The sequence below is a fragment of the Microcaecilia unicolor genome, chromosome 1 (assembly GCF_901765095.1).
Source record: "Microcaecilia unicolor chromosome 1, aMicUni1.1, whole genome shotgun sequence".
In the NCBI taxonomy this organism is placed as follows: domain Eukaryota; kingdom Metazoa; phylum Chordata; class Amphibia; order Gymnophiona; family Siphonopidae; genus Microcaecilia; species Microcaecilia unicolor.
In genome coordinates this window covers 102,874,923-103,163,280 of record NC_044031.1, presented here as the reverse complement: position 1 = coordinate 103,163,280, position 288,358 = coordinate 102,874,923, and the positions used below count along the sequence as shown (strand labels likewise).

Here is a 288,358-nt window from a genome sequence, read left to right as displayed (position 1 = left end):
TCTACGCCCATGCTTCCCCCATTCTCTATTTCTGTGGACAACACGCTCATTCTTCCTGTCTCATCTGCTCGTAACCTTGGGGTCATCTTCGACTCCTCCCTCTCCTTCTCTGCACATATTCAGCAGATTGCTAAAACTTGTCGTTTCTTCCTCTATAATATCGCCAAAATTCGCCCTTTCCTTTCTGAGCACGCAACCAGAACCCTCATCCACACTCTCATCACCTCTCGCTTAGACTACTGCAACTTGCTTCTCACAGGTCTTCCACTTAGCCATCTCTCTCCTCTTCAATCTGTTCAAAATTCTGCTGCACGACTAATATTCCGCCAAAGTCGCCATGCTCATATCAGCCCTCTCCTAAAGTCACTTCATCCGTTTCCGTATACAATTCAAGCTCCTCTTATTGACCTATAAGTGCATTCACTCTGCAGCCCCTCACTACCTCTCTACACTCATTTCTCCCTACACTCCTCAGGAACTCCGTTCACTAGGTAAATCTCTCCTAACTGCACCCTTCTCCTCCACTGCTAACTCCAGACTCCGTTCCTTTTATCTTGCCGCACCTTATGCCTGGAATAAACTTCCTGAGCCGCTATGTCAAGCTTCATCTCTAGCCGCCTTCAAATCTGGACTAAAGACCTACCTGTTTGATGTTGCTTTTGACTCCTAACTTTTCACTTGTTCGTAACCTTTATCTTGTCTTCCTCTCTTCAATAGTCCCTTATCCCTATGTGTCCTATCTGTCTGTCCTACCCTTACCCTTAATTGTCCTGTCTGTCCTGATTTAGTTTGTAAGCTCTCGAGCTGGGACTTTCTCTTCTTCATGTTCAATTGTAAAGCGCTGCGTACGACTGGTAGCGCTATAGAAATGATTTGTAGTAGTAGTAGTAGGCTGAGCTGGGGAGGGTGCTAAATCCCTCTGCCTCTCTTGACCATTCAGTTGGTCTGGTAAGTAAGCTTTTAAGTTAAAATAGCTTTTTTCTGGTGTGTATGTGTTTGTTTGGAATAATGAGTGGATTGGGGCAAGCAGAAAAAATAAATAGCTTTTTGAGGGGGGTCTTTGGAACAAATCACAAACAATGTGGAAACAATGTGTGGCAGGGGGCAGTAGAGAACTGTGTGGCTGGGGGGGGGGGGCGGAGACCTATGTGGCCGGGGGGGGGGGGGGGGGTGCTATAAAGATTTGCTTGGACACTACGGGTGTCATGAAGTGAAAAATTTTGGGAATCACTGCTTTTATGGAAGAAGCTATTAACTTGCTAGTAACACACACAAGGACTAACTGCTCATACTTTAGCAGGACTTATTTTATCCACTCCTACCCTACCTGAGATTATATTGATGCACATTTGACTTCACATGCAACTTTCTTTAAATCAGTTCCCTTATTTTTTTTTTAACTCCTGTTACTCTATCTTATCTGTGTTCCACCTTTGCTTACATCTTATGATGTCTATTCAAATTTTATTCCATATTGTGTTGACAGTTTAAGTAGCATACTGTCTGGTTTAGGATGATTTTTGTTGGACAGCTGAACAAATAGCTGTGTATTATGTTAATAATCACGGAGGAACATAGTCGTATCTCCTGGGTCAGAAAACTGACCAGATATGGAACTGGGCCATCTCACATAGGTTAACTCTTGGAGTCGCTTAACTGACAGAATAGGATTCTTAGCAGGCAAATTGAGCCAAGTCCTGCAACCACATGAATAAATCTGAACAAAAGGCTGGCAAGCAAGCTATTGACTGTGTGCACCCACAGTAGGTCTTTTTTTTCCTCTGGTCATGAAGATTCTTCAGTTCTGTTTTGAGAATATATGGACATGGCAGTCTAATCTTAGATGCTTCCCTGTAAATTGGGAGGGGGGGGGGGTGGGGGGACTTTGGATGCATAGCCTCAGATTCCTCTAATGTCAAATGCTCTTCTAAATCTCAAGAGGCCATGAAACTGATATTCATGGCACCTTGATGCGACATCTGATTCTGACTGAGAGTTGTCCCATCAGGGAACTGATCTGATTGGGGTCTTCCCTTAGCCTTACAATATCAGGCAACTCTTAATCGAAACATCAGGTCTTTGCCTTTGCAACCTGGATGTTGGACAGTCTGATAATGTCTAATATGCTAGTTTTTAAAAGACTCCACTAGAAAGTTTATGGTTTTTAAGTGTAGTCATTTTCCTGTCCCACCCAAAAACTGCTTGAATATCTTCTACATCTGAAAGAGTTGTGATTTGAAAACCAAGTCCATTTGGATTCATCTGAGTGCAGCGGAGACCCATTTCTAGAGCCTTTAGTTCAATTCATGCAGGGTTTGTTTCTGTTGAAGCTTCCTATCGAGCTTCATACTGAGTCTTTGAGCCACTAGACTCAGGAGCTGAAAAAGACACATCAGGTCCCTACAGGAGGTGCTGATGCATCGATCTCCCAGCAGCCAATACTCAACTCCTGCATCAACTCCAGCGGTTCTGCAACCTGCTCGTGAGCTGGCACCCCTCCCCCCAGCCTTTTCCTGTGCCTGCCCTCAATGAGTGCATCCGGGCCTTGCTCCCTGAACTTCTGGATGGCTGCGTGCAATGGTGTGCATTGGCATGGGAAGTGATTACGCTTACCCTGCCTCCCGTTGTGGCTCCGCTTGGCCCTTTTCCTGCATTGCAGCCTCCGATGCCGCTTGCGGGTTCAGTGTCAACTGCCACTCAAGCCGGCACTCCCTTGACATCAGTGGAGGGAACTGACTTCTCAGCGCCGTTCTTGAGGACATGACTCGTCCACATCGAGGCAGGTTATGTTTTGACACTCCCACCAGGAGGAATGTCCGACACTGAAGAGGAATGCTTATGGGATTCAGGAGGAGGATCCAAGGTGCTTTTCCTCAGATGAGTCCTGTGGACTCTCTGAACCCTCCCCTCCACCCGAAAGGAGAAAGTTTCCTCTGGAGAGCCTTTCACTTCCTTCTTTTGTCAACGATGTGGCTGATGCCATTCCATTTCCTTTGGAAGTCGAGGATGAGCCCATGGCCAAGATGGTCGAGGTACTGGACTACACGTCTCCTCCTAGGGAGGCTGTGATTGTCCCTCTCCACGAGGTACTCCAGGAAGTCCTTGTTAGGAATTGGGAGTCCTCTCTGTCGATCCTGGTCATGCCCAAAAAGATCAATACCATGTACCAGATACACAGTACACCTGGTTTTGATAAGCCTCAGTTGCCTCACAATTCCATGGTGTGGAATCTGCTCTCAAAAGAGCCAGGAGTTCCAGGGACTTTGCCTCGGCACCCCCAGGTAGAGAAGCTAGAACCTTGTATTATTTTGGGAGAAAGATGTTCCAGGCTTCAATGTTCATCTCTTGAATACAATCCTACCAGATCTTCACAAGCGTCTACTTGCGAAAACCTGTGCTCAAGTTGTCGGATCTGAATGCGACGCTCCCTCTGGAGCAGGCTGAGTCAGTTTGCAAGTTGGTCAAGCAGTAGAAGGTGTGTCGAAAGGATCTCTGCCCAGAGTATAGCAATGTGCAGACTCTCATGGCTGCATGTTTCCGACTTGGAGCATTCTGTTCAGCGGATGTAGTCAGATTCCCCGGGAGGGGGGGGGGGGGGGATAAACCTTTTCGAGAGAAGGTTGAGGAAGTCACAGACCAAATCGAGAAACGTACTGATACCATCTCTTCTATCTCCCGCCGGCCACCATCAGCTTCGACCTCACCTAGCAGGACTTAAGCCAAGGAGAATTCCCTACTGCTATCAGAGGGGTAGGTACAATCCAACAGCTCGCCAGCCTGCTGAGACTTGACCCCGGCATGCTCGTTCACTTCAAGAGCATGCGCCAAAGGCCGCTGCTGCTCCCCAGGCAAACTAAGGGACAAACGTTTGACTGGCTGCAGCAGAATATAGCCGCAGTAAAAGTGTCCATCCTGGACCACTTGCCGGTTGGGGTAGGCTGAAGTTTTTCCATAAAAGGTGGCCCCTTATAACCTCCGATTGGTGGGTTCTTCAAATAGTCCATCTTGGATACGCACTCGATTGGTAACTAAAATCTCCAAATTCCCCATCGAGAGCTGATTCGTTTAGCTCTCAGCACACACAGATACATGCAGAAGAACTCTCAGCCCTTCTGAAGGCCCATGCGGTTGAGCCCATTCCACAAAGGGAGGAAGGGTGGGCATTCTATTTCAGGTACTTGTGCAAAAGAAAAAGGGGGGGGGGGTGCATCCCATCCTAGACCTGAGGATCCTGAATAAATTGCTAGTCTGAGAAAAGTTCAGGATGTTTTCCCTGGGCACCCTTCTTCCAGTGATTCAGAAAAATGATTTGAAAATGCTCTCTGGACTTAAAGGATGCATATACTCACATCCTGATACTCCCGGCCCTGTTCTATAATCAGAAGGTTCGAGCCTTCCTTCCAGACATGAGAGTGGACACTCTCTAGTTGATCTCGCTTCCATGGTTCAAGCCTCTCAGTAGGTCCCATCTCGGCAGGTGTTGAGATTGTTGGGCTATATGTCTTCCACAGTGTATGTTACACCCATGGCATGTCTTCACATGAGATCAGCTCAATGGACCGTAGCTTTTCAGTGGTATCGAGCCACAGGAAGCCTGGAAGATGTCATCCAAGTGTCCCCAGAGCTTGTATGCTCCCTTCGTTGGTGAGCCATTCGATCCAATTTGACTCTGGGATTTCCATTTCAAATTCCTCAGCCACAAAAGTTGCTGGCAATGGATCCATCTTTCCTGGGATGAGGGGGCTCATGTAGATGGGCTTCACATTCAATTTGTTTGGTCTACCGAGGTAACGAACCTTCATATCAATCTCCTGGAGCTCCGACCGATCTTGAACGCTCTAAAGGCTTTCAGAGATCGGTTATCTCATCAAACAGTGCTCATCCAAAAAGACAATCAGATTGCAATGTATTACACCAACAACCAGGGGAGCACCAGATCATGCCGTCTGTGTTAGGAGGCCGTTCGGATGTGGCATCGGGCTCACCACCATAGCATGTTCCTTCGAGCCACTTACTGTATCTGGCGGGCAAAAACAATAACCTGGCCGACAGACTGCATAGGATAATGCAACCACACAAGTGGTCTCTCAATATGGGCATTGCCCACAAGATCTTCCAAGCGTGGGGCACCCCCGTGGTACATATTTTTGCCACTCTGGTCAACCACAAGGTCACTCAGTTCTGTTCCAGGCTTCAGGCCAATGACATACTAGCGTCAGATGCCTTCCTCCTTAATTTGGGGACAGGCCTTCTATATGCTTATCCTCCCATACCTCTAGTGGGGAAGACTTTGTTGAAACTCAAGAATGCAGAACCATGATTTTGATCGTGCTATACTGGCCGCGGCAGATATGGTTCCCTCTACTTATGGAGTTATCCTCCGAAGAACCGTGGAAATTGGAGTGTTTTCCAATCCTCATCATGCAGAATGAGGGGTCTCTTCTACGTTCCAACCTCCAGTCTCTGGTTCTCACAGCTTGGATGCTGAGAGCCTAGAATTTGCTTCCTTGAGTCTTTCGGAGGGTGTCTCCCAGGTCTTGCTGGTTTCCAGAAGAGACTCCTCTAAGATGTGCTATTCTTTCAAATGGAGGAGGTTTGCTGTCTGGTGTGAGAGCAAGGCCCTAGATCTCCTTGCTTGCCCTACATAGACTCTGCTTGAATACCTTCTACACCTATCAGAGTCTGGTCTCAAGACCAGCTCAGTAAGGGTTCACCTTAGTGCAATTAGTGCTTATCGTGTAGAGGGTAAGCCTTTCTCTGGACAGCCTCTAGTTCGCTTCATTAGAAGTTTGCTTTTGTCAAGTCCCCTGTCAAACCTCCACCCATGTCATGGGATCTGAACGTCGTTCTCACCCAGCTGATGAAAGCTCCTTCTGAGCCACTGAATTCCTGCCTTCTGAAGTACTTGACCTGGACGGTCATTTTCTTGGTGGCTGTTACTTCAGCTCGTAAAGTCGGTGAGCTTCAGGCCTTAGTTGTGGATGCACCTTATACTAAGTTTATCACAGCAGAGTGATCCTCCGCACACACCCTAAGTTCCTGCTGAAAGTGGTGTCGAAGTTTCATCTGAACCAGTCGATTGTCTTGCTAACATTCTTTCCCCAATCATTCCCATCCTGGCGAAAGCACCTTGCACATCTTGGATTGCAAGAGAGCATTGGTCTACTACATGGAGCGGACCAGGCCCTACAGACAGTCCATCCAACTTTTTTTTTTATCCCAATAGGATAGGGGTCGCCATCGGGGAAACACACCATTTCTAATTGGCTGGCAGATTGTATTTCTTTCACTTATTTCCAGGCAGGGCTGGCCCTAGAGGGTCATGTCATGGCTCATATTGTCAGAACCATGGCTGCGTCGGTAGACCACTTGAGCTCAGCCTCCATTGAAGGCTGCAACATGGTCTTCAGTCCACACATTCACATCACACTACTGCCTTGAGCAGGATACCCAATGTGACAGTCGGTTCGGGCAGATAGTGTTCAGAATCTATTTGGGGTTTAGAATCCAATTTCACCCTCCTAGGCCAGTTTTATTCTGTGCCAGGTTCACTCTCATTCAGATTGTATATAGTTTCAGGTTAATGTCTGTTATGTCCTAGCAGTTGCGAGGCTCAATTGACCAATGTTTGCTGTTTTTGGTAAGCATGGATGCTAGGGATTCCCCACTTGTGAGAATCTATAAGCCTGCTTGTCCTCGGAGAAAGTGAAGATACTTACCTGTAGCAGGTATTCTCAGAGGACAGCAGCCTTTATATTCTCACAATCCCTCCCACCTCCCATAGGAGTTGTCTCCTTTTTTCTTTTTACTTTTTTGCTGTGGTATAAAACTGAGGAGACCGTGTTCTCACAGTGGGCGGGAAGGCACTTACACATGCACGGTAGAGCAAGTCTCACGCTCCACAAAGCTCTACTTATGCTATTCATAAGCCCCAGACCAGGCAACGCGGGTCGGCGTCACCCACTTGGTGAGAATATAAAGCCTGCTGTCCTTGGAGTATATCTGCTACAGGTAAATATCTTCGCTTTATGTGAATGATTAAAATAACATGGGTATTGAAAAGTGAATAGCGTTAAGAGTTAAAAGCAGCCTCAAAAAGTAGGGCTTTTTAGTCAGGATTTGAATAGGGCTAGAGACAGAGTATGACAGGAAGTGTATTCCAGCATACAGTGCAGCAAGATGGAAGGAGCAGTTTCTGGAGTTGGCAGTAGGGGAGAAGGATACGGATTAGAGTGACTTACTTGAATAGAGTTCCCAGGGAGAAGTGTAAGGAGAGATAAGGTAAGAAGATACTGAGGAGCTATAGAATGAATGCAATTGTACATCATTAAGAGGAGCTGGAACTATATATGGAAATGGATAGGAAGCCATTGAAATGATTGAGAACATTTATGAGAGTGTAGCAGCATTAGTGGATAAGTCATTCAATGGAGTTTTGAACAGATTGAAAGGGAGAGAGATGGAAAACATCTGCAAGGTTACAACATTGACTTCTGATCACATATTCACATCTCATTATTTTTTGAGAAGGGATTGCTAGCAGGACAGTAGGATTGGTCCCTGACTTGCAGAGTCTTTTGCTTGTCAATACATTGTTTTCCCCTTTTAATAAAAGTAGCCTGTAGTTGGGATTTCTCTTGTGCAAGGACTGTATATCTTTCTGTTAGTGAAAGCAAGTTAACCTTCTTCTCTGAAGACAGCAGAATATTAGTCTTCTTGAAATCCGCGTACCTTCTGTAGGAGTTGGCTTTTCTTAGTAGTAGTTTTGTATGGAACTGAGGTAGCTCCAAATCATGATGCCAGTTCAGGATGACTTGCACTTATGTGATTCACTAAGCTAAAAAGCTCTACTAACATTAGAGCCTTGTTTACATTTTATTTCCCACCCAGGCTTCATTGGAAGACCAACCATGAATGAAGGCTAGCATTAATAATACCTGTTATGGGCAAGCAATTTTTTTATTTGAACTATGAAATGGAATTCAGTTAGTAGTTTATATGTCTGATGACTAAAATGATTGCTAGGTTTTTGTTTCTTTGCATAAATTGACACATTTATGATGTATAAACAGGGTAACTGTGAACATAAGTGTTGCCATACTAGGACAGAGTGAAGGTTCATCAAGCCCAGTATCCTGTTTCAAGAGTGGCCAATCCAGGTCACAAGTACCTGGCAAGATTCCAGAACAGTAAAACAGATTTTATGCTGCTCATCCTAGAAATGAACAGTGGATTTTCCACTGCAGTATATGCTGCTAGTTTCATTGTTGCTCTGACTTTTCATTTTATACTAACAAAAAGTAGTAAGTGCTGAATGGATGGAATCACTGATCTTAACTTTTGTTTTTGAGCTGAAGAACTTGCTTAACCAAAAGTTAAAATATAGACTGTGCAGATAGAATAATGTTTGTTCATGTTTTATTTCAGAGGCAAGTGCAAAAAACGTGCGATGGTGTGCAATGTGCCTTTGAAGAACTTGTTGAAAAAATCATTCAGACTCCTGGACTGTGGGAGAGTGAATCTCAAAATAGAGGGGTCAGGTTAGCAAACCAGGAAGAAGGAGGAAGAGCCTTTGGAGGATACTGTTCATTGTTGTAATTTTGAGAAAGTTTTACATATCTTATTTAGTCACATAGTAACACTTATTTCTGTATTATAAATTCATTAATGGCTCTTTTAGGGACCTTGCGGTTTGCACAAACATGTTTTTGTATCATGGTAGTAAGTATTTGTAGGACAACTTATGCAGCGGCTTGCCCAGCTGAAAATGTTAATAGTAAGCATGCAAAATTTCCAAATTTCTATTTTGTGGTGTGCAATGGTTGTACAGTAGCCAGTGCACCAAGTATAGCAGCTGCATTCCATCATGTGTTAAGTCCTTTTTTAAAATCCATTTAGCAAACCTCATCTTCATCTGCTTTTACTCGTCATTTTTTTTTTTGCTTGATTCATTAAATGGTTTTGTGTGCACAAATTCCCAAAAATTGTCTGCTGCTGTTAAATTAGTGTTTTGTTGCAGATTTGATTCAATCAATTACTACTACTACTACTTATCATTTCTATAGCGCTACTAGACGTACGCAGCGCTGTACACTTGAACATGAAGAGACAGTCCCTGCTCAAAATTATACCTTGTCCAGAAATAGTTCTGTTGACGAGGTGCTTTTGTGGTTTTAGGGTTGTTGGGGGTTTTTTTTTGTTTGTTTGTCAGCAGAGAAGTATTTTTTGGCTTAGATATACATCATTCTATCTGTAAGCTCTGTAGCAATTTTTCTTTTAAGGAATCTTGCATTCCTTGATATACTGTTCCTATCCTCTTTATCATATTCATAATTGCATTTCATCTGCATCCTTAGATACTTGCACTCTTGCACTCTTTAGCATGCACAGAAATGAGTTTACCATCATATTGCTATCCACTACTGTGTATAGACTAAAGAAGAGAGAGAGAGGTACCTGTTAGGAATTTTGTAGTCTTGTAATATTTATAAAGGATTCTTTTCTATTGACTTTTGACTCGGTAAAGTGAGGAGAAACCATGCAGCACCATAGAGGTTACTGTAAGAATATTGCACATCTGATACTGAATAAAATACTGCTACTTGTAGTACAAACTGACTTATACCAGCTTGTCTTTAATTATAACTGCATAATGTTATAAAGAGTTTTACCTCTAAATTAGATGTTTGTGTCATAATTGGGGCCCTGTTTTGACAGCCTAATGACTTTCTACCTATTCTTTATAGCACCATTGAATGTACACAGTGAGGTACATGGTGATACATATACAGGAATAGTGTACCCCTGCCCCAAAGTGCTTACCAGAGGCAGTGGAAAAAAATTGACTCGTTTAAGGTCAGAGTGTCCCTGGCAAAAAGTGGGATTTAAATCCTGGCTTCTCATTACCCCAGCTACTAGACTATTTCTTTTGTGAAACTTCAAAAGAATTCTAACAGTTCTGAACTACTGCAGATTAGATGCATGTCTAAAAAGACAATTCAATTTCACTTTCAAAAAAGAATTCTGAATAGTTAATATAATTCTACATCACCTTTTCAAAATAGTGTATGTGTGTGTGTTTGGGGGGGGGGGGGGGGGGGGGGAGGATTCCTGTGTATTACTTTTGTATTTCCCAATAGTATGCAGTTGTATTTGAGTTGGCAATATGAAGGTTTAAAATAGTTTATCACTTTTTTGGTGGCTTTGTTGATAGGATTGGTAAAGCTGAATTCCTGGTGTCCTGCACTTTTACAAAAAAGGACACTGAGAATCCAATTATTGAGGGAGTCATGTTGATCATAAGAGTGCTGGATTTTGGTTCACATTTGGAAGTGAACCATATTCCCCCCTGAATTCTGTATATGGTGACTAAATTTACGTGCGTAAATCAGTGCGCATAGCTGATTTGCTCACATTAATGAATTGATTAATGAGCCAATCAGCACAAGTAATTGGATAACAACCAATTATTGGTATTAATTGGCATTAATTGGGAGTTACACATACATAGCTTTCTATAACACTGTGCACAGAACTTATGTCATTTTAAGGAAGCGTAGACGGGGGTGTTCTCAGAATTTTTGTGCATTGTTAGAGAATAGACTCAATTGGCACATAAGTTTGGCATCAGCATTTACACCTGCTTTCAGTAAGCATATTTGCTGACTCCTAAAGTTAGGTGTCATTTATACACTTAGTGGTATTCTATAAAGGACGCTGATCCTTTATAGAATAGCACTCAGCGCTTAAAATTTTTAGCGCCAGTTTTTCGGTACTATTTATAGAATCAGTTAGTTGATGGGTATGTCTACTAAAGTGTGTTACTAAATGGGCTTAGTGCTTCCTGAGACAGGATTTTCCCACAAGCTAAGCTCATTTCTTATGCACCCCGGAAATAGAGAAATTTCCAGTATTTCTCTTTCAGGTCATGCATTAATGTTTGCATTAGCATATGTAACACAAAAAAATAGACAGGAGTAATACTTACCACCACCTATTTAGGAGGTGCTAAGGGTTCCCGCATTATAGATGCACTAACCAGAATGCGCTAGCTGGATAGCTATGTCCATGCCCATTCTCCACCATTGACATGCTCCCTCCAGAAAGTATATGCAATAACATTTAATACCATGTGCGTTAGGGCTTTATGCACTTTAGTAGATATAACCCTGAGTGTTTGGTTTACTGTATTGCAAACTGTAATCGTACAAGTGGTTTAGCTGTGGAAGAAAGTTACATACACATTTATGTACATCATGCATTTTTTCACAGTATTATGTTTTCTAACTTCTTGCTATGCTGAACATATTACTGTTTATATGGGGAGAAGTATTTATTATGTCAGATATTGAGAAGAGGATACGGCAGAATATTGTTTGACATGAATTTGCCACTACCTCGGAGGCATCCAGCGTTTTTAGTGAAGTGTGTTAAGGGGGGGGGGGGAGCACAGCTTCTTGTAGATCTTAATCAGGGTCATTGAGCACAAAATTAAGATCCCACTATGGCATCTTGCACTGCAGCAGTGGTTGAATATGCTCAAATCCATGCAACACCATTCACTGTACCTATGAAATAAGAAAGATCTATCAACAGGACCAAGGGAATTAGGATCAATCTCTTACAGAAATGCTAAGGTGGCGCAGACAAACCATGCTCTGAATATCCATGGTAGCAATGACCGATGCCAAGTAACCCTTGTGCCTCAAATGCCACCTCCCAAGAAGCAAGCTGTAGGCTAGAAAGGATCCAGAGCTTTCATTATGACTAACCAGACTCCTTCAAAAGGGTACTATAGAGACCACCAACAATTAAATTAGATCCACATACTAGGGTTGACAAGGTCAGGCGAGGGCCACCAGGATGAGTAGAAACAGGTGTCTCAAAATTTGACAAATCATATGTAAACTTGCATAAGAACTACATTCAAACCTAGAAATGTGTTTTCTCATAGGAAAGGTGAACTATTATATTGCTCTTAGTTTTGCAATAACTATTTTTAGGAGTAATTTGATCCTTTCAAGCATTAGCGGTACTTCAATTTCCCCAGCCAGCCTACCGAAATATATGGCATCACAATCATCTGAGTTCAGTTTCAGCTTGTTGTCCCTTAGCCAAATAACACTTTCTGTAGACATTTGTGTACAGTAGAATCATTGAAAGTGCACACGTGTGTCAAAATGGTGCGTTTCCTCTCCCTCCATTTGTAAACTCATGCATCTCTGTTTGGGGGCTGGGTGTGAAAAGACATGGAAAAGTGCATCTAGTTAGGGTGACAGAGGTTACATTAGATTTGTGTATGACCTTATGTGAAACTCTTTCACTTCTAGGCATTGTTGAATATCATTTTATCAAAGAGAACAAGAGCAGTGGGCTGAAAACCAGGGAAGCCAGAATTCAAATCCTACTGACACTCTGATCTTGCACAACTCACTACCCCATTGCCTCACATACAAACTTACCCCCCTGTTTACTAAGTCACGCAGCAATGCTGACACAGCCCATTCAAAGTGAATGGACTGTGTTGGCATTAGCACACTGCCAGCCCTAGTGCGGCTTAAAAGGGGGTTAGATTGTGAGCCCTCAGGGGACAGAGAAATACCTACTTCATTTGAATGTAACTTGCCTTGAGCTACTCAAAAAGGCACGAGCTCAATGCAAAGAAATAATAATCTTCCACATGTTCAAAAGTTGCCAACATTTCCAGCCCTTCATCCCTGAGAAAAGATCCTCTTTTGTCTAGAAAAAAATCTGCCCTTTTTTTCTTTACTACAAAGCATTAAGGAGTTGAGAGGTATCTTTTATTGAAAGGAATCACATTTATAGGACAATTCCTTACTATTACTGTACATGTGTTTTTTGCTTGCCTTGGAGCAGAGACGTTTTTCCAGGACTGTCCACATCCTGCTTATGCATATTATACTCTGTTGCACACAATGTTCTTTCTGTAAACTTGAAGTACAATTATGCTGCATTTCTGTCTCACTGTTTTTGTGGATCAGCAGTTACTTAATCTGAGGGAAGATGACTTTCTTGAGCAAAGCAACATTAACATCAGGTTTTAGAAAAGCTAAACAAAAAACATGGGGTGCCTTTTCCAATAACATCTTGAACTTGTAACTTCCAGTACTGTCTTTCAAATATTAATGAAATCCATATTTCTGAGATGGCCTTGATGCTGAATGAGGAAAGAAAGGCAGCTGTATTTGTTCTCCTTGGCTCTGTGCTCCCAGAAAGTTTTGTTTGTTTTGTTTGCATTTTTTTAAAAATGACAGCTCCTGAAGCATTATATATTTCTACAGTTTTTTTGTTTGTTTTTAGAAGAAAAGGGCCCTAGTTGTCATAAATATTTAAATCACATGATAGTCATAAAACTGCTCGTAAGGGCAATTCTATTACAATGTGCCTATATGTAGGTACCTAGAGGATGCCTATATAATGTCTATTTTATAAGGCAAAATAGACCCCTCCCCCCATTTTCCTTTTATAGAATAGTGTAAGTGGGTATACATGCACTTATGCCAGCCAGTGGCATAGCCAAGGGTGGGCCCGGATGGGCCCAGGCCCACCCAGTAGCATCACACCTATAATGTGGCTGTCAGCGATCCCCAAGCCCTACCAGCCGAAAATTTCCAACAACCGTCCTTCCTGCAGTGAGCAGCGACTGATACATACTGCTCGCACTGGCCCCACAGCCTTCCCTCTGATGTATTCCCGCCTATACGGAAACAGGAAGTTGCATCAGAGGGAAGGCTGTGGGGCCAACATGAGCAGTATGTATTAGTTGCTGCTCGCTGCTGGTGAAAATCTGCTATTTGAAAGGTATGCAGCGGAGGGGGATGTTTGAGAGACTATATGGCATGCAGATGAGAGGGAGAGTCCAAATCACTTGTGGGACAAGGGGAAGTTCTGCCCACCCATCTTGGGCCCAGGCCCATCCAAAATTGGGTGTCTGGCTATGCCCCTGATTCCAGCCATAGTGCTGGTATAAATGATCACGCCTTGCATAACTTATAGCATTTTACAAGATATGTGTGTGTGAATCCTGCTTGGACCCTGCCTATGTGTATGCCTACTTGTAAAATTTGCACTGTGTAAGAGATGCATGTATTTACAGAATAGTGCTCAGGCTGATATTCAGTATATACACGTAATATCAGTGCACACATGCTCAGATATGTAGGTATTCTAAATGTTAGTACCTGGTGTTTCCTGTGGAGCGATCTTAGCCCTTTGTCAGTGTGAGCACCATTCAGGCAAGCAGTCGCGTATAACATTTAAAATGTTCGGGTGGTTCCCCCTGAAGAAGGGAAGTGAAATGTGGTCCAGCATTTAAGAGAGAAAAATGTAATGCGGTCCAGCATTGGGGAATCAAGTTGTTTGTAACTACCCTGTGGAGGGCTTGCCCATTCACCCGATACTAGTGAAACCTATACAATGAAAACAGCAGTGCTGATAATTCCTGTGTGTAACAGTTCCTATATGCCAAGGAGGAGCGACATAATCAGCTGCTGAAAATTGACTAACAAAGGATCACACAGTGGATGTGGTTATACAGCACATTACAGCAGTGGACATTATTGAGTGCTATGAACTGTCTGCCTCATTAATGTGATGAAGCAGGATTTTTTTCATGTATAATGGTTTGATATTTAAATTTCTAAAGACATTTTAGATAACTAGTACATAGGGTGAGTGGTGGTTGAAAGGTGATGAATGAGTGTTTTAATGTTTAAAGTTAATAGCTGGTATAAGGCATAAGTATTTATAAGTACATAAGTAATGCCATACTGGGAAAAGACCAAGGGTCCATCGAGCCCAGCATCCTGTCCACGACAGAGGCCAATCCAGGCCAAGGGCACCTGGCAAGCTTCCCAAACATACAAATATTCTATACATGTTATTCCTGGAATTGTGCATTTTTCCCAAGTCCATTTAGTAGTGGTTTATGGACTTGTCCTTTAAGAAACTGTCTAACCCCTTTTTTAAACTCTGCCAAGCTAACCGCCTTCACCACGTTCTCCGGCAACGAATTCTAGAGTTTAATTATGCGTTGGGTGAAGAAAAATTTTCTCCGATTTGTTTTTAAATTTACTACACTGTAGTTTCATCGCATGCCCCCTAGTCCTAGTATTTTTGGAAAGCGTGAACAGATGCTTCACATCCACCTGTTCCACTCCACTCATTATTTTATATACCTCTATCATATCTCCCCTCCCCTATAATAAAGAGATATTTGCATATATAAGTTGGAGTTTAGTGTGGAATAAACTATCCCACCTGATATCCAGAAGAGGGAGGGACCAGCCTGGGGCTCAGAAAGAAGGCTTTCAGTTGAAAAAATGTTTATTAGTTTTTCGTGAGTGAACTTCTTTTTAACACAGTAGGGGGTTATTCTATGAAGTAGGCATGGCCATTTTACATGATAGTTACACATGTAAATGTTCAGAAAAGTAGCATATTTATTTATTATTATTTAATTACATTTGTACCCCACACTTTCCCACTCATGGCAGGCTCAATGCAGCTTACATGGGGCAATGGAGGGTTAAGTGACTTGCCCAGAGTCACAAGGAGCTGCCTGTGCCTGAAGTGGGAATTGAACTCAGTTCCTCAGGACCAAAGTCCACCACCCAAACCACTAGGCCACTCCTCCATTTGTTTATGGGCATATATGTGCCAGATATGTGCCTATACATTATTTTCTAACTATTTTACAGGTGGGAATACACATGGTTAGTCCTAGGCAGAGTGTGGGCAGGGCACCCATTTTCATTCAAATTTACAGAATAAGTTATGCACATATCATTGGGACTTAGGTGTACACACTTATTTCAGCAGTATGGCTAGCATAAGTGCTCCACTGACGCATATATGTGCATATCTAACCTGTTAAGCTAGTGTGACCTCCCCCCCCCCCCCCCAAATGCCCATGCCTGAAGGTTGGGAAGAAGGATTTTCAGGGACATCACTAAGGAGACAGAGCTGGTATTGACAGCCCGGTAAGGAATTCAGAGTAAAGCCCAGCCCTAGGGGGCAAGACAGAAAAATTAATAAAAGGGATTATGTGGAGAACATTCTGGTCTTTGGTAACCCACCCCCCGCCAAGACCCATAGCACCGAGGGGGAAGTCCTGGGTACCAAGGCAGGAAAAGTTTGGAAGCCTCTATACAAGGCAGAAGGTGCCTGCAGTAGCGTTCCCGAATTTGGAACAAAGTAGGAGTGCCTGGGGATAACCACCTCAGGTGGGAGAAGTGGGAGTGGGTGAACCTCAATTCTGGCAGGGCTTGCCTTGCTTGAGTGAATGGACCCTATTCCGGGATGGGATAGAGAACTGAGAAGATTGTGTGAAAATGATTGAGGACTGAAGGGAGTCAGTGTGGAGATTACCACGTGCTGATACCTGTCAGCAATTAGAGGAGATTGATAAGTTCCTTGTTTTGGTTACAAATAGAGGAGATGTAAATAGAACTGAACTGTGATGTGTATGCCCTGACATCCTTAGAGAACTTGTTTTGTGCTGAGCTGACCACCTAAAAGACCCCGAACTGTACAAACCAAGTTATCAAGTTTATGAACTGTTTTTCAAGTTACTGTTAGTAAAGCAAGTTGGAGTTTTCTGCAACTGGGACTATTGACTAGTCTTTGTTGTGCAAGAGAATAAAAGAGTGTGCAGAAAAAGAGTACCCTTGGCCTATCAGAATAAGTCCGGTCCTGCCCTATGCCCAGCTCGAGTGATCCTGCCCTTGGGAGTTGTGTGTGTGGCAGAACTATTGATTGTGCAACGCCCTGTCCCCAAAGTGGAGCTGAGCCGGAGGTATGCCTAGGGTTACACTAGTTTTCTGTAAAGAAAAGTAAGTTCCCCCTGAGCACCGATATACAGGCATACAATTATAGAATCACCCCCTAAGAGCCCATTAAACTAAACTCTGGGACCTCCTGATTTTCACTGGCCCAGGCCTCTGTGACTTTCTGAAATGCTCTGGATGCAACAAATGATTTCTCTCTTCACATAACATAGTAGATGAAGGCAGAAAAAGACCTGCACGGTCCATCCAGTCTGCCCAACAAGATAAACTCATATGTGCTACTTTTTGTGTATACCTTACCTTGATTTGTGACTACCATTTTTAGGGTACAGACCATAGAAGTCTTGCCAAGCACTAGCCCCACCTCCCAACCACCAGCCCCGCCTCCCCCCATTGGCTCTGCCACCCAATATCAGCTAAGCTTCTGAGGATCCATTCCTTCTGAAAAGGATTCCTTTATGTTTATCCCACGCATGTTTGAATTCTGTTGCCGTTTTCATCTCCACCATCTCCCCCGGGAGGGCATTCCAAGTATTCACCACTCTCCCCCTGAAAAAAATACTTCCTGACATTTTTCTTGAGTCTGCCCCCCTTCAATCTCATTTAATGTCCTCTAGTTCTACCATCTTCCATCTACGGAAAAGGTTCGTTTGCGGAGTAATACCTTTCAAATATTTGAACATCTATCATATCACCCCTGTTTCTCCTTTCCTCCAGGGTATACTTGTTGAGGTCAGCAATTCTCTCCTTATACATCTTGTAACGCAAATCCCATACCATTTTCGTAGCTTTTCTTTGCACCGCTTCAATTCTTTTTACATCCTTAGCAAGATACGGCCTCCAAAACCGAACACAATACTCACCAACGACTTATACAGGGGCATTAAAACCTCTTTTCTTCTGCTGGTCACACCTCTCTCTATACAGCCTAGCAACCTTCTAGCTACGGCCACCGCCTTGTCACACTGTTTCTTTGCCTTCAGATCCTCAGATATTATCACCCCAAGATCCCTCTCCCCGTCCGTACAAATCAAACTCTCACCACGTAATACATATGTCTCCCGTGGATTTCTACTCTGTAAGTGCATCACTTTGCATTTGAATTTTAATTGCCAAACCTTACACCATTCTTCTATTTTATTACATTTGTACCCCGTGCTTTCCCACTCATGGCAGGCTCAATGCGACTTACATATTATATACAGGTACTTATTTGTACCTGGGGCAATGGAAAGTTAAGTGACTTGCCCAGAGTCACAAGGAGCTGCCTGTGCCTGCAGTGGGAATCAAACCCAGTTCCCCAGGACCAAAGTCCACCACTCTAACCACTAGGCCACTCCTCCACTCCACTCCACTTCTGCAGATCCTTTTTCATGTTTTCCACTCCCTTCCGGGTGTCCACTCTGTTACAAATCTTAGTATCATCCGCAAAAAGGCAAACTTTACCTTTCAATCCTTCGGCAATGTCACTTCAATGCTTGGTAGACAAAGAGCCCTAAGCTAGGCTTGGAGAACAAGAACAAGGTTTCAGGGCAAACAAGGTAGCAGCAGCAGAGGAGCAAAGCACTCTGCAAGAAATACACCACATCCAGGTGTGAAGCCAGAGAAAAGCCCAACACTCTCTCCCAAAAGCAGACTACCACCACCTGCACCTGAAGCGAATTAGAGGCCATGCTCTTCTGCAACCCCTCCTGCAGAAAGACATCAATCGCTGAGGAACAGACACCCGCAAAGGAGACCAAGTGTGGGCCGCAACCATGCCTCAAAAAATCATCTACACCCGAGAATATGTAGCTTGGATAAGAAAGGGAAGAGGGAGATGGGGTGGTAGTTGGAAAGGCAGGTAGGGTCCAATGTCGTTTTTTTGAGGAGTGGTGTTACTATGGCATACTTGAAGGAATCAAGAACAGTTACAACAGAAAGTGAAATATTGAGGCTATGACAGAAAAAATCATGCACTCCTGGGCGGATGCATTCCAGCTAAAACTCAACGCAGAAAAAACCCAATGTCTTGTACTCACCTCTCAATACAACACAAACAATTACTCCACCATAACCACACCATACTGTTCTCTCCCCGTCTCACAAAACCTGAAAATGCTTGGAGTTACCATTGATCAAAACCTCACACTCGATACCCACGTGAAGAATACAACGAAAAAGATGTTCCACTCCATGTGGAAACTCAAAAGAGTAAAACCTTTCTTCCCGAGGTACATCTTCCATACCCTGGTACAGTCAATGGTAACAAGTCATCTGGACTACTGCAACGCACTGTATGCTGGCTGCAAAGAACAGACCATCAAAAAACTCCAAACAGCCCAGAATACCGCAGCCAGACTCATATTTGGAAAAGCTAAATATGAAAGTGCAAAACCCCTAAGAGAGAAACTTCACTGGCTCCCACTCAAGGAACACATTGCGTTCAAGATCTGCACGATTGTTCACAAGATCATTCAAGCAGACGCCCCAATCTACATGCTAAACCTCGTGGACCTGCCTCCCAGAAACGCTATAAGATCAGCCCGCAAATTTCTTAATCTGCACTTCCCCAGCTGTAAAGGGCTAAAATACAAGCTGACACATGCCACCACCTTCTCCTAGGTGAGCACGCAGTTGTGGAACGCATTACCTACAATCTTGAAAACCACTGACGAAATAACTAACTTTTGCAAATCTCTGAAGACACATCTGTTCAACAAGGCCTACAAAGAGAACCCATAACCTCACTTAACTACCTCTCCAAACCACCCAGTTATTAAAGTCCACCTTCAATATTATCCTGCAATACACCTTCCTTCTCTCTTCCCTTATCAAATCTTTATACATTACCAATTGTATCTGATATTCTGAAATGTCTATGTCATAACAAAACTCTGTAAGCCACATTGAGCCTGCAAATGGGTGGGAAAATGTGGGATACAAATGCAATAAATAAAAATATAAATAATAAAAGGGATGACAGTAGGAGAGATAGTGCTAAGTTGATGAGTGAGAATAGGATCAGAGGAACAGGTAGTTTGGAGAAGGAAAGAAAATGCACAGTTTCCTCTTCAGTGATTTCAGAAAAGGAGGCAGGAGTTGAAGGAGGGTTGACAGAATGAACTGGGGGAAGGAGAGGTGGAGACGCTTGAGAATTCAAGGTTAATCTTGTGAAACTTGTCATGGAAGTGCTCAGCCAGAGTCTAGAGAGAAAGTGAATTGGGGGGGGAGGGGTTACAGGTGAAGACATTTTGAGTAGAGAGTTCAGTGTGGCAAAGAGACATTGAGGCTTAGAGCCAAGAAGGTGTCAAATGGATGTAGTAGTTTTGTTTGGTAAGTGAAAGAGCAGACTAGAAGGAGGTCAGCAAAAATTCTCATTTGTGCATCCTTCAGGATCCTGTAAACAGGCATTGGAGGATTTCCAATGGTTCTGCCCTGGGCTACTTCTCCATCTCCTGTACAAAATCAATTCCTCTGGTGGGGATTTGCATCTCTCATGTTGCAGAGAGGGATCTGAAGCGAGACCAGTGAACCTCTCCTCCAAGATGCTCCCTGGCTCCTCATCAGAATCCCAGGAGTGTTTTGACTCAAACTCATAGAAGTCAGTTGGTGAACTATGAGTTTCTGCTTGTACCGCACGGGTGGCACTGAGAATATTTGAAGGGCTACCTCTTTAATAGCACATGAGACACAGGCAATTCACAGCCTCTGGTGCATTCTCACATGGGGCGGACAATTTTAAAACCCATTTACCCAGGTAAATTGATTGTTTAAAAAGTGCCCACCCCTAACCTGAACATATCTTCTAGTGATGGTGCTTCAATATTGTATTTTCAATCACCAGAGATTGGAGACCGCGGTCTGGACTTTGAGTTCCCCTGATCTAGAGGGCATATCATCTAAACTGGCACCTGAGACAGTGGAAAGTGAAGTGACTTCTCAAGTATCACAAAGAACATCAGTGGGATAAAAGCCCTGGCTTCCCTTGTCTGCTGCTCTAACCACTAGGCTATTTGAGGCAAATACCTTTGGAAATCATCCTCCCCATAGAAAGTAAAATATATACAAGTTTACATCCCATTACAGCAGTTTATCATGATTTGTAACTTTCTGTGATTCAAGAATTTTGGGTTTGTTTTTTTTTGTTACATTTGTACCCTGCGTTTTCCCACTCATGGCAAGCTCAATGTGGCTTACATGGGGCAATGGAGGGTTAAGTGACTTGCCCAGAGTCACAAGGAACTGCCTGTGCTGGGAATTGAACTCAGTTCCTCAGGACCAAAGTCCACCACCCTAACCACTAGGCCACTCCATGGCATTTTTTATGTGGCCATTCATGCTGCCTTTTTCTTATACGTAAGTAACAAAGTATATTTGACTGGTGTCATAGGGATTGAAGTACAGGCAAATGTTTATGACATCTTGCTCTTAGGTCACACTGATATCACACTATATTTATTGTGCTGTGCAGCCTGAGGGCACCAATCATCAACAGGAAAGCAGTGAAAGCAGGGGATACTCTCTGTTTAAAGCCAGGCAAATTTAAAAGCCTAGTTCCTTTTAAAGAGTTTTTGGACTACAATTCCCAGAAAGCAATGGGCCTGTAGTCAGGGGAGCTATATTAATTAAAGCCTGGGAAAGCAGTTGATTCATCCTGGGTCCACCCGGTCTGTCAGGAAATGCCTAGCCACCCACCTGGGGTTACTCCGTAGCCACTTAGAGGGTCTATCCCCAGCACAGCTCAGGTCCGTCTACACCTGCTGCTCATGCTGAACACTAGCACCCTCTCTCCCATAAACTGAATGACAACCACCTCTGGGCGAGTCTCCCGCTCTCAAATTATCCCCAGTGATTTCTAGATTACTGGAGCCACACTCCCAGTGATTCTATAGTTCCCAGAAAGCATTCACAGACCCAACACACGAACCACCAGGATTCTTTATCAGTCCAGACAGGAAGGGTGAACAAACAAATGTGTTTATTCTCAGAACTTGAACAGTGGACAGAAAATGTGCAAACAGTAGCAAGTAACTGAAAAATGGATCAATTAGAAAACTAACTAAACATTTGTATACTGTCTAAACAGTACCTGGGGAGATCAGGACATATAGCTGCTCACTAGTTATCAAATATAACTGTTTTTGCAGGGCTTCAGCAAAGAGCTTTCTCTCTCTCTTCTCCCAGGCTGAAACTGGGGAAAAAACAATACAATCCAAATGAAAAAAGCTCCTGGGCCAATCAGAGCCCAGTCAACAAGTTTATTTATTATTATTATTTATTATTATTAATTTTTTATTTATAACCATTTACATTTTTACAAGCGATAAAACAACTTGCCGGAAATACAGAGAAAGTAATATATAGGAATTATTTCAGTCATGTAATTCTATTCTCTTCCTTAGACCACTAAATGGGGAGAATGAAACAAGATAAGGAGATCAATTAAACAGTAAACAGAAAAAAAAACGTGGTAATAACCTGATTATCCCCAGATATTACTCGTCTAATTCATTATTCCACATTGATCATCTGGTTGGCTTCTTCAAGGCCAATACGGTGTATAGTCAAATCATTTCATTGAAAACATACTTATTGTCCAATATTAGTTAGAAATAATACATCTGATTACATTCTTTCTCTTTTAAAAACCAGAAGTTATTTAACAATACATATACTTAAGTCTCTAATTCAAATCCCACTGATTAAAGTAATCCCAGTTTTCACAGGCTTCTCTCCTTTTAAAGTAATAATTTGAGGAAATATTTCTGAAGAAAGCTTTAGGAGTCATACCCGGAACTCTGGGAAAAACAATAATCTTGATATTAATCATCTATAATAATATTCATTTTATTATTCAAAGTTTCTGGTCTATTATCATTTTCAAAATCATAACCACTTCTTGCTCATGTAGAATCATTTGTTATATCAATTTTTTACTCTCAAAGGGTTCAGTTGAATTGTCCATGTAACTCTCTAATAAAATTATATCTGAAACAAAATTATTTACTGCCACCGTTAGGTCCTGAAGCGCCTTCCAGATGGTATTCAATGTAACCTCCACAGGAGACAAAAACTCCAAGTTGATTTCTCTTAGGTGTTTAGGAGTGGTTCCGCCGATTCGGGTTCTGCTGTAAACGTCCTCCGTTTCAGCATATGCCTCTAACTCACTCCTCCACTCCTTTGGACATGGTAGTTGAATAATTCGGGAGCGATGGAGTTGTTTTTTCCAGGTCCAAGAGCGTCGATGCTTCTTCACTGGTGCTAATCAAAGGACTCGCCAACCCTTTTATCTGTGGGCAGTTCGTCACGCAGCGGTCCCGCACTTGCTGCTCAGGGGACAAAATGCTGGCCATTGGCAGCTGACCGCCAGTTGTCCCCTTCCTCTCAGTTAAGGTAACTGCAATTGCAGAGAGGAAATTTACATAAAGAAGACAAAACTTCAGAGGGCAGCTGGGCCGTTGGGCATACGAACTTCAGGTCGCCATCTTACCACTCTCCCAGTTTGGGACACTCTTTGTCTGGTTTCTCCTCAGAGGCCTGTCTGATATGGGTAACCCTTCAGCATAGCCTTCTCAGTCATTGAAACACCGAAGCCCCTCCACCACTACAAGGTGGTGTCCCTTCGGAGGGGCATCAAGATTAAAAGTATACTGCATTGCCTTTCCAAAAGACAACAGCCTTGGTTTTGCAGCAGCTTGAAAAAATAAGCATGCACCACAGCTGGCCAAACTAGAGAAATACACTTCAGGAAAAACCCAATACATTTTACAGGCTTAAAACATACTGTTTCTCCACATGATCTAATTAGCACTATCTTCTCAGAGAGAAGAAAAGGGAGTTTGAAGGAAAGGTTTCAGTTTAGTAGCAGACAGATAGAAAGAGAGACACAGAGTAGAACTGGAGGACCGGAGTTAGGGTTACCATAATAGCAGAGACAAAAAAAAGAAAATACAAAAAAAAAATAAAAATGGTTGCTACTTTTGCTAAATAAATATTTAATTGTAGCAAATGTGTAAATGACTTTTAATTACTGAATACACATCAAACAGTGACTGACTTACAGCACAGCAGTAGACAATAATCTACTCTTCAAAAAGTTCCAAATTTGAGTTTGATTTAGTCTGAGCCCAAACATACTTATCAGAAGTGTGGAAATCCCTCATATGTCCAGACTAATAGGGCAGAGATGGTTTCTATCGTTATGTGGGTAGATATGTTGGTCATAGGCACATAAGAGAAAAAAAAGGATATTTTCCTAAAAATTAAAATACCTGGAGGACATATCTGAAGAAGTCCAAAAGGAAGTCAAGCCCTCTTAAAATAGGATATATAGTAACCCTAGAATCTCTTAACCACACATGGGGGGGTGTGCAGCACTTCAGGGATTACAGAAGTTTCCTAGAATGGAGGACTGCGCAAACAGTCCCTTCCATGCCAGCCTCCAAGGTAGAGCAGGGGAAGGTTCAATCCTCTTGGCTCATATAGTTCTGCTTGAAGTCGGAGAAAAGAAAGCTCTCCCTATTAAGGAGAAAATGCCTTCTCTGGGACACAGGGATTTAAATCAGCCGTTCAATATTACAAAAAATTCTTATCCATAAATTAAGTGAGAAACATTAAAGAGTTACTGAGTGCTCTGTTTTGACCACTACATTTCCTGACTTGTTTCCTCTGTGTCTCACCTCATCAAGTCCTTGCCCACACCTGGCCTCACAGTTGGCAACACTGACCTGGGGTGCTCTGGGTCCCATCCTTGGATGCTTGGATGGCATTTGTGGCTCTGCAGTTGAGGCGGGTGCTGTGAAAAGCTTGGCTGGATGGTGTGGTCACTTGTGGCTGCTGTGGAGGGTGTTGCTGCAGGACTGGTGGCCTTACTGCTTCCAGTTGGTGGCTCAGGTACTTGCAATATGAGCAGTAAGCTCGCCAAGGCTGCACTGCTGCCAGGTATTCTGGGTTGCCTCCAGGCTCTCCTGCTGCAAGCTCCACAGCAGCTGCCCGCATTTCTGTTGTACTTGGAGCCCCTCATGCAGCAGCTATAGCCTCTGCTGCTGGTAGTCTGCCAGCTTCAAATTCCATGCCAGCAGTTTGTTGGTCAGCCACAGCATCTATGCCTGTGGCAGTCAGGTTGCTTATGGGCCGGTTGTGGCTCCTCATCTTCCTCTGCCTCTATTTGGCCATCTACAAATGCCACAGGGGGGATGGTGGGTTCCAGCACTAATTGCTCCTGCCCTTCATCCTCTGTAGGCAGCTTCTGGCTGGTGTCCTCGGTGTGCTCTTCCTCTTCCACGGTGCCCTCCTGTGAGCCCTCAGCAGCTATCGATTCACCCTCCTCATCCCAATGTGCCTTAGCTGCCTGCTGGCTGTTGGTTCCCGGCTCTCTATCAGATTCTGTGTCCTCGTCTGCATAGGGAAAGTAGAGGAAATGTGTTATTGCACTATCTAACCTAGCAGTCTGCTGCAGCCTTCCTGAACATACCCCTCCATGTGCACTTCTAGGCTATAGCTGATGAGGAACGGCATTGTCATTCAACCCAAAGATATATGCTTCTGAATCCTAAACTGCAGCAGCTAGGGGGTATGGTGCACTGTGCGCAGCCAAGTGGGTACAGAAGGAAGGATTGTGGAAGTGGTGTTGAGGGCACAGTGAGAGGAACACAGTGGTATAGAAAGCAGAAATAGAGGTGGTTTGGTAATGGGCCTAGGCGGGGGGGGGGGGGGGGAGGCACCTAAACATGACAGATGCAGGGACCCTCTACCCGGCAAGCTGAGTGACCGCAGAACTGCCCACTAACCAGTAGTCCCTGTTAAATTGTTGGGACATGGCCCCTGATAACCAGCCTTTCAGCATCTATTCTGGTGTGCCTTCTTACCCACTCCCCCACCTACCTGAGAACCTGTAATACACATTGGAGTGCTATCAATGAGGCCTCCCACACTGTCCCCACTTGAGGAAGAGAGGGTAACATAGAGAGAACAACCAGAACAGCTTTGTTTGCCCAAACTTACTTCACTCCCCAGTCTGTGCTGAGCTCTCCTGGCTTCCCAGGCCATGGATGCCCTCCTGGGGAAGGAGGCTGTACACCATGCACTCCAAAGGACCGAGATTCACAGTATCTGCACCCGGCAGATTGGCCTTAGCCTTTTGCCTCACAAACCTCTTCAGCTGCCTCCATTTTCTTTTGATGTCCTCTATATATCTTTGTATATGGTAGACCGCATTAAGCTTATCGCATATGGTGACCTATTCTTTGCCCTTGAAATAAGAGCATATAGCTTGCCTCTTGGAAGCAAAGAGATCGTGATGATGTTCTGTGATCTCTTTGACAACGAGCTCAATCTCCCCATCACTGAAATTGCACTTCCTGCTCAGGACCTTCTTTTTGGGTGCCATAACAATTGTGGGATGTGGAGGGTTGAAAATCCTGAGATGCACGTTTTTATTGGGCACAGAAGATGTTTAAGCTGTAGCCACTTAGACATTTGGGAGATGGCTGTTGGAATAATGTATTGTATTTTACATGCATTGCCTGTCACCAATTTTTTCTCTGTGATTACTCTGTGACCTCTGATGTGAATTTCCTAGAGAGGTCACAGCCATGCAACTTCCTGTGGGTGTGATTAGGGACTGCACATGGAGCTCATGATCTCTCCTAACTGAGGATCTATGGTGTGAGCATCCATTACCATCTAAGCACATGGAAAGAGCTGATAATCCAAATGTATAGTATTATGTATATATAAGCCTGTCTGAATATCAATCTGACTAAAACTGTGAGTAAACAGATGTTTTGTTACTTCAACTTTAAAGTGACTCAGCAGTGAATTATTCTGGGGTGTATGTGAGAGAGATGAAGAAAAGAAATTAACATTTCTAAAGCTGAAGCTGTGTGTATAAAAATCTGCTAATTATTTACTACAAATAATCCAACAATGGCCAGGTTTTTTTTCGATTATAACCCACACATGAAAACATTTTGGGAAGAATGCTGTCTAAACCCTGTGATTAAGATACCATTTTTGACCCTCAACGTTGCCTTAATAAGGTAGAGGTGACTTCTCATCTGCCTGGATCCTTCCACACCTGAGAAACTAACTCATTTGCTCTCCAGTCTTCATTCTGTCTCTGCAGCATCAGGTAGCTGAACTCTGGAATCCATGAGCCAGCTGGAATCTCCTTTTGCCACTGTCTCCAGGTAACCCAGAGACCTCTGATACTAGCCTTCCCCTTCTACTAGGGAACTGATATGAGACCTGGTCTGCCTTATGTCTCTGCTAACAAACAACTCATTGCTTTTTGCAGGACCTGGCTGTTGGACAAGATAAATGAGAAAGGGGATGGAACTCCTCTTGTATGAGGAAAGGCTAAAAGAGGTTAGGGCTCTTCAGCTTGGAAAAGAGATGGATGAGGGGAGATATGATTGAAGTTGAATAATATTATTATTAGGTCCCAGGGCAGACTTTGGTTCAGGATCCAAAATGAGAAAAAAAACTTATAGGCCTGTAACTCTGACTTGAACTCCAGTGTTGCTCGAGGGCTCATGAGCTATTGAGATACTGCAGAGCAAGCAGACATCTGCAAGAATAAGGGAGGGCGGAGGTTTAACTGGCAGAGTTGCATGAATGTGGCAATATGATGGTAACAGATGTTCTTGAAAAACAGAACAAAGATGGCTTCACAGGAACATGACCAGGTGTCACAGAAACTGTTTTGAGGAAGATATGGTCAAAATGTAGAAATGAGGGGTCTTGCAAGAAGGTGACTTTGAGGCATATTTTCAAAGCACTTTGGGAGGCTAAGTTCCATAGGTTTCTATGGAACTTTGGGAGGCTAAGTGCTTTGAAAATGAGCTTGTTAGTCTTCCAGTAAGGGGTGGTCTATTGTTAGCTTTTCCAGTAAACACTAACCAAACTCATTACCATAGCCAATCAGTGTTAACTATGACATTAACATAGATCCAAAAAGGTGTGCTTACTGTCATATTATCCGTATCCTGAATGGACATATAAAAATGAGTGTACTTCCTACTTCAAGTCAGAGAGACAGCTGAGCTGCTCTTTCCTATGAGAAACCAATGAATCATATCTGAATTGGCAAGTAATCTGATTGCTTTCTCATAAGTAACCATGAGTCTTTTATATCTACTAATTGGCTTTGAGTGGTAAAATATAACATTAAAGACTCAGACCCAGAAAACACCTATGTGTAGCTGGGGTATTATATTCCCATAACCAATTGACTGTACATGTTGCTTGTATATTCTTTGGAGTCTCAGATATAGAGGTGATTTCATATAGCAATATTCTGTACTCTCAGTGAGATATCACTGACCTATTAATTGTATAAATACATGATGAGGTATCCAATAAAGAACTAACTGATGCAGCCTTGGGGTGATTTGTTTACTCCCAGCTATCGGTGGGTGGGCTACCATCCTAGGAGGGATAAATATACATCCAGAATCAAAACAAAGTCTACAAAATCCTGAGTGGTGTAGAATGACTAGAAGTAAATCGATTTTGTACTCGTCCCAAAAGTACAAAGACACTCGAGGAAGTTACATGAAAATACTTTTAAAACAAATAGGAGGAAATATTTTTTCACTCAATGAATAGGTAAGCTCTGGAACTCTTTGTCAGATGATGTGGTAACAGAAGTTAACGTATCTGGGTTTAAAAAAGGTTGGACAAATTTCTGGAGGAAAAGTCCATAGTCTGCTATTTAGGCAGACATGGGAAGCAACTGCTTGCCCTGGGATTTGTAGTATGGAGTGTTGCCATGATTTGGGTTTTTGCCAGGTACTTGTGACCTGGCTTGGCCATTGTTTGGAAAACAGGATACTGGGCTAGATGAATCATTAGTCTGACCGAGTATGGCTACTCTTATGTTCTTATACAGCACAGGCACTGGTCAGCAGGAACACAAGGGACAGCAGTGGACTGTGATACAAACTGCTTTCATGCTATTTACCTATTTATTGTTTTAAAACTGATGCTATGGGACTGTGGAGATATGTACAGCTGTGAATGTTGTGGGGACACCCATTTGTGACTGTCTGCCTAACGGGGGGGGGGGGGGAGGAGGAGGGAGGGGGCGGATGCCCTTTGAATGGGCCTGTGCACCACGTTATCCACAGGCCTGAGGTTCACATATGGTAGCTATCCAGCCTAGGGCTTCACTCCACTTTTCAGCTGGCTTCTATTATTTAGTGGCAATCTTTCACATCTCCATTTGTGTGGTAAACCCCATTCAACTTTGCCCATGTGTCCACCCATTCCCAAGGTTGAGGGGGACCATTTTATTTATGTATAATCATTCCCTAAAAAGTTAACTCACCCCCACAAGCATCAGAATTCCAGCTTCATTTAATGCTGTCTCTGTCCTGCTCCTCAAGTTCAATAGGCCCTGAAATGGGGCCCCTCATCCTCTACAAGGCCATCTGCAAAATCTGCTGTTCCTTCTCTTTCTTCCCTGCATGTGGCTTCTGGCTGGTGCCTACACTATTCCTCTGCCATTTGGCCTGCTGCTATAGTCAAGGACACTTATTGTTTGCTACCTGCCTGGTTGTTATTGTGAGATAACAGACAGTTCCTTTCCCTCCTCATGTATTTATCCCCACATAGTTGTATCTAGTTTGTTTCTCTTCCCTTCCTTTCCCTCCCCTTCAATAGTCACTGTTACTGTAAATATATCAATATGAGATATGTAGATATGAAGCAGCTGTTTGCACATCTTCCAAAGCCCTCAGCCATGTTGGTTGTGGGTAAGGAAGCATGCAGAACAGAGAGTAAAGTATAGTCTAGCCACTGCCTATGCACACTTGCTGGTTGGTACTAGATGGTGGCTAGTGCGAGACAAAATACCTTTACTTTGAGGAACTCTATGCAGTCTCCCAAAAGGGTGTGGGGCTGCAGGTGAAGAGGAGTTATGGGGCTAGTATCCTGCTGCAAGCTGTCAGGAACAGACAGGGAAATGCTTAGAATAGGGGAATTGTGGCTGACTTCAGTACATGTCGCTCCCTACCTGGGGCCAGCAGGGTAAATGTGTACCTAGGATCTTTGTTAAGGGACACCTGTGATGGGAACTTGGTTCCAGCCTCCAGTATGGAGCAGGATTGGGAGATCAGCACGTTAAGTTTGCACCAATGTTTATGGACCATGCAGCCCCATCAACCCCAGCTTTTCCTCAGACCAGATATGTGTTAGCAGCATTGATATAAGATAATGAGCAGATTGTGAACCCCTAGGGGACAGATGATTACGGAGTGCAATAGTGATGTAGGTGGATAGTCTGTTACCCACAATGCTGTTTCTGTGATCTGCTTTGTATTCTCATGTCTAGGTAACTGTAGCTACATTAGGGAATAATCTTCTTTGTTCATTTCATCTTCAAAACCTTTCCCTAATCCCTGGAGGGACACTGGTTGAGCTCATGGTTATAGGCATATGGAAGTGGGGCCCTTCCTGAGCTGGGTAGAGAGGCCAGATATTGCCCTGTCAGGTCCTGGGATCAGGCTGGTCCCTCAGTTGGTGAGGAGCTGGCCCAGGAATCTGTCAAAGAGAAATGTGCATGCACCAGCCACACTCCCTGCATATCTCTCAGACATTTGTCTTGGCCATCTCCTCATAAACTTAGGGGCCATCCTGGCCCCAGGACCTGGCAGAGCAATATCTGGCCTCATGACTAAGATTGGGAATGACATTACTCCCAGATGCCCTACAGCCATGATCTGAGAGAAGGGAGTGGAAAGGGAGACTGCAGTCCTGTGTGGTTTCCCCCCCCCCCCCCTCGAAGAATTAGGTTGCAGCTTCTATAAACCTTATACCTGTGTCAAGTGCTGTGGTGGGCAAACTTACTTCCACCTTTATTGCTGGCTATGGTAAGCCATAAGGGAGAAAACAGGAGAAAAACCTCTTCAGAAACACACAGACAGCATGATGATTTGGTGTGTGGTCTGGGATCCTGGCAGGGAGGAGGAGGTGCAGGTTGGAAACCCAGAGGGCTTTCTTCGGCTGCAGGGCCCATTAGATCATTTTCCATTAGAATAGCCCTCTGGTTGAGCCGTGACATTCAGGGGGAACACTCAGGTAGAGCTGCTCTAATTGTGGACACTGAGGGTGCTTTGGACACTTCACTCCCCATCTGTTACCCTTCCCTTCTTCCCTATTTCTGCAGTTTACCTTTCCCAGGACTTGCCAAGCAGTGTTGGCACTACAGCACCTTTCAGCCTTGCATATCAGGAAATCAACACATTTTTTACAGTGGAGACACAAACCTTTGTATGCCAAAGACTGTAAACATTGTATTTCTGAAAATTAAACACTCAAAACTACATACACACTGGTAACTGTCTATTGGCCTAATTGAAGCTGCCACCGCACCTCACAAAGCATCCTTAGCTTGACCACAGTCTGAGCCAGAAGTTCACATTGGGTCACTAGCTCCTGCTGCAAGTCTCTGTGCATGGCTGAGACTTGAGGCAAGAACTAGACTTGAGTGTCTGGGTGGGTGAACCCACCAGCAAGCGTGGGATCCATTTCAGGGGAGCCCTCAGCTGCTGTGCCTTCCAGGGTAGCTTCTGGGGGGCTGTTCCTGAACCCCTTCTTCTCCCTTTAGTGGGGGCATGTTCCTCCAGTGGTCCTTCCCCTCCCTGGACTCCTGAGGTTGTGGGGGGGGGGGGGGAGTGGCACCTCCCAGGGTCCATTTTGACTTCCTGCCATGCTCTTTTGGGGGTGGGCTGGTCCTGGGCACCCTGATCCAGGGTGGGCTGGTCCTGGGCAGGCTGTTCTGGGGTGGGATGGAGGGCTAGCTGGTCCTGGGCAGGCTGTTCTGGAGTGGTCTGGTCCTGGGCAGACTGCTCCATGGCCAGCTGTTCAGCAGCTGAAGGGTACTCTGTGTGTGTAAAAGGTTTGCAGTTGAGATCAACACATCCTACATGACTTGCATAGTAGTGCAGCTATTTCTGAGGAGGTAGGGACAAGGATAACTATGGCAGTTGTTGATACCTGGGGAACATGTCTGAGGTGTAGCACCATCAAGATGACATAGCAGAGAACTGCGGAGGCAATGATATCAGAGCTGTCTGCCTTTAAGAAGGTGGTCTGCAAGATGGAAGGTCCTGTGTGAGCAGGCACTGGCTGGGAGGTAGTATGGCACTCCACTGTTCTACAGCGGAGCTACTGTTAGTGATATGCAATTTATCTTTAAAATCAAGCGTGGTACCGGAAGATTGGAGGGTGGCCAATGTAACGCCGATTTTTTAAAAAAGTTCCAGGGGAGATCCGGGAAATTATAGACCAGTGAGTCTGACGTCGGTGCCGGGGAAAATAGTAGACAAAATTACAGAGCACATCCAAGGACATGGATTATTGAGACCAAGTCAGCACGGCTTTTGTGTGGGGAAATCTTGCCTGACCAATTTACTTCAATTCTTTGAAGGAGTAAACAAACATGTGGACAAAGGGGAGCCGGTTGATATTGTGTATCTGGATTTTCAAAAGGTGTTTGACAAGGTACCTCATGAAAGGCTACAGAGGAAATTGGAGGGTCATGGGATAGGAGGAAATGTCCTATTGTGGATTAAAAACTGGTTGAAGGATAGGAAACAGAGAGTGGGGTTAAATGGGCAGTTTTCACAATGGAGAAGGGTAGTTAGTGGGGTTCCTCAGGGGTCTGTGCTAGGACCGCTGCTTTTTAATATATTTATAAATGATTTAGAGATGGAAGTAACTAGCAAGGTAATTAAATTTGCTGATGACACAAAGTTATTCAAAGTCGTTAACTCGTGACAGGATTGTGAAAAATTACAGAAGGATCTTACGAGACTGGGAGACTGGGCAGCTAAATGGCAGATGACTTTTAATGTGAGCAAGTGCAAGGTGATGCATTTGGCAAAAAGAACCCGAATTATAGCTACGTCATGCAAGGTTCCACGTTAGGAGTTACGGACCAAGAAAGGGATCTGGGTGTCGTCGTCGATAATACACTGAAACCTTCTGCTCAGTGTGCTGCTGCGGCTAGGAAAGCTATGGAAAACAGGTGTGAGGATGTTATAATGCCGTTGTATCGCTCCATGGTGCGACTGCACATTGAGTATTGTGTTCAAGAAAGATATAGTAGAATTGGAAAAGGTGCAGCGAAGGGTGACTAAAATGATAGAGGGGATGGGACGACTTCACTATGAAGAAAGACTAAGGAGGTTAGGGCTTTTCAGCTTGGAGAAGAGACGCTGAGGGGAGACATGATAGAGGTATATAAAATAATGAGTGGAGTGGAACAGGTGGATGTGAAGTGTCTGTTCACGCTTTCCAAAAATACTAGGACTAGGGGGCATGCGATGAAACTACAGTGTAGTAAATTTAAAACAAACCGGAGAAAGTTTTTCTTCACCCAACGCATAATTAAACTCTGGAATTCGTTGCCGGAGAACGTGGTGAAGGCAGTTAGCTTGGCAGAGTTTAAAAAGGGGTTAGACAGTTTCTTAAAGGACAAGTCCATAAACCACTACTAAATGGACTTGGGAAAAATGCACAATTCCAGGAATAACATGTATAGAATGTTTGTACGTTTGGGAAGCTTGCCAGGTGCCCTTGCCCTGGATTGGCCGCTGTCGTGGACAGGATGCTGGGCTCGATGGACCCTTAGTCTTTTCCCAGTGTAGCATTACTTATGTACCAGTTCAGGAAGTCTATTCCAGGCATATGGTGCAGCAAGATAAAAGGAATGGAGTCTGGAAGCAGTGGAGGAGAAGGGTGCATTTAAGAGAGATTTACCCAATGAACGGAGTTCCCAGGGAGGAGTGTAGGGAGAGATAAGATTGAAGAGGTACTGAGGAGCTGCAGAGTGAATGCACTTGTAAGTCAATAAGAGGAGTTTGAACTGTATACGGAAACAGATAGGGGGCCAATGAGAGGAGAGGGCTAATATGAGTATAGCGACACTGGTGGAATATAAGTCGTGCAGCACAATTTTGAATAGATTGAAGGGGAGAGAGATGGCTTAGTGGGAGACCTGTGAGAAGCAAGTTTCAGTAGTCTAAACAAGAGGTGATGAGTGTGGATAAATGTTCTGGTAGTGTGCTCAGAAAGGAAAGGTCGAATTTTGGTGACATTATAGAGAAAGAAATGACAGGTTTTAGCAGTCTGTTGAATATGTGCAGAGAAGGAGAGAGAGGAGTCGAAGATGACCCCAAGGTTGCAAGCTGATGAGACAGGGAGGATGAGAGTGGTATCCACAAACAAAGAGAATGGGGGAAGAGGAGATGTTGGTTTAGGGGGCAACTGATGCTATGACAACCCTCTGTGGTCAGTGTGCTGTCCTCTTTGAACACTCCTTTTTCAGATGTACGTGTTAGGGCTATGTGCCCTGAATGCAGGGGACGTGTGTTTAATTTCCACTAGCCGCTACAATGTGCTAGGTAGGTGTGTGTGACATTCTGGGCACTTTTCTATTGGTCTCTGGAGGATGCTGTCCAAAGGGCTTCCACCCTACTCCCTTCTTTTCCATGTCATCTCATAGCTTGGGGGTTGGCTGTAACACAGTCTAGTAGATATGGAGGTTGTAAGCATACTGTAAGGAGGGTAGCTGCATACTCAGGCCTTGATCAAGGACAGAGTTGCCATAGGAGTAATATGTTTGTGGTACTTACATTTGGTGCTCCCTCATCTGCCAGATTAGGATGGGGTCTCTTGCCAGATGCACTTGTACCTGTGCCAGAGCGACTCAAGGTCCCAGTGTATCCAAAAGCACTTGGAAAACACAAGTTGATGGAGACAGGGTTCAGGTGATGGGCGTTATTGGCATCACATTCATTATTATTTTTGACAACATGTGCAATGCTTCTCACATAGCCTTGGGGGGGGGGGGGGTCTGAGGGGCTGGGTATGCATTACACAGGCATAGGTGCTGTGTGAGCTCAGGTGGCCATGCGGACTGAGGGTAATATGGTGGCTTTTTTGTGGAGCATGTGCAATGTTACTGGAAGGTGGGGATGGGCAGTGGGGTAAAGCAGGTGTGCCTTTGGGTGTCTCTATCTACTTTAGAGAGCTGCTGCCAATGTTCCCATCAGTACATAGATGTGGACCAAGGTGCAAGAAGGGGGGGAGGGGGTCCAGATATATGCAACCCCTCAGTTTAGCATTGCATGGTTAGTGGAGGGGGCCCCATAATTAGTTGTCACTGGATATTCTGTACATACTGATTTCAGCAATGTTTTCTTTTTTCTTATGAAAAAGCAATAACAGGTATTGCTACAAAAAAGGTACCTCACTGCATGTGACCCTGCCTATGTATGGTGCTTGCATGTGAGTGGTGCTGTGATCCTGGAGGGCAATGCTGCACACTCACCTTGCCAAGGTGCCTCTGATGGTTCTCCATGCCCTCATGTAGATGCTGTGGGGGGGCAGGAGGTGGTGGTATTTAAATATTTATCTTCTGTGCCTAAGGCACAGTAGAACCAAGAACTCTATCTCTGAAACTGTGGAATTAAACTCCCTATGCAGAGACATGACTGTGCCCTTTGAGGAATGTTCCTCCACGTGCAGAGGTATATATGCGCATTTTGCACATGAAGGGAACGTCCCACCGTTTCACCTTTTTTATAGTGTATTTTTGATTATCTCCGAATGTCTATGATGGTTTTGGTGCGTCCTCTTTCAAAATGTTTTTTTGTTGTATAGTTTCGAATATCAGAATACGTTTAGTTTTTTCTTCCGTTATGGATTTAAATTTTTAAGCATTTTCCAATAAATGTTTATTTCGCCATTTGGACATCATATCAAAAATGCCCCTGCTCTACGTCATATAAAATCCAAATTTAGGAAGTTCTTTAATTGTGCCCAAATTTTAACTCTGTTATGAAATAACTCATTAGTTTCAGCTACATTCAGTTTATATCTAAATATGAGCAATACCGAGTTCCACCAGAAGTGCATGTTTAGTAGGTTTGCATTTTTAAATGTTTTCATTATTTGTTGTAATGCTACAGCTTTTAGTATATGTATAAGTTGTAGGTCTTCTTCAGAAAGGTGTAAATGATCTGGATCCAAGCTGAATATAATTCCCAAATATGTTAATGGAGCTGCAGTATTGAATATTTTTTGAATGTATGACCATATTAATTTCCAAAAGTTTTGGAAAATATCACATTTAAATATACTATGTTCCAATGTACCTATTTTCGTTGAGCAGGATCAGCATAAATTTGTGTGATAGTTACCCATTCTATACATTTTGATAGGAAACCAGATGGTTCTATGTCCAATATTGCCCCATCCTTGGCCACCTTTAAATCTACTCACTATAATAAACTTGGGTTCAAAATAATTTATCTTTTTTTATATATGCACTTAAAAAAATACTATAAAGTGTTTTAAATTGTTTTAAATGTGCTCAGACCATACCGTTTACACCCATTATATCCCCAAGAGGAATATGTGGTGGTGTCACAATGGAACCATCATTGCACATATGATGTTCCACCTCCTAATATTTATGTATGTACATACAGCTGAGCCCCAGTAGATCTTAATCACCGGTGTATGCGTATATCTATAATACATATGTATAGGTCATAAACTACTCACATTAAATACTGTTAGACTTGAGCTCAAACCTCCACCCATAAATTATGGTGCATTCCATATTACCATCTGATACATGGATAATAAAACATACAATTCAACATTTGTTTGAACCTAAAGGAGGTATATGTTAATTCATGACACCCTGATCTCACTTCCCCCACATGTCTTACATAAACCAACCCACAATGTGATATACACACATATTCACATAATTATTTCACTTCCCTTGGGGTATATTGTGCTCATGCTTGTGCTTCATTAAAATCACATATCATTCATCCATTCCAATCTTGCCATCATAATAACTGCTCCCTTTAACTCTGGCTGAGTTTCAAAAGTCTTCATCAGAAAGGGAAAAATACTAATCCTTTAAACCAATTTACAGGCATCATAAATCCCCCGGGTGGGATCGCCTTTGGAACCCTTCCTCACTCCACGGAGAGCGTCTGAGGTCACGCTCCCATGCTCCTTAAGTACCTTAGGAGGTGGAACATCATATGTGCAATGATGGTTCCATTGTGACACCACCAAATATTCCTCTTGGGGATATAATGGGTGTAAACGGTATGGTCTGAGCACATTTAAAACAATTTAAAACACTTTATAGTATTTTTTAAAGTGCATATATAAAAAAAGATAAATTATTTTGAACCCAAGTTTATTATAGTGAGTTTATGGTTTAACTTGGTTTGTTGGATTTGTTCTTCCTGATTTTTTGCACCTTTAAATCTAGACTGAAAGCCCACCTCTTTAACATTGCTTTTGACTCGTAACCACTTGTAACCACTCGCCTCCACCTACCCTCCTCTCTTCCTTCCCGTTCACATTAATTGATTTGATTTGCTTACTTTATTTATTTTTTGTCTATTAGATTGTAAGCTCTTTGAGAGGGACTGTCTTTCTTCTATGTTTGTGCAGCGATGCGTATGCCTTGTAGCGCTATAGAAATGCTAAATAGTAGTAGTAGTAGTAGTAGTATAAAGGAAAGTAAGTGCCTATTTTTCTTTATAAAATAGGCATCTAAATTTAGCCACCCCTTTATAGAATTGTCTGCCATGAGGATATTGATTAATCATTAATACTTGTCAGTCAAGCAGCTTTGTGTGAAGTTAAACAACTGTTGAGAATATTTTTAATTGCAATGAAAAATAACTACAAATAAACCTGGAATGTAAACTTACAAGAAGGAGAGGAAGGCATGGGTGGAGTCTGTAGGATACAATTACCACCCCCGTCCCCCCCCAAAACCAAAAACATAATAGGGCAAGCCGTGCATCTCCTGACAACCTCAACCACTGACTCAATTGGGTGTATATTGCTGCTCACTTCTTTTCCTCCTGTTCAGCGATAGTACTTTTAACAGAAGAAGGCTCCTTCTTTCCACCTACTACTACTACTATTTAGCATTTATATAGCGCTACAAAGCGTACGCAGCGCTGCACAAACATAGAAGAAAGACAGTCCCTGCTCAAAGAGCTTACAATCTAATAGACAAAAAATAATAACAGTGGTCTACACAGTTCAAATGTCAGATGGCTCAACACCTGAAGTTTGAACCATGTGGGTCACAGAAGAAGAGTGGTGGCCCTGCTGCAGAAAAAGTCTTCTTCTGGTTAAAAGCACAAGCACTGAGAGGAAGGAAGAGCACAAGGCAAAGACACCTAGTGAAGCCACCAAGGGCAGGGGGGATCAGCCAGAACAGTAAAAATCTTTTGGAGTGCTATAAGGAGAGGGAGAATATGAGGATTCAGTAATGGGATTTGGGGGAAAGTGGACTAGTGGGGATTCCAGGACTAGGGCTTTTGTGGTGAGGCAGACAGCATAGGAAAAAAGGGACTGATTGATTAGGTAGGGAATGAGGGGACAGCAAAGGCACGGGATTTGACAAGAAGAAGAATACAAATGGGGCATCAGAGGTTGAGAGGAGAAAGGGGACTTGAGATAAGAACATGAAGAAGCAGAGCAGTAATATAAAAGTGGGGGGAGACGGAACCTGAAAACTGAGTAGAGTTTTTAGAGTTAAATTGAAACATAGCAATTGGGTGGATATGAATGGGAGTGTGTTAGATGGGCTAAGTGTATGACTTTGGGTGTGAGATCAGGGTCATAGAAGGGGAGTATATGGTGGAGAAAGGTTGAAAAGTAGCATAAATAACCGGGACAACTAGGGAGAGCAGCAGTGGAAAAGTATGGGGCTGCTATAGAGAGAAAATTAAAGAATGAACTTGTGAAGGGAATGAGTGAGCATGTGAATGGTGTTGGGAAGGTGGTAAAAGAGGTACTAGGAGGCTGAGTAGAGGATAAAAGAGGCTGGATGCATATGAACACTGGGAGGATATAGGGTTGTGAGAGGATCAGAGGCAGATGAAAATATCTGAGGACTGTAGAAGAGACTAGAAAGCGTGTATATGAGACGGGTGATTGGGGAAACAAAGAGTGGGGAGATGGAAAGCTGGTTGATAAATGAGATGAAAAAAGGGAGACGAGGACTGGAAGCTCAGGAGAGAGAAGGAAAAGCAACATCTGAAGGCATAGAGACAAAAAAAAAATTAAAGTGAAAGATCAGTCTTGGAGGGAAATGCAGGGAATGGAGTGAGGAAAACAGGCAGACAGAGAAGAAACAAAATGGAAACGAGACCTGTGACAAAGTCTCTGGACAGTTTTTTCTAATTTTGATTCCTGTCTGTTTTCACCAGACATCAAAAGTAGAAAAAAAATCCATTGAACTTCATATCAGCCAGTGGGAATCAGTGTTTTGCTGACCACCGCCAGCGTTATCCCTGGAAATTCAATAGCCCCTTAAGTGATGAATATTGCACTTAACTGGCTATGCTTTTGCTGCCTGCGTATACCTGGAAATTCAATGCCAGAGACTGGACATGACCCGGCAATGAATTTCTGGGGATAACACTGGCTGTAATCAGCAAATTGCTAAGCACAGATGGCTGAATATCTATCCCTCAGTGATCAGAATGTCATCTTTAGGAACCTGCATCCCTTATATCTTTGTAGTTTGCACAGTACAGGAGAGAATGCATTTCTGTTTGTGTTTCTCAAGCATCTGACAGTTTGGATTGTCCAGTTTAAATTTAATCTGCTCATTTTTATATTTCTAATATATGGTCACATGTTCTATATTTGGTGGGTATGTGAACAGGCAAAAATTATTGTTTAATTTGTGGAAAATTTTGATTCCCCCCCTCTGAATTTCATTGATACTTTTTGTCATTTCACAACTTGTTGCCATTAAAACAATATTAACATTCACAAATCAATTATATTGTATGTATGCATGTTAATTCATAGGCTAATGTGCAAGTTAGCTTGTTGGGTTTGCAAGATGTTTGAAGGTCTGTGTCTGATAAAACTATTTTCTTTTCCTTTATCTCCTACTTCTTCTAGAGCTGGTGATTCTCGTCTTCTTTATTTTCTGTCATTTGTGGGTATAAAATATGAAAGTTCTTTACAATTGTCTTTTTCCTATCAAACTGTTTCTTTATGGTGTTTATTTATGTATTTATTTGTAGCTTTTATACCCCGCTCGATAGCAGGTTCAGTGCGGCTTACAATGTATAGATTACAAAGTATCAACAAAGTATCACAGAGATAGCACAGTTGAATAGTGTAGGACAAGAGGAAGAGATGTGGGATGGAGGATTGAGGTATGGGTAATGTTAGTGGTGTGGATTAGGTTCGTAAATTAAGTTGGGTCATTTGGATAGGCTTGTTTGAAGAGGTAAGTTTTCAACAGCTTTCGGAAGGGTAGGTGTTCATTGGTTGTTCGGATGGATCTTGGTATGGCGTTCCAGAGTTGGCTGCCTATAACGAAGAAGTTGAATGTGTAGTAGGTTTTGTATTTGAGGCTTTTGCAATTGGGAAGGTGAAGGTTGAGATATGTTCGAGAAGATTTGGACCCGTTCCTGGCTGGAAGGTCGATCAGATTGGTCATGTAACTTGAAGACTCTCCGTGCAGGATTGTGGATCAGTGTGTGGACTTTGAAGTTTATTCGTTCTTTGATAGGGAGCCAGTGGAGTCTTTCACAGAGTGGTGTTGCGCTTTCGAATCGTGATTTACCAAAAATGAGTCTGGCTTCCGTGTTTTGGGTGGTTTGGAGTTTTTTCAGGATTTGGGCTTTGCAACCAATGAAGATGCTGTTGCAGTAGTCAGTGTGGGTGAGTACTGTGGTGTTCTATACCTGTGGCATTTAGGACAATGCCTATGTACTTTTTCCTTTTGAAAAAATTTGAAAACTTATTTTAGAAATCTTTGTAATTTTTTTTGTTACATTTGTACCCTGTGCTTTCCCACTCATGGCAGGCTCAATGTGGCTTACATGGGGCAATGGAGGATTAAATGACTTGCCCAGAGTCACAAGGAGCTGCCTGTGCCTGAAGTGGGACTTGAACTCAGTTCCTTAGTTCCCCAGGACCAAAGTCCACCACCCTAACCACTAGGCCACTCCTCCACTCCATGCTGAGGTAATTCTGTATAGGTGTTTGTAATTCACTTTGAACCTAATTTGCTGGGCGTAGAAGTACTGCATGATATCATAAATCAATTTTGTGAATTGAATACATGCTGATAAATGCACATTCCTACTATTTGGTGAGGGTCTGCCTGTGTACTGCATGTGTGACATAGGCTTTCTGCAAGCCTGTAGTTTCTGTGTAGGGATATGTTGTGTTGTATGCTGGAATATTTTTTCCATGTACTGGGGGAGCAGCAATGAGGGAGACTGCAGGTTGAAAGGGCAACCTTAGCTAAGACTTGATTTCTTCCCTCCAGGAGATTTGAGCTGTTATGGCTAGAACTGAACCTCTGTGATACGGAGTGTATGAGGCAAATATTCAACTTTTCCCAAAAGACAGTACTGAAATTGAAAATATATGGGGACGAACTTGGGAAAATTGAAGCTCATATGCACAAATGTGAAAAACAGATTGCATCAGCCCAAATGTTTGAAACAACCTTGGTGAATGAAAAATTGCATATACAATCCATTGTAGAACAGAACTACTACAGAATAATGCCAGGGAATACAGTCTTTGATGTGTCTGAGTTGACATCTCCAAAAGATATATAGTAAGGCTGTATTTCAGTTTTCTCCTAAAGAATTGCTCCCTCTAGTGTCTGATCAATGTTTGTCTCCCCTTAGGAGACAATATTCTAAGTCTAGGTTTCCCCTGATTTTTCAAGGTCTACCAAAGAGAAGAACACTTCTGGCTTTCTACTCCAGGGTAGCCCACTTGGTGCATAGTAGTTCTTAAAATTTCTTGTAAAAATCCTTGTTTTGTTGTTTTTCAAATCCACCTAGCTTGAGAAGTTTCTGGAAGAACCATCCGGCCGATATTCAAAACGATTAAATCAGGCAAGAGAAGCTCCTGCCCACTTAAGTAGCTTGTCTGTGGCTAAACCCAGATATGCTTACCATCATTACCACATCCTCCAGCAACAAGCTCCAGAGCTTAACTATTGTTTGAGTTAAAAAATTATTTCCTCCTATTTTTAAAAATATTTCTATGCAATTTCCCCTGGTCTTTGTACTTTTGAAAAAAAGTAAAAAATTGATTCACTTCTACTCATTCTATACCACTCAGGATTTTGTAGACCTCAATCATATCTCCCCTCAGCCGTTTCTTTTCCAAGTTGAAGAGCCCTAACCTCTTTAGCCTTTCTTCATATGGCAGGAGTTCCATCCCCTTTATCATTTTGGTCGCTCTTCTTTGAACATTTTCTAATTCTGCTATATCTTTTTGAGATACAATGACCAGAATTGAATATAATACTCAAGGTGAGGTTGCACCATGGAGTGGTTTAAGGAATTTTGACTACTTAGTATTGTCTTGCTGGTTCTGAATATTAGAAACTTTTTAAATGGTTTGCCAATTTTGAAAACATGCTGTTTTTCAATATTATTTCTATTATTTATGCACTTTCTATGTACTGCATATTTTGAATGATACAAGGTGAACTTCTAACCTGTATTTTCCCCCATCTATCCTGTTTAATTGATGACCGTGGAGTAATGCTATGGTATTGGGTTTGAATGTGCAAGGCTATATTGGAATTTTTAGTTTGTTAAACTTTCCATTAAGGGTTAGAGCATGATTGTCCAACATATCGCCCACTGGCCAGAACCCAGCCTGCCAAGTGCTGCTATCTGGCCCATGGAAGAGCCCCTGAATGGGATTTCTTGTTGTTGTGGGACTTCAGAAAAAACAGCATGATTCCTGCTTCCCCACAGTTACTCTGCTTTCTGTAACCTTGAGTCTCGTGGTGCAGAAAGTTTAGGAGCCATTGTGGGTTCAAGAATCTGGGTGAAGGCCAAGGGGAAAGGGTGAAGGTACATGAGAGAGAGAGAGAGTGAGAGAGCGAGAGAGAGAGAGAGAGAGAGAGAGATTGGGTGGAGGGAGATGACTGGAGTGGGGTATGAGAGAGAGAGAATGTGAAGGCTGAAGGGGTACAAAAGGGAGAGAGAGTAGATGAAGGCTGGGGGGTATATGAGAGTGATGGACATTGAAGGCTTGGGGTTACAAAAGAGAGAGAGAGAGAGAGAGAGACAGACTGGGTTAAGGCTGGGGGAATACATGAGTGAGAGAGAGAGAGAGAGACTGAATAGAGGGGAAAGATTGGAGTGAGGTATAAGAGAGCAAGAGAGACTGGGTGAAGGCCGGTGGGATACAAAAGGGAGAGAGAGTGTTTGAAGGCTGGGGGTACAGAAGAGAGAGACTGGGTGAAGGATGGGGGGGGGGGGTACATGAGAGAGAGACTTCTGTGTGGTTTTGGCCCTCCAAATGTCACAAGATATAAAATGTGTCCCCTGATGGAAAAAAATGGACAAGCCTGGGTTAGAGCAATGAGCTGAGAGCCATATGCACAAATGTGAAAAGCAGATAGCATCAGTCCAAATGTTTGAAACAACCTTGGTGAATGAAAAATTGCATATACAATCCATTATAGAACAGAACTAAAACAGAATAATGCCAGGGAATACAGTCTTTGATGTGTCTGAGTTGAAGCAGGGAATATTGTATCAGAATATTTATAAATCAAAAAATTTCTATATGGTGCTCCTTACATCCCATAGCAGTAGAAAAGTAAGTGTAATTATTCATTTATTTTGGTGGGTGACAGTATATAGGATTATCCCCCCCCCCCCCCCCCCACACACACACACACTAGTTTTCTCTGTCATGTATTCACTAAGGTTCCTATAAGGTTGATGGCGACCTTTATCTCCAAAGGGATGGGCACGCCAGGAAACTTTTCATTGGTATCTGATCCTCCACAGGATGTTCGGAAGAATGGTCACTTCACAACTTAATAAATATTTAGATGCACATTATGTGCACTCTTCTCAATCTGGCTTTAGGAAGGACTACAGTATAGAAATGGTCCTGGGTACATTGGTAGCAGAGGTTAGAGCCTGGTTGAGTAAAGGTTGCCAAGTTCTTTTAATTCAATTTGACTTGGCAGCTGCATTTAATGTAGTGGTTTTATTATACCTGCTTGAGGAGATTGGTATTGCAGATACTGTTTTAAAATGGTTTAATGGCTTTTGGCTTCTAGAACCTATATAGTAAAGATAATTCTTTTTCGATATATCATGGTCCAATGGTTGTGGTGCCCCTCAAGGTTCTCCATTATCACCTGTTCCGTTCAAAATGGTACTCTTTTCACTTGGAAGAGAGCTAGAAAAATATGGCATCAAACACTTTATGCTAGAGCTTAATCTGTAGAAGTAGAACTTTGGAGCCAGGGGAGGGGCAGGGCAGCAGCAACAGGAAAAGAGGGACTGATGGGCTGTTGATCAGAAGCAAAGGCAGGCACTAGATGCTATTAGTGCCTTACTAGTGCCTGCATTTGCTTCTGCCCCATGATCAGAGCCCCCAAGCACATGAAACATCATGCTCATGGGCTCTGAATGCAACTAGCATGCAAATGTATGCAAAACAGGGCTCTTAGTGCAAGTAGCATGCAAATGCATGCTAAATGTATTCCTCCCCAATGATCAGTGAAGCCCCGTCCAGTGTATTCCAGGATGCACTGGGCATGGCTAAGCACCGCCATTTTTCGAGGCAGCACTGCTTGAAGAGGAGGGAGTCTACCTCCCTCCTCCAGCAAAGGTAAGGGGGTGGGGAAGAGGGCTGCTAGACCACCAGGTGGGGGGGGGGGGGGCTGATTTGTGGCTCACTGGGCCACCAGGGCTCTACTTGGGGGAATGCTAGGAGGGGTTAGGGGGCTGGAGACCCACCAGAGGAGTTGGGGGGACTGGAGGTCCACCGGAACTCCAGCCCCCGTGTCATTGGCTCAGGCTGGGGGTACTAGACCACCAGGGCCATGCTGTTTGGGATCTGGTTTGACAGGTCTGGGCCTTTGACAGACCAGACCTGTCAAACAAGTGCGGGTGGACTGTGCCTGAGCGCATGCACAGGCACAATCCTCCCGCACTTCACCCTATGATCAGAGATAACAGCGCACATAAATTTGTATGCTATTATCTCTGATCATAGGGGCAGTAAAGCCCCGCGCTGTTCGGAGGGCTTTCGATCATCTGCCCATGAATTAGGGAGTGACTCATGCCATCTTCTCCTGCTCCCTGAAGACTTCTTGGAAGGGAGGTACTGGAGCAGAACACCCCCTCTTCTCTGGAGTCTGAAAGAAGTGGTGGAACTTTGTTCCAAGCTGTTCCCCCAGAAATTAAGCCCTGATCTATGATGATGTTACTTTATTCCTTCCTATTCTTGATCCTGATTTTGATATAGGAACTAAAGCAGAATACAGAGTTAATGTAGTTGAAAAATGGATAATTACACATCACTTAAAGTTGAATCTTGAGAAAACGAAATTTTTTATTTCTTATCCATCATGTCAGATTGCTCTTTATCAAAGTTTAAACATTAATACAACTAACTTCCCATTGGCTTCTGAGATAAAGGTCTTAGACATAGGTTTGGATAGTACTTTATCATTTGATAGACATAGAGGTGTATTTTCAAAGCACTTAGACTTAAAAAGTTATATTTTATTTATTTTTGTTACATTTGTACCCTGTGCTTTCCCACTTATGGCAAGCTCAATGTAGCAGGCAATGGAGGGTTAAGTGACTTGCCCAGAGTCACAAGGAGTTGCCTGTGCTGGGAATTGAACTCAGTTCTGCAGTTCCCCAGGACCAAAGTCCACCACCCTAATCACTAGGCCACTCCTCCACATATAGGGCCTGGTTTACTAAGGTGCACTAATGTTTTTAGTGCGTGCTAAATGCTAGCGACACCCATATTCCTATGGGTGTGTCTAGTGTTAGCACGCGCTAATTTTTAGTGCACACTAAAAATGCTAGTGTGCCTATAGCACAGTTTAGTAAATAGGGCCCATAGTAAGCTATGGAACATTGTAATTCTAAGTGCTTTGAAAATGAGCCCCATAGGATTAGGGTTAGGGCTCATAGGGGCTCATTTTCGACAGAGAAAAACGTTTAAAAACTAGCGTAAAGCAGCATTTGGATGTTTGCTTGCCAACACATTCAAATTGCTATTTTCAGAACTTATTTTGCAACATTTATCTATGGATAATTAACTCAATTTAATTATATCACCTTGCAGATAGAATTCCTTCAAGACTTAATATCTTAACCAGCAAGTGTGTATTTCCTCCTATTAATTAACTTTTAATCTGCCATGTTCAGTGATTGGATGGAAGAAAAGACTTCAGATACTCGGCTATCACTATCTTTTTTTGGTTTCAATGTGAATGCCGAACGAGCTTCTTCAGCAGTCTAAAAATCCTCACAATCTAAAATCGCTTTGAAATTAGCATAGTAATATTTTTTTTATTTTTATGTTTTACTTGTTTCAATGTAGTACTTAATCATATTAAGCACTTATCTGCATTGTACATCTGCGTTGTACGTGCAGGACGTCAGACTCAGAAGAAACTTTCGGCGCCAGCTTTAGTGGAAGAAATGAAAGGACCTCGGCTTGGTTGGCGGGGGTTGGGGGTCCCCCGCCAGCTGACGGAATTCTTTTACAGGCAGCTGGCAGCGGCAGGAGGATGCGGACCTCGGCTGGCGGGGGTTGGGGTCCCCCGCCAGCGAAGGTAGGCGACAGCAACGGCGGGGGGAGATTGGCAATGGCAGCGGCTGGGGGGAGGGGGATCGGCGGCGGCGGGGGGGGGGCTATAATGTGCCCCCTCACTCTGGCCCTGGCCCCCCCTACCGCCGCAGTTCAGATACGCCCCTGCTGTAGTGGTGTATAGTTGGTACAGTAGGTTTTTGATGCATTTTGGAGGGCTCCCCATACAATATACAATATAAGGGGATAACGGTGAGATGTATACCTGGGAGCTTTTATGTGAAGTCCCACTGAAGTGCCCTCTATGGTGCCCTACTGCTCTGCTGGGATGTCTATGTGACTAGGCTACTAAGAATATTAGCTTCTTCTACATCCCAATGGCTTTATCTTGTGCGTTTTTCACTTGGATGGTTTTTTTTTCCCGAAAATGGACCAAAAAGATAAACACACAGAGCACAAAAACATCTAGAAAGTGGCCATTTTAGGGGAAGGAAAGATGGATGCTTTGCTGTTTCAAAAATCACTATATTCACCATTCAGTTCTGGACGTTTTGAACAAAATGGCCAAAGTCGGACTTAGACATCATATCAAAAATGCCCCTCTATAATGCCCAACTTTCAAAGAAAATTTCTTTATCCTAAAGATGTTTGAGACAAATATGAAATTGTTATGAATGTCCTCAATTTAAACTCTTAACCCAGTCTTTAGTTTTAAGTCATCTGGACTACAGTAATCTACTTTATGCAGGTTGTAATAAATCACTTTTGAGGAAATTGCAAACATTAAAAAACACAGCAGTTATGCTGAGCTACTCAGCAGGAAAATATAATAGAGTGACTCCTTTGTTGATGAGAGCTCATTGGTTACCTATACAAGCCAGAATAATGATTAAGATCTGTACAGTGGCATTTAAAATTTATATGGCTTTGTTCCACATCATATGTTTTCTCTGGTGTCTCGTCCTACTGTCGAGATACTAAGTTGAAAGATCCTTGATACTACATTTTCTGTCATCTAAGGGTGACACCAATTTGCTTCATTTCTTTGAAGACATGGTTAAACATGTGGATAAAGAAGAACCAGTTGATATAGTGTATCTAGCTTTGCAGAAAGCTTTTGACAAACTTCCTCATTGAAAGACTCCTGAGAAAATTAAAAAGTTATGGGATAGGAGGAAATGTCCTTCTGTGGATTAGGAATTGGTTATTGGACAGAAAATAAAGGGTAGGGTTAAATGGTCATTTTTCTCAATGGAGAGTGAATATTAGAGTGCCACAGGGATCTGTACTGGGTACAGTGGCGTACCGAGGGCGGGGCAGTGGGGCGGTCCACCCTGGCTGCAACTCGTTAGGGGGTGCTGCCATCCATTGACGCCTTCCCCCTCCCCCAACTGGTGCGGTGTTGCTGCTAGAGCTTGTATTTTTTTTGCTGCATGGGGTGTCCCAGCATCCCCCCCCTACTAGTGTAGTATCGCTCTCCCCCCTCCTCGCTCACCCCACTCTGCTAGTCTTTAAACTTCGAAGCCTCTGGCAGCATCAGCAATGTGAGTGCTGCCTTCAGCCAGCCCCGGAAGCATTCTCTGTACAGTGTCTCGCCTACGCGGAGGCTTCCGGGACAGGCAGAAGGCAGCACATTCATTGCTGAGATGCTGCTGGCGGGCCTAGAAGCTTGGAGGCATGCAAGAGCAGAGCGGGCATGGAGTGAGGAGTTGGAGTGCAATACCGCACTAATCGGGGTGGGGGGAGGACGGAGGGAGTGTGTTTTCAGCCAGACCAAAGGGAAAGAGGGGTGGAGAGAAGAGGATGGAGAGATACTGGCCCTGGGGTGGGAGTGCAGGAGAGAGGGAGAAAGAAGGGTGAGGAACATGGGAAGGGGACACAGGGCAGATGCTGAACTTGGGGGGAACAGGGATGGGAACACAGAGAGCAAATGCTGAACATGGGGGGAATGGTGATGGGAACACAGAGAGCAAATGCTGAATATGGGTGGAATAGGGACAAGGACACAGAGGGGACAGGGGAGGTTATGGATAGGAGAGATAGTGACAGCTAGTAATTATTAGGAAAGAGATAGTAAATAAGACCAAGAATATTATAATGGTGCAGTGGCGTACCTAGGGTAGTTGACACCCGGGGCCGGTCATTTTTTAACCCCCCCCCCCCCCCACCAATCCAGTACTAGGCATGCCGAGAATACAAAGCACTCAGGACCTATAGAGCAATTCTACCATACCATAAGCAGTCATTTCTACGAGTCACACAAGGAAAAGGAAAGCATCTTAAACACTACAGTGAGCACTAGAACATCAATTCACCTATTGTAAAACGAAACCAGACAGAATAGTACAGATCGTAGATCCTGCACAGTCAATGCCAACTGAAAGCCATGTCTTTTTCACAAACACAGATACACCCTAATCCACTATAGAATAAGCAATCATAAACTTTCTATTTAGACAAAAATTAAACTGAACCCCCAATGCCAGACTCTGCATACAATGCAACACCACAGAAACTGTCCCCTAGTACTGTGCAAAATATAAAGACAGCAGATGTAAATTTGAAAAAAAAACCTAACAAGTACCAATCACCACTTTACAAATTAACAAATAGAAATAAAACAAATATAGAAAGTAAAATAATACCATTTTATTGGACTAATACATTTAGCTTTCAGAGGCCAAAACCTCCGTCCTCGGGTCAGTACAGTATAGTGCTGTTACAGTATCCTATCCTGACCTGAGGAAGGGGGTTTTGTTCTCTGAAAGTTAGTCAAAATGTATTAAAATTAGTCCAATAAAAAGATTACCTTATTTACATGTTCTATTATAAACATTTAACACATCTACAATACTTTATCCTAAAGCAAAAAAAAAAAAAAAATATATTTTATTTACAGTTTGTTGTCTCTGGTTTCTGCTTTCCTCATCTTCTTTTCACCGTCTTCCTTCCATCCAGCATCTGTCTTCACTCTCTCTCTCTCTCTCTGCCATCCAGTGTCTGCCCTCTCTGCTGTTTCTTCCATCCACTGCCTGCCCTTTCTCTCTGCCCCTTCAATCCACCATTTGCCCTCCCTCTCCCATCCATCCAGGGTCTGCCCTCCCTCTCGCTCCCCCTTCCATCTAGGATCTGTCCCCTCTCTCTCTCTCTGCCCCTTTTTTCAGCCCCCAGTTCCAGCCCCCTTCTCCCCTCTGAACACCCCCACCCCAGTCCCCTTCTCCCCTCCCCTTCTCCTGTCTGAGATCCCCACCCCAGTCCCCTTCTCCCCTCCCCTGTCTGAGATCCCCACCCCAGTCCCCTTCTCCCCTCCCCTTTTCCCCTCTGAGACCCCCACCCCAGTCTCCTTCTCCCCTCTGAACACCCCCACCCCAGTCCCCTTCTCCCCTCCCCTTCTCCCCTCTGAGATCCCCACCCCAGTCCCCTTCTCCCCTCTGAGATCCCCTGTCTGAGATCCCCACCCCAGTCCCCTTCTCCCCTCCCCTTTTCCCCTCTGAGACCCCCACCCCAGTCCCCTTCTCCCCTCCTCTTCTCCCCTCTGAGATCCCCACCCCAGTCCCCTTCTCCCCTCCCCTGTCTGAGACCCCCACCCCAGTCCCCTTCTCCCCTCTGAACACCCCCACCCGAGTCCCTTTCGCCCCTCTCCTTCCCCACCTCAGTCCTGTTAAAACCGGCGAAGCAGCGTCGCAGGCAGCGCCTCGTGCCCTGCTTGTAAAAAAAAATCAAATCTCCTTCCTTCTCTTCGTCTTGACGTCGACTCGGGCCCGAGTCGACGTCAAGACGAGGAGGAGAAGGAGGAAGGAGATTTTATTTTATTTTTTTACAAGCAGGGCAAGAGGCGCTGCCTGCGACGCTGCTTCGCCGGTTTTTTAAATATGCGGCACCGCGGGAACGGCCACGGGAGGCGGCGGGAGCGGAGCACCCCCCACCCACTGGCACCCGGGGCGGACCGCCCCCACCGCCCCCCCCCCTTGGTACGCCACTGTAATGGTGCGACCTCACCTTGAGTATTGCATTCAATTCTGGTCACCATATCTCAAAAAAGATATAGTGGAATTAGAAAAAGTTCAAAGAAGAGTGACTAAAATGATAAAGGGGATGGGACGCCTCATATGAGGAAAGGCCGAAGATGTTAGGGCTCTGCAGCTTGGAAGTGTGGAGGAGTTGCCTAGTGGTTAGGGTGGTGAACTTTGGAACTGAGTTCAATTCTCGGCACAGGCAGCTCCTTGTGACTCTGGGCAAGTCACTTAACCCTCCATTGCCTGCCGCATTGAGCCTGCCATGAGTGGGAAAGCGCGGGGTACAAATGTAACAAAAAATAAAAGAGACAACTGAGGGGGGATATGATTGAAATCTACAAACTCCTGAGTGATGTAGAGTGGGTAAAAGTTAATTGATTTTTCACTCTTTCAAAAAATACAAAGGTCAGGGGACACTCGATGAAATTACATGGAAATCCTTTTAAAACAAATAGGAGAATATATTTTTTCACTCAAAGAATAATTAAGCTCTGTAACTCGTTGCCAGAGGATGTGGTAACAGCGGTTAGCAAATCTAGGTTTTAAAAAGGTTTAGACAAGTTCTTGGAGGAAACGTCCATAGTATGTTATTGAGATAGACATGGGGGAAGCCACTGCTTGCCCTGGGATTGGTAGCATATGTTGCTACTATTTGATTTCTTCCTGGGTACTTGTGACCAGGATTGGCCACTGTTGGAAGCAGGATACTGGGCTAGATGGACCATTGGTCTGACCCAATATGGTTATTCATATGTTCTTATCTATAAATTTTCAAATCTTCCTTTTCCTATTTGCTAGCAAGTGATTGGAATGGTTTACCCAAGGATCTCAGATACTTGAATGCATATCTAAGTTTTAGGAAACAATTGAAAACATGGTTATTTAAACAACATTTTGGTCAAGAAATTTGAGTTTCATTGTTATCCGTTGGAAGTTTATACTATATTGTAATTCTCTGGGCTTTTCCCAGTTCTATTTAATATGTTACCCACATGTAAGTAAATAATGTAATGTATTGTAAATAAATGTAAGTAAATAATGTAATGTATTGTAATAGAATGTGTGACAAGAGAAAAAGGAAACTGATATGGTTCTCCAAACAAGTGGCTGAGAAAATAAAGGCTAAAGAGTTGGCGTTCCAGAAATGCACAAAAACTCAAGAACAGGAACACGGGGAGGAATACAGGATGAAACTGATAGAAGCCAAGAGAGAGATACGTCTGGCGAAAGCGCAAGAACAAATGGCTAGAAATGTAAGGAGGGGTGACAAAAATTTCTTCAGGTATATTAGTGAAAGGAGAATGACTAAAAAGGGAATTGTGAGACTAAAAGATACTGCGAACCGCTATGTAGATAGTGATGAAGAAAAAGCACATTTGCTAAATAGATACTTTTGTTCTGTTTTCACAGAAGAAAATCCTGGAGCAGGACCACGATGGACTGGAAAAAGTACAGATGAAAATGGAGCGGATACAGCATCATTTACAGAAGAGAGTGTGTATGAACAACTTGTAAGGCTAAAGGTGGACAAAGCCATGGGACCGGATGGGATCCACCCCAGGATATTGAGGGAGCTCAGAGAGGTTCTGGCGGGTCCTCTTAAAGATTTGTTTAATAAATCCTTGGAGACAGGAGAGGTTCCGAGGGATTGGAGAACGGCGGAGGTGGTCCCTCTTCACAAAAGTGGTGATAGGGAAGAAGCTGGAAACTACAGGCCGGTAAGCCTCACTTCGTTTATTGGAAAAGTAATGGAAGTGATGCTGAAGGAAAGGATAGTGAATTTCCTGGAAGCCAATAAGTTGCAAGATCCGAGACAACATGGTTTTACCAAAGGGAAATCATGCCAAATGAATCTCATTGAGTTCTTTGATTGGGTGACAGGAGAATTGAATCAGGGACGAGCTATGGACGTAATCTACTTAGATTTCAGCAAAGCTTTTGACACGGTTCCCCACAGAAGGCTTTTAAATAAACTGGATGGGCTGAAGATAGGACCCGAAGTGGTGAACTGGATTAGGAACTGGTTGACGGACAGACGCCAGAGGGTGGTGGTGAATGGAATTCGCTCGGGGGAGGGAAATGTGAGTAGTGGAGTGCCTCAAGGATCGGTGCTGGGGTCAATTCTGTTCAATATATTTGTGAGTGACCTTGCTGAAGGGTTAGAAGGTAAAGTTTGCCTATTTGTGGATGATACTAAGATCTGTAACAGAGTGGACACCCCGGAGGGAGTGGAAAACATGAAAAAGGATCTGAAGAAGCTAGAAGAATGGTTTAAGGTTTGGCAATTAAAATTCAATGCGAAGAAATGCAAAGTGATGCACTTAGGGAATAGAAATCCACGGGAGACGTATGTGTTAGGCGGCGAGAGTCTGATAGGTACGGACGGGGAGAGGGATCTTGGGGTGATAGTATCTGAGGATTTGAAGGCAACGAAACAGTGTGACAAGGCGGTGGCTGTATCTAGAAGGTTGTTGGGCTGTATAGAGAGAGGTGTGACCAGCAGAAGAAAGGGAGTGTTGATGCCCCTGTATAAGTCGTTGGTGAGGCCCCATCTGGAGTATTGTGTTCAGTTTTGGAGGCCGTATCTTGCTAAGGATGTAAAAAGAATCGAAGCGGTGCAAAGAAAAACTACAAGAATGGTATGGGAATTGCGTTACAAGACGTACGAGGAGAGACTTGCTGACCTGAACATGTATACCCTGGAGGAAAGGAAAAACAGGGGTGATATGATACAGATGTTCAAATATTTGAAAGGTATTAATCCGCAAACGAACCTTTTCCGGAGATACGAAGGCGGTAGAACGAGAGGACATGAAATGAGATTGAAGGGGGGCAGACTCAAGAAAAATGTCAGGAAGTATTTTTTCACGGAGAGAGTGGTGGATGCTTGGAATGCCCTCCCGTGGGAGGTGGTGGAGATTAAAACGGTAACAGAATTCAAACATGCGTGGGATAAACATAAAGGAATCCTGTTCAGAAGAAGTGGATCCTCAGGAGCTTAGCCGAGATTGGATAACAGAGCCGGTAGTGGGAGGCGGGGCTGGTGGTTGGGAGGCGGGGATAGTGCTGGGCAGACTTATACTGTCTGTGCCAGAGCCGATGGTGGGAGGCGGGGATAGTGCTGGGCAGACTTGTACGGTCTGTGCCCTGAAAAAGACAGGTACAAATGAAGGTAAGGTATACACAAAAAAGTGGCACATTTCTTGGGCAGACTGGATGGACCGTGCAGGTCTTTTTCTGCCATCATCTACTATGTTACTATGTTGGAATGGGTGCCCATTAGACCTTGTGTGGCCAGTACTGGAATGCAGAGGTTCACACCAAAGTCTGCATTTAGCTTTAGCAGTAAACTCTGAGGAAAGAATAGCTAGGACTCAGGGAGGAGTGCCCAGAATCAACAGTGAAAGGGTGTTAGTCCTCGTCTGGCTGGCACTGGTGAGAAGAGATTCAACAATTAAGAACACAAGAACATAAGAGTAGCCATACTGGGTCAGACCAATGGTCCTTCTAGCCCAGTATCCTGTTTTCCAAACAGTGGCCAAGCCAGGTCACAAGTACCTGGCAGAAACCCAAGTGGCAAAGGAGGAGAGTGTAGAGGAAGCAATTGCTCAGTTCTTCACAGATAACAGAAAGAAGACTACTGAAGGAGATAGAGTTGGTTACAACCTCTAGTCAGTGAAGTGAAGAGAAGAGTGGAGGAAATCCTACAATGTTCTGGGAGATTTTGTTTTGAGGTCTACCTCTATGTGCACTGCAAGAGGTAGGGCCTCAATAGTTAACTCTCCCTGGTCCCCAAACCCATGACAACCTCAGATGTCAGGACATGAAGTTCTCCTGATGTTCTGCTCCTACACCATGTTCTACTGCTTGGGTGGCTGGGGTGCTTCATACCAGACATACTGTATGTCTGGTATGAAGCACCTCAGCCACCCAAGCAGTCACATGTGTTATTATAACCAAAACGATTGAACATGTATGGATCAGGAAATCTGACTTTTTTTTTTAAATCTAAAAGTAAATGCCCATTGAGAAGTATGTCTTTTATAAGTAGGGTATGCTAAATAAATCCTAGTCAAGAAGCATCTGGATTTCCTGAAATGCATCTTATTGCTGGCAAGTGAATTTACCGTGCTATAGTCATTGACATCACACAGTTGAAGTGTAATCACTTAAAAAAAAACATGTATATTCATGATTTAATAAACAGATCCTACCGTTTGTGAAGGATTTAAAAGAAGACTGTCTGCTTTATTTCAAAATAAACCATTTATTCTGCTTTGGACTGAACAATGGCAGTGAATAGTATGTTTATTAGAGAAAGTTATACAGATGGCTGTATGCACTTCTGGCTAAGCTCATGGATTTTATAGACCAAAAGTATGAATCGCAGAAGCCAACTGCTAAGAGAAAATCCCTGAGCTTTGATGTAGGAGCTGCACCTGCCATAGCAAAACTAAAAATGTTATAAGCAAGTAAGTCAAGTTAACTCATTTTATTCTTCATGTATATTTAATGGAGATTAAGAGAACCCTATAAAAAGTCTGGATTGTTTTCTCTTATGCTGAAAAAAAAAATAATGAGATCTTTTATGCCACTTTTGTTATGACTGGTAGGATGTTAAGTGAACCCCTTTATTGCAATCTCATAGACGGAGCCAGTTCTCAGACAAATGATGCCCTGAGCAAAAATTGTCAATGATGTCTTCTTCCCTCTTTGACATAGATTATTGGTACGTCGAGTTTTCCTACTCCTGTGTCTCTCCAGCTGCCATGGGGCAAAAGAGAGTGAACTTTCTCTCCTCTCCTGACTCACACACTCATTCATATATGCTCCCTCTTGCTCCTCCTTCCCTAGTGGAAGCAGCAGGCTGAGTGTAGGAAAAGCAAACACAGCAGAAGTCAAAGAATAGCACCACAGTCCACAGGAAGGGCTATGAGTCAGTAAACACAACCACGACAGCAGCTGAGTCGATGTGGGAGAGGCCACTACAGCAGCTACAGGAGAAGTTCCTCATGCTGGACAGGAAGAAGCAGAAGCCTGCCCTCTAAGAAACAAGGAAGAAAAATAGAAGTTCCCCCAATGCCTTCCATAACTCACAGCAGAGGAAGAGTTCTCATGGACACAGAAAATGGGAACTTTGAGCTGCACCAGGAAGACAGAAGACAACAGAAAGGAGAAAATAAGAAGAAACCCCTGGAGCCCTTGTGCTGGTGAGCAAGCCACTGAGAGGACATAAGAAGGGGCCTTGAAGACTGGGAGTGTCAGCCAGTGAAGAACTGTGATGGGAGAGCCTGCAAGGAAGGAGCTGCACTGAGCCAGGAATCCTGAGAGCTCAGTGAAGAGAGACTAAGGAGGTAATCAAAGCCCAGCAGTAGTGCAAGAAGGTGAGACGAGTCAGCTGAAAAGGAACTGTAGTGCAGACGACCTATAGGAGACCACATACTTCTGAGAAGAAAAGTGGAGAGATTAGAGTCCATTTGAGGAGTAGGGAAGCGCACAGAAGAGGTGATTGAATGGGCCTGCTGATTGTGAGAGCTGTGGTGAGCCAAGATGCCTGGAGGAAGTTCAGCTGAAAGAGCAGCAGATGGGAAAACTGCCTACAGAACTGCAGGAACCAGAGATGCAACTGAGAGTGAGTGCCTGCTGTGAGAGATGCTGTTGAAGGTTTCTCTGTCTTGCTATATACAATACTGTTCAGGGTTGATTTCCAAAGAGATTTATTTACCGCCTTTTTGAAGGAATTCACTCAAGGCGGTATATAGCAAGAATAAGTCAAACATAAGCAATAGACAATTACAGAGGTAAAAATATTCAAACAAAGTATGGCATAGCATTTTACAGTACATGGAAGGGCATTTTCGATATTACGTCTGTCTGACTTTGGAGTTTTTGCAAAAATCGTCCAAAATCTGAATAGAAAGAAAGTTGATTTTCAAAAAAGAAAAATGTCTGTCTTTTTTTTTTAAAATACTGTTTTGAGCAAGATTTTGTGATTTGGACGTTTTGTTTTTTGGTCCATTTTCGATAAAAAAAAAAATCCAAGTGCAAAATGCACAAAATCAAGCCATTGAGATGTAGGAGGAGCCAGCATTTTTTAGTAGACTGGTTCCCTACAGTCTACTAAAACCAATAGGGCATCCTAGGGGGCAATACAGTGGATTTCATAAAATGCTCCCAGGTACACATTTCACCATTGCTCCCTTACCTTGTCTGCTCAGCCCCCCCAACCCCCCCCCCAACCCACTACCCCTAACTGTACACCACTACCATAGCCCGTACAGGTGAAGGGGGCACCTATATGTGGGTACAGTGGGTTTCTGGTGAGCTTTGAAGGGCTCAGGTAGGGGGAGGTATGAGCCTGGCTCCACCTGACTACTCCACTAGACTACTCCAGGGACCTGCATGCTATTCTAATGGACCTGAGTATAACATCTGAGGCTGGCAAGTAATGTTTTTAATCACATTTTGTGGGGCGGGAAGGGGTTAGTGACCACTGGGGGAGTAAGGGGAGGTCATTCCTGATTTCCTCCAGTGGTCATTTGGTAATTTAGGGCAACCTTTTGTGCTTTTCTTCGTTATAAAAACAGGTCTGGCTCAAAACATCTTAGTTTTGGTCCATTATGGCTGAAAAACATCCAAGTGTTAGGAACGCCCAGATCCCACCCTTAACATGACCCTGACACATCCCCTTGTGATTTGAATGCACTTCTGATGGACTTCATAGAAAAATGTCTAAAAATTGGTTTTGATGATACCAATTTTGATGTTTTTGTGAGAAAAATGTACAAATGCAGATTTATGCCACTTTTTGGATGTGTTTCTCTTTTGAAAATGAACTCCAATATCAACACAATACACAATAAAACATTTTAATAGACAGCATGGGGTGTAAGCAAAGGCCTGGTTGAAGAGCCAAACTTTCACCTACTTCCTGAAGTCTTGTATTAAGCAAAGCCTTTTAGGGAGTGCATCCAGAACATGGGGGCTAATCCGGAGAAGGTTCTCTTGCGGGTATCACATCATGTGATGTCCTTTGGAGAGGGCATGGTTATGGAAACTCCTTGGGAGAATCTTAGTGATCTTGAAGATGTATAGAGGGAGATCCTGTTCTTCAAGTATTCTGGGACCATTTCCTTTAAGGGCCTTGAAGGTCAAACATAGAGTTTTAAATTTGACTCCCTCATGTATTGTACTGTTAGCCAGTGAAGTTTATGCAAAAATGGTGTGATGTGGTCATGTAGCTTACAACCTTCTATCAGTTTTGCTGCAGCATTCTGAGTCAATTGGACCTGGTGCAAACCCTTTGTAGTCAGACTAGTGTAGAGTGCATTACAATAATCCAGTGTTGATGTTAACATGGCATGTACAAGTGAGACAAGGCTTGCCTTTTCAATGTAAAAACAGAGGCAGCGTAGTTGTCGCAAGTGATAGAAGCTCTTGAAGGTTGCTTGGATTTGGGGAATCAGAGTAAGTGTTGAGTCGAGCTGTATTCCAAGGTTCCCGACTTGTGATTTGAGGGGGAGTTCATATTTCCCAAAATGTCAGGTATGTCCCCACTTGTGTTAGGGACCCATAGAAGTTCGGTTTAACTTGGATTCAGGCAAAGTTTGTTTTTAGCCATTCTTGAATTGATGTTAGACAGGAAGTCAGTTTAATCAGGGCTTTGGGTAAGTGGGGTTCAATGGATATGATTAGCTTCACGTCATCCGCACAGATGTAGAACCGAGTATCCATGACCAAATCAGCTTGGCTAGTGGCTTGAGGTAGATATTGAACAGAATAGATGACAGTATCGATCCTTGTGGTACCCCACAGCCCAGAGGTGCTGCCAAACACTATGAACTGTTGCCTGTCTGATAGATAGGATTTGAAACAGGCAAGTACTGTTCCACTGATACCTGTTTCTGCCAGTCGTGCTAGCATAATATCGTGATCCATAGTGTCAAAAGCTGCTGAGAAATCTAGCAGTACTAATGCCGAGGCAAATCCCCTGTCTTGGTTTCTGTGAAAATCATCTAATAGGGATGGAAGGACTGTTTCTGTTACATAAGCATGTCTGAGTCCAGATTGACATGGATCTAGCCAGTTTCTCTCTTCTAGCCAATCACTGTGTTGATTTAGTTTGCTAACTATGAATTAGCCAGACAGATCCTGGAGCCTGCCAGTTGGATCCTAGGGCTGAACATTTCTCCCTACAGAGCAGCTAACTATATATGCCTATATTCACTAATTTTCGGTGCTAGCTGGTGAAGCACAGGGATAACTGTCTCAAATCCTCTAGTGGTTTTTAACCAGGTCTAGATGTACCCATGAGGGTATTTGTTAGCTTGTCATGCTCTGTTTTCAGCCTGGCACTATTTGTATAGGCAATAGCAGGCATATATTTACTAGCCACCAGTAAACATATATGTCCATTTGAAAATTTATGCTGAAATCTTTACTGAGTAATTAACAGCAGATCACAGAAATGTTCAACTATGACCAATATTTAGGATAAAATTTGGAAATCTCATATTTTCTTCTCCTTCTGTTAAAGACTGCTCATTGCTTCCTTCTTTGCTGTCAACAATCTTTCTCTTTTTTACTCTACTCTCACAGCCAGGAACTCATTCTTTTGACCTGGAAGACACTTCAGCACTTTCTTTTTTCTTCTTCCATCCAGGAATTTTCTCATCTAGCCTGCAAGACACCTCAAAGTATCTTCTTGCTTCAACACACTCAAAGGGTTCCTTCAACCTGAGGGGGGACAGCCAACTAGTTACTCTCTCAACTCAAGCCTCCTCTCTCTTCTCAGTGACTGTTCAATTTTCCTGGGGCAACTGAACTGCTACCCTTGTGGAGTTCCAGCTATCTAGTGCCTTCAAACCTGCAGTGTTGTTCAAAATACTAGGTAAAAAGTACTTAAGAAAAAGTACCGTGAACAACACATTAAAAAATGTACTTAAGTGAATGTAAAAAAGTCATTGCCTAATATAATTTTATTTATTTATTTGTTGCATTTGTATCCCACATTTCCCCACCTATTTGCAGGCTCAATGTGGCTTACATAATGCCGGAATGGTAGTTGCCACTTCTGGATCTGAGAAATACAGATTGGTATAGCATGTACATTATAGGATAGATTATAAAGGACCCAGTTAGCTGACCCTTGCATGCACCACAAAACTGAAATGGTAGGGGCATGTTAAAAAGGTTTCCACTAGAGTGCATGAAAAACATGAAATCTTTCTAAACCAATCATTAATGTTCCATATGCTACAGGCCAGGGAACAACAAACCACAGTTATAAAACAGTAGAAAACGCTTCTTACTCCAAAGTGAACAACGGTGGATATACCGTTTACAATCGCTAGCTCCTACAGGACTTAATGGAAAAATTGAATGGAGTCACTTTTTCTAATAATTCTTACAGAACTGGTTTATAACTATGGTTTGTTGATATGCAACCATAGCAATTCAGGAGCAACAGATTATCTAGTCCCGCCTTACAAAATTTTGATAGGCCATTCAGCAAGTCTGGCATCTGACGTATGTGGCTATAAAGGGTAGCCATTTTTGTGCAAACTTGCCTGTTGTTAGCTCTACCTTCGTGAAGGTAAAATATGATGTGCAAGTTCTTCAATGGGCTTTAAAGCTGATAATATGAATAACTTTCTTATTTCTCTTACCAGGAAACATTAGACCATAGACCCTGAGGCAGTTATCGAAACGCTGGCCATCGTAGGTCGTGGTCACACACGATGGTATTTGAGAATAAAAAAAAGAAGGCAGCCAGTGAAGCGAGCAAACAACGCAACTTGAGTTAAGTACTCTTCTAAGTCTGTATGCTTAAAGTAGCGATAAAAAAAGAAAAATTTATATAAAAAAATAATAAGCTACGTGATTAGAGGGTTTTTGGCCTATGATGATGAAGCCCAGCCCCCGAAGCTAAAATAGAAATAACAGCTGGGGGCTTCTCGAGGCCTTTTCCTCTTATAGATCTAGCCCGATATAGCATACTTTCGATAAAGCATACTATAGAAAGTCCCCCTTCTTATCTAGATATAATGGGTACATCTGCCATACATGCAGTCTGTCAATAATACCCTCTTCTTATTGACACGCTTTGTGTCAGTAAAAAGAGGTTCCAAATTAATATCATCTACAGCAGCAAGGTCTCTAGGAAGAAGGACACCAAGGTATCTGATCATGTCATCTGCCCACTTTAAAGGGAAGTCCCCCTCCTATGATATACAAACTGAAACAAGCTATAGAGTTTTGCAAATTTAATATAAAACCAGAATAGTAATGAAATTCATTCACTATACTTAAAAGTCTACGAAGGGAAGGTTGAGGACAAGATAACACAAGAAGGGTATCATCTGCAAAAGCCAAAACCCGAATCTCATGTGTACCAATTCATATACCCTATATATCAGTTTCTTTCTGAGTAGTATGCAAAAAAGGTTCCAGATACAAAAGAAGCAAAGGAGGAGACAAGGGACATCCTTAGTGGGTACTATGTAATATAGGAAAGGATTCCGTCTCAGAAACATTAAACAAGAAGGCTGCAGTGGAGAAATTGTAAGTGCTCCAATGGCCTGAAAAAAACAGCCTTCAATACCCACATAGTGTAAGGTATCAAATAGCAATGCCAATCCACTTGATCAAATGCTTTTTCAGCATCCAAACTGACTAACATACTAGGAGTCTGTGTGGATTGGGTGTAAGCCATAGCCACTAACACCTTTCGCACATCCAGCACCGACTGGTGGCCCTGCACAAATCCAGTCTGGGCATCACTAATCAACACTGGCAAAAGAGTTGACAAGTGGTCTGCTAAAATACGGGCCAAAAGTTTAAGATCTACATTTAACAAGGAAATAGGCCGATAAGAGTCAAGACTAGTACCTGATTTCCCAGGTTTGGGTATTAAGGTAAGCAAGGCTTGATTTGCTCCTGGGGGAAAGATATCACAACCAATGACTTCTGATAATATGTTGCCAAGGGACCACTTAGATCAGGTGCTAGGATCTTGTAGAACTCTGGGGTATAACCGTCAGGTCCTGGGGCTGTCCCATTTTTGAGGCCCTTAATAGCCTTCTGAATTTCCAGTGCAGTAAAAGGGGCATTGTGATGATCCCTATCTTCTGGAGACAATTGTGGCATACCAGAATCAACCATATAGTCCAGCATATCAGGACCGTCCTCCCGAGGATGCTCTGCGTAAAAGGATTTAAAATGATGATAAAAAATTGGTACAATCATGTGGGAATCATGTTGCAATCACCCCTGATTGTCAAATATACCTTAAATATATCTAGAACCCATCCTGCTTTTAGTAAGGTTGGCCAATAATTTACCCGCTTTATTGCCATATCGATGATTCTTGAATTTCCTATTACAAAACATCTTCTTGGTACGTTCATGTGTAAGAGAATTAAGGGTCACTTGCTTAGCCATGAAAGCGTCCTTTGCTATGGGAGTAAGATATTGGATATATGCTATTTTGGTCATGACACACTTCCATTCTAGATGGAGGATGTCCTGGGATTGTCTAAGTTTTCTGCCCACTATATAGGAGTTGATATTCCCCCGTAAGACCATTTCAGTGTCCCAAAACAGATCTGGGGTGTCTACATGTGGCCTAGTGGTTAGGGTGATGGACTCTGGTCCTGAGGAACTGAGTTCAATTCCCACTTCAAGCACAGCTCCTTGTGACTCTGGGCAAGTCACTTAACCCTCCATTGCCCCATGTAAGCCACATTGAGCCTGCCATGAGTGGGAAAGCGCAGGGTACAAATGTAACTAAAAAAAAAAATAGTGCTGAAAGTGTGCATCCTCAAAAAGATAAGCCGGGAAGTGCCAGTTACAACTACCTGCGCTTCCAGCTCCCAGGCTCAAATCCACCCACAACATTGCATGAACAGATACCAAAGTAGGTCCAATTTTTGCATTATTAACAAATATATAAAGGGAGTGAGAAAGCAGGACATAATCAGTTTGAGAGAGAGTGCTATGAGCCTTTGCCATGTGTATGTAATCACATTTTATTGACTGGAAAATTCTCCAAACATCCACTAGGCCAAAGGAAGCACAGAGGTATGGCAGACCACGGTCCACACCCACTTGCCCACCCGCTGGGTCCACAGAGCGATCTATTATGGGATCTATAAGTTGATTGAAATCGCTCAGCAAAAGCAGTGGCGCTGACAAATCTCTCATACCCAGCTGGACCAGGCATTTAAACAACGCATGTTCGCATTGATTAGGTGCATAAATTGCCAATAAGTTAAAGATAGAACCAGACATTGTAATTTGTAGCATTACATATCACCCCTATTTATCCTTTAAGAGTGGCTTGACCTCACACATCAAAGATTTCCTAATAAGTACCACCACTCCTTCCCTATGGCAGAGCAGGAAGAATAATGAACCTCTCCAACCCATCCTGACCAAGCTTTTGATGTTTAAGATCATTCAACTTTGTCTTTTGTAAACAGATAATATCTGCTTGATATCAATTAAACTGTGCCCAAATTTTTGTGCGCTTGATCAGAGATGTGATACCTGAAACATTCTAAGACAATACCTGGACACCCTATTTAGCAATAGTAAGTGCAAAACTACATGACCTTCCAAGATACATAAGACACAGCTCCCAGGGTGCCCAATCCTCACCCCAGAAAATCCCACATATATGCAGCAAACCAACCAATGCCAGCTAGAAGAGATACTTGCCCACAGAATATAAAAGGAAAAATAAATAACAAACCAAAAAAAAAATACTTCCACTCCACCCAATGTTATAACCAGAATACAAAAATGCACAGCGCTTGATCCATCCATCCCCATCCCCATCCCCATCCCCAACCCTCCCCTGCCAAAACCCAAACCCCAAACCAGAATAACCAAGTCCACATCTCATTCTCCACTGAGTAGAGATGTAGTGAAACATGCTACTGATGCCATACAGGGCTCTCCAGCCAAATAACCAGATCATTGGTCAGAAGCAAACATCGCCAAAAAGAAGTGCATACCATGGTGGTGTCACAAACCACAAGGCACTTCAAATGAATTATTACCACAGTTACACAGTCACTGTAACCCAGAGCTATAGATTGTAGCCTCCTCAGGTAGGGAAGAGGTCATGGGTTCTAAAGTATTGACAAAAGCACGAGTCTCCATGTATGATGAGTGTACATGCCATTTACCACCATGGTAAATTTTCAGGATCGCAGGATAAAGAAACGTGAAGCAGATCTGGTGTGTTGAAAGAGTAGTACATAGTGGATGGAATTGTTTAAGCTTGTCCATCAAAGCAGCCAAAATATCCTGAAATACTTGAACTGAGTTATTATCATAGGTGAGGGATTTCCTGCAAGTTTTATAGACTTTTAAAGTCTCCACTTTATAAATATAATTGTGAAATTTCACAATGATAAAGTGGGGTCGAAGGTCACCGGGCACTTTCCTCCCAATCCTTTGTGCTCATTCCAGTCTAGCCGGGCCGAAGCCCGTGTGCAAAGGCAATTATTTTTGTAGCCAATTCTCCATTTCTCTGAGAAGATAGTAATCGGATAGCATTTCAGGGATCCCCAAAAAATCTAAGGTCATCTTGTCTAGATCTGTTCTCCAGATCTTCAAGGTTGGCCTCATGTGCTCGCTCAGCTTCCTGTAACTGTTTTAAAATAGCATCAGAAGCATATGCGCCATCTTCCAAATCAGGTATTTATGCTTCCAGCTGTGTACTTCTTTTAGTTGTTTCAGTGAGAAGTATTTCTAAGAGCTTCAAGCGAGGGCCAAACGCCCGTTCTACCGCATACTGGAGTTCTAAGAGGATGGTCTCTGTGAACTGCGAGACAGCCCCTGTCACGACAGTCATCATCTTGTTATCTGCCAGTTTTAGTTTTCCCCTCTTTCTGAGCAGATTTTGCAGACATTGTTACACCCGATCTCTCTAAAAATTTGTCCATGCACTTTTCCATGTTGTAGTAGTAATCAACAATCTGAGGTAAGTACCGACCAGCAAAAGTCAAAATGCTGACAAATTAAGACTGAGAGCCCCAGGGCAAAGTGACACACATCTCTTGCTACAGCATCACGTGACTCCCTCTTTCCCCCTTTTCTTAATTGTGTACTTATCCTCTAAGGTGTGAGTGAGCTGGTATGACTGGATATCCTTTCCTATCAAATTTTGTAGTTCCTTTTCCTAATTGTTTTTGAGAGTTTTTTTCTTACATTGTAAACTTCCCAGATCTGCAAGTCAGCTTGGGCGGTAAAGAAAGTTTTAATAAACTAAACTTGCTATAAGAACTAGGAATTTTCACCCACCAGAGTCTGAGACTTCTTCTCTCTGGGCTTTACAACCATAGGTGAAGCAATTCCTTTCTTTCCCTTTACCCCAACCAGTTTGGTTTCCAGGGCCCAATCCCTCAATACCTATTGAGTCCTGGATTCTTTGAATTTTATCCCTGTCTAAGGATGACAGGGAGAAGGGGAAAGCAAGAAATTTGGGATTTAGCTTTCGCCTTTTTCAGTGATAGCTCAAGGTAAATTACATTCAAGTACACTGTTTCTGGACCTGGAGGGCTTACAATCTAAGTTTTATCTGAGGCAACGGAAGATTAAGTGACTTTCCCAAGCACACAAGGAGCAAAAGGCCAATAAATTATCTTTTTCCTTGACTCGTTAGACTGATTTGGTACTGTAGGGTCTAACACTTCATGGCTTGGAACTCACTGTTCATAGAGATCACTCCCTATATCAAGATGGCAGAAAAAGAGGAAACAAAGACTATTTTCTCTTCCTTGTAGGGCTGTTATACTTTTTATTTATATATTTATTTTACATATTCATTTTTTAAACCACTTAGACATTAGTCTCATCCATGTCCTTCCAAATGGTGAAGCCATCTGCCTACTCCTCTCACATTATACTGTACATTATAGGCCAGATTCAGTAAAAGGCACTCAAAATTTGATGAAAAAAATTGGTGCTGAACAGTATGCTATAATGGGCGTCCTTTATAGATTAGCACACAATGACGGGATCTGTGCCCAAATTTGGGCATGAGGATTTAACACCAACTGAAACCATGTGTAAATCTCAGCACTCAAGTTGCACACGGATCCCCACTATTTTATGACACCACATACATTTTAACGGAATACACCTGACCTGCCCATGACCCCCTCCCGTGGCCATGCCCCCTTTGCAGATCTGTGTGGAAACGCGCTATTCTATAAATGGACACAAGTGTGTTTTCATGTGGATCTGCCGTTTCTGCCCCTTTCTAGTGCCTTGCATTCATTAGAACGCTTTTCTGTGCTGAAATTTTGGCACAGAAGTAGCACCTAACATTTGACACTGTAAATAGAATCCCCTTGTATACAGCTACTAGAACTAATGATACTCCTGCATCATGGAAACACATCACATCAGCAGACCTGAGTCACAGCATCATTTAGGGGCATAGTCATCAACATGGGCTACTGTTAAGATGTATTACCTTGCTGTCAACCCCAGTTATTGGTAACTTGTTTTCATTGCATAATATGAAAACTGTGGCAAAATAGCATGAATTAGTGGTAAAATAACACACCTTAATGGTAGCCTGCTTTGATAATTGCATCCCTTAAAGTCTTGACATATAGTATTGCTGTACTCTTGTTAGCTCTATTTTTGGTATGTGGTAGGTATGTCTAAAATACACTATGATGAGGGTAAGTTTTAAAGCTTTTTACATGGATAAACTGATGTTTACCCACATTAAAAAAAACCTGTCTGATAATTATCCTCCTCTCCCCCATGCATCCACCTTATTTGCAAAGGGAAAAGGAATGGGACTTGATATACTGCTTTTCGCAACTACATTCAAAGTGGCTTACATATTATATACAGGATCCATTACAGTACCTGGGACAGTGGAGGGTTAAGTGACTTGCCAAGAGTCAGAAAGAGCTGTAGTGGGAATTGAACCCAATTCCCCAGGACCAAAGTCTGCTGCATTAACCACTAGACTATTCTTCCACTTCAAAGAGAGTGTACACAGGGGTGGTACATAGACAGGGCTCCCACTTAGATGCATAGCTTATGGTACTGTAAGTTATGCAAGTACCTGCTGCGTTTAGGTACTTCCACATATGCCAGCTCTATGGCTGATGCAAGTGCAGGTGCCTACGTTTTAGGTGCATCAATATAGGGTTACACTAATCTAGTATTCTATTACAGAATAGGTACCTTGCTTCTATTCTAGAACAGATCCTAATGCATGGCCTCGGGGTGCCTTAATGGAGATGCCCAGTCATAGAATTTCCCCTTTTTGCTCTCATTTCCACAGGTAGCCACTTAGATTGTAGGCTCTGGGGAACAGATTCACTAGACTTGTAATTTGCTCAGTGCTTTTTTTGTGCCGGTAAGCGCCGGTATGGCATACTGGCACCTTTTTCCTGAGGTCCGGCTCACCTGCCCACTCCCGTCCGTTCCTGCTCCTGCGCTTCGTTGAAATCTTTTGATTACCTGAAGTCGCGATTCTCCTCTCTCCCCTGCCCTCCCCTCCATGTCCAGCAATTCTCTCTCCCCTCCCCTGCCCTCCATGTCCAGCATGTTGCCTCTCTCCCCTGCCCTCCCCTCTCCAAGTCACGGCGAACCGGAAGTGAAGGCAGCAGTGCTCACTGAGGCAGGCACGCAGGCAGGTTCATCTCCTCTCGCATCGCTTCCCTCTCAGTGAGTCCCGCCTTCGAGGGCGAGACGCGCTGAGAGGGAAGCAACGCAAGAGGAGACGAATCTGCCTGCATGCCTGCCCCAGTGAGCACTGCTGCCTTCACTACCAGTTTGCCACGACTTGGATGAGAGGAGAGGGCAGAGGAGGGAGGTGACATGCTAGTCATGGAGGGCAGGGGAGGGCAGGGGAGGGGAGAGAGAATCGCTGGACATGGAGGGGAGGGCGGGGAGAGGAGAATCGCTGGACATGGAGGGGAGGGCAGGGGGAGAAGAGAATTGCTGGGCATGGATGAGGGGAGGGCAGGGGAGAGAGAATTGCTGGACATGGAGGGGAGGGCAGGGAGGAGAGGAGACATGCTGGACATGGAGGGGAGGGGAGAGGATGGCAGGGAAGAGAGAATTGCTGGACATGGACAGGGGAGGGCAGGAGAGAGAGGAGAATCACTGGGCATGGATGAGAGGGGAGGGCAGGGGAGAGAGGAGACATGCTGGGCATGGAGGGGAGGGGAGAGGAGGGCAGGGAAGAGAGAATTACTGGACATGGACAGGGAAGGGCAGGGGAGAGAGGAAAATCGCTGTGCATGGATGAGAGGGGAGGGCAGGGGAGAGAGGAGGCATGCTGGACATGGAGGGGAGGGGAGAGGAGGGCAGGGAAGAGAGAATTGCTGGACATGGGCAGGGGAGAGAGGAGACTTGCTGGGCATGGATGAGAGAGGAGGGCAGGGAAGAGAGAATTGCTGGGAATGGACAGGGGAGGGCAGGGGAGAGAGGAGAATCGCTGGGCATTGATGAGAGGGGAGGACAGGGGAGAGAGGAGACATGCTGGACATGGAGGGGAGGGAAGAGAGAATTGCTGGACGGATGAGAGGGGAGGGCAGGGAAGAGAGAATGCTCATATTAGCCCTCTCCTCAAGTCACTTCACTGGCTTCCTATTCGTTACCGCATACAGTTCAAACTCCTCTTATTGACCTATAAGTGCATTCACTCTGCAGCTCCTCAGTACCTCTCCACTCTCATCTCTCCCTACATTCCTCCCTGGGAACTCCGTTCACTGGGTAAATCTCTCTTATCTGCATCCTTCTCCTCCACCGCTAACTCCAGACTCCGTTCCTTTTATCTTGCTGCACCATATGCCTGGAATAGACTTCCTGAGCCGGTACGTCAAGCTCCATTTCTGGCCGTCTTCAAATCTAAGCTAAAAGCCCACCTTTTTGATGCTGCTTTTAACTCCTAACCCTTATTCACTTGTTCAGAACCCTTATTTTATCATCATCACCTTAATATTCCCTTATCTCTTGTTTGTCCTGTTTGTCTGTCCTAATTAGGTTGTAAGCTCTGTCGAGCAGGGACTGTCTCTTCATGTTCAAGTGTACAGCACTGTGTATGTCTAGTAGGGCTATAGAAATGATAAGTAGTAGTAGTAGAGAATTGCTGGGCATGGACAGGTGAGGGCAGGGGAGAGAGGAGAATCGCTGGGCATGGATGAGAGGGGAGGACAGGGGAGAGAGGAGACATGCTGGAAATGGATGGAGAGGAGAGCAGGAGATAGAGAATTGCTGGACATGGATGGATGGATGGAGGGGTTGGCGGGGAGAGAGGAGAAATGCTGGACATGGAGGGGAGGGGAGAGAATTGCTGGACGGATGAGAGGGGAGGCAGGGGGCAGAGGAGACATACTGGACATTGAGGGGAGGGGAGGTCAGTGAAGAGAAATTCACTGGACATGGAGGACAGGGGAGAGAGAGTAGAATCGTTGGACATGGATGAGAGGGGAGGGAAGGGGAGCAAGGAGACATGCTGGAAATGGATGGAGAGGAGAGCAGAAGATAGAGAATTGCTGGACATGGATGGATGGATGGAGGGGTTGGCGGGGAGAGAGGAGAAATGCTTGACTTGGATGAAAGAGAGGGGAGAAAGAATTATTGCTTTATGTGGATACAGGGGAGGGAAGAGAGAGGAGAAATGCTGGACATGGATGGAGGGGAGGAGAGAGGAGAAATGCTGGACATGGATGGAGGGAAGGAAAGAAAAAAGAAGAAGATGCACATAGATGGAGATGAGGGAAAGGGAAGAGAGGAGAAAAACTGCACATGGATGGAGAAAATAGGCAAAATGGATCCATGTTATACCTCCTCCAGTCAATTCTATGGAGAAGGACCCAGCTTTTATTTATGGATGTAGGGAAGAAATGAAGAAGAAAGGAGGAAAGTAAAGAAATAAATGGAAATGAAGCCCTGGAAATGGTGTTAAGAGAACAGATAGAGAGCAGCAAAATCAGAGACTGGGACCAATATGGATAGAAAAACAAAGCCACCAGACAACAAAGGTAGAAAATCATTTTATTTTCATTTTAGTGTTTGGAATATGTCCAATTTGAGAATTTACATCTGCTGTCTTATTTTGCACTGGGTGTACTGGAGCTGTAACAGCTTACAGAAATTATTTATAATGAAAAAAAAATCACATTATTTTTTTTCTCCTATACTAGTATAATAGTTTCAATGATGTCTGTTTATATGCGCCATGGCTGGTATAAGGGGTGTGGTTAATGTGGGTGTGGCTATCATAGGGGTGGAGCCATATATGGTGACCCCACCCATAATGAGTACCGGCACCTTTTTTTCTACAAAAAAGCACTGAATTTGCTGCAGGTTAATAAATAGTCCGGCCGATATTCTAAATGATTTAACCAGCCAGAAACAGCTGCCAGCCAATTAAATCACTTGTTCGTGGCTATTTGGGCATTTTCAGTGGCACTTAACCGGTTATCTCTGCTGAAAATGACTAGATAGTGCCAAATTCAAAAGCGGCTAACTCATGGGTGTCCCAGGGGAGAACTTAGGTTAAGTGCTGGTATTCAACCCCTCACCGCATAAGTAAACTACTTAAATCGGGCCCCATACGTAGCAGTCCTATCTTTAAGCGGTTTGGCTTATGCAGTGAGGGAGCAAGTTAGCAATGTGTACTACTGTTAAGACACGTTATTTTACTACTAACCTCAGTTATTAGTAACTAGGTCTTATTGTATAAAATGGGATGTGCTAAAATTGCACGAGTCAAATGTAAAATAACGTGTCTTAACAATAGCCCGTTGATAACTACACCCCTAACTTTTACGAAAAGTGGGATATATTGAGAAACTTCTTAAATTTGAAACTGCAACAAGTCTGACAATAAAACTTTTTTTTAAAAAGGAAGAAAGAAAATGTAAGAAACATGAACCACAGCTGAGGAGCCAGACCCCATTGGATCTTGCCAAACCTTGTTTCTACTGTGGCAGCAGTCAATATGTTTTGCAGTTAATGTTCAAGGTTTGAATTATAGCACTGTCAGCTGATATTAACATTTACTGTTCTGGCAATATCATATGCCTGACAAGATTTATAACCTGCTGAGAAAGTAGCCCAGGAGCAGTACGGGAGGAGGTAATAAATGCTCTAAGTTCCTTGACAAATCTTCTGTTTCTCCATTAAGCAGTTTCATGGAGACAACAATTTTGTCTGACTTTTTCTGCAGACTGGCAAGCAATCTAATATATACAACACTGCAATGGTTTTGAAAATTCCTACCAGGTCCACAGGTACAAAACGTCTTACAGCCTTTGCACTTGAATGGACTATTGAAAATTACCCCGCGGTAATTTAAGTCAGACAGTGTTATGGCCCTTTTAGTTGCATTTTGGGGCAAAGAATGAAACTTAACAAGCCTTAACGCTGCTTGATTAATTCCCCCATTAATGACAACATTCTATGGTAAAACATAACAATGCAATTCTATGAGGTATGTTGTAAAAAATATATATCCTATTGCATTAAATTGTCAAGTTATGCAAACTTATGCATTCAATATTATTCTAAACTGCTATTCAGTTGCATGGGATCAATTTTCAAAAGACAGGTGAGGGCTTAATTTAGGCAAACATTTTTGTATAACATTGAGTGGGTAGAAATGGGATCAGGTGATGTCTGGGAGAAATGGTGCTTTTTAATACAAGGAGTGAGGAGGGCTAGACTGCCAGTGCTAGGAGCAGGAACAGTGACTAATCAGCTTCCTTTACGCATAAGTTTGATTTCCCAAGTTAAGTGGCTAGCACTGAAAATTGTGCCCAACACACTTCTTATTCTAGAAGTTCTGAAGCTAATGTCGAAGCCCCTTAAAATTTACACTCAAGCCCATCCATATCTATTCAGTCACGATCAGGGCATAGACTGTAGAAATCTGCCCAGCATTGGTTTTCTTTCCCAATTACCGGCGTTGCCACCCATGGGAGCCGACTCCGTGGGTGCTGTGGGTGCTCGAGCACCCCCAATATTTCACCCACCGGAAGTTCATTCACCCACCGGAAGTTCGTTCCCTCCCTCCCTCCTCCCTTCGAGTTCCAGGCCCCCTCCCTCCAAATTTTAAAAGTCATCTATCTTACCTCGTCGGAGTTAGGGCAGCAGCAGCGGTAAAAAGCATGCAGGCTCGGCTCGGTGCTTAGTTCCGTTTTCACTTCTCTCTCTCTCAGCTCTGGTCCCACCCTCATTTCCTGTTTCCACAAGGGCGGGGCCAGAGCTGAGAGAGAAAGAAGGGAAAACGGAATGTGGAATGCACGTACGCCTTGTAGCGCTATAGAAATGCTAAATAGTAGTAGTAGTAACTAAGCACCGAGCTGAGCCTGCGTGCTTTTAACGCTGCTGCTGCCCTAACCCCGACGAGGTAAGATAGATGACTTTTAAAATTTGGAGGGAGGGGGCCTGGAACTCGAAGGGAGGGAGGGAGGAAGGGAGGGACGACGACCCTGGAACTGGGAGGGAGGGAGGGGGGACCCTGGAACTCAGAGGGAGGGGACCCTGGAACTCGGAGGGAGGGAGGGAGGGATGAGGGCCTGGAACTGGGAGGGACTGGAACTGAGAGGGAGGGAGGGGGGCCTGGAACTCAGAGGGAGGTGGAGGGGGGACGGGGGACAGAGGGGGAGAGGGAGGGGGAGGGGGAGAGGGAGGGATATGAGAGGGAGGGTGAGGGGGGAATGCACCACCTGTAAAAAAAAAAATTCAGCACCCCCAATCATTTTGAAAAGTTGGCTTCTATGTTGCCACCCAATCTCCACTAAGATTCCGTGGATGCATTCCTTCTAAACAGGATTCCTTTGGGTTTATCCCACGCATGTTTGAATTCCATTACCATTTTCATCTCCACCACCTCCCGCGTGAGAGCATTCCACGTATCCACCACCCTCTCTGTGAAAAATACTTCCTGACATTACTCCTGAGTCTGCCCCCCTTTAACCTCAATTCATGTCCTCTAGTTCTACCACCTTCCCTTCTCCAGAAAAGGTTTATTTTCGGATTAATACCTTTCAAATATTTGAATGTCTGTATCATGTCACCCCTGTTTCTCCTTTCCTCCAGGGTATACATGTTCAGGTCGGCAAGTCTCTCCTTGTACAGTTTGCAACGCAAATCCCATGCCATTTTTGTAGCTTTTCTTTGCACCACTTCCAGTCTTTTTACATCTCTAGCAAGATACGGCCTCCAAAACTGAACACAATACTCCAAGTGGGGCCTCACCAATGGCTTGTAGAGGGGTATCAACACCTCCTTTCTTCTGCTGGTTATACCCCTATGCAGCCTAGCATCCTTCTGGCCATGGCAGTCGCTTTGTCACATTTTTTCTTCACCTTTAGATCCTCTGACACCAACACCCCAAAGTCTCTCTCCTGACTTGAGTTTACTAATCTCTCCCCTCCTATCTGGTATCCCTCTTTTGGGTTTCTGCACCCTAAGTGCATCAATCTACACTTCTTGGCATTAAGAAAGTAATTTCTGTATTGTTTCACAAAAATAGCAATCATATAAAAAATTAAAAAAAAGAAAAGTGTAATGAAGATTTAAAGGTTTCTTTAAGAGGTTATACATTAGTAATTTTGAAACCGGAAAGATCAGTTACCCCAGTCACAAATTTAGTGAAATTAAATTTTAACTGCCAGACCCTTGACCATGGTTCTAACATTTGGAGATCCCTTCTCATTGTTTCCACTCCCTCCAGGATATCCACTCTATTGGCTATTTTCGTGTCATCTGCAAAAAGGCAAACCTTTCCTTCCAACCCTTTAGCAATATCTCCCACAAATATATTAAACAGAATAGGCCCCAGCACCGACCCCTGAGGAACTCCGCTGCTCACCTTCCTTTCCTCCGAGCGGATCCATTTACCACCACCCTCTGCCACCTGTCGGTCATCCAGTTTCCCATCCAGTTCACCATTTTCGGTCCTAAATTCAACCCTTTCAGGTTATGAATAAGTCTTCTGTGGGGGACTGTGTCAAAGGCTTTGTTGAAATCCAAGTAGATTACATCTAGCGCACATCCTTCATCCAGTTCTTTGGTCACCCAGTCAAAGAAGTCAATAAGTTTTGTTTGGCGGGATTTTCCTTTGGTAAAGCCATGTTGCCTCATGTCCTTGTAGAAAGTTAACTATCTTTTCAGCAGCGACTCCATTATTTTTTCCTACCACAGACGTGAGACCTACCGGTCTGTAGTTTCCCACTTCTTCCCTGTCTCCATTTTTGTGAACAGGGACCACATCTGTTTGTCTCCAATCCCATGGAACCTCTCCCATCTCTAAAGATCTATTAAAAAAATCTTTAAGAGGTCCTGCCAGGATCTCTCTGAGCTCCTTCAGTATCTTGGGATGTATCCTATCCAGCTCCATAGTTTTGTCCACCTTCAGATTCTCAAGCTGCTTATAAACTCTTTCTTCCATAAACGGCACAATATCTACTCCATTCCCAGATGTTCCCTCGGCAGCCGACCGTGGTCCTTCTCCAGGATTTTTTGAGGCCTGCATATTACTTGGACAAATTGAAATGGCAGTTGCTGGGTACAGAGTTGCAATTAAGTTATGGATGTTTCCTACAGATTCCTATAATATAGGTAATATGTCTGCCTTCCTTGAGATTCAGGGCTTTTTTTAGTGATGTCTCCTGAACTCTGGAAAGGTTTACCTTCACCAGTTAATACACATCAACTTCTAATCTCAATTTTAGGAAGAAGATGAAGGTTTTCTTATTTCCTGAGGTTGGTCTCTAGTGGATTCATTGTTAGACAAATGGTTTAGCTCCCCAGGCTTGCCGAGTGATCCATTGTTTTAGTTCCATTAGATGTGTTCATTTATTGATGTTTTCTTTTTCAACTTTATTTTTCACTGATTTGGATGGCCTATGTTCTATATGAGCAACCAAATCCTGCCCATTCATGACATCAGAGCAGTGAATCCTTTGTACTGTTACTTGCTATATGAAGTTTCACCATTCTTCCAGTGCTGTACCTGTTCATCTCACCCACCTATGATAACATAAGCTATGTTCCAGTGCTCTCTACTAAAGACCTGAGGCTTGGCGGATATTTCAGTACTTTTTCTACTTTAAGGGTCTCTTCGATTGCTATGAGATATATATATATTTTTTTCAGTCTTCTGGCTGTTAGTTTCATGGGGTGCCTTCTGATTTTTATATTGTTTGGAAGGTTAAACCACCATCCCTTAGCTGACAACCAAGTTTTCAAAATTATTTCCAGTTCTGTATGCCAGTCCTCAATGAATTATGTTTTAAACAAGCTTTGTCTGCCTGCCTTTACTAACATTCATTTTGTGCCAAAGTAATGCCAGGTTAGTGAAGAACAAGGTACTCATTCTATATGGTTAAATTGTTGAGTCAGCATTAGCTATGCTCTATGTCACAGTGCCTTGGCAGTTAATGAATGGCTGACTGGTAGTAAACTGGCTCTGAATTTAAGAAAATCATAAGTGCTTTTAGTAACTCGTTTTTCCATTCCATACATTCCAGAATATATTCAGATTGGAACTTTACTTTTTCTCTTCCTGATTTACTGGAAATTAAAAGCTTAAGCATGTTGCTTGTTTATAAGAGTCCAAAGTTGCTCATGTAAAATCTGTCAGTGAATCTGCTTTTATTTTTTAAGCCAAGGTTGCTTTGGCAACTGAAACCTTTGCTCTTTCTTAATTCTATCAGGTTCATCTTGCAAGTCTTCGTTCTGTCTTTCATTGACTACTATAACACGTCAATCTTCAATCTACTTGAGTATTGTGTTCAATTCTGGTCGCCACATCTCAAGAAAGATATAGTAGAACTGGAAAAGGTGCAGCGAAGGGTGACTAAAATGATAGCGGGGATGGGACGACTTCCCTGTGAAGAAAGACTAAGGAGGCTAGGGCTTTTCAGTTTGGAGAAGAGACGGCTGAGAGGAGACATGATAGAGGTATATAAAATAATGAGTGGAGTGGAACAAGTGGATGTGAAGCGTCTGTTCACGCTTTTTACAAAAATACTAGGACTAGGGGGCATGCGATGAAACTACAGTGTAGTAAATTTAAAACAAATCGGAAAAAATATTTCTTCACCCGACGCATAATTAAACTCTGGAATTCATTGCTGGAGAACATGGTGAAGGCGGTTAGCTTAGCAGAGTTTAAAAAGGGGTTAGACGGTTTCCTAAAGAACAAGTCCATAAACCACTACTAAATGGACTTGGGAAAAATCCACAATTCCAGGAATAACATGTATAGAATGTTTGTACGTTTGGGAAGCTCACCAGGTGCCCTTGGCCTGGATTGGCCGCTGTCGTGGACAGGATGCTGGGCTCGATGGACCCTTGGTCCTTTCCCAGTGTGGCATTACTTATGTACAAATTATTCTGATCAGTGTTTTTCCTATAGATAGTAGTTACAAAACTTAACCCTTCTAATTTAATCAGAATGTTCAAAAACAGAAGTGCAAAATAGTCAGTAGTGGCAGAAACCTGCAAATGAATGTTGCACATATATAACCGTTGCACAAACTCCTGAAATACTAGATAATATGCTAGTCCAAATCAAAAATTCATCCTCTATATAATGTTTCCATCTTTCGTTTCAATAATACGGTCGGGACGCCCAAATCTTGAAATTTAGGTCATCCTTAGAGATGGTCGTCGCTAGACTTGATCGTTTCTGATTTTCGGCGATAATCGAAACCAAGGATGCCCATCTCAGAAATGACCAAATGCAAGCCCTTTAGTCATGGGAAGAGCCAGCATTCATATTGCACTGGTCCCCTTGACATGCCAGGACACCAACTGGGCACCCTAGGGGGCATTGCAGTGGACTTCATAAATTGCTCCCAGGTACATAGCTCCCTTACCTTGTGTGCTGAGCCCCCCAACCCTCTCCAAAACCCACTACCCACAACTGTACACCACTACCATAGCCCTTATGGGTGAAGGGGGGCACCTAGATGCGGGTACAGTGAGTTTGTGGTAGGTTTTGGAGGGCTCACATTTACCACCACAAGTGTAACAGGTAGGGGGGATGGGCCTGGGTCCGCCTGCCTGAAGTGCACTGCACCCAATAAAACTGCTCCAGGGACCTGCATACTGCTGTGATGGATCTTGAGTATGACATTTGAGGCTGGCATAGAGACTGGCACTAAATATTTTGAAAGAGTTTTTTTGAGGGTGGGAGAGGGTTAATGATCACTGGGAGAGTAAGGGGAGGTCATCCCTGATTTTCTCCAGTGGTCATCTGGTCAGTTCAGCCACCTTTTTGTGCCTTGGTCATAAGAAAAACAGGAGCAGGTAAAGTCGTCCAAGTGCTCGTCATGGACGCCCTTTTTTTTCCATTATGGGTCGAGGACGTCCACGTGTTAGGCAAGCCCAAGTCCTGCCTTCGCTATGCCTCCTACACGCCCCTGGGAACTTTGGCCGTCCCTGCGACGGAAAGCAGTTGGGGACCGTCCAAAATCGGCTTTCGATTATACCGATTTGGGCGACCCTGTGAGAAAGACGTCCATCTTCCGATTTGTGTCGAAAGATGGGCATCCTTCTCTTTCAAAAATAAGCCTGATAATGGCTCCCATTGCCTTGCCATTAATCTGCATGAAAAAATGCTGATCAAAAGAAAAATATTTCTTACTCAATGCTATTTGTGCAATCCATACCAAAAATTCCACACGTGCTGAAGGGAGGTACAACTGTAAATGATAACATATTACTTGCACTGCTTCCTCCTGAAGAATATTGGTGTACAAGGCTGTGATATCAAGTGTAGCCAACAACGCTCCAGAAGGAACCTGTGTGAATGACTGTAAAAATGTAATCCTAGCAGTCGTGTCTTTTACATAAGACCTACACTTTGGAACTTCACATTTCAAAGAAAAATCCACAAAATCTAATGACGGCTCCAAAACCAAGTCATTATCAGATACTATAGGACATCCTAGAGGGGATTCAAGTGATTTATGTATTTTAGATACAAAGGTATTTTAGGTTTCAAAGTTTGAGGAAGATCATCTATATGGGTCCTCATTTTTTCAACATACTTTAGAGTGGAAACATTATATAGATGTATTTTTTATTTGGACTAGCACATTATCTAGATATCAGGAGTTCATGCAATGGTTATATGGGAAAAGCTGTATCAATTCTTTGAAGGAGTGAACAAACATGTGGACAAAGGGGAGTCGGTTGATATTGTGTATCTGGATTTTCAAAAGGCGTTTGACAAGGTACTTCATGAAAGGCTACAGAGGAAATTGGAGGGTCATGGGATAGGAGGAAATGTCCTATTGTGGATTAAAAACTGGTTGAAGGATAGGAAACAGAGAGTGGGGTTAAATGGGCAGTATTCACAATGGAGAAGGGTAGTTAGTGGGGTTCCTCAGGGGTCCGTGCTAGGACCGCTGCTTTTTAATATATTTATAAATGATTTAGAGATGGGAGTAACTAGCGAGGTAATTAAATTTGCTGATGACACAAAGTTATTCAAAGTCGTTAAATCGCGACAGGATTGTGAAAAATTACAAGAGGACCTTACGAGACTGGGAGACTGGGCGGCTAAATGGCAGATGATGTTTAATGTGAGCAAGTGCAAGGTGATGCATGTGGGAAAAAAGAACCCGAATTATAGCTACGTCATGCAAGGTTCCACGTTAGGAGTTACGGACCAAGAAAGGGATCTGGGTGTCGTCGTCGATAACACACTGAAATCTTCTGCTCAGTGTGCTGCTGCGGCTAAGAAAGCGAATAGAATGTTGGTTATTATCAGGAAAGGTATGGAAAACAGGTGTGAGGATGTTATAATGCCGTTGTATCGCTCCATGGTGCGACCGCACCTTGAGTATTGTGTTCAATTCTGGTCGCCGCATCTCAAGAAAGATATAGTAGAATTGGAAAAGGTGCAGCGAAGGGCGACTAAAATGATAGCGGGGATGGGACGACTTTCCTATGAAGAAAGACTAAGGAGGCTAGGGCTATACAGCTTGGAGAAGAGACGGCTGAGGGGAGACATGATAGAGGTATATAAAATAATGAGTGGAGTGGAACAGGTGGATGTGAAGCGTCTGTTCACACTTTCCAAAAATACTAGGACTAGGGGGCATGCGATGAAACTACAGTGTAGTAAATTTAAAACAAATCAGAGAAAATTTTTCTTCACCCAACGTGTAATTAAACTCTGGAATTCGTTGCCGGAGAAAGTGGTGAAGGCAGTTAGCTTAGCAGAGTTTAAAAAGGGGTTGGACGGTTTCCTAAAGGACAAGTCCATAAACCGCTACTAAACGGACTTGGAAAACTCCAAAATTCCAGGAATAACATGTATAGAATGTTTGTACGTTTGGGAAGCTTGCCAGGTGCCCTTGGCCTGGATTGGCCGCTGTCGTGGACAGGATGCTGGGCTCGATGGACCCTTGGTCTTTTCCCAGTATGGCATTACTTATGTACTTATGTACTTATGTAATAAAGAAAACATTACAGAATATCAGAAAAACACTGATGAAAGAATATCTTCATGTCTTGGTTGTGACAGTAGTTTCAACCAGGAAGAAAGCTGTTCTTATGTAGATGACAGAAAATCAGGGGGTGGTCCAAACAATCAAAAGGGCAGACAGTTTGCAAAATCCAGACTGAAGGAAATGATGGGCAGACCACAAAAAGACTGAAGTCCAAAATAATACAAAAACACTTTTATTATGCAACAAGAGTGACGAGGCTCGAACAAAGAGCCCAACTTGGCTATGTTTTGCCAAATGGCTTTATCAGGGACTAAAATAACTAATAGAAATATAATATAAAAACACAATGCTACTAACTACATATATAGATTTTTAAAAATGCAGCACCATAACAATAATGAAAGTAAAATATTAATAAGTAGCAAAAGCTTCACCAGCCAGCTAAAAACACAAATCTCAACATAATATCAAATTAGAACGTGCAATAGACAATCTACAAAATATGTTTCAAAAGAGAAAAAAAGTCCAAAAAGTGGCACAAAGCAGCAGATGAACAGGTTGGTTTTTTTTTTTTTTTTGCCAAACCAACCAAATCACTATTTTTGAAACCCATTGTTAAGATGTTTTTCTATGCAGTTCATCTACAGTGTGTCCAAATCACAAGGGGGCACATCAGGGGTGTGTTGGGCATTCCTAGAATGTGAACATTTTTCTACCATAATGGAACAAAGCAAAAAACCTCCAGGGCTAAAGTTAGACATATTGGCCTAAACCTGATTCAATCATGACTAAGTTACAAAAAGGTGCCCTAAATGGCCAGATGACCACTGGAGGGATTAAGGCATAACCCCCTTACTCTGCCAATAGTCAATGACTCCCTCCCGCCTCCCAAATATGTAAAAGAAACAGTACATACCAGCCTCTATGACAGTTTCAGATGTTATGGCAAGTCCTATTAGAGCAGCAAGCAGGTCTCTGGAGTAGCCTAGTGGTCAGTGAACTGCACTGAAGAGAAGGGGACCCAGGCCCAAATCCCACTCTAACTGGTACACTTGTGGTAGAAATGTGAGCCCTCCAAAACCCTCCAAAAACCTAATATACCTACGTATGGGTGACACCTGCAGGCATAAGGGCTATTGTGGTGTTGTACAGTTGGGTACAAGAGGTTTTTGGTGGGTTTTGGAGGGTTCCCTATACAATATAAGGGGATAATGGTGAGATGTGTACCTGGGACCTTTTTTGTAAAGTCCGCTGCAACACCTCATAGGGTGCCCCACTGCTCTGCTGGGATGGCTGTATGGCTAGTCTACTTAGAATGCTGGCCCCATGCGTCCCAATGACTTGTCATGCATTTCCCTCTTGGACATGTTTTTTCAAAAATGGTCTCGAAAAACACATTGAGCACAAAACATCTAGGAAATGGACATTTTCAAAATAAAAAGACATTTTTCTGGTAAGAAAATCACTGTGTTTGCTGCGTGATTTCTGGACATTTTCAGCAAAATATACAAAATTGGATTTAGATGTCATATCAAAAATACCCCTTATAATAATTTACAAAAATGTACTTGGGCAACCTGCAGACAAAGGTGGACCTGCAGTGATAATGAATAAGGAAAATTATGTGAATGAAATCAATAGACAGTTGAGTGATAGCTCCTTCTAGAAAAAGCTATCTACTGATCCTTCAAATGAAATAAACACTAAAATTCCATCACTTATTTCTATAGTCAAGTGAGCAGGGTTCCTAACAGACAAAGAAATAGATTATTTAATGGTACAACATCCGACCACTCCTATGAACTATGTTCTACCTAAAATTCATAAGAGTCTACAATCTCTACCAGGCAGGCCCATTATTTCAGCCATAGGGTCCTTGTTGAACCCCTGTCCTCTTTTGTTAACATCTTTCTGAGACCTTTTGTTTCAAAAACACTGTCATATACTAGAGATTCTGCTGATATTATTAATACTCTAGATAATTTAATATACGAGGTTGAATATCTTCTTGTTATATTAGATGTTGAATCTTTATACACAAATGTGCCGTAACAGGAACATTATTAGAGAAACTATCAAAGATAGAGACTTTCATTTAAGAATTCCATCTTTATTTATCTATTTATTTATGTAAAAAGTTTATATACCGCACAATCCAAATGTTCTCAGTGGTTCACAAAATATACATACATAAAATAAAAATATATTTCATCACACCACCATAACATTAAAACTAACTAAAATATAATCACAAATAAATAATCAACATAAAATATTGGCTTCAGTCTCATTACTCAACCTGATCTCTTGTTGCATTGGCATCTTTGGCCCTTAAAATAAAATAATTTTGCATTTCAAGGAAGGTTTTATAAGCAAATTAAGGGGACTGCCATGGGACCCACTATGGCCCCCTTGGTGGCAAATTTATATGTAGCGGATTTTGAAAATACATTTTTAAGTGAACATCCTTATAAAGAAAATATTTTTTGTTGTTGAAAATGTATCATTATCATGTTGCCCAAGATCTTTCTGTAACACTAAATGTCTATTTTCTAATATATTTCCACCATTCATGATGTATTATAAGAAAATATACATTTAGCATTACAGCTTTTCAGCTTGGAGAAGAGACGGCTGAGGGGAGATATGATAGAAGTGTATAAAATAATGAGTGGAATGGATCGGGTGGATGTGAAGCGACTGTTCACGCTATCCAAAAATACTAGGACTAGAGGGCATGAGTTGAAGCTACAGTGTGGTAAATTTAAAACGAATCGGAGAAAATTTTTCTTCACCCAACGTGTAATTAGACTCTGGAATTCGTTGCCGGAGAACATGGTACGGGCGGTTAGCTTGACGGAGTTTAAAAAGGGGTTAGATAGATTCCTAAAGGACAAGTCCATAGACCGCTATTAAATGGACTTGGAAAAATTCCGCATTTTTAGGTATAACTTGTCTGGAATGTTTTTACGTTTGGGGAGCGTGCCAGGTGCCCTTGACCTGGATTGGCCACTGTCGGTGACAGGATGCTGGGCTAGATGGACCTTTGGTCTTTCCCAGTATGGCACTACTTATGTACTTATGTAGTTAACAAGCAAGCAAATAATGTAAGGCAGTCCTGGATATTTGTATGGGCATGCCTTCTCTTTGCCCATAGCCATGCCTCCTGTGCCAAAAAAGACTTTTTAGTGTGGGATTAGCGTGTGCTGCTTGGCAAACTACAGCAGGATGCTTCAGTGTGCACCATGACAGTGCTTTTTGGCACATGGTAGGCGTGTGTTAGTACCTACCATGGATAAGTAAAAGGGCCCCTAATATTTTACAAGTTATTTTTATTATTGTTATGTTGCTGCACTTTTTAAATCTATTTATGTAGTTAGTAACATTGAGGCTGATATTCAGAACACGGAAGGTAGCCTGGCTAACTCCCGCAGTCGGCAGCAAACCCAGAAATTCAATGCTGGGCTGTATCTGGTGACTGGAATTGAATTTCCAGGGTTTTTTTTTTGTTTGCTATGAACATAGCCGGTTAAGCTGGTATTCATTGGCTGACTGGTTAAGCTATAGCAGCCAAAGATAGACTTGCTATTTATGTCGGTCTATCTGGCCACTAAAATAAGAGGAGCATTTTGAAAGGGACGTCCAAGTTGCCATTTGGGCGTTCTTGCAAAACAGCAAAATCCAGGGGCGGGGAAACCCATATTTTTGAAACAAGATGGATGTCCATCTTTCGTTTAGAAAATACCGTCAGGGACATCCAAATCCTTAAATTGGGACGTCCCTAGATTTGGATGTCCCTAGACATGGACGTTTCTGACTTTTGGCGATTTTTGAAACCAAAGACATCCGTGTCAAAAACGACCAAATGCAAGCCATTTGATCATGGGAGGAGTCAGCACTTGTAGTGCACTGGTCCCCCTCACATGCCAGGACACCAACTGGGCACCCTAGGGGGCACTGCAGTAGACTTCATAAATTGCTCCCAGGTACATAGCTCCCTTACTTTGTGTGCTGAGCCCCCCCAAAACCCACTACCCAGAACTGTACACCACTACCATAGCCCTTACGGGTGAAGGGCGGCACCTAGATGTGGGTACAGTGGGTTTCTGGTGGGTTTTGGAGGGCTCGCTGTTTACTCCCTGTTATAGGGGGGATGGGCCTGGCTCTGCCTATCTGAAGTGCATTGCAGTACCCACTAAAACTGCTCCTGGGACCTGCTTGCTCTGTCATGGACCTGAGTATGACATCTGAGGCTGGCATAGAGGATGACATGACATATTTTTAAAGATGTTTTTTGAGGGTGGAAGGGGGTTAGTGGCCTCTAGGGGAGTAACGGGAGGTCATCCCCGATTCTCTCCGGTGGTCATTTCGGGTACCTTTTTGTGCCTTAGTCGTAAGAAAAACAGGTCTGGGTGAAAATATCCAAGTGTTCGTTTTTTTCGATTATGGGTCAAGGACGTCCAAGTGTTAGGCACGCCCAAGTCCCATCTTTGCTATGCCTCCAATATGCCCCCTTGAACTTTGGCCATCCTAGCGACGAAGTGCAGTTGGAGATGTCCTAAATTGAGTTTCGATTATACTGATTTGGACGTCCCTGGGAGAAAGATGTCCATCTTCCGATTTATGTTGAAAGATGGACGTCCTCTTTCAAAAATGAGCCCATAAATCAATCAATCAGGCTTTGTGTTCAAAACCCTCCACTTTAGTTGCATAATAAAGGTGTTTTTGTATTTTTTTGGACTTCTGCAGTCTTTTTGTGGTCTGCTCACCATTTCCTTTGGAAAATCTGGGGGAGGGGGGAACACAAGAGGGAAGTGGTGAGAATGGGAGTTGTGCCCTAGCATTATTTAGTTTTTTGCTAAAATGTGTGCAAAAGTGGCCACTGTTGATGAATACAGAATAGACCAACATGAACCAAGAGATGAAAGATGAAACAAGACATTAACGCCTTGGGCTGATCTGCAGATTCACAAATTAATGTGGTCTAGTATTTTTGATTTTAATTGAGAACGCTAGGTATGGAGAAGATCACTATAATGAGTAAGATCACTGGAAGAACATGAACCATGCCACTTCCTTTCAGCCCTGCATAATTGTTGTTTAGTTAATCTCAGATCTCCCTGATTCCAGGGTTTCCAGGAAGAAGTAAGTGAAGGAAGGACATGAAAAGGGACAAACGGATCGACTGCAGAGTGTAGGCTACAGTCCCAAACAGACACTTGAGTTTCCAGAGGCAAATCAAAAAATCTGCTAGGAGTTCAGTAGACAAAAGGGGAATGATGGAAGGGTCAACAACCTTAAAGTCTCAGTCAGGCCAGTTTGCAGAGAAGGTAAGACAGGTTGAGATAAAGAAAGAGAAAAGGAGATAAGAAAGTGATCCAACCAAAGTACTGGAGTAGACAGAAAATTTAAAAAGTTAAAAGCATCCGAGCAATGGGAAAGAACTAGGTCCAAGGTATGGTCTGCTATGTGAGTTGAGAAAGACAAATGTTGTTGGAGAGCTAGATCAGAGAACAGGGGAACAAAATGTTTATCAATAAAATGAGATGGATTATTGAAGTCACACAGGATAACCAAGTTAGCAAAGCAGAGAGTACCATCAGAAAGCACTGGACAAAAGAGTGCTGAAGAATGGAATTTGGAGAAGGCGAAAAATAAATTAAATTAAAATAAAATGAACAGGAGGTAAAGTGTCAAGATGCAAAAGAAGGGATTCCAGAAATGGAAAAAGATAATGGGGTAGGGTGGATAAAGGCAGAGAGAAGAGGGCTAAAACTGCAACCCAACCCCATCTCCTAGATTTCAATCTAGAGGTAGATAAAGCAATGTAATTCAATGGTAAGCACTGGGACAAAAGAGGGGCTTCACCTTCTTGAAGCCAAGTCTTAGTGAGAAAAAAGAGAGACTGAAGATAGGATTGAAGACTGTCATAAATCAAAGTTGCCTTCGCACAAAGTGAATGGCAGTTAAGGAGCAAAAAGAAAAATGAAAGAAAACCCACCGGGGAAGGAAGTAGTGAAGGAGAGGATTCAACAAAAGAGGGAAGCATGGAAGACATGAAATGTATGAGAACCCTTGGCCTATGAAGCAGAAGAGGGGGCAAGGGGCACTTGCCCCAAAACATAGGGATAGAGGTCATAAATAAGGAAAGAAAAAGGACCCAAAGATACGTACCTCAAGTAAAACTTAGACAGTTAAACATGATTCCAAAAAGACACTTGGTAAAAGAATCGGGCCACAAGGATGGGAGTCACTCAGGAGTTGCCCAGGAGTCACCCCAAGGAAGGAGCACTGCTAGCAGATTAAAAAAATATAGTGGTGAAGATGAGGATGGTGTCATCTAAGTGCAGGTCAATGGGCAGGACTAAATGAGCGTGACAGCAAAGAGAGGGCAACCAGAAGCAGAAATAATGGGACACTGATATTTCTACGCAATTTCTGATGATTTTTTAAAGGGCAATTCTAATAATTAGGCACCCGCAGGTATGCCCTGAGTGCTAGTCTATAAGGGCAAATTAGTGCTATGGCACACAACTACAAGGGGGGCATACAAGTAGGTGGAGCATAGGCAGGGCTCCCCAGAGTCTCTAAAGTTGTGCACTAGCATTCAAATATGAGTGTGCAGGTTATAGAATAGTGCCAGTTACACGCCTAACAATTGTTAAATTAGGCACCAAATGGCCCTAAGTATCAATAATACTCTTAAGTGCATATCAGATGTTATAGTATTAATGCCAATGTTTGTAAAGTACCTGTACATTAATTACTTAGCTGGATGAATATTTAATCACCGGAGACCAAATTTTATTATATGCCATAAAGGAACCACATTTCTCTGCTGCTACTTTTTCGTATTTAGCTGTTAGACATACTGAGTTCCACCACATTTCGTAGGTTAACTTTGTAAAATCTTTCCAGTTTTGACATATCAATTTTATAGCCACTTGGATCAATATACGTAGTAGTTTAATTATATGTGGTGATAATGTATTGTTAATGCCGAAATCTCCTGCTATTATCGTTTTGTAAGTTAAAGAAATCTTTAAATTTAGTATAAGAGAAATTGTTTTCTCTATTTGAGACCAATATTCATCCAGTAATGGGCAATGATATATTAAATGGTCCAAGGTTCCTATATTGTTGCAGCAGGACCAGCAACGATTGGAAGCATCTTTTGATATCTTAGATAGTTTATATGGTGTCCACATAGCTCTATGTAATATATAAAATGACGATTGTGTAAGAGCTGATGATTTTGATGATTTGTATAGAGATGACCAAATTTCTTCCCATTGATCTTCTGATAGTTGAGAGTTGATTTCTCTATTCCAAATGTTCTGTAAAGCCATTGGAGGATGAGAAGAATGTTCTTGTCATTGGTACTAAATTTACAATATGTTATAAAATCAATAAAAAACTGATTGAACTAAAAAAAAATAATAATACTCTTAAGTGGTGTTAACTGGCACTAATTTGTAGTTACACATGTAACTGCACTTAGGTGCTATTCTATCAATTTAGTGCCTAAATGCTATAGAGTGTAACTACAGATGGGGGGGGGGAGGTACACATGGGCTGGCCAGTGGCATGGCTTGCAGTTCCACATGGAAATTATGGAATACTTATGCACACAACTGCCAACTTTAAGTGCAACCATTTACACCAGCTTTTGATATGGCTTAAGTGCTCACACTTACGCTTACACTCTGTTCTATAATGGCAATTTCATGTGCAATTTCCTTTATAGAATTGGCACTCAGCACACATATTTTTTGTGTCTAATTTTTGTTGTTCTTTCTTTACTTTGCTCCTTAGTCTTCCGAATACTGTATATACGATACATACATCCCGATACCCATAGGATATATAAATGCAAGATCAGTAGTCAATAAGATGGCACTACTCAGAGACTGAATAGAAACGGCACAACTTGGATTACTGCTCATACAGAAATAGAGCTACACCTTGAAGATGACCCTGCACTGCTTGACCTATGCCCACCAGGATATAAAACAATTCATATCAACAGAACCAAAAGGAAGGGAGGCTGAGTCGCAATAATCTACAAATCTTTCCTCAAAGTAGAACCTGTCGCCAAATGCACATCCTCAACAATTGAAATCTTGGCATGCAGAATCATGGACACAACATTAACAGATCAACTATGCATCATACTGTTTTGCCATCCCACAGGAAGCTGGTCAAATGCTCAAGATGACTTCACGAACTTCATATCAAACATCTGTACTAACCAACCAAATGTCCTATTAATAGGAGATATCAATCTGCACCTGGAAAAACAAAATGATGCCATTACCAGAACCCAATTTCATAAACCAATGGAACTTTAAAAGAGCACAAGGCACCTCATCTCACACAAAAGGTCACTTATTAGACTTACTAGCTCACAGACTCTCAGCAAATAACAATCACATAACAGAAAACCACAAATGGGAAGAGGTACCATGGTTAGACGACAGCAAACTCACATTCATGCTACAATAGAAAGAAAACAGCAAAAACAGAGAACAAGAACACCATACACATTCATAACCAGAGGGAAGGTGGATAACCACACATTCTGGACAACAGCGATGAATGAATATAGAAACATATCACCCAAGGACATACACTTCATGAGAAACTGGGATGATGCAAGCAAAAACACACTAAACAAAATAGCACCACTCAAAACAAAAGCAAGAAATAAAAAACCACCACATCCCTGGTTTACTGACGAGCTGCTACAAATGAAAAAACTGTGTAGGAAACTTGAAAGAGCATGGGCCAAAACCAAAATGGACACAAACAAATCCAAATGGAGAAAAGTGATAAGAAGATACACAAACAGCATAAAGAAAGCCAAAGCAGAATACTACAGCACATATGCAAACCCAAAACAGATTAACGCAAAAAAAATGTTCAAACTCATGGCGACAACAGAAAGACCACCAACTGCAGATGAGCTTGCACAACATTTTAAACACAAAATAGCAAACACTAGGTCAAATTTTGTGAAACCATAAGCATCCATCATAGAAATCCTACAAGGATGCAAAACAAACAACATCTACACCACAGCAGACAGAATCTGGCCCTCCTTCAAATCACTCGAACCAAACACAATAAAGGCCTATTAGACAATTGCCCTAATTATATGATAATAATCTCTTTGGCCCTTGCTCTTACTTAATGTTAATACAATATACGTAATGAAAGCAAGTATAAATCTCCGAAATGGCAACTGTTAATGCTAATAGAGGAAAAGACTTCAGAATCTCGGTTTCAGCTGTTACCATATAATTCAATATTTAACTAGCTGACCGCTCTGCTCTGCGTGTTGAACTTTTCATACACGCTAGCGAGAATCCTCATCAGTCAGAAAACCTCTACTTAAACACTTTCTTTTGTTATGTGACTATTATTCAAATAGTACTTAGCTGTAGTGTGTGCGAGGGCAAAATATACTAGTCCAAGCCCAACGGCAAGCTTCCGCTTCGCTCGTGGCTTCTTAAGGAGCTGGACGGCATAACCCTTCTTCGCACCTATAACAGTATAACCAAGAATTACTCAATCAGTTAACATCCAGAAATAGAGTAAGTGGAACAACTCACATTTTCGCCGAACGAGGAAATACCTTCACAAACCCTCAGCTTACAACAGCACAATTGTTTCTGTTGAACCGGAAGTATTTATAGTGCTTCCCGTATTCGCTGATACCCGCTCTATACGGTGCATATTTTAAAGGGCATTCCCTATGTTCTTAAAGGAACGCTTTCCATTCTACACGGTTGTTTAAACCTTCTGGCATCAAGGATCTCAATCTATAAATCCAGCGTTGTTCTCTTTGTATTAGTTGGCGATTTCGATCCCCTCCTCTAATATTGATTGGAATTTGATCCAAAACTACACATTTCAGATCCTCAAATTTATGGGCATGCTGTTTACTATGTTGTACTAAGGGGGCATCTATTCGTGAATGCTTCAAATTATGCTTATGATCGCTTAACCTATTTTTCAAGGGTCGTGTCGTTTTACCCACATAGATTTTACGACATGGGCACATTATTATGTATACCACGTGATTGGATTCACAATCTGTATTATATTTTAAATGGTATTCTCGTCCATCAAGTGGATTTTGAAATATTTGTGTCTTTATCATCAAAGGACAAAAAATACATTCATTAGACTTGAATATAAGGGATCCAGGACATCAATCCTGTTTGAAATGTATTTTTTGTCCTTTGATGATAAAGACACAAATATTTCAAAATCCACTTGATGGACGAGAATACCATTTAAAATATAATACAGATTGTGAATCCAATCACGTGGTATACATAATAATGTGCCCATGTCGTAAAATCTATGTGGGTAAAACGACACGACCCTTGAAAAATAGGTTAAGCGATCATAAGCATAATTTGAAGCATTCACGAATAGATGCCCCCTTAGTACAACATAGTAAACAGCATGCCCATAAATTTGAGGATCTGAAATGTGTAGTTTTGGATCAAATTCCAATCAATATTAGAGGAGGGGATCGAAATCGCCAACTAATACAAAGAGAACAACGCTGGATTTACAGATTGAGATCCTTGATGCCAGAAGGTTTAAACAACCGTGTAGAATGGAAAGCGTTCCTTTAAGAACATAGGGAATGCCCTTTAAAATATGCACCGTATAGAGCGGGTATCAGCGAATACGGGAAGCACTATAAATACTTCCGGTTCAACAGAAACAATTGTGCTGTTGTAAGCTGAGGGTTTGTGAAGGTATTTCCTCGTTCGGCGAAAATGTGAGTTGTTCCACTTACTCTATTTCTGGATGTTAACTGATTGAGTAATTCTTGGTTATACTGTTATAGGTGCGAAGAAGGGTTATGCCGTCCAGCTCCTTAAGAAGCCACGAGCGAAGCGGAAGCTTGCCGTTGGGCTTGGACTAGTATATTTTGCCCTCGCACACACTACAGCTAAGTACTATTTGAATAATAGTCACATAACAAAAGAAAGTGTTTAAGTAGAGGTTTTTCTGACTGATGAGGATTCTCGCTAGCGTGTATGAAAAGTTCAACACGCAGAGCAGAGCGGTCAGCTAGTTAAATATTGAATTATATGGTAACAGCTGAAACCGAGATTCTGAAGTCTTTTCCTCTATTAGCATTAACAGTTGCCATTTCGGAGATTTATACTTGCTTTCATTACGTATACCTAATTATATGATGAAAGACCCGCAGGATTGGTTCATCAAAGGCTTCGCAAAACACATCACATACATGTTCTCAAAAGGACAATTCCCAACAGATAAAGGCGACATTGTACTCATACCAATCCCCCAAAACACAAGCAGCAAGATCAGTGACATCACAAACCACAGACCAGTGGCCTCAATACCACCACTGACCAAAACAATGGAAGGCCTTGTAGCACAGTAACTAATGGAATACTTCAGACAATTCTCAATCCTTCACAACTCCCAATCAGGGTTCAGGCCACAACACAGTACAGAGATGGTTATAACCACCTTGATAATGAAGCTTAATCTGCCAAGAACAAAACATACTAATACTACAATTTGATATGTCAAGTGCATTCGACCTAGTAGATCACACAACACTAATGGCTCTACTCAACAATATGGGAATCAGCAGAGCAGTGACAACATGGTTCAATGGTTTCTTAAAGACCAGATCCTACATTGCAAAGATGAATAGCCAAATGTCAGCCTCTTGGATCTCTGATTGTAGAGTACCACAGGGATCACCAATATCACCAATACTGTTCAACGTAATGATGGCACCACTCGGACAAAAACTGGAACAAATGGGCTTCAACCCATTCATGTATGCGGATGATGTCACTGTCTACATACCTTTTAAGAACAGTATTACAGAAATACAGGACAAAATTCAAATAGGCCTAGACTTCATGGAAAACTGGGCAACAACCTTCAAACTCAAACTAAACAGAGACAAAACCAAATTCCTGGTTCTATCCAGCCCACACAACCTCACATCCCATCAAAATTTCACAATAAATTGGCAAACATATCAAATCAAAACACAATTAAAGATACTTGGTATTACTCTTGACAAACATCTAACACTAGACAACCAAATATCAGCCAAAACGGCAAAATGCTTCAAAACACTATGGAAGCTGAGAAGAATAAGAGACTACTTTCCTAGACAAGCATTCTGGATAATGGTGCAATTGACGGTACTATCATAACTGTAATTCTGCATACATAGGGTTTAAGGAAAACACATTAAAATCATTGCAAACTGTTCAGAATACGGCAGCAAGACTGATATTCAAGAAGTCGAAGTCTGAAAGGGCAACTCCACTACTCAAATCACTACACTGGCTGCCAATCAAGGCAAGACTACTTTTCAAAGCGAGCACCCTCATTTTCAGGATACTATTTGGCATGGCACCGGAGTATATGACACACATGACTGACCTGTCCCCAAGGCTGCAAGCCCAGAAACCAGAGGATACCTACTCATTCACCTGCCCAACTGCAGAAATTTAACCTACAAAACCATCGACATCAGGTTTCAGCTACCTGGGTTCCAAATGGTAGAACTCAATACCAAAGCAACAAGAAGTATCACTAACTATTTTCAATCCAGAAAAGAGCTGCAAACCTACCTCTTCAAAACATTCTACAGCTAACCTCATAAGCTATCGAATTTCAACCTCTAATTCCTACCTCATGAAAAATGACATGGCCAAACACATAAGCCATTAATGCTAGTGGAGGAGTGGCCTAGTGGTTAGGGTGGTGGACTTTGGTCCTGAGGAACTGAGTTCGATTCCCACTTCAGGCACAGGCAGCTCCTTGTGACTCTGGGCAAGTCACTTAACCCTCCATTGCCCCATGTAAGCCACATTGAGGCTGCCATGAGTGGGAGAGCGCGGGGTACAAATGTAACAAATAAAATGTTCTCCCCAAATCTTGGCTGCTGAAATCTATTGTAACTGTAAAACATAAAATGTAAGCTACTTTGAACCAAAACTTGTTTTTGGATAATAGTGGGATACAAGAATACATAAATAAATAAATATTACATACCCTTGCCACATGTATTTGCCAGCAGATATGCAAGTTTCTTTTATTTCAAGTTTATTTCCAAGTTTATTTCATGCTTGCTATCCCACAACCCATAGTAATATATCTATGCAGCTTATGAATCTAAAATTCAATAAAAAAAAGAAAGAGAAATTAAAATGGGGAAAATAGTAGGGGAAGGGAGAAATGGAACTACAATAAAATAGGAAAGGGGGCAGAGGAAAAGTTAAAACATCTGTACTAACTTACTAGTCCACAGGCTGACCTCATGGGTAATTTTATATAATTGTAAAAGCATCTTCAAAAAGAAACGTTCTAAGATCTGTTTTCAATTTGGTCAAATAAGTTTATGATCTAAGGTAAAGTGGTATTGCATTCATAGAGTGGGACCTACAACTGAAAAGATTGACTCGCGTGTCATTTCATATCTAAAATGGTGAAAAGATGGCACTACCAAAAGATGTTGTTGAGATGAAAGAGGTCAATGTACAAGTCAGAAAAGGGGTGTCTGAGCTTTCAATTTTAAAATCAGAAGAATTTAGTAAGTAATTCTGTGGCTGGTATAACTGCTGATGCATAAATGTTAGGCATGTCGATGATGGCTTACTCTAGTATTCCATATGGCATCTTGGCACACAGATGCCATTTTCGAATTAGCACTCACCTCACACCACCAGGGCCCCTTACAGATGGTGCCCCTCCCCCTTGGGGGGGGGGTAATTTTATAGAAGTACATGCAAAGTACATGCTCCTAGCCACTACTCAATTGCCTCCCCTTGTTCCTTCTCACCCAGTACTTCCCTCGCCCTTAATTTGTCTTGTCTGTCTGTATTAGATTTTTAGGTTGTAAGCTCTATTGAGCAGGGACTGTCTCTCTATGTCAGGTGTTCAATGCTGCGTGCGTCTGGTAGTGCTATACAAATAATAATAATAATAATAATAATAATTTTGCCAAATTTATAAAGCAAAAGTTTATATGTGCTTCTGCTATGAAAATTACTCCAAAAAAGTATACATTATATTTTATCCCATATGCTTGTATTTTCAAAAGTATGCATGTGAACCCTAACCCCACTTTTCATTTCATTTAACAAACTTGTGTACTGTAAATCAGCACTTTCTAAGTGGTGCATAACATACATAATTAAAATAATATAGATACCTCTACTCAGTATGGGTGTATTTGCATGCACATAAGCTATTTGTTTACATTTTTACCTGCACATCAAGCGGGCAGGTTTATAAAATACTATTTTTTGCTGGTAAAGCACATACAACTTCAGTTTTTGTTCTGGGCATACAGACCTAATCAGACAGCAAAGTCCCCTATAGACCTGTGCCAGAGCCCTGTGTTATTATTTGATTTATTTTTGTCTGAAGCAGCTGATATTTTTCAGTTTTCACCTCTTTTGTAACCAGGGATGGGGTCATTACTTTTTAAAAGTGCTTAAGTAAAAAAGTAAAAAGTAAAAGCAGAAAGTCTTACCCCAAAAAATACTCAAATAAAAGTAATAAACTACAGCCTCTTGAAACTACTTTTTTACTACAAAGTAAAAACTAATCTTAACAACTTTGGGTCCATTCAGATGCAAGCCGGTTCATGACGAAGGTGGAGGCTGCCAAAAATGAAGCAAGGCATTGGACAGCACTGGGAAAGCCCCACCAAGGAGGAGGAGTCAAGGAAAGAAGGAGCCACAGGAGCTGTAGTGCCATAGCCAGCCTGAGGCCAGTTCCAGCCCCCGCTCCTGCAGCTGAAGAAATCTGCTCTGGAGACCTGAACCCACTGCTTGAACACAGATGTATATGATAGCTTTCTTTTTGAACTGTGGTATGAGTACAGTAACTGAATGCTGGGGACTAATGGTGTGGGAACTGGGAACTACTGGGGGCCCATCTACCTGCACACATATGCAGCCACACTTGTGTCACCTGTATTTAGCATGATCAGTTGGAAGGGGCAAAACTGAGGCATTTTTGATCGATCTATTTACAGATGGAGATGTTGGAAGGATTTCAGTTGGGGTCGGAAAGGGCCACTGTGGTTATTCCATTAGGTAAGAGGAAGGGGATAGGAATTTATATGAACATGTGAATTTGGTTGATATTCCTTTATACCTATTGTTGTGGGTTTGGTGGCTATGGGAAGGAAGACGCAATTGACGTAGGTAATCAGGCTAGGCAGGAAAGAGGGAAAAAGTTTTACAGAACGTGTCATGCAGTCAGTAGGACACAGTTGTTAGCTGTACTGTGTTGAATGCAGCCTGTTAAGAATAAGGCTGTTCTTGTAGCCGATTTGTTTGTAAACATGCATGTGGATTTCATTTTTATAACTGAATCTTGGCTACATGAAGGTGAACAGATGGTTGTAAATGAGTTACTACCCCTGGGTTATTTGGCTTGCTTTTCTTCCCAAAAGAAAAAAAAACAAGGCGGAGAAGAAGTTTGTTAGCTTATAAACAATTGTCAGCAACTGAGATACTTGTGTGTGTTGTTACAGATGTAGAATGTCTATTGGTTTCTATTGCTTAAACAGAGAAAGTGCATGATGGTAGGTATCCTTCTGGTAAACAGACCATCAGTGTCACTTTCAAGGTTTAATAGCAGTGGGGCGTTTTATTGTAGTGTTTGAGGTGGTATAATTGTTTAGAGGAGGTAATGTCCATTTTAGGATTTGAACAATTGGTCATATTTCCTACTCATAGAATGGGGAATATTTTAGTTTGGTATTATATTGTTTGGCAAATTTTGAGGCTTTTGAGATGAAGGAGGTGAACAGATCAAGGTAAGATCATTGTCTGACTCATTTTCAAATATGGAGCTATGAGTGACTGGTGAACAGACTACTGTGAAATCGATATGTGTTAAAGATAAGCTGAATGTAGAGACCTTGATTAAGGAGAAGGGTACAATATCAGTTTTGATAAGAAAGGAGTTGATAACCAAGGGTAGTTTTGGGATGCAAAGTTATGGAGGGCTGTGGATATCATTGTTCCAGACTCAGGGGTCCTTTTCAAAGGTGCACTAGCATTTTTTTAGTGTGCGCTAAACGCTAGAGACACCCATAGAAATATATGGGCATCTCTAATGTTTTACTCATGCTTATTTTTAGCACACCTTTGTAAAAGGACCCCTCAGTGACTGGTCCAGAAGCTGAGAGCTCTCCTTAGCCTATCTCCAAATTGCAAAAAAACAGAAAATGATAAATTAGAGTATAAGCGAAGAAAAATTAAAACTGAGATGAGGAATGCCTATAAGGAGCAGATGCTTAAGAACTGTAAGACTAGGAAGATAGAGAGTAGCGGGTATCTGGCTCTGAACTTTGAAAGTTGCATGAATAGGCCACAAGAGTTGTTTGCAATGGTTAACCAATTCATGCTATTGAGTACAGTGATGCTTTTGGATACATCAGTTCAAGTTTGTGATGAGGTTGCAGAATGGAGTAGAAGTAACCTAATGGTTAGTGCAGTGACATGAGAATCAGGGGAACTAGGTTTGATTACCACTGCAGCTCCTTGTGACTCTGAGCAAGTCACTTACTCCTCCTTTGCCCCAGGAACAAAATAAGTGCCTATATATAATATGTAAGCTGCTTTGATTGCATCCAGAGAAAGGTACTATATCAAATCCCATCCCCTTTCCCTTTCCTATCTTGAGAATATTTAAATTCTATTTGGAGGGATACTGAGTGTGTAGAAGTGGAGATAGGGGTAGGGTAGACTAGAGTAGAATATGTGATATAATTGCAGGTGAAAGAAGTGATGGGAAGGTTGATGTTCCAGGACAGGGAGGAATTATATTGGAGATTCTACTGTAATGTTTCTGAATCAACACTGAAGGAAATTTTGCAGTCTTTGAAAGTTAGGTTTAACCTAATGGATATTTGTCACACTTTTTGATTAGAGGCTCAATGGGTTTTTTGTTACAGTGGTGGTTGTGTTTGGTTTATTACTATTATTTTTTGGCCATAGTTGGTGATCCCCACTGTTGAAAAAAAACAGGACATAATATTCAGGTAAAATTCAATTTTCACACAATTTTAAACCTTCCTTTTATGAGAAAAGTTAACAGAAAAAGGTAATAGCTAAGCAATTAGTGAATTCTATGGATGTAGAATGACTGTTGGATAAATTTCAATCTGTTTTCCATCATTTTCATGGAATGGAAAGAGTACTGTGTTGCTATTAGATGAGCAATTAAGATATTGTGACAAAGGACAGACAGTGCTAGTGATCACACTATATTTTATCTACTTTCTACACCTATCCGCCTAAATCTTTTCTTCTTTCCCTTATTTTAATATTTTTTACATCACTAAATGTATCTGACGTCCTGGAATGACAAACCCATAGCAGAACTCTGTAAGCCACATTGAGCCTGCAAATAGGTGGGAAAATGTGGGATACAAATGCAATACAATAAAATAAATAAATAAATACAGTTAATCATAGTTTGAAGATTGATTGTTTGAAGGGTGTGCAGTTCAGGGAACAGTATTGGGTTGGTTTAGGCCATTTTTACAACATCAAGATTCTAGAACATCAGTTTAGAGAATGAGTCCTTAGCTGTGATATGTCACAAGGTTCAGTTCTCTTATTGGTTCAGTATTTGTGTTTCACCTGGGTAAGTTGTTGCAGAAGATAAGGATATGTATACTGACAGTGTGCTACTTGTCTTCCCTTTGAGTCCAGATGCGACCAGCTCAGTTCAGGGGATGTGGATTAGTGCCAGATGAATCAATTGAAGACAGATCCTGCAAAGTCAGAGGTTTTGCATGTGGAGAAGCTGACATTGCCAACAGTAGACTATGAGGGGCATAATCGAACGGAAACGCCTATCTCCATGGGCGTTTATCTCCAAGAATGGGTCCGTGAAGGGGCGGGCCGAACCATATTTTTGAAAAAATGGACATTTTTGAGCTGGGCGTTTGTTTTTTTAGCGATAATGGAAACTAAAAATGCCCAGATCAAAAACGTCCTAATCCGAGCCATTTGGTCGTGGGAGGGGCCAGGATTGGTAGTACACTGGCCCCCCTGATATGCCAGGACACCAACTGGGCACCCTAGGTCAGTGCAGTGGACTTCAGAAAAAGCTCCCACATGCATTGCTCCCTTACCACGGGTGCTGAGCTCCCAACCCCCCTCCCCCAAAACCCACTACCCACAAATGTACAACACTACCATAGCTCTTAGGGGTGAAGGGGGCACCTACATGTGGGTACAGTGGGTTTTGGAGGCCTCCCATTTACCAGCACAAGTGTTACAGGTGGGGGTGGGATGGGCCTGGGGCCACCTGGCTGAATTGCACTGCGGTACCCACTAAAAGTGCTCCAGGGACCTGCATACACGCAGGCCTCTAGGACTGGTTGCTGCTATATAACATTGGCACACCAGTTGACACCTGAAGACTAATCTCTCCGAAAACGTCCTTTATTGGAATAACCGCGTTTACTCACAGTTAACTGCAGATCAGAGGTTGTGCCCCACTGGCAACGAGTCTCCCTGGTACTGAGATGAGCAGTAGGGCAGAGCTGGCAGAATGCTGTACAATGCCCTCTTTCAGCCACATTCAAGGGAAGAACTAAGTTGTCTAACGTGGCTAACACAGGAAAGGGAACTAAAACTGGCTTACAAAAATGACCACTACCTCATGGACTACAACAGGAAACACAACAGGGCACACTCTGACCCAGTAGGCAGGAGGAAAAGCACCATGGGAGAAGAGCCTACCAACTACTAACATCGTGAGACTGTAACACAAACTAATGAAATCACGGAGCCCAATACCCTACACCCACCACAATGCAATGCTGATGTGACCCTGTACTGCACCCGAGAGCCACATCTGACCCAGGGAAAGGCTGTGACAGGATCAAACACATTCTGCTGTCATGGAGGTGGGTACGGCATTTGAGGCTGGCATAGAGGCTGGAAAAAAGTTTTTAAAGTGGGTTTTTTTTTTCGTGGGAGGGGGTTAGTGACCACTGGGTGAGTCCGGGGAGGTCATCCCCGATTCCCTCCAGTGGTCATCTGGGCAGTTGGAGCACTTTTTTGGGACTTGTTTGTGAAAAAAAAGGGTCCAAAAAAGTGACCCAAAATCACGGTAAAAACGCCTTTTATTTTTCGATTATCAGCTAAAGACGCCCATCTCTCCTCAACTGATAACCACGCCCCAGTTCCGCCTCCACCACGCCTCGACATGCCCCCGTCAACTTTATTCGTTTCCGCGACAGAGTGCAGTTGGAAACGCCCAAAATCGGCTTTCGATTATACCGATTTGGGCGCCTTTGCGAGACAAACGTCTATCTCCCGATTTAGGTCGCACTATAGGCATTTTTCTCTTTTGAAAATAAGCTGGTATGTATTGGATGGTGTACCCTTAGCATAGTGTGATAAGATCAGGAATTTAGGCATTTGAACAATTCAAAATTGACATTAAAAGATTTCTTATTGTCAGTGACTCAAAGTTCTTTCTGTCATTGCATCCATATGTCTAGAAGAAAGATCTTGTTCCTGTGACTCGGGCACTGGTGCTTTCTAGGTTAGATTGTAATGCTATGTATTTTGGCATCCCACAAAAGCATGTGTGATGATTGTAGGTTATCCAAAATACAGCTGCATGGATTGTTGGTGGACTTACGTCAAGAGACCATGAGGGGCATAATCGAAAGGGGCGCTCAAGTTTTCCTGAGGACGTCCTCGCAGGACGTCCCGGTGAAGGGGAGGGGAAACCCGTATTATCGAAACAAGATGGGTGTCCATCTTTCATTTCGATAATATGGTCAGGGACACCCAAATCACAAAATTTAGCTCGATCTTAGAGATGGTCATCCTTAGAGATGGTCGACCCCGGTTTTCGGCGATAATGGAAACCGAGGATGCCCATCTCAGAAATGACCAAATCCAAGCTATTTGGTCGTGGGAGGAGCCAGCAGTTGTAGTGCACTGGTCCCCCTGACATGCAAAGACACTAACCGGGCACCCTAGGGGGCACTGCAGTGGACTTCAGAAATTGCTCCCAAGTGCATAGCTCCCTTACTTTGTGTGCTGAGCCCCCGAACCCCCCCCCCAAACCCACTCCCCACAACTACACACCACTACCATAGCCCTAAGGGGTGAAGGGGGCAACCTACATGTGGGTGCAGTGGGTTTCTGGTGGGTTTTGAAGGGCTCACATTTACCACCACAAGTGTAACAGGTAGGGGGGATGGGCCTAGGTCCACCTGCCTGAAGTGCACTGCACCTACTAAAACTGCTCCAGGGACCTGCATACTGCTGTCATGGAGCTGGGTATAAAATTTGCGGCTGGCATAGAGGCTGGCAAAAAATATATAAAAAAAATTTTTTTGAGGGTGGAAAGGGGTTAGTGACCACTGGGTGAGTAAGGGGAGGTCATTTCCGATTCCCTCCGGTGGTCATCTGGTCAGTTCGGACACCTTTTTGAGGCTTGGTTGCAAGAAAAAATGGACCAAGTAAAGTCGCCCAAGTGCTCGTCAGGGATGCCTTTCTTTTTTCCATTATGAGTCGAGGACGCCCATGTGTTAGGCATGACCTAGTCCCATCTTCGCTGCGCTTCTGACATGCCCCCATGAACTTTGGTCATCCCCACGACGGAAAGCAGTCCAGGATGCCCCAAATCGGCTTTTGATTATGTCGATTTGGGCGACCCTGGGAGGACTCCCATCTCCTGATTTGTGTTGAAAGATGGGCGCCCTTCTCTTTCGAAAATAAGCCTGCATGTGTCCCAATGTTGAAGTCACTGCACTGGTTCTTGTAGCCCAAATTAAATTTAAAGTGATACCGACTTAAAGTCATTTCCACACACGTATGGTCAAATAACTGCTTATAAAAATGGAAATGGACATAAATTTGTATGCCATGACATGATAGTGTGTACTTTCTTGGGTGTAAACAGGGTTGGAGTTTGGGCAGAGCACGGGAAGAATTTGCAACCACACATAGATTATGAAATACCTTCCTTTAGTGTCCCCTAGTCTTTGTACCTTTTGAAAAATTGATTGACATTAATCCGTTGTACACCATTCAGTATTTTGTAGATCTCTGTCATACCCCCTCAGCTGTCTCTTTTCCAAGCTGAAGAGTCCTAACCTCTCAAGCTGTTCTTCCTATGAGAGGAGGTCCATCTCTTTAATCAGGGCTGGTCTTAGCAATTGTGGGGCCCTGTGCAGACCAGTTCAGCTCCCCCACCCCATTCTAACGTGAAAGCTGCTCTATCTACTTTTTAAATGAAGGTGCCAGCTGCCTGGTTTCATCCCTGTTAAAGTGGAGTTGATCCTTTTAGAATAGACTCCCCCTTCCCCAGAATGTTGCCTAGTTCCTAAGAAATCTAAATCCTTCCTCCCTACACCATCTCATCGATGCCTTGAGACTTCGGAGCTCTTCCTGCCTCTGGGTCTTATGCATGGAATGGGGAACACTTCTGAAAATGCTACCCTGGAGATTCTGGATTTTAGATTTCTACCTAAGAACCTAAATTTGGATTCTGGAACCGCCCTCCCATATTTTCCTGTCATTGATAACCACATGTACCAGGACAACTGACTCCTCCCCAGCACTGTCTAAAATCTTGTCTAGGTGATGGATGAGGTCTGCCACCACTGCACCAGGCAGGCAAGTATCCAAGCAGTCCTCATGTACACCAGCCACCCAGCTATCTACATGCCTAGGCATTGAACCTTCAACTACTATGGCCATCCTAACCCTTCCCTCCTGGGCAGAAGCCTCTGGAGACACATCCTCAGTGTAAGAAGATACTACATCCCTTGGGGACAGTTCCTGGCTACATGATCACTTCTTGCCTCTCCAAGGTGATTCTTCCCCTTCAGATGACCTATCTCCTTCATGGCAGCACAGGTTGCCAGACTGGAGTTGGGGCTTCTCTACTATTGCCAGACTTGTCAGTTCTTGTACCAAGTAGAGCATTGCTAAGCCCAGTACTTGGACCAGGTTCTGCTTGGCGGCCGGACAAACCCGGGTTTCACCTGCGCTGACCGCTGTTCCCCAGAGGTTGAGCCCCTAGGTTCGGGCGGCCTGCAGGACTTACGAGATGGAGCAGGAAGCAGGGTGGTGAACGTAACAGCCAGACAGGCAGCAGGCAAGAAAGTGATCCAGGTACAGGCAAAGTCAATAGGCAGGCAGCAGGCAAGGGAGTAATCCAGGAACAGGCAATGTCAACAGGCAGGCAGCAGGTAGGGGAGTAATCCAGGTATAGGCAATGTCAATAGGCAAACAACAGGCAAGAGAGCAATCCAGGCACAGGTAAAGTCAGTAGGCAGGCAGCAGGTCAAGAGAGTAATCCAGGCACAGGCAAAGTCAGCAATGAGGGACAAAGTAAAGAAGAAGCACACTACTGAGCAAGTAACACCTACCAAAGTAGAAGCCGAAGCATGGAGTCCAGGAACAGCTCAGCTGATAAAGTGCTGGCGTCTGACATCAGCAGGGAGAAGGAGCACAGCCATAGGACAAGAACAGGGGAAGGAGGAACCAGAAAACCAATAGGAGAGAAGCAAGGGAAGCCAGGCAGAGAGAGAGAGAGCAGATTCAGGTGTGTGGCAGCAAAGCAATCAAGGAGCCTGGAAGCCAGGCAGAGAAAGAGCAGACCCAGGTGCATGGAAACAAAGCAATCAAGGAGCCTGCAGCCAGAGAAGAACTACAAACACATGGCTCAGGGCTGTGCCAGTCAAGTGTGTGTGTCGACGGGACCAGAAGCCGAAGCATGGAGTCCAGGAACAGCTCAGCTGATAAAGTGCTGGCGTCTGACATCAGCAGGGATCAGCAGGGAGAAGGAGCACAGCCATAGGACAAGAACAGGGGAAGGAGGAACCAGAAAACCAATAGGAGAGAAGCAATGGAAGCCAGGCAGAGAGAGAGAGCAGACTCAGATGCATGGAAGCAAAGCAATCAAGGAGCCTGGAAGCCAGGCAGAGAAAGAGCAGACCCAGGTGCATGGAAACAAAGCAATCAAGGAGCCTGCAGCCAGAGAAGAACTACACACACATGGCTCAGGGCTGTGCCAGTCGTGTGTGTCGACGGGACCCCGCACAGCCCGAGGACGCCACTTGCATTGAGGTAGGAGATATGACAACTATGTCCCTGTAGGCCTCCTCTATATACCTCTCTGCCTCAGCTCCTCTAAGTCTACTACTCTAGACTCCAGGGATCAGACCTGTTCTCTAGGTGCTAGGAGTTCTTTGCACCGAGTATACATATATGACCTTTCACAAACTGGGAGATAATCAAGCATGTGACACTCAGTTAAAAAGACTGGATAGCCCCTGTCTCGCTGCTGGACTGTTGTCTACATCTTATTATTGATAATTTCTTAATTAAGTTGCAAGTGGAATAGGAATTTGTAGACTGAAGACCCCCTACAATTGTTAGTTATATTCTAGGTTATGTTAATATTTAGGGTTGTTTTATTATTTTTATTGTTATTTGTAGGTTCCCCAGTAAAGACCTAAGTAGATTATTTCTAAGAGTTAATTACTGGCTGATAGAGATGCCCTGGACCGGATGGTATTCATCCTAGAGTACTGATAGAACTGAAAAATGAGCTTGCAGAGCTACTGCTAGTGATATGCAATTTATCCTTAAAATCGAGCGTGGTACCGGAAGATTGGAGGGTGGCCAATGTAACGCCCATTTTTTAAAAAAGGTTCCAGGGGAGATCCTGGAAATTATAGACCGGTGAGTCTGACGTCGGTGCCAGGGAAAATGGTAGAGGCTATTATTAAAAACAAAATTACAGAGCACATCCGAGGACATGGATTACTGAGACCGAGTCAGCACGGCTTTTGTGTGGGGAAATCTTGCCTGACCAATTTATTTCAATTCATTGAAGGAGTAAACAAACATGTGGACAAAGGGGAGCCGGTTGATATTGTGTATCTGGATTTTCAAAAGGCGTTTGACAAGGTACCTCATGAAAGGCTACAGAGGAAATTGGAGGGTCATGGGATAGGAGGAAAAGTCCTATTGTGGATTAAAAACTGGTTGAAGGATAGGAAACAGAGAGTGGGGTTAAATGGGCAGTATTCACAATGGAGAAGGGTAGTTAGTGGGGTTCCTCAGGGGTCTGTGCTAGGACCGCTGCTTTTTAATATATTTATAAATGATTTAGAGATGGGAGTAACTAGCGAGCTAATTAAATTTGCTGATGATACAAAGTTATTCAAAGTCGTTAACTCGCAACAGGATTGTGAAAAAATACAGAAGGACCTTACGAGACTGGGCGGCTAAATGGCAGATGACGTTTAATGTGAGCAAGTGCAAGGTGATGCATGTGGGAAAAAAGAACCCGAATTATAGCTACATCATGCAAGGTTCCACGTTAGGAGTTACGGACCAAGAAAGGGATCTGGGGGTTGTTGTCGATAATACACTGAAACCTTCTGCTCAGTGTGCTGCTGCGGCTAGGAAAGCAAATAGAATGTTGGGTATTATTAGGAAAGGTATGGAAAACAGGTGTGAGGATGTTATAATGCCGTTGTATCTCTCCATGGTGCGACTAAAATGATAGCAGGGATGGGACGACTTCCCTATGAAGAAAGACTAAGGAGGCTAGGGCTTTTCAGCTTGGAGAAGAGACTGCTGAGGGGAAACATGATAGAGGTATATAAAATAATGAGTGGAGTGGAACAGGTGGATATGAAGCGTCTCTTCCCGCTTTCCAAAAATACTAGGACTAGGGGGCATGCGATGAAACTACAGTGTAGTAAATTTAAAACAAATCGGAGAAAATATTTCTTCACCCAACGCGTAATTAAACTCTGGAATTCGTTGCCAGAAAACGTGGTGAAGGCGGTTAGCTTGGCAGAGTTTAAAAGGGGGTTAGATGGTTTCCTAAAGGACAAGTCCATAAACCGCTACTAAATGGACTTGGGAATAATCTACAATTCCGGGAATAACATGTATAGAATATTTGTACGTTTGGGAAGCTTGCCAGGTGCCCTTGGCCTGGATTGGCCGCTGTCGTGGACAGGATGCTGGGCTCGATGGACCCTTGGTCTTTTCCCAGTGTGGCATTACTTATGTACTTTAATTAACTTTCTAACATTTGAATTGGTTCAAGGGCCTATAAATCAAAGATCAGTTCAGGGGTAGGTGGGAGCTGGAGTGGATGGGAGGGATTTAAACTCTAAAATGAGGTTTCCTGTGACTGTCAGCTCTGCTCTACTTTGATGCTGTGGTAAACTCTAGAATAGTCCCTTAACTGCTATCCTATGAAACTGTAATAGAGACTTTAAATGCTAAACAAACAAAAAACCCTATTCCTTAAACTGCCTTTGCTAAATAAGCAGAGTAACTTAAAAATAAAGACTCGGAGATTACCCATTTCACTCTGTCTACCTTTCCTCAAGTTTAAAAGCAATTTCTTTGCCAATAACTTACCAGTGAAGTTCTGTCCTGCTTTGGAAGTTTTCTCGCAACACTTCTTCTGGAAAGAGAACAACTGAAAGTCTGGCTTACTTATGTGCCTGTGCTGCTTTGATGACTCACACTGCAATCAGTGTGACAACAAGGCCCTTTTCAACCTTCCTCTTTAATCGGTCTCTGTGGTATACAGTGAGGTACAGTACATGCGCTACAAAATTGAAAATATTTTTGTGGTGCCAGAAATGGCGTGCTGGGGGTGGGAACTACCACAGGGCTCCTGCGGTAGTTCTGGATTGGCGCGTGGCAAGCCTGTTGCTGCGCACCAACCCTTTAGCAAAAGGAACCCAGAATACTGTAAGTTGTGAGTGCCAACATGTAGGCACTAACATTTTCACCTGCCTTTTACATGGTGTAAGTAATAGCGCCTAAATGTTGGCATGCAAATAAGAACATAAGAATAGCCATACTGGGTCAGACCAATGGTCCATCTAGCCCAGTATCCTGTTTCTAACAGTGGCTAATCCAGGTCACCAGTACCTGGCAGAAACCCAAATAGTAGCAACATTCTATGCTACCAATCCCAGAGCAAGCACTGGCTTTTCCTTGTCTGTCTCAATAGTAGACTATGGACTTTTCCTCCAGGAATTTGTCCAAACCTTTTTTAAACCCAGATATGTTAACCACTGTTACTACATCCTCCGGCAAAGAGTTTCAGAGCTTAACTATTTATTAAATGAAAAAATATTTCCTCCTATTTGTTTTAAAAGTGTTTCCATGTAGGTATTTTTCTGCTCCTTATATACTCTATAAGGGGGTTATGGTGAAATGTGTACCTGGGACCTTTTATGTGAAGTCCAATATAGTATACCCTAGGTTGCCCCACTGCTCTGCTGGGATATCTGTGTGGCAAGTCTACTAAGAATGATGACTCCCAGACATCCCAATGGCTGATTTTTGGGCATTTTTCTCTTGGACATTTTATTTTCCAAAATGGTCCTAAAAGAAAAATGCATTGAGTACAAAACATCTAGGAAAAAGGCAGTTTTCAAAACACAAAGATAGATGTTTTTCACATTCGAAAATAGCTATGTTCACCATTTGATTTTTGGATGTTTCTAGCAAAATCGGACTTAGACGTTTTATCAAAAATGCCCCTCCACACATCAAGAACACATGGCATGCATGGTGTATACATTTTCCTCATTGCAGAACGTTCAGTTAGATAAGTAATGTTACTCATACACAGAGATCCAGAATGTATCTAAGTGGCCTGTTTAAAAAAGAAAACAAACCATAATTTATTGTCACAAATAGATTAATAACTTATAATAGTATGAACAAGGGTGAAGTATTGCTTTTTTGTTTTTAGATCCAGACACATTGCTGTGAAATAATCTAACATGTAAAATATCAAAATCCTCTGTCATGAAGTCCTAAAGAAATAAAACTGTTACTTGTTTTAGAAAGCAACCCTCATCTGTTCATACAGTCGTGAAACAGTATACTTCCAACTGGCAAATTTTATGTCATTGCAGACAGCAACTTAGAAAACAAACTGTAAAGTAAAAAATATATACAAAATAGTATTTTCATATCAAAACATCATCATGATACATTAGATAAAAGCATCAATGTTATATTACAATAAAGTATTCAACAAATTATACTGAAGTTGATAATAGCCATTAATCTAAACTATGTTTTCAGTGGAAAAAAAACACTTTGAACATGTTGCAGATTCTCTTTTCAATAATATTGGGCCTGATTTTCAGTCAGCGGCACTCAGAGAGTTTCTGACCACTGCTGATGTTATGCCTGGAAATTCAATGGCGGACCATGTCCGGACTTCAGCATTGAATTTCTGGGTTTGCGGAGCATGCTAAAGCATAACTGGTTAAGTGTGATATTCAGCAGTTGACTGGCTATGGGGCACCACGTAAAGATTGGACTGACTTTTATGCGGTCCTATTTATAAAGCTACCTTGGCCAGTTGGCTCCCTTTACAAAGCGGCAGTAAGCCCAAGAGGCTTACTGCTCACTAAAAGGGAAGTACCGTGGGATACCGCAGCCTAGTGTGTACCCAGCAGTAATCGAGCAGTGCCGCGTGCTGTCTGGTTACCACCGGGTTAATGCGGGAGCCCTTACTGCCATCTTAATGGGTGGCTGTTAGTGCTCCCCTCCCCCCACCCAAAATAGCCATGCGGCAAATGCAGTAATTGCTACTAAGGATGGCTTCAATCTTGCTTAAAGAATAAACTTCACTTCAACAACAGTGCAAGATGTATTCTATATGTATCAAGTTGCTACTGAGGATAATACTTCAAATCCTCTATATCTTCAGTAAAAATACAGGAAAAGAACTTCAATAGCTTAGACTGAGCGCACTGTTTCACTACAGCTTCATCAGGAGCAACACCAACTTCACCAGTTTATTGTGCCCTTCCACCTTGTCTTTGTGTGTATTCAACGCAACACGTTCGTACAGAGACAAGGTAGAGGGGGCACGATAATCTGGGGGAGTTGGTGTCACTCCTGATGAAGCTATAGTGAAACAGTGCCCTCTGTTGAGCACACCAAACACCAATTCAGTTAAGTGGCTTTCACCTAAAAACTTTTTATTGAAAAGGTGTTTTTGAAAGAAACAAATTTAAAAAACAATAGAAAAATTGAAAGAAATATATATAATAGATAGTAAATCAGAATAATTGTTAAATTAAATCAGTGGCGTAGTCATGGGTGGGCAGGGGCCCACCCAGTTTTGCTTCGAGCCCACCCAGTGTAGCTGGCAGGGATCCCCAGGCCCTGCTGGCTGACAAATCTCTCTAAAATTCCTCTCCTATCAATCTCATCCCCGGAGCAGTCAGCAGCACATTTTCAGCTGCCGACACCAGCACTCCCACCCCCACCCTCCAGTTCAGTTCAATTGGCATCCCCGCGCGTGTGTGCATGGGACATGCTGGTTGAACTGAGAGGGAGCCTGGAGTGCGACAGTGCTGGTGTTGGTGGCTGCAAATGGACTGCTAACAGCCGCGAGGATGAGACTGCTTGGGATTCTTCAGCTGGCGGGGCCTAGGAATCCATGCCAGCCGAGGTATTTATTTTTAATGCTGTGGGGGTGGAGATGGACGGAGGCGGGGAGGCGGGTGGGAGGAGTAGCAGCCATAGAGGAAATGTGGGTTATGCCCACCCGGTTCACTATCTGGCCCACCCAATAACTAAGATCTCGCTACACTACTGAAATAAATGAGACTCATGAGGAAATCATTCAACTTTAGTCTTATATTGAAAGTGGGGACACATAGACTGAGCTTCTGAAGTCCTTTCCCTCTCTTTTTATTGACTATATAGAGGATTTGAAGTGTTAGACTCAGTAGGAACTTGAAATATATAGAATACATCTTGCACTGTTGTTGGAAGTGAAGTCAAATGCAGTAAGAAATATGATGTATTGTTTTTTTTACTTTTACTCTAAACCGGTGGCTCTCCATCCAGTCCTCGGGACACATACAGCCAATCAGGTTTTCCGGATATCCACAATGAATATACATGAAAGAGATTTCCATACAGTGGGGACATTGCATGCAAATTAATCTCATGCATATTTATTGTGGATATCCAGAAAGCCTAATTGGCTGGGTGTGTGCCGAGGGCTGGGTTGAAAACCCCTGCTCGAGAGTATCCGAGAGCAAAAGGTGCAATTATGAATGTCTCCTGTCCCGTATGTTTTTCATTCAGGTATGAACATTATTTATATCTAGCTTTGACTCTGTCCAAGTCTGATATATGCAAAATTTTAAAAAATTAGCATATAATAAACCAAGAACAGTTTCCTCACTTAAGTGCCCTTTTTCTAAACTGCGGTAAAAATGGATTTATCAAGCCCTTAAGCAGGTCTATCCTGCGAACTAAGGCTGCAGCAATAAAATGGAAGTGTGGCCATTAAAAAAAGATTAACACATGAGCCCTTACTGCCACCTATTTTGTAGGAGATAAGGGCTCATGCGCTAATCACATTCTAATCTGTTAGTGCGCAGCAATATAGCTGTGCTAATTAGCACAGACACGCCCAATCTCCGCCCCCTAGACACACTCCTCCATGAAAATATTTTAAAAAATATTTTAGTGTGCGGTTTGTGCACTCATATTCAAAAATTACCGTGTGACATCGCAATACACTCCGCCATTTTAAGCTATGGTAAACACGCATTAGTGCTTACTGTAGCTTAAAGGACCCTTAAGGAGTAGTTCAAATATAATGAAGACATAACATTAGCTTTGAATTAAGCACTTCTGATTTTACAATTGCAACAGTTTGGGCAAATGCACTGAATACTGATTTTGAAGCTTTTCTCAGATTCTTGGAAAGCTAGATGAAATCATAAGAAAGTCCATGGTACCTCTCTCAAAGAGAGATGTCCTTTTTGTAATCATAATAGACAGAAGTTCATTTTAGAATTAATCAGAGCATATCAAAATGCTTCTTAAATACATGTGCTATGAGGTATTTTGCACTTCTAATGGCAACGATCTGCATTAGTGCTTCAGAACACAATTTTGTCCGTACATGAAAAATATACTTCATCAACCCCAGTGCCATCTGCAAAAGGTGCTGCACAATTAGTAATACTGCGGAGTTTAAAAAGAAACAAGAAACAAAAACTAACACATTTATTAAACAGCATATATCGGATTTTGTTCACACCTTCTATTCAGAGGCCCATTTGCAATAATATAAAAATGATTAAGGATTATGGCATTAACATCTTGAGACATAACTGTGATTTATTATGCCCACGTTACAGCTTATCTTTTCAGGGCAAGGCACTTCTGCAACAGCAATACTGATAATTTACTGATATAGCTAGAGCAAAATAAAATAAGTTAATACTTTGATAAAAACAAGGGCTGTGTTTACTAAGATGCGTTATAGGCGGGTTAGCGGTTGTAACGCGTATTAATGGTTAACACGTTAAAAATTAATGTGCCCATAGGAATGCATTGGCGTGTTAGCTTTTAACGCACCTTAACTTTAAAGGCGTGTTAAAAACAACGTGCCTTAGTAAACATACCCCAAGTTTTCTTTAACATAATTTATGTATTTTATAGAATCAACTGAACATTTATTTAATACAATTAAAGAATCTGAAGCTGATAAAACAAAAAGTGACTATTTTTATCGCTTGCTGCTTCATAGGACCTGATTTTAGTAAAGAGAAAAGGCAAAATGTGAAGAATGTCAGTGTATGAGCAGATACAGGGTCACTCAGTACTGCTGAATTAGTGGCACTTTGACAGTCTTTACTTCAGATATATGTGAAGATTTTTGAATGATGCAGCTAGTCGTCCCCTGCAGTTTGTCTTTCCCTTGTGCGAGGTTCGTTAAGGCCATGGCTGCATTAATCTCCCTCCAGTAGGTTTCATCTTTGCTTGCTCCTTTCTTATTGGCTGCACTATATTAAAAAAAATCAAACAATACGAAGTGTTATCAGCTATTAATAGCAGCAGGCATCTCTAAGGGGCCCTTTTACCAAACGGCAGTAAAAAGTTGTGTCCTTACGTGGGTCACTCCTGCGTGCTACGGCCACTTTTACTGCCGGGGTAAAATGGCCGATTTTTCAATTTTCCCTATTAATGACCACATACTAATTTTCCCATTAGCATGTGGGCCCCTACCACCACCCATTATGTAGGTGGTAAGGGCTCAAGTGCTAACCATGTGCTAATCAGTTAGTGCACGAACCGAGTACCGCACAACACACACACTCTCTGTCCCTAGACCCTCCCCCAGTGCTAAAAATACATTTTCTTTTGTAGTATATGGGTAGTGCACATACATGTAAAAATTACCACGGGATGCCTGAACGTGTCCCGCAGGAAGTCCTTTTTTGCTGCAGTAAGCATGCGTTAGTGCTTACCGTAGTTTAGTAAAAGGACCCCTGAATGACAGCATATACAGATTCAATACTGAGCATCTTAACTCACCTGTTACACTTGTTTGGCCCATTCTCCAGGATTTCTGAAATCATAGTAAAATTCAGTTAAAGTCCATTGGCTTTGCAATTATTTCAAAACATTAACAAACACTGCCTCCAAGACTGCTAGCTAATCCAGAACTACCGCCAGGCTACCGCAGCAGCCTGGCAGTAGTTCCCATCCCCAGCGTGCGCCCCTTCTGATGCTACAAAAATATTTTTATTTTTGTAGCGCTGGTGTTTACTCAGTAGGTTAGTACGGGAGCCCTTACTGCCACTTCAATGGGTGGCAGTATCCTCCCTCCCAAAATGGTCACACAAGTGGTTCACTTGCCGCATTGGGCCATTTCTTTAAAAAATAAGACCGCCTTTTACCTGCTGCGGTAAAAGGGGGTCTCAGCGCGCATCAAAAATATGCCAGCACAGGCCCCCTCTTACTGCAGCCTGGTAAAAGGACCCCTAAAATTGCTGTGCAAGAGTAGAATTATTCTGTAACCCTTGTAAATGCTAATATTTATGCAGTGATTTTGCATGCTAATGTTTCTAATAATGGCCTATATGTATGTAATTCTAAGTGTAATTCTGAAATACACACATATCTATAACTGCACATATTTGACAGCCAGGCAAAATCTTGGGTGGGACTCACAATTACGTGTGGAACTTATAGAATATAATAAGTTACATGCAAATGTCCGACACTTAAGGGCAAATGTTTACAACAGCTCTATGGCTGGCATAAGTACTTGTACCTACATGCATATGCATGTGTGTATGTGGTTACACTCAAATTCTACACAGGAAACTAGGCACCTATTTTCCTTAACAGATTAGGGGCTAGATTCTATAAATAGTGCCAAATATTCAACACCAATAAAATCTGGCGCTCAACTTTGGGTGTGAGAATGCCAGCTGAAAACTGGTGCATGATTTGGGTGCAGATTCCCGCTGTTACACTGCATGCATCTTTTGTGACCGCTTCTGATCCACCAATGCCCCTCCCATGGCCACTCCACCTTTTGAATTGCCCATGATCCAATGTAGGCGCCCACTGTAACAGAATAGTGCATAGCCAGATCGGCGGCCAAATAATGATTAGTGCCAATTAAGTGCTTGTTGCCTCCCAGAATGTAATCATTGGAGCCCATTAATTATTTTGGGTGCCAATCTAGGATCTGTGCCCAGTTTGGGGCATCCTTTATACAGTCCAGGGGTAGGTGCCTAAATATAGGCACATTGTTATACAATTACCCCTTCTGTGCAATGCAAGAGGGCATCACACTAAAGTGCCCAATATACTAAACTGCATAAAGGGGAATGCAGTGATAATACATGTTAATGCTTCATTACCCTTAATGAATGTCTTCATTAGTCCATGTTAAGTGAGTTAATGCAGGGTTACATATTAATACTGGTAATCAATTTCTACATGCAAGTTCATGCTAAGCAGCTCATTAACACCAAAATACAGTTCATGTAAATCATGTTAGACAACACAATTTCCATACTCTGCTAGTAATGCAAAGTATAACTCCTGAAGGCAAGGTCAACATAATCATTACGCAACAAGTGGATGACCTAGGACAGTGTTTCCCAAATTGATCCTGGAGTACCCCCTGGCCAGTCAGGTTTTCAAACTATCTACAATGTATATACATAAGATTCATTTGCATACACTTCCTCTATTGTATGCAAATCTCTTTCATGCATGTTCATTGCGGATATCCTGAAAACCTTACTGACAAGGGGGTACACCAGGACCAATTTGGGTACTGCTTTTCGGTGCAGTAAAGAGTAGTCACATTCAAAACAAAACAGCCACACAAACTGAAACCCTCCCCCCCTTCAATGCATAATTTTACAATTTCACACAGTCAATTTACCGAGAAAGATGGCTTTTGGAAATTGCCTGCCCTTCTATCTATCTATCTATCTATCTATCTATCTATCTATCTATCTATCTAATATAAGGGCAGGCAATTTTGGTAGTGAAAATATATATAAAATAGATATAAAATAAATATATATATATATATAAAATCTATCTATATCTATGTATATATAGGCGCACCAGAAATTTTCCAGCACGCGTCGCTAACCGGGCAGTAATTGGCCGGGCGTTTTTTGTGTGTATATATATATATTTCCAGTTATGTATTTTTACAGAATCTTCTGATAGATGTGGTGTTAGAGGCATGACTAATGAGTTTATTAAAATCTCATGGGGCTCTAGGAACGTGAAAGTTAGTGGGGAGGCACAAGATTGAATGTTCACTAAGGGCGATTCATCCCCTTGCATCCGCCCTGTCTGATGGTATAATTAAATTGTTGTGTTAGTCAGCAGGTGCTACTACACAGCCTGATAGTGGTTCCTATTCCACTGCCCCAACAAGAACTGGGCCCCCTGGGCAAGATTCAACTGTCCCTGGCAATATAGTTTCCCCTTGAAGCACTATCTAGAAGAAATTGGGCTCATGTCTCCTATCACAACTCCCTGCCAATCCTACCCTATGGCCAGGTATACATAATCAATAATGTATGAAGAAGTTATGGACCTTCCTGGCTCACTGGCTTAAAAATCTACAATGATTGTAGCAAAATTTACCCTATCTCTTTCCTTCCCCTTGCATATTGAGGACAAAAGATAGCTTAAGATCAGCTGGCCCATTTTGGATTTTGGCACTGACAAGCCAAGACAGCACTTGACTCTCTCTTGTCCTCACTGTGGCTGCCTGACAAAGAAATAGGCCATGAAGAGGGATGCAAGGCTAATTCTTAGTAAGGGTCCTGTGGGCGAACTTTAGTAAGGGGATGCTGATGAATTTTGCCTGGGGTGGATCTGATTCTTGTCAGAGGCAAGAGACCTCAAACCACACATTCCCACAATTGGTAATGCAAATGTTAACTCCAGTAAAACCTGGGTTTAATGTTTTTTAGTATGCTGAACATTTTGGGGTCCTTTTACTAAGGTACACCGAAAAGTGGCCTGCACTGGTGTAGACACGTTTACTGGATGTGTTCAGGTTCATTTTTCAGCACGCCTGCATAAAAGGCCTTTTTTCTTGGTCGAAAATGGACGTGTGGCAAAATGAAAATTGGTACGCGGCCATTTTGGGCTTGAGACCTTATTGCCTCCCGTTGACTTAGCGGTAAGGTCTCATTAACTGGGCGGTAATCATCAGCGCCTGTACAATGCCAATTACTGCCTGGTTAGTACCACGTACCAGAAACTTTCTGGTGCACATACAAAATGGAATTACCACCCAGGCCATGTGGTAGTTCCAAATTGGCGCTCGTTGAGCATGCAAAGGTGCATACGCAGCTTAGTAAAAGGGCCCCTTAATAAGGGGGTTGGTGGGAGATAATGGATATGGCAAAATTGCTAATAACATTTTATTAATACAATACTCTCTAAATCTCAACGTAAATCTTTGTATGCTTTTAAATCATTGTATTTCTTTCTCAAATAGATACTGTGGTAGTTTCAGCTTCTGGCCTTAATCATACTGTCAAAGACCCACACGCTGTCACTTCTCATTACATTTCCACAATTCAGCTGTAGCAGCTGATATCATGTAAGAATCAATTTTATAGGATGACCAAAATCATGGAGTCTCTATACATGAGTTTTATTCTTTTGCCTTTTTCATTTCTCACATTCTTTTTTAAAAACTCTTTATTTATCAGTTTCAAAAAGAAAAAAGAAATTTTACATAAACACACAAAAAAATACAAAATTAAAGCAAATTAAATATAACCAAGCCTACATTAATGGGAGCAGTAGCAAACTTACCCCCCCCCCCCCTCCCCTGTTTACTAAGTTGCGCTAGTGGCTGGTGGTGTGCTAATGCTGACACAGCCCATTCACTTTGAATGGGCTGTGTCGGCATTGCCACACAGCTTAGTAAACAGTGGGGTTAAAGTAAGAGTAAAGCTTACAAGGAAAAAAAGAGTACCAAAAATAGTACCACAAAGAAAAAATGCTGACTATCTAGTTACAATATTAAATAGTTTAAATGTTTTTTCAAGACATATGTTTTTTATAAAGGCCTTCTTGGAGGAATAAGAATATTGTAAGAAGTGTTTTTTTTCTCTTTTTGGAAGAATGTTATTGATGTTTGTTTTTTGTTGTTAAGTATGTTTTATGTTTTTATTGATTAATATGTTGATTTTGTCACCCACTTTGGAAAAAGGTGGGATGCAAATAAAGTAAAATAAATAAATATTAACTCCAGGAGTCAATTCTTTTCTAAGTGACCAGGATCTATAAACACATAATTATGACCCTGAAGCATTGTCAAACACCTGCATGGGAACTTCAGATAAATTGTAGCTCCCAATGCATGGAGGTGTGACTTCATTTCAAGCAACTGTTTACATCTAACCTGTGTAGCTCTAGCCATATTTCACATCCTATAACGGTATCACAGGCCAGTCATTACAGTACTGTGCTTAAACAGAATGTTGTTCCGGCTAGATATCGTCACTGTCATGTTGCACATAACATAGCTAAAACCATGGACCTACAAGTATATTCCTCATTTTACAAAAGAAACACACATCTATGGGGAAACTTATACTACTACTTAACACTTATATAGCGCTACCAGGCATACGCAACACTGTACACCATACACATAAAGACAGTCCCTGCTCAAAGGAGCTTACAATCTAATAACATCTCCACATCAGGCTTTACACCAGCTGAAAGGCACAAGTAGATTTTAATAAAGTCATTGCTTCGGCCAGGGCTTTACAGAAGGGATTAAAGAAGTCAATTTCCTTAACCCCCCCCCCCCCCATTGTTTATTTTCACCACCAAAATTGGTAGCACTCATACATGTAGGTTTGTAAAATGGAGCAGCTACATATGGAAGTTTCAAAATCACCAGTTCCACGTGTTTCACTGACACCTCCACGTGGAAACTGCTGGGCTCATGCTGTTCATTTTTTCAACATATCTTTTGTAAAATTGCTGCGCTCACTGCAACTGCTGAAAAAGTCCATGCGCATTCCTTCAGGTATTTTAGAAAAGGCTCTGCATCAGTACTGCAATTGAGCATGTACCGACCTGGATGTTTCAGTTCCAAACTCTACAGTTTCAAGTTTATTTTAATCTTGAAATACCGCCCTAGAGCTCACTATCTGAGCGGTTCACAATATAATAATAAAATCATGAAAGGAAAATGAAAAGAACTGCAAATGCCGATAGGAAAGTGTCAGTCAAGAAACAAAGAGAAAAAGAGAAATAGGAAAAAGAGTATTCAGTAGCTGGTCCCCCACTCTCCAGGAGGACGGCAGGAGTGAACCCAATGTACATGGGCAGACTGGGTAGATTGATTTATTCAGAAGAAAAAGTATCTCAAAATAAGAATGTTTTTAATTTTGATTTAAAGGTAGGGTGAGATGGTTCTAGTCTTAGATGTAATGGCAAGGAACTCCATAGTGTGGAAGCTGTCACACTAAAGATTCGAAAGCGAATAGTGTCTGGTCTAATAAAGTGAAAGGATTAGGCGATGTTGCTCTGATGACTGGAGGGAACGGGAGGAGGGAGGGAATGTAAGGAGTTCAAAGCCAGAAGAGGTACATTGGTTGCTCAGAGTGTAAAATGGGGCTGATAGGCTCCAAAACTGAGCACAGTATTCCAGGAGAGACCTAATCAATGACCTGTAAGAGGTCATTATCACTTCCTTTTTTTTTTCTACTGGTTATGCCCATCTCCATGCAGCTTAGCCTCCATCTGATTTTGGCCACTGCTTAGTCACACTGTATTGCAGCTTTGAGGTCCTCAGTCACTATTATCCCAAAGGTGCACCAATTAGACACAGATCCTTTGGAATTCTGCACTCCACATGCGTCACTTGGGGCTTCTTCACATTAAAGCTTAACTGCCAGGCATTTAACTGCTCTTCTAGTTTTTGCATGTAGCAAGCTGTCAAAGTGCTCTTTGCTATGCAGTAACAGGAAGAACAAAGGGGCTGATCAAATCTGAATACGAGGAGGCCTGTTCTGCAAAATGGTCCAATAACATTGAAGGTTGAGCTTTTGCAGGGAGGTATTAAGTAAATCGTGTGGTACCCGTGTTAGTCCAGTTTTAAAGGTAATAAATAAAAATAAAACAAAACATAGAAAAGAAAATAAGATGATACGTTTTTAATTGGACGAACAATAAATTAGCTTTCGAAAGTAGGGAGATCTGAAATGAGCAAATGTTGACATATCAGAATATATAAGTGAAACACAAAAGCATTCCAACGACAGTCTCACAGGAAGAAGGTAGGGTGGGTTAGCTGAGAAACAGGGGGAGCTGGGTGGGTGAGAGACAGGGAGAGATGGATGGTTGATAAGAGGATGACAAAGCAGTAGAATTTTATGGTTTATAATGGGATAGAAAACCCAGATCTTTGTTAAGTCCTGTCTGGTGGGTGTCAAAATATTTCATCATTTTGACTTCAAAGGTCTTACTAGATTATCTTAAAATTTCCTTTTAGTATCCTAACCATAAAATCATTGATACAGTGTTCTGGTTTTGTAAAGTGCTGTTCCACAGAGGTGACATACTGGTTGGCATTGTGAAGTTTAATATGATGTCTATATAAATTGATTCTTGTCTTTAGCATCTGGCTTGTTTCTCCAGTATAGCACCCTTCTTCACACTTTTTACACTGATTTATTTATTAGGATTTATTTACCGCCTTTTTGAAGGAATTCACTCAAGGTGGTGTACAGTAAGAATAGATCAAACATGAGCAATAGACAATTATAGCAGTAAAAATATTCAAAACAAATACAAAGTATGGCATGGTATACTATTTCAATTTTTTTGCAATTTTACCAGATGGTATTTCGATATTCCTTTCTCAGCATGAGCATAAAATAACTGATATTTATCAACCCAGAACCTCAACGCTTCAAAGCTTGGCTATTCTGCAAAAAAAAATTGCTCTTTTTCTTTTTTCAAGAGAGTGCCAACGCTATAACTGGAGCTGTATTCTTATCATTGGTCCTTTTCCTTTATTAAGACAGGTGCAAAACAAACCAATGTAAAAAAACTCCAGCCTGAGAAAAAACATTGGCTTCTCAACCAACCTGCCAATGTACAAAAACAACCCTACTGTGAGAGAAATGTATCCAAATTTACTTAAGTGAAATCTAACATTTTACAATCCTTGTCAATTCTTTGCAGTTTTTCCCCCAATCTGAATATTCAGCACTCTCATTGCCCACTACCAGCCATGCACTTATCTCCTTCAGCTGTGTTGTGGCTTTGGTTGTTCTATCCCTCAACCACCGCTAGACTTCTTCGTCCGGTTGGTGCATTTCTCGGTGCTCTCCACTTACTCAGTGGGCATCTTCACTACTGCAATCCTATGATAAGACTTCCACAAGTATTGCTTTAGAAGAACTTTCCTGCCCATACTGATAAATTGCCTAAGCTCAGATGTTAACGTAGCCAAAACTGTCTCTGTATTATAAAACCTGCGAGATTCATGTAGAATATCATGAAGAGATAAATAACTTTTCAATTGTTGCGCTACCAGTCCCTCCATTTTCTTCACCAAAAATGGTATAGAAGCCACTGGTCTATAAATTAAAAGTACACTAGATTGAAGGAAGATATTTGGTATGGCATCAAATGTCTAGTGCTTTTTTGAAAACTGACCTAAACACCTATAGATATTTGCCCTCTGGACCCCAAAACACTGACCAAATTAACTGCAGAGGATCAAAAGTTTTTCTTCTACAAACTGTGCAGTTATGCAGTTACATCTTCATATAACCCATATCTGAATGTTTCAATATATTTACCTAAACATTTTAATCTGCCTTTTATTCCATTGCTCTTTAGCTGCAGCACATGAGAAGTGGGGAGTATGTCACTGTTGGCCATAATGAAGGGCAGGTCCAAGGAAAACAGCAGAAGTGGTCCAGGAAAGAAGAAAACAACCAAGAATTCTCAACTGGACTTTTATTGAAGAATGACCCTACTTGGCCAAGTTTCAGAACTAGCCTTCATTAAGGTTCATCACAATCTTCCATGTTAGCCCAATTGAATATATGTTCATAAAACAATTTTCATTCTCCTTTTGTTCTTTGCCATAATGAAGGGCAGGACAGTAACAGTTCTGTGTATTAAAAACTGTTATACAACCACAATACAGGTCCCTTCCACTGCCCAAAGCTCTAAAAAAATAGCACAGCCACTTAATGAAACCATTGACACAGAAAATGTATCATATGCATTCAGATAGCCAGGGTAAGATTTACGTTGACGATGCAGTAAGGGGTGATTCGGCCACAACTTTTAGCCTGTTGTGTTTTTTAAATGTATTCAAGTGTATTGCATCAACAGAACTAGCACATGTTTCTGTGAAATTAAATACAGCTCTTTTAACATGAAACTGCTCAGCAACATCTCGATAAATCAACAGGCTCCGACAAAATGCTGGAACAACATTAAAGGAGAGTAGATCTGACTGCACTTTGAACGTCCAAAATTTTTGGACACTACTCATTATCTCAAGCTGTGTATGACAGAATCAGGACAATGAGAGGTTACAATACTGTCCTTAGTGTTTAACAGTAACAGCTGCACGTTCGCTCACATGACACACTATCCCTCCATCTATCTCTCAATCTGTGAAATGGTCTTTGTTCCGTATCAGAATTTCTTTCATTGTTCACCTTGATCACTAATCCATACCAAGGAAATCCATGTTGTGACAATACTTATGTACTTATATACATCCTGAATCCATAGTGTAATGATGCAAACTCTACACAAACTAACATCAAAATCTTGTATACGATAAGAGCATCATTGTGTAGCAAATATCAATCAAATGCATTAGGATTTTATGCTTTGCCACAGACCCCCTGAGAGGTGTGGTAATGTGAGCAATGGCAGGCCTGGAGCCAGGACAAACTGGGGCCACGCAATGGGTGCAGAGAAAAGGAAATACAATTTATTATAAATATCGGGTAGGGAGAGAGAAAATAACACTAAATTGTTCCTTAGATGTAACAATGTTTAACAGTTAAATTCAAAACCATAACTTAACTGGTTAATTTTTTTAATATCTAAGTTAACTGGATAGCTGATTTGGTTATCTTTTACCAAGTAGGCTTCACAATATTCAGTGAAGCCTACTTGGTAAAAGATAACCAAATAAGCCATCCAGTTAACTTAGATATTAAAAAAATTAACCAGTTAAGTTATGATTTTGAATTTAACTGTTAAATATTTTTATTCAGTTAACTTTAGGACTGAATGTTGCACCAACCAGATTTAGTTACTCTTTTACTAATGTACGTTAATGTCTAACATTAATGTGATTTGATGTATGTTGCTCAGTGCAAGCTTTATTATTCTCAGTGGGGCCTACTTATTAAGCACATAGCTTGCATTAATATACACTAATGTGTATTAAATAATGCATGTGAGTAAATGAGGCCTTTAACCAGCTATCTTTAATATCAGTGCTGTCTGGTAAAATTGTAATTATAATTTTTGGTTATAACCAGAAAACCCAATATAACACCTTTGCCTCCCATGGGGTACCCTTATTCTATGTTTGTGCAACGCTGCGTACGCCTTGTAGCATTATAGAAATGCTAAATAGTAGTAGTATTTGTAAGTGTAACTTCTAATGGGGAAAGGGAAATGGGACTTGATATACCGCCTTTCTGAGGTTTTTGCAACTACATTCAAAGTGGTTTACATATATTCAGGTACTTATTTTGTACCAGGGGCAATGGAGGGTTAAGTGACTTGCCCAGAGTCACAAGGAGTTGCAGCGGGGATCGAACTCAGTTCCGCAGGATCAAAGTCCACTGCACTAACCACTAGGCTAATGGTGGGACTGCTAGGGTTCAGCCCATGCCATTTTGAATAAGAAGCCAGCTGGGGCAGGAGAGAGTGGGGATCACAGATCCCCTTTGTTTCTTTTAGGTGAAAGCTATGTTAGCATTGCTGATCACATGACCAATTTCAACCAGTGGGCAAAGGTTCAATATAGTAGCTGCAAAACTGTATTTATTTATTTATTTATTTATTGGGATTTATTAACCGCCTTTATGAAGCGATTCACCCAAGGCGGTTTACAGCAGGTAGAGTTTATCATAAGACTTGCAATTTTGCTAACAGCATATCAATAATAAAATGACTAAGAATAAACATAAATACAATAAATGAGGTAAACTTGAAAATAGCAAATTGAAACCTAATATAGAACTATTTCATAATTTGAATCATGTAGGTATAGAATGGATCAAATACAAGGTAACCAACTTCCAGAATCTCAATGATGCAGACCTGAAGGCCATCAACAATGTGTTATTTCTCTCTCTAAACTGATTACCAAGATTGATTCCAATTGGGACTGCTGCAGTGTTCATGAGTTGCACCTTGAAATCCTTCATAAACAAACACAGTCATTGCAGCCAGAAAAATAGCCTACTAGGACACTAGTCCTAAGCTCTTGTGGTAATTGCTATCATAATGTAGAAAATTGTACTTGTCAGTTTTTCATCACTGAGACTTTGGAAATTAGCCTGCATGGGGGCAATAACCACTTGTATTTGATTCACAAAGCATGCTGATAGATTCCCCCCCCCCCCCCCTTAGCATTCTACATCCACTTGTTTTATATCATGAAACAGAATGGTCTGCACTTTTATGATATTGATCTATGGCAACAACAGAGGGCTCCTTCTCAATCTCAATTTGGCAAATGGATTTGATGGCTCTTGCACTAAACTGCTGTCTATTTGTCAAAATTGATCATGTGACAGGCAATGCTAACCAGGCTTACCTCCTTGTGAGGGAGTCTATGGGAAGCTGCCACTTCCCCTTAAGGATACTCCCTCACAGTGTCAGAGCCACCTTAAAACCTATAGGGGGAAGTGACATATGAGGGGTGGAGCCAGGAGGGTATGGTCCAGGAAGTATAAAAGCTCGGGGTGCAGCTATGTTAAGGAGGCCCAGAGGGAAGCAGTGATGCTTTTGCATCCACCACCTATGTGTGTACTGGAACTGCTATAGTCAGGTAAGCCACGTTCAGCTTGGAACCTTGAAACCTTGGACTTTTGATGTAAGTAACTGCTAGAGAACACATTGGTAACTCTGGGAAACCAGACCAGAGAAAAGTAAAGTATACTGCTGGGGTGAGAGACCATAATGTATACTGTGGTCCTGTAGGAACTGGCCACCAAAGAACAATGTTACATCTAAGGAACAATTTAGTGTTATTTTCTCTCTCCCTACCCGATATTTATAATAAATTGTATTTCCTTTTCTCTGCACCCATTGCATGGCCCCAGTTTGTCCTGGCTTCAGGCCTGCCATTGCTCACGTTACCACACCTCTCAAGGGGTCTGTGGCAAAGCATAAAATCCTAATGCATTGATATTTGCTACACAATGATGCTCTTATATCTACATATACAAGCTTTTGATGTTAGGTTTTGTAGAGTTTGCATCATTACACTATGGATTCAGGATGTATTTTCATAAGATTTCTCTCACAACATTTCTGCTCTTCATTCTAGAAAGCTGTGGTCCCCTTGATACAACATCCTTCATGTAAAACATGATCCATATTTGGACAGACATCTTAAAGCTATAATTTTGCAGCATATGTGCAGTGACCCATTTCTAACATAAGTGGTATTTAAGCAGCTATTACATGAATTTTGAACTATACACTATAAGCCAGAGTCATGCTTTGATTACAGTCTGATGACACTGTATGATCCAGTTGTTGAGGTTTCAATGAAACTGATTTAACAGTTTTAACTGCCCCTGCATATGTCTGTGGTTATACTATTAGCCTTAGTCTGGAACAAAATTGAGCGTTACTTTTAATTACTAGATAGTAAAACATAGGTGGCATTTTAAAAACATTCCTTATCCTTTGCTTGTAATAACTTTGGTCATTTATATGAGTTTCTTTTCACCACTTCCCGTAGATGTCCCAGACAGGCTTATGTTCCTTGGATTCTATTAGATTGTAAGCTCTTTGAGCAGGGACTGTCTTTCTTCTATGTTTGTGCAGCGCTGCGTATGCCTTGTAGCGCTATAGAAATGCTAAATAGTAGTAGTAGTAGTAGTAGATTTATATTTTTAACCGATATCTGATTTGTTCCAGTGAAGCCATTTGGGCTACTTCATTGTGCCAGTACTCCATCTGAGGTGTCAGTTTCTAAAAATATGCACTGAAGGGCAAATATTTGGCAGTGTCGGCAACCATGTTAATTTAAGCTCCAGCGTCTAAGTTTAAATTAATAAGTATATTTAGCACTGCTATATGTACAATCAGTGGTGCTGAATATATATAGACAGAAAGACAGATAGATAGATAGAATGTGGTCACTGTGCCACTGCTTTATGTTTAGGTTAGACCTGCTATTCAGAAACCTAAACATAGAGCTTACCAGGATAGGGCTGAATATCTCCCTCTGCTCTTTACTAGACAGATAGTGCCAGGCCATTTCGACAGATTTTTGGCATGATGCAATTTCTACAGGACTAAATTCAGTAAGGCCCCCTTCTGTAAAAGTGCACTAGCGTTTTTAGTGCATGCATTAAATATACATGCATTAAACACTAGCGATGCCCATATGGGCGTCTCCATCGTTTAGTGCACGTTAATCATTGGCGCGTGCTACAAACACTAGCACGCCTTTGTAAAAGACCTCCTAAATGGCTCTCAAAATTCAGTGCCCAAAAACATTTTGGTGCTAACTGCGATTCTCTAAAGGGTGTGGGGACTTTATAGAATCGTGCTTAGTGCCGATTCCGTGTTGAACTCTCAGGTGCCAGGCTTATGCCTGGTAAAATACAAAGTACCCCAAATTTCCACAAACTGAAAATGTCCTGGTTAGGTTATACGTATGACAATGCTAGTCCCACTGTATGCGGATCATGTAGCTCAAACCTGGAAGGAAAAAGGCCTCAAAGAGCTCCTAGATAATACAAATCTTCCAGAGCTAACCAGATCAAACTGATCTTCTCTTCAACACTGGCCAGAAAAAACTTCCTGCTATTCAAATATTATTTTTCTTTTTCTTATTTCTCACGTATATACTTATATATATATATATATATATATATATATATATATATATATATATATACTTATACAACTCCAGATCACCCAAAATACAGCAGCCAGGCTGATATTCAGCAAAACACACTTCGAAAGTGCCAAACCCCTCCGAGAAAAGTTGTATTGGCTCCCAATCAAAGAACGGATCATCTTCAAAATTTGCACCTTAGTCCACAAAATCATATACGGCATAGTCCCAGAATACATGACAGATCTCATAGACTTACCAATAAGAAACAAAGGCAGATCATCAAGATCCTACCTAAACCTACACTACCCAAATTGCAAAGGACTGAAATACAAAACAACTTATGCAGCCGGCTTCTCTTACATAAGCACACAACTATGGAATGGGCTCCCAAAAGCTGTGAAGACAATCCATGACCACTTGAACTTCAGGAGATCACTAAAACCCAACCTCTTCAAAAAGGCCTACCCCAATGACCCCACGTAACCCTCTTCACCTACCAACACAGCATGACTATGATCGCACAGGACAACACGCAATCTTCATCCATTTCGACCCTCATACGATCACTATACAACTTTGTATTTGTTATCCACCGACTGGGCAAACGCCTTTGACGGTACTATGTAAGCCACATTGAGCCTGCAAATAGGTGGGAAAATGTGGGGTACAAATGCAATAAATAAATATACATTTATTCTCACTTGATGCAGCCTCTATTGCGATAGCTTCGCTCAAATGTTTACCAGAGGAACTGCAAAGATACACCTCAGACCAAAGTGGTTGTATTGTTCAGACACTTATCTTTTAATGTTGGTACTCTCTGTTGTCAGCACTAGGAGATCATGTGCTGTGCTGTACAATCTTCACCCCGTTGCCCCAAGCCGACGGTGGCCAGCGTTTCGCGCTGCGGCTTCAGGGTCTTGGTGACAGGGCTACTTTTGGGACAGTCACAGATTCACTTCTCCGTGGTGTGAATGCTGGTGCCTAACTTGGGCATGCTCAGGCTGTATTCTGTAAGTCCACATGCAACTTTTTTGAGCCCCCCCCCCCCCCCCCCCGACACGCACTCTAGCCACGCTCCCTTTTCAGATACATACTATAAAAGTTAGGCACTGAGCCATATAGAATAGTGTGCAGCCAGATGTGTGCGCAGGTCCTAACCGGAACCAATTATTGATAGTTAATGGGATCTCAATTAAGTTGGGTGCGCAACTTCTGCACACACCCAAATTTGGGCATGCAGTTGTGGATGCCATATAAAGAATCCAGGGGATTGGTGATAATTCTGTAAAGGTTACTAAAAGACACCAAAAATCCAGGCACTGTGTTAATATTTTATAACAAATCTGTTATAGAACAGAGCACTGTTGGAAGCAGGATACTGGACTAGACCATTGGTCTGACCCAGTATGGCTATTCTTATGTTCTTATTTGCATGCCAACATTTAGGCGCTATTACTTACACCATGTAAAAGGCAGGTGAAAATGTTAGTGCCTACATGTTGGCACTTACACTCACAATTTACAGTATTCTGGGGTCCTTGTTCTAAAGGGTTGGTGCGCGGCAACAGCCTTGCCACGCGCCAATCCAGAACTACCGCAGGAGCCCTGCGGTAGTTCCCACCCCCAGCACGCCATTTCTGGCACAAGAAAAATATTCAACGTGCAAGCTGGGGTCCATCACAAATAGGCAAGAGAAGTTTTATGGTCTAGTTGAATGTTTGACCTAGAAACGTTTTGAGCATACAATGAGCATAAAATAATAAAAAAGCACAAAATGAACATAAAATTAAATAAAATAAAATAAAAAGAATAAAAGAATCTATTAATTCAGGGGTCTTTTAGTCGATGATGAATTTTTATGCACGCAATCCCGAGAACAAAATGGGAGGCTGCAGTATTTGAGACTTTCCCCCTGTTTAACGCAGACACTGCAAGACTGCTTTGTTGATTTTTTTGATTGTATCAATATTTCACAAGTAGTATTTTGATCTGTGAGAGGTTTTGCATTTCTTCCCCCCCCCCCCCCCCCCCCCCCAAATTGCAGCCTTTTATCTGCTGTGGTAAAAGGGGGCCTCAGCACGTGTCAAAATCACACACTGATGCTAGTGCAGGCCCCCTTTTACTGCAGCTTAGTACAAGAACCCCCTCTATGAGTCACACATAAGTGTGCAACCTGTCCATGGCCCACCTATGGTCCGCCCACATGCACCTGCCCTTGCAATAAATGATATTTATTTCTAAGTTATCAAAACAGCAAACAATTTCCTTTAATTGCCCAACATGCCCATGCTTTGACCTACAAGGGCTGCATCAGGGGCTAAACAAATAACCATCAGGAGCAGTCCAATGTTAATGTTTTCCCTGTCCAGTTACTGCAATACAGCACTAGAAACTAGCAAGAGGTTTGCTTTTACAAGCTATTTGCATTTTTGAAGGCAGCCTGTATGCCAGGTTGCTGTGGCTGCTGTAACTGCTGCTTGTAAAAGCAAACCTCTTGCTAGAAGCTATTTGCATTTGAAGGAAATGGACTGCTTCTGCTGGTTATTTGTTTAGCCCCTGATGCAGCCTTTGTAGGGGAAAACATGGCCATGTTGGGAGATTAAAGGAAATTGCTGTTCTGATGACCTGGAAATAAATATCATTTTACTTTTTGTGTGGTCTGCCCTTTTTTTGTTGTTGTTGTTTTGGATCTTGCAGATCGTTTTGCCTTTTTGTTTTTTTGGGACCCTCCCTTACAGTTACATGCTAAAGCATTTGGTCCTACCTTATAGAATAATGCCTAAGTACAGTTACATGCGTAACTGCTGTTTATCTCCATTTTAACGTAATTTCAATTTTAGCGCCAAACGTTACGTGCCAAACTGGTGCCTAATTAGTGGCGCACTATATGGAGTTAGGGGAATAGAGGCTGAAAATCTCAGGATAGCAGAGTTATCCCCCTGATTCTATAAAAGTCACCAAAAATTGCACATGCAAATTTAGGCATGTTCCTGATTTGCATGCACAACTTAACAGAATAATAAGCCAATTAGTGCCAACTGGCTTCTTAACAAGCAATTATTTGCACAAATTAGATTTAATTGGGACTCATCCACATAAAGTTAGGCACGGGATCAGCACCTACAATTTATGCATGGTCCAATAAAGAGGGCGTGGAAATGGTAGGGTCATGGGTATTTCAGGGGTGTAGTTTTGAGTTACGTGCATAATTACAGAATAACAGTGCTTCATACTTAAATTTAGGTATGGGCATTTGCACCATGTTTTCATTGGTGCAAATGACTGCTCCTAAATTTACATGTGACCTTTCCACTTAAGCGTTAATTCTACAAACCACACTGAATTTTAGGCACGGCGTATAGAATACCACTTATACAGAGGTTTTTTCAGCATTCATTTTTTTGCCACCATATATAGAATGTAGCCTTATATGTTCACTGACCACCAGTCAACATACAGCTCCCCTGAGTGCTTTCATTTTCTTAGGTATAGCTTGATTTTCCCTATAGCCTAATAAATAAACTCATGGAGTCATTTACATGCCTTATTCTAGTCACAGACGCTATCTTTCCCTGCATTTCCAGCCAGAAGTTTTCTGCCTCTGTAAAGCACTCTCACTTGTATATGTAATTCCCCATACTTTTATATTCCCTCTAGCACTAGGCTCAAATTATTAAACCTAGAAACATATAATGGAAATAGTAAACTAATCCATTATTTCTTGAAATTCAATACAGACAGAGATTATAGAAGTCATACACTATTTTCTGTGCCAGTCCTCTGCCTCAGGTTTTAAATTTGAGTTCATGGTTCCACTGCTGTGTTCATGTACTAATTATTTCAATCTTGCTATTCTCCAGTTCTTACGTTATAAAGTTGGGGTATCACTTTTTTTAAAGTAATAGTTCTTTTGAAAATGATCCTGGAACATGCAAAGCTCACAACATTAATACCCTCTACCTTTCTTATTAATCTATATAGAAGTGGATGTTTATATGAGATATTGTTGGGAGTAATGTTGGATGCTCAGCTTATGATTGAAGCATCTTTTCATCAGTTGCGCATGTTCTATCGATTGAATCCGTTGTTGCCATTGAGTGACTAGGAGTGTTGTGGGTGCTATCGAGAATGGATTATTGTAACTCTCTATATCTAGGTGTGTTGAATGGTAGAGTTAAGGCACTGCAAATTGTGCAAAATGCTGCCACAAGGGTGGAGGCAGGAGTTTTTAAGTGGGGGCATATTACACCAGTACTGAAACAGCTCCATTGGCTGCCTATAATATTCAGAATACAATATAACGTTTTGTCCATTATTCATCAATCTATGTATTTAGGGCACCATGATATGTTCAATCTGTTGTTCAGCTCTTTTCTTCTGGTAGAGGTTTGAGGTCTGACTGCAATGTGGTTAGCCTTGGATTTGGTGGTGGCCGCACATCATGCTGTAACCAGGGCATCAGTGTTTGCGATAGCAGGGCCAGTGATGTGGAATGCTCTACCTGGTTATCTGCGACTATGTTCAAATGTTTTGCAGTTTAAGAAATTGTTAAAAACACAGCTTTTTGTTCAAGCTTAATGGTGGTATCTGGGTAATAACAGTGGAGGACTGTAGCAGCACATTTGTCAGATTTGTTTTATATTTTGTTTGGCATTTGTAATGAATTTTTTATGGTAGCCACTTTGGCTTAAAGCAGGTTATAAGTGTTTAAAGTAAACAAATGGGTAGGAAAAGGTATTTGAAATGACCTGAAATTCAATCTCTTCCATATTTGGTCCCAGGAATTTCAGGTTGACTTTTTTCAGCTGCTGATGGTCCTATGAGAAGATTGGCAGCAGCAATTGTAAATTAGCAAACCGAGGAGATATTAGAGAGAATTTTCAGAAAAATGAAAGCAGATAAACACCATGTGGCCTATGCACATCCACATTCTTAATGCTTAATTCTTGTAATATTAAGGAGCTTTTCCCTCATAGTTTATATTTATAATGTTTGTTCTTAGTAAGTACTTCAATATCACTGCTACATTATTTCCATGAACCAGCCATCCACATAAGAAGAGCAGCCGAGCTGATAAGTAATATAAATATTGATATCTAACCCTTCATCATCCCTAGGACATTTTAGTGTAGCTAGCCTGATCTGTGGTATTCCTTTCATTCCATATGAAAGAAGATGCTTGACCTTTCAGTGAAATAAACACATTGTTGGGGATATTACATGGATTGAAACAAATCTGTTTTGATGCTGCTAACATCTTGATCAGATTAGCTCATCCAAGCGATGAAACTTTTAATGCAAGCTCTCTGTCCAACTCAGATTTCAGATTTTTTTTTAAGTACTGGAGGATAATTTAAATTGTGCATCTCAGTTATATTGATGGAATTCCCAGGCATCGGAAGCTTAAATTGGTGATCTAAAAATTAGATAAACTTTCTAACACCTTACACTTAGGACAAATCTGTAATATGCAGCTTCATAGACCACCATACACTCCCCAATCCCACACCCACCAACCTCATCATCATACAATACCCCCAACTCTCTCAAGCAGCTCCCACACATCACAGATACATAGCCACACATACACACACTGTACCAATGACAGAAGTAAACCATTCACATGTCCAGTCAGTCACAACACACAGACCCCATATACTTTCCCACACCATAAGGTACACTTTAACATTTCTCCATGTCTCCCCCTACTGAGTCACCCATTTAGAGATGCTTGAGCGTGTCAGTGAAGGAAGGGGAAACATACCATTTTGTCACACTGAGTAGGGGATAATTCTATAAAACGGGCACTAACATTTATGCGTTGATTACATGCTTGTGTAGAATAAGGGCATATATGTGCATATGTGTGCACATACATGCAAAAATGCCAAAAATACACCTAAATGCTACTCTGTAAATATCTTACTTTTATAAATAATGGATAATCCCTCAGTGTAGTGTGTGAGCCCTTACTGCTAGATCAATAGATGGCGTTAAAGGCTCAGGCCATAAATAGGTGCACTCTGGTTTCAATTTTACCGTAGGCCCTTTTCCCGGCCCATTGAAAAAAAGCCCTTTTCCCAGATGCAGTAAAAACTGGCCCGGCATGTGCCAAAAACACATGCCCACACTACCGCATGCTGCCTTTTGTGGCCTACTTTCTTTTATAGAATAGATGCCACATAGAGGCCTTCTGGGTGCCTATATATAAGCATTTTTGTTTTATAAAATTACCTCTTAAGTGTGCATTTTTCAACTTCCTTTTTTTATATGGGTTTAAAAGTGAGATTGGGTATCTATCTTGCACAAACATAGCTGGATTTTACTGAATAACCACATTTGGCTTTTCGGTGAAAAGATAAGACACCAGTGTCATTGCATTTATACTATATATAAATATAGGATTGCAAAATGAATAAATCATTTATTAAAACTTTGTTATAAAGATATATGATCTGTATAATATAAAAAAAAAACTAGAAAAAATGGGACATTCCAAAATTGCAGAAAATTGAGGGGCCCTTTTACTAAGCTTTGTAAGCATCTACGTGCCAAAATGGAGTTATCACCCGGCCACCGCGTGGCTCTTGCAGTAATTTCATTTTTGGTACGCGTCCGATATGCACGTCCAAAAAAATAATTTTTATTTTCTGGCGCGTGTCCGCTATGCATGCCAAGTGGCATTTGATGCTCGTAGGTCATTACTACCTGGTTACTACATGAGACTTTACTGCTAGGTTGATGGCTGCCAGTAAGGTCTCAGACTCAAAATGGACATGTGCCAATTTTGATTTTGCTACATGTCCACTTTCGGCAAAAATTAAAAAAGGCATTTTTTGCAGGCGCTGAAAAATGGATCTGCGCGTGCCCAAAACATGCACCTACACTACCACAGGCCATTTTTCAGCACACCTTAGTAAAAGGACCCCTGATTTAGCAAAATTCTTTTGTAACTATCCTGAGCATGTCCCATAAGTACATAAGTACATAAGTAATGCCATACTGGGAAAAGACCAAGGGTCCATCGAGCCCAGCATCCTGTCCATGACAGCAGCCAATCCAGGCCAAGGGCACCTGGCAAGCTTCCCAAAATGTACAAGCATTCTATACATGTTATTCCTGGAATTGTGGATGGTAGCCGTCTCACACTGGTTACTGGGGCGGAGTTCCTGACTCATTTTTTCAAAGCCCCAGTGAAATTTGACCAGTCTATAACACTTGGTCTAATTACAATGCATCTAACAGACATTTGATCTAACAACCATTCATCTAAAGCACACAATTGCTAATGATACAATTGGCCTAAAAGAAAATTGGTCTAATGAGACATTTGTTCTAATGGACATTTGTTCTAAAATCAAACACATAAACAGAAACAACATACCTGTGTATTCTTTCAAGTCTCAATAATTAATTATGTGTGTAATAACAGTTCCAGATTAAAATTGTAAAAGTACACAATGATTAATTAAATTAAAATCATAGATTATGCACTGTCATAATCTAACATGTTATAGATAAGAACATAAGAGTAGCCATACTGGATTAGACCAGTGGTCCATCTAGCCCAGTATCTTGTTTTCCAAACAATGGGCAAGCCAGGTCACAAGTACCTGGCAGAAACCCAAATTGTGGCAACACTCCATACTATAAATCTCAGGGCAATCTAAAATGTTGTAGGAGGTCTTAGAGCAAATATGAAAATGATCCAATCTTCATAGTGTTTTTCATCATTTTTCCTTTTTTTTTTTTTTTTTTTCATTGCTTGCTTTCTATAATGCACTCAATTTGGCCTTCCACCTCTTGCTGCTCACTCAGCAATTCAGTAATCAATTTATTTCAAATCTGTTTATTGAAGAAATAACAAAACTACTCCAAAGAAAAAAAATTAACACCAACCGTACAGAGAGAATATAGCCCCCATTCGCGAACTACCAAATATAATCATTCTTCCAACTGGACCTCTTATGCCTCACCCACAATAAACACCTCCCTCTCCTCCCAAAACCCCAAGAAATACAACGGTCCGATTAAATGGAAACCGTAAAACCTCATTAAACTCTACTATCCACTGCCAGGTATATACATGTGATTCAGAATCAAGCTCCTTGCTATCTGTGTGAGAGACTGTAAATATGGACCCCAAACAGAGAAATAATTGTGCTCTCTGTTAACAGAAAGTGTTGCATTCCTTGCCTCCCACATTGCCAGCTGATGAACCCCAGCATGCCAGGACCAGCGAGACGGAGACTCCGGGGCTACCCAGGAACCTATGATACATTTTTCCCCTACTACGATAAACTTTCGAATTAATGTCTTCCATGGCCTGCCCAAGCCACCCAGTCCCTTCAGTAAATCAAATATAATCAACTCCACTGTAAAAGCAATATGAGTATGCAATATTCACATATAAGGCTATAGCAGACCAATATGTCTGAATCAGAGAACAATCCCACAGTGCGTGATAAAATGTATTGTCTCCACCCTTACACCCAACACACATTGGGGAGGCCAATCTTCCTGCTTTTTGCATCTGCACTTGGGTGAAATAAGCCTGATGGAGCACCCGGAACGGAAACTCTCTCAGATTAGCCCCCCCCCCCCCCCCAGACCAACCAGGGTATAACATGAATGGTTCTAGCTATGTCCCACTTCACCAATGACGTCCCCAGGTCAGGTTGCTATCTGGCTTTAACCTCCCAATAGTCCTTCCCTCCCGCCAAGGGCTGGATTGATTTAAAAAGCCTCAAGATTGTGAGCCTCTCAGTCACCACCAATTCAAAAAAATCTTTCAATTTGGAGCCCAACTATAGTTTCAAACTATTGGGGTCAAGGGAAACAATACAGTGTTTAAGTTAACAAAAGGCAAATAAATCACCCTACTGCATATCCATCCATTGTCGGAATGCCTCAAGACTCAACATTGTCCCTTCCTCCCTAAGTATAGCTCTGAGTTTCCCAGTGTTCAAATATGAAATATGATATTATCCAAACCAGGAGGGACTGCAGGTTGCCCCTGATTGGTAATTGATCTGTATCCGTGGGAGCACTCCCCAACCACTGAGTCAACTTAATCCAGGTATCTTTTAGGGGCCTGAATAATACCCAGAGAATAAGGTAGGGTACAAGTAGGAACCTGGAACAGAGATTTGATGTTATAGGGTTCATAAAGCAATTGTTCATTCAGAACAAAGGAGTACAGTCTGATCTGTCTAAAAGCCAGTCTCCCAGATGGCACAAAAGGCAGGCATAATTATATAATTGCAAATCTGGCAAGCCCAAGCCTTCGTTCTGCCAACTGCCATGTAAGTAGGGGAGGCGCAATTTTGCCTCCTTCCCACTCCAGTAATATCTGGTTAGCAGTTTGGTCACCTGCAAGAGGTCCCTCTTGAGAAGGCGGATTGGCAGAACTTGGAGCATATAAAGCCACCTGGGGAAAATAATCATCCAATAAAGACTAATTCTCCCAGATAAAGACAAGGGCAATGCGGACCACCCCTCCAATTGGAGCCTCGTTACCTCCTGGTACTCCCCCACAGTTAGCGATTGCACCAACCTAGACAAATGGGGCAGCTGAATCCCTAAGTATCTAAAAGAGTCCTTGGCCCATTTCAACGGAAAGGCTCCCCTTCAAGCCCGGTGCACCCAGGCCTCAGTCGCCAGGGCCTCTGATTTAGAGAGATTCAACTTAAATCCAGAGTAATCACCATATTCCCAAAACATATTCAATAACCCCTCAAAAGAGTTCTGGAGATCAGTGAGATATACCAACAGAACATCCGCAAAGGCCACTATTTTAAAATTATGCTGATCTCTCCCCACCCCCTTCACCGCCGGCATGGAAAGAACATCCCTAATAAAGAGGTCCAGGGTTAAAACAAACAATAGCGGAGACAAGGGACAACCTTGTCGGGACTCCCGATGTATATCAAAATCCCCTGACTATTGACCATTAACCCATATTCTAGCATAAGGGTCTGCGTAAGTAGTTTGGACCACTTCTAGAAACCACCCTACAAAGCCATAGTGGCGTAATGCAGCAAGCATGAAGTCCCATTTAGCCCTATCGAATGCTTTTTCAGCATCAAAACTGATTAAAAGCATCAAAACTGGTCAAAAGCGATGGAACGGCGGTCGGTTAACTGAGTTCCAAAAATGTCAATATTTTCCAAATATTTTTGGCTATATGCTGGCCCTGATCGTTAATCAATTTAAAAGACACCAACATGAACATGACTGACCAGTACTTTCAGTCTTCGATTTCAAAATCTGCATTCTGACTTTGTGGTATGCCCAGCAAAATGAGAACATTAATCAAACAAAGAGAGGGAGGGAACATTGGAAGTGTTTAGATCTGCCGATTACAAAGAGTTCTGCATACCCATCGACAAACATAATTTTCATCAAACCACTGGATGGGATTGTCTGCTTCTGCAGGAAGTTCTTGTATGAGCTCAAGTCAAGCCAATGTAATTTCAGTCTGTTGTTGAAATGCCAGTGATGCAAACTGCTGAATTTTGATGCTGAAATCCTCTTCAGTTACATATTTATTCAATAGTTCAACTCCCTGTATTTTCATGTACATGCTTTGTCCCAAAGGAAAAAAAGAACAGCCATTAGAAGCTGTTTCTGTGAATTCTTTCGATTACAAAAAGATGATGGATCATCAATCCCCATGAAGAGGACACAGCAAACAAACACAGTGAGGAGATGGAAACACTGTAAGAAACTAAAAGGTCTTTATTCCAGCATATAATGCACTTGACATGACTGTGTTTTGGCAAAACAGTTGCCTGCGTCAGGGGTCTTCCAACATATATAGCTCAGAACACTGATATTAAAAATAATCCTTCAATAATCAAAAATACAATATATTTCTTAGCTCTGTACAGCTTTGCAGTGCCATACAATAGTCAAAAACATGTTCTGAGCTATATACGTTGGAAGACCCAAGACACATGCAACAGTTCTGGGAATTCTTTCCCAGACGCTTTTATGGCCACCTGCTTGAAATCAGAAATAATAATAGAAGGTTTCAATGTGATGGTATCAGTGATGAAATTGTCCAAATCCTGAAATAGTGTTTTATAACACTGACGGGACTTATGTGACATGAGACCATTAGCAAGTGGAAGGATTTGGCTTATGCGATTAGGGCTAAATAGAGTGTGAATAGAATGCAGATGAATAAAGATGGTGGGAACTCTTTAGAAAGTACCATCCAAAAAGCATGCAGAACAAAAATCCCAGAGAGAGAAAAAAATGGTGGATGAGAAGATAAATCCATCCTATGCAAAGGGCGCTTACATGTGGATGGAACATAGATTGGCCATGGGTGTTGCCAAGCGATGTGTGCAACTTATAGAATACTATCAGTTGTGTGTATTGTATAGCGCATTTAGGATGTGGACCTACTGTATATCAGCCTTTGACCCATGTGCCTGTCACAGAATTGATGTTAAATATGCTCCACTGTGGTAGTTACATCTCAGTGGCAATTTTATAGAATTGCCCCCAATGTATGAAAACATTGGAGGAATAATGAAAATCAAACACCAAAGAAGTTTGTAAGAGATTGACAATAGAGCAAGCTCTAATATAAAGACATAGTGAACGAGGGCACAGGATTAGGACTGCAAGGGATGATATATCTTACCTAATTGGGTAAAGCTGTATACCTCAGTATCAGGGGTCTGTTGCCCCAAATAACTGGAATAGAGGAGGATACCAAAGCCATCTGGAAGGAACAGAGCAACTGCAGTGAAACTCCAAAAAGGAAGAGATTGAACAAAAGAAAGGGCTGTGAGAAAATGCTATAGTGAAAGAACCAAGGGTGCACCCATAGAGCACGTCCCAAGGAACAAGCCCAAGGAGGTTGGGGAACCAAGACTCTCAGGCTGAGGGACACAGAAATGATCGAAGAGATTCCAAAAACCTAGAGCAATCTGTTATTAATAATCTTTGTTTCCATTCATCTCTCAAAAGGCACAGATCAAACTGAGGCCGTGTCATCAAACTCAGATTTTTTTCATTCCGTGATACATCTGTTTTAAAATGAAATCAAAAGTTAGCAAATGAAGATCAGTCCAGCCAACTTCTCTAATTTCTGGTGTAGCCACCAAGAATCTAAATAATTCTTGAGATAAAATATTAAATCTAACATATGTCCTGCTCGATGTGTAACCTCATCCACTACTTGTTTGAATGAACATTCATTTAAAATACTCAACCAATTCAAATTAGATTGCTGCTTACAATAAAAAGTGTCATCAAATGGAACATTAAAGTCCCTAAGAATAGACAATTAAAAAATTAAATATCTAATGTAGGTAAAAATACTATAAATGGAGAACAGTCTGTTAACAATTTTCCTGGCAGGCAGTAGACAAGACAGATCACACCAGATCTATTTTCAACCACCAAGAAGTCTGCAAAGTCCGTAGATTCCACAGCAACCAATTTAAAACCCCAGATATTTTTTAAAACGCAAAATCACTACCCTCCTCCTCTCTTATAACCTCTGCAGGACTATTCCCATCCAAAACCCTTCGGACAACATTGTCTTACAATAACCATATCTGATTTCAGCAACCATGATTCTGCTATACAAAATACATCATACTTTCCTTCAGTAATCAAATCATTTATAACTATCATTTTATTTCTAACTGAATGTGCATTTAACAAGCCACCTCTAACATCATTCACATCAGTGCTCATCCCTACCTTAACTATCTTTAAGGCATCTTATTTCTGAGCACTGCTGCAAAGATTTCTTTTTAGCAGCAAGTAGACCATAACGTCCATGACCCAACATTACTTCTATCAGTGCAAATTTATATATCCTGTCAACTCAGGTACAACAACTATTAAAAAACTAAAACAACTGAAACCAAAATAACAAAATTTAAAAGGAAAAAAATACAGTCTTATCTCTGGAAGTGATACCCGAAGTTGCATACAAAGGGGCAAGATGTGCCTCTTTGTCATGCCCCTTTGGTGCGACACCTAAGGCACAACACCTTGAGCTAAGCATCCTTTTAAACCCACTCTAGGTGATGTCATCAAAAAGTACGCTGTCTCAGCAGAAAAGCGTCTCAGCACTGGCTCAGTCTCCACACAGGTAGATGATAACTCAATGTCACAAGCATGGAATGGGCAGATATCCTACTCCCAACGTCCTGGTAGCACTGTTGAATTCTGCAGGCAGGATGTTACTAGCCTGTAGCCTGAGTGTCCTTTTAAATCAATTCCAGATCATCAAAAAGGGCATTGGCTCAGCAGAATAGCTTCTCAGCACTGGCTCAGTCTCAACATAGGTAGATGATAACTTAATGTCACAAGCAGGGAAAGGGCAGCTATCCCAGTCCCAACCTCCTGGTAGCACTGTGGATCGATGCAGGCAGGATGTTATCAGCCTCAAGCCTCAGCATCCTTTTAAACCTGTTCCAGGTGATGTCATCAAAAGGGATGTTGGCTCAGCAGAATAGTGTCTCAGCACTGGCTCAGTCTCGACACAGGTAGATGACAACTCAATGACACAAACAGGAAAAGGGCAGCATGCTGCAAAAAGTTTTATAAAACAAATATACTTAGGATAGGATGTTATTGTATTAGTTAGAAGGTTCAATTGTGGTATAATGTTGTTAAGCTTATATTTGGAAGAGTTTAAGTCTTATATTGCTGCGACTGTTACAATAAATTCCTACTTTTAGAAGAAACATTGGACTTTGTGATTTAATTGGAAAGTTGATGGGAAAGGGTAAGAAAAGAGCAAAAAGAGAAGGGGTGGGGTGGGAAAAGGAGGTGGGAACGGTAATAGAGAGGTGAAGAAAGGCATCCAGCTACAGACTCCCCCTATTGAATGATAATATTCAGTCTGCTATTCAGACAACTTATCTAGATAACTAAGGACAGAAGGCTGTCCTGGGTTATTCAGATAGTTGAATATTGCCACTCTCTGGATAAGTTCTGTGACCATGCTCACTCTGCCCTCACTTCAGCTTGGTACTATCTGCATAGTATATAGGTGATCTGTAAGGATATTCAATCCCTCTCTGGACTATATGGCCAATGTCTCTGAATATCAAGGTCAGCAGCATTTATCCAATAATAAGTGCTGCTATCTGGAAAAGTACTTTTGAATATTGACCCCTATGATTTTGCTGCTACATTTGACCACTGGATACACAACACACATAAGCCGTTCCAGATAGATCTGTCAACTATAAGTTAAAAATCTTAACCATGTGAGAAACTGGAGTGGTCCCGGTGGACTGGAGAAGGGCGGATGTGGTTCCTTTGCACAAGAGTGGAAGTAAGGAGGAGGTTGGGAATTACAGACCTGTCAGTCTGACCTCGGTGGTGAGTAAGCTAATGGAAACGCTTCTAAAGAGGAGGATTGTGAGATTTCTTGAACTACATGGAATGCGGGACCCGAGGCAGCATGGCTTCACTAGTGGCAGGTCGTGTCAGACGAACCTGACTGTCTTCTTTGATTGGGTGACCAAACAGTTGGATGTGGGAGGGGCGCTTGATGTGGTATACTTGAATTTCAGCAAAGCCTTTGACACGGTTCCGCATAGGCAACTGATAAATAAATTGAGTGCCCTCGGTATGGGACCTAGAGTAACTGATTGGGTTAAAAATTGGTTGAATGGTAGGAGACAGAGGGTAGTGGTAAATGGAGCTTGCTCTGAAGAAAAGGATGTCGTCAGTGGATTACCACAGGGATTGGTCCTAAGGCCGGCTCTTTTTAACGTCTTTGTGAGTGATATTGCGGAAGGGCTGTCTGGTAAGGTTTGCCTCTTTGCAGATGATACTAAACTCTGCAACAGGGTGGACACCCTGGAGGGTGTGAATGACATGAGGAAGGACCTAGTGAAGCTAGAGGAATGGACCGATATTTGGCAAATAAGGTTTAATCCCAAAAAATGCAGGGTCATGCACAGTGGCGTACCTAGGGTAGTTGACACCCGGGGCCAGTCATTTTTTAACACCCCCCCCCCCCCCCCCAAATCCAGTACTAGGCATGCCGAGAATACAAAACACTCAGGACCTATAGAGAAATTCTACCATACCATAAGCAGTCATTTCTACGAGTCACACAAGGAAAAGGAAAGCATCTTAAACACTACAGTGAGCACTAGAACATCAATTCACCTATTGTAAAATGAAACCAGACAGAATAGTACAGATCGTAGATCCTGCACAGTCAATGCCAACTGAAAGCCATGTCTTTTTCACAAACACAGATACACCCTAATCCACTATAGAATAAGTAATCATAAACTTTCTATTTAGACAAAAATTAAACTGAACCCCCAATGCCAGACTCTGCATACAATGCAACACCACAGAAACAGAAACTGTCCTCTTGTACTGTGCAAAATATAAAGACAGCAGATGTAAATTTGAAAAAAACTAACAAGTACCAATCACCACTTTACAAATTAACAAATAGAAATAAAACAAATATAGAAAGTAAAATAATACCATTTTATTGGACTAATACATTTAGCTTTCAGAGGCCAAAACCTCCGTCCTCGGGTCAGTACAGTATAGTGCTCTTACAGTATCCTATCCTGACCTGAGGAAGGGGGTTTTGTTCTCCGAAAGTTAGTCAAAATGTATTAAAATTAGTCCAATAAAAAGATTACCTTATTTACATGTTATATTATAAACATTTAACACATCTACAATACTTTATCCTAAAGCAAAAAATATAAAAAAAATATATTTTATTTACAGTTTGTTGTCTCTGGTTTCTGCTTTCCTCATCTTCTTTTCACCGTCTTCCTTCCATCCAGCATCTGTCTTCACTCTCTCTCTCTCTCTCTGCCATCCAGTGTCTGCCCTCTCTGCTGTCCCTTCCATCCACTGCCTGCCCTTTCTCTCTGCCCCTTTAATCCACCATTTGCCCTCCCTCTCCCATCCATCCAGGGTCTGCCCTCCCTCTTGCTCCCCCTTCCATCTAGGATCTGTCCCCTCTCTCTCCCTGCCCCTTTTTTCAGCCCCCAGTTCCAGCCCCCTTCTCCCCTCTGAACACCCCCACCCCAGTCCCCTTCTCCCCTCCCCTTCTCCTGTCTGAGACCCCCACCCCAGTCCCCTTCTCTCCTCTGAACACCCCCACCCCAGTCCCCTTCTCCCCTCCCCTTCTCCCCTCTGAGATCCCCACCCCAGTCCCCTTCTCCCCTCCCCTTCTCCTGTCTGAGACCCCACCCCAGTCCCCTTCTCTCCTCTGAACACCCCCACCCCAGTCCCCTTCTCCCCTCTGAGATCCCCACCCCAGTCCCCTTCTCCCCTCCCCTGTCTGAGATCCCCACCCCAGTCCCCTTCTCCCCTCCCCTTCTCCCCTCTGAACACCCCCACCCCAGTCCCCTTCTCCCCTCTGAACACCCCCACCCCAGTCCCCTTCTCCCCTCCCCTTTTCCCCTCTGAACACCCCCACCCCAGTCCCCTTCTCCCCTCTGAGATCCCCACCCCAGTCCCCTTCTCCCCTCTGAACACCCCCACCCGAGTCCCTTTCGCCCCTCTCCTTCCCCACCTCAGTCCCGTTAAAACCGGCGAAGCAGCGTCGCAGGCAGCGCCTCGTGCCCTGCTTGTAAAAAAAAAAATCAAATCTCCTTCCTTCTCCTCGTCTTGACGTCTTGACGTCGACTCGGGCCTTCCAATCAATTTGATTGGAAGGCCCAAGTCGACATCAAGACGAGGAGGAGAAGGAAGGAGATTTGATTTTTTTTTAACAAGCAGGGCACGAGGCGCTGCCTGCGACGCTGCTTCGCCGGTTTTTTAATGTGCGGCACCGCGGGAACGGCCACGGGAGGCGGCGGGAGCGGAGCACCCCCCACCCACTGGCACCCGGGGCGGACCGCCCCCCCCGCCCCCCCCCCCCTTGGTACGCCACTGGTCATGCACTTGGGTCGTAAAAATCCAAGGGAACAGTACAGTATAGGGGTGAAGTGCTTCAGTGTGCGAAGGAAGAGCGGGACTTGGGGGTGATTGTGTCTGATGACCTTAAAGCTTTCAAACAGGTAGAAAAAGCGACATCCAAAGCCAGAAGGATGCTTGGGTGCATAATGAGAGGCATGACCAACAGGAAAAAGGAGGTGATAGTGCCGTTGTATAAGTCTCTGGTGAGGCCCCATTTGGAGTACTGCGTGCAGTTCTGGAGACCACACCTACGGAAAGATATAAACAGGATGGAGTCAGTCCAGAGGGCGGCTACGGAATTAGTATGCGGTTTTGAATGCAAAAATTATAGGAACAGGCTTATGAGCCTCAACGTGTATACGCTGGAAGAGAGGATGGAGAAAGGAGACATGATAGAAACATTTAAATATCTCAAGGGCATTTATGTACAGGAAGAGAGCCTTTTCCAAATGAAGGAGAGCTCTGGAATGAGGGGGCATGTGACAAAGTTAAGAGGGAATAGGCTTAGAAGTAACCTAAGGAAGTATTATTTTAAAGAAAGGGTGGTGGAGGCATGGAATGGCCTCCCGGTGGAGGTGGTGGAGTCGAGGATTGTTCCAGAATTTTAAAAGGCATGGGATAAGCATGTGGGATCGCTTAGGAACAGGTAGAATTGGGGGTTACAGAGGATGGGCAGACTGGATGGGTCATATGGCCTTTATCTGCCGTCATGTTTCTATGTTTCTATCTGTAACCTCAGGGTCCAACCCACACTCTAGCTCAGTTCCATGGGGTTCTGGACTTTTCCAACCCCTTGCTCTTATGGCCCGGAGCATATTATCAAACTCGCAGTCCTTCTTTCCTCCACTCAGGTCTCCAACACACACAGCCAATGTTTGAGCTTAGGAGCGGGACAACGGTCTGGTATAGAGATCTGGGGCTTTGGGAAATTAAGTGGAGCATCTCAGTGAGGCCTTACCAGTCCAGAGAGCAAGAGTCCTCTCTCCTGCTTCAAAGATACCACACTGCACTCCAAGAATTTATTTAATGCAAACTCATCTTTACTGAACTGTTCTGCAACAGTCAGCACATCCATTTATAACTCCATCTGTACAGTTGAAATCCTCCTGTCCATTCAAGATTGTGTATTACAACCTTAACCGCTTTCCAAACTTGATTTGCTTTACAACTTTCAGTATTTACACATTTATACCACCTCCTGTCCTTTCCCATCCCTTTGGGCTAGTAATAATCCAAGGCTGCTCCTGACACTCCTGATTATAATCCAACTCCTTTAGGCACAGACCCTGTTGGCTGTCCTCCTTCCAGCAATGCCATTCTTGAGCTGCACCCTGTCCTTCAATAGGCTTCCCCTGTCTGGTTCCTGCTCTTAGCTGGGTTCAACTTACCCACCCAGAGCTCCACACTCCTTCACAGTTGCTATGTTTAGGGGCAGCAACTACTCCTTTACTTAGCCTAAGTTTATTCTGCCTTTCCCGGACCCCCCCCCCCTCTCCTCCAAGTGTCCTGGCAGAGGTTTGGGCAACCAAAAACCCTTTGTTCCCATCTACAATCCCTTTTATCAATTTTAACTCCTCCCCAACTATCAAACATCACTCAGAAGCACTTTTCCTCTGCAAGTTATCCCCAAATCCATCTTCTTGGGCTGGATACCCATTCCTCTTACACCTCTAATCCTCTCTCCAGTGACTCTGGAGAGTTCTAACTATACCTCTTAGTAATCCCCATTATAATGGGGGAATTACAGATGCAAAGAGTTGATTGATAACAGAATAAATATTATTACCAAAAGCATGGGCATTTACCTGGTACTGACATAGAGGGGAATTCTCTACAGGCCGCTTAAAGTTAAGAGCCGGGATATTGCGCTCTAAAGGATGAATTCTATATATGATGCCAAAATATCGGCGCTGAAAAAAAGCACTATCCTATAAACCACACTAAAAGTTAGGCATGGTTTGTAGAATAGTGCTTGTGCCCAGAAATCATGTCTAACTTTAGGCGTGGCCATTTGCACCAACTGAAATGTTGTGCAAATCATCACACCTAAATTGGGCATGTATCCCCATTATTCTATAACTACCCATGCAAATTTTAGATACGACCCTCCCATTTCCACTTCCCCTTTTTGAAGTCACATCTAAATTTACGTGCATATAATTAAATCTAATTAGTGCCAATAATCACTTGTCAACAAGCCAATTAGCGCGAATTAGCTTGTTATTCAATTAAACTGTGCATGCAAATTGGGCGCATGCCCAAATTTGTATGTGCAATTTTTAGCGACTTTTATAGAATTCAGGGGTAAGTGCAAATTCTACACTGGCAATCATTGCCATTATAGAATATTACTGTATGTCTGCAGTTATGCACCTAACTTTAAGCATAAGCACTTGCTCTAGCTCAATTGTGGTATAAATGCTGACACCTAACTGCTATGTTAGGTTCATAAATGATAGTATTCTGTAAGTGTTGGGTATACCTCTGACCTGCCTATGTCCCTCCCAGGTCCACGCCCCCTTGCAGTTGTGCACTATGGATTTTGCACACCTAATTTGTAGAATACTAAGGGTAGTTTGGCTATAATTGGTGTTAAGTGGAGGAGTGGCCTAGTGGTTAGAGTGGTGGACTTTGGTCCTGGGGAACTGGGTTCGATTCCCACTGCAGGCACAGGCAGCTCCTTGTGACTCTGGGCAAGTCACTTAACCCTCCATTGCCCCAGGTACAAATAAGTACCTGTATATAATATGTAAGCCACATTGAACCTGCTATGAGTGGGAAAGCGCAGGGTACAAATGTAAGAAAAAATAAAAATAATTTGCAGTTATGTGCATATTATTGGGTATTAACAAAAATTAGTTGCAGATTAAGCAATTAAATTACATGTATGACTGATATTCTGTAACTTGTGCTCACAACTTTGCACGCTAAGCATTAAAAATTGTGCTTGCAAGTTTATAGAATTAGGGGGTTAATGGGTGGTGACAAAGTCTGAGGCAAAGCTAAGAGTTATCCAACCTACAGTCAGCACCATAGGAGGTATCTGTTCTTGTGGCCTGTGGATAGATTGGAATATAAACTGCAGCTGTTAAATATGCAGTATCTTTGCCCAGTACAATAGACTAGTCATTAACCTTCTGAGCCATTAAGTGGGGCAAGTATACTTGAGTTATTTTTCATCTCACATTCCTCAGCTATGTTTATGTTTATTAAAATATTTTATATACAGCAGTTTCCAATAACATGATCAAAGCAGTTTACAAAATAAAATAACAATCAACAGTCTGAAAAGAACACCATCATAATAATAGGAAAGCACACAAAACAGGACACTAAAGAGTGATCAGAACGCATAATACGAGAAGAGAAGGTGAAGTGAAGTAAAATAAATAATAAAAATAAATTAAAAGGAAAAAGAAAGGATAAGGAAATTCTTCAAGCACTCAGTGCGAATAGGTCTCCAGAGGAATGCCAAAGGCATTCGGAAAAAAATAAGTTTTAGGCATAATTTTAAATTTGATAAAAGAAGGTTCATATCAAATATCAGGAGGGAGATCATTCCAGATCTTAGGGGCAAAAAATAAACGGCTGATTTCTAGGTGGACTCGTGACAGGTAAATCTGGGAATGGGCAGAACTCAGTGGTTAGAATCCAAGGTGCGGAGGGCATGGGTGGGTGTATTGGGTAGGGTTAGTAAAGAGAGGCAAAGAGGAATCCATAGGTGCAGGTCTGTATGGGTCAGACAAAGAATTTTAAATTGGGAGCACAATTCGACAGGGAGCCAGTGAAGATGTGCTAGGAGCGGGCACAAGAATTTTGTAATGTCTGTAACTGGCAAAGTTGAGAATGAGAACTGCCACAATAAACAGAATTACAATAATGAGATTACAAAGGCATGTATCAGGGTATGGAGCAATTGGAAATCCAGATAGTTTCAAACAGAATAAAGTTGGCGCAATGCCAGGAAGCCTCATTTGAGTACCTGAGAAATCTGATCCGTAAATGACAGCTGAAAATTGATAACACCAAGGTACCAAAATGAATCCAAAGTGAGGACAGGAACACCAAAGAGAAAAGGAGTGATATCAGGAGGAGTAAGTATTCCCAAAATCCAACGGGTAGTGGTGGTTTTTGATGGATTAAGAACAAGTTTGTTTCCCCTCCAAAGGGACACCACCTTGTAGTGGTGGAGGGGCTTCTGTGTTTCAATGACTCAGAGGGCTATGCTGAAGGGTTACCCATATCAGACAGGCCTCTGAGGAGAAACCGGACAAAGAGTGTCCCAAACTGGGAGAGTGGTAAAATGGCGACCTGAAGTTCGTATGCCCAACGGCCCAGCTGCCCTCTGAAGTTTTGTCTTCTTTACGTAAATTTCCTCTCTGCAAATGCAGTTACCTTAACTGAGAGGAAGGGGCCAATTGCCGATGGCCAGTGTTTTGTCCCCTGAGCAGCAAGTGCAGGACCACTGCGTGATGAACTGCCCACAGATTAAAGGGTTGGCGAGTCCTTTGATTAGTGCCAGCGAAGGAGCATTGACGCTCTTGGACCTGGAAAAAATAACTCCATCGCTCCCGAATTATTCAATCACCATGTCCAAAGGAGTGGAGGAGTGAGTTAGAGGCATATGCTGAAACGGAGGATGTTCACAGCAGAACCCGAATTGGCGGAACCACTCCTAAACACCTAAGAGAAATCAACTTGGAGTTTTTGGCTCCCATGGAGGTTGCATTGAATACCATCTGGATGGCGCTTCGGGACCTAACGGTGGTAATAAATAATTTTGTTTCAGATATAATTTTATTAGAGAGTTACATGGAAAATTTAACTGAACCCTTTGAGAGTGAAAAATTGATATAACAAATGATTCTACACGAGCAAGAAGTGGTTATGATTTTGAAAATGATAACAGACCAGAAACTTTGAATAATAAAATGAATATTATTATAGACGATTAATATCAAGATTATTGTTTTTCCCAGAGTTCCGGGTATGACTCCTAAAGTTTTCCTCAGAAATATTTCCTCAATTATTACTTTAAAAGGAGTGAAGCCTGTGAAAACTGGGATTACTTTAATCAGTGGGATTTGAATCAGAGACTTAAGTATATGTATTGTTAAATAACTTCTGGTTTTTAAGAGAGAGAGAATGTAATCAGATGTATTATTTCTAACTAATATTGGACAATAAGTATGTTTTCAATGAAATGATTTGACTATACACCGTATTGGCCTTGAAGAAGCCAACCAGATGATCAATGTGGAATAATGAATTAGACGAGTAATATCTGGGGATAATCAGGTTAATACCACGGTTTTTTTTGTTTACTGTTTAATTGATCTCCTTATCTTGTTTCACTCTCCCTATTTAGTGGTCTAAGGAAGAGAATAGAATTACCTGACTGAAATAATTCCTATATATTACTTTCTCTGTATTTCCGGCAAGTTGTTTTATCACTTGTAAAAATTTTAATGGTTATAAATAAAAAATTAAAAAAATAAAAAGAACAAGTTTTTGTTTTCAAGCATCTATTGGGACAACACAGATAGACACTGCTCTAAAGGTTGAATATTTATAAAGGAAGGGGAAGTAGGAAAAATAAGAAGGATACTGCCAGTGTAAATAAAAAAGCAGATGTTAAAGTTATGGATAATAGTAGCCAAAGGACTGAGGAAAATGTTGAAAAGCAACAGAGATAACAATGAACCATGTGGTACCCCACCTCAAAATGAAGAACAAGCGTCACAAATCTTAACAGAGAAAGATCTGACAAATATGAGGAGAACTTCACCTGCACAGTACTGGAAACACCCAAAGACTGTAACCATGTTAGAAGAAGGGAATGATCAATGACGCTGAAGGCTGCAGACAGGTCTAGAGAAACCAATAGCACAACAGAACCAGAGTCAAGATGGAATGCAGCTCACTAACCAAAGCTGTTACCGTTGTTTCGGTACTGTGAACAGCCCTGAAACTTGTTTGGTGTGGGTGGAGAATAGATTGACTTTCCAAGCGTAAGAATAGTTGTTCAAAAACTACCTTCTCCAAGATTTTTGAAATGAAGCACTGGTTGGACACCGGGTGATGATTTTCAGGAAGCATCAGGTCCAAAGTAGACTTCTTAAATATTGGATGAACTACTGCATTTTTCCAGGCATTATGGATGACAGACTTCTGCTGTAGCAACAATTTCACAGTCCTTGGTGAGAAGGTTGAGGTAATTATTGTTCATATAGCGAAGATCTATGCTTGAGTAAAGAGTGACACAGTTAACTCTCACCAGAGTTCAGTCCTACTTTTTCAAACAATGACAGTCACTGCTGTATATAAGAAAACATATGTAAAACGCTAAGCCTTCCATCATGGTACTCTAATGAATACTGACAGGCAGACACAAATGAATATGGAGAGGGGATTTGCAGAAGAAAAAAAAACCTGAATATCTTGCTTCAAATGCCGTCTAAGTAATTAAAAACATATGGAATAGTCTACAGAAATGACATCTGCAATGTGAACATGCTTTGCTTTAATAATTGCAGTTTAATTAAGATACAGGAGTTCCAGTTAATAGCCCAAAGCAAGGATCAATATCTATTAGTAAAATACATTTAGAATGATGGCAATTAATGTTACTGCATCTATTGCTATTATCATGATTATTAGACTTTGGTCCACTATAATTCCTTTTATAAAAGTTAGAGAACTGGACCAGCCCAAAGTTTATTGTTGATTGGAGAAAACTAGACACACATGCAAAGACTACCAAAAATAAAGATGTGTTTTTTTTGTTAAAAACAAAATCTTTTGCACATATGCAAAGCAAACAAAATACAGAGTACAACCAACATTTCACAGTCATTGCAATGGCTTTCATAGAAAGGAAGAAAGGTAGCTCAGTAGTACTAATTGATGAGATTTTACTTTAGTGGTTAGAGGAGCACTAGTTTATTCACAGCAGAATTGAATGAGGTTTTGGACAGAATGCAGGAAGCACTATTTCCTCATTAACATAGTAAGGTGTTTCTACTTTGAGTAGACACTTGAGATGAGTTTAAAATTATGATGAAAGCAAGTGTAAGGCTCATGGGTAACTATGGCTTGAAGTTCAGTTATTCTTCTAACCAAGGTAACCACTTCTAGAAAGTATGAATTACAGGTGGCATGCTGGAGTGAAGCAGACTTTAACAGGCTCAAGCAGCAGCTTCACAAGCAATATAAGGGTGATATTGAGGACCGATGGCACAGGAGGCTTCTGCAATGGTGGTTTGGCATGAAGAAGTCCATTCATGAATCAAGAAATGATAGGAGACTGGGAAGTTGGGAGTCTACCAACCAGAGCAAGATAGTCTAAGACAGTGCTGCGATATACTTTGAAAGTGGATGATTAGATGATATAAAAAGTGCAAAATGATGTCAGGAGGACAGTGAATGGAATCATAGCCTTTCATGAAACACTAGATAGAAAACCAAGGAGGTGTTGATGCCTCTGTACAATTCGCTGTTGAAACCCCACTTGGGGTACTGTGTTCAGTTTTGGAGGCTGTATCTTGCTAAGGAAATAAAAAGACTTGAGGTGGTTCAAAAAAAAGTGATAAAAATGGTATAGGGATTGCGTCATATTACTATAAGGAGACACTTAAGGATCTGATCATGTATACCCTGGAGGAAAGGAGAGACAGGGGTGATAAGATAGACATTCAAATATTTGAAAGGTATTAATCTTCAAACAAATCTTTACCAGAGACGGGAAATTGGCAGAACTAGAGGACATGAATTGAGGTTGTGGGGCTGACTCAGGAATAATGTCAGGAAGTACTTTTTCATGGAGAGAGTGGTAGATAACTGGAATTTCCTCCCATGAGAGGTGGTAAAGATGAAAACGGTTACGGAATTCAAAAATGCATGGGATAAACAGAAAGGAATCCTGTATAGAAGGCATGGAACCAAATAAAGTTAGTGGTGATTAGATCGCAACATCAGTAATTGGGAAGCAAAGCCAGTGCTGGGCAGACTTCTACGGTCTGTGCCCTGATCATGGATGGCCAGATTTAGATGGGGTAGAGCGGAAATTCAATGACAACTTCAAAAGTTGAACAACAAGACCAGTGCCAGGCAAACTTCTACAGTCTGTGCCCTGAAAATGCCAAGGACGAATCAAGATCAAGTATACATATGTGGTATCGCAGCATATCTTATGCTATGAGTTTAACTTGTTGGACAGACTGGATGGACCATACAGGGCTTTATCTGATATCATTTATGTTGTTACTATGTCAAACCCTAATCCAGAGTCATGGGAAAGGAGGCAATGATCTATTGTGGATTAGGAATTGGTTATTGGACAGAAAACAGAGGGTAGGGATAAATGGCCATTTTTCTCAGTGGAGGAATGTGAATAGTGGAATTCCACAGGGATCTGTACTGGGACAGGTGACTGATTAAATTTGCGGATCACACAAAACTATTTAAAGTTGTCAAAATACATACAGGTTGTGAAGAATTGCAGAAAGACCTTAAGAAACTGGAAGACAGGGCATCCAAATGGCAGATGAAATTTAATGTAGACAAATGCAAAGTGATGCACATTGGAAAGAATAATCCAAATCATAGTTAGCTAATGCTAGGGTCCACTTTAGGAGTCAGACCTCAAGAAAAAGGCCTAGGTGTCACTGTAGACAATATGCTGAAATCTTCTGCCCAGTGTGCGGCAGCGGCCAAAAAAGCAACCAGGATGCTAGGAATTATTAGGAGCTGGGTGGTGCAAATAAGACAAAAAATATTATAATGCCTCTGTATTGCTCCATGGTGCGACTGCACCTTGAGTACTGTGTTCAATTCTGGTCACCGTATCTCAAAAAAGATATAGCAGAATTAGAAAAGGTTCCAAGAAAAGCGACAAAAATGATAGAGGGGATGGAACTGCTCACGAATGAGCAAAGGTTAAAGAGGTTAGGGCTCTTCAGCTTGGAAAAGAGACGGCTGAGGAGGGGGGGATATGAATGAGGTCTACAAAATCTTGAGTGGAGCAGAACAGGTGGAGGTGAATCGGTTTTCTCTCATTCAAAAAGTACAAAGACCAGGGAACACTCAATGAAATTGCATGGGAATAGCTTTAAACAAATAGATGGACCATTGGTCTGACTCAGTATGGCTGTTCTTATGTTCTTAAAATATATTTTTTAAAAAGACGATCCTCAGGAGGAGGAAGATCACCGTTGGGGGCAGAGCTGAGTGGGGGGAGGTGCCTATGTCAGAACCATTTTAAATACAGATTACAAAAGAATAGGTCACTACTACTACTACTACTCATCATTTCTATAGCGCTACTAGATGTATGCAGCGCTGTACACCTGAACATGAAGAGACAGTCCCTGCTCGACAGAGCTTACAATCTAATTAGGACAGACAAACAGGACAAACAAGAGATAAGGGAATATTAAAGTGAGAATGATAAAATAAGGGTTCTGAACAAGTGAATAAGGGTTAGAAGTTAAAAGCTGCATCAAAAAAGTGGGCTTTTAGCTTAGATTTGAAGACGGCCAGAGATGGAGCTTGACGTACCGGCTCAGGAAGTCTATTCTAGGCATATGGTACAGCAAGATAAAAGGAACGGAGTCTGGAGTTAGCGGTGGAGGAGAAGGGTGCAGATAAGAGAGATTTACCCGTGAACGGAGTTCCCCGGGGAGGAATGTAGGGAGAGATGAGAGTGGAGAGGTACTGAGGAGCTGCAGAGTGAATGCACTTATAAGTCAATAAGAGGAGTTTGAACTGTATGCGGAAACGGATAGGAAGCCAGTGAAGTGACTTGAGGAGAGGGCTAATATGAGCATAACGACACTGGTGGAATACTAGTCATGCAGCAGAATTTTGAACAGATTGAAGAGGAGAGAGATGGCTAAGTGGGAGACCTGTGAGAAGCAAGTTGCAATAGTCTAAGCGAGAGGTGATAAGAGTGTGGATGAGGGTTCTGGTAGTGTGCTCAGAAAGGAAAGGGTGAATTTTGCTGATATTATAGAGAAAGAAGCGACAGGTTTTAGCAGTCTGCTGAATATGTGCAGAGAAGGAGAGGGAGGAGTCGAAGATGACCCCAAGGTTACGAGCTGATGAGACAGGAAGTATAAGAGTGTTATCCACAGACATAGAGAATGGGGGAGGAGGAGAGGTTGGTTTAGGGGGAAAGATAAGAAGCTCAGTCTTGGTCATGTTTAGTTTCAGATGGCACTGAGACATCCAGGCAGAAATATCAGACAGGCAGGCTGAAACTTTGGCCTGGATTTCGGCTGAGATTTCTGGTGTGGAGAGGTAGATCTGGGAGTCATCAGCGTAAAGATGATACTGAAAACCATGGGATGAGATCAGAGTACCAAGGGAAGAAGTATAGATGGAGAAAAGAAGAGGTCCCAGGACAGATCCCTGAGGTACACCAACTGACAGTGGGATAGAAGTAGAGGAGGATCCACTAAAGTATACACTAAAGGTACGCTGGGAGAGATAAGAAGAAAACCAGGAAAGAACAGAGCCCTGATCACTCACTGTAAGGAAGACTTACTGTCAGGTCTCCAAGATAAAAAATTTTATACACACAATCCTCGGGAGGAGGAAGATCACACTTGGGGGTCAGGGCCATTTTACAGATAGTACATAAAAATATGATACTCACTGCGTAGGATTAAGCCTTATTGTCGGTCTCCAACCACAATCCTCCCAGTTCTGTCCCCCTTCAATTATAATCCTCCTTGCTCACGCACAGCTCACCTTACACTCACTGAAAATCACTGCACTAACTATATCGCCAATCACCAATCACCAATCATCCACCACTCTCCGCCACACATTACTAAACCCCACAAAATGGCCCAACCTTGCCACACACTATTTAACTATGTGGCAGCAGTGGCAGGAAATGTAGCCAACACAAGGACCAATCAGAGCCCCCTCTTTTTGTGACATCCAGGAGCATTACTGAGGTGACAAGAAGTCAAGCTGTGTGGGGGAGCCAGCAGCTGGAAGTGAAACTCTGTGCTCACGGTAAATGCAGGTTGTTGTTTTTTTACCACAGGAACAGTAAAAAGCTTTGTTCCCGCAGTAAAAAAAAACCCTGCCGGGAGCATCGAGTTTAAATTCCAGCCGCCAGCATCGGCGGTGAAGCAAATTGTGGCAGCTGGGTCTTGTCCCCCCTGGGATTCTGTAGCTTCCTTTTCTCCTTGAAGTGGCCGAGCGTGAGATCTTCAGGTCGCTCTTGTCCGCAAAGCCCCCGCTGCTGCAAACAAAAAGAAAATCAAGCCAGAGCTCTGAATTTGCCTCAAAGGCACAGATCCTATGGAAACTGCTAGCCAAGAGCCTGCATTAAAGGGCAAGGGCAACGCTGCTGTCCTCGACCTTTAATACAGGTTTCTTGCTTCCCGTTTTCATAGCAGATTTAGAGCTCTGGCTTTGGTTTTTGTTTTTTGCAGTGTCGGGTCTAAAAGCACTCGGAGAAAGTGGCACAAAAGGGTTGGAGGACTGGGTAGGTAGGTGATAAGAGGCTCATGCACTCCCCATCGGAACCCTGCAGGATACTGCCCATGGGATTCCTATGAACTCCCCCCCAAACCCACCTCCCCGCTCCCCCCGTTTTCTATTTCTGTTGATGGCTCTCTCATTCTCCCTGTCTCCTCAGCTCGAAACCTTGGGGTCATCTTTGACTCTTCTCTCTCCTTCTCTGCTCATATCCAGCAGATTGCCAAGACCTGTCGTTTCTTTCTTTACAACATCCGTAAAATCCGCCCCTTTCTTTCCGAGCACTCTACCAAAACCCTCATCCACACCCTTGTCACCTCTCGTTTAGACTACTGCAATCTGCTTCTTGCTGGCCTCCCACTTAGTCACCTCTCCCCTCTCCAGTCGGTTCAAAACTCTGCTGCCCGTCTCATCTTCCGCCAGGGTCGCTTTACTCATACTACCCCTCTCCTCAAGACCCTTCACTGGCTCCCTATCCGTTTTCGCATCCTGTTCAAACTTCTTCTACTAACCTATAAATGTACTCACTCTGCTGCTCCCCAGTATCTCTCCACACTCGTCCATCCCTACACCCCTTCCCGTGCACTCCGCTCCATGGATAAATCCTTCTTATCTGTTCCCTTCTCCACTACTGCCAACTCCAGACTTCGCGCCTTCTGTCTCGCTGCACCCTACGCCTGGAATAAACTTCCTGAGCCCCTATGTCTTGCCCCATCCTTGGCCATCTTTAAATCTAGACTGAAAGCCCACCTCTTTAACATTGCTTTTGACTCGTAACCACTTGTAACCACTCGCCTCCACCTACCCTCCTCTCCTCCTTCCTGTACACATTAATTGATTTGATTTGCTTACTTTATTTATTTTTTGTCTATTAAATTGTAAGCTCTTTGAGCAGGGACTGTCTTTCTTCTATGTTTGTGCAGCGATGCGTATGCCTTGTAGCGCTATAGAAATGCTAAATAGTAGTAGTAGTAGTAGTAGTAGAACTCAGCTGTTAATCACACTAAGCCGGGTAAGGAGGTTTGCGGAACACTTGGGGAGGTCCCACAGAACACTGCATTAAGTCCTTAAGGGCGAGATTCTATTCATGGCACTAAAAAGATTAGTGCTGAAAAAAACTACCCTTAGCGCTATTCTATAAACCTCGCCTAAAGTTAGGTGTGGTGTATAGAATACATGTAGCGGGCCATCCTGTGACTATAATTTAGGCTCAGTCATTTATGCCAACTAAAACCTGGTATAATACCCACATCTTATTTAGGTGTGGATCAGGCATATTCTGTAACAGTGCACGTAATTTTTAGGAATGCCCTTGCCCCTCCCTTGGCCACGCCCCTTTTGTGATCCACGCATTATAATTTACACTCACCATTTTACAGAATACACTTAGAAAGTTGCACATGGAAATTCTATTTAGTGTCAGTGTCGATAATTGCTTGTTAGCAGCCAATTATCAAAACAGGAAACAGCAACACTGGGCTTTCAAGATCGAGATAAATAATGTCCTCCTTTATTGGATGATGACCCGACACGGGCCGTGTTTCGGCGCATAGGCGCCTGCCTCAGGGGTCAGAAAATCCTGTTTGTGACTTTCTCAGAGATATGGGCATGCCCCTGTATTTGGCGGGCTTTTCTGTACCGACAGCGTTTTTTGTATCGACAGCGTTCTTTGAGTTAAGAGACACTGCCTACATTAGAGACATTGTACCCAACCTATTTGGTTATACACACATCTCTGAGAAAGTCACGAACAGGATTTTCTGACCCCTGAGGCAGGCGCCTATGTGCCGAAACACGGCCCGTGTCGGGTCATCATTCAATAAAGGAGGACATTATTTATCTCAATCCTGAAAACCCAGTGTTGCTCTTTTTCTGTTTCTGTATTATTTTGTATGCTGTTCTACCCTCTCTTTTGTGATAGCAGCCAACTATCTACACTGATTAGCTTGTGCATGAAAATCAGCTATGCGTGTAGATTTGCGCATGCAACTTTAGTCACCATTTATAGAATCTGGGGGTTAGTGAATTTCTGATATTTAAACACACATATAGACATATATGCATGCAAATGCCATTTTTCTAAACATTTACACATGTAATAGGTGCATAACTGTTCGCGCCTATGTTACAGAATTGCCCCTGAATGACCTATCCTGGTGCAATAGATTATAAAACTGTTTCTGCATATAAAAATTCTATTCAGAACTGGCCTTCTCAAGTTGGCATATTTCATAGAAGTAAGGTGGTTACCAGACTGAACTGCTGAATAAAATATTTTGTTTGTGCCCAATTCCTAATTAGAGAGTAGCAGCAATCCACAGAACCACATCCTGCACTACATTTATTTTGTTTCTGGAACCCCACCATACATCATTTTAAAATATATGATTTAAGCATTTGTTTCCAAATCAACACTTCTGTTAAAATTTATCTAAAATAAGAACTGCCTTAAATTCTTTAACATGGAAGCTTTACAGCGTGTCTTGAATTTACATCAGCATGGCAAGCATCCAAAAAAAATCAATGACTAGCTGCTAGAAAATTGCAGACCTGCAGCTTCTAAGCAGAGATCTGTTTTGTGTGTGTTAAATCACAATTGGCTTATTTGTTATAAAAAATGTTGAAAATTTGTGGCCAGTCAGTTCTCTGTTCAAATACCATTGATCCTCTGCTTTTGGTATGCCTGACGATCCAACAGTTGAGAAAACATATACCAGACACTACTGGATTCCTGATGGCTTTTGCCAAATGGTTTCTCCACTTCTGTTTCAACTCAGCACCTTTTCAAAAATGAGTTTTACCTAATGGTGTTCAAGAAATGTTACTTTTGCAGACTTCAGTGCTGAAACACTGGAAAATACAAAGGAAACTCTAGAACAAGCAATCATTATATACAGCCAGATGGAGGTAGTCAGGAGGAAGGCAAGGAAATATTTCCTTACAGCAAGTATGGCAGATGTCTGGAACAGCCTCCTCATGAGGGTGGTAAGACCAAATAGTAATTCAATTAAAGAAAACATGAGACAATTCAGACGATGTTTAAAGGCAAGGAAGTTATGATAAAACCAGAAGTGGCATAAAGTATGTAATGCTGCAGAAGGTGGAGCTAATTTTACGTTCTGCTTTATATGTACTGTCACTTTTATATACATTTATGTAATGTTCTGATTTCCTAAGAAAATATTGCTCTAGTGGATAGAAATGAGGCAAGTAGTGAGCACTTATGGGTGTCAGAGGCACTGACAGTTCCACTGCTAACAATCAATGAGAAGGCAAGGGGATGTGACCAGGATTTCAGCAAAGGTTCTTGCTTTCCCAGCAGTCTGTCTTCTTCAGAACCATTTTTCCGTCCACTCTCCCTCACCAAGCCATTCAAACCTTGTACTCATGGCAACAGAACTTAATATGTGCAGGAATGGAGCAGAACTGTGTTCCGGCACTTCTTTGGGCTCAAGAAGTGATGTCACCATCCATGACTCTCTCTCTCTCTCTCTCCCCCCTCCCCCCACCCTGCGGTCAGTCTTTTTCTCTTTTGCTGTTTCTCTAATGCCATAGCATCCCTCCCATCGCACTTTAGAGAAAGAGCAAAATGAAGAGAAGAAATGCAGGACTGATGGTGGGTGGGTGGGTGGGTGGGTGGGGGAAGGAGAAAAGCAGGATCAATAATGGGTGGGAAGGGAAGGAAAAAAAACTGGATCAATGGTGGGGGAAGGGACTTTCTGGAGGGAGGGAGGAGAAATGCTGGACCATTTGGACTAATGGTGAGTAAGTAGGTAGGTACGTAGGGGAGGGAGAAGGAGAAAAGCTGGACCAATGGTGGGTGGGGTGGGGGAAAGAAGGAGAAAAGCTGGACCAGTGGTAGGAGAGGGGGAAGAAGAAGCAAAACTGAACTGTTGGTTGGTTTGCTTGGTGGGTGGGGGTTAAAAGGAGTAAAAGCTGGACCAATGGTGGGTGGGATGAAAGAAAGAGAAAAGCTGGACCAGTGGTGGGTGGGGAGGGGAGAAGGAGAACAGCTGGTCCAATGGATGGGTGGGGAGGAGGAGAAGGAGAAATATTGGATCTCTGGGTGGGGAAGGGGGAGGGGAGAAATGTTGGACAGGGAAGAGATTAACTAATCTAATTTCCCACTATACCACTGGTAACATAAATCAATCAATAGTATAACCCAGGGTTTCTTGAACTTACTTAAAGAACTTACTTAGAGTTCATAAATAGAGAGCTTCATATGAAATTAAATTAAATGATCAAAATGTTAAAAAAAGAATTTTGTGTGAAAAGGAGAAATTCTCAGAGTTAGAACTCACCCAAGCGGAATGCCACCCTAGGGCTAAAGTCTATTCCTAGAGGGTGGATACGTTTCTCTATCACTGAAAATCTCCCATGTGTTCGTATGAACAGTGTGCAAACTTCAGTGCTATAGTAAATATCCATAAATATCTGATGTATATATTTAAATAGAGGAAAAGCCTCAAAATCTAGAGGAGCACTCTATCGTTGATAATATCAACATAAAGGAGGTCCTCTAAATCATCATAGGCAAAAACCTCTTCAAGTATGGCTAATCTGCTCAAATACTTCTCACAAAAAAACCATGTGAGTATTCACTAATCAGTTACTTATCTTTTATATTGAACAGTCAAAAGAACACCATCCACGGCCCAACTTCGGCCCAAGTTTCGAGATACTGCCTCAGGGTCCGTAGTGTTTGACTGAAAAGATCTGAAAAGAAAAGAAATCATACATCAGTATAGTTTCCCCGAACTTTCAAAGCTCTTAAAACACATTTTTTCCGGCTCTTACAAAGCAGTTTCTCTGTCCGAGTTCATTTGCCAAATGCTGCTTTTTGTAAAGATGATATGTACAGATCTCACATCTTTTGATTGACATTTTTAGGGGTGGAGTCAGTGTAGGCATCTGATGTCAATATATATAAACCGTAGTCATTTTGTGATCATTTGGCAAATGAACTCGGACAGAGAAACTGCTTTGTAAGAGCCGGAAAATAAGTGCTTTAAGAGCTTTGAAAGTTCGGGGAAACTATACTGATGTATGATTTCTTTTCTTTTCAGATCTTTTCAGTCAAACACCACGGACCCTGAGGCAGTATCTCGAAACTTGGGCCAAAGTTGGGCCGTGGATGGTGTCGGACATATACAGATTCTGCCAGCTTAGCACTGAGAATCGGCATTGGAGAGAATATTACAGTGCCAGGAAAAGTAGTAGCTGTTGGGTGTAATGCACACACTCGACAGCACTAAGATAAGTGCGTCTTCCTTTTATAATATCGTATACATGTGTTTTTTCTCTCATATAATTCACATACGCTCCTTCTAGTATTGGTAACGGATAATACTGAGAATATAGTCGTATTGTATTGATTGTTTGAAGTTGCTAGAGCTTATTGTTTAGCGGTTATAGGCAATACTGTATCAAACGTGAACAAAAATTAGCAGAAAGGGATAGAGATGGGGATGCTAACTATGGGGGGGGGGGGGGGGGGGGGGAGAAGGAGAGAGAAAAAAAGGAGAAGCTACATGATTGGCCAGAAAGGAAAGAAGCTGCACTGTTGGGGTAGGGAATGAAGAGGAGACAGGGAGATGATAGGCTATAAATGTTGGGGGGGGGGGGAGAAAGGGAAGATGTTTGGCTACAAGAATATGAGGGTGGAAAGAAGGAGAGAAAGGGAAGATGTTGGGCTACAACTGTGTGAGGGTGAAAGAGAGAGAGAAACGAGATGCTGAGCTACAAAAGTGGAGGGCAAGGAAATGCTGTACTGTGTCAGACCAAAGGTTTTTGGAAATTTAAGCATTCCTCTGCCCCAACCCAGCTACTGTGCCCTGCAATGGAAAAAGGAAGCAAGTGCTTCAGTAAAAATAGACACTTGTTTCCTTCATGCCACCTAGCTGCCAAAGTTTTCTGAGGAGAACTCTGTGGTATCTAATGTGAAAATGTTGAGAAAACACTGAATAGTCCAAGATTTTGTTGATAAGGTTGCAAATTTGTACTCCTGTGGTTGATATTCCTTAATAACATTTAAAAAATAAAATATATGAATTTTCCAAGTATATGTGCATGCCAGCTTCCTTTTAATCCACAAATGAAGTATTACATACTAACATAGTAAATGACGGCAGATAAAGACCTGTACGGTCCATCCAGTCTGCCCAACAAGATAAACTCATTTTACATGGTATGTGATACTTTATATGTATACCCGAATTTGATTTGCCCTTGCCTTTCTCAGGGCACAGACCGTAGAAGTCTTCCCAGTACTGTTCTTGTAGTAAGTTTTGAAGCTAACATTGAAGCCCCTTAAAATTTACACTCCAGCCCATCCCTATCTATTCAGTCACGATCAGGGTGTAGACCGTAGAAGTCTGTCCAGCTCCAGTTTTGTTTCCAATTACCGGCATCGCCACCCAATCTCCGCTAAGATTCCACGGAACCATTCCTTCTAAACAGGATTCCTTTGTGTTTATCCCACGCATATTTGAATTCCATTACTATTTTCATCTCCACCACCTCCCGCAGGAGGCCATTCTACATATCCACCACCCTCTCCGTGAAAAAATACTTCCTGACATTAGTCCGAAGAGGGTGGTGGATATGTGGAATGCCTTCCCGCAGGAGGTGGTGGAGATTAAAACGGTAATGGAATTCAAACATGCGTGGATTAAACATAAAGGAATTGTGTATGTAGGGGTAAGATCACTTCTGGCCTTGGCCCCATGCACTTCCAATCATGGCTCCACCCACTTCTGGGCATGGCCCTGCCCCACTCTGCTGTCGTGGCTGGAGACTAGCACTGGGAAAGGCCTAGCACTGCTAGACAAAGACAGGTCAAGGGCCGGTGAAAGCCCCAGGGGGTTTTCACTTGAACTAACTACCATTTCCCAAGAGATGAGCCCACAGGTACAGGTAGCCAGCAGGACTTAAAGTCTTCAGCAGTGCTGACAGCGGGAGAGAAGCAGATCAGACAGAGAGGCAATGCGGAATCCAGGTCCAGGCACAGATCAGGTGAGACAGTGAACAGAGCAGAATCCAGGTCCAGAATCCAGGTCAGACAGCGAGCAGAGCAGAATCCAAGTCCAGGCACAGGTCAAGTCAGGCAGTGAGCAGAGCACAATCCAGGTCCAGGGGTGGGTCAGATCAGGCAATGAGCAGAGCTGAACAGAAAGCACCAGCAGGCAAGGATAATGCAAGAGAGCACTTGCTGAGGCAACGTCCTGGAAGCGAGGTACATTTAAATATCCCATGAGGAAGACGATGTCTCCTATGATCCTAATCGGACGTTCCGGGTCCTGCTCCTTAAAGCACACACACAAACCATAGCCATGCCTTCTGCTGACCAATGCTGCAGGCTGACCAGACCATGCAGGGGTGAGATACCGCAGTCCCTTATGGCTGTTCAGAACGTTGCTGCCCTGGACCAACAGCTGGGTGCTGTTAGGTGTCGGATTCCAGGCGCCGGAGCAGAGAGTGCGGAAGCGGTACAGGAGCAAGGGGAGAGAGGTAAGTCACGGTGGAAGCCGTGACACCCACTCCCAGTTCCACTTCCTTTTTCTCTACACATTAAGCCCTATATGGGAAGGAGAAAACCCAGGACAAAGGACACTGTTGCAGCAGCCAAAGGGAGCGATCACTGTCACCATGGCTTGAATTAAGGACTAGTTTCAGTGAGAAAATTAGGCATGATCAATGTAAAGTATTTTATAGGTTGTGCTGCTTATTAGAGAATGACACAGGGCCAAACATCTGCCCTGTCCCCACGGGCTCTGTCCCTTTCTCTGCCCTGTCTCTGCCCATCCTGTGGGCTCTTTCTCTGCCCTGCCCCATCCCCACAGGCTCTGACCTCATCTGTACAAGCCTAGAACACTTATGATTTTTATATTTAAATCTTTTTATTAAAGTATAAAAAGGAACAATATTCTGTACAACTGTTGTTTATAAATCAGAAATAGAAAACAATAATAACAAGTAACTGAAATAATACCCCCCCCCCCCACGCCACTCTCTACCCTTCCAATCACAACAATATCTGGTTTTTACTACCCCAAAGAACCTTAATCCACTTTGTTAAAACGTCCAGGGGGACAAAATACAGTGGCGTTCCTAGGGGGGCTGGCACCCGGGGCGGATCGCCGATGCGCCCCACCCCCCGGGTGCAGCGCCCCCCCCCCCCCCCCGATGCAGCGCGGCCCCCCCCCCGGCGAAAGGACACCCCCGCGAAGGAACCCCCCCCGGCCGGGTGCACGCCGCTGGGGGGGGTGCCGCGCGCCTGTCCTCCCACGGAACAGGAAGTAACCTGTTCCGGGGCAGAGAAGAAGCATGGAACAACGGACGACAGGCGCGCGCGGCACCCCCCCCCCCCCCAGCGGAGTGCACCCGGGGCGGACCGCACCCACCGCCCCCCCCTAGGAACGCCACTGACAAAATACAACCCACTCTGTATGCCCTAGAGAAGGAAAAATATTCCCTACAAAGCATAAGAACATAAGCATTGCCATACTGGGACAGAAGCCCAGTATCCTGTTTCCAACAGTGGCCAATCCAGTTCACAAGTACCTGGCAAGATCCCAGAACAGTAAAATGGATTTTATGCTGCTTATCCTAGAAATGAGCAGTGGATTTTCCAAAGTCCATTTTAATAATGGTAGAACATATCATCTCTAATTACTCAATAATAAAATCAAATTTACCCATCTAAACCAGCCATTGGGTAAATTTGATTTTTATTTTTAAATCTGTGGATGAATAAGTCATCATCAAAAATTTCAGGATTCAGTCTAGCTCTCCTGTCTTCCATAGCCCTGCCTGCAATAGAAAATATCCCCTCAGAAGACGTGCTGGTAGCAGGAATGCACAGGATCCCCCGTGCAAGTTTTGCCAGTTTTGGCCAGCGTTTTTGCGTGTTTTTCTAAAATATCAAAACATCATCATCTACATCACTCAAACATAAATAAGTGTCCAAAGAGTGGAGGGGTGACCTAGTGGTTAGAACTCCCATCTTGACCTCCAGAGGTAGTTGGTTCAAATCCCACTGCTGCTCTTTGTGATCTTGGGCACTTAGCCCTCTATTGTCTCAGGTACAAACTTAGATTGTGAGCCCTCCAGGGACAGAGCAATACCCAGTGTACCTGAATGTAACTCACCTTGAGCTACTACAGAAAAGGTGTGAGCAAAATCCAATATAAATTCATCAAAGAAGGCATTGTTCCATAAAAGTTGATCATTTTTTGGTGGGGGGCTCTTCCACAGATATGATGCTTTCTGGGAATGTGGAGTGTGGAGGATCCTGAGTTGTTGATGTTGATGGAGTTGAGCCTTCTATTTTGATCTGGTTTTGGTACAACCTTCTCAAAGATCTGGTTGCCTGTGTTTTTACGTCATCTGGGAAGATACTGGATTGTCTTTCATATGTGGGTGTAGAAGAAAAACACCACTGTGTAGTGGATGAACAGAAAAATAAGTGTCAATTAAGTGTTGGAAATGCTCCTTAATGCCAGCGACTATTGATGAATCTGTAGCAGTAACAGTAAGATAATATGAGCAACTGCACAAATGATGGAAGGATGTTGCAGATGGTAGGAGTCTGCCACATCAAAGGCAGACAAGACACAAATTATGTCATTTAACAGTGCTTCATTTAAATCCAAAAGCAGCTTCTGCAGTTTTTTTTTATCATTGAATTCAGTTGCCAGTTGTCTGAGAAGTGTTACGTTTTTACATATTGATACTAGCGTTTTATAGATGCTGTTCCATCTAGTTGGAACAGCCTGGTTAAGGCTACTCTCAAGCTTTTAGAGAATGACATGAGGACAAAGTTTGTCCAAGTCCCTGTGGGCTCTGTCCCCATCCCCACCTCATCCCTGTTGTCTCTATACCTGTCCCTGTGCAGGCTCTGTCCCCACCCTGTCTCTGGGGGCTCTGTCCCCATCCCTGTGGTTAACTGCATGTTCCCATCCTCGTGTCATTCTCTGCTGCTGAGGCCATTGGTAGGCAGCCAAATCTTCAGTAAGCAATCTGGTCAGTCATCCAGGTACCATCTTTGTTTTAAACTGAGCAGCTGAGGGTGTTGACAGGTGGTCAGTGATAGCCAAGGCATTGAGTGCGAGTACATATGGTCTTGGTACCACAGACCATACTGTAGCTAGGTTTGCTTAGCAGATTGCCATTAAAAAATTGATCAGATTGGACTGGATTTATTGATTTTGTTATACTGCATTTATGTATTTGGCATCAAAGTGGTTTACAAATAACAATTGGTAATACAAAATACAGTACACATACAGTTCAATTATGATGAAGTTCGGAAAAAAACATTAATTAAAATATTGTTGAAATAACCAAGTTTTTAACAATTTACAAAACCTAAAGGCTCCTTTTACAAAGTGGCAATATCAATTAGTGGCAAGCTGAATATGGAGAATCCAATTCAATTCCCATGGGCTTCTCCACATTCAGCACACACTAATTGGTAATGCTGCTTTGGATAAAAGAGGCCTTACGATAGTAAAAAGTATTATGAAGACCTATATGGCAGGTATATTGCAATCAAGCTGAGAAAATAAAGGAGTAGTAGCATTTCAAAATGCACCATAAATCCAGGGATTTTAGTGACTTACATAATTTGGGCTCTGACAAATCTCATCATTTTCAATTATTCTAATCAAATGGACTAATATAATGTAGTTTGCATTATGCAGTTGTATCAGAATATGCTGAAGCATAAAGTTGTTTTCCTATCCTGTTCCACTAACTTTCTGGGTGTCAATGATCAGGGCCGTGCCTAGGGTCTCCGGCGCCCCCCTGCAGTTGGCGCCTCCGGCGCCCCCCCCCCCCCCCCCGTTGGCACCGCGCCGCCGCCGCCCCCCCCCGTTGGCACCACGCCGCTCTCCCCGAAAACGATCGCTACACTGCCCACCCTCTTCTCCCCAGATCCTTTTCCTTTTTTTTTGTTTAAATTTACCTCTGTCCGGCGGCAGCGTAGCGTCAGTGAGAAGGAGGCAGGGCTCCCTCACCCCGACGTGTGTACTAGTCTTCTTCCCTTCGCTAAGTGTCCCGCCTTCTTCTGACGTCAGAAGAAGGCGGAACACAGCGAAGGGAAGACTAGTAGACACGTTGTGGCGGGGGAGCGCTGCCTCCTTCTCACTGATGCTACGCCGTCGGACAGAGGTAAATTTAAACAAAAAAAAGGAAAAGGATCTGGGGAGAAGAGGGCGAGGTAAGCATGGTGCGGCGGGGCGCCCCCCAGAGGATGGCGCCCTCCTGCCATGCTTACCTCGCTTACCATGTTGGCACGGCCCTGTCAATGATCATCACCCCACTATTGTGCCTTTGACCAATCTTGGCAGAATATTGCAGAGGTTAACTATTATACTCAGTAATCCATAGTACTCATTCCTCCTCCACCCAGACCTAACCCTGCTTAGCTTTCAAAATCCAGCAGGTTTGGGCCCTCCCAGACTAGTATTGCTGCAGAAAAGTGCATAGTGATGATTATTAAGGGGTCCTTTTACAAAGCCACAACAACAAATGGCCTGCAGTAGTGCGGGCACCTCTTTTGGGTACGTGCTGGGCCACTTTATACCTCCACTGTGAAAAAGGCCATTTTTTTATGTGCTGGGATATGGGTCTGCGCTAATATTAAAACGAGCACACACCTATTTGCAGCCTGAGCTCTTACCACCAGCCAATGACATAGCGGTTAGGGCTCACTTTCTCCCCGCGTGCCAATGTGACTGCACTGCCGATTACCGCCAGGAATGCCCCCCGCAGTAGAAAATAGAAAAATATTTTCTACAGCGGGATTCAATGCATGCCAAACTCAGAATTACCACCGGGCAGACGCGCTATCCCGGCAGTAGTGCCAATCTGGCACACGCTACCCACAAGTTAGCTCTCCTGTGGCTTTGTAAAAGGGCCCCTGAACAAAGAAAGCTGCAGCCCATTCCTTACACCAGTTGTTGTCTCTTGGTCTGTATATGAATGCCTGGCAATGGGACACAGAAGTGGGGGTGGTGCAGTATAAAGCTGTCTATACTGCTCATGCAATGTCACTTTTCACAAACCTACCACATTATTGTCCACAGACACCAAATCAAAGAAATAATGTTATGCAAGCTTTTTAAAAAGCAATTATTTGGAAATACTATAAGTACAGTGTCTTGCAAAAGTCTTCACTCCCTTGTACATTTTCACTTTCTGCTCTCTAAAAACTACAGTTCAAAATGCATTAATTATGACCTAGAGTCAGTGATCTATACAATATATTCTACAGTTTAAACATGAAAAGCAATTTAAAAAATATTCAACAAGTGAGGAAAGCATGCAGAGCAAGGCTTATGAAATTCTTTCCAAACCTGTATGTGTGTATCTGTATTGTCTCTGTGTGTGTCTTTGACCTGGAGAAGAAAGGAGAGGGATCTGATTGAGTAAAACGGTAGACAAATATGCTGTTGGTTTCGAAAGAATAATATATTGAAACCAAGGACCCAATATTCAACCCCGTGACCTGCGTTTTGCTGAATGCCTCCGGCACTAAACCAAGCACTGGCACTGAAGTTTTGGGTTTGCAGAGCCGGCTAACACATAGCTAGATAAGTGTGATATTCAGCACTTAACCCGCTATGGGTTACCGCATTAAGTGGACCTTTTACAAAGGTGTACTAGTATTTTTAGCACACGCTAAAAATAAGTGGGTGCTAAAAGTTAGAGATGCCCATATATTCCTATGGGCGTCTCTAGCATTTAGCACGCGCTAATCATTACTGTGCGCTAAAAATGCTACCGCACCTTTGTAAAAGACCCCCTAAGATAGGACTGGCTTTTATGCAGTCCTATTTAGGTAGTTAACCTGGACAGTGAAGTTCTGAATATCAGCAATTAACTGACCATGTGCTGATTCCACCCCTGGAATGCCCCCCAAATAGCCGCGTTTGAGTTCAGTGCTAACTGGTTATTTTCAGTGGCACTAGCTGATTAAGTGCCGTTGAAAACTACCAGTTAACCCCAAACTGGTGATTTGACCAGCCAGGAGCTGTTTCTGGCTGGTTAAATCATAAGAACACAAGAATAGCCATACTGGGTCAGATCAATGGTCCATCTAGCTCAGTATCCTGTTTCCAACAGTGGCCAATCCAGGTCACAAGAACCTGGCAGAAACCCAAATAGTAGCAACAATCCATGCTACCAATCCCAGGGTAAGCAGTGGTTTTCCCGTGTCTGTCTCAATAGCAGACTATGGTCTTTTCACCAAGTGTGATAATATCTATACTTCTATACTTATCCGCCTAACACTTTCCTTCCTTCCTTCCTTCCTTCTTTCTTCCCTTACTTAATCTTTGCACATTACTAATTGTATCTGATACCCTGGAATGACAATGTCATAACAAAACTATGTAAGCCACATTGAGCCTGCAATGGGAAAACGTGGGATACAAATGCAATAAATAAATAAATAAATATATCAGACCATTGGTTGTCACTGCCAACAGGTTAAAAGGATGGATTTTAAAGTGTAATGACAGGATATCATTGTCCCATGGCAACCCTTGTTCACTTTTAGCTGCCACTGCCTCACACGCCACTGACAAGGAAGATCAGTTGGAACCAGTGATAGGAGAATAACCATCCATCCAGCCTGGAACTGGAGGTCTTTGGAGCAAAACCCAGCTGGCATAATAAGGTAGGAAAGGTTGCCTTCTCCTACATTTCAGGGACTAGAAAGACAAGGTTCCTTTGTGCCAGAGGTGCAGATCAGACCAATGGTGTGTAGTTATCTAGATTTTACTTTCATTTTGTTTTATTAGGATAAACTATCGTTTAACTGGGAAAGAATTATCCGATGTTTGCTACTAATAGTTATGTTTTTGTTACATAATTGCTGCTGAGAGAACTAGTCTGGCATGCTTTGCTTGCCATATTTATTATAACTTATAAATTATCATGTATATTTCCAGAACTTAGGTACATTTCTTCTCCTTACTGCCAGCATACAAAGAGATTTCAGGCAAGTGCTAATTTATGACCCGAGACAGACTTTTGCGACCTTTTGCACCTACACTCCCAGTCCGATCTGGCACATTTTACAGTATGATGTGTCATTTCACCACTCTCTCCCCACTCCCACCCCCACGCTAAATTTGATCACATTTCATTAAATTTTGGAGAGTTATTGTTCCCTATAACAGACCGACCCCTTATGCATAATTTCTTTTCAGCAAATGTACTAGGAAGAATAAAATGTAATTAAGAATTTAAAAAAAATCATAGCAACATAGTATATGAAAGTATATAAAGACTGAAATGTTCCTTTAGTCTGCCAGAGGAGTTTAGTGTTGTAACTACCACTTCATGGAGTTCATGCAGGTTACCATTAGGACTTCATTTAGAGTTGTAACTGCTTGCTCCATGCAGTTTACCCCCCAACTCTCCTTTGAAATGCAAATCTTATTTCATTGCTTTTCTAAATTCAGGTACCCATACTTTGTTTCCATTTTCTTGCCTTTAAGTAAGCGTCTATGTTTATCCTGTGCCTTTTTGAATTCTATTACTGGTTTTCTTTCTATCTCTTCTAGAAGGGCATCCCAGGCATCTACCATCTTTCCATGGAGAAATAATTCCCTAAAGCTGCTTCTGAATTTTCCTCCTTGCAGCTTCATGTGGAGGGGCATAATCGAACGCAAACGCCTATCTCCATGGGCGTTTATCTCCGAGAACGGGTCCTTGAAGGGGCGGGCCGAACCGCATTTTCGAAAAAATGGACGTTTTTGAGCTGGGCGTTTGTTTTTTTTAGCGATAATGGAAACTAAAAACGCCCAGCTCAAAAACGTCCTAATCCAAGCCATTTGGTCGTGGGAGGGGCCAGGATTGGTAGTACACTGGCCCCCCTGATATGCCAGGACACCAACTGGGCACCCTAGGTCAGTGCGGTGGACTTCAGAAAAAGCTCCCACATGCATAGCTCCCTTACCACGGGTGCTGAGCTCCCAACCCCCCTCCCCCAAAACCCACTACCCACAAATGTACAACACTACCATAGCTCTTAGGGGTGAAGGGGGCACCTACATATGGGTACAGTGGGTTTTGGAGGCCTCCCATTTACCAGCACAAGTATTACAGGTGGGGGGGGGGGGGGAATGGGCCTGGGGCCACCTGGCTGAAGTGCACTGCGGTACCCACTAAAAGTGCTCCAGGGACCTGCATACACGCCTCTACGACTTGTTGCTGCTGTATAACATTGGCACACCAGTTGACACCTGAAGACTAATCTCTCCGAAAACGTCCTTTATTGGAATAACCGCGTTTACTCACAGTTAACTGCAGATCAGAGGTTGTGCCCCACTGGCAACGAGTCTCCCTGGTACTGAGATTAGCAGTAGGTCAGAGCTGGCAGAATGCTGTACAATGCCCTCTTTCAGCCACATTCAAGGTAAGAACTAAGTTCTCTAACGTGGCTAACACAGGAAAGGGAACTAAAACTGGCATACAAAAATGGCCACTACCGAATGGACTACAACAGGAAACACAACAGGGCACACTCTGACCCAGTAGGCAGGGGGAAAAACACCATGGGAGAAGAGCCTACCAACTACCAACATCGTGAGACTGTAACACAAGCTAATGAAATCACGGAGCCCAATACCCTACACCCACCACAATGCAATGCTGATGTGACCTTGTACTGCACCCGAGAGCCACATCTGACCCAGGGAAAGGCTGTGACAGGATCAAACACATTCTGCTGTCATGGAGGTGGGTATGGCATTTGAGGCTGGCATAGAGGCTGGAAAAAAAGTTTTTAAAGTGGGGTTTTTTTTTGGTGGGAGGGGGTTAGTGACCACTGGGGGAGTCCGGGGAGGTCATCCCCGATTCTCTCCAGTGGTCATCTGGGCAGTTGGGGCACTTTTTTGGGACTTGTTTGTGAGAAAAAAGGGTCCAAAAAAGTGACCCAAAATCGCGGTCAAAACGCCCTTTTTTCTATTATCAGCTAAAGACACCCATCTCTCTTCAGCTGATAACCACGCCCCAGTCCCGCCTCCACCACACCTCCGACACGCCCCCATCAACTTTATTCGTTTCCGCGACGGAGTGCAGTTGGAAACGCCCAAAATCGGCTTTCAATTTTACCGATTTGGGCGCCTTTGCGAGAAAAACACCCATCTCCCGATTTGGGTCAAAATATAGGCGTTTTTCTTTTTCGATTATAAGCTGGATTGTGTCCCCTAGTTCTACAGCTTCCTTTCCTTTGGCAATGGTTTGTTTCTTCTTCATTAATACCTTTCACTTATTTAAACATCTGTATCATACCTCCCTGTTGCTCCTTTCCTCTAGTACTCACTATTTAGTTCCTCATGTCTTGTCTCATATGTCTTCTGGCACAGACTCAACTCCATTTTGGTTGCTTTTCTCTGGACCACCTCTAGCGTCTTTATAACCATCTTCATATATAGTCCAAAACCAAACACTGTATTCAAAGTGAGGCCAAAAAGTCTTGCTTCAATACTTGGGGAAAACCCTTTTGCAGCAGTAACAACCATAAGTGTTTAACAAATTTACACAGTGCATTAATGAAGTTTTTGTTTATTCTTGGTAGAATAACTCAAGCTCTTTCAAGCTGGCTGGCAACCATCTTTGGTCTGCAGAGTTTTGCCTCAGCTTTTCTAATGGGTTTAGGACTGTGCTTTTACTGGGCCAGTCAAGGAAATTCACTTATTTATTGTTGAATCATCCCATTGCTGCTTTGATTTTATGCTTAAGATACTATCATGCTAAAAGGTGAATGTTCTCCCCAATCCCAAACTTATGGCAGACAGGAACAGGTTTTTCCATACGTTTTTCACATGTCTCCTTGTCCATGCTGCTGCCATACCTTACCAAAGGGATGGTGTTAGTAGGGTAATGTGCTGTGTTCATTTTATAAAAACAAAAACTCAGTTCCAATTCACTTCAAAAAATTAGGCAAATAAGTATATAAATATTGCCATACTGGGACACACGAAGGTCCATCAAGCCCAACATCCTGTTTCTAACAGTAGCCAATCCTGGCAAGATCCCAAAACAGTACAATACATTTTATGCTGCTTATCCTAGAAATAAGCAGTGGATTTTCCCCAAGTCTATTTTAATAATGGTCTATGGACTTTTCCATTAGGAAGCCTTCCAAACTTTTGTTAAACCCCTGTAAGCTAACTGTTTTTACTACATTCTCTGGCAACAAATTCCAGAATTACACGTTGAATGAAGAAATATTTTCTCTGATTTGTTTTAAATTTACTACTTTGTAGCTTCATTGTGTGCCTCCTAGTATTTTTGGAAAGAGTAAATAAGCGATTTGTGTCTACCCGTTCAACTCCACACATCATTTTATAGATCTCTATCGTTTCTCCCCTCAGCCGTCTTTTCTCCAAGCTGAAGAACCCTAGCTGCTTTATCCTTTCCTCATAGAGAAGTTGTCCCATCCCCTTTATCATTTTTGTTGCCCTTCTCTGTACCTTTTCTAATTCCACTATATCTTTTTTGAGAAGTGGTGACCAGAACTGAACACAATATTCGAGATGTAGTCGCACTATGGAGTGATACAAAGGCATTATAATTTCCTCATTTTTGTTTTCCATTCCTTTCCTAATAATACCTAATATTCTATTTGCTTTCTTAGCTGCTGCTGCACACTGAGCAGAAGGTTTCAATGTATCATCAAAGATGAAGCCTAGATCCCTTTCCTGGTCTGTGACTCCTAATGTGGAACCTTGCATTACGTAGCTATAATTCGGGTTCCTCTTCCCCACATGCACCACTTTGCAGTTGCTAACATTAAACGTCATCTGCCATTTAGATGCCCAGTCTTCTTCTCCCTTAGAGATCTGATGTACTTGAAAACTATATCTGAATTCAAGAAAGCTTGGGCCATCTCCACAACTTCCACAGGGAAGCAGTTCCATGAGTCTAGCACCCTTTCTGTGAAGCACTATTTTCTCAGCTTACTTCTGAGTCTATCCCCTTTCACTTTCATTCTATACACCCTCATTCCAGAGCTTCCTTTTAATGAACTAACTTCCTGTGCATTTATGCCACGGAGATATTTAAATCTACCATATCTCCCCTCCAGCCTTCCTTCCAAAGTATACATATTGAGATATTTAAGTCTATCCCCAAATGCTTTTAAGACCACTGACCATTTTAGTAGCTACCCACTGGACTGACTTCATCCTGTTTATATCTGTTTGAAAGTGTGGTCTCCAGAATTGTACTCAATATTCTAAATAAGGTCTCACCAGAGTCTTACACAAAGGCACTATCACTTTCTTTTTCCTGCTGGCCAGTCCTCTCCCCTTGTACCCAAGCATCCTTTTAGATTTCACCGTCACCTTTCCTACCTCTTTGGCCTCGTTAAGATCATCACATACGATCACATCCATGTCCCGCTCCTCTTTTGTACACAAAGTTCTTCATCCCCTAAACCGTACTATGCCCTCAGGTTTTTGCAGGCCAAATGCATGACCTTGCATTTCTTAGCACTAAATCTTAGCTACTAAATTCTGGACCAGTTCTTCAAGCCATCAGGAGTGTCTATGCTATTGAAGATTTTGGTATCGTCTGCAAAGAGGCAAACCTTACCAGATAGCCCTTCAGCAATATCACTTACAAGAATGAAAGGACTGGCCCAGGAACTGAACCTTGCAGTACACCACTGGTAACATCTGTTTCTTCTGAGTCAGCTCCATTTACCACTGCCCTCTGTCACCTTCCACTCTACCAGTTCCTAACCCAGTCACTATAGGGCCCACACTAAGGGCAATCGGTTTATTTATTAGTCTGTGTGCAGAACCATGTCAAAGGCTGTGCTAAAATCTAAATACACCACTTCTAGCACTCTCTCTCAATCCAATTCTTGGTTCACAAAGTCAAAGAAATTAACAGATTTATTTGACATGACCTGCCTCTAGTGAAAGCCATGTAGTCCATTAGATTCCAGAAACTTCACTGTTCTGTTTTGTTTTAAAAGTATTTCCATTAATTTACTTACCACAGAAGTCAGACATACTGGCCTGTAGCTCCCAATCCTTTGTGGAGGATTAACCAGCTAGTATGTTTGAGTCAGATTTTTGGATTTATACTCTCTTTTTACTGGTCTTTTTGGTATGTTGATTTTGGATTTTGAATTACAGATTTGCAGTGAGGTCTCCATGAGAAACCGGAAGTGAAACAAGTCCCCACCAGGACTGCACTGTTATTTCTTTCTGCTAAGGCTGCGTGACCAAGTACCGGGACATTAGAGTTACAAAATAAGTGTCCATCTTCACTGTTTAAATATTTAAACACTAGTAAAAAAAGCCCTGTTTCTGATGCAAATGAAACGGGGGCTAGCAAGGTTTTCTTCAGAGTATGCATGTGGGAGTGTGTGTGTCCCTGCCCTCTGCCCTCTCTCCCCCCTCCCCCCCTCCGAGTCGAGTCCTTTAGTGTAAAGTTTCCTGCTGTCCTGTGTTTGTGTTACAGAGAGAGTGAGGGTGTCTCACTCCCCTCCCCCCTCTGAGTTCTTCACTGTTACAGAGAGAGCGATTTCGTGCTGTGCTGTTTTCCTTCACTGTTTGTGTTACAGAGATAGTGAGGGCTTCTGCCCTCTCTCCCCTCCCCCTCCGAGTCCTTCACTGTTACAGAGAGAGCGATTTGATTTCCTGCTTTGCTGTGTTTTCCTTCACTGTTTGTGTTACAGAGAAAGCGAGGGCGGGGCAGACACTCATGGGGAAACCGGATATCTCTCCCCCTTCACACTTCCGGCTGGAGGCTTCATTTAGAACGTTGGTGGTGCCTTTTATATATAGAGATATTTTTTTCATTGCACATTAGTGAATATTATGAAGATTGTTTTGTTGAATAATGTTTGAATTTTGCACACTTCACATAGTGTGTAGGTTTTTTGATCGATGTGTGCAAGTTTGTTCATAAGACATAAGAGTAGCCATACTGGGTCAGACCAATGGTCCATCTAGCCCAGTATTCTGTTTTCCAAACAATGGCCAAGTCAGGTCACAAGTACCTGGCAGAAACCCAAATTGTGGTATTATTCCATACTACAAATCCCAGGGCAAGCAATTCATTGACACTGTGATTAAGTACGTCCATTGTGAGTTTTGCCACAGTTTTATAAGGTCTTTTTCCTCCTTTAAATAAATTCAACAGAAGTGGGGAAGAGAGTTGTTGAACATTAATTTACTGTGTTTATTTTATGCCATACATATAATTTAAGTAGAACGCCTAGCCTGAGCAGTGAGTGGGGTTCCAACTGATTTTTGAAGCTGTTGCTTGGTATTTGAAGTATGGTCTCCTGATGAAGAATAAATGAAATATGGCCAGTGTTGAGACCCGGAGAAATGTTTTGATAGTCTATGGAATTTTGAGAGTATTCCATCTCCTTGTTTGTCATGCACATATGCTTGGAGTAGAACCCTTAATAAGATTGCAGGGAAACATGCTTTGATTTACAAATGGTGATTCATGACTGGATTTTGCAAACTATTTTAGTTGGGTGAGCAATATTATTATAGCACTGGAAAACTGCTTTGCTATAGCTGTGACAGAGGAAGTTCTTGAGGAGTTGCTGCAGCAAGATATCAGTCACGAGGCACAGCCTGCTTTAGGTGACATTTGATATAGAGAAATGTTATCCATTTCATATTTCAACTTTTGGACACGAGCTGGGACATTTTATGGAATTGTTTTTACTGTGCACCCATAGGAGCATGTAAAGATATGTTTTTTAGAATTTGATTGAGGAGTTTTATTTGTGTATAATAACAAGTGGTGTGCCAATATTAATAAGTTGATTGTTATATCTCCTAGTGGGGGTTTAGGGGAGATACTGTGAGTTTTTGGGTATGTATGTATTGAGCTTTATGAAGGTAAATGTTATATTAATAAACATTTTTGATATTGTATGATATTATGATATAGTTGTTATTAGTCATGTTAGAGTATGGTATCATTTAATGTTGAGACCAAAAAGACCCTTTTTTGGTATTATCAGACCACAAAACCTTGTTTCATACGAGTGCAGTATCTCTTCTGTACTGCTTTGCAAACACTAAATGGCGTGCAAATTTCTGCACGCAAAATTGCACACTGTCCTGAGATGTATGCACAACTAAATTGGCTGAGCCAATTAGTGCCAATAATTGGGTACTAACAATCAAATTGGCAACATTTTGGCTTTGTGGCCACATCTTACTAGATGCTAGTCTATAAAAATTAATGTGCAAATCTTACAGTGCCAACTCAAAAGGAGGGGGGGGGGGTGTGACTATGGGAAGGGTATGGGCAGGTTGGGGCTTTCACTAAAGACGTGCGCAGTATTACTGAATACCAGGGATCCATGCCTAAATTATAAGTATTTGCACCAGGCTTCAGTTGGTGTAAATCTTTTCACCCAAAGTTTGGAGCAGAAATCGACTCTAAGCACTATCCTATAAACAACGCATAACTTGGAGTGCCATTTGTAGAACGGTGCGTTACATGGATTTTTTTGAGCACCATTTAATAAATCTAGTCCTATATGACTTTTCTTCTGTATTGGCTACCCTCTCATCACTTCCCTACATAAGCTATGATCATGGAATAACCTTGAAATTGTTGAATGGTTCAATGTTCCCCATACTCGGCCAGAGACCTCTGAGGTTGTTGTAAAGTAATTTTAGCCCTCACAGTAACCTTCCTCAACAGTTTCCTTTACCTACTATTACTGACAGTATGAATGGTACGATCAAGGTAGTGTCTGGGTGGTGATAAACTATTTACACATTACTGTGACGGACCTGACAGTTCCCAAGAAATATTCAAATATATTGAGATTTCTAATAGCTTTCCCTCAGTCTATACCTTTGATCCCAGAATTCTTTCAGAAGTACTGTGTTCAATTTCACTTTATACAACAACAAAAAACTTGATTCTTCATGCAGATGTATAAAGATCAACTCAGCTACTGTAGAAACAAAGTTAAATAGAATTTGCTATGAGAAAAGGTGTGAAGACTTATTCAATCAACTACTACTACTACTTATCATTTCTAAAGCGCTACTAGACATAAGCAGCGCTGTACACTTGAACATGAAGAGACAGTCCCTGCTCAACAGAGCTTACAATCTAATCAAGAGTTTTAGGGTTTTTTTTATCCTTAACTACTTTTTTTAATATTTCTAAAATTGTTTTTTATATTAAAAGTCTAGAGTATATTATAGATCAGTAAAACAAACTTTTATTTTAATTCACTTTAAATTGTATTTTTTAGACAGCAGATCGAGAAGAATGGTAAAAGGTATATGAAGACTTTTATAAGCTACTGTACACAAGACACTTGTTTTCTTTAGTATTTCTTAATATTTGCAAAAGAATAAAGATTTGTTTTTACAAAAATGCATGACAGGTTTTTTTTACTTACTTCTATTCCATACTCATTTAGGGTTTTATTGTATAACAGGCCACATATGTTTAAGATGCCTATTTTAAACCTATTTTATAAAGACAACGTGGGCACCAATATTCCTTTTTAACATAGGCTCCCAGACCTAGCTTCAACAGTCCACAGATTCCAATACACAAATTTACACTTGCTACAAAGAAGATGTTAATGTGTGTGTATTCTACCTGTGCATATGTAAATTTTATAGAATACGCGTATATCACAACCACACCTCTGCTCCAACCAAACTACATCCCTTGGAACAACTACACACAGACCCCCTGATTCTGTAAAGGTTGCCAAAAAATGGCATGTGTAAACTTAGGCGCGTTCCTGATTTGCGCACATAATTTAATTGAATAACAAGCCAATTAGTGTCAAAAATTGGCTTTTTAACAAGCAATAATTGGCACTAATTAGATTTAATTGGAACCAATGCATGTAAATTTAGGCACGGGATTCACGCCTAAAATTTACATGCAGTCCAAAAAAGGGGGCGCGGACACAGGAGGGTCATGGGCATGGGCATTTCAGGGCGGAACGGGGACATGGCTTCAAGTTACACACATAATTGCAGAAAAATGTGCTCCACGTGTAAATTTAGGTGCAGGAATTTGCAACACATTTTCGTTGGTGCAAATGGCTGTGCCTAAATTTATGCGCAACTTTCCACTTAAGCATGTGTTCTCTAAACCATGCCAAACTTTAGGCACAGCTTGTGGAATATCTCTTACGCAGGGTGTTTTCAGCGCTGATTTTTTTTTAGATGCCATTTATAGAATTTACTCCAGACCGTGTAAAAGTAGGCACATGGCTTCTGTGTGCATGCTTTCTACACATGGATGCTGTCCCACAATATTATAAAATCAATTTGCTGCATATAAAACAGGCTTTACTCTCAGAAAAACTTTATAAAATTACCTCCCATGTATACCCTAGTAAAACAGGTGAAATGACTGAAATAAACAGCCTAATGATTTTTCTTTTTTGGATTACATACTTAAATTTCAACTTTTTTGTCTGAAACATAGCAAGCTTCTTATCAACACATGCTAATTTTATGCAAAAAGTATAAACAATCTCATCAAAACCAGACAGTGGTCAAAATAAAAGCAGCAGTTTTCAAGGCTAGATGGTGTTGGAAAAGTCTAAAACCTTGTAGTTCAACTTGCTTGTGTTCAGCTGTGTTTACTTAGTCTCAACTTGACAAAAGCCTGCTTCTGATTATATGTAACAGCCATCTGCCTGCAGATAAACAGACATTATAAAAACTTTTGGAGAGAATGACACTTGGCTAGTAAGTATATTTCAGATTATTTTAGTCTTCATCCTTATTTCATGACACCAAAATGATTCATAACATTCTTTGAGGATTCAGATATAAATATCTTCATTTGACATGGCCTTTCTGCCCTGTCTGCATTTCACATGCTTATCTCACAAAGGGCCCTTTTACAAAGGTGCGCTGAAAAATGGCCTGCAGTAGTGTAGACACATGTTTTGGTCACGCGCAAAATCATTTTCCAGCGCACTTGTAAAAAATGCCTTTTTAAAATTTTTGCCGAAAATGGACATGCAGCAAAATGAAAATTGCCACGCATCCATTTGGGTCTGAGACCTTACCGCCAACCATTGTCCTAGTGGTAAGGTCTCATGCGGTAACTGGGCGGTAATGGTCTACGCACATAGAATGACGATTACCGCCTGATTACCACCTACGCACTAAAGAAAAATATTTTCCGGCACTCCTAGCGGACGCGTGTCAAAAATGAAATTCCCGCAAGGGCCACGCAGTAGCTGGGCGCTAGCTCAAAACTGACACGCGGGTGCCTGTAGACGCCTATGCAGCTTAGTAAAAGGGCCCCAGAGTCAAGTATACTATACATCCAGTCTTTCTAATGGTATATAGTTATTGCTATGTAAAGACAAAATGAAACACAGCAACTCAGCTTATTAATTAAAATCTGACACCAAATTGGTTTCTGCAATGTAAGATAATTAAGTATATATTTAGCTATCATTTCTGAAGATTATGAATTGGATTTCAACTTAAACTGAATAGTGAGGAGGAAGGATTATGCTCAAATCATTTCAAAAACATATTTGTGCTACCCCATAGAATAATAGTGAGTACAAAGGGTAGAAATTTGGTAATAGGTGTCACGGTCCCAGGCTTTAAACAAACAGTCACAAACTCTGGAACAACGTGAGCCCTTGGCCTACTGTCATCGAGCAGCAGCAGGAGGCAACCCCCCCCCCCCCCCCCCCCCCCAAGCAGGATTGGACTAACAAGCTTGGCTTGGCTGGAACTGGATTCAGGATACTGGAACAAGCTTGGCACTCAGCAGGAGTGATCCCCCAGTCACTCCTGCTCTTAGGCTGTGGGTTCAAAATGGCAGCTGCAACTCTTAGTGGTAATCTTGCAGTACTATGATTAGGGGTCAGGCTGCCAAATTAGAGCAATTTGCTACTTGATCCCTAATGGTAGTACAGCAAGATCACCTCTAGGGTTCGCAGAAGTTTCAACTCACAGCCCAGGAGTGGAAGAAGAACTGAGAATTGCTCCTGCTCCCACTGAAGTCTGAAGTGGTGACCTTTGAGGATTCCTTTTTGTTAGACTTCTTGCCATGGGGGTGAACCTGGGGGGATAGAATGCTTTGGTGGTGGTGGTGGTGGTAGGGAAATAGGGGTGATCAGATGCTTGGGGGACTCTGATGCCATGAGGAGGAGATCTAATGCTGTGGGGAGGGTGATGGAGGGTGGACCTTGGCATTGACATTTGCCCCTTTGTGAAATGAGAAATCCATGTCAACATGTTAAGCCGAATCAAACCATTCCCTATCCCCATCCCTACCATGCCTCCTGGCAATTTATACATGCTGGGCTTCACCATATATAAATAGCTCCCTTGTAAAGTGGCTTTTACATGCTATTTATATATGGGGATGCTTTTAAAATCAAGGCCTTAATGTTACAAAACCAAAATATGCACATCTGAAAACATCTGTACATAAATACTTTGTTCCTATTTTGCAATGATTCAGAATTGAAATTTATCAGACCAAGTGGAACTTATGAGCTCATTGGCATAATGGTAGCTGTAAAGTCAGCACACAAATTTACAAGTGCGAGGAACAGCAGATTCATTGTGTACATTTAACTGATTCTCACTTTGTAAGTGGCATTACACAGAAACTACATTAAACCTTAATTAGGATAAAAGCGAACAAGTATGCATAATCACGTTAAAGTGTGCACATTCCACAGAATCAAAGATAAGTCACAGATAAATTGAGTCCAGGAGGATGAGGAACTGCAGGAAGCTCATCAAGCAGAGCCAAAAATGTCTCCAAAGCCACCAGTGCAACACAACCCAACACAACACATTGCCAAGAAGATTGATCTGAATGCTGGAGAAGAAAAAAAATGTTTCATAGCTTGCTACTCTATCTGGGTCATGTGATTATTATCTAAACAAGGAGTTATGATGTGGCACAATAAACAGAACCACCCATACTGCATTACAGATTTGGAGCTTTATTCAATAAAGATTTTTCCAGAGGAAAGTTATTTTAATAAGACTCTTAGTTTTTATTTAAATGCTTTTATAAACAAAAGAGAGAAAAAAACTTGCAGATGCAAAATTCTCAAAGCCTCAAAAAAGAAGTTTGAAAATATGAGAAAACAGAACTATTTGCGTACTCCAAAATATACATAGAAATAATGCAGAGAGACTAAAATACTTAAAAAAAAAGATTCAAACATCATTTTTGTTTTCACTGTTAGCTATTCTATTTGTCTGAAACAAATTTCTTCAAATTCTACTTAGGTATATCATGACATAATTGTTCTATAAAGTCAGTATCTAACTGGGGTTATATATGCCACAGCCTATTAGAAAATACTACAGTTTCCCACAGAAGATGCTGCTGCTTTATGTGGAAATACCAGTAAATTGCCCATGCTATTCATGGAAACGTGCAACTTTTTAGGACCAGTTCATTATGGGGTTAATTTTATAACTGCTTGCTTGCATGGGTAAAAAGTGCATATGTACTTTGCATAATACAGATTTTGCCAGAATTTCAAAGTGAAAGTTCATGTAGGCTTTCAGCTTTAAAATTAACCCAGGAAAAGTACCTGCACACATTTACATCTATTTTTCCTTGAGTTAGAATAATCATACTTTTGGCAATGTAAAGTTTGGGCCCTGTTTACTAAGGTGTGTTAGTATTTTTAGCGCGTGCTAAAAATTAGCGCACGCTAACCATGTAGACGCTCCATAGGAATATTATGGGCGTCTACACAGTTAGTGTGCGCTAAACACACTAACGAGCCTCTAGTATGGCTTAGTAAACAGTGAAGATATTACTCTGGAAGGTATGAAACTACTTGCTATCACTGTCAGCCATTTTGCCTCCTCAATACTGCATTTCTACATCTAGAGCCTGTGTATTTCTAAGGCTCACACTGGAGAGGAGAGAAAGAGCAGGGCATTGGAGAAGGAGAAAAGGCAAAGGTGGTGGTGTCAGCCCTAGGGAAGGAGGACAGGGAAAGTGTGCTCTCTCCTTGCTAATTCATGTGAATATGAGAGAGGGCATAATGAGTGAAATGTCCCATTGTTGGCTAATTTTCAGTTAGATATAAATGATATATATCTTCACTATTTTGATATACTGGCTTCCTATTCAGTTTGTTTTTGTCTTTTTTGGGAATAACGATAATGCATATGTATGAGATGTATGTATGCAAATAAATATACTAATATGTCACACCTGACCCTTTACCCCCCCCCCCCCCCCCCAATGAAACAAATTACACCAATGCCTTTAGACACATCCTGTAGCCACTATCTCCCAACTCCAGATCTGCATTCTCTTTCCCCAGGGATGTGCAATTACTGTTTTATACAAAGCTGTTGTTTTTTGTTTTTTTTTTTAATCATTGCATGTCATGTAACGAAAGAACCTTTGAAAAACATCGAGCCAAAGACTTTTGCATGGAACAATACATAAGATGTAACTTGTATTTATATAATAATATGCAAACTATGAAACAATAAACATGTTCATAACAGCCACGATTGGTCCATTTCACAGATCCTTGGGTGGCTGCTGGCTCTGCTGCTGCTGCTCCTAGCAGCGGAACCTTACCTCCTACAGCAGAAGCAAGAGTATGGCCTGGATTCCGCCAAGCCCTGATGTAGGTCATGTCGAAGAGTTGGACCAACCCCCGCTAGCCACATATGGGACCTGTCTAGGGGTGCTCTGCAGCCACCTTAACTGCTGGTTCTGATGTGGCCTACATCTCTGCCAGGGGGCTGGTCCTCAGGTACCTCTTCCTTCTCCGGGGGGGGGGGGGGGACAGGTTAGCAAAGAAATCCTCCTCCTCCTCCCTATGCTTGTTGGGTACACCCCTGTGCTGAGGAAAATGGCAAGTCCCTGAGTTATGTGTCCACATCCTCCACCTCTACCATCTCCACCTCTGTGCAGCTGCTGCTGTTTCTGGTGGTACTGCTGCTGCTGCTTGTGCCTGGGCTGATGCATGAGGGTGGCCTGTGTGTAAAGACAGTTCACAGTTCAGTTCACTGAATTTTATTTTGCTAGCATAGTGGGGCACCTGTAAAGTGTAAGGCAGGTCCTGGGACAGGTGGGGGCTTGTGTGTTGTCACTTGGGGGAGAGCTATGATCTCTATGATGAATGAAATGACATGGCAGGGAACCACAGATCCAAAGGAGTGCTTCCAGTTCTTCCCCCTGAGAAGTCTGTAGGTTTCCATGACTAGGGGACCACCATCTGACAGAGAGTTTGCAGGACATTCTGTTTGTCCTTCTTGGCTTTCTGCCCACCTTACAGGGGTCTGAATGCCATGGTCCCTGTAGTACCTGCTAGGTGGGGAGACATATGTTTGGTGGGGTTGTAGCTGTGCTGTCATAATGCTAACCAGGTGGCATCCCAAACAGTTACCAATGCCTCCACATCACTCCCTGACTCATGTGCATGCTTTTTGAAGGCCGAAGAGGGGGGGCTATCTTCATAGGTAGTGCTTTGGCTCTGGAGGGGGTGTTGGCAACTTATGATTTATGAGGTGCGATGGCTGCACCAGTGGTGGTGATGGACATTGGACTTTGGGGCTCACATTGCCATGGACATTGTGTGTGTGCTCTGGGGCATGAGGGATCTGCTTTTTTGTGGCAGCTAATGCAGTGACAAGCTTCTATTGTCACTGTGATGTCTTTTCTGCTTGCTTCTTTGTCAGGTACATATGCTGTGTAGTGTGTTAGTTAGGTGTGTGGGTGCTGTACACTGTGGGCATGCGTTTATTTATTTATGTCCGCACACTTGATATACTGCCAAAAGCCTACACACATGTCCATAGTTGCCAACATTTCAGAATGATTGTGGGTGCCAGACACAACATAAATAAGCCCTCACTGAGCATAGTGAAGGAGCTTGAACAATATTGGGGGTGCTCAGCACCCACTGAATTCATAGATCTGGCTCCTTTGAACATGTCCATGAGAAAGTTGGTTTGTCAAGGCAAAAAGGGCCATCACCTGAACCCTGTCCTCATCCTATTGTGTTTTATAGGATGGTTTATTGCTCCCGGACTGCTGCGAGTCTTGTCTCATCCATGTATAAATGAATCCATCTGGGTAGTCTTTTTTATCTCGTGTAAGCTTTTTAAATTTAACCATTTGAAGATCTTTAGTGAATTTATCAATTTTGTTTATCAATTTTGTTATTAAAATCCTCCAGGGATCTCTCTAGTCACAATTTGTCACTGAACTTAATTTGTGCCATCCTACCATTAAATTCCAACATATTGCTCAACAGTATGAAATTAATTTTTTAGATGTAAAGGTCACCAACAATAATGGAAAACTTGAAACGGACCTTTTCACAAAAACAACTGATCATAACATGATAGTATGCATCCCATTCACATTCAAAATAATTTACCATTTGCACAGTTCTTACATTACAGACATATATGTGACTCTTTGCAGAAATATAAACAAGCTGCCAGTCAATTGAAGGATAAATTAAGCAATAGAGGCTATCCCAATAAAATTATTAAACATGCCTACAAGAGAGCATTGTTTAATCATTGTGAATTTTTGTTGAAACCTAAACTACAGAAACCTTTGAAGCGGAATATTCCATGCATAATGCAATATACATCTTTATCGCCAAAGATTGCTAGGATTATTTACAAACATTGGAACATCTTAACAGCACATGAGATTTTTGCTGATCAAAAATGTATGGTGTCCTATTCTAGACGGGCCAATTTGTCAGATGTTCTATGTCATTCAGATGTCTGGTCAAGGAAAGAAATTAGTATATCGGGACATATGAAATGTGGAAATTGTATCATGTGTGAAATTATGGAGGAAACCAATAAAATCTGGGACTGTACACGGAATAAATGGATCTATGCGAAATGTGCAACAAATTGTACCTCTAAGGCAGTGATATATATGATCATTTGCCCCTGTGGTTTAAGATACATTGGACAAACCAAACGGATGTTAAAAACACATTTAGTAGAACACAAACATGGGATCCAGAAACAGAAACTGTACATACCCCTAGTAAAACATTGCGTCAACAATAGTCATACATTTAATCAACTTCGTTGTACTGTGATTGAACAACTAAAAGATAATGGTAGAAGGGGTGATATTTCACGAGTTTTACATCAGAAAGAACAAAGGTGGATATACCGATTGCAGACGGTATTCCCTATGGGACTTAATGGCCCAATGGAATGGGAAGCGTTTTATTGATATCTGGTTTTGTAAGGAAATGACGTCAGAGCAAGGAGTAAATTGTGAAGGCATCTATAAAGGCAGTCGCCATTTTGACACCGAGTGTATGTAGTAAGGAAGAAGAGTGGTTCATCTACATCCTCTCCTGATGAAGTAGCGAAACAGAAGGAATTCTTTATCTGTAGAGAGAGAATGACAATGACTAGGTTCCTGAGAAAGACTTTTTGATTTAATGCTGGGAGAAGCCACTATTGATTAGAGACGTTACATCATAGATATGGGTGTTATACCAAAATGAGAAGCAGCCCCGGGAAAGCATTTTGGTTTTTTTCCTTGATGAAGCTAAGTAATCTTTTCTTTTGGTTACCATCTATGTATTACTGATTTTGAAATTGTTCTTCCAATAGTAATACGTTTTCAGGTTGTAGTATATTTTGGTTTTGCTTGTGCGCTTTGAAAATAGATTTGTCACAATTAAATCCCTCTGTTTTTTTACTGCAGATCTTTTTTCTCCATTTTTTTAGTTGTTTTGCTCTGCAGATGTTTTCGGAGGAGGTTGGGGCCTATGATGAAAGCCATTTCAGGTTGTGTCCATAGTATTGGTATCCTGGGCTTATGAGGCTTATTTGTTTAAATCATAAGAAGTGACTCATAGTCTATCAGAATCGAGGGGAAAAATGGTGGATGTAACTTGTTTGATTTGTTGGTTTAGAGTTACAAATGTTGTTAAAGTTCATGCCTTTATTTTTTTTTTTTGTATATCTCACCAATGTGTGAACATTGAATAAAACATTTTAAATTAAGAAAAAAAGAAGTGACTCTTAACATAGGTGCACAAGTTACACCAGTTCTTTAGAGCAAATAATATACAATTTTATATCAGCCACATCCTATCCCTTCAAAAAGCTTTTTTTCCCCATGCTTTCTATATGGAAAAATGTTTTACATATCTGTCCCACAGTAAGTGACTTTCGCAAACCTCAAGACTGAAAAACACTACTATATGTAGTAGACTACTCTAAGCTCCATTGCCTGGTTTTCAAGATATCCCCAATGAATATCAACTTTATCATGTTTCATTACTGTTTTGAAATTTCTCTCATTATAAGACTTTGTATTTCGAATTACTATGTAAGCCGCATTGAACCTGCATTGTGTGGGAAAGCGCAGGGTACAAATGCAATCCTATATAATAATACTCAACTCCAACGTTCTAAGCCTGGCTGCCTGTGTCCGTAACTTTGGGCTCCGAAGCCCCAGCTGATGTCACGACGCATTACACCGAAAACCCAAGGGACGTGATGAAAGTTGGAATCTGTTTGTGTGCGTGCATCATACGTCAGACGCACGAGCACAAACTGATTCAAACTTGATCACATCATTCCTCCACGCCGCGCGACCGAGAAGAGGAGACTTCGGCTGGCGGGGGTTGGGGTCCCCCGCCAGCACAGGTACACGACAGCGGCTGGGGAAGTTTGGAAGCAGGAAGGGGGGCTCAAGACGGTCGCGACAGGAGGGTCCAGGGGTCAGGAACTCTGAGGGGGGGTCTGGAAATCGGAGGGAGGAAGGCAGGGAGTTGGGCTCTGCAAATCGGAGGGAGGCAGGAAGGTGGGGTCTGGAACATAGAGAGCGGGAGGGAGGGGTCTGGAACTCAGAGGGGGGGTCTGGAACTGGGGAGGGGGGAGTGATGGAGGGGGGTCTGGAACTGGGGGGGGGGAGGAAAACCTTGCTAGCGCCTGTTTCATTTGTGCCTGAAACGGGCCTTTGCTACTAGTAAATAAATAAATAAATATGCATGAGATGTATGCACTGCCTCTATTGTATGCAAATATATCTCACGCATATTCTTTGTGGATGTATTAAAAACCAGGACTGGATTAGCATAAGCAGCATAAAATATATTGTACAGTTTTGGGATCTTGCCAGGTACTTGTAAGCTGAATTGGCCACTGTTGGGAACAGGATGCTGGGCTTGACGGACTTTCGGTCTGTCCCAGTATGGCAATACTTATGTACATGTAAAATATGTTTTGCATGCAAAAAAAAAAACAACACTTTTATTAAATTATCCCTCTAGAGTCTTGCCAGAAGGCAAACATGTTCTCTTTGAAAGGGGAAATATTTTCACTGTTTTGGAAAGTTGGTACCTTAATTCTTTGCATTGTTTTCAATAAGAGGTTTTAAACAAATAGTACTAGAAGAGGTGAATTGGGAACAAAATAAATTCAAGTAAGCAGAATCAAGTTTTTGAAAGTTAGTAGGATAATAACGTCCCACAAACTGACTGGGCTGACGTAACCAGGGGCTATTTCAGTCCTCTAAATAAGATATATTTAACCATTTCTGCACAGTTTTATAGATATTTTTGGTGATTAAACTCCTTGCTTACCATGTAAGAAAAATGAAGAGCAGTTTTCTAATGTGAGAACACAATTATTTTAGGTTCACAGTCAGTACATCAAAACAGGAGCAATCATCTGCTGCTTCCTGGGTAAGTCTTTAACAAATTGAGCAGACGTCTGATGATGATTAGTGCAGCAGAATATATTTTTCAACCTTGCTTTTTTTTACAGCTGTATTGGAGACTCTCAACACAGTGGGAATGCTTTGGATATCTTCAAGGTAAATGAAGGATTTCTTTTAAAAAAACTACCACTATGGTACTAGTTTTCAGTTCTTTCACTTTATGAATGTCCTGAAGGTAAAACAATACAAGGGAAGAGAAGAAAACTATGTTTGTGCATGGATTTTTCTAGCACTTCTCAACTCTAACCATACTAAAAATGGCCATACCTTTCTCCAGTTAAGACCATTTTCAACAGGAAGATGCGTTAGGCCTATGTCCCATCTTCCTCCCAAGTCTGAACACAATCACTTTTTCTTTATAGATGTGATCAAGTTCCCCCAGATGGATAAATGAACAGATTAAATCACCACTATAGAGCTTTCATTCCTAATTCTAAAGTGTTAACAACATCTGTATGGCAAAAGATATTGTTAGGAGAGGTAAGAAATCACCAAATACTAGAACGTCCCTATATTAACCATAAACTCTGGTTTCAGTGATTTCTGAAATGTCAGTAGAACTCATTTATAGTTTAATTCTTTTTTCTCTTAAGCTCCAATTTTAACTTGTCTCTCTGGCTGACAGTCCAAGAATCAGTTGTTATAGGTAGTCTGGCTCTCTTGCAGTGAGATGCCTGCATCCAGGCTGGCCTGCCTTCACACTATAGCTGTGTTTGTTGCAGGGGCGTAACTGGACTTTGCCGGTAGGGGGGTCCAGAGCTGAGGTGAGTGGGCACATTTTAGCCCCCCTCCGGTGTCCCCCCCCGGCACCGCCGCCACTGCCAGAACCACCTCCAACAACTGTCGCCCACTTGATGACCCTTTCAACCCCCCGCCTGCTGTCACTTACCTGTGCTGGCGGGGGACCCCAACCCCGCCAGCCGAAAATGTCGTCCTTCCTTCGTTTGTTTTCTTCTTTCTGAGTCTGATTCTGACGTCCTGCACGTTGTGTACGTGCAGGACGTCAGAGACAAGTCAGACTCAGAAAGAAGAAAACAAACGAACGAAGGACGACGGCTTCGGCTGGCGGGGGTTGGGGCCCCCTGCCAGCAAAGGTAGGCGACGGCAGGTTGGCGGTGGGAGGGGGTTGCGAGGGCCGTCGGTAGGGGGGTCCAGGGCCAAATCTACGGGGGCTCTGGCCCCCGTGGCCCCATTACAGATACGTCCCTGGTTTGTTGTCAATAGCAGTTGAAAAGGGCCATCGCATCTCCATGATAAACAATTCATTCTCCAGTATATTCTCACAAACACCCAGTCTCGAGACCTCAAGTCATGAATAGGTCCTTCTGATTTATCCAGCAATGCCTCTCGAACTTGAGAATGATAAGACTGCACAGCATGGGCTAAGGCCTAACAATACTGCAACACATCTCCTTTAAGAACATATATTTCCTTTAACTGATCTATCTCTTTCTCTTAAATTTCACAAGCTTAGTAATGATTCTAGCATTAAATACAAGACAATACTTTAATATTAAAGGAAGGAATAAACTCCTAATGCAATAAAGTAAGTAGTAACTAGGAAAAGTGCTTTGTTTCAAGAAAAATAAACACACTATAAAGTCTCTTAAAACTTTGTTGTAGTTATAGGCAGATAATCCCAGTGACAGATAAGTCTGCGGAGGCCAGTTTCCTCTGGTAGCTGATAGGGAGAAAGTCCTGATGCTATAAATCATACTTCCTTAACGCATAGTTGTGAGGGAGGGGCGGGGGCGGGGAGGAGGGGGGTCAATGCTTGGAAACATTTGATGATCCAACTTTTGATGACTTGCATATGGATGGGGTTGTTTCAAGTATTGGTGTATGGCATATTAGAAGAGGTAGTCGTTTTATGGGATGCATCATCAATACAAATTGTTGAGATATAAACATAAACGTTGAACATAAAATAGAGGGGTGGGGTGGGGATAAAAAGTTAAAAGTTTGATGACGGACTGTAGTAATTGGATCTTACTGAGTACATTTTCATATTTGAGCTCCTGTATAATTAGATTGTGGAATGTGTTTCCTTTGAATTGTCATCAATAAAACATGTTGAATCATAAATCATACTTCCTTGCACAGTTGCAGTATGGGGGAGGTCATTCTTCCTCTGCAAGGCTTCAACTAATAAGAAATGAAAGTTCCTTAAAACTGCAACATGGCTCAAAACAGTAAATCAGTTAAATATGTCGCAATGAGGGCCTCATATTCATAAGTCAATTACTTTATGTATAGCCTCCCGCTAGCTGGGTTATTTGTATTAATATTAACCTATATTATCCTCCTTTCCAATCTATTTAGTCCTATTGACTATTGCACCACCCCAATTCCTTAACAAAATTCCACTAACTCAATGTTTTTCTCAGATTTTATGCTTTACACAGTTCTAGTTATATTTAATTCACCACAAAATCAATTGCTATTCTGGCCTATCCCAAAAGAGTATATCATAATTCATATACTTTTCTCTGTTCAAATACTTCCATGTATATCAACTTTATAGATATATTCTAGCCAACCTACAATTTCCTTTCTATACACGCTGCTTATTGTACTAGCAGTCACCCCTGCCATGTGACTATCCACAATATTTACTGTTAAATAGTTCACACAACTTGCACAGTGGCAGCTAACAAATTTACATTGTCTCATCAGAAATACACCTTCTCATGTACTTGAACATCTCTGTAACCTTCAGCCTTAATAAGTTTTGGCAATTCTTTCTATATAAATTTTCCCAAGAATGACTGGGAGATTTCTTCCAACATCTTCACAATTTTACTCCATACAATTCAAAACATAACTTTAAACCCCTCCATTGCCCCATGTAAGCCGCATTGAGCCTGCCATGAGTGGGAAAGTGCGGGGTACAAATGTAACAAAAAAAAATCATTGTGGATTTCTGAGTAACCAGGTCTGCTACAAGCAAGCCTCTGCTTAAAAAATCATTAGATAGGCACACTTCATTTATGGAAAAACTAATTAGGAAAAAATAAAATCACATCAGCATCCTATTTTCAACAATGCAAAATATTTAAAATTTAGCGCTATGTTTTTTCTTTTTTCAAATTAATTTAGCACCTTATAAAATTATACACTTGCCCTAAGAATACTAATTTCTTACTACTTCTCCTCTGGTAATTATCTTTAAAACTATGAATAGGCCAGACGACACCCCCACATTCCACCCTACAAATGCACGAGAAAGGGAAAACACAATCAAATATAAACACCATTATACATACAATTTACTTTTTCAGTTGGACAAAATCCCCTTCTAGACATACAATTTCCTAAATCAAAAGGAATGAATATATCTAGATAGATAAATAAATAGATAGATATTTCTCTCATAAACCCTCAGTTAGAACCCATACCACACACAAAGGTCCTCTACATTGCATGTTATTCTACATTTTTTAATATGTTAAACCGTTCTGGCTTGCAGTATTTTAAACAAATAAACAATAAACAATATGATCAGTCAGTGTGGCAATCATTATTTACACCTATCACTAAAGCAGAATACATTAATTCACAAACTGTAACTTTAATCTAGGCAAAAAGTTTAATTTAAAGAACCATTCATTTATAGAATACTACTGTACCGTTCATCTGTTACACTCATAGAAACTACATTTGAAACAATAACACAGGTTATCCAGCAAGTTAAAGGTTGAGTCTAACGCTGTGACATTACACATTTCAGAGGAAGGGCTGAATCTCCTTCCCTTTTCCTTTCTCCTGTGGCAGTCAGGGGAAAAGAAACACTTTACTCTTTCTTTACCTATAAAATGAAATGCCCTTATCTCTAGAAAGTCCATATATTGTGTGCATGATAAAATCCATTTGCAAAAAACCAGAAAAAATCCTAATAATATGGGGGTTTGGCATCCCTAACAATTTAACTAAGAGAAGCAAGGATGGTAATTTAGCTGCTTAAACAGCATAAGGACTGCTTTAACATGTGACATGTCCTAAGTCACACAAACACACCTTTTGCAAAGGTATTATCCTCAGAAATCAGTTTGTATGTATTCAATAAAATTCACTTATTTTCTCATTTGCTAAATAATTCAAACTCACAGAGTACAATTGTCAACAAGGTAAAAAATAAAAATAAAACAGAAAACTTAACTTATAGAAAAGTCTATTAACAAGTTATCTCTGTTCTGTTCCAGTGACACAATAAATCCAAGAAGTCCTTTTAAGTAACTAAAGGATCATACACATTTGCATCTCAGGACACTCACGTCTCTTTCCTAGAGACTTTAACCCTGAAACTGCAGCCCTGAATTTCCATCAAGAGGAAGAAGCAGACACTTAAAGAGAAAGGTAGAATGAGTTTTGATAGGTGGCAAAATTAGTCAGAGAGTGCCAGACCACAGTGACCTGTCCTCACCGAACATTTAACTGCAACAACCACACTGGTGACGGAAACAAACAAGACACTATCTGCAGATAATTTTGAGCACAGACTGTTTTATATTATTCAGGAAATCTGTTGTATCCCGGAATGCTCCGCACATGGACGGATTTCCCCCCATTTCTTAGAGGATTATTTTTTTTAACTGAGGTCCTCCTACCTACTTTTATTGGTGTCAGGGAAAGGTCCTTCCTGTGTGGCTCATAGGGAGTTAAACTGCTCACATTCCTCCACCACTATCGTAGAACTGTAAATAAAAAACACTAGCCTGTGCACCATTTAACAATTGTTTATTGATTATATTGATATATGAGAACATACAAGTCTTAATGGCAGACAAGGTATGCTCTAAATTCTGGACAGAGGCCAGTTCCTTATATAGGGAATTTGGCATCTTGAACACAAAAGAATACATAAAAAGATTAATTACTACAGGAGCATAAGTTAGTTTACTGAGGTTTATCATCTCCATGACAGTTTCCTTCACCTCGTGACCATCAGATTATCCATAACATATTGGAGTCATTCAGGCTTATTTTCGAAAGAGAAGGGCGCCCATCTTTCGACACAAATCGGGAGATGGGCGTCCTTCTCCCAGGGTTGCCCGAAATTGGCTTTCAATCCTCAACTGCTTTCCATCGCGGGGACGACCAAAGTTCAAGAGGGCATTGTTGGCAGTGTACAGAAGGCGGGACGGGGCGCTTTCCAAAAATACTAGGACTAGGGGGCATGCGATGAAGCTACAATGTAGTAAATTTAAAACGAGTCAGAGAAAATTTTTCTTCACTCAACGTGTAATTAAACTCTGGAATTCGTTGCCAACGAATGTGGTAAAGTCGGTTAGCTTAGCGGAGTTTAAAAAAAGGTTTTGGACGGCTTCCTAAAGGAAAAGTTCATAGACCGTTATTAAATGGACTTGGGGAAAATCCATTATTTCTGGGATAAGCAGTATAAAATGTTTTGTACTTTTTGGGATCTTGCCAGGTATTTGTGATCTGGATTGGCCACTGTCGGAAACAGGATGCTGGGCTTGATGGACCTTTGGTCTTTCCCAGTATGGCAATACTTATGTACTTATGACCAGATGACCACCAGAGGGAATCGGGGATAACCTCCCCTGATTTCCCCAGTGGTCACTAACCACCTCCCACCCCGAAAAAACAACTTCAAAAACTTTTGTCTTTTTTTTTTGTATGTCCTTTGCTATGCCACTGTCATTGAAAGCAGGATGTCCAAAATGTGGATGTTTCTGTGAGAAGGACATCCATGCTTTTGCTATGCCTCTGACACCCTTTTTATTTATTTATTTGGATTTTGGATCACAAATAGCAGCAGTGGGATTTGAATTGGCCACCTGTGGATTGCAAGACCAGTGCTCTAACCACTAGGCCACTCCTCCACTCCACTCCCTTGAAATTTGGCCAACCCTGTGAGGGGGGGAGTATGCAGGTCCCTGGGGGGGGGGGAGAGGTATATATGTGTCAGCGGAGGCATAATGAAGGCGTGAACGTCCTTCTTTCAAACATTTTGGACGTCCTCAACTGCCCCCCACAGGGATGGCCAAATTTCAAGGGAGTGGAGTAGAGTGGAGGAGTGGCAGAGTGGCCTTATGGTTAGAGCACTGGTCTTGCAATCTAGAGGTGGCTGGTTACATTTGTACCCCATGCTTTCCCACTCATGGCAGGCTCAATGCGGCAGGCAATGGAGGGTTAAGTGACTTGCCCAGAGTCACAAGGAGCTGCCTGTGCCAGGAATCAAACTCAGTTCCTCGGTTCCCCAGGACCAAATACCACTTCTACTACTTGTGATCCAAAATCCAAATAAATAAAGGGGGTGTTGGAGGCATAGCAGGCATGGATGTCCTTCTCACAAACATCCACATTTTGGACATCCTCAACTATCGTCGCTTCCCCTCCGTAGAAAGGAAATCGTGTGCAAGTGCGATAACAGCGAGCAGCTCATTTGCATGCAATTTCCTTCATGCATGCCCGTTCCTTTCCGGATTTGCAAGGGAAGGGCTTTTTCCATTCAGTTAGTGGGACCAGTGCACTACAAATGCTGGCTCCTCCCACAACCAAATGGCTTGGATTTGGTTGTTTCTGAGATGGACGTCCTCGCTTTCCATTATCGCCGAAAACCGGGGATGACCATCTCTAAGGTCAATCTAAATTTCATGATTTGGGTGTCCCCGACCGTATTATCAGAACAAAAGATGGATGTCCATCTTGTTTCGATAATACGGGTTGCTCCGCCCCTTTACAGGGCCGTCCTTAGAGATGGGCGCCCCCGTTCGATTATCCCCCTCCACGTTACTAATGGGCTCATTTTCGAAAGAGAAGGACGTCCATCTTTTGACATATATCGTCCTTTTCCCAGGGATGTCCATCGGTAAAATCAAAGCTCGATTTAGGACGTCTTCAACTGCACTCCGTCGCAAGGATGGCCAAAGTTCAAGGGGGCATGTTGGAGGCGTAGCGAAGGCAAGACTTGGGCATCCCTAACACTTGGACGTCCTTGACCCATAATCAAAAAAAACAAGGATGTCCCTGACGAACACTTGGATGTTTTCACCCGGACCTGTTTTTCTTACGACTAAGGCACAAAAAAGTGCCCTAAATGACCAGATGACCACTGGAGGGAATCGGGGATGACCTTCCCTTACTCCCCCAGTGGTCACTACCCCCCTCCCACCCTGAAAAAAAATCTTTAAAAATATTTTGTGCCAGCCTCTATGCCAGCCTCAGATGTCATACTCAGGTCCATGACAGCAGTATGCAAGTCCCTGGAGCAATTTTAGTGGGTGCAGTGCACGTCAGACAGGCAGACCCAGCCCTATACCCCCCACATAAGTACATAAGTAGTAGTAGTAGTAGTAGTAGTAGTAGCATAAGTACATTAGTAATGCCATACTGGGAAAAGACCAAGGGTCCATCGAGCCCAGCATCCTGTCCACGACAGCGGCCAATCCAGGCCAAGGGCACCTGACAAGCTTCCCAAACGTACAAACATTCTATACATGTTATTCCTGGAATTTTGGATTTTTCCAAGTCCGTTTAGTAGCGGTTTATGGACTTGTCCTTTAGGAAACCGTCCAACCCCTTTTTAAACTCTGCTAAGCTAACCGCCTTCACCACTTTCTCCGGCAACGAATTCCAGAGTTTAATTACACGTTGGGTGAAGAAAAATTTTCTCCGATTTGTTTTAAATTTACTACACTAGTTTCATCGCATGCCCCCTAGTCCTAGTATTTTTGGAAAGCGTGAACAGAAGCTTCACATCCACCTGTTCCACTCCACTCATTATTTTATATACCTCTATCATGTCTCCCCTCAGCCGTCTCTTCTCCAAGCTGTATAGCCCTAGCCTCCTTAGTCTTTCTTCATAGGGAAGTCGTCCCATCCCCGCTATCATTTTAGTCGCCCTTCGCTGCACCTTTTCCAATTCTACTATATCTTTCTTGAGATGCGGCGACCAGAATTGAACACAATACTCAAGGTGCGGTCGCACCATGGAGCGATACAACGGCATTATAACATCCTCACACCTGTTTTCCATACCTTTCCTAATAATACCCAACATTCTATTCGCTTTCTTAGCCGCAGCAGCACACTGAGCAGAAGGTTTCAGTGTGTTATCGACGACGACACCCAGATCCCTTTCTTGGTCCGTAACTCCTAACGTGGAACCTTGCATGACGTAGCTATAATTCGGGTTCTTTTTTCCCACATGCATCACCTTGCACTTGCTCACATTAAACATCATCTGCCATTTAGCCGCCCAGTCTCCCAGTCTCTTAAGGTCCTCTTGTAATTTTTCACAATCCTGTCGTGATTTAACGACTTTGAATAACTTTGTGTCATCAGCAAATTTAATTACCTCGCTAGTTACTCCCATCTCTAAATCATTTATAAATATATTAAAAAGCAGCGGTTTTAGCACGGACCCCTGAGGAACCCCACTAACTACCCTTCTCCATTGTGAATACTGCCCATTTAACCCCACTCTCTGTTTCCTATCCTTCAACCAGTTTTTAATCCACAATAGGACATTTCCTCCTATCCCATGACCCTCCAATTTCCTCTGTAGCCTTTCATGAGGTACCTTGTCAAACGCCTTTTGAAAATCCAGATACACAATATCAACCGACTCCCCTTTGTCCACATGTTTGTTCACTCCTTCAAAGAACTGAAGTAAATTGGTCAGGCAAGATTTCCCCACACAAAAGCCATGCTGACTTGGTCTCAGTAATCCATGTCCTCGGATGTGCTCTGTAATTTTGTTTTTAATAATAGCCTCTACCATTTTCCCACCTGTTACATTTGTGGAGGAAACAGCGAGCTCTCCAAAACCCACCATAAACCCACTGTACTCATATCTAGATTGTAAGCTCTTTGAGCAGGGACTGTCTTTCTTCTATGTTTGTGCAGCGCTGCGTATGCCTTGTAGCGCTATAGAAATGCTAAATAGTAGTAGTAGTAGTAGTAGGTGCCCTCCTTCACCCTTAAGGGCTATGGTAATGGTGTACAGTTGTGGGTAGTGAGTTTTGGGGGGCTCAGCACACAAGGTAAGGGAGCTATGTTCCTGGGAGCAATTTATGAAGTCCACTGCAGTGCCCCCTAGGGTGCCTGGTTGGTCTCCTGGCATGTCAGGGGGACCAGTGCACTACAAATGCTGGCTCCTCCCACACCCAAATGGCTTGCATTAGGACGTTTTTGACATGGACGTCTTTGGTTTCGAAAATCGCCAAAAAACTAGGGACATCCAAATCTAGGGACAGCAAAATTTAAGGATTTGGACGTCCTTGATGGTATTTTCGAAACGAAAGATGGATGTCCATATTGTTTCGAAAATACCGGTTTCCCCGCCCCTGGATTTGGATGTTTTGCAAGGACGTCCAAATTGCAACTTGGATGTCCCTTTCGAAAATGCCCTTCCATGTCATAAATTGCTCCCAAGTTAAGATACAAATGACTTACAATGTTTTTCCATTCCTAAATGTCTCTGGGTCACCTAACCTGCTCTTCATAGTTAAACAGTGAAGTAATACACATTCAGAATGTGGTCATATACATACTAGATTCTAGCCTAATATTAATAATATATTAAGTATATTTCTATGGTAGAATTTTTTCCATAGTCGCGGCAGCATTGGCTTCAGAATTAGCAGCAGCTTTCTTTCTCTCTTCTTCTAGTTTAAGTTTCTTCATTTTTATAGCTGCTTATTGCTCACCATAAAGAGCTCTTGATTTTGCAGCCACTGCATCTATCTGCAATTTAAGAGCAAGAGAGTTTGTAGTGAACCTGCTGGATTTGCTCGTTCTGTGTGATTTCAGGGACCGGGAACCTCTAGAATTTCTAGGACTGTGTCTGGAGTTGCCTGAATGTTGAGATTGATTTTCCCCTGCAGGGGCTGCATGTGCCTCTGTGCCTTTCACTGCTTCTGCCACCATGTGTGAGATCTGTAATTTGTTGTTTCTCTCTTTGGGCCAGACTATCTGATATTTTTTGCCTGCTCAGAAATTCACAATATTCCTGTGGTTTCTGTTGATATTGCTGGTAAATAGCTTGCAGCAGGTCAGTATTTAGACCTTCAGCCTAGCTCCCCTTTTGAGTTTCAAACATTTCGTGCTCAAATTTGAACCATAGTTTTTCCAAAAGAAAGGTATATTTTCCTAATTCAGCTTTATTGAGTTCTCTGGCTTTCTCTGTTGGTTTATGCAGTCTTGTGGACATTGAACCCCTGTCACTGCCATTACTGGCTTGTGCTGTGTTCTGTGTGCCAGCCTGGTCAGTTACTGCTTTGTCTGATTCAATGACATCAGAATCTGCCATGGTTTGACAGAAGAAAATATACCCCTTTTTTTTGTTATTGCTCTAGAACACCTTTGCAGAGTGACCTTGGCTTTGTGCTAAAATGTTGCTTAATACAGTGGTTCCCAAATCTGGTACCAGAGGCACTCCAGCCAGTCAGGTTTTCAGGATACCCACAATGAATATGCATGAGCAAGATTTGCATGCAGTGCAGGTAGTGCATGCAAATATCTCTCATGAATATTTATTGTGGATATCCTGAAAACATGACTGGCTGGGGTGCCTCCAGGACCAGGTTTGGGAAGCACTGGCTTAATAGAAACAGCAAGGGGGAGGGGTATATATAACTCCCAGCTTCCTCTATATCTTTCAGGCAGTATGCTGGGAGGACGGGGGGTGGTTAAGCTCAATAGATACCTTTGCTTAAGACTGTAGTAAGTTAAAAGTCCCAATATGGATATGCTCCAGTGGCGTAGGAAGGGGGGGGCGGTGGGGCGGTCCGCCCCGGGTGTACGCGCTGGGGGGGTGTCGGCTCTGCTGGTTCACTGCTTTCTCTGCCCCGGAACAGGTTACTTCCTGTTCCGGGGCAGAGAAAGCAGGGAACCAACGGAGTTGACGCAGCTCCCAGAGACGACGTGCACTCGGCGGGGCGGAGCGCCAGCGGTAAAGATGCACTCCGGGGTGGGGGAGGGTTGCATGCGCCAAGGGGGGGTGCGCCGTGCTGCACCAAGGGGTAGGGGGTGTGCAGCGGTGACCCGCCCCGGGTGTCAGCCGGCCTCGCTACGCCGCTGATATGCTCTACTTCTAAATAGCTTGCAAGGAGATTATATCTAATTGTAACTTTTCTGCAGAGCTGAGCTGGGGAAGGGGCACTGTGCAAAACACCTGCTTTAGCTATTTATTCAAGTTGCATCCTCTATGCAGAGAAGCTAAGTCCACACTTTCTGCTATAGCTTATGAAATTCATAAAATTTTTGCTTATAGATTTGAACGCAAACTCCACAATTTTTGAGTCTTTTCAAACAGACCAGTCTCTCACTAAAATTCACACAGCAAATTCCAAGCCATGCAATTTACCTAGCTTTAATAAATTTCTTCAGAGAAAGAGGTTCCTTGAATCTTGTTATCAGGCTGTTTAACAAACTTTTATTTGCTCTGCAAAACATAGAGCTACACTGCACAAGTCTTCTGCAGAATTATCTAATTTTCACTTGATGTCACTCTGCTTTTCCTTTCAAATTGATAAATGCAGTGGCGTAGGAAGGGGGGGCGGTGGGGCGGTCCGCTCCGGGTGCACGCCGCTGGGGGTGTGTCGGCTCCGCTGGTTCACTGCTCTCTCTGCCCCGGAACAGGTTACTTCCTGTTCCGGGGCAGAGAGAGCAGGGAACCAGCAGAGCCGACACAGCTCCCAGCGACGACGTGCACTCGGGACGGAGCGCCAGTGGTAAGAATGCGCTCCAAGGAGGGGGGGTGCGCGCGCCGAGGGGGGGATGCCGTGCTGCACCCGGGGGGGTGCGCAGCGGCAACCCGCCCCAGGTGTCAGCCGCCCTCGCTACGCCACTGGATAAATGCTTATAATTTCTCTGTATGGATTCATGCACTTGAACTGCCTTGTTATCCACACATGAAATGCTTTGAGAATATCCACTAAAATCTTTGGCAGTAGACTCCACTGAATTAATACAAGATTCTTTACTCCCCCTCAGATTATTGCTACAGTGTCCAAGATATCTCACTAAAATCTTGTCAATAGAATCCACTAAATTATTCCAAGATTTTTCACTGTACTGTTCTAGGCAAAGTATAGTGTAGCTTAAACAGCCAGCATAAACCATCCCCAGGCAGAAGCTTCACCAGTAGACACTCAGTTCTTAAGAAAATCTTCTTTATTGCAGTACTCAGAGTAAACAAAGAAAATCCAATTTACAGTTCAGTTGCTTGTAAATGAATTGTGGCCTTCTGGCCATAGTGGCTGTATCTAGCCACCTTCAAGGAAAGGAGATGGCCAGAGCCCCAGCCCAGCTGAGAGGAAAAGCTGTAACATGCAAGGAAAATAAGGGGGAGAACTCAGAGAAAATAAATGGGGAATGACTTGGGGTAATGACTTTGGAAGATGTCTTTGGGAAATGCCTTGGGACGATGACTTGAGGAATGTACTGGGGAATGTCTTGAGGAAAGAATTTAGGATGATGGTGAAAAATCTTGATGGAATTACAGTAGATTAAGGAGGGATCAGCCCCTAGAACAGCTGTTGATCACAAAAGGCATGCTAGGAAAACTGGGCTCTCTCACACAGCCCGCAGGGGCAGAGAGGGAGGGCTGGCCCTAGCTCAGAGCTAACAGCCAATAGGGAAAGCTCACAAGGAGTCAATCACAGGAACTGCAAACTATAGGGAAAGCAGTCCTAATACACGGTGCAATCTATAACACCAAGAATGCAATTAAATAGAAATAATAATCATATTAAATATACACAACAATACACCCTGCCTCCATGAATAAGGGGGCAGAACGCTCATTAATCGATAACTTGGCTTGAAAACCAAAACAGAGTTGGCAAAAAGAATGAACTTCTTTAATTTTTTTTCCTTTTTTTACTGAGAACATTTCCAAAAGCGACTCAAAGAACTTTAATTTTCCACTGGAAAAGACAAAGAAAATCCAAGTCTCGCATATCTTGCCACATGCTTAAAATACCCAGTAAAGTAGTATGTGCTTGGACTCCAGCCACATTTTTGAAGCGTAGTATTTATTAGCTACTGTTTTGCCAAGTTCCACCATTATCATAACTAAAGGACATTTTTACTGGCTAAATTATACTTAATTTTCTTTATTCTAGACACTTTAGTTTCAAAAGCTAGGAGACATAAGGAATGGAATATCACACTGCAATGTGTCAAATGTTTATGGCATACAAAAGCACATAAGAGAAACAGGAAAAGAACAAAAATGTTCCACAGAAAGAGAGCAAAAAGCAGAGACGGCCAAGGGGATAAGGATGTCACTGAAGCCATACTCAGGTTCATAATTTATTGATGACCTGACAGAGCTGCTTCAGCAAGTGCCTGCGTCAGGGGTCCAGGCTCACATGTTTTTACTTTTTTCTCTTTAATCAGTTAAAACAATCATATCTGACAATTTTAGATTCTATTCAGCTAGTATTTCCACATCTCTCTATATAAAACGCACCTCCAACGTTCTGAAGCCTCCACAAGTCCCAACGTTCTAAATGCATGATGGTGAAACCAGGAATTCGCCCATGAGTGTTGGCCCCGCCCCCACATAAAACGTCATGACGTTGAGGGCGGACCAATGACACTCAACCAATCGCAGCAATGTGACATAAGACACATCGCGGAACAATGAAAACCAGCAGCAACAGTTGCTACGCGACGACAACAGCAACGCTAAAAGGACCATATAGATCTCTGCTCTCCACACAAACAACAGACACGGAGGGCATATGAGGGAAGGAAAAAATACAGCACATACACACATGCTCTTACTCTTAACTGGCTATAAGGAGCAACTGACCTGCCACACACCCCACCCCATCCCCTTCCACACACCTCCATGTTTCAGCGCCTAAGCACTCGCCTCAGGAGTCCGACCAATCAGAAGTGTCAAGGTCAAACAGACATCAGATTGGGTAAACAAAACACAAAATAAATGCCTTCTTTAACAACGAGGAAAACTCCGCAACTGGAGAAAAATCTCCGGCGGTGCTGAAACACGGCCGCTGTGTCGAGTCCTTTCATTGTATTCCCAAAAAACATCATTGACTACTATCTTCTGTGTCTTCCTCATGGTTTTTTGAAGTTCCATCCTTGCCCTACTCTTTGGCTGATTGTTCTACAACATCTTGCTTGTTCCAAAGTTAATAAGTATAATTATGGAACCTGAATCCCCTCTGGGTACTATTGGCACCATTGTCCTCCTCCTGTATGGATGTTGTCTTAGAGATCAATTCCAAATGTGTATATACACCCTATCCTTTTCCCCAGAGGTGGACATAACCAGGTCTGTGATGTATTAAGTTGAAAAGTGCATTGGCATGGAACAGGCTACATGTAATGTAATGTCAAGTCATATCAGTTTACTCATTCCTTTCTGCAGGCAAAACCTACACCCAATGTGCAATATATTATCAATTTCATCACTTTCATTATTGGATGTGCTATCTATTATTGGATGAAAATACAAATAGTTCAAAAATGATCCAGTATATGAGTTTTTGAGACTAAATAGGACCCTCCTTCACAGACGTTTTCTCGCTGATCAACATGCTAGAATGTTAAGCTACTTTTCAAAGTAGCAAATCCCTCTTACTTGCTCTGAGACAGCTCTCCATCCCAAACTGCTGCCAATTTCTGGAATTCTGTTACAGTTGTGGCCTGTCTACAGTGCTAGGAGGGAACCCAAGTAGCAGAGGGATCAACTAAGAAAACGTCTGTTTTTCGTTAAGCTGAACATTTTTACTGTAATTTGAAACAGGTGGTTGTTCCTTTACAAATTATTATTTTTTAAAACCAAGTGGCCTGTTTTTTAGCTACTGCCCTACCTATCTGTTTCATTCCTGCAGCTATAGATCTGTATCAAACCCCACCAAAATGTCATCATTACATGTAGCCTGGAATAATGAGCTGTATGGCGCAGGTGATCATTTACTTTTAAAAAGAAAAAGAAACCTTGCATTATTTTCTGTCTTTTACATCTGACAACAGTAGCCATCAGGGCTCTTCTTCACATGCTCACACACACTTTCTGCATGTAAAAATTCCTGTAGGAAATTATTTATTTATTTATTTATTTATTTATTAGGGTTTATTAACCTCCTTTATGAAGAGATTCACCCAAGGTGGTGTGGATAAAATTCCTCAGGTCGGAACATATTTTTTTTGCTACATTTGTACCCCGCGCTTTCCCACTCATGACAGGCTCATGTGTGTGTAAGAGGCAAATAGAATGTTAGAAATAATTTAGAAAGGAATGACGAACAACACAGAGAATATTATGATGCATCTGTATTGATTCATAATGCAGCTGCACCTTGAGTGCAAAGTCCAATTCATGTGGCCCTGTCTCACAAAAGATACAGCAGAACTAGAAAAGATACTGCACAAGGAGCACAATCAGTATCCCTTAATTGAGAGCCCATGTGCTGGTGCTGAGGGCAGGGAGCCCAGCTGGGGCAACTCTAGAGTCGGAAGATGAAAGAAGAGATACCGGGTCTTCCAGGGAGAGAGAGCCACTCCCCTTGATGGCATCAAATGTGCTGGTAGCAGAGTAGAAAAGCCACTTCAGTGCTACTTTGGTGCTTATGATGTCCTTTGATTTTGATGAACACAGAAGAAAAGAAGGAAAAAGTCCTCCATGAATGGAATAAACGACAGATGAAACAAAAAGTGGAGTCAGCAAACAAAAATGGGAACCAGATTTTATTGCCAGCATCAAGTGTATACCCGACACAGCAATGTTTCAGCATCAACATATACCAGCATCAGGGATCAAACCAGAATCTTATTGTCAAATTTCAATAAAATCAACCAATCTGTGAGCAAGGCATTCTGTGCGAGCAGGAGATAAACACCTTAGTAATACCTTGAAATTGCTCTTCTTTGGAGAGTCATAAGAATCCAGAACCAGCAATTGATTGATTTTATTGGAATTTGACAATAAGATTCTGTTTTGACACCTGATGCTGGCATATGGTTATGCCGAAACACAGCTGTGTCGGGTATGCACTTGATGTTGGAAATAAAGAGTCATCTGGTTCCCATTTTTGTTTGCCGACTCCACTTTTTGTTTCATCTGTGGTTTGATTTTGTTGTGAAAAAAAAGGAAAATCAAAGCCAAAGTATGCCTTTCTGGACCACTAACTGCAATAAGTGGACCCATCGATGAACACATTCTGCTGAATGCACTGAGACAAGCATTTCTGAACAACAGGTTGTCTTTGCTTGGCTGTCTGGAGCCTACTTGAGTTCTATTATGAGACCCCCTCCTCCTCTCCTTGCTTCTCTGGTCCCTGCTTCTTCTGGAGAGTATGGAATTGTATTGTCCATGATTTCTCCAATTGACTTATCTGCTTTAGCTATACTGAGCCCTTGTGGCCATTTCTCTCCCAATGGGGTTTGGGAAAGTACAGGAAACCACTGACTCTTCAGTGGGACAGAAAATATCTCATGGATTTTTGGAAGATCGTTTCTCAATGATTCACTGCTACAGACCTTTGCAGAGCAGATAATTATTTTCTCAGGAGATGATAATGCTCCAGGAGCATGATAAGAAAATAGGGAGAATGGAAGCTCAGCTGTCAAAATTGGAGCCTCAGGTACCATCTTTACAAGCTACTGGACTATTCAATATTAAGGTAATTTTGCTTTTATGCCACTAGGCTGAATTTATTGAAAATATGGTTTGAGCTAGGAATTCGTGGGGTTTTTCCCCCAGTTTTCCTAAATCTCATCTGCTTTCTCCATTCCTCAAAAGCAATTTCAGGAAGCTCTAAAATGTTCTGATATTGATATTATTAAACCTTCTGAGTTGAATTATGTTTCCTCTTTTGTTTTGATAAGAAATACATCTAAAGAATGGATAGATGGGTTGGTTTCATTGACTAGTTGAGATTTATCTGCTTTTTTAGAATCTACTCTCCTGGGCTCATTCACCATCGGAGTTAGATAAGCTTAACATTCTAAAAACTTATTTTTAGAAGGATGTTCGCTTTTGTAAGCAGATTCATCTGTTCCCGTATTTTATAGGGTCACTCAGGCATATAAGCCATTTGTCCAACTAAAATCTAAGGCTTTGGCCTTGGGTGCTACATTACGTTTACATTTCCTTGTAAATGCCTGGTGGCCTGCTAAGGGAACAGGTGCATTTTTCTTGACACCATTTATTACTTATGTACTTATAAAGAATCAGAGAAAATTTTTCTTCACTCAACGTGTAATTAAACTCTGGAATTCTTTGCTAGAAAGTGGTAAAGGCGGTTAGCTTAGCGGGGTTTAAAAAGGTTTGGATGGCTTGCTAAAGGGACAATCCATAGACCATTATTAAGATGGACTTGGGGAAAATCCACTGCTTATTTCTGGGATAAGCAGCATAAAATGTTTTGGACTTTTTTAGGATCTTGCTAGATATATGTGACCTGGATTGGCCACTGTTGGAAACAGAATGCTGGGCTTGATATACCTTTGGTCTGTCCCAGTATTATTTACTTATGTACTTATGAGATAGGAGTTGGAGTTTCAAGGAGATAGTGAATACTTGGCAATTTTAAGTATGAGTGGGGGTATATTGATGGGTTGAGAGAATGAGTGAGGGTGTTAAATGAGGGTTAAGAGAACAGGGTTTGACTGTGGGGAATGGTTGAGACATAATGTGAATGACCTGGAAGACTGGAGAGAGGATGAGGCATTGAAAGGGGATGGGGGTACTGGGAAGGGGCATCGGAGAAAGAGGATGGGTCTCTGAATGGGTTGAGTGAGGGTCGAAATGGGACTGAAAAGATTGTGAAAGAGAGGCAATAAGACATGGGGTATAAGGTAAGAGATGGAAGAATGGCCTTGGAGGCAAGGGATGGAAGGAGAGACAGGGATGGAGCTAGGACTGATAGTGTGATGAGATGCAGTGGAGGGTAGATGAGGGCTAAGAGGGTGAGTACAGAGCAAGGCTGTTGAGTCAGTACACCAAACCTTCAATTCTGACTCCTCCATTTTTCTACTGTCCAACTCCAGCTCCAACTCCATAGCCCTGCTAAAGAGGATGGGGGGCTACGGCAGTGGGTGAAAGATGGGGGGAGTGGTAGGAGGAAAGGAGAGACAGAAGGGGCAATGGGAGTGCTGGAGAGAGACTGAGAGGGAGATGGAAAAAACCAAGCAGGAGATAACATGGCATGAAAACTAAGGACTAGAGAGTGAGAAAAAGTGAGATAAGCATAGAGTAGAGAAAAATGGAGTGGGGGAAAACATAAAACAAAAGATCAGCACCAGACAGATGTAGAAGAGGAAAGGAAGACGACAAGAGGAGAGAGAAGAAATGGAAATGCCAACCTGGAAAACAATTTAGACGATTGACACGTGGAAAGTGGAAAAGACTGGGACCAGCCCAATCAGAAAAATAAAGTGCTCAGACAACAAAGGTAGAAAAGAAAAATATATTATTATTTAATACTTTTTAAGGATTGATAAATGCCTGCTTTGTGAAATGTACATTTTTTATTTATTTTAGTTTTGTATTTTGCAGAGTACAGGAGAAAAAAATATTTCTGTTTCTCTCTTACTAGTATTGCCCTGCTTGTAGAGTCTGGGATTTTCTTGGGCAGAGGGGAGGGGGGTCTCCATTTCAGTTTTTGTCTGCATAGTGTTTTTGTGGTCCCCTATTTTGTATCGGGTGAGGGTCTGTTCATGTTCTGCATGTGCAACTGAGGTGAAGGATTCTGATGACATATAGTAGTGTTTGTGTCAGAATGTGTAATAGTCCAGCTTGTTCCAGTTTTCCAGCTGCAGATATATTGGTGCTCTAGGGCCCAGTGTAATATTTATTGCACTGTTGGTCTCATTTTCAAAAGAGAAGGACGCCCATCTTTCAACATAAATTGGAAGATGGGCGTCCTTCTCACAGGGTCGCCCAAATCGGTATAATCGAAAGCCGATTCTGGACGTCCCCAACTGCTTTCCGTTGCAGGGACGGCCAAAGTTCAAGGGGGCATATCGGAGGTGTAGCAAAGGTGGGACATGGGCATGCCTAACACTAGGATGTCCTCAACCCATAATCGAAAGAAACAAGGACGTCCCTGATGAACACTTGGACGACTTTACCTGGTCCTGTTTTTCTTACGACCATGGCACAAAAAGGTGCCCGAAATGACCAGATGACCACCAGAGAGAATCTGGGATGACCTCCTCTTACTCCCCCAGTGGTCACTAACCTCCTCCCACCCTCAAAAAACATCTTGAAAAATATTGATTGCCAGCCTCTATGCCAGCCTGAGATGTCATACTCAGGTCCATCACAGCAGTATGCAGGTACCTGCAGCAGTTTTAGTGGGTGCAGTGCACTTCAGGCAGGTGGACCCAGGGCCCCCCTCCCCACCTGTTACATTTGTGGAGGAAACAGCGAGCCCTCCAAAACCCACTACAACCCACTATACCCACATCTAGGTGCTCCCTTCACCTGTAAGGGCTATGGTAGTGGTGTACAGTTGTGGGTAGTGGGTTTTTTGGGGGGGGGGGGGTTGGGGGGCTCAGCACACAAGGTAACGGAGCTGTGTGCCTGGGAGCAATTTATGAAGTCCACTGCAGTGCCCCCTAGGGTGCCCGGTTGGTGTCCTGGCATGTCAAGGGGACCAGTGCACTAGAAATGCTGGCTCCTCCCACGACCAAAGGGCTTGCATTTGGTCGTTTCTGAGATGGACGTCCTTGGTTTCCATTATCGCCGAAAATCAGAAACGACCAAGTCTAGGGACAACCATCTCTAAAGACGACCAAATTTCAGGATTTGGACGTCCTTGACCATATTAGCAAAACAAAAGATGGACGTCCATCTTGTTTCGAAAATACAGGTTTCCCTGCCCCTGGATGGGGATGTTTTGAGAGGACGTCCTCATCAAAACTTGGACGTCCCTTTCGATTATGCCCCTCCACGTGGGTTAGGTCTGTTATTGTGTGTTAAGTTTTCTGTATATGTTTTGAATGTCTTTTGCAGGGTTTTTTTGTTATTTCATAAAGTGTCTGGCCCTATTTTAAAGCAGGCTCCCCGCATTCAAAATAAATATAATAAAGCACTTAACCAGCTAGGATAACCACATAAAGCACAGTACTATCTTTATGTGCTTCTTCCTAGCCGCTTATGTGCTGAATACGCACTTAAACAGCCATGCTTTATCCAGCTGCATATGCACGGATATTCAATTCTGGTGCCTGGACATGGCCTGGCACTGAATAAAACAGTGGACATCTATCTATCTATCTATCTATCTATCTATCTATCTATCTATCTATCTATCTATCTATCTATCTATCCACTGTTTTAAATGCTGGCTTCATATTCAGTGTTTTAGGCTTGTGTGTGTGTGTGTGTGTGTGTGTGTGCGCGTGTGTGTTTTGAATACCCATAATGAATATGTATACGATGTATGTATGTAAATGATATGCTAATGTGCCTCACATCCTTTGCCCCCCCCCCAAATGAAACAGTCAAACTATGCCCATAGCTGCCGTGACCTCCAGTGGCAAGCTCATGAGACTGCCACTAGATGTTACAGCAGTCATTTGGAATGAGGAAGATGACATGGGTAGGTGCGAGTGAGGATGGCTTCTACTTCGACTCTCCAGTAAACCACCAGGGCAATACAGTAGGCCTGATGGGATCCTACAGGTGGGTCTGAGAGGGAGGCTTCCTGTGTTTGCAGGGAGGGGAGGAGGGAGAGAGGAAGTGAGAGCGCCTTTACATAGTATCATCGTAACATAGTAAATAATGACAGATAAAGACCTGAACGGTCCATCTAGTCTGCCCAACAAGATAAACTCATTTTACATGGTATGTGCTATTTTAAATGTATACCTGAGTTTGATTTGTCCCTGCATTTCTCAGGGCACAGACCGTAAAAGTCTGCCCAGCACAGTTCCTGTACTAAAAGTTCTGAAGCTAACATCGAAGCCCCTTAAAATTTACACTCCAACCCATCCATATCTATTCAGCCACGATCAGGGCGCGGACCGTAGAAGTCCGCCCACTATTGGTTTTACTCTCCAATTACTGGCATCACCACCCAATCTCCGCTAAGATTCCATAGATCCATTCCTTCTACACAATATTCCTTTGTGATTATCCCACGCATGTTTGAATTCCATTACCGTTTTCATCTTCACCACCTCCCACGGGAGGGCATTCCACGTATCTACCACCCTTTCCATGAAAAAATACTTCTTGACATTACTCCTGAGTCTTCCCCCCTCCAACCTCAATGCATGTCATCTAGTTCTACCACCTTCCCCTCTCCATAAAAGGTTCATTTGCAGATTAATACCTTTCAAATATTTGAACGTCTGTATCATGTCACCCCTGTTTCTCCTTTCCTCCAAGGTATACATGTTCAGGTCGGCAAGTCTCTTCTCGTACGGTTTGCAACGCAAATCCCAAACCATTTTTGTAGCTTTTCTTTGCATATTTGGGAGGGGGGTGGCAGCAGAGGAGGAAGGACACAATGTACAGGAAGAGAGCCTTTTTCAAATGAAGGAGAGCTCTGGAATGAGGGGGCATATGACAAAGTTAAGAGGGAATAATTGGCTTAGGAGTAACCTAAGGAAATATTATTTCACAGAAAGGTTGGGGGAGGCATGGAATGGTCTCCCAGTGGAGGTGGTGGAGTTGAGGACTGTTCCAGAATTTAAAAAGGCATGGGATAAGCATGTGGGATCGCTTAGGAACAGGAAGAATTATGGGTTACAGAGGATGGGCAGACTGGATGGGTCATATGGCCTTTATCTGCCATCATATTTCTATGGGGGAAGGAGGGAAGGCAAGGGATGAAAGCCAGACACTATGGGGGAAGGCTCAACTATAAACTGAGATTAACTTTTGGTCCTTTTTTTGGCCAAAATATCTGTTTATATTTGAGTACATTCGGTAACCTTGGGGGGAGGGTGCACTATTTTTGTTATGTTTTGTAATTTATTTTTTGTTCTAAATTGCTTCAAGTTTTCCTGATAGAGGGAATAATTAAGTGGAAATAAATAAATATATTTTGTTCCCAGTTGAGAGCTACTCAAGACATGCAAACTGACAGTGTGACAAAGAAGTAAGCAGGCCATCAAGGGAACAGGCACCTAATATGCTATCCTGCAGGTTCTCTTTTTTAAATGATTGTATTTTCTTTGATTGCTTTAATTCTAACATATGTATGTCCTGTACTGTATATGTTCTTTGGATCCCTGTCTAAACCACACTAAGGATCCTGCCCAAATAACAGTGCCAAACACATTTTGTCTGACACAACCCTATCTCATGAAAAGTAGCTACTCTGTATTTTGGTTTCCACTTCAATCTCTCAGGAGTCAATGTCTCCAAATCTCTCAGCAGTGTTTTGACTGAGGTGTATTTTCCTAAGAAAGAAGGTATGACTATGACTAGATCTAGCTGTAAAGGAAGACATTTCACATTTCTTCCTAGCATAGTTGAAAAGTCCGCAAATGTTCCAGAACATTTTTCAAAAAGATTCCTTACATTGATTATGGCTACTTCCACTGCCGCTCTGCATGGAATCTTTGTACAATGAAACACTTATATAAATACTTCCGTGAATTATAAATAAAGAAGAATAAGTCACCCTTGGAAATTTGAGTTGAAATGTCTATTTAGGGGCCAACTTTTAGTAAGCCCTTGAGCAGCAACATAGCCACTTATATTTTAGCTGGCAGTTTAAGTACATTTTCATCTGCATCCTAGCCAGCTAGTCTGCCACAGAAACTGTTCCTAAATCTAACAAGCAAAAACATAGCTGACTAAAATTAAGCAAACTGGAACTGCCAACAATTTAAATGGCAACAAATTTCTGAAGGGGCCAATCTAATATCCTAAATCTGTAAGGTGCTAGGGAGTTAATTCTATAAACATTTGACACCACTCACAAGTACATAAAGTAGAATTATATAGGGAAAGGGGATTACCTTTTTGTGGTTACAATCAAAGCGGTTTACATATTATCAGTGCATTTTTTTCTAGCGAAAAAGGTGTCGGTGATCACTGAGGGACCTACCCCACAATAGCCAGGCCCCCTGCAACCAGTCACAGAATCTATGACAAAGGCAGAATTGGTGTGTAGAGCCTGAGCTCTTTCATTAAAACTTGTGGACCATGAGTCAAATTTAGCAGACAATAGAAAAGGTGCCAGTACTCAGTACCCCCAAGTACCCCTCAAAAAAGGCCCTGCATATTATATACAGGTACTTATTTTGTACCTGGAGCAGTGGAGGGTTAAGTGACTTGTCCAGCATCACAAGGAGCTGCAGGAGGAATCAAACCATTAGGCCACTCTTCCACTAATCCGGCATATGCTCACTGGTATCAGTTTGAGAAAAGGTACTACCTATATGTGCAGTCAGTACAGAAAGCAGGTGCGCTTCAGCCAGTCCTTCACAATATACATGTAGTCCACGTTTTAAAATGGCAACACTTTTATCTCTCAGCAGTTACACTTGCTCAGTGTCACACATAACCCTCAACAAACTTGCCTTTGGGAACTGGGACTTGGAAGGGTATTTGATGGGAGAGATTTGTATGCCACTGAGTGCTAAATTCACCACCCTAGGCCCAAAAGCCTGCCTTTCAGAGGAAGACTCCTTAATTGGTGGCAAGTTTATAAAATTGTAGCATATATGTATATGCACTACCACTTGTACACATGTATGTCCCTACTGACATGCAACTCCTTTTTTGGACACTTTTGTTTATAAAATTGCTTTATTTTTTATGTAACACCATCTTCAGCAGTTCTGTACATATTTTATTGGACTAACGATGAATCTGTGACTAGCTTTCATGAGCATCAGGGTGATAAAATAGGAGACCTCCACTCCACTCCAGTACCTTCTCTCATCTTTCATCCACATTCTCCTCCCCAGTCTTATCCAAAGCATAAGAGTACAGCAGCAGAAGTCAGTACAGGACTCTTCTGTATCAGTGTGCATTCACAGACCCTAGTACTCTGCAAGGAAGCCCATACAGAGGGGCAGGGTCTGTGAACAGTCATTCCCTCACAGGCACCATGCTGACAACCATTACTGGCCATAGGTCACAGTGGAGGTCCAGAGGGAGAGGGAGCATTCTTGGTTCTGTGATACCACCTGCTGATAATGGGACGTCATTTGGGATCCCAAGCCGCAGTTTTGGAACCACTAGCACAGAAGGACTTATAGCTGTGATTTCACTAGGAAAAGTAAGAGTACATGTCCCATAGCCTGCCCAGAATAAAATGGAACTTTGGCTATTTTAGGACCTCACCTCACTTCACAACTGTGCTCCAACTAACCAATGGCTGCATTCACCCATGATGGCTGGGGTGCTCTTCCTCCTCCCATAAAATGCTCATATGTGGAAAGTCCAAAGAGGTGCCTATTTTGTTGTGACCAGGGGGGGACTGAGAGTGATCTGGGCCCCGGGGCAGTGAGGGTGATCTGGCGCCTCCCACCGCCGTGCTGCTATCCCCCAACACCACAGTTGCCGCCCCTCTCCCACACACCACAGTCCCCTGAGCCTCAGTGGGCCCTTCCCAGTCCTACCTTGAAGGACCCTGGTGGTCTAGTGGCTTCTTCAGGGGCAGAAAAGAACTCTACTCTTTCCTGCCCGCTACCGCAATTCTGCCCAGCGCCACCGTGTTTTTAAAATGGTGGCTAAGACTTCTCGTGGTAGTTTCACAGGTCTTGACAGTCTCGCGAAACTACTGCAGGGAGTCTTGGCAGCCATTTTTAAAACACGATGGCGCTGGGCAGAATAGTGGCAGTGGACAGGAAAGAGTGTTGTTCTTTCCTGCCCACCTGAACAGGACACTAGACCAAATCCAAGAAGACAGGAGGAGCCTCCACGGAAAGTCAAAGCAAAACAGCAAAAGTAGAGGCTGACAAATGCGCAAACCAATAGGGAGATAATCTCAAAAAACAGTTTATTCAGAATATTCATATCAATATTCTGAATAAACTGTTTTTTAAGGACACTAGACCACCAGGGCCTTCCAAGTGGGACCAGAGGGATGTGGTGTGTGGTGGTGGCAAGCAACTAGGCAGAGCCCCTGGGCCCCCTAGAGTCAGTTTGTAAAATGAATGTTCATGTTGGACATTTCTAGTACATGGACATCCATCTCACATCAGTGGCGTAGCCAGACTGCCAATTTTGGGTGGGCCTGAACCCAAAGTGGGTGGGCACAAAATTTTCTCTCTACCCCCCTCCCTCAGCAAAATGTAGTCACACTCAGATACATTTGTCACACAGGGTAAAGTGCTGCTTTTCAGTGCATCAGATTTCAGACAATTTATTTAATAGCCTAACATCCTTTTCAGTGAGCTTTCAGAGGCCAAAACCTCCTGCCTCAGGTCAGTATAATGCTGTTACGGTATCCTCTCCTGACCTAAGGAAGGAAGTATTGGTCTCTGAAACTTTATTAACACCATATTACTTTATCCTAAATTAAAAATACAAATATTTTCTTTACCTTTGTTGTATGGCCATTTACTTTTTCTCATTGTGTTGCTCCCAGTCTCTAGATTCTGCTTTCCTTCGTTTTCGCTTAACTCTTCTGCCAGGGTTTCCTGGCCATTTGTCATTTTTCTCTCCTTTTTCTTTGCTTTCTTCAATATTTTTCTGCCTCTCTCTCTCTCTGTCCAGATTTAATTCATTCTTACTATCCATTCTTTAATTTCCTTCATCTACTTATGGCTTTTCATCTTTTTCTCACCCTTCTTCTCCCCATGCCCCTTCCTCTTATTCTCCAGTCTTTCACTACTCTCCTTTTCCATCCACCAGCTCTCTTCTTTCTCTCCCCATCCTTCCAGTGTCTCCCCTCTCTCTCCCCATCCTTCCAGTAGCCTCCCCTCTTTCTTTCTGCATCCTTCCATCCAGTGTCACCTCTTTCTACCTACCCTTCCATCCAGCGTCTTCCCTCTTTCTCTCCCCATCCTTCCACCCATCTACCCTCTCTCCTGATCCTTCCATCTAATGTCTCTCTCTCCCTCCTTCTAACCAGTGTCTATCTCTCTACCCTTTTCTGTTCAGTGTCCCTTCTCTCTCCACATCCTTCCAGTCTCTCCCCTTTCTCTCTGCATCCTTTCATCCATCTCCCCTCTTTCTCTCCCCATCCTTCCATCCAGTGTCTCTCTCCCTATCCATCCGTTTTCCCTCTTTCTCTGCCATCTTTCCGTCTGTTTTCCCTCTTTCTCTCCCCATCCTTCCGTTTTCCCTCGTTCACTGCCATCCTTCCGTCTGTTTTCCCTCTTTCTCTAACATTCTTCCGTCTGTTTTCCCTCTTTCTCACCCGATCCTTCCGTTTTCCCTCTTTCTCTGCCATCCTTCCATCTGTATTCCCTCTTTCTCTCCCCATCTTTCCGTTTTCCCTCTTTCTCTGCCATCCTCCTATCTGTTTTCCCTCTTTCTCTCCCCATCCTTCCGTTTTCCCTCTTTCTCTGCTATCCTCCTATCTGTTTTCCCTCTTTCTCTCCCCATCCTTCTGTTTTCCCTCTTTCTCCCCAGTCCCCATCCTACCATCCGTTTTCCCTCTTTCTCTCCCCATCCTTCTGTTTTCCCTCTTTCTCCCCAGTCCTCATCCTGCCATCTATTTTCCCTCTTTCTCTCCCCATCCTTCCATTTTCCTTCTTTCTCCCCAGTCCCCATCCTGCCATCCGTTTTCCCTCTTTCTCTCCCCATCCTTCCATTTTCCCTCTTTCTCCCCAGTCCCCATCCTGCCATCCGTTTTCCCTCTCCCGATTCAGGCCCGCCAGCCCCAGCTACAAAAAGAAGAAGCGCTCAGCTGATTGAGCTGAGCGCCGCCACCAATGCTAAAGACGAGAAAAAATGTTTTAAAACAAAAGCGCTGCACCGCAGGCAGCCTCGAAGCATTGGCTGCTGGTTCTGCAGGCTCCTCCCGTCTCTTACGTCACTGCCCCTGCTTCGCTCCAGGGGCAGTGACGTAAGAGACGGGAGGAGCCTGCAGAGCCAGCAGCCAATGCTTTGAGGCTGCCTGCGGTGCCGCGCTTTTTTTTTTTTTTTTAACATTTTTTCTCGTTGTTAATGTTGGCGGCGGCGCTCAGCTCATTCAGCTGAGCGCTTCTTCTTTTTGTAGCTCCGGCCCTGCTGCTCAACAGGAAAAGCAGCAGTGGCCGACAATGGGAGCAATGGGAGTGAGCGGGCCAGAGCTGAAATTGGGTGGGCCTGGGCCCACCCATAGCTACGCCCCTGTCTCACGTATTTTTAAACAGGCTGTATTCTGTTCAAAATTACATGTGAGATGGATGTCCATTTGGGACATTTTGATTTGGACATCCCTATTCTGACTTGGATGTCCTTTCGAAAATGCCCCTCCACATATCCTTGCTATGTTGCCTTATTCTCTCAACAGCCAGAACTATAAAAGAGAAAGGAAGGGATCTTCCAGGAAGGAATCATTTCTGACTGGGTAAAAAGTTAAGTACTACTCTTGATGGACCTTTTCAGAGATCAGCCAGAGAATGTCCAGAAGACTAGATGTTAATCTTGGTTCTACTGCAATTTCCAGCCCCTGGCTTTTGCTTTTCTTTCTTTGGCTGAAGAACTTGCTTGTGTTAGAGTTTAGCTGAGCTGATTTGAGGTCTACTTGCAGAGGTAAACCAACTAAAACCTATTAGATCCATAGCCCTTCTTCCAGTCCTTATACTTCAAGATTCCAAAAGGAGTTGGCTCAGAATATTTCTTTGAATAACAACGGTGTAATTCATGTATGCAACTGCTGGTCCTGCAGTGGAACTCTATTCCAGACCAAATCTGATGCATTGACCAGGGCACCTGAGGGCTATAAGTTTCCCTCAGCCTGTTCCCATAGTAAATAGCATTGTCTTGCCTGCTGCCTCCTGGACAATCTTCTCCCAGTCTAGAAGCCAGAATTGCTGGAGAGCTAGATAGATGGCTTTGGCCCTCAACCAAGACCATGTCAACACTTCATCTACCCTAGACCGCAATTCCCCTCCCAGCCTAGTAGGCTCACCTATATGGTGCAAATTAACCATGAAGGGGATTTACTGCCATGAACAACTGTGAAAAGTCACCTGTTCAGGCTCCTTTCAGCCTCACTGGAAAGATTGTTGAGATTTTTCTAACTGCACTGGGGAGGAGAAGTGATGCTGGATTGACTCTTTCGAATGCTGCAACAGTTTTATGGGGTTTTTTTTACCATTAGGAGAGACCACTATTTTCCCCCCTCTTTACAACAGTTTGTGAGCTATATATAATCTTCTACATTTGACATACACACTTTTAGACTTATGTACTGTGGACTCCTGATGCAGGCACTATAGCCAAAAAGCAGTCTGTGTTGAGTCCTCTTAATGGATGTGTACTTCTCCGTTTATTTTCATGCAAATTGCTGTTAAAAAAAGATTTTTAAGAAACCTTTCACTGGTCTTTGGTCATCTCCGCTGTTTGGCTGCTGCTTCCTGATCTATGGAGATTGGTCCCTCTTCTTTGATTCTCTTTGGAAACTACCTGTGCCATCTTGGATTCTCCCCTTACCACCAACAAAGCTTTTTTAAAATTGAAAATGTTGTGTTGGATAACACAATTTTTGGAGATTAAGCAAATACAATTGATTATCCAAGCTATATTACTTTTCATGGTTAGATTATTGCAATGTTGTTTTCCTTGGCCTACCAGACAAAAAGTGGAAAAGGCCTCAAGCAGTGCAAAAATGCAGCCATTAAATTAATCTTGGTGGGTAAGTGATTTGATCATGTGGCCCCATACTTGATCCACTGGTTCCTTTAAAGGCTAGAGTGGAATTCAAAACATTGACTTTTGACCATAAAATATTGTATGATGTAAGCCCAGATTATCTAAAGCAATTATATGTTCTGTGTAGACAACTACAGAGTGAAGGAGTAGCCTAGTGGTTTGTGCAGCAGATTTGATCCTGGGGAGCTGAGTTTGATCCTCACTGCAGCGTCTTGTGACTCTGGGTTAGTCACATAGAGGTCATTTTACTAAGGTGTGCCAAAAAAATGGTCTGCGCTGTTGTAGGTGCGTGTATTGGATGCGCACAGGTCCATTTTTTAGTGCACCTGCAAAAAAGGACTTTTGGGGGGTCAAAAATGGACATGTGGCAAAATAAAAATTGGCACATGTCCATTTTGGGCCTGAGACCTTACTGCTTAGTGGCAAGGCCTCATGTGTTAGCCGGGCGGTAATCATCAATGCATACACTGTCAACTACTGCCCAGTTAGCACCACGCAATATAAAATATAAAATATTCTCTGCCGCGCATATCGGACATGCGTAAAAACATGGAATTACCGCCCAGGCCATATGGCTGCAGGCCAGGCGGTAGTTCAAACTGATGCTCATTGGACGCGCATGGAGGGGCATAATCGAATGCAAACGCCTATCTCCATGGGTGTTTATCTCCGAGAACGGGTCCGTGAAGGGGCGGGCCGAACCGTATTTTCAAAAAAATGGACGTTTTTGAGCTGGACGTTTGTTTTTTTTAGCGATAATGGAAACTAAAAACGCCCAGCTCAAAAACGTCCTAATCCGAGCCATTTGGTCGTGGGAGGGGCCAGGATTGGTAGTACACTGGCCCCCCTGATATGCCAGGACACCAACTGGACACCCTAGGTCAGTGCGGTGGACTTCAGAAATAGCTCCCACATGCATAGCTCCCTTACCACGGGTGCTGAGCTCCCAACTCCCCTCCCCCAAAACCCACTACCCACAAATGTACAACACTACCATAGCTCTTAGGGGTGAAGGGGGCACCTACATGTGAGTACAGTGGGTTTTGGAGGCGTCCCATTTACCAGCACAAGTGTTGCAGGTGGGGGGGGGGATGGGCCTGGGCAGTGGCGTAGCAGGGGGGGCTGCCACCCGGGGCGGGGCGGTTCGCCATTGCACCCCTCCCTGGGTGCAGCACGATGACACCCCCCCGACCAGCTCCCGCACCCTACCTTTAAAAAGAATATCGGGAGGCGAGGCACAGCGCCTCGCGCCTGCCCTGCACGTAAATGAAATGTGGACTGATGGGCCTTCTCTCGCTCTGTCTATCCCGCCATTGCGGAAATAGGAAGTAGCATCAGCAGAGGGCGGGATAGATAGAGCGAGGGAAGACCCAATGGTCCACATTTCTTTTACGAGCAGGGCAGGCGCGAGGCGCTGCGCCTCGCCTCCCGATATTCTTTTTAAAGGTAGGGTGCGGGAGCTGGTCGGGGGGGTGTCAATTCGTCGAGGGGGGGAGCTGGCAGGGAGCAACCCACCCCCGAGCTGACACCAGGGGCGGACCGCCCCTCCCGCCCCCCCTTGCTACGCCACTGGGCCTGGGTCCACCTGGCTGAAGTGCACTGTGGTACCCACTAAAAGTGCTCCAGGGACCTGCATACATGCAGGCCTCTAGGACTTGTTGCTGCTGTATAACATTGGCACACCAGTTGACACCTGAAGACTAATCTCTCCGAAAACATCCTTTATTGGAATAAGCAAGTTTACTCACAGTTAACTGCAGAGGTTGTGCCCCACTGGCAATGAGTCTCCCTGGTACTGATTTAGCAGTAGGTCAGAGCTGGCAGAATGCTGTACAATGCCCTCTTTCAGCCACATTCAAGGGATGAACTAAGTTGTCTAACGTGGCTAACACAGGAAAGGGAACTAAAACTGGCTTACAAAAATGGCCACTACCGCATAGACTACAACAGAAAACACAACAGGGCACACTCTGACCCAGTAGGCAGGGGGAAAAGCACCATGGGAGAAGAGCCTACCAACTACCAACATCGTGAGACTGTAACACAAGCTAATGAAATCACGGAGCCCAATACCCTACACCCACCACAATGCAATGTTGTTGAGACCCTGTACTGCACCCGAGAGCCACATCTGACCCAGGGAAAGGCTGTGACAGGATCGAACACATTCTGCTGTCATGGAGGTGGGTACGGCATTTGAGGCTGGCATACAGGCTGGAAAAAAAGTTTTTAAAGTGGGGTTTTTTTTGGTGGGAGGGGGTTAGTGGCCACTGGGGGAGTCCGGGGAGGTCATCCCTGATTCCCTCCAGTGGTCATCTGGGCAGTTGGGGCACTTTTTTGGGACTTGTTCATGAAAAAAAAGGGTCCAAAAAAAGTGACCCAAAATCGCGGTAAAAACGCCTTTTTTTCGATTATCAGCTACAGACGCCCATCTTTCCTCGGCTGATAACCACGCCACAGTCCCGCCTCTGACAGGCCCCGACATGCCCCCATCAACTTTATTCGTTTCCACAACGGAGTGCAGTTGGAAACGCCCAAAATCGGCTTTCGATTATACCGATTTGGGCGCCTTTGCGAGAAAAATGCCCATCTCCCGATTTGGGTCGAAATATAGGCGTTTTTCTCTTTCGATTATAAGCTGGATAGGCACCTACACGCTTTAGTAAAAAGGTGCTTTAACTCTCCATTGCCCCAGGTACAAATACGTACCTGTATATATACTATGTAAACCGCTTTGAATGTAGTTGCAAAAACCACAGAAAGGCGGTATATCAAGTTCCATTTCCCTTTCCCTATGATCAGGAGTTAAAATTAGTTAGAACTTCAAAAAGCCTTTGCCATTTAATTATAACCATAATAGAATGTTAATTGGGAAAGGTTCAGAATTGTGGAATTCTCTTCTCATGACACTGAGAAAACTCAATAGCTACTTGAACTTTCTACACCATTTAAAAACTTGAGGCCCCCTTTGCCAAACCCCTTTGCTAGCAATTCCCACGTGAATACCAATGACGTCCATTAAAAGTGAATGGGCTTTGTGAACATTGCCGTGCCAGGACTCGCTAGTGCAGTTTGGTAAGAGAGGCTCTTGGTTATTTTTTAAATTTCTTGATACAGATTTGTCTGGAATTAGAAATCACAGATTGTCTGATTGCCTTTTTTTTATTGAGAAATTGTCTGTATAAGGAGATATTTCTTCAGAAATAAATCTTTTTTATTGATGAGCTTGAGGAGGGATGAAGAGGTAAGGGTAGTTATGGAGATATGTTTATATTATCTAGGAATGAAGTCTATTTACCTTTTTTAGATGTTAATGTGTTGGAATTCTGTAATTGATCTTGGGTAAAGCAGAATATTAATGTTCCAATTAAATTAAATAAAAAAATTCAAATGATTTTATACTGACAGCCTCCTTGTCCAATCTTCACCCTTTCTAAACTAGGCAATAAATTTTACCAACGTCAGACCCCTATTACATACATACATACACTTCCTTAATTCTTTCAGGATTTTTTCCCCATTCAAATGTGAAAGCTCAAGAAATGTTTATTTTTGAGGGAAATTGTTTTTCTGTGTTCTGTTTTGTAATTAACTGAGTACTCATGGATATGCCAGATGTTTTAGGCTGAGATCATTTCACAATAGGCATAAAATCTAATTGTTAATAATCTCTATAAACGTACAATTGTTAATAATCTCTGTACATCCCATTTCTAAGGAATCTTATAGAACAAACAGTCTATGTTCAACTCAGTGATTTGCAAGAAGAGAGAAACTGGCTAGATCCATGTCAATCTGGATTCAGACCAGGTTATGGAACAGACACGGTCCTTGTAGCCCTGCTAGATGATCTTCACAGAAACCAAGACAAGGGATTCACCTCGATGTTAGTACTGCTAGATTTCTCAGCAGCTTTTGACACTATGGATCATGATATCATGCTAGCATGGCTGACAGAAACAGGTATCAATAGAACAATACTTGCATGGTTCAGATCCTATCTATCAGAGATGCAACAATCCATAATGTTTGGCACCACCTCATTGCCACCATGGCCACTAACCTGTAGGGTACCACAAGGATCGATATTTAGGCATATTTTCAAAGCACTTAGCCTCCTAAAGTTCCATAGAAACCTATGGAACTTAGCCTCCCAAAGTGCTTTGAAAATATGCCTGATTGTCACCCATCCTGTTCAACATCTACCTCAAGCCACTAGCTGAGCTGATTCGGTCAATAGGCACTCAGTTCTACATCTACGCGGATGATATGCAGCTTCTCATACTCATTGAACCTGATTTACCTACAGCCCTGAATAAACTGATTACCTGGCTAACATCAATTCAAGAATGGACTAAGCACAACAAACTTTGCCTGAACCCAAGTAAAACCAAGCTTCTTTGGGTTTCTAACACAAGTGGACACACACCTGACATCAAAATCTCTTTTGGAAAGTACAAACTCCCCCTCAAATTACAAGACAGGAACCTTGGAATACAGTTAGATTCAACACTTACTCTGATCCTCCAAATCCAAGCAAACTTCAAGAGCTGCTTCTACTATTTGCAACAACTATGCTGCCTCTCTCCTTACATCGAGAAAAAAAATCTTATCCCAGTTGTGCATGCCATGATAACATCAAGACTGGATTACTGTAATGCACTCTACAATGGTCTGACTACAAAGGGTCTGCACCAACTCCAATTGATTCTGATTGCTGCAGCAAGACTCATAGAAGGTTGCAAGTGATGTGACCACATCACACCATGTTTGCAAAAACTTCATTAGCTACCAGAACAGTACAGGGCTAAACTTAATTCTAGGTCTGATCGTCAAGGTCCTTAAAGGAAATGGCCCTGAGTACTTGACGAACAGGATGACCCTCTACACACCTCTAAGGACACATGGAGGGGCATAATTGAACAGGGTGCCCAGGTTTTCCTGAGGACATCCTCACATGACATCCCCGTGAAGGGGAAGGGAAACACGTATTATCGAAATAAGATGAGCATCCATCTTTCATTTCAATAATACGGTCGGGGATGTCCAAATCTTGAAATATAGGTCATCCTTAGAGATGGTCATCTCTAGACTTGGTCGTTTCTGATTTTAGGCGATAATGGAAACCAAGGATGCCCATCTCAGAAACGACCAAATGCAAGCCCTTTGGTCATGGGAGGAGCCAGCATTCATAGTGCACTGGTCCCCCTGACATGCCAGGACACCAACCGGGCACCCTAGGGGGCACTGCAGTGGACTTCAGAAAAAGATCCCAGGTGCATAGCTCCCTTACCTTGTGTGCTGAGCCCCCCAAACCCCCCCCCCCAAAACCCACTCCCCACAGCTGTACACCACTACCATAGCCCTTAGGAATGAAGGGGAGCAGGTAGATGTGGGTACAGTGGGTTCGTGGTGGGTTTTGGAGGGCTCACATTTACCACCACAAGTATAACAGGTGGGGGGGGGGGTGGGCCTGGGTCTGCCTGCCTGAAGTGCACTGCAGTACCCACTAAAACTGCTCCAGGGACCTGCATACTGCTGTCATGGACCTGGGTATGATATTTGAGGCTGGTATAGAGGCTGGAAAAATATTTAAAAAACTTTTTTTAGGGTGGGAGGGGGATAGTGACCACTGGGGGAGTAAGGGGAGGTCATCCCCGATTCCCTCCGGTGGTCATCTGGTCATTTAGGACAAATTTATGTGGCTTGGTCATAAAAAAAATGGACCAAGTAAAGTCAGCCAAGTGTTCGTCAGGGAAGCCCTTTTTTTTTCCATTATCAGCCAAAGACACCCATGTGTTAAGCACACCCCAGTCCCGCGTTTGCTATGTTTCCGACATGCCCCCATGAACTTTGGTTGTCCCCGCGACGGAAAGCAGTTGAGGATGCCCAAAACTGTCTTTCGATTATGCCGATTTGGGCGACCCTGGGAGAAGGATGCCCATCTCCCGATTTGTGTCGAAAGATGGGCGCCCTTCTCTTTCGAAAATAAGCCTGTAAAATTCTCTCAAGCTGTATCCCTAACCACATCCTCTCCGAAAGACATTACATGATGTGATACCCGCAAGTGAGCCTTCTCTGGAGTAGCCCCCACACTCTGGAATGCACTCCCTGGAAGACTCCACTTAACACAAGACTATCTCTACTTCAGGAAGCAGGTGAAAGTTTGGTTCTTCAATCAGGCCTTTAATGGAAGAAGCAACTAACTTCTCAGTCTCACACACACACACACACACACACACACACACACACACACACACAAGGAGTGACACAGGCTGCACATACTGCAGCAGAACATGTTTATTCACTCCTACACTAGCTGAGATAATATTTAATCATCTCTCTGACCTCATATGCAACTTTCTTTAAATTGGTCACCTAAGTTTCTAAATCCTCTTACTGGCTTACCTTATATGTTCCATCTTTGCTTATACCCTCCCTATGCTATTAAAATGTTTTATTATGTATTGTGTTGATATTGTGAATAGTATACTATGCCTTACTTTGTATTGTCATTTGAATATTTTTACTGCTGTAATTGTCTTTTGCTTGTTTGATTTATTCTTACAGCACACCACCTTGAGTGAATTCTTTCAAAAAGGTGGTAAATAAATCCTAATAAATAAATAAACATGCAAACAAAAACAAAATGAACCCTGTTAATCCAAATAACCACAGTGCAATACATGTTCTCCAAACACATCTATGCATTCTATCATTATCATCCTGACACCATTCTTACAAATCATACTCATTTTTTCCGTGCTTTATGAAATGATGTTCGAACACACAATGTTTAATATAACTCCCCTCCTTTGCAAATGGGATACACATGGAGGGACATTCAATATGCTAAAAACATCCAATATTCAAGTAGGGGATATAGCCATTTTCAAAACAGACATATGTCTATCTTTTTTTTCTCAAAAATGGCTATTTGCTAGATGTTTTTGTGCTCTGGGCTTTTATCTTTTTGGTCCATTAAAAAAAAAAAAAGTCCAAGTGAAAAACACACAAAATCAAGCCATTAGGATGTAGGAGGAGCCAACATTCTTAGTAGGCTGGTCACTCAGACATCCCAGGAGACCAATGGGGGGCACCTTAAGGGGCACTGCAGTGGACTTCACATAAATGCTCCCAGGTACACATCTCACCATTGCTCTATTATCTTGTCTGCTGAGCCCCCCAAAACCCACCTAAAACCCACTATCCCCAACTGTACACCACTACAATAGCCCTTATGGGTGAAAGGAGCACCTATATGTGGGTATATGGGCCTGGATTCACCGGTCTGCAATGCACTGCACCCACCACTACACTACTCCAGGGACCTGCATGCTTCTCTAATGGATCTGAGTATAACATCTGAGGCTGGCATAGAGGCTTGGAAAGTAACATTTTTAACCACATTTTTGGGGGGTTGGAGGGGATTAGTGACCACTGGGGGAATAAGGGGAGATCATCCCTGATTCCCTCCAGTGGTCATTTAGGGCACTTTTTTGTGGTTTATCTACTATAATAAAAAGCACCTCCAACGTTCTGAAGCTGACTCCATGGAAGTGAAGGGTTTGTAGGGTTCATGCTGCCTGTAATGCTGTATCCATCTCCTGTCCTGACGTTAGCGTGCTTCCTGGTTCGTCATAAGCAGCATTAACCAACCACATGATAGCAGCACAAGGCACACCAACGGACTCAAAGAATAGCGCAACCCGCCTGCCCGGACACAGATTCACACACAGAACTTCACTGAAATAGATAGACAACCAGCCTCAACACTGCTGGTACCGCCGGGTAAGCCCCCTCAGAGACACACGTGGCACCCCCCAGGAGCGGTAAATGGTGTGCAGGCTTGGCCCCTCTCTCTCTCTCTCTCTCTCTGAGCCCTTGTCCTGGTCCTGCCCTTATGAAAACAAGAAATGAGTGCGGGACCATAGCTCAGAGAGAGAGAAGGGCCGAGACTGCACACCTTTTACCGCCATTGCCGGCTGCCGTAACCACGACGAGGTAAGTCAAGATGAGTTTTAAAATTCGTAGGGAGGGAGCCTGGAACTGGAAGGGAGGGAGGGAGGAAGGGAGGGACGACGACCGTGGAACTGTGAGGGAGGGGGGACCCTGGAACTGGGAAGGAGGGAGTGAGGGGGACCCTGGAACTGGGTGGAAGGGACCCTGAAACTCGGAGGGAGGGGACGACGCTGGAACTCAGAAGGAGGGAGGGGACGACCCTGGAACTCGAAGGGAGGGAGGGAGGGGGCCGTCGTAACCACGACGAGGTAAGTCAAGATGAGCTTAAAAATTTGTAGGAAAAGAGCCTGAAACTGGAAGGAAGGGAGGGAGGAAGGAAGGGATGACGACTGTGGAAGTGGGAGGGAGGTGGGACCCTGGAACTGGGAGGGAGGGAGGGGGATGACCCTGGACCTGGGAGGGAGAGAGGGGGAGACCCCTGGCACACACTCTCATTCTCACACACACACTCTCTCTCTCTCACAGACACACTCGCACCCAGTCTCACTCTCTCTCTCTGACACACACACACAGTGGGGATGACCCTGGAACTGGGACTTATAGCCCTGGATGTTTTGTTTTGTTCCATTATAGCAGAAAAGCATCCACGTGTTAAGAATGCCCAGATCCCACCCTCAAAACGCCCCTGACATGCCCCCTTGTGTTTTGAACACACTTCTGACGGACTTCATAGAAAAACATCTAAAAATTGGTTTTGAAAATACCAATTTGGACATTTTTTGTGAGAAAAACGTCCAAATGCAATGCCACTTTTTGGACATTTTTCTCTTCTGAAAATGAGCCCCTTAGTAATTCAAACATGATTTTTACAACTGTCTTTATAAGAATCTCATCACAGCATCAGAGTGGGCCAATGATAAAAGAAGGAAAAGGGAAGGGAGGAGAAAATATTCACAATGAGTTTAGTTCTGATTACTTATAATTCTTCTGTGTTCAAATAGATAAAAATGTACTGCTGAATGAATTTTACACAGTGAATCACCAAATGGCACAAGTACTAAAATCAGTCTATATTTCAATATCTGTCTATCCATATAGATATAGATACATATTTACAAAATAGTTTTGCTTCCCCATTATGAAGTCCCATCCTGCAGGTCTATAGGTTGTATCTTCTCTTTTCAGTGCATCCTTCCCTCTTGCTCCCAGAGTCTCCTGCACAACATACTAGGGTGTGAGAAGCAGAGCTATTCAGCAGCTTGCATGGTGGGAATGGGAGGAAGAGGCAATAGCAATGTTTTCTGCAGCAGGTGAAAGGAGAAGAAAGAATGGAGGATGTACTATCATTGGACCAGGAGGATGACAGCAGCTGTTGCTTTTACCTGCCAGAATGGATATGAAGCAGACAGAAAGGGAGATTTGAAAGCGAGTGGAGGAGACAGCATAGGAAGTGGAGGTTGAAGGAGAGAAACAGAGGGTGGAAGGTTGAAAGAAACTGAATAGTGCTGATGGGTGGGAAGTTATGAGAGAGTGAGAGAGAGAGAGAGAGAGAGAGAGAGAGAGAGAGAGAGAGAGAGAGAGAGAGAGTGACACAGAAGAAGAATGAGGAATAGGAAAGTATGTGAATGGTGAGGAGGGAGGTGCGATATAGAAAGTGTGCTAGATTTGTGTTTGCACTAGGGTGGGTGGGAAGCAATTGTTGAGAGCAGAAGTAATGGGGGTAGGAGGAGTCAATAGGCTTCCCCTATAAATATATCATATATATATTCAGTATTAAACACAGCGACTAGAGGCCATCTGAAACTGGTGGTTTTGGTCGAAACTGAATCTGTGGCCACAATCCACGGCTCGGTTTCAGCCATAACCAAAGCCAAAACTAATGTTGTGCCTCCCTTTCCCCTCCCCCACAAAAGATGGGTCCCTCCAGACCACCACCACTGCTGTTCCCCCAGGTCTCCTGAGCATCAGTGGGCCCTCCCCAACAGGGCCGCCGAGAGGGGTGGCAAAATTCCCTGGGCCCGGGCCTCCAAGGGGGACCCAATGCCACAGTCCCACCCGCCCACCCTCGGCTCCGTCAACCGTCCGCCACTGGCCCGGCCCCCCTCCTTTCAAATCACAGCGCCGCACCACCTCGCTCCATGTGAAAGCACAGCAGCGGCAGTCTGCAGATCGCCTCCCTTCGGGCCTTCCCTCCCTGTGTCCCATCCTCATCTGACGTAACTTCCATGAGTGTGGGACCCAGGGAGGGAAGGCCCGAAGGAAGGGAGGCGATCTGCAGACTGCCATTGCTGCGCTTTTACACGGAGCGAGGTGAGGCACTGTGATTTGAATTCAGGAGGCCCAGCCCGGTGGTGGACGGAGGGGGGTGGGTGGAGGGGGCATCGGCGGCGACAACAACCTCGGGGGGGGGTGACGGCAACGACCTCAGGGGCCCCGGGGGCGGCCTTGCCCCAGGCCTGGCCCAGTCTCTCGGCGGCCCTGCTCCCAAAACCTTTCTTAAAAAGCCCCGATTGTCTAGCAGCCTCTTCAGGGCCAGAGAGAACCCCAGTCTTTCCTACCCAGTGCTGTGCTGTGCCCAGGGCCATTGCTGCTTTAAATGGCTGCCAAGACTTCCCGAGGCAGCCTCAGAAAACTTCCACAGGAGGTCCCAGCATCCATACTGAGATTGGCACTGGCATAAGCAACATATGGCAGTGCTAATCTCAAAATATGGCTGCCAGGACTTCCTGCAGCAGCCTCAGCAGCCATTTTAAAGCAGCAGCAGCACTAGGTGCCGCAGTGGCACCAGGCAGGAAATAGTGGGGTTCTTGCCTGCCTCTTAAGAGGCCAGTAGAACACCAGGGCTTGTTAAGGTAGGCCCAGGGAGTGTCTACTGATGGTAAGGGGGCCAGGTTGGCAGGGGGATTCATCTTCTTCGGGGTTGGGGAGATGGTCAGTCGGGCAGTGGAGAGTAATTAGGGGGACAGAGAGTTTTGGTTTCAGCCAAAAATGGAGTAGCATTTTCAGTCGAAACCCAAACCCATATTTCAGTGCCAAACCTGAAACCAAAATTCGGTCATCCTCTAACAGTGACATCAATTTTCTTGCATCAGAAGTGCAATTTTCACTGCCTTGAGTGAATTTCTTCAAAAAGGCGGCAAATAGATCCTAATAAATAAATAAATAAATCTGAATAGAACATCAAAATGAAAATGCTTCATCTGAATATCCAAAAGTAATATTTCACAAAACATCTACATTATGTTTTAGTTTCTGTCATTGTTTACATATCCACAGTGAGAAAGACAACAAATCCTATTCACAATCTCATCTCATGGCAAAAGATTATGCAGGTATGCCTTATATTATTTCCAGGTCACTGAAGCTATGTTCATGGTTAATAAAATGACTCATCATTACAGTAGCACTTGAACAGCCAAGTCAAAATACAGCTGCGTTCACGTGCTTTCCCGTGATAGTCTAGATGTCTTGGAATTAACAATTATACTTTTGAAAACATATTTATCCCTACTTTGAGAATAATGTAAGCCAGAAATAACAGCAATAGTTCTGTTCCTATTAAGCACTGCTATTCAGAGGGCTTAATAAATGACTTAATTACATGTATTATTACCCAATTACAATTGGTACTCATTGTATCCACCACAAAAGGTCAAAAGGATGAGTCAGCCTCACCAGCATCTAATCCTGGGAATGCCACATCTGCACAGATGTTCCAGCATTACACTGTAAAGCAATTTGACTGGCCATCAGCAGGATAGAATTCCATAAATAGCTCTGCAGGAGCATCACCAGAGAAGATATCCTGAACCCCAACCACTTGCCATCGCAGAACTAAAGAGATTAAGACTTAGAATTTTAAAAATGATTTTTAATCCCTGAGGTTTGTAGCACTATAAGCAGCTGTATGTTGTAGATTCAGTAAATGGCACCGAAAGATAGGCACTGAGATACAGGGCACTAAGCACAAATTCTTTAATGGCAGTTCCACACAGCTTAAGTCTGCATTCTGGTGCCTAACTTTGCCCGCAAACATTTCAAATGCTCATGCCTACCTGGCATTTAGGCACGCAATGTAAGTACAGTGGCGTACCATGGGCAGGGCGATGGATGCAGGCAGCAAAGGGGTGCACCGAGCAGTCTTGTGGCTGTTGGCTCTGCCGGTCCCCTGCCCCCTCTGACTTCAACTTCCTGTTCTGGGGCAGGGGACCGGTAGAGCCAACAGAGAGGGCAGAAGACCAGCAGATCCAACAGCTGTACGACTGCTCAGTGCACCCCTTTACTGCTTGGCGGGAGGGAGGCGGTGGAGGGCAGGGGGCAGGCATGGATTTGACGCACCTGCAGGAGGAGGGGGATACTCCACCCTGGTTGGCAACCAAGGTATGTACACCACTGTGTACATCCACGCCCAAATGTTGGGCATACTCTTGACCTACCCATGTTTCTCCAGTGCTCACACTCCCTTTGGAGATGTACACTATAGAAATTAGATGCACTGTTTACAGAAAAGGGACGCAGATTATGCGCATAACTCCTAATTAGTGCCAGTTGTTAAACTCAATTATTGATAGTTATCACCAATTAAGAGCTAAATGACCCAATTAATTTATGTGGGCAAGGAACCCTATTCTATAATCATGCTCCCAATTGTGTGCCTATCTTTGGGCACTGCACTGATCAAATCTGCATGTAAATCTAGGGACAAGGTGTTGTATCCTACAATGTACGCTGCTCTGGCTGTCTCTACTGCTCATAATCCTATTCCCAGTATTGCTGGTTCCTCACAGAACCAATGGAGAAAAATGGATAACAGAAGTGAAATGTATAGAGGAAGTGAAAGTACCAGAAATGTGGGTAAGGGAAGTGTGTCTATGCAAACAGAGTGTATGTTTATATGTAAACTAACCTAGCAGCCAACATAAGCCTTATCAACCAGGCAACAACCAACTGAAAGCAGAATGTATTGCTTGAAGTAAACTTTCTATAACCCTATGGCCCAGATGAAGGAAAAATACACATTCATGAAACGTCAAATTTCTCCGTTCTGCGCAGACACAAGCAGAATGAATGAGCATTCCTTATTCATGAGAAAATTGACCAAGTGATATGTTGCAATATTACTCTATGTGGATGCAACCACAAAGCCCTATATGTAAATTATGAGCAGTGCTCATAATCATTGCTTCAAAACAATATACTGTATATGAAACTGTAAATAATGTATAAGGGAAACATAGCGCTGACTAAGAAAATCTCTCTGTTCCACTGGTATGCTAGCACTATAGTAAGGTGCAAGGAATGATGGGACACCTATGGTAGAAGGGCTGGAAACCAGTAGTGTTCTGGAGGGTAATTCAAGCCCAAATTTCGTATTGCTTTGGACAAGCTATTGCCCGGGACCTAGCAGTCTACTTGTTTGGCCATCGAGTAATGACCCTCACTTCTTTGCAGAATTCCTTTCTTTACTGTGTTGTTAGTGCAGCGAGACTTTCAGTTGAATCATTGTGGAAATCTCCTTTGACGCTCCTTGTTTTAAAGTGGCTTAATAAATTGTGTTTTCTTGGCGAAATAGACCGCGTGTGAGCAAAATGGGTGGGTCCCCTTTCTAAGTGGTAAATGATCTGGTGACTCTTTTTGAGTAAGGCTTCTTAGGAAGCTTGCTACATTTTGGGTACTGGTCCGTCACCACTCCTGATTGGGTTAAGTATGTTCTGGTAATGGGGGATAGGGATGGGGGGGAGTATATGTACATTTGATTTTTCCTTTTAATTGATAGCACTAGGGGTGGGTGATAATGGGGGGATTTATAGAAAGCATTTCTAAAAATCGAAATCATAGTTTTGTGTATGCTCTGTTAACACTACATTCAATGCTATTTCTTGGAAAGTCGTCTGTTGGAAAAGATGTACTTTTGTTTATTGTTCTTTTTGATAAGTGTCACAATAAAAGATGTCTATAAATTAATAAACATAATAAAACCTTTCTGTACCAGTCTTTACCTAGAAATGAGATTTCTCTGACACCATGATTCAACTGGAGCCTCATTTGCATATGAAAGTTCCTCATTTGCAAGCAGGAACACATACATTTTTCACAAGCTGCCACTAACATGTTAGAGGGCCATTTTATTATGTACAATAAGACTGTACCACAATTTTTAATGCATGCAAAGTAGATTTAATATGCACAGTAACCTTTACAGCACAGAACCCTAAACATTCTACAAAAACAGAGTGCTGATATTTACACGCCACCTGCATATGTTAATGTACACAATACCAGTCCTTTAGCAGGTACAGTAAGTGTACATTTACATGCATAAGCGACAGCAATGCAGCCAAGCGCTATTATGTAAGGCCGTGCGTAAGTGGCATGAAGGGGCATTTTTGATATGACATCTAAGTCCAGCTTTGGATGTTTTGCTAAAAATATCCAAAATTCAAGTGGGGAATATAACCATTTTCAAAACAGAAAAAACGTCTATCTTTTTTTTTTTTTCCAAAAATGGCTATTTGCTAGATGTTTTTGTGCTCTGTGCATTTATCTTTTTGGTCCATTTTTGAAAAAAAAAAAAATCCAAGTGAAAAACACACAAAATCCAGTCATTGAGATGCAAGAGGAGCCAGCATTCTTAGTAGACTGGCCACACACACATCCCAGCAGAGCAATGGGGAACCCTAGAGGGTATTGCAGTGGACTTCAGGTACATGCTCCAAGGTATACATCTCACCATTGTTCCCTTGTCTGGTGAGCCCCCAAAAAACCACCCAAACCCACTACTCCCAAGTGTATACCACTACAATAGCCCTTATGGATGAAGAGGGCACCTATATCTGGGTACAGTGGGTTTCTGGTGAGTTTTGGAGGGCTTATAGTTTCCACCACAAGTGTAACAGGTAGGGAGAGGTATGGGCCTGGCTCCATCTGTCTGTAGTGCACTACACCCACCACTAGACTATTCCAGGGACCTGCATGCTGCTCTAATGGACCTGAGCATAATATCTGAGGCTAGCATAGAGGCTGGTAAGTAATGTTTTTAATCACATTTTTGGGGGTGGTGGGGATTAGTGACCACTGGGGGAGAAAAGGGAGGTCATACCTGATTTCTTCCAGTGGTAATCTGGTTATTTAGGGCACCTTTTTATGCATTATTCGTTATAAAAACAGGTCTAGCTCAAAACGTCTTAGTTTTAGTCCTGGACGGTTTTGTTTTGTTCCATTATGGCTGAAAAACATTCAAGTGTTAGGAATGCCCATATCTTGCCCTTAACATGTCCCTGACAAGCCCCCATGTGATTTGAATGCACTTCTGATGAACTTCATAGAAAAACATCTAAAAATTGGTTTTGAAAATACCAATTTGGACATTTTTGTGAGGAAAAACGTCCAAATACAGATTTATGCCACTTTTTGGACATTTTTTCTGTTTTGAAAATGAGCCCCATAGAATGTAAATGTAAGGGGGTGTTCAGTAGGGATGGGCAGTCATTAACAACAATATTTCCATGGGGGGGAGTGAGGGGGAGGAAGGGGAGGAGAAATGAAGTGTATTACAAACAAAATTAGTCAAGGGTGGTTAGTTACAATTGTTGCATTAGTGTTATTCACCTATAGTTTATATTATATTATAATTACAATGCCTGGTAGTGGATGGCAGTACTGTGTTGACGAGATAAATTTTTGTCATGGTTTGTTTTACCTTATTGACTTTATAAAAATATTTTCCAAAAAAAAAAAAACAACAACAATATTTCCTCTGTCATTTCCTGTTATTGGCAAACGTAAACAGGCAGGATTTTGTTTGCCAATGACAGATTTGATAACAACAGCACCCCCCCCTTGCGATCCTTGGCCCTGCCCCATGAACCATATTGCCACATCCCTTGTGATCCAAGGCCACCTTTCCTGACCATGGCCTCCACACTCCCTGTAGACCACTGAGCCTACCTGAATCCCAGTTGGTCCAGGTGAAAGGCTGCATTTAGTCGCGGCCATGAGCAGGAGCAAAGGAGCATTGCTTCTGACAAAACAGACCCTCATTGGACCACCAGGGATTTAGGTAGGCCTACAAGGGAAGATGACTATGGGGAAGGTGAGGGGGTCTTTGGTTTTGTTTGGGGAGGAAGGCATGGACACTGGAAAGGAAGCACAAGAAATCTGTGTCATCTGCCATGATAACAAAGGGAAGGGGGGAACCCCAAACAAAATGAACAATCCCCCAAAACGGCATAGGAAATGACACAAAACAAACATTTTCTGGGTCTATGGTTGGTGTAACTGTGAGTGCCTAGTTTTTAGGTGTGCCGATGCTGGGTTACGCAACAAGTTCATAACGGAACCTGGGTACCGAGCTACCACTATAGAATACGGTCTCAATGAGCAGCATCAGAGTGCATATAAGGTGTACCATTCCGTAAACTTGTGCACAGAATTTGACACTTTGCATGCAAAGTTGCATGAGCAAATTATAGAATAGTGACATTTATTCACATAACGTAATGGTTAACTACTACTTATCATTTCTATAGCGCTACTAGATGTACGCAGCGTGGTTAAATCAGCTGCTAATTGGCATTAACCAATAATTGGCTATAATTGGTGTTAATTGGCACTAATTGTCATTATGTTGTAGTTACATGCATAACTACCCTTAGTCGGTATTTTACAAATTGAGCACTCAAAATCCATAGCTCACAACTGCATGGACCTGGAAGGGGCATGCCTAGAATTTAAACATGCAGGTTTTGTGTTTCTGTTTCTAAATTTCAATAAAATGATTGAACAAAAAACAAACAGCCCCAAGAAGCACAACTCCCTGTGTCACAAACACCAACCCCCCCAGTAGCACAACCCCTCCCATGTCACAAAGTTTCTCCCAATAGGAAGTTGGGGCAGAGAACGATCTTCCTGCTGGAAGACCAATCTCAAGAAAGCTGGGTCTGAGTCTGAAGACTGCACAGTGCATGTTATAAGGTACCAAATTATATTTTTTTTCCTCTTGTGGGTTTTTACACAGTGCATTCATTTTGAGGTAGTCTGACTATGTGACATTACTTCCTGCCAGCAGGTGGATGTAGTCACAATCAAATCTACGAGGGCAGTGGCAGGTGGGCAGGTTGGGACAGGGCCTGACTCCAATAAAAAGGCATTTGTTTTGAGTATCTCATTGAGTGTTTCCTGGACACTTTTGCTTATGCATTTGAAACTTTTGCTTGAACATTTCTGAAATATATATTAAACTCCATAGAGGGAAAAGGGTCTAGAGCTGGGCTGGAGCCCCATTGAGTGACCTTACCAGCGACTGACCAAAGGGGTTAAGTGAAGGTCACTGAATATAGGCAAGAACATAACTATTTGGTTGTAGAGGAAGGGCCTTCCATTCCTGTAGGTGTTGGAGCACTCACAGACAGGAGGAAAGGAGAAGTCTTCACAATCACTCAGCCCAGACCAACTGGTGGACAGCACTTCACACTTAGTAATACAATTCTTAACTGATAGAAGTATTTCAACATGCTCTGTGTCTTTTATAATACTGTCCATTGCAGCAGAAGTTGAATAACATTGTTGTCATAGACATCCCAACTTCTCCAGCACCTATTCATGTGTATCCTGCACAGAAGTACTGCAGAACTGTTGAATTCTGGTACCACAGTCCCCTTCCAAATAACTACAGAATGAGGTTACCAGTTATCAAACTAATTTCAGCTTTAAAGAGAATCAAACAGAAGACAGCCTGGAAGAAGTTATTGAAAAAAAAAAAAAAGAAGACAGCCTGGAATCGGAAGAAGCGAGATCTTACCCAGGATCAAAGCTTCTCATGCATAATAATGGAAATGTGTAAAAATCTTTCTTCCTTTTCCCACATGCAGTTTCAGATTAGTTGCTGAATACTGCATCTAACTTCTGAGTCTTTGAAACGTTTTTTTTAAAGTCTTACCTGTGCGGTAGACAAAATTGCCTTCTGTTTCGGAAGATGATGGAGACACTAGCTCTTCCTCAAATTCATTAGAACTAAAAGATCCAGAGTGGTTTCTTTGCCTTGCTTTCCCCATCATGGCTGCATTGGTAGCCATGACATGCCGTAAAGAGTCATTGAGATAGCGATGCAATAAACTGCTTTTGTATTTTGGGGGCGATACATAATCCTCATTTGTTCTTGCCTCTGGCCTCACTCCTGCTTTTATTGCAGAACTTTCCGTTTTAATCACAGTGTGGTGAACTGGCTTGTTATAACCCCCTTCAATCATGTGGTTTCTTGAAGGATTCTCTCCATCTGTAGAAGAAGAATAGATATTGCTTAATGGCTACAAATGTACTTTAATTGCTGTAAATGACACAGATTCCACTAAGGATTTACAACAAAGAGTGGGGGCTTTTTTTGGGCCAAGCCAAATCTGAATGGAGTAATTTCACTTAAAGAATTTAGATTTCTTTATAAACACCATCCTAAAATAACTTATATTTACTTTCTACCCAAGATCCATAAATCTGTTCAGCGACCTCTCGGTTGCTCCATGGTTTCAGGTTGAGGCTCTCTTATGGAGCCATTGTCTCAATATGTGGATGTGAGAAGTTCTGAGAGAAGAGAACATTTCTCTGGTAAGTGAACATTATTTTGCTCTGTGCTTTGGGAACTGAAAGATTAGGGTTTAAAGGGGAAATTGTAGGTTAGTGATAGTCAGGATAAACATGTCAAAACCCCCAAACTTTATCAACTAATCTCCATACTCTTTTCCCCCTAGTTTTAAAACTTGAACTTTGTACCTAAGCATTAATAAATAGCCTCTAGCAGGCGGGAAAGGTTAGGACAGCTGTTGTAATTGGTGATTTGATCATTAGGCATGTAGATAGCTGGGTGGCTGGTGGACGTGAGAATCGCTTGGTCAATTGCTTGCCTGGTGCAAAGGTGGCAGATCTCACGTATCACCTAGACAGGATCTTACATAGTGCTGGGGAGAAACCGGCTGTCATAAGTACATAAGTATTGCCATACTGGGACAGACCAAAGGTCTATCAAGCCCAGCATCCTGTTTCCAACAGTGGCCAATCAGGGTCACAAGTAAGTGGCAAGATCCCAAAAAAGTACAATACATTTTATTTATTTATTGCATTTGTATCCCACTATTGGTCTGACGCAGTATGGCTACTTTTATGTTCTTATGTTGCAAAACATAAGCAGAAAAAAGGTACCTTTACAAAATGCAGAAATTACAGGTGCCTTCTTGGACTTTCAGCATAAAATTACTCCCGTAAAACCTATTTCAAAGTGCTTTGTTTACCTGCAATAACTGTAAAAGTGTAATTTTCTGAACTAAGGGGCCCTTTTACAAAGGCACGGGAGGGCTAACACGTGGGTAGAGTGCATCCAATTCACAGTACTGCTGGAGTAGCATGTATGCCCAGAGGTATCCAAGTTTACATGTGCCAAATCCTGCAGTAGAAAATTATTTTCTATTTTATACCGCAGAGGGCATTCCCAGCAGTAACCAGCAGCGCTCCCACGTTGACGCGTGCTGCATAGTTACCGCATGGGTAGCGCGTGAGCCCTTACTGCTAGGTCATTGGGTGGCAGCAAGGGCTCAGGCCATAAATGGGCTCTCGCACTAGTTTTAAAATTAGCACAGGCCCATTTCTCAGCCCATTAAAAAATAGCTTTTTTCCCAGCCTTGGTACAAAATGGCCCAGCGCGCGCCTAAAAGACACGCCCACACTACCGCAGGCCAGTTTTTACCACGGCTATGTAAAAGGACCCCTAAGATGGCATTCACTGTTCAATGTTTAAGTTAGTTGATATACTGCATATTCTACCGAAAATCATAGCGGTTACAAATCACTAAGAGAGAAATCACTAAAAAAAGAGACACAACAGTAACAAAGGAAAATCATACACTAATTAAGAGTTAAAATATAAGTAAAACATTAAAAAACAGAGCACTCTAGAAATTAAAAGGAAGGAATTCTAAGGGGAAATAAAAAAACAAACTACGAAAGCCCACTGATGCCTAGCTCACTGCAAGCAGGAGAAGAAAAAGAGCGAATGCATTTTTTTGTCCAAACATTGCCTCAAAAAGGAAAATATTAAGATGCCTTAAACTTAAGAAAAGAAGGCTCCAATCTAATATACAAGGAAAGTGGATTCAAGAGTGACTAAAGAATTTCATGTAGTGTCAAAACAGATTTTCTATATGAAGGAAAGAATAACAGGTGTTATTGTAGAGGTCTAAGAGTTCCTGGCAGAAGCAGAAGCAATTAAAGAAGTAGGAAAGAAACTTAAATGCATTTAATTGAAATAATAAAAGAAACATTGACAAAATATCAAATTCTTTATTCTCAGACAAAATTGAATGTTAATCTTTTTAACTACAGTTCTTTGAATTTATTTATCTTAACAGAATTTAGGCCAGTGTGTATTTGGTGGCATGTCATCAGGCCTGGAATGGTCTTTTTATGCTTTTACACACTGGCATGGCTCTTCCGGATTTTAGATAGAAGCTCAAAGCTCATCCTTTTGTATTAGCATTTGGAGCCCCATTGTAGGGAGGATGGGTTTGCTTTTAGGTTTCAGGGCCCTGTTTACTAAGCAGTGTTATAGGCACATTAACATTTTTAACGCACGTTAACCATGTACGTGTGTTAACGATGTATGTGCCTACAATATCCCTATAGGCGCCTACATGGTTAGCACGCACACTAAGTGTAGGCGTGCTAAAAACACTAACGCACCTTAGTAAACAGAGCCCTGAGTGGGAAGTTTTTGTGCTTATGCTTATTTTATTTGTTACATTTATATCCCACATTTTCCCACCTATTTGTAGGCTCAATGTGGCTTACATAGTACTGGAGAGGCGTTACAGACTCCGGTGTAAACAAATACAAAGTGATGTTGTGGTAAGATAAAGTTCATGTGGCACAGCCACACTAGGGAATCGTACAACGGAAAAATTGTGTTATGTCCATTACATTCTTTAATTTTGTTGTGTTGCAGAGATCAGGCATTTATGTTGGATCGGTAGGGTATGCCTTTTTAAACAGGTTAGTTTTTAGTGTTTTCCGGAAGTTTAGGTGGTCGTTTGTAGTTTTCAAGGCTTTTGGTAATGCGTTCCACAGTTGTGTGCTTATGTAGGAAAAACTGGACGCGTAAGTTGATTTGTATTTGAGTCCTTTGCAGCTTGGGTAGTGCAGATTTAGGTACGTTCGTGTTGATTCGGATGTGTTTCTAGTTGGTAGGTCGATTACAACGCAGATTTTGAAATTGGTAACTCATGTAGATTTCAGTCTGTTACTTCAGGCTCTAATTTTCCCAGTTCCACCTAGTCTTTTAACGTATTAACTCTTGTAGGCTATTTTGGATTCAAGAGTTACTATGTGCCTTTTATATGCCTTTCCTTCAACCTGGGTCAAGGTGCCTAAGCTTGGCCTGCTGCTCTTTGTTTTCAAGATCTTTAATACTAGCCTCTCTACAGGCATTTTTCCCCAGGCATGGAAACAAGTCTATGTTTGTTTCCTTCTGAAAAACTCAGGCTTAGACACATTAATTTGTGAGAATTATTACCCAGTATCAAATTTAATATTTGTTCTCAAACTAGAGGCATATCCAGACCTCGATTTTAGGGAGGAGGCCTGAGTCCAAAATGGGGGGCACATTTAGCGCCGCTTCCCTGCCACTCTCCACCCTGCCACAACCCCTCATACCTGGGCTGATGGGGGTCCCCAAGCCCTGCCAGTAGAAGCCTTCCTGTGGTGATACTTGTTGTTGTGTTGCTTGACCTGCTTTCCCACCCCGGTGTGCATGCTCAGTTTTAGTGAAATTGTAGCAAAGACAATATAGTAAACACTAAATAAACCTAAGCCTAATTATGGTAGATAGGCAAGTTATAACTAACTAAATAATAATAATAGGCAACTCTGGACCTCAAGTGCCTCAAGCCAGTCATATGTTCAAGATATGTTCATGAAATGGTGCAAACCATACATATTTCTAGTTTTTATTTTAGCTATTTTGCTTTTCTTGAGCTGGGAGCAGACTAAAGAGTTATAAGAGAGGTATAATGTGCTTTTTCTGAAAAATACCTTTCTAAGGCTGTGGTTTGACATTTGGCCTATGCTATGCTAACTTGTGATAAGTTGCTAAGACAGAGACTCCTATGACTAAGGACATCTGCTGTATCCAGATAAACAATCAAAAGGAAAAGTAATTGGGTGTGAACAAAATTATAGCCTTAGCAAGAGAGTGGGAGTAATAACAGAGCAACTTTATCCATTATCTAATGAAAACTTACATGACAGGCCCAACTGCCAATATAACAAGGGAATAAATGATAGAATTTGATGGAACATGTTAGAACATGATTCATAACAGGAAACAGAATATTCTGGAAAGATGCATATTCATTAGGTGGGAAGGGTAATTATAATTAAGATAATGAAGAAAGAAAGAAAAAAGTATTTAAGAGGAAACAGAACTGACTGAGGATGGTGAGCCTCACTGTGTCCACTAGCAGGTGGACATACTGACAGCTCCCAGGGAAAACTCTGTTTTTACTTGCTACATATTATACTGTATTGGGAGTTTATTTGTTAATATTTCAATAATTACTGACTGGCTTCTTTGACAATTTAACTAAACATTATGTCTAATACTTATTTAGTAGCCAGATTTTTTCTTGCCTGGAATTCTGCCTGGGGGAGTAAAGATTTACTCGATGGTCCCCCCCCCCCAGGAGACCTCCAGAAGGTTACTTCTGTCTCAGAGGCAAGGCAGAAAGTGGACAATATCAAAACTGAATATACATGAGATGCACTTCCATGCACTGCCTCCATTATATACAAATACACCTTATGCATATTCATTGTGGATAACCTGAAAAACCAACAGACCTAAAGTATCTGTAGGTCTATTTTGCCTACCATGGACAATATGATTAGATTATTATTACTATTATTATTATTATTACATAACATTTCTAGATTGCCTGCTCGACTAAGTTCCACTAAGTTCTTAAAGGAAATGGCCCCGAGTACCTGAGGAATAGGATGATCTTCTACACACCTCCAAGGACACTAAAGTCCTCTCAAGGACTATCACTAACCACACCCTCTCCAAAACACATTACATGATGTGATACCCGCAAGCGAGCCTTCTCCAGAATAGCCCCCACACTCTGGAATGTACTCCCTGAAAAGCTCCACTTAACACAAGACTATCTGTACTTCAGGAAGCAGGTGAAAGCTTGGCTCTTCATCTAGGCCTTTAATGGAAGAAGTAACTAACTTGTTAGTCTCACACATACACACACACACATACACAAGGAATGGCACGGGCTGCACATACTGCAGCAGGACATGTTTATGCACTCCTGCCCTAGCTGAGATAATATTTACATAAGTACATAAGTAATGCCACACAGGGAAAAGCCCAAGGGTCCATCGAGCCCAGCATCCTGTCCACGACAGCGGCCAATCCAGGACAAGGGCACCTGGCGAGCTTCCCAAACGTACAAACATTCTATACATGTTATTTCCGGAATTCCATGTTATTCCATCTCTCTGATCTCATGTGCACCTTTCTTTAAATTAGCCACCTTATTTTCTACCTCCTCTTACTCTCTTTCTTATATATATGTTCCATCATTGATTATACCTTACACTGTCAATTAAGATGTTTTATTATGTATTGTGTTGACATTGTAAGTAGTATACTATAGAAAACTCCACTTAACAAATGCTCTTTATTTTAGAATAAACCATGGACTTCATATTAGCGGTCAAATTCTTGAAGTTATAAATTAGAAAGACTGACAGTCAAGTTGTGGATATTTCCTTCTGAGGCAGTATCAAAACAGGGGATCCCACTGTCGGGGATCTGATGGAGGTTTATGACCCCAGTTCACAGTTGAAGTCAAGGCTCCATGGTATTGCATGACAAGAAATTATTTCATTGATGAGAGAAGCTAAGTGGCTATTTGTTGATTCCTGGATGTTGTTAGTACCTCCTTATTCTTTAAAAAAAAATTTCAGTCCATTTTCGGGCATGCAGAAGGTTCTAAACCTCAGACATAATTTTCATGGAATTATTAGTGACGTTTTTTGATTATCAGACCCTCCGTTTTTTGTTTTTTGTTTTTTTTTTTGCTACAGTGGCCTAGTGGTTAGGGTGGTGGACTTTGGTCCTGGGGAACTGAGGAACTGAGTTTGATTCCCATTTCAGGTACAGGCAGCTCCTTGTGACTCTGGGCAAGTCACTTAACCCTCCATTGCCCCATGTAAGCCGCATTGAGCCTGCCATGAGTGGGAAAGCGCGGGGTACAAATGTAACAAAAAAAAAAAAATTAAGGAGTTTTTTATACTGTGGTTGGTTTCGGAGGAGTGTAAAGGAGCCGATGATGATAAGTCTGTTGAAGGGCACCCTAGACTCTTGAGGCTCTATTTATTTAAATTTATAACTTCAAGTTCTTCAAGAATTTGACCGCTAATCTGAAGTCCACAGTTTATACTAAAATAAAGAGCATTTGTTAAGTGGAGTTTTCTATTTTGTAGTTCTTTTAGCTCTGGTATACTATTGCTTTATTTTGTATTGTTATTTGAATATTTTTACTGCTGTAATTGTCTATTGCTCATATTTAAGTTATTCTTACTGTACACCGCCTTGAGTGAATTCCTTTAAAAGGCAGTAAATAAATAAAATAAATAAATAAGTGGTTTACAACTTTTAAAAACAAAATACCGAGACAAAACTCGGGAATTACAATAACATCATATAATCAAACAATCTTTTAAAAAGAATAGTCTTCAAACCCACATTTACAAATAATAATAAAGGGAAAAATATTAAAATGTTGACAAACCTTCAGAACATGAGTCCTCACTGCTTACGCTTAGTCTTTCAGCATTTCCTTGAACATATTTATTATACAATTTTATTCGTAGAGCCCAACTCAGATCTGGTTGTCTAACCGTATTCTTAAGGCGACGTCTTGCATTGGCAAACCAGTTTGACACCTAGAAAAATAAGAATGTTTTATTTTTTCTTCTCAAATCCATTGCACGACTTTACCAGTTCCACAGATAGTCTTAAAATAATGTAATAAAGCGTGCTAACGCAAAAATGCTGGAAAAGTCAGTTACAAATCAACTCTCAGGTATTTCTACTAATCTTTTTGAGGTCCTTTTACTAAGGTGCACTGAAAAATGACCTGCGCTAGTGTAGGCAAGTGTTTTGGGCATGCGCCGATCCATTTTTCAGGGCGCCTGTAAAAATGGCCTTTTTTATATTTTGCCAGAAATGGAGGTGCGGCAAAATAAAAATTGGAGCGTGTCCATTTTGGGTCTGAGACCTTACTGCCATCCATTCACTTAGCAGTAAGGTCTCATGCATTAACCAGGCGGTAAGGTCAGTGCACGTATAATGCCAATTGCAACCCTGGTTTTCGCCATGTGCCGGAAAATAAAAAATATTTTCCAATGCGCGTAGCAGATGCGCTTAAAAATGAAATTACCACCCACGCCAAGTGGTAGCCGGGCGGTAACTCCAAATTGACACATGTTGAGCGCGCGTAGGCACCTATGCAGCTTAGTAAAAGGGCCCCATATTTACTGTAACGGGCCCAATATTCAAAGAATGTAAGCTCCTAACTTTCACAGTTATGCTCCTAAATTGGCCTATTTGAAAATTTAGTAGGGCTGAGTGCATACTTTCTACTCAAACTTTCACTAAACTCCTAAATTTAGGAGTATAGAATGTGGGTGGCAACAGGGACGGATTTAGGTCAGGAGGGAAAAGATAGGAACTTACCCCCAATTTTCAGCACTAGGCTCATAAAACCAGGCAAATGAATGGGAGGCCTAAATTTATAAGCAGAACTTTTAGCTTCTAAATTAAGGATAATTTTCAGATGAGAATTTATGCTCTCTCTCCCTCTCACAGTATGTCATTTCTGTCTCTTCCCTTGACTCCCTCCTCCTCCCCCTCCCCCTCCCCCCTCCCATTTGGCACCTGCAATTCACTCTCCCCCTCCAGGTCTATTAAACTTGCCCTACAGTACATCCCTGGCAGCAGCAGTGCTCAAAATAGGCTGCATTTGGCCAGTCTGCGGGGCTATCCCTCTGCCTGTACTGCCTCTTCTGATTCTGCTTGCTGTTCCTGGTGGCATGGGAACAGTAGAGGTAAGGTCCCGCAGACTTGCCAAAGGCAGCTTGTTTTCAGCACTGCTGCTGCAGTGATCTGGGGCAAATTTAAAAGATCAAGGAAGGAGAACAAGGAAGGAGAAGAAAAAGGGGTTTCTGGACCAGGGAAGTGGACAGAGAGTTAAATGATTCCAGGACCTATGGGGGAAGGAGGAAGAGGGAAATAGAATGGACCTGTGGGGTTGGGGGAGGAATGGGAAATGATGCTGGGATCTGCAGGAGAAAGAGGAAAAAGGAGAGGCACTGGACCTGTGATGGGGGAGGGCAAGGGGAAGGGGGGCGGATGCCAAGATCTGCAGGGAAAGGAAAAAGATGGACAGATACTGGAAGTAATGCTGAAATCTGAGGGAAGGAGGAAGAGTGAGAGATACTAGACCTGTGGGGTGGGAGGGATGGGGGAAGAAAGGTAAAATTATGCTAGGATCTGTGAGGGAAGGAGGAAAAGGGAGATATACTGGACCCATGGGGACAGGAGAGAAAGAAGAAGAGGAATGCTTGCTGGGTAGGATGGCAGGAGGAAGGGAAGAAAGAAGAAGAAATGCTAATGACAGGGGGGGACAGGGACACAGAGGGGCAATGCTGGACACATGAGGGTACAGGGACACAGAGGGATGATGCTAGGCAATTGAGGGGGTATTGGGTTACAGAAGGGCGATTTTGGACACAAGGTGGGGACAGAGATACACAGGGACAATGCTGGACACATGGGGGATACAGAGAGATGAGACTAGACATGTAAGGGTGAAAAGAGACACTGAGAAGAGGGATGCTCAACATAGTGGGAAAATAGGGATAGGGACACAGGGGAAATGCTTTAGACTTAATCCTACCCACCCTACCCCTCTACCCACCCACCCCTAGAGTGACATGTCTTATATAACCTCCCTATCAACCCACTCATTACTTTACCTCACCCATTTCTATTCTTCTATCACCTTCTCCCACTACTCCAACCAGAGTTACACCTAATCACACTGACCACCCTTCAACATCTTCTGTCCTTCTGTGACTGTTCTCTTGTGCTTGACTGCTTAAATATTTTAAATTTAAATGCTTTACTTTTTGTCTATTAGATTGTAAGCTCTTTGAGCAGGGACTGTCTTTCTTCTGTGTTTGTACAGCGCTGCGTACACTTTGTAGCGCTCTGGAAATGTTAAATAGTTAAATAGTAATACTGGACAGGGTGGATAGAGATGCAGAGAGAAGATGGATAGTCGACATGGAGAAAGAAGAAATACCAAATAGATCATTGTAAGAAAGTTAAGAGAAGACAGAGGAAAGCAGAAAACAGACTGGGACCAACACAATTAGAAAATTTAAATGACCAGACAACAAAGGTAGAGAAAAGAATTATATTTCTAATTTATTGATTAGAATATGTCAGTTGTTGGAATGTATATCTGCCAGAACTAGATCTAGACAATGATGGGAGCCCACAAGAAAAATCTCCAGCATTCTCCAGCATAGCAGAGGTAAATCATAAGAACATAAAAACATAAGTACTGCCATACTGGGACAGACTGAAGGTCCATCAAGCCCAGCATCCTATTTCCAACAGTGGCTAATCCAGGTTACAAGTACCTGGCAAGATCCCAAAACAGTACAATACATTTTATGCTGATTATCCTAGAAATAAGCAGTGGATTTTTGCCAAGCCAATCTTAATAATGGCTTATAGGCTTTTCTTTTAGAAAGCTATCAAAACCTTTGTTAAACCCCGCTAAGCTATCTGCTTTTACTACATTCTCTGGCAGCGAATTCCAGAGTTTAATTACACACTGAGTGAAGAAATATTTTCTACGATTCATTTTAAATGTACTATTTTGTAGCTTCATTGCATGCTCCCTAGTCCTAGTATTTTTGGAAAGAGTAAACAAGCGATCCACGTCTACCCGTTCCACTCCATTCATTATTTTATAGACCTCTATCATATCTCCCCTCAGCCTCTTTTCTCCAAGCTGAAGAGCCCTAGCTGCTTCAGCCTTTCCTCATAGGGAAGTTGTCCCATTCCATTTATCATTTTTGTTGCCCTTCTCTATACCTTTTCTAATTCCACTATATCTTTTTTAAGACACGGTGACCAGAATTGCACACAATATTTGAGGTGCGGTCGCACCATGGAGTGATACAAATGCATTATAACATCCTCATTTTTGTTTTCCATTCCTTTCCTAATAATACCTAACATTCTATTTGCTTTCTTAGCCACCACTGCACACTAAGCAGAGGGTTTCAACGTATAATCAACAAAGACACCTAGATCCCTTTCATGGTTTGTGACGCCTAATGTTAAATCTTGCATTACGTAGATAGGATTTTAGATAGTACTGGGGAGGAGCCAGCTGTCTTGGTATATGTGGGTAACAATGACATAGGAAAATGTGGGGGAGAGATTCTGGAAGCCAAATGTAGGCTTTTAGGTAGAAAACTCAAATCCAGAACCTCAGGGTAGCATTTTCTGAAGTAACCTGTTCCATGTGCAGGGCCCAAGAGACAGGCAGAGCTCGGGAGTCTCAATGCCAACTCCAGGCTCCACCCTTTCTGCCTCGCCTCACCCCACGCGTGGAACAAACTCCCCGAGCCCATACGCCAGGCCCCCTCCCTGCCCATCTTCAAATCTCTGCTTAAAGCCCACCTCTTCAATGTCGCTTTCGGCAACTAACCTCTACACCTCTACCCAGGAAAGCTAGACTGCCCCAACTTGACATTTCGTTCTTTAGATTGTAAGCTCCTTTGAGCAGGGACCGTCCTTCTTGGTTTATTTTGTACAGCGCTGCGTAACCCTAGTATCGCTCTAGAAATGTTAAGTAGTAGTAGTAGTAATGCATGGATGAGATTATGGTGCAGGGAGGAGTGTTTTAGATTTGTTAGGAACTGAGCAACATTCTGGGGAAGGGGGAGCCTATTCTGAAAGGACAGGCTCCACCTTAACTAGGGTGGGACCAAGCCGCTGGCATCGGCATTTAAAAAGGAGACAGAGCAGCTTTTAAACTAGAGACTGGGGAAAGGCCGACAGTCACTCAAAAGTGCATGGTTCGGAATAAGGTATCTTTCAAAGATATCACCAAAACAGGGAAGATAGGGTATCCCAATAGTGAGGTCGCAAAAGAGACCATAGTAGATCAGGTGTCCTTAAATAAAAATAAAAATCAGACAAAAGATTGCAAATTAATACTATCAAGTACTAAGCATGATGTAAATAGAAACAACAAACACAGTTTGAAATTTTTATATGCGAATGCCAGAAGCCTAAGAAATAAGATGGGAGAGTTAGAATATATTGCACTAAATGAAAAATTAGATATAATAGGCATCTCTGAGACCTGGTGAAAGGAGGATAACCAGTGGGACACTGTCATACCAGGGTATAAATTATATCATAGTGATAGGGTTGATCGAATTGGTGGAAGGGTAGCATTGTATGTTAAGGAGGGCCTTGAATCAAATAGATTGAAAATTCTGCAGGAAACAAAACACATCTTGGAATCCCTATGGATTGAAATTCCATGTGTAAAGGGGAAAAGGATAGTGATAGGAGTGTTCTACCGTCTGCCTGGCCAGGATGTAAATATGTTAAAGGAAATTAGGGATGCTAACAAACTGGGCAACACAATAATAATGGGTGATTTCAATTACCCCACTATTGACTGGGTAAAAGTAACATCAGGGCATGCTAGGGAGATAAAATTCCTTGATGAAATCAAGGACTGCTTCATGGAGCAGCTGATACAGCAGCTGACAAAAGAAGGAAAATTTCTAGACCAAGTTCTTAGTGGAGCGCATGATCTGGTGTGGGAAGTAATGGTGCTGGGGCTGCTTGATAACAGTGATCATAATATGATCAGATTTAATATTAGCTTTGGAATAAGTATACGCAGGAAATCCAATATGTTAGCATTTAACTTTCAAAAAGGAGACTATCATAAAATGAGAAGAACGGTGAAAAAAAACTTAGTGAAGCGTCTGCGAGGGTCAAAAATTTACATCAGATGTGGATGCTGTTCAAAACTACCATCCTGGAAGCCCAGGCCAAATATATTCCGCATCTGGCATGGTTAAAAAGTGAGGTGAAGGAAGCTATTAGAGCTAAAAGAAAATCTTTCAGAAAATAGAAGAAACTGACTGAAAATAATAAGAAACAGCATAAGGAATGTCAAGTCAAATGCAAAGCGCTGATAAGGAAGGCACAGAGGGACTTTCAAAAAAGATTGCGTTGGAGGCAAAAATACATAGTAAATTTTTTTTTAGGTATATTAAAAGCAGGAAGCCGGCAAAAGAATCGGTTGGACCACTAGATGACCAAGGGGTAAAAAGGGCAATCAGGGAAGACAAAGCCATAGCGGAGAGATTAAATGAATTCTTTGCTTCGGTCTTCACCGAGGAAGATTTGGGAGAGATACCAATGCTGGTATCCACCAATGCTGGTGCCAGAAATGGTATTCAAAACTGACAAATCAAAGAAACTGAATGAAATCTCTATAAACCTGGAGGATGTAATGGGGCAATTTGACAAATTGAAGAGTAGCAGATCTCCTGGACCAGATGGTATTCATCCCAGAGTACTGATGGAATTGAAAAATGAACTTGCAGAACTATTGTTTGTAATATGTAATTTATCTTTAAAATTGAGCGTTGTACCAGAAGATTGGAGGGTGGCCAATGAAATACCGATTTTAAAAAAAGGTTCCAAAGGAGATCCAGGAAATTATAGATCGGTAAGCCTGACATCAGTGCCGGGCAAAATGAAAGAGACTATTATAAAGAACAAAATTACAGAGCATATTCAAAAGCATGGATTAATGAGACAAAGCCAATATGGATTTAGTGAAGGGAAATCTTGCCTCACCAATCTATTCCATTTCTTTGAAGGGGTGAACAAACATGTGGATAAAGGTGAGCAGGTTGATATTGTGTTTGGATTTTCAAAAAGCGTTTGACAAAGTATCTCATGAAAGACACCAGAGCTCATATTTACTGTAAGAGGCTATTCTGCCTATTCCCCACCTCAAATTGTCATTTCCCACATTAGCTGTTTGACACAGCAACTAGCACTGCACTGACAGTTAATACACCACCACACTATTAGAGTGCAGTTGGAACTACATTGAACAGTTAACACAGCATAGTAAACAGGGTCCTAAATTCAAAAGTTATGTTATACTTTATGAGGACTTTGACATCTTTTCATTTTAGGCATTATCCCCCAGATTCTATATATGGTGACTAAAGCTGTGTGCGCAAATTTGGCAGTGCAGCCAAACTGCGCATGCAACTTAATTGTTTAACAAGCCAATTGGTGCTAATTGGCTGATAATGAGCAATTATCAGCGCTAATTGGCATAGTAACATAGTAAATGATGGCAGATAAAGACCTGTATGGTCCATCCAGTCTGCCCAACAAGATAAACTCATTTTACATGGTATGTGATACTTTATATGTATACCAGAGTTTGATTTGTCCTTGCCTTTCTCAGGGCACAGACCATAGAAGTCTGCCCAGTACTGTTCTTGTACTAAGTTCTGAAGCTAACATCGAAGCCCCTTAAATTTACACTCCAGCCCATCCCTATCTATTCAGTCACAATCAGGGCGTAACCATAGAAGTCTACCCAGCTCCCATTTTGTTTCCAATTACCAGTGTCGCCACCCAATCTCCACTAAGATTCCACGGAACCATTCCTTCTAAACAGGATTCCTTTGCGTTTATCCCACGCATGTTTGAATTCCATTACCGTTTTCATCACCACCACCTCCAGCGGGAGGGCATTCCACATATCCACCACCCTCTCCGTGAAAAAATACTTCCTGACATTAATCCTGAGTCTGCCCCCCTTCAACCTCAATTCATGGCACTAATTAGAATTTACATGCACAACTTTCTAAACATATTCTGTAAAGTGGTGCGTGTAAATTCTAATGCGCTGATCACAAAAGGGTGCTTGGCCATGGGAGGGACATGGGCAGGTCGTGGGCATTCCTAGAAATTACATGCACTGTTACAGAATATGCCCGATCTGTGGCTAAGTTAGGTGCAGGCATTCATACCATTATACTTAGCATAAATGGTCGCGTCTACATTTAGTCATGGGTCTGGGCGCTATGCGTATTCTATAAACCACGCCTAACATTATAGAATAGTGATGAGCGTTTTTTTTCCACACCGATTTTTTTCAGAGCAATATATAGAATCTAGCCCTGTATAAACATTGATCCCAATATTCTTATACTCCTGGCAAAAAGTGAAGTCAAAAGAAGTAACTTAGAACGCCTGAGTGCAGTGCCTTGGCAAATATCTCAAAAGGTAGTAAAAGTTTTAGTTTAAAACCTATTTCCAGACTGTATTGTGATTACATCACAATGTCCAAAAGCTGCATAGAATGATACCATCAACAAACTCACAGCAGAAGGAATGATGATCACTCAGCAGATGTGGAGGTGACCAAGCAATTCACTGAACACAGAGAGCTGTTTCAGTTTTGCTTGTTGACATGGGCATATACAAATATTAAATACATTTTCCATGTAGGACCCATGGTTGCACAGTTATGAAAGGGAATGATGTTTATACTATGTCTTAGGAGGTTCTTTCTTCACATTTAGCATTCCACAAGTCAATATTCAAATGCTTCAGTCAGCATTTTTTTTAATGCCAGCCATGGCTTTTAAACATTACATCTATTCAGCAGCACTATCTGGATAGCAGGTAGTGCTGAATGTACATTGAGAGTGGTGACCACCACTGGATCTTCAGATAGTGCTTCTGTATTTATCCTGGAGAAGCTACTACGCATTAAACTGAAAGTTAATGTATGACCTGCAATAAACAATACAGAGAATGCCCCCAATAGCCACTGCATTAAATTTGCAGATACTGCACAATACAATCCCACATTAAACCACAGTCACTGAGATCACGTGCTGCCATGACCGCAGAAGGACGCTGAAAAGCACTCCTCCAGACACCTTGCTTCAAAATCTGTTTATTTAACATGACTTCACCCACCTAAGTGCCCAATCCCAACCTGGAATGGCAGCGGAAGGCCCCTAGAATTTGTGGTCTCGGCATACAGTGGAGGAGGTGGTGGAAATGAAAACGGTAACGGAATTCAAACATGCGTGGGATAAGCATAAAGGAATCCTGTGCCGAAGGAATGGATCTTCAGGAGCTTAGTCAAGATTGGGAGGCAGGGCTGGTGGTTGGGAGGCGGGGATAGTGCTGGGCAGACTTATACGGGCTGTGCCAGAGCCGGTGGTTGGGAGGCAGGGCTGGTGGTTGGGAGGTGAGGATAGTGCTGGGCAGACTTATACGGTCTGTGCCAGAGCCGGTGGTTGGGAGGAGGGGCAGGTGGTTGGGAGGCGGGGATAGTGCTGGGCAGACGTATACGGTCTGTGCCCTGAAGAGCACAGGTACAAATCAAAGTAGGGTATACACAAAAAGCAGCAAATATGAGTTATCTTGTTGGGCAGACTGGATGGACCGTGCAGGTCTTTTTCTGCCGTCATCTACTATGTTACTATGAGATGTCCTCAAAAGGCCTAAACAAGGATCAGGAGTGGAGTAAAAATGCAGAGGACAAAACGGCGGCACCTTTCAGCCTCGTAGGTCAAACAATATTGTTAGCCTGGATGACGTAAATTACTGCAAAGATTTCTGCCCTAGAAATACTGTTGGACAAGCGACTCAGCCCAACTGACGATAAATTGGAGTGTTTGCAGAGCCATCTCAGAGTGATGAGCCATGACTTTGCATCGTACCAGGCCTGGACCAGTGCAGTGGAAAACCGCGTTACTAGGGTGGAGGATTCCCAAGCACAGCTCTCAAGCTACATAGTGGCTCCAGAAGAGAAGGTGGAAGACCTGGAGAATAGGTCTCGAAGGAACAATTTGAGACTCGTGGGGCTGCCTGAATTAATATAAGATAAAGAACTTATTGGCTTCCTGGAGCTCTGACTGGTAAGAGAACTGAGTGTCCCTGAATGCTATGGGCCATTAAGAGTGGAACAGGCTCATCGAATAGACCAGTGCCAGAATGCTTTAACCAAGCCATGGGTGGTTATTTTGAAAATCCTAAATTTTGCCCAAAAGATCACCATTCTGTAGGCTGTGTGATCAGGGAAAACACTCACTTATGAAAACAAACATGTCCTTTAAATCCAGGACTATTTGGTGCAAGTTGAGGCTCAATGCAAAGCTTTTACACCTATCTGCTCTAAATTTTTCCAGCTAAAAGTACACTTTGCGCTTTTGTACCCCACCAGGCTTCGAGTGTCTCATAATGGCTCTACCCTCTTTTGTGACTCGGTGGAGGAGGTTCAGGAGCTGTTGAGGAGGATTGAAGCAGGAGAGGGCAGATCATCGACTTCCATGGCCTGACCAAGGGTGCTGATACCCCAGCTTGGCTGTTGATGGCTACTCTTATTGGCGGGATATCCCCAAACATGCCTGCCTGCTTCTCTTGCTCCACATTCGGACTAGGAGGAGACTTATCTCCTATTGACTGGATATATAAACTCTTTTGGGGGGGGCTTCTACTGCACACTTTTGGATTGCTGGAGGGCACCTTGTGCCTGCCTGGATTTTGATATTACAGTGGATGCCTACTTGTGACATTTTCATACTTTGCTGCTCACTACTTCACTTGCCTTTGTATCATAATGCCACCCAGTTTTGCCTCCTTTTCCTCTGAAGTTTCCTTTCAGGTTGGACATTATTTGGTGGGCATTACAGAGTGAAGGCCATAGGGAATCTTTTAGTTTTCATCACCAAGGGAGGGTTTTGGAGTGGGCTTAGCATCAATTAGGGGGCCAAGTAGGACTGAAAGGAGGGGATTGTTATTTTTAGGGGGTGAAGGGGAGAGGTTGGGACAGGTCAGGATGGGATGGGATGAATTTGGCTTGTATGAATCGGGGTGTTTGGGTTGTTTGTTCATTGTTTCAGGCTATGAATGGTTGGGTGTGAGGCCATGTGGCCTGTTTTACTTTATTTGGATTTGGCTGCTGTGTGATGTCCGGGGGAGCAGGTGGCGGGGACGGCTCCCTCTGTGGCCTACTGGTAAGCTTTGTCACTGGCTACTGCAAATTTTAACAATAATATAACATGCATTTTGTAACATGGAATGTGGGGGGTATTATCTCTCCTATTAAGCTTTCAAAAATCTTACATCAACAACATCACAAAATAGACATTGCCTCTTGCAAGAAACACATCTTACGGTTAGTGAACATGCGAAACTCAAAACTTGGTGGGTGAGGATTGTGTTGTAGCGCATGCCCAGAGGAAGAAGGGAGGGGTTGCTATTATATTTAGAAAAGGAATAACAGCTCAGGTCCAACTACTTTTTCTGACCCAGGAGGCAGATATGTTTTATGTAAGGCATGAGTAGCTGATCATAACTTGACTTTTTTGTAATATATAAGCCGCCAACCAATTTGATCAGCAATTTTATAAGGCAGTGACAAATCTGTTCTTGCCTCACATCACCATGCCCCTCACAGTTGAGGGGGATTTTAAGACAGTCTGGGATCCTGTCTTGAGTAGGTTTTACTGTCCCACTTCTGCTTGACTGCATACTTCTAGGGGCCTCCCCCATATGTGTGATACATTACATTTGGTAGATGCAAGGAGAGGGATTGGTATGTGTCTTATTTTTTTTTTACCTGAACTAGGGTCATCTGTGAGCCAAGTGCCAGGAGGATTTTCTCCGTTTTAGTGGGGTAGGGGTTGTCACGGTGCTTGTAGAGCCATTGCTTGAGGGGGCGTGCCATGTCCTGCAGAGCCTGACGCTTGTGGCGCACTTTCCCACCACTTCCCCGGGAGCTGTGAAGAAACAGAGCACCATTAGCTCACCAGAAACACACACACTCAAGCAGAGCCAACAGACAGGCCACAATTCAGTCCATATGTCACATGGCTCACATTATGGACTCGATTCAATAAATGGTACCCAAATTTGGCTGCTGGGAAAAATTGGCTATCCTATAAAGCAGGCTCATCCCATTGAGCCCCCTTTATAGAATAGTGCATAGTGCTGATTCCCATAACTAAAATGAGGTACCAGGAGTTAACACCTATTGAAAGCAGGTGTAAATCCTGGCGCACAATCCCAGTACTGTAATACCATGTGTAACGTTTGGGAATGCCCATGTCTTGCCCATGGCCACACCCCTTTTGAATTGTGCATAAGAGAATTTAAGTACGGTTCTTTATAAAATTGGGCATAGGCAACTGAATGCACAACTCCAAATTAGAACCAACTAACACTAATAATTGATTGTTTACAGCCAATTACTGAGTGTTAATGACTTATTAACTAATTTAGTTGCTCATGCAATTAAGAATCACACATAAATTTAGGTGGCCTTAATAGAATCTGGGGGTATATATCATATATTGGGGTGCCCTTCAGGTGACAGTTGCACTGTGACTTTCATCATATTTGCTCAGTTTAAGGCTTCCAGTACAACAGGTGCCAGAAAGAGAGAGAGAGAGCAGGTGTCCTATTTTCCATCTTGCGCCTGAAACTGTTCCAGCAATTTGCAAGGAAGTGGGAATAATGCTTTATATTCTTTCCAACCCAGCAGAAGTTGGAAATTAATTATACAAACAGGGTCAAGGATGTCTGTCTGTCTGGAGGCAAAATAACTCTTCAAAAATTTAATGGAATTGGATGAAATTTGGAATATCAGAAAAACCGGTAAAAAGAAGTTCAAAAATGGGAAAAACTGGACCAGGAGTTCCAGAGAAATAAGCATCTCCCAAAAATGCCCTGATGCATTTCTGTGGGAGCAGGTCTGATGGCAAAATAACTCTCCAAGAAGTTTAATGAAAAAGGATGAAACTTAACGTGTCTTTTTACCAGTTTTCCCTACATGCCAAGTTTTAAAATGGAGCAGATCGGATTGAGGGTTCTAGGGACATAAGCCCTCTGCCAAATTAAAATTTCCAGCTAAATCTACCTTCCACAGCTGCCCCACCCCCAAATTACCTCCCCATAACTACTCCACCCCAAAAAACTACCCTTGTCCCATCATCCCATAATTAATCCCACCTATAAAAACAAGTCCCACCATCACTACTCCATCACCTCATTAAATGCCCCACCCCAAAATTACCCTTCCGTAATTGCATCACCACCCTGCTATGCCCCAGTACCTTGTAAACTGTCCCACACCAAAACTGCCACCCTGCAAACTGCCCCTCTTAAAAACCACTATCCACAACAGCCCCACCACCCTTCTTACTAAGCCATATCCAAAAATTACTCCCCCTACTAACTATTCCCTCAAACTACCCACACACAATTGGTCTAGCCCTGAAACTGCCCCAACCACCTTGCAAACTGCCCTACCATCCCATAAACTATTCCTCCCCTTCCCCGTGCAAATTGTCCCACCCCTAAAACCTATATCCCCACCCCCAAAAATGGACCCCCTCACAACTGCCCTACCACCACCCCACAAACTGCTGCTCCACCACCACCAACTACGCCCCACAGACACAACATATATAGGAGTTGTGCACCCAAATCTGCCCCCCCCAGTCAGAAATGTGAGCACACAATGTTATAGAATCCAACAGAGATACAAGATAAACATACATAGCCCCCCCCCCCCCCACCACCACCACCATCACCACCAAGCAGAGGGGTTGGAAAGAATATCATAGCCATGCTCTGCATATTTCTCCTGCTTATTGTAGCTGAAATTAAAAATCATTTGATAGTAGAAAATGTGAAGTTGGCTACAGTCCTGATCAAGCAGCCATCCCAAGATTCAGCAAGCACAAGTGACTTTAGATGCCTATTCAATCCTGCTCAGGGCAGTGTTTAAAAAATAGTAAAATCTAACGAAGGACGGAGTGGATGGTGTTCCAATCGCACCTTTGTACTGATGACACCATTGGTGGTGGTCATTATCATAAAATTATTCTCTTGCCTCTTTAGTTGAATCTCTTTAACTTTAACAGTTCTTGATAATTTTATGCATTTATTTATTTGCATTTAGCCCTTGCCTTTCCATGGGTATCTCTCAGAGATTTGCATTTAGGTTTGTCATAGGTGCTATTGCCTATTCGGTACGCAGCCTCTATTTTGCTGCTTTAGATTCATAACATGCTACTTTGATCATTCTAAACTAATAAAAGAAAAAGAAAACTGCAAGACTGAGTTGGAAGTATGAAAGGTAGTCTGAGAGAATTATTTCTATCCCCACAGGGCCAAAACTAATAGTTTCTATAATCCTACCCAATATGCACATGAAGAAACTCCAGTTTGCTGATATCTTTCATTGAACTTCTCTTTCTCAAACCTCCTACCCCAACCTTGTCCAGCATTTTAAACTTCCCACATTTTGCCTTCACTTAAAATACTTTGATAATCCGGAAAGCAAAAACAAGCGGAGGCTTCAAAATGTTCCAAATCACAAGGACAGAAATTGTGACCCAGTGTGAGATTAGAACTAAAAATGAAAACAATAAAGAGAAAATAGACAAAACAGAGACAAATCAACTATTTTCAGTGCTCCAAGAGATGTAAATAAAACCATATGAAAACGGTCATTTTTAGAACAGTTTCTAGGTTGATTAAAATTACTGTATTAGATACAGTCAGCTACTCCTGTTTGTCAGGCTTCCTAGCTTTCAATTTCAAGGTATTATAGCATCTTCACAATAACTTTCTTCTTTCAAACGTGTTAGAAATTAAAAAGCTCAAAGGAATCGCGATAAACATTCTTGTTGTTTTAACATTGTCTGACCAAATGAAGACCTTTTAACACCCCCATATTAATTTATATATTTATATTCTGCACCCAATTAAAAATCTGTGAACTAATAAAAATATGTGAACTCCCCCCCCCCTCCCCCCTCCTGCCTTTACAAAGCCGCGCGGCAATGCCGATGCAGTATGTGGGCATTACCGCATCGGCAGCTGCTAGGACTGCTCTAAAAGGGAATCTAAATTTACTATTTTTCATTTGGTCAAATTCGCCATTTCAGCACATTTCCAACAGGTGTCGCTATAGGGCCATTTCAGTTCCAGCCAGCAAGCTCTGGGCTGTGCCCATGTCCCAAACCTCTACTTTCTTTGCCTCCAATGGGCCATGTGAAATTTAATTCTTTAGGAATCAGCTGGTAAGAACATTTTCATGAAACATAATCTGTGTTCTGCCGACCAGCAGCGCATTAAAAGTAAGAACTGGTGCAACATTCAGTGGAAATACCAATGAAATGAGCTTATCCTAACATTCCTTTCTTTTCCTCGATATGAATATGTTTGGATCTTTTAGCAAACTCAGTTAAATCCCTTACTCAGAATCATCCAGGGCTAGCTTCAAACCTGAATATCGAGTTTTGTTTTTCAATTTGTTGTGCAAAACCTGTTTTTCTGCAATTTATCCTTTTGCATTAGCCACATGAAATGCTAAGTTGGGATTCTTAGATATTATAGATAAGAAGTTTTAAATCGATGAAAATATACCATGTTTAAAGTCTATATTTCTTTTGATAACCTATTAAAATATAAACTAAACACTGCACCTGTATACCACAGATGTTAATTCAAGTATCTATGGGTTTAATAATCTCAGCCAGTAAATTGTCTGAAGAAGGGACCATAGTGACCACCAGAACTTAAAACACTAACTAGCCGTATAAATGTATTATCTCTATCCACGTTTATTTTTCAGTTAATTAAGATTATCCTTTAAAGTCATAATTTATAGAGTCTGCACGACGCTATTTGCTACCTGAACAGAGGTCCGCTTCTCGCTTTACTTTATAGACTTTGATGAGACACTTACATTTTTATTCCCATGTACTTGATTTATCTCATTACCTAGCTAAATTGGATCAGGCCTCTTATTAAAATAATCACGTTTATTTAAGTAATCGCTTGACTCCAGAGGAAGAGAATTATTAGTCTTGCGCCCTTTCCTACATTTGTTCCTAGATTAGTAACAGTAATTACAGGACCAGGACGGGGTTTCTCCTCGTACCCTGTGCGCCGGTGCCTGAGGCTCAGGTTGTCTTTCATGGAGGGGCTGTCCGGGGTTATGAGCCCCTCGGGAAGTGGGGTTTCCATCACTCCCAAGTAAGGCCGGCTGCTTCTGTCTCTGTCCTTAGTCGCCTCCTCAAACAAGACGTGGCTGCTGAGTTTACTGAATACGATGGTGTTCATCTTAGGCTCAGGGGGGGTGGTTTCCCCCTTCAGGATATTTGGTCGTGCTTCACCGGCAGTCGGATCTGCAGTAAAGGAGGTCCAGATGATCTGGTTCCTGTAGAAACAAAAAAAAAAGGGAGCCTGGCGTTACTTCTGAACCCTGGCAGTGCCCGCAACGTGTCACTGTGGCTCAGTTTTGCAGCAAAGCAACAACTCGAAGGCAGCCTAGGCAAGAAGGGAGCAAGTCCATGAAAAGCTTCAAGTGGAGAGAGACCCACTCCACGGGGCTGAAGCCTCACCCAGAGCAGAATACAACCTGTTTCCAGAGTCAAGTGTCTTTTCTCCCAACAATAACTATTCCCCTCCCCCTCCTTTTTTTTTTCACTGTCAAAGTTTTGTCAGTGCCAAGTAAGTGCTCGTCTGAAAGCGTTTCCCGTTCACCAAGCAATGCTTGAGGTGGTTTTGCGATCGCTTCGAAACCATTTCTACTTCCTTGAAGTCTGATTTCAGGGGAAAGGGGAGAGACGATGGTAAAAGACGGGAAACGCTTACCTACCGCCGTTTTAAAAGTTAGTACTGCACTCGGCAGGAGGAGTATTTCAGAAATCACATGCCGGCAAAAACTAGTTAAAAGGCGAATTTAAACCGCAGAAACCACGGATGAATCGCGGCTCTGTGAGATTCCTGATGATGCTTAACAGAACTCTTCCAGTGTAAGGTGCTTGTGTAGAGGGGGTGCGGAGTAGTGTCACTGATTTCGTAAATTCGGCGACTAAAAATTAATCTACAAGACCACAGAGTGTAGTGAGGCTGGTAAAAATTCACTCTTCTTGTCACATTCACACAAGCAGAATGAACAGTAACACAATTGACAGTACTGTCTAGTATAGTTTCCTCCCTTTCTGAAATATACCTGGTCTCTAGTTTTCTACAACCCGCTAAAATCTGTAGCAGTAAACCGAGAGAGCAGGTTGATGTGACTGCGGTTATTATTACATGAGCAATTCAGTGTTCATGCCCGACTCTTTAAAAGACATTCAAGGAAGTAGCGAAGGTTATTGCAACATTTATTTAGCACCCCACGCCTCTCCAAAGACTTATAAATAAACCCGTTGTCCAATATCTGGGCAGGTTGATTCATTGCACCCTTAGAAAGCGGTTCATGAGCGGGTCTGTTCTTTCACCTAGTACTTTCAGTGCTTTGTTCTTAACTCATTTGTTTTTTTACTATCATTTTCGATCACATTTGTTTGTTTGTTTTACTTTAATCAGAAGGAACCCTTGCCTAAAACTTGCATCAATGAAAAATAACGAGGTTTAAGGCTTTATTCGAAACCTACTTGTTCTCATTTCGTGCCTATGAAAAAAATATTGAATGAGGGCCTGGATCTAAAATTTTCCAGGAATGTCCCCTTTAAAACAACCTGTTCGGTGCACCAACCTCCCGCTCCTACTGCGGTTTTGTCTCAATGTTTAACTGCTGTACGTAAAAAAAGTTAAAAGATGGTCACCCCCCAAGTATTTACAGGCACGTAATTCAGACAGTTCTAAATGAGCTTATCTCGGATACGGCATGGTATATCAACAGAACAATTTACAAAACGTTACATCTGGACCATAATGGGGGCGGGAGGGGGGTCTTTTCCGTGTTTGTCTGACATATATCTATAACCACATTTAATTTTAAGCGGAATTCAGAGTGAACTGCAACAACACAAGCAGTCCTAAACATACGTACAGCAGTAACTGCTTGCTTAGCAAGAACAAGGCAGGATTTTTAAACGCGCAAAAGCGGTACACTTGCAGGCGGTTTTCATCCAATATTACATCAATGCATATTTTACTTCCTTCTTCACCTTCCCAACCCCACTTCTCCACCGCCTCCCTCCCAGCGATTTTAAACACACAAGCACAAATGAAAGAGCAAAATAACACACGCACAAGCCCGTATCGCTTCCGTCTAAAGAGTACTTACTAGTCACATGCTTGCAAAAAGCCAAGCAGCTGCCCTAGGTGTGCTGAGGGGTTTGGAGTCAGAGGTGAGTTGGCTGCTTCGGTCTTACTAGCGCTGCTTTCGAGTTACAGCTCTGCGGCTGCCACCGCTCTAATATTAGTGCCAGCGTTGCTGCTGCTGCTATTATACAGTATTAGTGCCACGGCTGCTCTTACTGCTACTACGCTTGTTGTTGTAGTACCAGTGCCAGCGCCGCTACTGAGAATTCCTTTCACGCAGCAGCATCTGACAGAAGATCCCATTCAAAAAAAAAAAGCGAGAGAGAGGAGGAACCAGGCTCTACTTCAAACTCTAATCCATAGCACTTTGTGAATTCTTCAAACAATACCTGTTGCATACGAGCCCCGGCCAAGCTATTCTCCTGACTAACGGCGTTTTCTTCCTATTCTCATTTCCACTCCCTCCACCTCATGTTTTCTTCACTTTAGGTCCCGAGTTTTAGCCGCACGAACCGCGGCAGCCTGTACGCTTTATTTACCAGCCGACCGACCGCGAGTCCCGGGACCATGGATACGACAACCTACTCATGTTTCCTAGCTCCAGAGCCCAGGCTGCGAACATTCTGCTATTGCCGTATGCAGGGTCCGGGGTGGTGGAGAGGATTGGCCGCAAGCCTGCGAGAGACAGAGAGAGGAGTGTTAACTCCCTGTGTTACTCGCTGGTGGGTGAGCCTCAGCAGTAGTCTACGAGACTGCACACAGCAGCAAGATACCTGATGCCAACTGCACGTGTGCACAGGAAAAAAAAAAAAAACATGTATGTAAGAGGATCTTATTTTATTCAACAGCACTGGAAATTGTAACTGTTCTTTTTCACATTTATCATTTCTGCCTGCTATAATTCAGCTTCTGGCTGCTTTCCTGAAATGACATTGACTGGTCAGCCCAGAGGGAAATGTGACAGGGAGGATGAAACGAGGCACAGAAAAGGCAAAAAAACCTCCTTACCCTTTCCAGTTTTTAGTGCCTGGCATCTTTGTTTTCAAAGGAAACATTCTGATTTTCCGTTCATCCTTTCTTTTTCCTGGAAGTTTTTCTTGCATATTTTTATATATTCACAAGCGCCTATGCTTTTCATTCCTACCTTTAAAATTCTGGTAGCTCCTTGTGGTGCAACATCAATCTTATGACATCATAAACTTGGTGATGTCATATGGGAAAACCCACTAATAACATTCTTCATCCGTGGAGAAAGAAGCAACTTTAAACAGAAGCATAAAGCATTAACATAGCAGCCAGTCGGTAAGAGTGATGTTCTCCAACATTTTTAAGAAAAGAAAAATGAGAATTCTTAATTAGAGAAATATTGGTACATGAATTAGAAAGTAAACCACAATTCGAATGTCTACCAAACACATTGCCTTATACTTGTCACTGCAATACCTTCTATTCACGGATGACTCTACATATGCAGATTGCAATCTGAGCAATGCTGCTCCTCTCTTACAAACTGCCATGGAATCCTTTACTAAATGTTCTTCCACAATATTTCCACATCAGTGCAAGTGCATGACTATTATGTTTTCCAGGAGTAACAGACATATCTGGAGAAATTTAAGCCTACAATTATATTTGATTTTTCCTTCTAATCAGTGCATTGGCACATGGCATTGGAAGGTTGTGGAAAAGTCTTCCCGCTGAGATGATTGTGCCATAACTGAGTCTCAGTTACTTGTGACCTGAAAGCCTCAGAAAAAAAAGTATTGTACTGCAACCCAGTAATGGAGTATTCAAATCACCCAGTGCAGGAAGCTACTTACACATGTAGTCAGGCGAGGAGATGGATTATGCCATGCAGTCCATCCTACATTTGCACTCATGCACTGTGCCTATGCACCCCTCCTTACCAGCTCACTTGCACTGCAATGGGTAGAGAAGTTGGTGTTTCCATTCTGAGCAATTGATATGATTATGTTTAACTTCGCATACCCTGTACCATCACACTGGACTTAATACCTTTACTTTTTACAAGTACTATATACTATTGCAGCAGCAAATCAAATCAGAAACCAGTAGCATACTTCAGGGGTCATTTACTAATGCCATTAGCAAATGCTAGGGGATCAGCCTTCCATATAAGGGCAATTGTCTTTACATGAAATGTTGAGCCATAGAGATAGCATGGGTCAGCTAGGTGTCATTTTGCATCCAGGGGGCCAGGGGCAGAGAGGGACCAATCCTTCCCAATCCCACTAGACTGGGTAAGCCCCAATGGTTCTCAGGAAGTCAGGGTAGATAGGAAGAGCCTCAGGGGGTTCTCAGTTGAGCAGGAGGATCAGAGTGGGAGGGTGCTGCATTGGGCAGGGGGATTGAATCAGGGAGGTGGGAGATTGGGAGGATTTGATTGAGGGGGTGTAGGAGAGATCAGATCATGGGTGGGGAGCAGAAGGTCAGCTGCTGCAGTGGTTTCACTGAAGCAGCTGTACTACAAGACTACTGATAGCATGGCTGCACCTACTGCCTCATCGTGAGGTAGAGATAAGTGCAGCCACACTTTCTGCAGTCATGACTGCTAGTGAGTGGTAATACCCTGCATGCTAGCTGTCACAGCAGACTACTGCTCTGCTCCACTCATGTCACACCCACTCACCTTCCCTGCCCATGTTAAGCAGCCAGTTTGGGATTATCTTTATCAAAAATTTCTGTGCTGCTTATACAGATTTAAAAAAAAAAAAATATATATATATATATATATATATATATATATATATATATATATATATATATATATATATATATATATATATATTTGTTTAAAGCAGTTTACAAAGAGAATACATTCATAATTTAAAAAAAACATTTTACAGTAGAACAATCCATACACATATACAATTACATCATTAAATCCAGCTCCCCTTCATAAGACTATTCAACCATGATAAAAAAAATTAAAAAGTTGTTTATTTTAACTTCTTTTTAAATTGTTGTAAATTGGTTTCCATCCTGAGATCTTTTGGGAGAGCATTCCACAAGGTAGGTACCATAATAAAAAAAAACACCCTTGACTATTATGCTGTTCTTACTCAGATATTGTGATTTGGCACTTTGTTGTATTTGGAACGTGTTGACGAGTTATTTTGCTATACCATCAATAAAAATAGTTGAAACATAAAAAAAACACCCTTGATCTTAATTGTGCTTCTTGTATTTCTTTTTCAGTTGGGACTTCTAGCAGGAGGTCTTGACTAGATCTCAGATTCCTGTCTGGAATACATCTTTTCAACCTACTGTGTAAATAAATATCTTTTCAGAGGCTTAAAGTTTAACAGCAAAATTTTAAATATCGGTAAAACTGGGAGCCAATGAAGATTTGATATATTATGTCTTGAACTGTCCAATAACATTTGGGTCGCTGCATTCTGTACCAATTGTACATTTTAGAGATGCCTAACAATACAGCACTGCAATAATCCAGAGAAGATAGTACAAATGAAACTACTAAACTAGTCATAGCCTGTAAAAACAGATAAGGTTTTAGTCCTCTTAACCTTCACAACTTCCCATAAGCTGGTTTAATTAATCACTGAACATGCAGAAAAGATTCAAACACCTAAATCTCTCATATTTTCTGCAGTAGTTTGTATATTTCTTCCACATAGTATCAAATCCAATTTTGGTGTGGAGACCTGAAATCACTGTTCCCTCTAAGCCGAGCAAGAGTCCTCCATTTACAATCCTGCCAGTGGGGGGCACTGTTTCACTATCACATTTTCAATAGTGAAGGACAGGCAACCTCTGCAGGACTCCAGGGGAACATGTCTGGATCTAGGCAATCTGGTGCTTCTTTAAGGTGTCAGAATCTTTCATTTGAATAATCAGCTGTGCATCATCCTATATAATAAAACTCACCCTCAACGTTCTGAGGACACTGACGTCACTGTCAGGTCCTCCGGGCACATCCTTCCAGTTCGAAGCCTTCGTGGTGGTGAAGCCACCGAAAACACTGTGTTGGGGCCCCGCCCTCGCGTCAAACGTGATGATGTCGAGGGCGGAGCAATGGCGTCAGTGGCTTCACAACCAACGAATCAGCAGATTGAAGGTGGCGTGCCGAGGTCCGCAACAATGGCGGTCAATGCCTTCAGAACGCCGAAGGGGTGAATACGGAGGGGGGAGGTTCGGAAGGAAACCGTGCTAGCGCCCGTTTCATTTGCACAAGAAACGGGCATGTTTTACTAGTCTGCATATATATAGCACTCCCAACCAAGCTGTCTAAGAAAACCTCCTAAAGAATGTAAAAAAAATATTTAACAACATGGGTGAAAGTGCTGATCTTTGAGGCATCCCTATCTTGTAATCCCTCCAAATGGAATCATCTCCCTGTAATTCAAACCTAACCTTTCTATCAGACAAAAAAAAAATCCATTTCAATTCTACATCCCCCAGACCAGGGGTAGGTAACTCCGGTCCTCGAGAGCCGCAGGCAGGTCAGATTTTCAGGATATCCACAATGAATATGCAGGAGATAGATTTGCAAGCACTGCCTCCATGGTATGCAAATCTATCTCCTGCATATTCATTGTGGATATCCTAAAAATCTGACCTGCCTGCGGCTCGCGAGGACCGGAGTTGCCTACCCCTGCCCCAGACCAACAAAAGCACAACATGCAATAAGTTTGGAGTGTTGGACCAAATCAAAGACAGCTGAAAGGTCAAAAAGGACCAATAACACTTCTCTTTTGGCCAAATGTCTTCTTCTGCTACTACTAGAACTGTTCTGTACTGTGATCTTTTCTAAATCCTGATTGGGCCACATCTAATCTAAATTCTGTGTAGAAGCTAAAGAAACCAAGACTGTTTGGCTACCGGCCTAAAATTCGCACAAATCTCAGGAATTTTCTGTTTACCTTTCAGTTTAGGTTTTATAACTGCACATTTTCATTCCTGAGGAACCAATCCCTCTATTAATGATGTATTAACAAGATTTGTCCCAATCCTCCCAGCCTCCTAATGACTGCAAGAGGATAATCATCTAGAGAAGCTGGACCAATTTGATTTTCCTTAGTATCGATTGCATTTGCTGTTCTGCAAATAGTCAAAAATCAACATTCTATCACCCTCCGTCCATATCACCTCATGTTGATCCTCTGTCAAGTCTTGCAATCCATTAGACTTTTGTAGATCTTTCATCTTTTGTAGAAAATAAGTACAGAAATTCTCACTAATCAAACAACTTTCCTTCTTCATCACCCTCTGTTCTCTACCCAGTAAACCATTAACCACCTGAAACTAAACTTTAGATGACCTGTGGCTAAGATCTTCACTGAGAAAAAGTTGTTTTTTCTCTTCCTTTATGCATTTCAGATAAATATGATTCATCGCATACCATTCTCTTTTTAATCCATTCTCCCTCCCCCTTTTTCCATTTCCTCTCTAGTTTTCTCTTTTTTTTTTAGTTTTAAAATATCTTATGATGATCTATAATCTTTATCATCCCTTTTACTCTTGAGTTCATTCTAATCTAAACTTGTATTCAGAACTTGTTTCATTATTGCAGGTAAGCTTTTCTCTTGAATGTCCAAATCAGATATATGACCCTCTAGATTTGATTAAATCTACCTCCACCATAGAACCTCTCCCGATATTTATTCTAGTCACAAACAAATTGGTATCTAATAAATCACTCACATTCACTGAAAAACAAATAAGAAAGCGATCAGACCATGGTAAAGTTACACTTAAAGGCAGAAGATATCCTTTCAGATTCTATATATGGCACCCAAATTGGGCACCGATATTTGGGTGCCGATCCAAGATACATGCCCAACTAAATTGACTAACAAGCTAATCACTGTCAATAAGTGGGTGCTAATTGGCATTAATTGGTACCAATTTGAATTTGCATGCACATCTTGCAATGCACTATTCTATAACAATATGCACCCAAATTCCATAGCGTGCAACCCAAAAGGGGATGTGGCCTCTGTAGGTGCATGGGCAGGTCAAGGGTGTTCCTAAAATTTGCATGTAGTGTTATAGAATACCAGGGATGTGCACCCAGATTGGGTGCCAGGACTTACACCTGCTTTCAGCAGGCAATTGGGCACCAAAATTGGCACTCAATGCTATTCTATAATGGGTGCTCATCTTTGAGTGTCCATTATAGAATAGTATCGAACACCGATTTTCTAGTCCATAATATATCAGTCTCCATGCCAAAAACGAAATCTGAAGTAACATAGTAACATAGTAGATGACGGCAGAAAAAGACCTGCACGGTCCATCCAGTCTGCCCAACAAGATAACTCATATGTGCTACTTTTTGTGTATACCCTACTTTGATTTGTACCTGTGCTCTTCAGGGCACAGACCGTATAAGTCTGCCAAGCACTATCCCCACCTCCCAACCACCAGCCCCGCCTCCCAACCACCGGCTCTGGCACAGACCATATAAGTCTGCCCAGCACTATCCCCGCCTCCCAACCATCAGTCCCGCTTCCCACCACCGGCTCTAGCACAGACCGTATAAGTCTGCCCAGCACTATCCCCGCTTCCCAACCACCAGCCCCGCCTCCCGATCTTGACTAAGCTCCTGAGGATCCATTCCTTCGGCAAAGGATTCCTTTATGTTTATCCCACGCATGTTTCAATTCCGTTACCGTTTTCATTTCCACCACCTCCCGCGGGAGGGCATTCCAAACATCCACTACTCTCTCCGTGAAAAAATACTTCCTGACATTTTTCTTGAGTCTGCCCCCCTTCAATCTCATTTCATGTCCTCTCGTTCTACCATCTTCCCATCTCCAGAAGTATGGCCTTTAACATGTGTAGGAAACATATTGATACAAACCTAGAGTTTCCATTTGCTCTAAAAGCATTCTAAATTTGGGACAAGTTGAATCATCAACATGTGTTGGCTAGTTTTAACACCAGGTAGGCATTAGCACAGGTCCAGGCTAATGTCTACTGCATGGTAAAACCTGTGCTAGCTGGCACTTTTCAGTCAATGCAGACCTTGCCCAGCCCACCATCTCCAACTGTCTTGACCAGTTCCTTGATGACTTCTTTAACAACAGCTCATTTTATATTACCTTCCCCACTACTTCCCAGGCCCTCCAGAACAATTTGGCTCAGTTCTATGCCATAGACTGTTTCCCTCAGTCATTGGTGTCATCAACTACACTCACAAGGGCACACAAGGAGACCTATAGGAACAGAAAATCATATCACTCCATTAACATGTAGGTCAAGTGTGATGCCTAGGGGAAGATTGTGGACATGCATGCTCAGTACCTGGGGTCCTCCCATGATGCATATATCTTACAGCATTCTGGAATTTACTGCAGTTTTGACCAAGGGGAGCTCACCGGCAGCTGGCTCCTAGATAAGCAGTACTGGGATTCCTAATCCCCATACTCACTCCCCCCTTACATCAACCCCCTCTGTCGCTCAGAATGCCCCCAGAACCCACATTCATGGCCCGCACTTCACAAAGTCCACATAAGAATACACACCCACGTCAGTGATTCATGCTCCCCACACAGGTGACAAGGCTACCCCCCCACAAACCTGGCTAATGAGTCCCATTGTCCACCCCCAATGAGAGGAAGAATATAACAAGACCATAAGATCACCCGCACCATCATTGAGTACACCTTTGGCCATCTGAAAAACAGACTCAGATATCTGAACTGTTCTTAGGGGGAGCTCCTTTACAGCCCTGCCAGAGGACAAACAGCTGCACAACTTCACACTGCAAAGAAGACAGTATGTGCTAGAGGACACACAGCAGCAGCAAGAACAAGAAGATGAACACCCCCTCCCCCCTCACCAGCTGGGGGTTTGCAACTGTCAGATATGGTGAGTTCCTGTGCCGAGCAGTGTGCTGCCGGGTGTGAAAAGACACGGACCCGGGTTCTACTTGGCGGCCGAGCAACCCCGAAGTTCACCTGTGGTGACCGCTGTTCCCTGAGGGTTGAGCCCCCAGGTGCGGGCAGCCAACAGGACTTATACTGAGAGGCCAGGAAAGGGGAGCCCAGAGAGACCAGCCAGAGGAGAGCAGAAGGAAAAAGTACAGGAGCGGGTCACAACAGAGTGACAGGCAGTAGGCTGAGTGTCTTGGGTCCAGGCAGGTATACAGGCGGGTAACTGACCCGGGAGTCACCAAGTCCAGGCAAGATATTCAGGCAGGCAGTAGACAGGAGAAAAACAGGTCCAGGCAGGATATTCAGGCAGGCAGCACACAAGAGAGTAACCAGGTCCAAGCAGGGTCTTACAGGCAGGCAGTAAACAGAAGAGCAATCCAGGTACAAGCAGGGTCTTTACAGGCAGGCAGCAAACAGAAGAGCAATCCAGGTACAAGCAGGGTCTTTACAGGCAGGCAACAAACAGAAGATTACGCTGAAGAGAAACGCTTACCCAATTAGAAGCTGAAGCAATGATGCAGAGGGAAAATGTCCCAGAAATAGTGCAGGCTTTCTGACATAGACAGGAACCAGCTGAAGAAGAGAGCTTCCATAGGCCAGGTAGGCAGATTGAAATTCAAAACAGGTGCATGGCAGCAAGGCAATTAAAGAGCCTGGAAGGCAGGCAGAGAGAGCAGATCCAGGTGCATGAGAGCAAGGCAATCAAGGAGCCTGCAGCCAGAGAAAAAGTACACAGACATGGCTCAAGGCTGAGCCAGTCAAGTGTGTGTGTTGCCAGGACCCTGCGCAGCCCGAGGACACCGCTTGCGTTGAGGTAGGGGACATGACAATACCCCCTCCTTAAGGGCCCCCCTCTGCCTAGTTCCGGGTTTGGATGGGTAGCAAGCGTGGAACTCTTGGATTAGTTCTGGGGCATGGACATTAGTAGCCAGTTCCCACGAATTGTCCTCGGGACCAAAGTGTTTCCATGAAAGAAGTGTCGTCCCCTTTGGCGTTTGGAATCTAGAACCTCCTCTATTTCAAACTCAGGGTCCGGCTTGGTATCAGGGACGGCAACCTTCTTTGGTTCTGGGTGCCATTTCGAGAACAAGAATGGTTTTAGAACAGACACATGGAAGGCGTTGTGGACTTTGAGACTGGCTGGTAGTCGGAGCCGATAGGTGACTGTCCCCACTCAGGATTGTATTGAGAAAGGTCCAATGTACCAGGGAGCGAACTTGAAAGAGGGTAAACAAAGTCTCAAGTACTTGGTACTAAGCCATACCTTCTGTCCGGGTTGAAAAGTCGGTGCAGCTTGTCTCTTCATATCTGCAAAAAGTTTATACTTTGCAGCAGCTTGTTGAAGATGGTGTTGGACTCTACTCCAAATGTCCCGAATATCCTTGAGGGTCTGTTGAAGCTGAGGCAAGGTTTGGTTCAGAGGAATCGGAAGAGGGAGGCGTGGGTGGTGTCCATACACGATAAAAAAATGGTGATGTCTGAGAGGCGGAGTGGAGACCGTTGTTGTAAGCAAACTCTGCCCAGGGGAGTAATGTAGACCAATCATCCTGTCGATTATTTGTGTACATATGCAGAAAAGCTTTGAGTGTTTGATTGACACGTTCTACCATCCCATTGGTTTGGGGGTGGTATGCAGAAGAAATATGGGTGGTGACGCCAAAGGTAGAGCACAGAGTTCTCCAGAACCTGGAAGTAAATTGAGACCCTCAGTCGCTTATGATCCTCAGAGGTAGACCATGTAGATGAAATGCATGTTGGATGAAATTCTTGGCGAGCGTAGTGGCTGATGGGAGAGACTTCATGGGAATGAAGTGAACCATACAGGAGAATCGATCCACTACAACCCAAATAACTGTGTGGCCCCGGGAAGGTGGTAAGTCGGTAATAAAGTCCATGGAGATCTCCTGCCAAGGATACTGTGGAACTCGCAATGGTTGTAGAAATCCCTACGGTTTGCTAGGAGAGGATTTGTTTCAGGCACAAACGGGACAGGTGGCCACAAAATGTAAAATATCTTGAGCCATGTGTGGCCACCAATAGTATAAGTCATTGGAAAGAAGAAGAGGAGTCAGATGGTGTCCAAGGAACTTTAATTCAAAAATCTTCAGGATCATTAAAAGAGATCCGAAATTCGTGTTTCGGCCCTACTAGACTGCATCAGGGGTCTAAAGAAAGATACAGAAATTCCATAAACATACATAAAAAACATATCAAACATATAAACGGTGAGTGACCGTACTCACTCACAAATGCGCAGTAGAGACTTCCCTCTCTGTCCCGTCCCCGCATCAATACGTGATGACGGGGGCAGGACAGAGAGGGAAACTGCGCAAAGCCGCCGAGGTCACTACTGCTCCCCCCCCTGAGGTCGCCGCTACCGCTCCCCCACCCGGAGTCGCCGCCGCCACCCTTCCACCCGGCCCGGGCCCTCTCTTCGCTACTGAACTTATATCCATTCGCTGGAACGCAGCACGCATATCAGCTGAGCTGCCATTGGCCTTCCTTCCCTGCCTGTGTCCCGCCCTCACTGACGTTATGTCACACGAGGGCGGGACACAGGAAGAGAAGGAAGGCCGACGGCAGCTCAGCTGAGGTGCGTGCTGTGTTCGGGCGAATGGATGTAAGTTCAGTAGCGAAGAGAGGGCCTGGGCTGGGTGGAGGGGTGGCGGCGGCGACTCCGGGGGTGGGGGGGAACAGTAGAGGCGACCTCGCGGGGGGGGAGCCTGCGTCGACCTCTGAAAACCCCAACACCAGCCCATTTTTACGGGCTCAACAGCTAGTATATATATATATATATATATATATATATATATATATATATAAGGACCAGGACCAAAGGAAGGAAAAGGAGTTCATACCTAGGAATTGATATTGTTGTATATATTCCCAGAAGAATCATCAAAAAAGTCTTTCCATGAAACGAAGCACTTGCTTCCAAAAATATTTTACCACTGGGCATGTCCACATCGCATGGTAGAAAGTACCTTTAGGGGCACCGCATCTTTTGCATTGGGGTGAGTCTACATCCCCATACAGTACAGCCTCGACAAGGAAGTATATGCCCGAAAAATCACTCTACCTTGACATTCACTAAGCTCAGCACTACCAGCCTTTCTTGGTATTTGGCTCATACTACGTATCAAAACTTCTTTTGTAATCTCTTTTTGCAAGTCTCTTAGCTAGGCATAGCGGCAAAATTTGAAAGCAATAGAGCCATCTGGGGAAAATGATCATGTTGAACAAGGATATATGATTTAATAAAGAAAGTGGCAAGAGTGTCCATTTCTCAATTAACTGTTTAGTAAAGGAAAACAGTGTGGCGATATTCATCTGGTACATCTTTCCCGGATTCCCCGATAACTGTATACCTAGGTATTTAAAGAAGTTCCCAGCTCTCTTAAGCGGACAGTTTTAGGCATTTCCACTCCGCCTCTGACATATGAATAGTCTGAACTTCTGATTTATCTAAATTAATACGAAACCCCGAAAAATCTCCAAATTCAACAAATATCTCCATGAATGTTGGTAAGGACATTTGTGGCTCCCGCATAATTACCAACAAATCATGTGCAAATGCCGATATCTTAAAATGTTCTGACCCGATTTCAACGCCCTTCACCTCTTCAGTTACCATGATATCACTAATCAGCGGATCCAACACCAAGGCAAAAAGAAGAGGAGACAATGGACAACCTTATCTTGTTCCTCTCGCTATCGTAAGCGGCATCGAGATCAATCCATTCACCGATATTTTGGCTACTGGGTCCTTATATAGAGCCTTTATAACCTCCTCAAAAAAAAACCCTCATGCCATATGCCTCTAAAGTCGCAAACAAGAATTGCCAGTGAACTCGATCGAACGCCTTTTCATTTGCTATTGTTTTGGGTGTATTAACACTGTAGCAAGCTCCGCCTACTGCTGGCAAGCTCTGCCTACTGGCTTTGGCTCATATAATGGCCTAGATAGGCTCACTTTGTCTCCTGTTTTATCCAGCCTCCTTGGTTTGTCTGTCCTAACTTTTATGCACCTAGTTAACTTGTTAGTGCTCTGAATATGCCTGCTGTCTAAACTGCTGATGTGCCCTAACTCTGCCTCCAGGACCCCTTTTACCAAGCTGCAGCAAAGGGCCTGCGCTGGTGTCGGTGTGTGTTTTTGTTGCGTGCCGAGGCCTCCTTTTACCGCAGGGGGTAAAAGGTAGGTGTTTCTTTTCTTCAGGAAATGGCCGTGTGGTAAGCGAAGCACTCGCCATGCAGCCATTTGGGGGGGGGGCCCTTACCGCCACCCATTGAAATGGTGGTAAGGGCTCCCGTGCTAACCCAGCAGTAACCAGGCAGTATGCTGCACTGCACAATTACCACCAAGTACACACCGACGCTACAAAATTTTTGTAGCACCAGATATGATGGCGCGCTGAGGGTGGGAACTACTGCCAGCCTGCTGCGATAGCCCAGCGGTACTTCCTTTGTAGCAAGCGATAAGCCCGTATTGGGCTTACCACTGCTTTGTACAAGAGCCCCTTAGCCGGTTAGGAGATGGCCAATTAGTGGTGATATTTAGTGGTACTACCCAGTTAAGTGCTATTAAATATCAGTGAATGGCTTGATCAGCAGGAGGGCCGGGAGAGGGGGGGTCAGCCTTTGCTGGGGGGACCAGGAGCCCCTGTTGGCCTATGTGCACAGGGATGCCAGGAAGGAGAGGGTTGGCCTTTGCTGGGGGGGGCAGGAATGCAGTTGGCCTATGAGCACAGGGGGGGCCAGGAAGGAGAGGGGATCACAACTATACTCAGTGGGGTGGGAGAGAAGATAGAACAGCTTCAAGTCGCAACCTGGCAGGTATGCGGGTGATGGCCGATATTCAGAGCGAGCATCCGCATAGCTAAGCGACCAAAGTTAAGACTGCATTTATATAGTCCAATTTGGTTGCTTAACTATGCAGATGCTGGCACTGAATATTGCTGGAACCCGCACAATTATCGCAGCTAACTTCAAAAATGGCAGGTCAAAGTCGATACTCAGTGGCACTGCCTAATTAAGTGCTGAATATCGACAGCCAGTCCGCAGACTGTGATTTAAGCAGGCAGAAGCCTCTCCTGCCTACTTAAATCACTTTGAATATCAACTGGATTATTCTTTAAGAGAAAATGTGTCTCTCTTTTAAGCTATGTTATCATATTAGGTTGACTGTTTAAGGAAACATTTGTCCAAAAAGAAGCAGAGATTGTAGAAAGTGATTGCATTTTAACTTGTGTACTATGCAATCCTTTTACAAAGCCACGGTAAAAAGTGGCCTGCGGTAGTGTAGGTGCATCTTTTGGGCGCATGCTGGGCCACTTTTTACCATGTCTGGGGAAAAGGCCATTTTTTTTCATGGGCTGGGAAATGGGCATGAACAAAAATTAAAACTAGCTCGCGCTTATTTACAGCCTGAGCCCTAACCATCAGCCATTGACTTAGCAGTAAGGGCTCACGTGCCACCTGCGCGGTAACCATTCAGTGCGCACCAATACGGCAGTGCTGCTGTTTACCGCCATGAATGCTCCCCACGGTAGAAAATAGAAAAATATTTTCTACTGTGGGATTCGGCACACTCCAAACTCTGAATTACCACCTGGCGCATGCGCTACCCAGCGGTAGAGACGATTGGGTGTGCACTATCCACCCGTTAGCCCTCCCGTGCCTTGTAAAACGACCCCTATGTTAACTGTTTTTGCTGATGTTTTCAGGAATTGCAACGAAGGTGATGTTACAGAATATCAAGTGAAATAATTGTACTAAAAATGAAATGACATATGGGAAGTTATACTGAATATATGTTCAGATTTTTAAGTGAGGTAAGCTTTGCAACACATGTTTGCAACTTTCTGCATACCTGTGAACGTATAATTATAAAGATGGGTGGTCTAAGATGAAATGTAATCCTGCTTTTCAATGGAATAACTCACTGACATAAACATTGCATTTGTGCTTTAGATAGCATTTTTAGAATGAGCACTTGCTGTTATACATGGGGGTAAGTTTATAAGTGACTTGAGTAAAATTGCCTGGAAGTATACACACATACAAAGCAGGCACACAGACAGAGGGTACTTTTATAAAGCTTCATCCATGGGTTAAGCCTGGCTTACACGTGGAAAGGGGCTTCCTATAAAATTCTGGGACTACATATGTATGTAAAAGGTACGCGTACGGAAAACGTGTACCTCCATTTATGCAATAGAATGGAGGCAGATTGCGATGGACACATGTATTTTATTTTTGAAAATATACCACAAATAGTGTAATGGTTACACAAGTTAAACTAGTAATGTATCAGCAATAATTATTATTATTATTTATTGCATTTGTATCCCACATTTTCCCACCTCTTTGCAGGCTCAATGTGGCTTACAATAGTCATGAATAGTGGACATATATTAGAAAATATACAATTAGTGTTACAGAAGGATCTTGGGAACGTGAAAAAGATAAAGCATGATAGTAGAGAACAAGCAGATATTTTGAGATATTTCTGAATATATGTGGAGGAGTTATGTATATTCACATTGGTAGATCTTTGTGGTATGCCTTGTTGAAGAGATGGGTCTTCAGTAGTTTGCGGAAGTTCATTAGTTCGTAATAATGAGAACTATAAAAAAAAAAAAAAGCTCAAAGACAGGGGCCCTTTTACTAAAGGTTTGGCATATGGCAACAGGCTTGCCACGTGCCAATCTGGAACTATAGCCGGGCTACCACAGGAGCCCGGTGGTGGTTCCCACCCCCAGCGTGCACCATTTCCGGTGCTACAAAAATATTTCTATTTTTGTATCACTGGCGGTAATCGAGCAGGTTACCACTGGGTTAGTGTGGGAGCCCTTACTGCCACCTCAATGGCCACACAGCAAGTAGTTCACTTACCGCACAGCCATTTCTTTTCCAGCAAAAAGACGGCCTTTTACCCGCTGCTGGAAAAGAGGGCCCCGGCACACGTCAAAAACACACGCTGATGCTAGCGCAAGCCCCCTTTTACCGCAGCTTACTACAAGGACCGCACAGTGAGCCTCCATGTGCATGAGGGGGCACACATCTCTCACTGTAGCTTTCTATGGGGTCATTTTACTAAGGTGCAGTAAACACTATTTCACCACAGCTTAAAATGGCATACCACGGGGCGTGCCGAAATGTCCTGTGGTATTTTTTGAATGTGCATGCACAAACCACACACTAAAGTAGTTTACAAATATTTTTGTGGAGGGGTATGTCTGAGGGGGGGGGGTGGGGGGGGTGCAGAGAGTGGGTGTGCCAGTGCTAATCAGCACAGCTACATTGCTGCACGCTAATTGGTTAGTACGTGAGTCCTTACCACCTACAAAATAGTCAAGCACTAATAGGAAAATTAGCGTGTGGCCATTAATATAAAAATTAGGAAATGCAACCATTTTACCTCTGCAGTAAAAATGGCCTTAGCACATGGAAAAGACAGGCATGTAAGGGCCTACACGACTCCAGTGTGAGTTCATTCGGCATGTGCCCCAGGCAGTAATTCCGAATTTGGCGCATTTTACTGCAGTTTGTCAAACTCAACAACCCTTTAAAAAATGAAAAATTCAGACTTATCTGAGAAGTCCATCCTTCTCATTAAAAAGGTTTTTCTTCATTGATAAATCCTGATTTGTGTGCATTTCATAAAGAATTACTCTTCACTGAGCAGAACAAGATGGCGGCAGCAAGGTTGACTACCTGAGCTACAACGCTTTTGCTTGCTACTATTTACCTGGTTCCTGAAATCAGAAAGAAGAGGAAGGGTGTTCCCCAGCCAATTTCAAGCAGGCACTTGGTCTCCATTATGGCCTGATTGAGAAGTGTGTGGGCTGTGGCCAGTCTCCAGAAGAAAGACTCAGTTAGGCTGCTGCTTCTATGTTAGAAACACCCTCACCTTGGCCCTCTCCCTTGTAGTAATCCCCTACAGCTTCTCAATCTATCACTTTCTACTGCATATGCTTCTGCCGCATTTATCATACCACTCCTTAAAAACCTTCACTGAATCCTATCTGCCCTGTTAACAATTGTTCCATCTCCCTCCTCTCTTTCACATTTAAACTACTTGAACGGTGCTATTAGTCTCTACTGTCTTGACTTTCTTGCATCACAAACCATTCTTGATATTTCCTGTCTGGCTTTTGTCCTCTACATTTCATGGAAACAGCCCTTGGACAAGACATCAGTTACCTCTCTATAGCCAAGCTCTTGACCTAATTTTGATTCTCCTTGATCCGTCTGCTGTTTAAACACATCACATCCACTCTTTGACCTTACTTGAAATTCAGGACTCTGGGTTTTCTTTATTTTCTTATTACCACTTCTATTCCACTGTTAGTGCTTCCAGTCTTGTGTATCCTTTTCACACTGCTTGGCTACTATTATTTGGTGTATCTCATGGTTCTCTAAACCTTGTTCTCTTCTTTCTTTATATTTCTTCCCTTGGTGCTTTGATCTTCTCTAAGAGTTTTCAGTACAATCTTTCAGTACAATTTGCTTCAGAAAATTTATCAAGAATCCAATACCAAATTTCAGACTATTCTAACATTGCCACTTGTATGTCCCAACACTTGTATGACCTATCGTTTCCCACTTAGACTACTGCCTCTGCTCCCTATGTGGATTCATTAGTGTGCATTAGGTTAGCATGCCTTAAAAAGTTTAGTGCATTATCAATTTAACACACGTTAACCTATGAATTAATAATATTCAGTTAAAAATGTGATTAAAACAAATGTTAAAAACTTCATGAAGACAAATGTATGAAACAAATAGAGATGAACTTTAATTTACAATGGACCTATATCCTGCTAACACCATTTTCTAAGTGGGTCACAAAAAGACTGAACCATATGTTTAGACAGTGCAAATCAGTCACATTTACAAAAGCAATAAATATAAATGAGTGTTAAAAAAACAAGCAAAAATATTTTCCATGTATCACTTATCTTCCTCCAGTATCACAATGACCCTGCATCCCCGTCTCACTCAAGTCACTCCATTGGTTCCCCATCATCTTCCACATGCAGTTCAAGCTTTCCTTAATCACCTACAAATACATTCACTCTGCAGCTCAACAGTACTTCATAAAAATATAAGAATAGCCACACTGGTCCAGACCAATGGTCCATCCAGCCCAGCACCCTGCCTCCAGCAGCTGCCAACCCATGCCACAAGCACCTGGCAGAAACCCGATCAGCAGCAACCTTCCATGCTACAATCCCACAGCAAGTAGTGGCTTCCCCCATGGCCACCTCAACAACAGACTATGGATTTTTCCTCCAGGAACCCATCCATTCTCTAAACAATACAGCAACCACCCTCACCACATCCTCTGGCAATGAGGTCCACAGCCCAACCATTCCCTGAGTGAAAAAACATTTCCTCCCACCTGTTCCCTTCACTTATCCTAATTCTCCTTATAAACTTTGTTCACTGAGCAGCTGGACAATTCTATAACTAGGCGCCTGTGAGTAGGTGCCCTTTTGCACACATATATGCACAAAAAAGTAGCACGTATGCATGTTAGTGCCCTAACCACTATTTTATAAGGGCTCAAGAAAGTGCTATAGTGTGTAAATGCAAGGTGAGAGCTTACACATGGGTGGAGCATAGGAGGGGCATGGTGTGGCTCCTAGTTAAGCTCATAACTTACAAAATACTGTAAGTTAGACACACCCTTACAATATTTAGGGGCCTGAAATTAAACCAGCTCTTTGGGGATATTGGCATTCTATAATGTAATCTGGGCATTGAGATAATAAGGGGTCTGGGGATGAAGGCTGAGAGAAAGCCCTACAAGAAGCCATAGAAGAACTAGGACTAAACCCCCCACATTGCAGAGCATTGTTTCTTCCCCACTTGAAAGCAAATATGTCAGAGGCTTTGGAGGGGGAAGGGAGATTCATTTGTGCGTAAGAAGGAAAATCCCCACTGGACTTGCAAGAAAGGGAGGGGACCTACATTCCCATTTACTTTTGGGAGAAAGAGGTTTCACAAGAGGACCCTATAATGGCAAGAGGGAGTGCTTCCTTCTTTAATCCAGAAGTTAGCATTGCCACTGTCCATGTAAACAGGGATTGGCTAGGCAACTCTGGGAGGTCAGGAAACTAATAAAGCAGTCTTGCCCTTTAAGAACTGAGGGAGGGGAACACCCTAGCAGAATCCTGAAACAAGAAAGCTAAGATCACTAGTCTACCAAGGGTCAACTGTGCACAAATCAAAGCCAAGTGGGAAGGGGAAGCTTATGTTTCCCAAGAGCCCCTATAACTTCTTATCAGAGATAGGGGATGTGGGTGCAGCCCTTCTCACCTGAACCAGCTCTGCAGAAACTCAAAAATAAAACTGATGTACCTGGACAGCCCCATTATCTATCTATCTATCTTATCTATTTATTATCTATCTATCCCCAAAGCAGTGAAACCAGGTGACTCTTTTTCTTTTGATATTTTTTTTCTCTCAGTATAAAACAGCCATGAGGGTGCAGGATAGTAACATTTATTTGCTGCTTTTACTATCCTAAGGGGAGACTGTTAAAAGCTGAGCAGCAACTGTTTGGAAGCCAGCCAGTATTTTCTCATAAACTGAGGGACTGCTGAAACCTGAACAGATATTTAGATAAATTGTTCCTAGGAAAAGGAGAATTATCTTTAATTGCTTTAAGGTGAGCTTCTTAGAGACTGAAGCTTGAAAAGACTGTGCTTAAACCAGTTGAGCTTTGGGGCTCATTTGCATAGAACTTCTGATCTATATTATCTGACTCTTTTTCTGTGTTTTTAAACCCTGGAAGAAGTAATGCAAATACATTATATGTTAGAAGTGGTAAACAGGTAGCTCTGAATCTTTTTGTGTTTATGTCAAACCTGCTGGATTGGACTTTAGTGTTCACCTTAAGTTCAATAGGGACTTGAAATCAAGATCCTAGAGGGGCATAGTTTACTAGCAGCTGATGTCGCTGCTACTTGTAGTCAGGAGTGCTTTTTTTTGCTACTAGAGTGTTTCCTTTGGGTAGGTACTCATCATAGCACCCAGATGCTGCTATAGAATAGGCTCTCACCAAACAGCATCAAAGTACATAAAAGAAGCACCAACTTGTAATATTGCTGTCAAAGTGTCTTCTTCTCCTCCTTCTGCTATTCCTGACTCCATGTTTTCTTTCTTTCTATGACATATGTCCAAAGTAGTCTCTGTGATTTCATATTCACTTTCTGACAATTTCAAATGTAGGTTAAAAACCCACCTTTCTGAGCCTGCTTTTAAAAATCTGAAACCATGGTTTCCATGACCAGAAACTTCATTTGAACCATTTTTCTATAATAAAGAGCTCTCCCTAAGCATTTTGTTTGTCCTATGTGTGTATCTTGCATGGAGAAGGGGACTGTCTGTTATCTGTATCTATGTCTATATGATGTATACATCTAGTAGTGCTATAGAAAAGCTAGTAGTAGCAACAGTAACCCTAGCTGAGATCATTTTTAACCATCTCTCTGATCTCATGTGCAACTTTCTAACTCTTCTTACTTTCTAACTCTTCTTACTCTCTTAATTATCTATATGTTCCATCTTTATCCTTCACTATCAATTAAAATGTTCTATTACGTATTGTGTTGATATTGTAAGTAGTATACCATGCCATACTTTGTATTGCTATTTGAATATGTTTACTGCTGTAATTGCTTATTGCTCATGTTTGATCCATTCTTACTGTACATCGCTTTGAGTGAATTCCTTCAAAAAAGGCGGTAAATAAATCCTAATAAATAAATAACCAGAAGGATGTTTCTGTGTGGCATGACGTTTATGACTTTGGGAGCACATCTTTTTCATGATAGAATACTCTGTGAAATGTATAACACATAACACAGTTTTTTTTTAAACATAAACGTAACGACATATCCAGTTTTGGCTTTGCAACAACATGGCTATTATGTAATCAATAATTTATATGTGTTACCACACAATAAATCATGGCAACCTGATTGTGTACAGGAAGCTATTTCTGGTGTAATAAGATGCAGCATTCCTTCAAGAACATATGAGGAATTGGTTTAGAAGGTAAATGAATCATTGCTTGGTTTTATTCTGTCAGCTCTGATATTTGTTTTTCAGTAGAAAAATATTATCTTGACATTTTTTTGTTTGTTCAGATTTATAATTTTATGAACTTCATTTGAAATGTAAGGTAACATATTTGTTGACCAGACATACTGTAATGTGCAATTTATTTAGACATTAGAAAATGGAAAATATGTGCCAAGCCAGGCCTGGAAAAGTGATTAAACCCTGATGTTGAAAGAGTAGAAAAATGAAAGAAAACAAGGGGATGAATGAGAAGAGACAAAAATTTAAAATAAGTAATAATAGATTATTCATAAATGAGTCAAAAAAGGCTTAATGGCATATGATTGGAACACTAGTTTTCTAAGGACTTGACTAACCCAAATTTTGGACTATGAAGCATGTTTACTAAACCACATTAAGCAGCTAGTGTGGAATCATGCTAACAGCTACTGAATGCTAAAACCAGCCAGTGCAGTAAGAATCCCATGCCAGCTGCTTAAATCAGGTAGGGATGGGGGGCGAGTAATGGGCAGAGATAGGCATAGCTGGCACAGATGGCCATTACTACATTCTAGCATTTAGTGCAGTCACAACACTGGGAGTCTGGTAAAGCCCTAAGGCCTGGGTAAAAATATCCCAAGTCCCCCAACAGAGGCACAAGTAAAGACCCTCTCCCACCCACAGAACAGAAACCCCTTCCTCTGGATCAAGTCCCCCCCCCCCCCCCCAATAATCAAGCTCTTTCTCCCACTACAGTCAATCCTTCCTCAACCCCGATCCCTCTGGGCCAGGACAGGAGCAGACCCCTTCCACTCCTGCCTCCATAGTTATTCTGGACTCAAAATGGCGCCTATGACCCCCAGTGGTAGTTTCGCAGTACTACTGCTAGGGAGTGATCCTGCCATATAAGGAACAATTGGCATGTTTTTTTTTTTTTTTTAATACTTACTTTTGGGCAACACTGTGGCCCATATTCCATGGCTTAGTAGGTAAAGTGGGCGTACTTATGCTATTTGACAAGGTGTGGAATGTAGGCCCTTGCAGTAATAGGACAATACTTTAGTTGGGCACCTCCAATCAGGTGCCTACTTTCCTTTATAGAATATTAGCATAACCGGGTATTAACCCACTTAACGTTTAAGTGTTCGATGTACTTCAGTACTACTACAAAGACATATATCACTTCTTTGTCTTAAAACGAGGAAAAGACCTCAATACACCCAAACGCTTACTTGAATTTTAGCTTCTTTCACTGGGGTTGTAGTGTTCATCATTGGTCTAATAACCTCTTAATATTTTTCTTATTTTATTCATATCATTTTGCATTTAATAATTCTTAATCTTTAATTTAAAAAAATATATTATTCTTCCTCTTTATTTTCTTCTTAATTTTTCACAGAAGACAACATTCCCTTATTACTCATTCAGCAATGACTGTATGTTGAACTTATTTAATAATAACAAAAAATCGAGCACTTAGCTAATACCTTATGTATGTTGAACTTATTTAATAATAACAAAAACAAGGATCTCCAAGTCTGCTCCCATAGATTATCTGAAATAGATTCCTGAATATCTTCTTCCCAACATTTACGCAGGCCTGTGCATCTAGAGGGGGAGCTGCCTAACATCAGTTTGTATATATGTGAGGCGACATGTCCAGTGTGCTGAACCCGATAATTAACGATGACAATTTCAGGTGTTTGTGGCATGCGCTGAATGGGAAGTTTGCTCTTTTTAAGCATAGAACTAAGCTGTAGCCATCTGTAGAACTGACAGCCTGCTAACGGAAACTCCGCACTCATAGCTGAAAAGGATTTCCACACTTGGCTTTTAACATCAACAAAATCTTTAAGGACCCATATTCCTATGCGCTGCCAGTGGGCCCAGGAAACTTGCTTATTATCAATTTTAAACCTGGGATTGTTCCAGATTGTCGTAAGTGAAGTTACAGACCATGGGGTATCTAAAGATTTTTCAAAGGAGGACAGCAACCTATGGGTAGTTCTGATAATTGGATTGGAGACAACAGCCTTGGGAAGATGCATATCAATTAGGTATGTGTGTTATAAGGGGTCTAGAGTATAACGCTCAAAAATAAGCCATCTGGGCAAAGAATTCACGTTCAGAGGTGCAATCCATTCCAATCCTTGACGTAGAATGAAAGCTTTGTGGTATGCAAGTGGTCAGGAAATTTAACGCCACCATGTAATTTAGACATTTTCAATTTCCGCTAGGCAATTCTGGGTACCTTAGAGTTCCATAAAAAATTGGATAGCAACTGTTCAAGCCGCTTATAAAAGGAGGAAGGAAAGAGAAGAGGCATCCTGCTCAGAACATAAGTGATTTTAGGCACTAGCATCATCTTAATAGTGTCCAGCCTTCCCCACCAGCTAAGGCTTAAGGGAGACCATTTTGACATTGCAGTGTCAATTTTCACAAATATGTTGTCAGAGTTAAGCTTCATAGTTGTTGGAAGATCTCTGTCAAAATAAACACCAAGGTATTTAAGAGAGGTAGCTAACCATTTAAGAGGAGGCCTGGAATGGAAAAGGGGACGCAGAGATCATTCAAGGGCATCAGCTCTGTTTTATCCCAATTTATTTTATAGCCCGAAATACTTGAGAAATGGGAGATTAAACTAACAAGAGCCTCCATTGATGATTGTGGGTTGGTAAGGTATAGCAAAACATCATCTGCGTACGCTGAAAGCTTAAACTCTTCCTTGCCCAAAGAGATACCAGTAATATCCTTAGATTGGTGAATAGCTGCGAGAAGAGGCTCAAGGGCCAGGTTGAATAACAACGGAGAAACCGGGCAGCCTTGCCTGGTGCCCCTATGCAAAGTCAGAAAATTCATCATTAGCAACAATACGAGCTGAGGGTGATGAGTACAGTACTTGCAACATGCGGGTGTAAGATTCCGGGAAGCCAAATTGATGAATGACCATAAATAAGTATTTCCACTCTACCCTGTCAAAGGCTTTCACAGCGTCCAGAGAGACAGAAAGTATAGGGTAGCCTTGAGACCGGGCAAAGTGGGTAGTATGACATAGAGGGGCATAATCAAACGGCGCCGGCGAAATCGCACTGTGATTGGCTGAGAGAGACCTGAAGGGGTATAATCAAAAAGGAGGGACAGCCAAGTAAGTGGAGCTGTGGCCAAGTGGTTACATCATGGCTCTTGTAATGCAGAGGTGGCTGGTTCAAATCCCACTGTTACTACTAAAAAAACTGTGAGCAAAAACTGTTTTGATTTCCCTGTTTGGGGAGAAAGCCGGCCATTAAGAGAAGTGCAGTTTCGGAGAGAAAGACGGCTATTAAGGGAAGTGCAGGTCAGGGATGGCCATCAAGGGAAAATGAACGGCAGGGGCTTTTTTTAAATTTGTATGAAGTCTTTCTTGAACATTTCTCAAAACAGTATCACAAAATACAGCACTCCAGAACAAGTAAGTCATAACATAACTGATCAGCAAGATCTTTTTTTTTTTTTTTACGAGCTGGCCGCCTGGCTTCCCCTCCTAGGAAGGAAATGTTTTAAAGGTTTTTTTTTGGGTGGGAGGGGGTTGGTGACCACTGGAGGAGTATGGGGAGGTCATCCTCGATTCCTTCCGGTGGTCATCTGGTCAGTTTGGGCATCTTTTTGAGACTTGGTCGTGAAAATAAATAGACCAAGTAAAACCGGCCAAATGCTCGTCATCGCCGGTTTTCTTTTTTCCATTATCAGCTGAAGACGGCCATCTCGTAAGCACGCCCACATCCCGCCTTCACTACCCTGCCAACACACCCCCTTGAGGTTTAGCCGCCTCCGCGACGGAATGCCGGCGAGTGTGTCCAAAAATCGGCTTTCGATTATACTGATTTGGCCGGTTTTAGGAGATGGCCGGCTATCACTTTCGAAAATAAGCTGGATAGTAACCTAGAATTATCAGCACCATATCTACATTTGATGAAACCAGCCTGGTCTCTATGTATGAGTGAGTGTATGACATTTTCAAGCCTACAGCAGAGAAGTTTAGCATAAATCTCATAGTCTGTGTTCAGAAGCGAGATTGGTCTGTAGTTCTCAACAAGAGTGCTATCTCTGTTAGGCTTAGGCAAGACTGTAATATTAACGTCCAGAAATCGGCCTGGAGAGGACAACTGAAGGAGATTCTGGTAGTAGGATAGCAGTTGAGTGGATATGGAAGATGCAAAGGATTTGTAAAATTCTGCAGGTAGACCATCAGGCCCTGACGCCTTAGCTGAGGGTAGTTTTCCAATTGCAGAAACAACCTCCTCATGAGAGATGGGTTTATGCAGTTGGTGAATGTGGTGCTCCGAGAGGCGAGGGAGATGTAACGATCTAAGGAAAGTGGAGATCTCTTCATCCTGTGAAACAGCCTATGAAGAATACAATGACTGGTAGTAGGATTCAAAAGCCTCCAATATTAGGGGAGAAGAGGTAAGTGGTGAACCAGAAGGCGACCGGACAGCTGCTATACGCTGCTTTGTTCTCCTCCCTTTAAGGTAAGATGCAAGTAGTTTTCCAGCTTTGTTAGCTTCCGAATAGTATAGTGCATTCTGTCTAAAGGTAACTGCATTATAGATGCTTGACAGAAGTGAGTTATGCTGCATTTTCAGCACCCTGAGTTTTTGAAGTGCAATTTTAGACGAGGACGAATATAAACTAACTTCAAGTTGACGAATTTCCTGTTCCAGATTTGAAATTTTAGCATTAGTAGTCTTGCTTAGACGTGACGAGTAATTAATAATTTCGCCTCTCAGCCAGGGTTTATATGCTTCCAAACTGTTGCAAAGAAGGACACAGAGTTCTTATTTGTATCAAAAAATTCAGTGGATCTTTGAGAGATGTGCTGGAGGAAGGAAGCATCCGATAGCAGAGTGGTGTTAAGTCTCCAAAGGGCTACTTTAGACCGGGAAAGGGACCAGTTAAGATCACAAGATATTGCTGCATGGCCAGAAATCGATATTTTGTGGATCTTAACAGAGGACACCATGGGGATCAAATCCTTGGTTCCCAAAAAATAGTCCAGTCTGGAATATGTGCAATGAGGAGCTGAGAAGAAAGAATAATCTCTGGATGTTGGATGAAGTAATCTCCAAAGATCAATCCAACCATTGGAGCACATGAGGTCATGCAGCGTGGTCCTAACTTTGAGCTTAGCAGGCCGCCAATTTGAAGATCTGTCTAAATAGGGATCAATAGGGAAGTTAAAATCACCTTCAATGATGGTGTTACAGACAAGAGCATTCGGGCCAGACAGATTGACTTTGTGGAAAAAAGTAAGATAGTCAGAATTAGGTGCAAATATATTGATTAATGTAATGGGATTGTTTTCAAGGGTTCCTTCTAATCGGGACCATCTTCCTTCATTGTCATGAGTGTGAGAAACTAGCTGGAAAGGCAGGGATTTGCGTAAAAGAGTAATCACACCATTTTTCCTGCCTTTTGCTGGGCTAGGATAACAGTGGCCAAACCATTTACCCAGAAGTTTTTGACTTTCTTGTGCATCCAAATGGGTTTCTTGTAAGAAACAAATGTCCGCCTTTTTGCCCCTCAGGTATGTGATAAGTTTCTTTCTTTTAATGGGACTGGAGATTCCTTTGACGTTAAGGCAGAGTATTCGCAGTAGCATCGTGGAAGCTAATGGAGAATATTGCAGACCATGCTGTGCTGATCCAAAAAGTGCATGCATGTAAATAAAAGCAAAAATGGTAAACTAGGGTGAAACTCTTCAAAAAATCAGAGCAAAACCAAAGAGTAAAAATTTGTGACTTCCAAAAACAGAATGAAAATAAGAATAAAAACCCAAACATGCTCCACTTTGGAGGAATAGAGGAGAGAAAACCCAGTAAGGGGCACATGAGCCATGCACGGGTCGCAAGGAGGGCCTAAGCCAGCAAGACAACAACTATGGGCTACAAGACCATTCACATAACAGCCATATGAGTAAAACTCTGCCGAGCATTATCCAATTGTAGAACAGGCTTTACTGTCTAATACCTTTTGCAGGTCAGCAGGGTTAGTATAATGCTAAGTGCTGTTCTGAAGCGTTACACGCATGATGGCTGGATACAGAAGACCATACTGAGCTCCCAGCGCCTTCAACTTGGGGCACGTTTGCAGAAACAGGCTTCTCTTCTTAGCAGTGGCTTTAGAGAGGTCAGGGACTAGCAGAAGCTTTGCCGTGCCATAGAACACAGGAGATTTGGCTCTGACAGTGCACAGAACTGTCATCATTTGATCATGGCGCACGAATTTGACAACTACTGGGCGAGGGCAAGTTTTCCCTGGGATAGGGTGCATTGCAACCCAGTGTGCCTGTTCTATGTCAGCAGTAAAATCAGGTGGAAGTGCCTTAATGCTCTTAAAAAGTATTTTTAAGAATGGAATTATATCATTACCCTCAGACTGCTCAGGAATTCCCAATATCCAAATACTGTTCCGCCTTAATCGATTGGAAAGATCCTCTATCTCCCACTGCAGCTGATCTATCTTATTTAGCTTTCTTGGCGCCTCCTGTTGAAAATCGTCATGGGCTGACATCCTGTCCTCTAGAAATTCAAGGCGGGCATTAAACTGTGTAAGGCGGGTGGAGATTTCAGTAAGCTCCGCCTTGATTTCAACGGTGGAGGCGAGGTTTTGCTTCATTAGATCACGTAGCGCTTTAATTTCCTCAGCAACCGTCACTGCGTTCTCGCTGGGCAATGGCGTCTGAAGCGCGGCAACATCTGATTTGTTTCTTTTGGATGCTGGGTGGGAAGCGGAGGGGCCATCGCTTCTGGTAGTTTCAGTCGCCATTTGCTCGGATCGCGAAACGTCAAGCTGGACTGAGGAAAAAAGATCTAAAGCTGGCTGTTATGAATTTATACTACTGTGGCTGGCGAGACGAGCGGCTCTAAGCATCCATGCCGGTAAGGTCGCGTGCACCGAATCCGCCTTTTCCTTGTTTTAAGAAAAAGAAGTGATATATGTCTTCAATAATGTGATCAATTTTGTTCTTTTAGAGCCACAGTTATCTTTCTCACTTTTTTGACGCATGTACTTCAGCCATAGAGCTAGCATAAGTGTGAGTACCTAAATGCATCAGGAACATGTGTAACTTACAGTATTCTGTAAGTTACGCATGTACGTAGGAGCCCTGACTCTGTCCCATCCTTGCTCTGCCCCTGTGTACACCCCCTTGCAATTATGCACTATGGGGTCCTTTTACTAAGCTGCAATAAAAGGGGGCCTGTGCCAGCGTCAGTGTGTGTTTTTCATGCATTTTGAGGCTCCCTTTTACCGCAGTGGGTAAAAGGCTGTCTTTGCTTCCCAAAAAGAAATGGCCGCGCAGTAAGTGAACCACTTGCTGCGTGGCCATTTCGGCAGGGATCACTTAATGCACTGGAAATGATGCACGCCAGGGTCGGAAACTACCACTGGGTTCCTGCGGTAGCCTGGCGGTAGTTCCAGATTGGTGCGCTGCATGCCTGTTGCTGCACACCAACCCTTTAGTAAAAGGGCCCCTACATAAGTTAAGTGGGTATTAGAGGTCACGCTAGCATTTATATGTGTACTTGCACACATGTCATATAAATTACATTACAGACTTATTCCACGTTTACCTGCACAGTTTAAACTAATGACTAGTACAATTCCCAGTAAAACAATAAAATTAAAAAATGCTGGAATAGTCAAAAAGACAATGACCCAGTGGCTAGAATTTTAGATAAAATAAACTTCCAAAAAAAGGAAGATTTTTAAGGATAAATTGCAGCTAATTCTTCCCACACCTAATAGAAATAGACAAAGCATTCCACACAGAGGGGGCTTGATATAAAATAAAAAGGTCAAGTTGCATTAACAACTGACCTCTTCTAACAGTTGGAAAATGAAGCAACATCTGATTACGAGAAGAATGTAAATTTCCGTCTGTGGAGAAGTGAATAAAAGTCAGCCTATAAGATGGTGCAAAACATTAAAAATTTTGAACTCAAAAATTCAAAGTTTGAATCATATTCCAGCCTTGATAGGGAGCCAATGGAGTTTAGGAATAAAGGAGAGACTTTGTCAAATTTATGAACTGTAATATTAATTTGACAGCAGTGTTCTCAACTGTCTCTAGTCTTTGTATAAGAGATTTAGAACAACCTGAATATACTAATTGCAATAATCCAACATTTGCACATACATAAATATGAGCTCCTAGATTATAGAATTGCCCTGTTAAGGGGAGGCTCTATATGTGGTGCCTAAAAAATCCACACGGAAAATATTTTCACCTAAGCATATTCTATAAGCAGCACCTAGATTTAGGCTTGGTATATAGAATATGCTTAGTTGATATCCCAGTGCCTAAAACTATATGCCTCCATTTACACCAATGAAAATATGGTGTAAATCCTGGAGCATAGATTTAGGCGCAGAAGGTCATATTCTATAACTATGTGTGTAAATTTTGGGATGCACATGAAATGCCCATTTCCCCACCCATAACCACGCCCCTTTTTGTCTGCATGTGTTAGAAGTTAGGCATAGTGCATTACAGAATACGCTTAGCAAGTTGTGAATGTTAATTCTAATTATTACCAATTTTTTTTTATTTATGCAGCTTTAAATTATTTTACAAGTATTAAACTTGTTACAAGAAATATTAGACATGACTGAAACATATACATTCAAATATAATTCTTATAGATAATAGAAACTAGTTTTTTGTCTACCTTAGACCACAATAAATGGGTCAGAAACTTTGGATCTTTCCAGACGTGACTAAGACTACTCAGGAGAGAAGGAAACAGTTCCTGGAAATGAGAGCTGAAACTAGATCTTTGGGGGCAATGTTCTTGTTGGCTTACCCTTGCAAGTGTGTTGTAAAATATCTAGGTATAAAGTATGTGTTTTTTATGCCTACTCAATTAAGAGAATTTATAAATGCGAAAAAGATTGTCAAGCTATGAACCCAGTTTAGAGTATAAGAATGGTGGAAGTTAGGGCTATGCCTTTCCTAACAATAATTCTTTGTGACCCTGAATTTTTCTTTGGACTCTCTCCCATTTATTACCAATTAGTGTCCACTATTGCTTGTTAAGTGCTGTTATCAATGCTAATTAGACTAGCAATTACCCCACTGAATAAACTCCTATTATGGAAAACTAACAAGCTTATTTTCGAAAGAGAAGGGCGCCCATCTTTCGACACAAATCGGAAGATGGGCGTCCTTCTCACAGGGTCATTCAAATCGGCATAATCAAAAGCCAATTTTGGGCGTCCTCAACTGCTTTCCATCGCGGGGATGACCAAAGTTCCCAGGGGCATGTTGGAAGCATAGTGAAGGCGGGACTGGGGCGTGTTTAACACATGGGCATCCTCGGCCGATAATGGAAAAAAGAAGGGCGTCCCTGACGAACACTTGGCAGACTTTACCTGGTCCTTTTTTTATATGACCAAGCACACAAATGCGCCCTAAATGACCAGACGACCACCAGAGGGAATCGGGGATGACCTCCCCTTACTCCCTCAGTGGTCACTAACCCCCTGCCACCCTAAAAAAATGTTTTTAAAATATTTTTTCTAGCCTCTATGCCAGCCTCAAATATCATACCCAGCTCCATGACAGCAGTATGCAGGTCCCTGGAGCAGTTTTAGTGGGTACTGCAGTGCACTGCAGGCAGGCGGACCCAGGCCCACCCCCCCTACCTGTTACACTTGTGGAGGAAACAGCGAGCCCTCCAAAACCCACCACAAACCCACTGTACCCACATCTAGGTGCCCCCCTTCATCCCTAAGGGTGGGTTTTGGGGGGGGGGGGTTGGGGGCTCAGCATACAAGGCAAGGGAGCTATGCACATGGGAGCTTTTTCTGAAGTCCACTGCAGTGCCCCCTAGGGTGCCCGATTGGTGTCCTGGCATGTCAAGGGGACCAGTGCACTACGAATGCTGGCTCCTTCCATGACCAAATGGCTTGGATTTGGTCATTTCTGAGATGGGCATCCTCGGTTTCCATTATTGCCAAAAACCAAGGATGACCATCTCTAAGGTCAACCTAAATGTTGAGATTTGGGCGTCCCCGACCGTATTATCGAAACGAAAGACCATATTATTGATAATACGGGTTTCCCCGCCCCTTCGCAGGGACGTCCTACGAGGACGTCCTCAGGAAAACTTGGGCGCCCCCTTCGATTATGCCCCTCTAAGTAAACTCCAATTAGCTATTCATTTATTTAAATATGGAAACATATTCTTTATATTGTTACTATGTAAGCTGCATTGAGCCTGCCATGTGTGAGAAAGCGCGGGGTACAAATGTAATAAATAAATATGTATCCCCTATTTTCTAGCCAATGCAATTCAAGTGAATAAATCAAAAGACAATATACAGATTAACCCACCTGCCCTATGTCCCAGTACATAACGTTACCCCAACTACTAGCCATCTTGGTATGCCTACACAACGAGCCCATACTTCATTAATTTCTGAAATCTTATGAAGTCCTTTCATTCGTTAATTTCATTTGATAAGGAATTCCTAAGAGGAATGCCATGATGGAGAAAGTAAGCCTGTGCTAATGCCAAGATTACTAGCAGACTTTTCCCTTCACATGGGTTCATACATTTATATAAGGCATGCTAAATACCTTGGAGGGTATTTTTAGGGAGTGAATTTATAAAAATTTTCTACATATTATAATTGTTTTACATGTAGAAAAGGGTTCTTATAAAATATTATGAGTATACACACATAAAAAATAGGCACCTGGGAAAAATGCATCTGTGTTTAGGTGGACTCATATAAGTAATCTTAGGGGTGAACTGGGGCAGAGTTGTGATGTACATATAATACACACAGAGATTTTGCCTCAGAGCTCTGTTCAAATTCTTTGTTTCACTGACTCCTTTAGTAAACAGAAAATGACACATTCTCTACACAGTATAAAGTTAAACACAATCAAGTAATATACAGCCAGTGGTGATCAGTTTATATTTTTAAACTCTAACCACCGCTGGCTAAGTTAGACTCGGATATTCTATTCCAGGCCATGTCCTGGCACCAGCATTTAACATCATGGTCAGCAGCGATACTTGGAAGTTATGCAGATACAGGCAAAGTTAAAACTGCTATTTAAGGGCTTCTTTTACAAAGCTGCGCTAGTAATTCCCGCACAGCAAATGAGAGGAAGCCCATAGGAATTGAATGCCAATTGTCAGCACGGCTTTGTAAAAGAGACCCCAAGTGGCTCTACTTGTCCGATTAGCTATGCCCATATAACTTCTAAGACCACCCTGACTCTGGCCCCAGACTACCCCAGCTCTGCCTGGACAGTGCTGCAGTGGTCAGAGGGGATATTCAGCAGCACTGTCCAGGAAAGTGTCACTGATTTTCCCCTCCTGAAGCCTTCAGCATGATTTAACCAAGCAAGAGCTTCTTCTGCCCAGCTGAATATCAGATCCATTATCTTTCTGCAAATCTTGTTGCATAATTACTATTTGCTGATTTTAACAAATTGAAAATAAATTGCGAATGTGGTAGAGTTTGCTTGCCCTAAAATGTAATCTGAATGTGGTAGTTACCAAAGTTTAGTTTGGACGCTCTTGTAGTAGATTCATTTCTCCTCTTTTTTTGTTCAAATACTTTATTGAATAGCCAACATCATCAAATATAAGACAACCCTTAAGTGAAACCATATGAGCACTTGAAATACATGGGTAGTGACAGACATAATAAATTTTGTACTTAGCATGCCATAGCCAACTTTGAATTATTTCCATCACATAGAACTATATTCTATAAGGGGTGCCTAAAAAATCAGCGTTGAAAGAAAAGCGCTTAGTGCTATTCTATAAACATCACTTAATGTTAGATGCTGGTTATAGAATAGCACTTAGCACCAGGAACCACAACTACATTTAGGCGTGACCATTTACACCAGTGAAACCTAAATTATTTATTTATTCATAAGGATTTATTTACCGCCTTTTTGAAGGAATTCACTCAAGGCGGTGTACAGTATGAATAGATCAAACATGAGCAACAGGCAACTACAGCAGTAAAAATATTCAAATAACATTTATAATAATAATAATAATAATAATAAATTAACAATAATAAAATTAATAACAATAAGATTATTAATAAAAAAGTAAAAATATTCAAATTACATTTATAATACATTTTTAAAATAAAACTAATAAGAATAAATTAATAATAATAATAACAATAATAATAAATTAGGCACATATCTCCTTTATTTTATAACACTGCTCAAAGATTGTGTGAAAGCGCCTGATCTGCCCATGACCCTCTCATTGCCATACCCCCCCCCCCTTTTTTGGACCCTGCGTAAGTTTTCCTACACCTAAATTTACACGTGTAAATTTTAATTAAATCCAATCAGCACCAATAATTGCTCATTAAGAAGCCAATTATCAATGCTAATTGGCTCATTATTCAATTAAATTGCACACACATATTGGACACATGCCCAAATTTGTGCATGTAGTTTTTAGCAACTTTTATAGAATTTGGGGGATAGTTATTCTAGACTCTGATTATTATTATTAATTATACTCAGCAAGTATTTTCGAAGTTTTATGAAACACCATTAAGCGTCTGTATCTTTCAGCCACTGTTGATTCATATCTATATGTTTCACATACTATATTCCACTAAGCATGATATACGCTTTAAGAACTGTCTTAAAATAAGAACATAAGAATAACTATACTGGATCAGACCAGTGGTCGATCTAGCCCAATATCCTGA

The 288,358-nt window shown here is 42.5% G+C and overlaps 1 protein-coding gene across 1 annotated transcript; it reads right to left on the bottom strand.

The window, feature by feature from the left end:
• Positions 1-109,469: 109,469 nt before the first annotated feature.
• On the bottom strand, positions 109,470-256,139 carry MKX (mohawk homeobox). Its single transcript, XM_030189915.1, has 7 exons — positions 256,004-256,139; positions 253,498-253,776; positions 249,163-249,322; positions 238,168-238,321; positions 231,261-231,596; positions 110,376-110,409; positions 109,470-109,843 (listed from the first exon to the last, which is right to left on the bottom strand). The coding sequence occupies exons 2-7, from the start codon at positions 253,677-253,679 to the stop codon at positions 109,657-109,659; spliced, it is 1,053 nt and encodes a 350-aa protein (XP_030045775.1). The 5' UTR covers positions 253,680-253,776; positions 256,004-256,139; the 3' UTR covers positions 109,470-109,656.
• Positions 256,140-288,358: the final 32,219 nt, after the last annotated feature.

Bases quoted from the DNA above. Each gene is read 5' to 3' on its own strand.
- MKX (XM_030189915.1), bottom strand. From the start codon at position 253,679: ATGAACACCATCGTATTCAGTAAACTCAGCAGCCACGTCTTGTTTGAG. The intron at 231,597-238,167 runs GTTTGTCAACAT...CTTCTTCTACAG, and splicing joins TGAGGACTCATGTTCTGAAG to ATGGAGAGAATCCTTCAAGA. The intron at 109,844-110,375 runs GTGAGTTAAGAT...TTTTTAATATAG, and splicing joins GGGCCAAACAAGTGTAACAG to TGCAGCCAATAAGAAAGGAG.